At 46.9% G+C, this 260,946-nt stretch overlaps 3 protein-coding genes across 19 annotated transcripts; 1 reads left to right on the top strand and 2 right to left on the bottom strand.

The window, feature by feature from the left end:
• Positions 1-41,809: 41,809 nt before the first annotated feature.
• SCN5A (sodium voltage-gated channel alpha subunit 5) lies at positions 41,810-142,175 on the top strand. 4 transcript variants are annotated; one of them, XM_058555442.1, is made up of 28 exons: positions 41,810-41,922; positions 57,464-57,789; positions 60,273-60,391; positions 67,722-67,811; positions 69,211-69,339; positions 76,195-76,286; positions 80,069-80,299; positions 81,843-81,906; positions 83,310-83,451; positions 83,979-84,176; positions 85,302-85,481; positions 86,128-86,499; positions 91,709-91,841; positions 92,780-93,018; positions 104,454-104,627; positions 105,952-106,308; positions 110,425-110,865; positions 112,331-112,495; positions 115,440-115,560; positions 116,355-116,509; positions 123,706-123,879; positions 127,770-127,892; positions 129,940-130,221; positions 132,651-132,704; positions 133,347-133,488; positions 134,143-134,243; positions 135,217-135,487; positions 138,556-142,175. In XM_058555442.1, the coding sequence occupies exons 2-28, from the start codon at positions 57,517-57,519 to the stop codon at positions 139,794-139,796; spliced, it is 6,063 nt and encodes a 2,020-aa protein (XP_058411425.1). In that variant the 5' UTR covers positions 41,810-41,922; positions 57,464-57,516; the 3' UTR covers positions 139,797-142,175. The 4 variants fall into 4 exon arrangements, with proteins under 4 accessions (XP_058411425.1, XP_058411420.1, XP_058411422.1 ...); XM_058555437.1 differs by lacking the exons at positions 76,195-76,286; positions 112,331-112,495 and adding an exon at positions 75,976-76,067; XM_058555436.1 differs by lacking the exons at positions 76,195-76,286; positions 112,331-112,495 and adding an exon at positions 75,976-76,067 and having other exon boundaries at positions 41,811-41,922; positions 133,347-133,484; positions 134,139-134,243.
• Positions 142,176-159,469: 17,294 nt separating this feature from the next.
• Positions 159,470-195,266, bottom strand: EXOG (exo/endonuclease G). Of its 8 annotated transcripts, none has more exons than XM_058555370.1 (7): positions 195,084-195,265; positions 193,697-193,846; positions 190,087-190,226; positions 187,583-187,659; positions 185,105-185,219; positions 168,433-168,547; positions 163,631-164,233 (listed from the first exon to the last, which is right to left on the bottom strand). In XM_058555370.1, the coding sequence occupies exons 1-6, from the start codon at positions 195,244-195,246 to the stop codon at positions 168,482-168,484; spliced, it is 711 nt and encodes a 236-aa protein (XP_058411353.1). In that variant the 5' UTR covers positions 195,247-195,265; the 3' UTR covers positions 163,631-164,233; positions 168,433-168,481. The 8 variants fall into 8 exon arrangements, with proteins under 8 accessions (XP_058411404.1, XP_058411353.1, XP_058411344.1 ...); XM_058555395.1 differs by lacking the exon at positions 163,631-164,233 and adding an exon at positions 164,240-164,648; XM_058555378.1 differs by lacking the exon at positions 163,631-164,233 and adding an exon at positions 165,487-166,253.
• A 10,978-nt stretch (positions 195,267-206,244) lies between these two features.
• Positions 206,245-237,141, bottom strand: ACVR2B (activin A receptor type 2B). Of its 7 annotated transcripts, XM_058555330.1 has the most exons (13): positions 231,771-232,478; positions 214,204-214,411; positions 213,659-213,768; positions 213,349-213,500; positions 213,124-213,267; positions 212,463-212,606; positions 211,987-212,135; positions 211,052-211,108; positions 210,307-210,421; positions 209,550-209,688; positions 209,319-209,458; positions 208,639-208,807; positions 208,259-208,321 (listed from the first exon to the last, which is right to left on the bottom strand). In XM_058555330.1, exons 1-12 carry the CDS (start codon positions 231,883-231,885, stop codon positions 208,667-208,669), a joined length of 1,614 nt encoding a protein of 537 aa, XP_058411313.1. In that variant the 5' UTR covers positions 231,886-232,478; the 3' UTR covers positions 208,259-208,321; positions 208,639-208,666. The 7 variants fall into 7 exon arrangements, with proteins under 7 accessions (XP_058411286.1, XP_058411295.1, XP_058411322.1 ...); XM_058555303.1 differs by lacking the exon at positions 208,639-208,807 and having other exon boundaries at positions 206,245-208,321; positions 209,328-209,458; positions 231,771-232,474; XM_058555312.1 differs by lacking the exon at positions 208,639-208,807 and having other exon boundaries at positions 206,245-208,321; positions 209,328-209,458; positions 213,349-213,476; positions 231,771-232,474.
• Between the last annotated feature and the right edge of the window lie 23,805 nt (positions 237,142-260,946).

The following is a 260,946-nucleotide window of genomic DNA, read 5'->3' as shown; positions in this document are numbered from 1 at the left end:
GGAGCAGGAAGGAGCGCTGTCCTGGGAACTAGTTCTAATCCTAACTCTTCCACTGATTGCCTGGGTGACCTGGGCCAAACTCTTTCCCCTCTGAACCTGTTTCTCCACTGGTAAAATTGGTGGGGGGCGGGGGCAGAACAGAATGGATACTTTCTATAGCCCTTGAATTTCACGTTGTAGAACTCAACGGTGTTCCCCCCAATTTAGATGAGGAAAACACTCTCTTCTAAAGATGCAATGGTCAGAACTGTCTGCTGTGTAGCTAAAGAGGCAACTTTGAGATACATTCCAGAGCCTACTCCACATCTCATAGTCAGACTTTAAGGAGGGAGCCTTTCACATTCCCCTTGGGCCAGGGCTCCATAATTAGTATAATCAAAAGAAAAGGGACATTGTGAGAAAGATGATCTCGGAGATAAAAGGTATAGCAAATATTTTCTTTAATTCATCCTATAAATGTTAGTAAGTACCTATTACATGACAGGTGCTGCTCTAAGCACAAGAGATAATAGGAGTTAAGTCCCAAAAGATTAATTGGATTTATGCAGTGAATGAGCAAGTGTTGCCAGAGGAGACTATTCAGCCCAAGGCACGTGGCAGGTCTTAAGATGAAGAAGAGCAAGGAGTTGCTGTGACAACATTAGAACATAAAGGATCTTAACGACAGCCATGATCTTCTATAAACTCTTGGGACATTTCCTGTCACAATGACAAAGACCAGGTCAATTCATTGATATATATTTGATGACTTCATAAGATTTCCCATGTATATAATTACAAAGCCTGGAGGCTGGTCTACCTTATGTGCCTCATAGATACAGATTTTTCTGGAGCCTTGCTCTCATTTCTCTGTCACTGTTAGCCCATCAGAGGCCAAAGAGGCTTTCAAGATGCTTGTTGGGGTTTGCCAGCACCCACAGATGCAGGTTAATAAGATGATGATGGCATAGCTGAGGGCACAGGCTGTCCTAGTACAAATCAGCTATTCTCTGGACCCCTGGTTGGTATCTAAAAGATAAGTTCAACAAAATGTCTCTTCCTCCCTAGTTCCACTAAGTCAGAGTGCACACATGTTCCCTGTGCAGCTTCTTCAATATCTAAATCTCATGCAGTAAATGAAAATGCCCTCTGAAAGGATGCTAGCCCAAATGTTTATAAGAGAGCTAAGTGTACAGAGAGCTTGGGAACTGGTTTATTTTTACAGTGTTATGGGGAAGGATTAAATATACCCAACCATAAGACTAGTTTTATTAATTAGATGATATTATTCTCAAAGATATTCTTGTTACATTTTTGCCACATGTTATGAGTTGAATTGTGTCTCCCAAAAAGATATGTTGAAGTCCTAACCATAGTACCCTTGAATGTGACCTTATTTGGAAATAGAGTCTTTGCAGATGTAATCAAATTAAGGTGTGTCATACTGGATTAGGGTGGGCCATTAGTGTCTCCATAACATGAGGTAAATTTGCATATAGGTACACAGAGAGGAGAATGCCATGTGAAGACACAGCCACACACACACACAGAGAAGATAACTATGTGAAGACAGAGGCAGAAATTGCAGTGATGCGGCTGCAACCAAGGAACGCCTAGGATTGCTGGCAACCTCCAGAAACTAGGAAGAGGCAAGGAAGGATTCTCCTCTAGAACCCTCAGAGAGAGCACAGCCCTGCTGATACCTTAATTTTAGACTTCTGGCCTCCAGAACTGTAAGAGAATAAATTTCTGTTATTTTAAGCGACCTAGTTTGTGGTAATTTGTTACAGCAGCCCTTATGAAACTAATACATCCCACATTTTTTTCCACACAGCTACGTTTCCCAAATTATAATGAGAAACATTGGAAAAGTAATGCAATATACACACCTTGCATTAAACAGAAATTTATTCAATACAAATGCAAGATTAGCCCTTGAAAATTTCACTACATCTAGTTCCAAAGTTTCCCTGGTGGTCCAAGTATAAGGTAGTAACTAGGCTTGTAAGGGAGCAAATCTGAGAGGTCCAGGGCATATGAAGAGCCAGAGTTATCTTCTCAACCCCATCCATAGGAGATGGCACTAGAATCTCTGTGGCCCAAAATATGTGAAGATACCTTAGCACTCAAGAGAGATAAGACACGGAACACTGGTGTTGACTGTATGAATACCTGGAACCTGCAGGTTTTTTAAAATACACCTCCATCATAAACACTACCCTGACTTTTTGTCTGTTAAACTGCGTAACACACAGACATGGATGACCAGGAACACCCAGCCAACACAGAGCCTTGGTGTGCTAAAGCATTTGCCTTAAGACAAAGGTGAAATCCCTTTCTCAAGTGCTGGGGATGTAAAATTAATAAGAAATAATTAGGTAATCAAAAAAGTAAGGTAAGAAAGAAGATAAAAGAGAAATATAGAACAAGAGTAACAAGTAGAAAAGACAGAGTAATGTAGTATATTTGAACACAAATATATCAGTAATTATATTAAATGTAAATGGAATAAATGATCCAGAAAATAGACAAAGATTATCAGGCAGAATAAAAAAAAAATCAAATAAATGATATTTACAGAGAGACACACCTGAAACCTAAGGTTACCAAATGAGTAAAAATAAAAGGAGAGAAAAGTATATACCATGTAAACTAATCAATCAGCTGCTAAATACATGTTCTTTTCAAGTACTTATAGAACATTTACAAAAATAATCTATATACCTGCACATAGAATAAGATTCAAAAAGTTTTCAAGGGATTAAAAGTATATAATGTATGTTTTCAGATCATACTACAATTTAGCTGAAAATCAACCACAAAAAGAAACAGACCAAAGCATATATGGACACCTAATATATGACAAAGATGGCATAGCACAGCAGTGAGGAAAAATTATCTTCCTACAAATGGTGCTAGGACAATTGTGTTTTCATAAGAAAAGAAACAAAATTGGACCCCTACATAAAACCAGACTTAAAAATCAATTCCAGGTGTACCTAAATGTGAAAGGCAAATCTATAAAGCTAAAATCTATAAATCTAATAAGAAGATAATAGAGGAAAATATCTACACGACCTTGGAATAGCAAAAAGACTGAAAATTTGACTACACTAAAATTTAGAATATCAGTTAGTTAAAATATATCTTTAAAAGAATGAAAAGGCAAGCTATAGAGTAGAAGAAAATACTTCAAACACTTATATCCAACAAAAGCCTAATATTCAGAGGAGACTTTGATTAACTTCTACAAATCAATACAAAATAGACAACACAGTAGAAAAAATGGCGAGAGATTTGAAGAGGCACTTCACAAAGGAGGAAGCCTGAATAACCAATAAACATATAAAAGGGTGCATAACCTAATTAGTAATCAGGGAAGATGCAAATTAAAACCATAGTGAAATACCACTACATGTTTATCAGATCTGCAAAACCTTTACAGTCTAACAAATATCAAGTGTTGGCAAAGATGTAGAGCAACAGGAACTCTGATACACTGCTGGAGAGTGTAAACTGGCACAATCATTTTGGAAAACAGTTTAACTTTACTAAAAGAGCTAAAGATACATATACCCGTGACTCAGGTCTTCTATTCACAAGTATGAAACTTAGAGAAATCCATGCACATGTGCTCTAGGAGACATACACAAGATTTCTTATCAACATTGGTCATAATAGAGTCAAATTAGAAGCAACCTAATATCAGTAGATTAAATTAATAAATTGTGGTATATTTTTAATGTAATTTTATGCAATAATGAGAATGAATGAGATATAGCCTCATATGAGTCTACAGATGAATATTAGAAATATAATATTGAGTGAAAGAAGCCAGACACAAACTGTATATGCTATATAATTTTATGAGGTTCAAAAACAGGCAAAATTAAATATATTGTTTAGCGATGCATAAAGAAAAGCAGGAATTGGTGACATCAGCAACACAGCGGAGTGAGCTGTTCCCTGTGTCTCTCAGCCTTCTAACTACAATGAAAAGGACATTCATTGATCAGTGGAGGATACCCACGCAGCACACCAGGATGCCTGAGAGACCCGAGCAGCTGTATATCTAAACATGGCTGGACTACGCCCCCACCGAGGAGGTGGTGGAGATAGGTGAGCACCCTCTGGACCCCAGGCAGCCCAGCACACGTGTGTGACTACTTTCCCAGCTGGAGCCATCATAGCACTGCTGTCGCCCCGAGGGTGGGAGCATATCTCAGTGCGATTGTGGAAACAGGTGACGGCAGCCCTGAGCCCACCGTGTGATCACTTCCCCACCTAGTAGGGGAGCCCTCAGCGCCACACAGCCCACAGAGAGCTGCACAGGCTTGGACCCAGTGGAGGAGCCCAACCCACCAAGCACAAAGGCCAGTGCTACCTAGGAGTAGAGGGCAGCTGAGCTGCTGCTCAGGCGAACAAGCTGCCGGCTGCCATGAACACCCATAGTACTGCTGCGGCCCCAAAGAGGGGAAGCATGTCTCAGCAGGACTGTGCGAGTGGGTGGCAGTGGCCCAGAGCCCCCATGTGACCACTCTTTCATCTAGTGGGAGAAACCACAAGCCCACCGTGGTCCCAGGGAGTGGCTTTGGCTCCCTCCCAGAGGGGAGGTCCCGCCCACCAAGGACAATGGCTGGTGCAACCTAGGAGCAGAGGGCGGCTGAGATCCCAGTCCGGGCAAACAAGCTCCCCACTGCCGTGAACACCCATAGTACTGCTGTAGCCCCGAAGTGGGAAATGTGACTCAGTGGGACTGTGGGAGCTGGCGGCAGTAGCCCTGAGCCCCCATGTGATCACTCTCGTCTGGTGGGAGACCCCACAATCTCACCCTGTCCCAGGGAGTGGCTGGCTCAGTCCCAGAGGGGAGCTCCCTCTCACCAAACACAACGGCTGGTGCCATCTAGGAGCAGAGGGCAGCTGAGATCCCAGTCTGGGTGAACAAGCTCCCAGCTGCCATGAACACCCATGGTACTGCTGTGGCCCAGAAGCAGGGAGCACAACCCCTGGGATCTGTGGGAGCAGGCAGCAGTGGCCCTGAGCCCCCCACATGACTACTTTCCCATTCAGTCAGAGACCCCACAGGGCCACTGCAATCCCAGGAGTGACCCAGGCTTGGACAGGCACAGCTGACAGAGATTGCAGCAGTGGGCTCAGATTACACAGCCCCTGCCCCGCCCCCACAAGTGGCAGCACGTGGAACCTGCATCCAGAAACTATCACTATGCAGTGGCACAAATCCACTCCATCAAATGGTATAAAGAAATGTATTAATACTCCAGACCAGAAGGAAAAAGACAAACACCCAGAAACCGATCCTGAAGGCATGGAAATCTATGATCTAAATGACAAAGAATTCAAGACAGCCTTCATAAGAAAACTCAATGAGCTACAAGAGAATTCCGAAAGACAGCTCAATGAAATCAGGAAACAAATTACTGAACAGAGGGACTTCTTCACAAAAGAGATTGAAACTATAAAGAAAAAGCAAACAGAATTGTTAGAGATGAAAAACACAATGGATGAGATAAAGAAAAATCTGGAGTCCTTAAACAATAGGGCTGATAATATGGAGGATAGAATTAGCAATCTGGAGGCTAGGAACACAGAAATGCTTCAGACGGAGGAGGAGAGAGAACTTAGACTAAAAAGAAATGAAGAAATTCTCCGAGAAATATCTGACTCAATTAGGAAACGCAACATAAGGATTATAGGTATTCCCGAGGGAGAAGAGGGGGTAAAAGGAGCAGAGAGCTTGTTCAAAGAAATAATAACTGAGAACTTCCTAAACCTGGAGACGGAGCTGGAACTAGATGTAAAAGAAGCCGACAGGACTCCTAATTACATCAATGTAAAAAGACCTTTTCCAAGGCATATATTCGTAAAGCTGGCAAAAGTCAATGATAAAGAAAAAATATTAAGGGCAGCAAGGCAGAAGAGAATAACCTATAAAGGAAGCCCTATCAGGCTTTCAGTGGATTTTTCAGCAGAAACCTTACAGGCTAGGACAGAGTGGAATGATATATTCAAAATTTTGAAAGACAAAAACTTTCAGCCAGGAATACTATATCCAGTGAAAATATCCTTCAGATATGATGGAGAAATAAAACTTTCCCAGATAAACAAAAGCTGAGGAAGTCCATTGCCACAAGACAACCCCTACAAGATTTGATTGAGAAAGCCCTCGTACCTGAAAAAAAAGAAAAGAAAGAAAGGGTTTGCAAAGCCTGGAGCAAGCAGATAAACAGGCAGACAAAATGAGAAATTGCAGCTCTCTATCAGAACAGATTAGCAAACACTTCATTAAAACTCTAAAGATAAAGGAAAAAAAACATCAAAAATAAATATTATCACTTCAGTTTAACCACAAATTCACAACACATAATGGAATAAGTTGTGACAACAACAACTTAGAAGGGGAAGAGGAAAGGGATGAAACCTGCTTAGACTAAGGGAACAAGAGGCTATCAGGGAGTGGACTATCTCATCTTTTATACAAACCACACAGTAAACACTAAACAAAAAACCAGAACAAAGACACAAATGATAAATAAAGACAAAACTGAGAAAACCATCATAGAGAGCCACCAAATTGAATTAGCAGTCCAAAATACATGGGACGAGAAACAAGGGAAATACATAACAACAGAAAAACAAGAGATAAAATGGCAGCATTAAGCCCTCATATATCAATAATCACTCTAATGTAAATGGATTGAATTCCCCCATCAAAAGACACAGAGTGGCCGGATGGATTGAAAAACAAGACCCAACAATTTGCTGCCTCCAGGAAACACATCTCAGCTCTAAATACAAAGACAGGCTCAGAGTGAAGGGATGGAAGACGATACTCCAAGTTAATGGCAAACAAAAGAAAGCAGCCGTTGCCATACTTATATCAGACAAAGTAGGCTTCAAGATGAAAAATGTAATGAGAGAAAGAGGGACAATATATAATGATAAAAGGGACACTCCACCAAGAAGACATAACACTTATAAATATATATGCACCCAACACAGGAGCACCAAAGTACATAAAGCCACTATTAACAAACCTAAAAGGAAAGATATCAACAACAACACAATGATAGTAGGAGACCATAACACCTCGCTTACAGCAATGGATAGATCATCCAGACAGAAAGTCAATAAGGAAATAGTGGACTTAAATGAAAAACTAGACCAGATGGACTTAATAGATATATAGAGAGCACTCCATCCGAAAAGAACAGATTACACATTCTTCTCAAGCACGCATGGAACATTCTCAAGGATAGACCATATGTTGGGAAACAAGGCAAGCTTCTATAAATTTAAGAAGATTGAAATCATAGCAAGCATCTTTTCAGACCATAATGCTATGAAACTAGACATCAACTACAAGAAAAGAGCGGGAAAGTGACAAAGATGTGGAGACTAAACAACATGCTACTGAACAACCAATGGAACATTGAAGAAATTAAAGGAGAAATCAAAGAATATCTGGCAACAAATGAAAATGAAAATATACCATACCAACTCATATGGTACGCAGCAAATACAGTCCTGAGAGGGAAATTCATAGCAAGACATGCCCACCTTAACAAACAAGAAAAATTCCAAATAAGCAATCTTAAACTACACCTAACAGAACTAGAAAAAGAAGAACAAACAAAGCCCAAAGTCAGCAGAAGGAGGGAAATAATAAAAATTAGAGCAGAAATAAATGAAATTGAAACCAAAAAAACAGTAGAAAGGATCAATGAAACAAAAAGATGGTTCTTTGAGAAGATAAACAAAATTGACAAACCCTTAGCCAGACTCATCAAGAAAAAAACAGAGAAGGCACAAATAAATAAAATTAGAAATGAAAGAGGAGAAATCACAATGGATCCACAGAAATACAAAGGATTATAGGAGAATACTATGAAAAACTATATTACAACAAATTTGACAATCTAGAAGAAATGGATAAATTCTTAGACTCATACAACCTCCCAAAACTGAATCAAGAAGAAATAGAGAACCTGAATAGACCAATCACAAGTAAAGAGATTGAAACAGTAATCAAAAACCTCCCAAAAAATAAAAATCCAGGACCAGATGGCTTCTCTGGAGAATTTTACCAAACATTCAAAGAAGATTTAATACCTATCCTTCTCAAACTATTCCAAAAAATAGAGGAAGATGGAACACTTCCTAACACATTCTATGAGGCCAACATCACCGTGATACCAAAGCCAGACAAGGACAATACAAAGAAGGAAAATTACAGGCCAATATCGCTGATGAACATAGATGCAAAAATCCTCAACAAAATATTGGCAAACCGAATACAGCAATACATTAGAAATATCATACACCACAATCAAGTGGGATTTATACCAGGGACACAGGGATGGTTCAACATCTGTAAATCAATCAATGTGATATACCACATTAACAAAATGAGGAATAAAAACCACATGATCATCTCAATAGATGCAGAGAAAGCATCTGACAAGATCCAACATCCATTTATGATAAAAACTCTCAACAAAATGGGTATAGAAGGAAACTACCTCAACATAATAAAGGCCATATATGACAAACCCACAGCCAACATCATACTCAACAGTGAAAAACTGAAAGCCATCCCTCTGAGAACAGGAACAAGACAAGGGTGCCCACTCTCGCCACTATTATTCAACATAGTGATGGGAGTTCTGGCCAGAGCAATTAGGCAAGAAAAAGGAATCCAAATAGGCAATGAAGAAGTGTAACTCTCGCTGTTTGCAGACGACATGATTTTATATATAGGAAACCCTAAAGAATCCATCAGAAAACTATTAGAAATAATCAACAACTACAGCAAAGTTGCAGGGTACAAAATCAACTTACAAAAATCTTTTGCATTTCTATACTTTAACAACAAACTAACAGAAAGAGAACTCAAGAATACAATCTCATTTATAATCGCAATGAAAAGAATAAAATATCTAGGAATAAATTTAAGCAAGGAGGTGAAAGACATACGATGAAAACTATAAGACATTATTGAAAGAAATCGATGATGACATAAAGAAATGGAAAGATATCCCATGTACATGGATTGGAAGAATAAACATAGTTAAAATGTCCATACTACCTAAAGCAATCTACAGATTCAATGCCATCCCAATCAGAATCCCAATGACATTCTTCACGGAAATAAAACAAAGAATCCTAAAATTAATATGGGGCAACAAAAGACCCCAAATAGCTAAAGCAATCCTGAGAAAAAAGAACAAAGCTGGAGGCATCAAAGTCCCTGACTTCAAAACATACTACAAAGCGATAGTAATCAAAACAGCATGGTACTGGTACAAAAACAGACACACAGATCAATGGAACAGAATTGAAACCCCAGAAATAAAACCTCAGATGTACAGGGAGCTAACCTTCGACAAAAGAGCAAAGAACATACAATGGAGAAAGGAAAGTCTCTTCAATAAATGGTGCTGGGAAAACTGGACAGCCGCTTGCAAAAGAATGAAAGTAGACCGTCTGCTTTTGCCATATGGAAAAATTAACTCAAAATGAATCAAAGACCTGAAGGTAAGACCTGAAACTATAAAACTCCTGGAAGAAAATGTAGGCAGTACACTATTTGTCATTGGTCATAAAGGGATCTTCTCAAATTCCATGTCTACTTGGACAAGGGAAACAAAAGAAAAAATAAAAAAGTGGGACTTCATCAGACTAAAGAGCTTCTGCAAGGCAAGTGAAACCAGGATCAAAATGAAAAGACAACCCACCAGCTGGGAGAAAATATTTGCAAACCATATATCCAACAAGGGGTTAATCTCCATAATATATAAAGAACTCACACATCTGAACAACAAAAAAAACAAATAACCAGATCAAAAAATGGGCAGAAGATATGAACAGACATTTTTCCAAGGAAGATATACAGATGGCCAATAGGCATATGAAAAGATGTTCAACATCACTAATCATCAGGGAAAGGCAAATCAAAACTACATTAAGATATCACCTTATAACTGTGAGAATGGCTATAATCAGCAAGACAAAAAATAACAAATGTTGGAGAGGATGTGGAGAAAAGGGAACCCTCATTCACTGCTGGTGGGAACGCCAACTGGTGCAGCCTCTATGGAAAACAGTATGGAGATACCTCAAAAAATTAAAAATAGAAATAGCTTATGATCCAGCTATCCTGCTTCTGGGTATTTATCCAAAGAATTTAAATCAACAATCCAAAGTGGCTTATGCACCCCTATGTTCATTGCAGCAGTATTCACTATAGCCAAGATGTGGAAGCAATCCAAGTGTCCAACAACAGATGATTGGATAAAGAAGATGTGGTATATATATATAATGGAATACTACTCAGTCATTAAAAAAAGACAAACTCGTCCCATTTGCAAGAACATGGGTGGACTTGGAGGGTATTACGTTAAATGAAATAAGCCAGACAGAGAAAGACAAACACTGTATGACCTCTCTCATATGTGGAATATAACACATGGACAGAGAGAACAGTTTGGTGGTTACCAGGGGGAAGGGAATTGGGGGGTGGGCACAAGGGGTGAAGGGGCACATTTATATGGTAACTGACAAATAATAATGTACAACTGGAATCTCACAATGTTAGAAACTATTATGACATCAATAAAAAAAATGTTTCACAAATTTTAAAACTGGAAAAAAAATTAAATGCAATAGTTTTGAAGACAGAAAAAAAAAAAAGAAAAGCAGGAATTAGTCCATAAAAGTCAGGGTAGAGGTTACTGGTAGAGCGAAGGAGGTGTTTGTGACTTGGTCTTTGGCAATGTTCTAATTCCTCACCTCGGTGGTTCTCTTTAGAAGTGTTGTCTTTATAACTGTCAAGCTAAACATAAATGTCTAATGCACTTTTCTGTCTGTGTGTTATAGCTCACAATTTTTTTGTAAAAAAATTTAAATGGCTTAGCTTACATTCTCATCCCTCTTCACAGAAGTGGTTACAATCTGCTACTCTGAATTGTGACATTTCTATCTTGGGCTTGGATTATTTGAGCTGAGTCATAAAAAATTTAAAAAATAGGAATTCCATAGTGGGTAATAGAAAAGGAAATTCTAGAGAAAGGGAACTTTAACTATCAACTCTATCCAAGTACCCATCATCTCTCAGAAGTACTATTTCAATAGCCTTCCAGCTGGTCCCCATTTCTACTCTTGTCCCCAACAGTGTATTCTCCTCCAACAGCAGCCAGAGCTCAAAATCCACCCATGGCTCCTATGGTACTCTGAGTAGGCATCATTACAATGGTTTTACATAATCCGGCCCTTACTCCTCTCTGACCTCATCTCCCCACCACTCTCTGTGCTTCGGCCACATTGTCTTCCTTGCTGTTCTTAAACACACCAGGCATGCTCTTGCCTCAGTGCAAAGGCCCTTGGCACTTGCTTTTTCCTCAGCCATTACATCCACACAGCTCACTCCCACACTTTCTTCAGTTCTTCCCTTACCAACCTATCTAATTACCAGTCACATACATAGCACTTATCACCCTCTGGCTATCATATATGTACTTGCCTATTGTCTGTTTTCCCCACTAGAATGTAAGCTCTGTGAGGGTAAGGACTCTACTTTGCTTATTGATGTATCCCCAGCACCTGGAACAGTGTCAAAGTAAATTCACAATATTTGTCCAATGAATTAAATGCTTTCTTCTTGATCAGTCTAAAGGTAGCTCCTCATGGCCCCAGTACCCAAAGGCCAGCCTTCTGATATACAGTAGTATAGGATAAACATGTTAGCTTCAATAAAAACCCCTATTTAGAAAAGGAGAAACCACATCCAGAAGTGCCAATCCACAGTATACCCTGGAGCATGTACTGCTTGCCCTGAGAGTGGATTTCTTGGTCTTGTTTCTGGGAGAATACATCATCCACTGTCCTGCTCCCTCATAAGACAGGAGTGCTGGGAAGAGATTCCTTTTGAGGAATGGACAGCTTATTGCACTTTCCGTTGGCATCAGTGGGCCCTGGAAATTGTCTTCAGATTTGAGCAATCATGGGCCATTATTTGAGTGAACTGAAGTTTCTCTGGCAATACAACTCTCTTAAAACACTAGTATGATTTCTATCTCTTGCATTTTGTCAACTCATTAGATCTTGTTGGGTTATGGTCCTTCAATCTAGACTTGGGACTGGATATTACTGCCTTTTAGCAATAGATGTCTTGTCCTCCTTCACCCCTCAGCTGAATTGCCTGCATTCTAGCCTCAGCCAGCCACTGCACTTAGATATTGTTGAAAAGCATTTGGATTGGGTGTGGAGGCACAGCTCACCTGCCCCTACCCCAGTCTGTGTTCCATTGGACAGCTCTGTAAAGTAATGTCTCCTTTGCCCTACAAAGAGTACAGGGACAAGATCCTTTGGGGAAAGAGTGAGAGGAGGGGAGAGTGTCAGGCTTCTCCCAGCTTCTTACCTCCATCTCTATGTTTCCAATAATTAGTATGCTGGTAAATGTTTAACAATTAGCTCTTCAAGAGGGAAAAAAAAAAAACCTGATTTGTAGCGTTTTCTGATTTATCTGGTATAAGTACTCCCACTATGGCCCATGTTAAGCTACCAATGTGACATCTCTGCAGGCAGAATTGGGAAGCGGTTTGCACAGTTGACTTGAGCCAGTATGAGTTGGCTCCAGCACACCAATGTTTCCAACCCCTGCCTTTACTCCACCAATACCGGCTTGGGACAGAAATTTGTTTTTCACGCTCTCCAAGGCCTAAGACTATAAGATATTGGGTGGCTGGCCATAGACAGAAAAAGACTCCCTTTCTGCTTTCATATGGCCCAGTTTAGGCCATATGAAAGTTTATCTTTCCTTGTGTGACTACTAAACCTGCAAGAAGTACCCATGTCTTTCCAAATCCTACAGGTATTTCCATCAAGGCCCTTAAACTCCTGCTGCAAGAGGCAAGTGGTCTGAGTCTCCAGATAGAACAGGCTACAGCTAAAAGCATAATGGAAATTTCCAGACTCAGATCTGGGGATAGAAGACTTGCAGTGTCCCACTCCACCTCAACTTGGCCAATGCTACACTTTAAGGTCCATCAGTAGCAACACTCATTGCCAGATAGCAATTTCTATGTCAGTCAGAGTTATTTGGTTATAAGCAACAGAAACCAATTTCAGCATAAAAGGAATTTACTGGAAGGCTATGAGGAAGCTCAGAATGGAACTACATGCTGAATAGTCAGCAAGGACAGCAGCCAAGGCTGGGTAGGTTTCTGGGCAGTAGGCACCAATAGACGATCTCTTCATGGGGCCAAGACCAATCAGTTCCAGCTTTTTTCCCTGTCAGTGTCCAGTCAGGATTTGAATTCCAAGGATAGAGCATCTGATTGGCCCAGCTCCAGCAAGGGAAGGGAGGGGCATCTGATTGATAGCCTCAACAAGACAGCAATCAATTGCCTCCTCCCATCCCTCCCATACACACCCCACAAAAAAGTTAAAGGATTGTTACAAAAAGGAAGAAGGAGGCTAGGTGGGCAAAAACACCCAATGAGTGTTACACATTACTGGTTGGATTTGTGTTTTGTAAAGATCCCTCTGGCCACAGGGATGAATTCAGAGAAGCTGAACTTGGGGGCAGAGAGATTAGAAGGAGGCTGTGCCAAATGGGGACCTGAACTATGGATTTTTGAGTCTCTCAAGCACATTGACTAAAAGTCACTAAGTCTGCTCAGATAGAACCCCCACAACATGGACTAGGGTGCCAGCTTCCATCTTCATCTCTGCTGACAGGTCCACGTCCTTTTCCTACAGATAAATGCTCCCTAGGACCCAAATATCAGCAACGCTTTCTGTCTCTGGAAAATCACTCATACATTCTCTGAAGTGGAAATGCATTTGAAGTGTGTTTTCCTGAGAAGCCCCAGATGAATCATCATCCAAGTGAGTTCAGGCAGAGAAAGGCAGGATTTGCCTGTGGGCATCAAATCTGTACCAAGAAAGTTCATGTCTACAGTTGACCCTATAAAACACCAGTTCTGACAACAGAACCAACAACAAGAACAAACAGTCGATATGATTCATTGTACAAAGATAACAAATTCTAAAGGGGTATGCATGAAAATCACTCTGTTTTTTTTTCCTGGCCAGAACTGACTTAATTGATTATTAGAAATGTGACTGCTCCTGCTTACAGATTTAATCCTATTATAAAGCAATATAAAGGCGTGTGTGTGTGTGTGTGCGCCCGTTGAATAATGATGATTTTTGTAGTTGGAACAGGGAGCCCCAGAACCACTTGGAAGCTGAAGATGTCTGCACATGATCCACATAGAAACACTCGACTCATCGGCTAAGCATATGGTTCTCTGGACGGAGCTCTGGATGAGAGGGCAGAAGGTTCCAATTTGATTCCAGGCCTTCTCTCATTCACATGTCACAACTTCTCTGAACAACTTTCCTTGTCTATACGATGGGAATAAAGATTCCTGCCCTTCCAAACCCACTAAGGAGGTTCAATGGAGATAAAATGTCCTTTCTGCCCTCTGAAAGAAGCAGGGAGATAAAAGGGGAGAAAATTAGAGAACCATCCTGCCACACCGTGTCCCAGGATTGTCCACACAAAGGGCAATGCTGCTGCCCCTCCCTTATTGAGGGGGAGGTGAGTAACCCTGTGCTTCACATGCAGAGGATCATCTAAGCACATGCAGGGTCCTCCCTGGATACACCCAGCACTTTGACCGGTAGTCAGGATAGAGGGTAGCTCCTCCAAAACCCACTGGGGGAGGCCATGCTTGGATCCTAGTATTTCACCCCTGTAGCAGATGCTCTTGGCGTCCCACACCACATTCCTTACCTCATCTGACTTTGAGTACAACTATGCAGCTTTTCTGTCTCAGGGCTTTCTTCAAAGCCTCTGGCTTCTCTCCATGCAGCAGCCCAGAAGTGCAGAGAGAAGGGGAGATGTTGACATCCATGAGGACAACCCTTAATCGATGCAGGACAAGGGTTGGAAGATAAATAAGTGCCCTAGCCTCCCACGCCTTGGAGAAACCATTCTGAGTCAAGTTTCTCAGAGAATCCCTAGAAAGTCTGAGCCCTAATTGTAGGCCAGTTTTTCACAAACCTGAGAGTAAGTGCCCCTGTAACTTTTGTATCCTAGGTGACTCTCGGCTCACCCTACCCACTCCCCTGCCCAGTTGCCCACACCACTCACCAGCTGTTTTTGGAGTTTCTCTCTTCCTTAGCTAACTTTTCCCGCTTCTTCACTTCTGCCTGCTGGAATCACCTCCTGAGTAAATTACCTGCCCCCAGATCCTTGTCTCAGCTCCTGATCTGAGGGAACCCAAATTAAGACAAACTCCCAGATATCCTCCTGCTCAGAATTAGGAAGCTGTTTTCTCATGCTGTCCACCTGCCCATCATCCCATCTGCGGGCTTGCTGTATATGAGTCCTGGACAAAGGACTTCGAGAAGGGACTCACTTCCTCTAGGTTATATGACGTGTGCAAAGGGTTCCCACCCAGAAGTAACATTGGCATCTCCCCCTCCTAACTCCCTACCCATCACCCACCTGCTTCTGATTGATGAGGCAGGTGAGGCTCCTCTCCCCACCCTCTCAAATCACTATTGAAGATTCGATTTTGGTGGTAACTGCTTTGGGACCAAGTGGGTCCTTGCCTCCCCTTCAAAACTGTTCTATGATGAAGAAAAGGTTAATTACAAGCTCAAGTTTCAGCTTCTCACTGTATCTTGTAAACTGACAAGATTCTTGACAAGTCCACAACCACCTATAGCCCCCTTTTCCATCAGTTTATTGTATTGGGCTGTTTTGGAATTTCACAATTTGCAATAAGACTTTCCAAATTGGGACTTTACCTGGAAGTTGTCATGGTGCCTTTTTCTGGCACACGGCATTACGCTAGGCGGCCATCAGTTCACAAGTAGCTTGGCTTATGCCACTCAGAGCAGCAGAGGACTGTGGGGAAAACTCCCTGGCTTCCCCTTGCTGTCCACCCCATAAAAGAAGTCAGTGAGTATCCAAGGCTCTCTCCTGAACACCGAGAAATAAGGGGTCAAACTGGTGGCTTCATTCCAGTGGCATCATATGTCTGGACTGTGACATCCACCTAACCCACCCACTATCCCTTCTTTGGACAGAGCCTGCATCATGTTTTACAAAGTTCTAAAGCTCTCTGGATAGGAATCTCCTTCAGGATGATAAAGAGCACTTCTAGATGTCTTTATCTTGCCAGATGAAACATTTCCTTTAGCAACCAGTTCTCAAAATCCCTCCTTGGATCTCTCCCATAGAGAAACTATGGACCAAGACAAACTTCTCCCACAATACCCTGCCATGGTGGGGAGACTACCGTGTCGGCTCTGGTCCTCAAAAAGCTGATGTCAAATCAGAACTAGACATGCAAAAGACTCATGGGAGGAAACATTCATGAAGAATAAAAGGAAGGGCCGCCCCGTGGCTTGGCAGTTAAGGGCACGCGCTCCACTACTGGCAGCCCGGGTTTGGATCCCGGGTGCGCACTGACGCACCGCTTCTCCGGCCATGCTGAGGCCGTGTCCCACATACAGCAACTAGAAGGATGCGCAACTATGACATACAGCTATCTACTGGGGCTTTGGGGGAAATAAAAGGAGGAGGATTGGCAATAGATGTTAGCTCAGAGCCGGTCTTCCTCAACAAAAAGAGGAAGATTAGCATGGATGTTAGCTCAGGGCTGATCTTCCTCACAAAACAAAACAAAACAAAACAAAACAAAAGAATAAAAGGGAGGCAGCAGGAGTTGGCAGGGAGAGCTTCGGGCTGCAATGCGGGTCTGACCCTGTGAAAGGAGAGAGGGAAGGAAGGAAGATTGAATAGGGAGAACCTCAGACTGTAGTGCAGCTGTGAGAAAGTCTCAGCCAAGTTGGTGGGGAGTCCCAGAATAAAGACTTCCCAGTGGAGGACTCTTTGTTGGCCAAGAATGGCCCAGCTCTAGTCCCCTCACCATCTTTAGTCACTGGTAGGAGTAGTGCAGGAAGAGTGTAGCTTCTGCATTAATATTGCAGCAGGTCCTAAAGGTGCCACAGTCGGAGCTCACCAGAGCAGACATTCAGCAACACATTGTCTGAGAACACTTAGCCATCTCGGACCAGAAAAGTCATTTCCTAGTTAGATCCAGCAACACCTCCTCCCTGAGCGCCCACAGTCATCACGGATTGCCCTCAACGCTGTGGAACAGTGTTTTTGAAGCAGAACCCCCATTCAAGAAGCTCCTACACAGTAATTTTGATCCTTTCCAATTCAGTGCTGAGGAGTAGGCTTGCCCCCTCCCCTCTTGCACGGATTGTGCTTCCCCTCCAGTACTGTTCACCAGAGGGAAGACTAGGATGAGGCAAGGGAAGTACCCTGGGCACAACATTTAGGGAAGCACTCATTCTCAAGTGCTGATCTTGCACTTGCATAAGCCTGCGAGTGAGTGCCTCCTTAAATTTTGCACCCTGGCACCTTTTTTGTCTCATTCCAGTTCTGGCCTGATGATCACTGCTTCTTATGCCCCCACTGAACTCTGGGGTATCATCAGCAGTAACAAGCTGAGGTTATTCTCGACCATTCATTAACGCCATAGTCTCTGGCTCACTGTTCCCATTCCTATTCCTGACCTCAGGCCCAGGGTGATTCATCCAATACACAGATTTCTCAGATGCGATGATCATTTCCTCCACCCTACGTTCACTACCTACTCGGGTGGTCATATCCAGAACCTTGCCATCACCATTAACACCACCAAGCTCATAATTTTGCCAACTACCCCCTCTCCAGTACACTTACCTTATTACCTCCACCTAAATCATTCTCCAAACGCTTTAGGTCTTCCATCCTTTGACTTTCATTCACTCCCATTCTCTCCTCACCCACTTTGATGTCATGGTCTATCTTTATAATCACATGCCTGCGAACACTTTCAAGTCTTTTGCCAGCCTCTCCCTGCATCCTACATGTCTGGCAAAACCTTTAACTATTCCAGTTAAACCCAAATTTCTACCTCCCCTGCTCCTGCTCCAGACAGCTGAAAGTTGCTGTTCTCCTTTCAATTTCATGACCACAAACCTTAGATAGGCTCTAAATACTGTCCAATGATCCTATTGCATTTCCCAAGAAAATTCATTTTCCTACCCACCAAAATGACATTTTCGTGCCTCTTCCTCTCTTCTTATACCTCCAACCCTCCCAACCCCTACCTTCTTCCCCTCCTTCATTCTCAGTCTATGGTCCCAACACTTACTTCTCTATTCGATGATGTAACTTCATTTTTGTCACTCACCATCCCTTCAACTTTATTCAGGATGGAAGTTGTAACACTTCTGAATAAAATCTTGGATTGTCCCACGACTTTTCTCATTACTCTTAGGTAATAAGAAGTTCAACTGTCACTTTAAGCCACAAAACGCGGTTGATTTGATATTTAGAATGTCAGGGGCCGGCCCCGTGGTATAGTGGTTAAGTGTGTGCGCTCTGCCACTGGCGGCCTGGGTTCGGATCCCAGGCGTGCACCAAGGCACTGCCTGTCAGGCCATGCTGTGGCGGCGTCCCATATAAAGTGGAGGAAGATAGGCACAGATGTTAGCCCAGGGCCAGTCTTCCTCAGCAAAAAGAGGAGGATTGGCAGCTCAGGGCTGATCTTCCTCACACACACACACACACAAAAATACAATGTCAGTCCTATGGATAGCCAAAGCTTCCAACTTCATTCAAAGTGCTGGTTACACCTCTTCCTCAAGGTGGAGCTGGCTGCAGGTAGGCTGCTGGCTTCCTAGGAAGGGGGTGTTGATGGCTTTCTCACTCACTTGCCTTCTCCCTCTCTTCTAGATGCTGCCTCTGACTCCTATAGGGTTTGAGGGTTGGAGAGAGAAGAGCACTGGAAAATTTTGCTAAAGATGACTCTCTGGGAGCATTTATGAGTTCATCTAATAGCTCTCATTCCTAGAGATCTCTCACCTGCAGTTCCTTTGTTTGGAGTTAATATGTTCTCCTCCAGCTCATCTGCCCACTCACTTCCTTCTGCAGCCCTGAGAAACCCCGAGGTGGTCCACCTCCTGGTTCTGTCTGCTGAGGGGCCCTGATAGATGCTTCTCTCTCTCTCCTCTCTCTCTCTCTCTCATAACCCACATCTGATGCATGGGAACACTCACAGGTCTTTTACCTTGACAAATTCTGGGAGGGCATGTCTATCACAATACAGCCACGTCTCCCTTAGCTTCTCTGCCAGCCGCTAGGCAGCCCATCTTTAGCTGTTTAATGTCCCAGGCAGGAGTCAAACACGAGCCACTGCATCTCCCATCTGCAGGGGTCCCAAAGTTGGCCTCTTGAAATCTTCCTCACAAGGTTCAGATAAGGCAGGCACCCCACCCACACCCCTTTCCAGTAGAGGTGGGGACAGATCTCTATACACTGTCTCAGTACCTCTAGTCCCTGCCACCAAAGAATCATCCTCAAAAATCTTTCCACCTTCATCCTGACAATCTTACTCCTTTCTCCCTCAATTTGGGTAGAGTTTAAGAGTCATGTAACTATTTCTTCAAAAATTTGCATCTTGGTCTAGCACCTCACTTTAGCATGTCAGATCCATTATATTTTGGTGTCTCAATCAACACTTCCAATTTAACATCCTGTTGCACTTTATTGAAAAAATAAAGTTATCAGACATCTTCCCACCAGCAAATAGACAAATCTACTTGCCACTATGAGCATATTCTCTGCACTCCCTCCTCTTTAAATGGAAAAAGAATTTCTGCTCCACTCAAAAGTCAGTCTGTGCCCCAGATCGCATACATCCTCACCCACCCTATTGTTATCCCTTCTCCTTCACCATCAATGTCATCATTCCCAGCAGCCTCCAAATACATTCTCTATCCCCCATCTTAAAACACAGACACTCCCTTCTCCCTCCTCCCCACATCTCCTCCCACCCCATCTCTCAGCTCTCCTTCACAGCAAAACTTGGCCAGAGAGTTGTCTGCACTCACTCTCTCCACTCATTTAACTCTTGTTTGTTTGGTTGGTTGGTTGGTTTGGATAGGATTTCTTTATTTCTAATTTTTATTCTAACTTTAAAATGTAGAGAAAAGTACAAAGAACAATTCCACAAACAGATCCCCATTTACCCTCCTCTCTGAATAACAAATGCCAGCCCCTTCGTGTTTAAGGGCAAGTCTTTGGAGCCAACCTGCCTGGATTCAAATCCAGACTCTGCCAACTGTGGGACCTTGGGTGAGTTATCTAACCTCTCCCTGTTTCATTTTCTTCATCTGCAAAAAGGGATGGTAATTGTACCTGCCTCAAAGTATTGTTATGAATATAAAGGGACTGAATCAAAGACTCTGATCTGTGCCTGGAGCATTGTAACTGTTTAACAAATGTTAGCCATCACATTTGCTTCAGATCTCTTCCTTTATTCTTGAAAGTACTCAAACATTAAAGATAAATTGAGGTACCCCTTGTATCCCTTCTCAATTCAGTTCTCTTCCCTTCCTTCCCAGAGGCAAGCAGTATCATAAATTTAGAGTACATGGATTCTTGCTGAGTTTTTATATTTACATTACATAAATTTGTTTAATGAATAATATATGATATCTTGGATATTTTGTAAAATTTGCATAAGTGACATAATATTTCATGTATCTTTCTGCATCTTTTTCATTCAACATTATTTTTTGAATTCATCATTCATTTTAAGAGTTAATTACTTTTATCTTATGAATATACTACAATCAATTTAATAAACCATTTTCCAACTACTGAACATTTACATTGTTTCAAATTTTTAGTATAAAAAACAATGTTGCTTAGAACAATCTTATACATACTTGCTTGTGGTTATATGTGAAAGTTTACCTAGGGTACATACCCTTAAGGATTGTGTATACTCCAAAGTGGTCAAACCAAATCATACCAGTAGCGTAGAAGATTCCTGCTTACTCACATCATCATCCACACTTAGAAGTTGTCAGAATTTTTAATTTTTATTAATATGATGAAATGGTAAATCATTGATATTTTAATTGTGCTTTCCTGGTTCCTTTTTTTTCTTATCACTTAGAATTTTTATTTTGTCCTTATTGAAATAGTTCTTTTAGATTTTTTTAGACATGAATTATATATCACTTCTATGAATACATGAAAAAGAGTAAGTAAACAAAACTAACAATTTAAGGTATTCCTAAAATTTCAAAGTCCGACTCTTCTGAATCACTTTAAAAAAAAAAAACTTTTTATTTTGAGATAATTGTAGATTCACATGCAGTTGTAGGAAATAATTCAGAGAAATCCCGTATGCCCTTCATCCAGTTTCCCCCAATGGAAATGCCTTTCATAACTATAGCACAATATCACAACCAGGAAATTTATATTGTTACAATCCACTGATCTTATTAAGATTTCACCAGTTTTTCATGCACTCGTGTATGTGTGTGTGTGTGTGTGTGTACTTTGTTCTATGCAATTTTGTCACTTACAGTGATTTGTATGACAACCACAGTAAACGCATGGAACAATTCCATCACAAGGATTCCTTGAACTCCCCTTTAACACACACAGTCACTACCCTCTCTACTCCACCCCTAAACCCTGGCAACCACTAATCTGTTCTCCATCTCTACTATTTTGTCATCTCAATAGTGTTATATAAACAGAATCATGTGGTATATAATCTTCGATTGACATGTAATTGGTTTTCTTCATTCAGCATAATTCCCTTGAGATCTATCCAAGTTGTTGTGTGTATCAATAGTTCATTCTTTTTTACTGCCAGGTAGCTTTCCATGGTACAGGTATATCACAATTGTGTAACCATTCACCCACTGATGGACATCAGGGTTGTTTTTAGTCTTCAGCTATTAAGAATAAAGCTGCTATGAACATTTATGTACAGGTTTTTGTATAAACATAAGTTTTCATTTCTCTGGAATAAATGTCCTAGAGTGCTCTCATAGACTGAATGTTTGTGTCCCTCCCCACCCCCGCCAAATTCATATGTTGAAACCTAATTCCCAATATGATGGTATTTGGAGGTGGGGCCTTTGGGAAGTGATTAGGTCATGAGGGCAGAGGCTTCATGAACGGAACTGGGGCCCTTATTATAGAGACCCCAGAAAGCTCCCTCTCCCCTACTGCCATGTGAGGATACAGTGAGAAAACAGTCATCTGTGAACTAGGAATCAGGTCCTTACCAGACATCAAATCTGCTGGCACTTTGATCTTGGATTTCCCAGCCTCCAAAACTGTGAGAAATAAATGGTTGTTGCTTATAAGCCACCCAGTGTATGATATTCTGTTATAGCAGCCTAGACGGACTAAAACAAGTGCCACTGCTGGTTCATATGGTAAGTGCATGTTTACTTTCATAAGAAATTGCTAAACTATTTTCCAGTCTGGCTGTACCATTTTACATTCCCACTGGAAATGTATGAGTGATCCAGTTTCTCCACATCCTCATCAGCATTTGGTGTTATCACTATTTTGTATTTTAGCCATTCTGATAGATGTATGGTGATATCTCATTATGATTTTAATTTGTATTTCCCTGATGGTTAATGATGTTAAGGATATGTCTTTTCATATCCTTATTTGCCATCTGTAAATCATCTTCAGTGAAATATCTGTTCATGTCTTTTGTTCATTTTTCAATTTGATATTTCCAGTGTGTTACCGTTGAGATTTGAGAATTTTTTTATGTTCTAGATAATAGTCCTTTGTCCGATATGTGATTTGCAAGTATTTTCTCTCTCACCGTAGCTTGTCTTTTCATCCTCTTAACGGTCTTTGGCAGAGCAAAAGTTTTTAATTTTGATGACGTGCAATTTACCAAGTTTTCCTTTTATGGATCATGTTTTTGGTGTCAACTCTAAGTTCCGAAATCCTGAAATTTTTCACCTACATATTTCTCTAAAAGTTTTTTAGTTGTACATTTACGTTGAAGTGTGTAATCTATTTTGAGTTAATTTTGAGGTTTTAGTTTAGGTTCATATTTTCACATACAGATGTCCAATTGCTCCAATACCATTTGTTCAAAAGTCTGTACTTCCTCCATTGAATTGTTTTTGCAACTTTGTCAAATATCAGTTGGACAATTTGTGTGGATCTATTTCTGAGCTCTCTATTCCACTCCATTGATCTATGTTTTTATCCCTCCACCAATGTTACACTGTCTTGATTTCTGTAGCTATGTTGTAAGCCTTAACATCGAGTAGAGTAATTCCTCTCACTCTTTTTTTCCAAATTATTTTAGGTTCTAGGTCCTGGGCCTTCCCATGTAAAACTTAGAATAAGCTTGTCAATGTCTACAAAAACTATTGCTGAGATTTTGATAGGAATTGCAGTAAATCTATAGATTAATTTAGGGAGAATTAACATCTTTACTATACTGAGCCTTACAATCCATTAACATGGTATGTCTCTCCATTTATTTAGATCTTCTTGGAATTTTTTTAAATCTCAATTTTGTATTTTCAGGATACAGATCCTGCACATATATTATTAGATTTATACCTAAGTATTTTACTTTCTTTGGAATAATTATAATGGTATTGTGTTTTAATTTCAGTTTCCATGTGCTCATTGTTAGTATATACAAATGTATCAAATTTCGTGTGTTGATCTTGTATCCTGCAATGATTAGTTCTAGGAGTTTTTCTGTTTGTTTATTTTTGTAGATTCCTTGGGGTTTTCTACTAGACAATCACGTCATCTGCAAATAGGGACAGTTTTCTTTCTTTCTTTCTAATATATATGCCTTTATTTCTTTTTCTTTCCTTATTGCACTGGCTAGAACTTCCAGTATTTTGCTGAATAAGAGTGGTGAGGGCCGGCTCTGTGGCTTAGAGGTTAAGTGCGTGCACTCCGGTGCTAGCGGCCCGGGTTCGGATCCCGGGCGCCCACTGACGCACTGCTTCTCTGGCCATGCTGAGGCTGTGTCCCACATACAGCAACTAGAAGGATGTGCAGCTATGACATACAACTATCTACTGGGCTTTGGGGGAAAAAATAAATAAATAAGATTATAAAAAAAAAAAAAAAAGAGTGGTGAGAGTGGACATCCTTGCCTTGTTCCCAATCTTGGAGAAAAAGCATTCCATCTGTCACCATTAAATATGATGTTAGCTGCAGGTTTTTTGTAGATGTGCTTTATTAAGTTGATGAATTTCCCCTCTATTTCTAACTTGGTGAGAGTTTTTATCATGAATAGGTGTTGGATTTTGTCAAGTGTTTTTTTCTGCATCAGTTCATAAGATCATATCATTTTTCTTTTTTAGCCTTGTTGATATGGTGATCACATTAATTGATTTTGAAACATTCAAATTATTTTCAAACCAGCATTGAATACCTGGAGTAAATCCCACTTGATAATGGTCTATAATAATTTTTATACATTGCTGGATTAAATTTATTAATATTTTGTTGAGAATGTTTGTGTCTAACATCATGAGAGATACTGGTCTTTTTCCTTTTTTGTGCTGTGTTTCTCTGATTTTGGTATCAGGGTAATACTAGTTCCATAAAATGAGTTGGAAAGTGTTCTCTCTTCTATTTTCTGGAAAATTGTGTAAACGTGATTCCTTTTTTAACATGTTTTTGTCATTTCTATGGACTGTCTGTGTGTATTTTTTGTCCACTTGTCTATTGCATCGTTTGTCTTTTTCTTATAAATTATGAGGTCTTTACATATTCCAGATATAAATTCTTATCTGCTATGTGGATTAAAAATGTCTTCTTCCAGCTGTCTCCTTTCTTCTAGTCCATTTAGAAATCAATTAAGGGCAGCATCATGCAGTGGTCACGTGTATGGCCTCTGGCACGTGACTGCCAAAGTTCAAGCCCAACTTCCACTACTTACTAGGCATGTGATCTTGGGTAAATGAAATAACCTCTCTGGGCCTCCATTTCCTCTTTGGCAACATGGAGATCATAATAGCACAGACCTCAGAGCATTGTTTTGAGCATAAATATGTAATTACTGAAAAGAAATTTAGAGCAGTCACTTGCAAAGAATAAGCCCTCACCCTGTATGTTAGTTACTATTTCTTCATTTTTGATGATTTTTGTAAAAAGAAGATTTTAATCCAAATATAGTCATATTTGTCAGTCTTTTCCCTTTTTATAATTTGTCTAAGAAATAATTCCTTATTTAATGGAGAATATAAAGATATTATTCCTTGATTCTTCCAAAGGTTTAAAATTTTGTGTGTTTTGTTTTGTTTTTGCATTTTGGTCTTTAGTTCACTTGGAATTTTATTCTTTGATACATGAAGTATAGGTCTGTGTTGGTTAGGATACAGCCTCGGCTGCTATAACAGAGAGACCCAACATAATAGAGGCTTATTCAATTAGAGGGTCATTGCTCTGTCATGTGAAAGTCTGGGTGGGAAATCTAAGTCTGAAAGGCAGCTCCAGAACCATCATGAACCAAGCCTCCTTCTGTCATGCTGCTCTGACGTCTTCACCATGAAGCTTTCATCTCATGATCCAAGAGGGCTGTTCTGGCTCCCACTGTTACATCCACATTCCAGCCAGCGGGAAGTGGGAAAGGAGAGGGCATAGTCTCTCCTATCAAAGGCATGATTGGAAGTTGCCCACATTTTTTCTCTCATAGCCCCCCTCATGGCTGGGTGTTGCCATATCACTAAGTTCTAACAAGAATACATTCCCTTCCAGGTTCTGGTCCTCCATTAGAACTATCAGCACAGGAGACCAGCTTTGGCTGCAGAGTCAGGCAATGGCACACCATCCACAATGGAAAGTGTTCTCTTTTTACCTTTTCATTTACCTAGTTAATAACTTAATATCTCGTTAACAATTCTTTATATTAAATTCCCTCATTAAAATAAATGATGGGGACTTCCAGCTTTTATTTTTTTATTTATTTTTATTTTTATTTTTTATTTATTTATTTTTTATTTTTTTATTTATTTTTATCTCTACCTCTATCTAGAGGTAGAGAGCTGGAAAGAGCACTGCTCTCACCCTTACAAGAAAAAAAAGCTAAAAATTAATTACTTTTCTTAAATCCATGAGAGAACTGAGGTCACAGGGCAAACAACTAACCCAATATCTGGAGAGAGACAGGCCCCGTAGGGAAAAACAAGACCTAAGCACTTGCTTAACGGGAACAGATGCCTTGAAACATCATATAAGCCAGTGAGAAGATTCAACTAGAGATTTTTAATGAATGTGAAGGACAAGAATGGGCTAGCATGAGAGTGTAAAGCTCCTGGAGTGAGAGGGGCAAAATAGGGGAGTTCACATCCTTTTGCATCCGTTTAGTCCAGGAACCCCACCAGAATTTCACAAGAAAGACTGGAAAGAGTCTTGATAAAGCTTCCTCCTCAGAGCTAGCTGGAGAAGGGGAATAGCAGCCACGGCCAACACTCCACCCAGACCTCTGTTCCCTATCTCCCCCAAGGAACAAAGCCTTATTCTACAGGGGGAAGAGCAATAAACAATAGCCTGAAGGCATTGGTGGAAATCCACCACAGCTGGGAGAGACCAAGAACAAGCAACAAATAAAAACTCTATCCCTGGGAGAGGAATAGGAATATACGCAAGGCCCAGCATTATATGGAGAGGAAGGAATACTTTTGGAGATAACATCCCCAAGACCTAGGTTCACAGTACCGTCCTAAGATTGAGGCTAAGTCAGTACACCAAAGAAAGTTTCCCTCCCCTGCCCCTCACCACCATGCTAACAAGTATCCTGTAAAAATAACCAGTGGAATACAACTGAGAGAGCTAAAAGAAATTGATTTCCTCAGAAGAGCAGCACAAAGGGAAGACCCAAAGCCAAGTGGGAGCAAGCTTCAAACTCAGCCCAACTCCTGATTGGATTAACACAAGTCCCACACTGACAGCCTAGTAAAAGGAAAAGCACGCTCAACTTGCTGCAGCTTGGAGTCAATGGTGGGCTGTACTTAATAAAGCTGAGATGACAGAACTTCCCTAACATGATATTGGGAAGTTCCCTAGCATGCAATGTTGGAGTGGATTTATATGCGTGACCTGCACATCAACCCTTTCCAGTCTACTCTCAAGATAGCCAAAGGACACTCGCTTCTCTAAGGCATTGAAAAATTCATTAATGAGGGGAGAAAACCAGCATCTTTGAAAAGCTATGTTGTGTCTGTCCTCTCCAATCCAGATATGATAATGGCATGTGCTGTCATTGACCTGGGCTCCTTGATTTCGGTGGGACAATGCAATTCCAGAGTAGCAGAGTCCAAAAGGCAATGTTTAACCATCTTAATTAGAAGACAAGGTGAGTGCACTTTTACTATAATGGGCAGCAGAGAAGAGGTAATCAAGACATTTTGAAACACAGGGATCTTTGAGGATGGCTAATTGATCACAATGCCCTAGGAATGAAATAAATGGGAAGCCCACTAAAATTCACTTGATCTATATTTAACAGAAAAAACTCCAGATCCAGTGGCCATAAACATAACTTGAGTCACTACAATTAAGAGTCATGGCCTCTCACCCAGTTTCCAAACCTTAACCAGTTCACAGACTGAGATCCCTTTGATTGAAGGGGAAATAAATTCTCCTTGAACAATAATACTGCAGAACTTCCATAAGTATTGAAGGGGAGGAAGACTATCCTCTACCCACTCTGGGTCCTTTCTGGCTGGGCTACAAATTAAATTGACAGGAGACTGAATAGCAGGAGAAAATCAAACAAAGCTTTATAACATGTATACATGGGAGAAACCAGGGAAACATAGTTTCTCGATAAATGGCAGAGGTTTTCACCTTAAATAGCATATTCAGATAGACAAAGGAGGATGTTGGGGGTGGGAGAGTCACCTATGGGAGATGACCAGAAAGCACAGTAATCAAGAGTATGCAGATTGATTTAAGTCCTCGCCTTCCACACTGATAAGAGTTTCTAGAGATAAGGTCATCCCCCCTTCTTCGTGGTGCAGAGAGGGAGATACCTTTACAAATGGAGATTTCCCTTATAAACGTAAATGTTTAGTCTTAGCAAGGACCCTCCCAGTCTATCAATAAAATAACCAAGGTAAAAAGACATATTTTGAGGTGGCCAATTCTGATTTCCCACAGCATACACTGTAAATCTTCTACCACACTTTCCCCAAAGGGACTTCAACCATTCACTATAGTAACTGTCTACTGGGAGAAAGGAAATTCCCAGATTTTTCAAAGACTACAAACGCTGACTCTGAATTGACACTAATTCCTGGGGATACAAAATGCCACTATGGTCTATGAGTCAAAGTGGGGGCTTATGGAGGTCAGGTGATAAAGGGAGCTATGGCCCAAGTTCAAATCATAGTAGACCCAGTAGGTCCATTGACCCGGTCTATAGTTACTGGGTCTAGATATGTGGAGTCTAATACAGTCACTATTAGCCACATCAGGATATTTAAATTTAAATTTTCATTATTGCTGAAAGTTTTATTAGACAGCACTGGTCTAGACCAGGGGTTGGCAAACTATGGTCTGTGGGCCAAATCTGGCCTGTAGCCTTTTGCCGTTTTTTGTTCTCTTTTTTTTTTTTTTTTTGGTATAGCCTGTGAGCTAAGAATGGTTTCTACCTTTTTAAAGGATTATAAGAAGGGGGAGGGAGAAGAGGAGGAGGTGGTGGTGAAGGAGGAGGAGGGGGAGACAACTATCTGGCCCACAGAGCCTAAAACATTTAGTATCTGGCCCTTTACAGAAAAGGTTTGCTGACCTCTGACAATTGGAATGGCACCCTTGACAACAGGCAGAATCCCCACATTGGCTCTTTTACGAATGGTATAAGGGCTATTGTTATAGGAAGGGCCAAGTGGAAACCTCCTGAACTTGCTCTCTTTATCAAGAGAGCAAACCAAAAGGAATATCACACCCCTGGGGGAATTTCAAAGATTAGTGCCACTAACAAAGACTTCAAAGATGCAGAAGTAATGAGATCTATCACATTCCGTTTAACTCACTAGTTTGGCTTGTGCAGGAGGCAGATAGATCTTGGAGAAGGGCTGTGGATTACTGTAAACCTAATCAGGTGGTGACTCTAATTGCAGCTGCTTTTTCAGATGTAGTATCTTTACTGGAACAAATCAACATAGCCCCTGGTACCTGTATGCAGTTATTGACCTTGCAAATGCTTTTCCCTCCATATCAATTTGCAAAAAAGTCACCAGAAACAGCTTGCTTTTACCTGACATAGAAAATAGTACATCTGCACGGTTTTGCTGCAAAGCTATATAAACTAGCCTGTTCTCTGCAACTATATAGCCCACAGAAATCTTCATCATATTGACATTCTACACAACAGCACACTGGTCCACTTCATTCCTGATATTATGCTGATTGGCTCTAATTAGCAGGAAGCCGCAAGTTCTTTAGTTGCCTTAGTAAGACAGATGTGAACCAGAGGATGGGAGATAAACCCCACTAAAATGCAAGACCATACAACCTCAGTGAAGTGTCCAAGGGATCTGGAGCTTGTTGAGAGCAAGTTCAGGAGTATATGAACTCCATGGTGAAATACAAGTTAAAATTTAAAAACAAAACAGCACCAATGTAAAATACTTGGTATAAATATAACAAAATATGTATAGGAGATGTATGTTGAAAACTAAAAATACAATGTAAGAAATCAAAGAAGATCTAAATAAATATTCATATTCATGAATTGAATTGCAATGTTCATGAATTGGAAGACTCAATATTGCTAAGATGTTAATTCTTCCCCAAATTGATCTACAGCTGCAACACAATCTCAATCAAAATCTCAGCAGGATTTTTTGTAGAAATTGACAAACCAATTCTAAAATTTACATGAAAAGGCAAAGAAACTAGAATAGCCAAAACAATTTTTCAGAAAAAGAAAAAAGTTGGAGAATTCTTATTACCTGATTTACTTACTATAAATCTCTGGTAATCAAGAAGTGGAGTATTGATAACAGGAGACATGTGTAGATTAATGGAAGAAAATAGAGTCCAAAAATAGACCCACACATATACGATGAATTGATTTTTCACAAAAGCTATTTAATGGAGAAAGAATGATCTTCTCAACAAATGGTACTGGAACAATTGGACATCCATATAACAAAGAAAAAGAACTTCAATCCATACTTTGCATCATATACTGTAATGATTAACTCAAAATGGAGTTAATAACTGAAAGCCCTAGAAGAAAATAAAACTCCAAGAAGAAAATATAGGAGAAGACTTTTTTGTTTTTGGTGAGGAAGCTTGGCCCTGAGCTAACATCTGTTGCCAGTCTTCCTCTTTTTGCTTGAGGAAGATTATTCCTGAGCTAACATCTGTGCCAGTCTTCCTCTACTTTGTAAGTGGGACACCGCCACAACATGGCTTGATGAGCAGTGTGTAGGTCCATGCCCAGGATCTGAACCTGCAAACCCCGGGCCGCCAAAGCAGAGTGCATGAACTTAACCACTACACCACCAGGCCAGCCCTGGAGAAAATATTTTTTTGACTTTGAACTAGGCAAAGATTTCTTAGATACAATACAAAAAACTAATATCCATAAAAGAGAAAAAAGATAAATTATATTCCATTAACATTTACAGCTTCTGCTCTGAAAAAGAGACTGTTAAGAAAATGAAAAGACAAGACACAGACTGAAGAAAATATTTGCAAAACACAAATATGATAAAGGACTTGCGTCTGAAATATATAGAGAACTCTCAAAACTCAATAATCAGCAAATAATAACCTAATATAAAAAATGGGCAAAAGATTTGAACAGTCACTTCACCAAAAAAGATATTAGGATAGCAAATAAGCACACAAATAGATACTCAACATCATCGTCACTAGGGAAATGCAAATTAAATCTACAATGAAATACCATTACACACTGAGTTAAAATTTTAAAAGACTAACCAGACCAAGTGTTGGGGAGGATGTGAAGGAAATGGAACTACCATACACTGCTGGTGGGAATGTAAAATGGTACAACCACTTTGGAAAACAGCTTGACGATTTCTTAAAAAGTTAAACATACATCTACCATATGATCCAGCCATTTCACTCCTAGATATTTACCTAAGAGAAAAGAAAGCATATGAGAGGGGCCGGCCCCGTGCCTTAGCGGTTAAGTGCACGAGCTCCGCTGCTGGTGTCCCGGGGTTCGGATCCCGGGCATGCTCCGACGCACCGCTTGTCAGGCCATGCTGAGGCCGCGTCCCACGTACAGCAACTAGAAGGATGTGAAACTATGATGTACAACTACCTACTGGGGTGTTGGGGGAAAATAAATAAAAATTATAAAAAAAAAAAAGAAAGAAAGCATATGAGAAAGAAACCATATATTCATACAAAGATTTGTACACAAATGTTTACAGCAGCTTTTTTTATGAAAGCTAAAAACTAGAAACAAACCAAATGTCTACAAACAGATGAATGGATTAAAAAAACTGGGATACAACCACACAATGGAATACTACTCAGCAATAAAAAGGAATAACTATTGATACAAGCTTAAAGGAGCCAGACCAAAAAAAAAAGAGTATGACATGATCCCATTTATATAAAACTCTAGAAAAATGCAAACTAATCTTTAGTGGCATAAAGCAGCAGATCAGTGTTTGCCTGGTGATGGGGGGGTGGGTGTAGGAAGGGACAAGAAGGAAGGATTGCAAAGGGGCACAAAGGAACTTTTGACAGTGATGGATGTGTTCACTATCTTGACTGTGGTAATAGTATCACAGATGTATACAAATGTCAAAACTTATCAAATTGCATACTTTAAATTTTACTCTATGTAAATTATATCTCAATTTTAGAAAGAGAATTCATCATAATCTGTGATCCAAGGATCAGTGTTTTAGTTGTCTACTGATACGTAACAACCTCCCCTAAAACTTAATGGGCTTAAAAAATTACCACTTAATTTGCTCATAAATTTATGGATCAGAATCTGGTCAGGGCTCAAGTGGGTGGTTCTTTTGTTCCAGGAGCCATTGGTTGGGGTCATTCACTCAGCTACCTTCAGCTGGTGGTTGGGATGAGCCGGAAGATCTAAGGCTTTACTCACATGTTGACATCTCAGTGCTCCTTCACATGGACTATATCTCTCCATGTGGCAATCTTGGGCTTCCTCACAGCATGGTGGTCAGACTTTGTACATGGTGTTTGGCTTCCAAGAGAGTGTTCCAAAAAATGAAGGTAGAAGCTGCAGACTTCTTAAGGTGCAGCCTCAGAATTTACACAGCATCACTTCTGCTGCATTCTATTGGTCAAAGCAAGTCACAGGACAACTCAGATTTCAGAGGAAGTAAAACATACTCTATCTCTTGATGGGGAATTTGCAGCCATTTTAACTCATTACAATCAGGAAGCCACTGTAACTGTTGCATTTTGCCTCTTTATACCCATAAATCTAGTCACAGGTCACTGGAATATTGATCTAGAAAAGCCCAACATCTCCTTGACCATGCTCGTCAGCAGTAACAGCCAAAGCACTAGGAAGATGGTTTCTGATATTCAGATCTCATGCCAGCGCATCTAATTGGTGGAACCTAAATTCAAATCCAGAACTCTATCTGCAAAGGAGCCTGGGTAATCTAGCTGCTAATCTTCTGGTTTGGGTACAGCGGAAGCGGAGTGCCTGACCTACTATGTCCATCATAGCAGGGACTGAATGGGGTCAAAGGCATCAACTGCTCTATTTTGCTCCTTAGTGTGGTCCAACAGGTACGGACCAGGCCTGTGAGCCAGGAGGCGGATGGAGGGCCACTCCCTGCTGTCCACTCCCCGAGGTCTGGATACAACCCTAGGAGAAGGCACTCCTATGGGATGTTTATCTGTATCCCAGCTGGGGCTCTAGGGTTATTGATAAAGGACTGACAGATGAGGTCCGGACTCTGGTGACGGGTGACAGCTATAAAAGGAATAACTATTCAGTCGGGATTTCTAAAAGAACAAAAAGCCAACCCCAGTATTCTTATCTTCCCCTGTGAAGGTCCACTGACAAAAGCGTGGCCCTGGCGTTAGCCCAGCCTGAAGTCAAGCCCCCTGGGAAGTGTGGCTGATCTGGTCCCCATCACTCCTTTCCCAGAATGGGGGCCACAGGAATCCTGTTCTCTGCAGGCCTCAGAAATTATAAGGTTGCCTCCATTCAACAGATGAGTCCAGAGCAGCTCTGAGCTCCCACAGTGCACATTCGGATGCCAGGTCCCCAGACCCTCCCCCAGGGACCCCTGCAATAGCCACTGCCACTGCCAGGCCCTACGCAGGTCACTCCTTGTCCCAGCCCTGTCTTCCTCCATCAGAGCAGTGAGGGGGCTGGAATGGTTGACGTCTCTGCCCTGGCAGCCCGGATGCTCTGAGCCAGTGAGAGTGGGAGGCAGCTCTTCTGTTCTCCTGTCAGCTTTCATTTGAGAAGCCCGCACTCCAGCCTCTGCCTCTTATCTCTTCAGAAGCTGATATACTTGCAGACAAGAGGCAGCTTTTGTCAGTCGCTGCCAGTTCTGAGCGTTTTCTGGCCCAAAGCATTAACTTCCAGTGAAAAAACCAATTTCCCTACAAAGTCTTCTCAATTCTCTTGTCAGGTCTGGCACCTTTGTTCGTCCGCTTCTCTTGGGAGTGGGCAGGTGGGTGTGCGGGCAGGCAGTTTGCCAGCCAGGGTCACGGGGACTTGTATCACTGTATGGATGCAGGGATGAGGGAAGTAGCCCCAGGCAGAGTCCTCCTCAGGTGCCTGTGGAGTTGTGTGCTTCCTTCCTTCATTACCCCAACATTCTTGTCGAATATTAGAGAAGGATTTTGGAATTCCAAGGCTTTTCTCTTAGCGATGGGGAAACTGGAAGTCAACCAGAGGCCCAGAGGCATCTGGCAGTTAGTCTGCACAGCACTAGGGAATCGTTTGAAGCTGTGGACCCCACATCCAGTCCTCTTTCTGGATGTTTTCTGCATCCGTGACATGTTTATTTTTAGGAAGCTGTAGATGCCCGGAGGGACAGGAGCTGGGGAGGCTCGGAGGCTTCCTAAGTGTGGGGCAAGGACTCATTCACTAGCTCCCTCCCCTCTTCTCTACCGCCGCAGCAGCAGCAGCATCACAGCATCGGAGAGGAAACGTCTGACAAAAAAAAAACAAAACAAAACAGAACAAAAAAAACAATCTTTCATTTCAAAGTCCACGACCCCTGTTTCTGGGCAACCAGAGCCTCTAGTTCAAGCTCATGTATAGAGCAGTGGAAATTGAATACCTGAAGTCCAGGGACCCTTCCAGCTCTTTGGGGCTCAGAATAGCGGGTCTGACCACCATCTCTTTGAGAACCACCCATACCTCTTGTTTCTCTTCCACTCACACACCCACACACTCACACATCCCTGAAGGAAGTACCACTTTCATTTACAAAGGCAAACGTCTTCTTTTTTATTTTCAAAATTTTGCTTTATTTATATTTTAATTTACTTTCAGGCAAATTCATCCTTTTTGTTACAGTTCTATGAGTCTTGACCAATGCAGAGTCATGTAACCACCACCACGGTCAACATATAGAACAGTTCCATCACCCTAAAAAGTTTTCTCCTTCATGCTGCCCCTCGGTATCAACCCCACACCTCCCTCCACCCAACCCCTGGCAACCACTGGTCTCTTTCCTGTTCCTTTAATTTTGCCTTCTCCGGATGTCACATAAAGGGAATCATACAGTATATGCAATCTTTTGAAACTGGCTTCATTCTCCTAACATAACACATTTGAGATTCGTCTATGTTGTGTTTATCAATAAAAATGCTTCTTAAAGATATAAAAGTAAAGCCTGGTGGAAACTCAGTGCCCAACCACAATGCCCATCTTGCGGGGGTCTCCAGCTTTGAGCATGGCTCATCAGCTCCTCTATAACCAGCATCATCCTCCCCACCAACCTCAATCTCATTCCTGCTCCTGATCTGCTTGCTCGTCACAACACACAGCCTGCTCAGAGCCCGGAATTCCCAGCCCTCCCTTTGGCACCTACCTACTTCTGATCCTCGTTCATGTGACCACACTGGGGGCTCCAGAGTCCTCATGGGGCTGCTTGGCCTTAATCCATGAGAGAAAAACTCAAAGGCCTGCAGGGCCATGCAGGTAATGTTAATAAGCATAATACAACAAGAAATGGTGGGAACCAAAGAGAACTGGAGAGTGTGTGTCCCAGCTAAAGACTTTCACAATATCATAAACGACTTGCCACACTCTACCTGCTACCCCCAAAAAAACCATATCTGTGGGCTGCATTTGGGTGCTGGGACTCTGATTTGCAACCTCTGAATCTCACATACTGAACATCTTCCTCACCTCCACCATTGCATTAATAGGAACTATGACAGGACATAGGGCGGCCACCACATCGTTATGAAGGTGGCAGAACTTGGAGTGACTATGTGTCCTCTGTGGAATGCGATGGAACGTGGAGAAGCAGGTTGCCCTATGTGGATGTGGGATACGTCTATGTACAGGTAAAGCTGTCAGAAAGGCCAGCTGAATGGAAGTGATAATGCCCAGGAGACCCCACTCAAGCGACAGCAGTCTGGTGCTTCCTGCTCTACAAAACCCAAACCCAGGAAGGTTCTTCAGTGTACAGAATCAATCTTTGGCTCTTTCCTTATACCTGCCATGTGATATCCACCGAAAACAACACACTACCCGACATAGACCACCAAGGGTTGAGGGATGCTGTGGCGAGCTGCCCAGCATCCCTCTTAGGATCGAGGTACTGTTGTCTCTCCAGCTGCCAGGAGTGTGGCTACTGATAGCTCCCAGCTGTGCCCCTTTCCAGGCATTGCCCTTGCCTCAAGGGAGCGGCCCCATGCAAAGTTATGGCCCCTTGCGGGAGCAGCCCACCACCAATAACAGGTTGAAGTGGAGGTAGAAAAGCTTTCTCACTCTCTTCCGGCCTTAATTTGGGACAACTTCAAGGGTTCCTCTAGCTCCAGAGCTTCCTGTGGGCTTGGCTGAGGCTATGGTTGCAATTACATTGGAGATCAAGTTCTCCCTCTGCCCAGCCCTGCTTCCCTCATATCCTTACTGATGCTGTTCCCGAGTGCACTCCCTAGAAACCTCCTGTGCGCAAATCTCCATCTCAGAGTCTGTTTCTAGGGAACTCAACCGAAGGCAAAGGGTGAACAGGCTTTAGTTAGTAAGACCGTCAAGTTCAGTCTGTAAAATATTTATTCCACTTCTCAAACACTTTTCCAGATGTTATTTCATTTGATCCTCTCAACAACTCAATGAGGTGGACATATAGTTATTCCATTTTATATATGAATAAAGTGAGGTCCAGGAAGGTTATATGTCTAATCCAAGATCACATGGACAATAGTGATGAATCTGGTCTAAGCTTTCGACCCTCCAGGCCCTGCTCTCTCGGTCACTACAATGGCCAGAGCTGGTGGGTGAGGGATGGCATTTCATAAGGAGGAGACGGGATAGCTGGAAGCAGGAGCAGCCTTCTACGTACAGTTGTGCTTCACGTGATCTTGTGGCATGATGTCAATTTCTAGTCATCAAAGATTTATGTCTATTTTCTCTCAACTCTCCAGTAGATGGCAGTCAAGTGTCTTGAGGAAGGGGCGGCCTTTGCTCGTCTACAGACCAGCATCATTTGGGCTGGTAGGGAACAGCAGAGGCAAGGGCAGGGGGTGTGTGTCTGACCAGGGCTGAGGGTACATGTAGGAGACAGCAGATCCAACCTGGTAAGGGACCCTCAGAGAAGAGGGTTAGCCTGCCTATCATCTAGATATAAAGGGGGGATTAGGTCACCATCCCCTTTGGAAACAGGTCATGTCCTTGCCCTTGACCATGAATACATTTCTTTTCTCTGCCCCTCCTAAGATAGAGTCTCGACTGCTCAAGCAAAGACTCTCCTGAGGACAACGCAGACAACCCACAAGGGTAACATCTGATGACTACTTAACATTATCTGGCATAGAAACTGAAAGGGAGGACTTTCTTCAAAATAGAGTGGATTGAAAACATCTCTTGAAATTTCACTAAAATGACAGTGAAATAATTTTTTTAAATTATTTTTTAATAATAATTTTAATAAACCCTACAAGGACAAAAAGTATGCAAGAGGAAGCAACGGCAGATGTGACAACAACTTTTGGGAAGTTTGAGCGGTTAAGTGACTCAGCAGAGCGGGGAAGGCTGAATTCAAAGTGCCTGCAGAGGGAGGGGTGCCCAGAGAAAGCAAAGGACGCCCTCCTCCTCAAGACCCTGGAAAGTTTCTGGGACTCAAGCATAGGTACCTTCGAAAGAGGGGAGAGGGCGTGGGTAAAAACAGGAGGGCTGGTAAACAGGTGTATATTAGGAGCACCTGGGCTTCCAGATCCCTCCCCACCCAATCCAATCTGGCTGCAATTACAGATAATCTGGTCTCATTTGTCTACACAAAGAGTGAGAAAGAAGCATGAAGGTGTGAGCTCTATGGTTCATTGTCATCAGGGCCAATGCTTGCAAATCTCCTGGCTTTACCTTCATGGGTGGCTTTGTCAGCTCCAAGCACCCTGCCCTCACTCAAGGCAGGAAGAAGGAGAAAAGGGAAGAGAGCCCGTCCAGCTGCTCCTGTCCTCTTTTATCAGGAAAGTAAATGCTTTCCTAGAAACCACCCCTTCCCCGGCAAAGCTTTGCTGATGACTCGTGGGCATTATCGAGTCACGCAGCCAGCACTGGGTACAAGGAAAACGGGAGAGACAAATTACTTAGCTTATACAGCCTTCATAGGAGAGATAGGCAAGGAGAAAGAGGGTTGGGAATGATTGTGGAGCGAGCAGAGCTCCTTGACAGGTGGGCTTTACAGTGGGGGTGCTTGGGTGGGTGCCTAAGAACTATCAAAGGTCTTATCTCTTGGGCTGGTCATGTTCTCAACTCAAGGCTTTGCCAGAGTTTTGGCACCTAGCGGAGATAGGGAATCAAGGGTCTCCCTATATCCCCATACTTTGAGTAAGGCGCCTCACTCCTGCCTCTACTGTGCCAGACACCCCCTCCCAGAGGCAGAGGCAGTTGGCTGGATGGGGGAACCAGCCTCTGGCTGGGTGGGGGCCGGGGGGAGTGCGGGGTGTCTCTGGGTCGACAAGCCTTTATGTGAGCTTTCCACCAGGCTTCTTGTTTTCAGCCCCAGCCTGACCCTCTGCCATCTAAGATGCCCAGTCCCGAGTGTCTGTGGGTTCTTAGCCCCGAATCAGCTTGCTTCTTCACCTGCCCCCACCTCAGGCATTAGCAGAGTGAAGAAAACAGAAACACAAGCCAGTTACTAATCTTCCATCCACTTACCATCTTCAGTCCTACCTACCATCCATCTCTAGGTGAATGGATCAATAAAGTTCAGTGGATGCATAACACAGAATACCCTGCAGCTATCAGAAGCAAAGAACTAGCTGCCTACACCACAACGTGGATAGAACTCAAAAGCAGAGTGTTAGGGAGAAGCATGAGAAAAAGAATGAAAGTTAGAACAATACCCATTTATATAAATGAAAAGCACATACACACAAATGGCCAATAAACCATGAAAAAGTGCTCAATTTCATTAGTCATCAGGGAAATGCCAATTAAAACCACAATGCGAAACCTCTGTACACCCACTCAAGTGGCTAAAATGAAAAAGATAAAAATACCAAATGCTGGAGGATGCAGATGAACCAGAATTCTCATACATTCGCTGCTGGTGGAGAGTATATTGGTAGAACCACTTTGGAAAACTGTTTGGCAGCGTCTACCAAAAGTGAACACGCTGTCTCCCATGACCCTGCAATTCCACTCCCAGGTATGTACCTGGCAGAAATGCACACCTGTGTTCACCAAAATTCATGTACATAGAATGTGCATACTATTCACAGTAACCCCAACTAGAAACTACCAAACACCCATCAGCAGTAGAATGGATAAATAAATCGTGGCATATTCACACAATGGAATTCTACACAGCAATGAAAACAAACTATAGCTACAAACAGCAATATGGATGAATCTTGCAAACCTACAGCTGATCAAAAGGATCCAGACACAAGAGATTGTACTCTATGATTCCATTTAAATAAGTATCAAAACCAGGCAAAACTAACATCAGGAATTCGATGTGAGTATAATAGTTAACCCTGGGGGAGAAGCAGTGGTAACAAGAAGGGGGCATGGAGGGGACTTCTGGGGTGCTGGTGATGTTTGGTTTCTTGACCTGCATGCTGGTTACAGGGATGTGTTCAACTAGCCACAACCCTTGAGCTGAACACGAGGGTTTGTGCCCTTTTCCATATGTAGGTTATAGTTCAATAGAAGTGAAATATAAAAAGAAAAGCCTGGGGCAGTAAAAACAGAAAACACATAGGCACAAACAACAATGTGGCTACATATTTTGCAAGGATGTGCACATATTTAGAGACCGGCTGTAGCTATTACAGAGGGCACCTGTGTGGGGAGGGAAATGACAGTGAGGTAGTGAAAGGAGGGAAGAAATAAAAGAAAGTAAGACAAGAGAGGAGTCTTGTGTGGATGACGACAATGTGCTTAACCCAACTCTGAACCTGAGGTAGGGGGAAGGATGGATTAGGAAACACTAGTTTGAAAAAACGTTGATTGTTCTCTGACAGCATGTTGCTGCTTTAATTAAACGGGGTCTGGCAAAGAGAAATGAGTCGCCCAGATCTTGGCAAGGGCTCCTTGGAGGAGGTGCCCCGTCTCAGGCCCGCTGCCCTTTCCTGCCCTCTGCGGCCTCTCTCAGATCACCAGATACGTTGGCTGAACCTCCATAGGGTCAGAGCTCGGGTTCCTTCCCTCCCCTGGTTTAAATCTGGTGTGCCTGTAGATTCACAGGGCTTAGCCCACCTCTCCTGTTGGAAACATCCAAGTGCCCAGCACGAAGGAGTAATGTGAAAACCCCACCTCTGCTAGACGTAGGTGAAGCAGAGGGGCCCTCTAATGCCCACCCCCAGCAACCTCCCTTCTAGCTCAGTCTCCTGCTTGGCCCAATGTCCTTTTGCAAGTTTGAATCTTCATTCTGGGGCCCAGAAGCCAGTGGTGGAAGATCACAGAGAGGACACCCATTCTACTGCCGTCTCCTCCCACCTCGGGAGGTGTGAGCTCAGGGAAGGCGGGTCCCCTGACCCCGGGCTGAAAAATTGACATCGCCTGCTCTTCCCACTCTGGCCGCTAGTGGGAGATGCTGGCCAACCTGAGGCCCGTCAGGAGGCTAGAAGCCAGCAGCCCGTACATGGTTCATCGGTCCGCCAGCCAGCCAGCCTACCCGACCCACGGCCAGAAAGGGTCCTGTGTCCTGAACTTTCCTGGAGACTGATTTTCTTACTGATTCTTCCACCCTGGGCTGGCTGTCCAGGCCCCTCCTAAAAGCATGGGTAGCTCCTCAGTATATAGGTAAGGCACCCAGTGACCTCTGGAGCCCCACACCCAGGTCCCAAAGGGCCAATGATCCCCTAGTGACCTCTCCAAGATTCTAATAATGGAGGGGTAGGTCGCAGCTTTTGAGCTCCCAAACACAGCACCTCGGTGCCTTCTGAGACCTCAGCAGCCGTTTTGCCCTCCAAGAGTGGTTCTTACCTCTAGGAGCCTTCAAATGTGTCAGGAGAGAGTAAAATGCCGCTGGGAAAGAAGACAAAGGCTGTGTGTGTGTGTGTGTGTGTGTGTGTGTGTGTGCCTGCGTGTGCTCCCGTGACACTCTGGGCAGTGGCCACCGCGCAGAACGAAGCATACCATTCCTTCCAGTGATGTTACTGGCCTATGGGCAAAAGCTGGTAGCCTGTTGGTTTAAACAAAGAGGTGTGTTCCTGGGTATGCTTCCCTGTGGGTGAGCCTGGGTGTGTGAGCGATTGTGCTTGTCAGTGTACGGGTCTCTGTGTCCGTGTGTGAGAGACAGTGTCTACCTGTCCATCTCAGTGTCAGCATATGAGTGTCTCCGTGTGTGTAGAGGTGTAGGTTGTATGTAGCTCAACAGGGTGAATGTGAGCATGTGTGTCTGTTTCAGTAAGATTGTCTGTGTTTGTTGGTTGTGTCCTTGTTTCTGGTCCAGGTGTGTGTTTCTGTCAGTATAGGTGTCTACCATTGTGCAGACTTGTGTGCTGTCCGTGTGTGTGTTTCTAGGAGAATGTGTTTATGTGTGTATGTCTATGTGTCACTGGATGTGTGTCTCTGAATTATGTGGGTGTCATTGAGTTTGTCAGTGTCTGCCTCAGTGTGTGTGTCAATGATGTGTCTGCCTGTGTTCATGTGGGTGTCTGTGTGTGTCTGCGTGTATCTGTCTTGGCGTGCAGGTGTGTGTCTGTATCCGTGCAGGTGTGTGTATGTCGGTATGTCTGTCTCAGCACCAGTGTCAGTGTGTCAGTGTGCGAGTGTCAGTGTACGTCCGTGTCCGCGGGGATGGGTGTCTGGTGTAGGGTCCCCAAGTCAGTGAGGGTGTGTGTGTGTATACTCCTGCGTGTACCAGGGTGTGTGCCAATGTTTGTCGGCGTGTGCCTGTCTGTGCCCGCGTGGGTGGCTATCTGTGGCGAAGCGTCCCTGGGTCGGTGTGTGTGTACCCCAGAGTGTGCCCGTGTCTGCGTGTGTCTGTCCGTGTCCGCGTGGGCGGCTGTCGGTGGCGGGGAGCCCCCGGGTCAGCGTGGGGGTGTGCGCCCCGGCGGGCGCCGAGGTGTTCACCCTCAGCGCGGGCAGAGCGCCACGTGCGGAGCCCCGGGCGCGTCGCTCTGGGGCGGAGCCAGCCCGGGGCCCCAAGCCCCAGGCCGAGCCCAGGCGGGGCCCGCCCCCGACCCCGCCCCCAGCCGGAGCCCGCGCCGCCCGCCGAGCCCCGGAGCCCGAGCCGAGCGGCGGAGCCGAGACGGCAGCGGCGCCTGTGGGATGCAGGGATCGCGCCCCCGGGGCCGGGGCCGCTGAGCCTGCGCCCAGTGCCCGGAGCCCCGCGCCGAGCCGCGTCCGCGCCGAGCCGGAGCCGCCCATCCCGGGGCCCGGGCCGGGGGACCAGCAGGTGAGCGAGTGCCCCCACGCCCGGCAGCCCCGGCCCGGCCGGAGCCCCCTCCGCCTGGCGCCGCCTAACTTTCCTCCCCGAGGGTCCGAGGCTCCAGCCCCTGCGCGCCCCCTCCCCTGCTCTGGGTCCGCCCGGCAGCTCCCTCCCCCGTCACTGCCCCCGAGGGTGGGAGGGGGAGAAGAAGGGGCGCAGATCAGCCTGGCTGGAGGGGATCCCCCGGGGGGGGGCGTCTCTAATCGCCGTGCGCCCCCTCCCCTTCCCTTTCCTTCCGGGTTTCCCAGTGCGCTGTCGAGGGCCGGGGGAGGGGGAGCTGCGGCCCCGGCTTCACGGCCGACCCTGGCGCAGGCTCGGGGAGGGTCTGGGATTGGGACCCGGATTCCCGAGGCCGGAGACCCCAAGGTCAGAGCAGCGACTAGGCGCGCAGTGAGTGTGGTTCCAGAGAGCGGGGGAGCTGACCGAGCAGGGCTGGGAATGGGGGAGGGGGCCAAGCACCCCCTTTCTCTGGGCCCGGCGGAGCCGTCCGCTGGGGGTGTCCTCTCTGGGACGAGATCTCTGCCCGTCCTGACCGGGAACAGATCTCTGTGCGCCCTGAGGGGGTAGAGATCTGTGTGTGTGTCCTGTCGCTGCGCGCTCCGGCCACGAAGAGATCTCTGTGCCCTCTGACGCCCTAACGGGGCCTCATCTGGTCTCTATGCGCCCTGAGGGCGGAGACATCTCCGTGTGCTCTCAACAGGGGAGATCTTTCTGCGCTGGGTTTCGGGAGATTTCTCTGCCCTCCTTGTTCTGACCTCTCTGACCTGGGCAAATCCACGCGCCCTGCGGGGAGGCGGCTCTTTTCCGCTGTTATTTGACCGTCTTTGGTGGCGCCGTGGGAAGAAGTGGAGGTGCCTAGCCTTCTGGGGGCCGAGGTGTGGAGAGTGGTAGTAGTGGGGGGAGGCTGGGGACAAGGCCCTGGCCATAGGCCTGCCTTGCAAACACCTGTTGGAGGCCAGTGCACCGCGAATCAGGAAGCCATGACTGAAGTTTTGTAAGGAAGGAGTCTATCTTCTCTCTTAGTGCCTTGAGACCAGCCTGGGGTGTGGGACCAGTCTCCTCTTGGGGTCTTGGGCTGGCATTCCATTCCCCCAGCTATCTCCTCACCTCCTGCTGAGACCCCAAGCACCTTCCACAGTGAAGCTAAACAGCAGGGTGGAGATAGAAACACCATATGACCCCACCATGCTCTGCACCTCAGCCCTCTCCCTGATTCCCACCGTCCCCTCAGGATCCAGAGGGATGCTGAGCAGCAGAGGCGCAGGTGACCGGGAGCCCAAGCACTTGCTGCTGCTCTCAACTCCATCTCCTTGCCCTCCACTCCGCCCAGTTAGAATTGGGCAGGTGCACGTGAGCAGGTGGTAGTGGAGCCCGAAGATGGAATGAGGGTGGCACAGGCTGATAGCTTAAGCCGTGCTGCAGTCACAGGAGCATGGCGGGGGGGCAAGGGGGGGTCAGGGGACAGTCAGAGTGTAGAACATAGATTTTATGCTAGATTGTCCAGCCCCGTGGTGAAATGAGCCTCATTGAACTTTTAATCTAACCCTGTCATCACCACCACATTGTACAGGAGGAAACTGAGGCTGAGAGTGGGTCAAGGACTTATCCAAGGTCACCTAGAGAGTCAGTGAATTTGAGGCACCACTCAGGATGAAGATTCCTTGAGATCTACTTCCGGGGGCCAAATTGACCTGGGATTGACCAAAGAGGGAACTGGCCCTGGGGTGCCCAGAACCAGCATTCAGCCCAGTGTGGCGTGGGCAGCTGCTGGGCCTCTGGGGTGCATGGCCCTGTCTCTGTGTGGTGATCGAAGCTCCTCCGGAAAAATTCTAGGATTGACTCACTCAGCATGAAGATTGAGCTTGGAGGAGTGGTGGGAAGCAGCAGAGACAGCTGGGAGTTGGGGAGCAGGGGAGGCTGGTGCTTAGGTAATCCAAAGAGAAGGGAGTCGTGGGGGCAGCCTGGGACAGTGGTAAATGGCAGTCTCTGTTCTGTTCATAGGAAGCTAGTTCCTGCTGACCCTTGGGAAGCTTATTAGAAAGCTGTGCAATGATAGAAATGTGTCCCCATAGCCTACTCGAAAGAGGAGTGATTATCTTTGGCCAGGAGTATCAAGGGTATCTATCTAACAAAAATAACCTTCCATCTGGGTTTTGAAGAATGAATAGGAGTTTTCCAGGTGGAGAAAGTTCAGTCCAGCCGTCAGGACCAGCATGTACAAAACCACAGAGATGTGAAACAGCATAATTGTTAGTTCAGTGACCCATTGGGTCCCATGGTGTGAGGGAGAGAAGAGCAGAAGCTAAAGCCAAGGTCATAGTCACCAGGGCCCTTGTAAGCTCTGCTCAGGAATTGGGAATTCATCTTCAGTAATGGTACTAAAAATAGCTAACATTAACAGAGTGCTTTCTGCCGGCCACTAAGTACTTTATAAGGCTCATCTCACTGAATCCTTGCATCAGCCCTGGAGGTAGGGACCATAATAATGACTGTTTTGCAGATGGTGAAACTGAAGGCCCAGAAAGGTTAAGTAACTTGCTCACTGCCACACATCTACTAAGTAGCAGGACTTGAATTTGAGCCCAGGTGTCAATATGTCGGCTCTTCACTAGACTACCTGTCCAGTACAGACCATGGGTGCCATCAAAAGTCTTTCAGTTGGAGGAGAGGGACAGGCAGGTTATCACAGGTAATAGAACCTGCGGCATGCCAACTTCCTTTTCTGTTAAGGGATATGCCACTCTCCATCCCTTTCTTCAGTTGCTCGCTGAATGAGGTTCACGGCCACCGTATCACACTGTGAGGGGGAGATGGACAAGTGAAGTTTGACTTGGCAAGCTTGGTGAAGAACAATGGAGAAGTGATGGCTGTTTCAGGGTTCTGGTTTGAACCTGTAGAACATCCAGGGAGAGATGCCCACATCCAGCAGTCAGTTGGAGGGAAGGGTCCAGTGTTCAGGAAGGAGACCTGGGCTGGAGGTGGAAACTTGGAATCGTCTGCCGAGGCTGGTCATTGGAGCCATGGCAGTGAATTAGATTGTCCAGTGAGTGTGCAGACCAGTGGTTCTCAACCCTGGCGACATTAGCATGACTTGGAAAGCTTTAAAAAAGAAAGAAATAAACCCTATGCCCAGGCTCCATGCCCAGAGATTCTAATTTGTTTGACTCTAGGGTGAGGCCTGGGCGTCAGTAGTTTTGAAAACACCCAGGTGATCCTAATATGGTGAGGAGAGCAAGAGAGAGGAGGGTTGAATCTGGAGACACGGGGCACTCCAACAATCGAGGCAGAAGTCTGCAAAGGAGGCTGGGAAGGAGCAGTCAGAGAGGTGGGAGGAGAGCCAGGAGCAGGATGTGTCACAGAAAGCAGGGAGAGTCCACGTCCCGGGAGGAAGGAGAGTCGCGTGTTTCTTTCTGCTGAGAGAGTTAAGAAGATGCGCTCTGAGAAGTTCATGGATAGATAAAAAAGAGTGCGTTATTCAAAAACGAGTGTCCATTAGATTGAACAACAGTGAGGGTGCTGGTGGCCTTGGCAACAGAAATTTCCTTCTTAACACCCACAGATTGTGGTGCCCAGCACAGATGGATCGTTGAGGAATGAATGAATGAATTGGGGAGAATGGGAACCAGTTTGGAGCGGGTTGAGGAGTGAGCAGGAGGTGAGGACGTGGAGACAACATGTGTAGACAGCTCTTTCAATGAGTTTGATGGTTTAAGAGGGAAGAGAGAGATAGAGGGGAGTTGGTGAGGGGTGGGGTCAAGGGAAGCTTGTAGGGAGAGCCTGAAGTGGACACTGGAGGCATGTGTGTCCATGCGGTGCAGCCATGTGCGGGTGCTTGTGAGAAAATGCCTTTCCCTCACAGTGAGTGCCAGAGGTCTGTGGTTAAAATTGTGCCCATGCGGTCTTAGTTGCTCTGGTTTGTCCAGTGGGCTGGCCAGGAAGGCCCGGGGTGAAATGATTCTTCCTGTGAATCTCTGAGAGGGAGATTTTGATGGCAGGAACTGGGATTCCTGCTGGGGGTAGGGAGCCAGAAGGGGAGGGAGATCTTGCTCTGAGGAGAGAAAAGTGTTCCAGAAAGAGGTATCTGGGGACAAGATGAGGTCATGTAGAGCAGGTATCCAGGAGTAGAAGGGCTGGGGTAAAAGTCCTGCAGCAAAATCCACGAAGGAGCAGAGAGGAGAAGGTGAAGCCAGGGGGCAGCCTCTGGACGGAGGCTGGATGCCGCAGGGAGCAGAGCAGTCACAGGGATGGCCGGGATGCGGAGTGAGCCTGGGACTGGATGCCCATTGCCTTCTACCAGCCCAGACTGGCCTGAGGCGGAGGTCTGAGGCAGAGTTCAGCCTGGGGCGGGGGGAGGAGAGCCTAGATAGGACATTTAGCACCTACTCTGTGCCATGGAAGATTCTAGAAGGTGTACAACAACTGCTCTCATGAAGTTTGTATACTATTGAGCAAAGACAGACTGGATACCACTAAACAAATAGATAAGAAAGATAATTTTAAATAGTACTATGAAGGAAATAAAACAAGATGATGTGATGGAGAGATGAGAGTGACTCTAGACTGGCTGGTCAGGGAAGGCCTCTTGAAGGAGGAAACTGAACTGAGACCTGAATAACAAGAAAGAACTAATCCTGAGAAGATCTGGGGAAAAAATGTCTTATAAAGAGAGAACTGCAAGTGCAAAGGCCCTGAGGCAGGGACAAGCTCCTGAGGCAGGGTTGATTGCTGTGGCTGCAGCAGAGGGAGTAGGGTGGGGATGAAGAGATTCCTTGCCTCCATTTCCACCTTCTACCCTTTCCATTGTCTGCGCCTTCAGACTGCCCCTTCGGCTGTGCACGGCTTACACCACTCCCCTCGGGCTGGCAGTGGATCCTGGGGATGAGACTATATTTAGACACAACTCTCCTCTCTGTGGGCCTAGAACATACCGTGTCTTTTTAAGATGATCAATATGGAATGGGTGCTATTTATAGGGACCCCACGTCAATTCCTGAGGCCTGGGACCCTAAAATGGGGAGGAAGTCCAGGATCAGGCTTTGCAGGGACAGGTACCAAGGCTGGCACAGCCTTGGAGCCATCTGACTCATGGACTCTTTGAAACTTGTATCACCTCCCCTGCTGGGCCTGCCCTCAGCCCATCCCTGCAGTCAACGGCCGTGAGCTGAGGAGCTGGGTGTCCTCTAACTTCATTTCCTGGAGGGGTGTCCGGTGTGCCCAAGCCCAACAAAAAATTTAGTTGTCATCGTTGAAGCCAGAGTCCAGTGGGACAGTTCATCAATCTCTCTTTTCCATTCCTTGCCCTTTTTACTACTCTGATTAGGAAAAAGGGATACCAACGACCCTTAGGACCTCCCAGGTTCACCCCCTGAGCCAGAGAGAGATCTGCCCAGGACAGAGAAAATGCAAGGTTGGAGTCAGGAGGTCAGCCCCCCTGGTGGGAGGTCAGTGTGGCCCAGAGCAGCCAGGGGAGGCTGCCTGGAGGAGGTAGGACTGAAGCCCAGCCATGGAAGATGCACAGAATTTGGAGAGGTGAAAGGGATCAGATCATGTTTGCAGGCCTGTTGTGGGAAGAGAATGTTTATGCTCTGAGGCTGGACGTCTTTCTCTTTCTCTCCTCTTCAGTTTCTTCTCCTGATTAAGTCTCCCAGGGAGGCAGTGGAAAGTTGAGTCCCCGTAGGGGTATTAACCGAGGGGAAGGATGAAACTGTTCTTATGGTGTCTGTGTGGGCTCAGGGACGTCCCTCACCCACTTGGAGGTCCCACTGTGGTCATCTCCAAGGGCTTTCACTCCCCTCCTTACAGCCCTAAGAGGCTGAGGGCCAGTGCTGGTCACCCTGTAGGCTCAAGGTCACACAGGGATGCAGGTGATGATAAACCCAGGGCCTGTGTCTCCCTGGCCCCACCCAGGCCTTGCCCAGGCAGTCCCTGTGCTTTCTGGGAATGAATTTTGATCAGTAGAAAGGCTCTTCCTGGCATCAGGAGGGCGGTAAACGTCTTTCTGGCGAGTATTGATTCCTCGAAGGCCTGTGTGAAGGAAGAGCCTGGCTCAAGAGGCAGTTTTCAAAGGGATGCAGGGCAAGGAGAGGTAATCTGGCTTGAGGCACCAAATCCGTCTCAGGCTACATTAGCCGTCTCCCCATCCGGGCCAGGCTGGGCGGTGCCCTGGACAATCTAAGATGGGGGGAAAAAATCAGACTGTGGAAGGGACCAGCCCAGCCCAATCAATACTTCCTGCACGGCCATCAAAGCCCCAGCCTCATCGACCCAGGCCGATTGCAGGAAAGTGGTCCAGAGGAGCCCCTTAGAGCCAAGGTGCTCGCCCTCTGCTGCCCAGAGCTGCTGCTTGCCTCTGGGCCCAGGGAAGAATCTCGGCCCTCAGTCCATTCCCTGCTGGGCCCAGGGCCCCACCCAAGGGACACCCAGCTGGCGCTGGGGTGCAGGGAGGCCGAGGGTCAGAGGCCAGCTCACCACAGCCAGACCTGAGCGGAAGAAGGCACCAGAGCTCAGCCAGCCATTTGCAGCGCCAGCCCTGCCCCTGTTCTGGGTCGGATGCAGCTCAGACTGCCAGTTAAATAAAGTGACAGCTAGTTGCCAACAGAACTGGAAACCCAGGGAAAGCAACCACTCACTTGCCTGGGTGCCTATTAGGTGTATAATTGCTGAGCTTCCATTTCAGGAAATGTCTGAGAGAGGGAGAGAAAAACACTGCCGAAGGATCCTCTGGGGCTGACCATCCCAGGGGATAGCTGGACTTCGGGTCCCTTCCAGCCCTCGCCTTTTATGATTGAATTAAGAACTTGTCCCCAGATGGGTCACTTGTGTTCACAGTGCATTTACGCACAGGTAATTAGATGGCACTCATCAACAAAAACAAAGTAAAAATCTCAAAAGCATTATGTTGATCAAGAACAGTTGACACACAATAGCCCACACAGTGTGGTTCCATGTATGTGAAGTTCTAGAACAGACGAAACTAATCTATGGTGATAGAAATCAGAAGAGTTGACTGGAAAGAGACAGTGGGGATCTTTTGGGGGTGATAAGAATGTTTACTATCTTAATTGGGGTAGTAGTAACACAGGTATGGTATATACATTTGTTAAAACTTGTCCAACTGTACACCTAAAATCTGTATTTTCTTGTATATATACCTCAATTTAAAAGAGTACTAAGGAAAAAGGGTCGCACATTTGGCTATACTGTGTCATGGACACTCTTGTAGCGTAGATTTTGTGTATTGGTGGATTGGCTTATCTGCCTCTGGAGACGAAGAGACCCTATAGTGTAGGCCTCCTGGGTTTCTCTGGGGGCATTTTTATCTCCCTCAGTGCACACAGTAGGTGCCCCATAAATGCCTCGGTTGCCATGGCATCAATGCACAGTTCCCCTGTGAAGCCTTTTCTCAGCCCAGGTATTGAGAAAAATGAGTTGGAAGAAACTGGGCTGGAGAGAGACTTAGGATGCTGATTGCTGTCTTGTGGGCACCTGTGTGCGCATGAGGGCGGGTCCCTGGCCACAGGGGGGCACCTTTCTGGCCGGATTGTGTGTACTGTGAGGGTGTAGACGGTCGGGGTCTGGGGTACAAGTGCCTCTGGGTGACTGCACCAGCTCTCTGACTTCCGGGCTCTGTAGTCTCCGAGTAGACCATCATCCAGATTCCCACTGTCGAGACCCCAGGGCCCCCGGGGTCGGGGGGGAGCCGGGCAGTGCTGGGCCTTGATTGACAGCTTAGTGCCGCTCGGCACAACATTATAGATCCCCTATACACGAAGCAGTAAAGGAGATGAGAAGGAAGGCTTGGGCTTGGGGGGAAGGGGGTGCCGTGTGCCCTGTGGAGGGGCCCTGAATGAGCCGGGGAGTTTGCAGTTCCCATGGCCTGGCACCGAAACACCGCTGAACACTCGATGGAATGAATGAGCAGCTCCCAAGCCCTGGACCCTTGTCTTTACCGTGGGGAAGGGGGCTCGAAAAGGCAGGGGGCTTAGGCTGGATCCAGGGCTCAGGCCAAAGGTGCCCCTCCCCCAATACTGGCTCTCCCCTCTGCTTCCACTCCGGAGGGGAGCCTGGTCTCAGGGACCCCCATTTCATCCCTGCCTGGGGAATCACTTTGGCAAAGCCAGCGGGTGGAGTTTTCCTGTCAGCTGAATTAGTCGCGGCTTCAGCCTGAGCGTTGGAATAAATGAGATGCAAATGTATGTAAATGAGGGCATCCCCAGCTTCTGGGGTGGGCGTGTTCACCTCCGGGATGGAGGGGGTGATTCTCCAGGACTTCCCCAGATTGCGAGGGGCTGGGATGGGGACTAGAGAAGAAAAGCCTCAGGATCCCCCCTCCCCAAGGACCAGGCTCCAGACTGGACAGGGTTAATGCCTGGGCAACCTCAAAGGAGTGGAGCCTGCAGGGAGCTGGTTAGCTGAGGCCCAGCACAAGGACGTGCCAATGTGCCTTTGGTCTGGGAGCAAGGACCTGAATGCACAGGCCACGAGCACCGGCTGGCAACCCTGCCGAGCTTTTGTCCAAGCCGCTACCCTGGGAGTGCCAGGACTCTGCAGATAATTGCTTGGGCGGGAGGGATGTCCTGAAACATGCTGTCAACCCCTCCCCCTTCCCCCTTCCCCCCACCATCCCAACCTGTGGCTTGAGCCTGCAGAATCACTCACAGCCACTGCCAGAAACTAGGGTGGCCACTTTCTGGTCTGCTGAGTTCAACTCTTCTTCACCCCATCCCACCCCTCCTCCCCATCCATTTGCTGCTCCCCCGCCCCGCCCCCAGCCTCTGAGGCCCAGCCTCAAAGCAGGTAGAGTTCAGCATGGGGTTAGGGCCTGGTGGCTGGACCTCTATAGCAGTGCCATCCAATAGAGATATAATGTGAGCTACAGATGCAAGTCACAGATGCAATTTTAAATTTTCTGGTAGCCGCATTTTAAAAGTGACAAGAAACAGGTGAAATTAATTTTAACATATTTTATTTAACCCAGTATATCCAAAATATTATCAGTTTAAATTGTAATGCATTTAATATTGATTAATATTTAAATATTTAATATTTAAAAGTTAGTAATGAAATAGTTGACATTCCTTATCGTACCAAACCTTCAAAATCAGTGTAGATTTTGCACCAGCACATCTCGATTGGCACTAGCCACATTCCAAGTGCTCAGGAGTCCTGTGTGCTCAGTGGCCAGCTACCCTATTGGACAAGGCAGCTCGAAGGGGCCTGGGCTGGAGAGAAGAACTTCTGGGAGTCATTTTTGTCAGGGAAACTGCTGAGTCCTTGGCACAGGCAGAAATCGGCCAGGTCTCCCTGGGAGCATCTGCCCATGCATGGGCACAGGCAAGCCTGCCCGGCCAGGCTGCAGAGAGGGAGGACCAATCTCGGAGGAGGCCGGTGGGGCCAACTCATAGCTTTGTAGTGGGGATCACACACATGCTCAGTCCAGGTGGATGGGCCACAGATAGACTGTGACCCTTCCTCCCAGCTCTCTGTGCCCTCAGAGGTGGGAGGCAATGTAGTACAGTGGTTAGGCTCACAGACCGGCTTCAGACAGGCTGAGGCTTGCTTACTTTATCCTCTAAGCATTAGATTTCTCATCTGTAAAATGAGAATAATAAGCCCCCTCTTACTAGGATTGTTGCAAGGCTGAAATAAGTGATCACAAACAGCACGTATGCAGTCCTGGGTGCATGATAGGCATATGATACTGCTGGGCTGGCCCACCCTGCTCATGGTTGAGGAAACTGAGGTCTAGACGGGGATTCTGAGGTGTTGTCCAGGGTCACAGTGTGGGTTAGTGGCTGGGCTATAGGAAGATTAATCTGGCACTCATTCATTCATTCAGCAGGCCCTTCTAGGCACCTGTGCTGCGCCAGACCGTGCTTTGAGAACTCAGGACACAGCCAAAGGGAGAGGCAGATGTGGAAGTAAATTACTCTACACTGTGATGAAACCAGTATGGGAAGACAAGTGTGTCAGGAACTCAGAGAAGGGAAGAGCCAGCTGGCAGGGAGAGCTGGTGTGGGGAGCGAGGAAGGCTTTTCAGAAAAGAATCCTCTGAGCTGGATCTCTTAGGAGAAGAATAATGACAACAATAATGATGATCATAGCAACTGACATTCATTGAACACCTTCTGTGTGCCGAGCACATACAAGTATTAATACACTGATGCTTCAGAACAGCCCTGTGAAATAGGTACTGTTATTAGCCCCATTTTACAAGTGGGAAAACTGAGGTAGAGAAACATCAGTTAACTTTCCCAAGAACACACAGCAAGTGGCCAGGACCCAGATTCACACAGACAATCTGGCTTCCAAGCCACAGCCCTAACCACTTCCCTATCTCATGTAGGTACAGGAAATCTTCCAGAGGCGGAGAGGGGAAGAGGGCAGAGGGAGAAGCAGGGCTGGACACTGGGTTCTCTGGCCCAGGGCATTTCCTCCTTGCCAGTCTCAGCAAGACTGAGTGGAAATTTCCTTAAGAGCCACTGCAGAGTCTCTTTGCTGATGACTTTCCCTCATTTCCCCTTCATCACCTGTTGATTTGGGATCTATTACCTTGGGAAGAAAAGTATTCTGTGATGTCAGTTGTGGGACCATGTACACAGTGGGTGCTGATTAAATGTTCACTGAATCATTCAGTTAATAAAATGAGCCCATGAGTTGACGTGTTAATTAGTTTGACTGTTCTCCTCAAGGAAGAAATGAAGTTACGCCTGGTGCCTTACCTCCACCTATAAGGAGTGAGCCCCTGCTTGACGGGCACCCACACCCCCTCCCTGAGCCTCTTGCTTTAGGACTGAGGGGCAGCGGAAGGCAGTGCCACAGGGCCAGGGCACAGGTGGAATGACTGCTCAGGGCAGTGGGCGCTCCAGCCCGAGGTCACCCTGGACTGCAGGGCAGGAGAGATGAGCACAGAGCAGAGGAAGCTGGCAGAGATTTTCTAGGAAGCCTGGGAACCACTTCCACAGAGCATTTTGCATAAATTTACATGGCAAAGAATATTCTTTGCATGTTGTATTCCAGAGGCTCCTGATTCCAAGGTGACCAAAATGCCAGACATGACTCAGGATGCTGGAGTGTACCTGCCTTCTGGATCGTGGAGGGGAATGGGCAGGAAGGGGCTGCAAGGAGGGGTTAGCCTGAAGTTGGGTCCCTCTTCACCCCTCGGATGACCAACCGTCCTATTTGTCTGGGACTGAAGGGTATCTCAGGGGCAGGAATTTTAGTGCTAAAACCAGGGAAGTCCTGAGCATCACCACCCCATCCCAGAGAGCACCATGACTGCCCTCTGGGCTGCCAGGCTGTCCCATTCTGTGTCATGGCATTGTAATGAGCATTGATTGAGCACCAGCTGTGTGCCCTGTGCATTCAGGAAATCTTCCTTCAGGAAGGCCAATTGAAGAGATAAAAAGAGGAGACAGTCCAGGAGGGTCCAGTTTCTGGTGTGAACAGTCAGTATTCTCCCCCACAGCATCTCTGCCCTGATGTGAATATCCATACGTACAGGCCAGTGACTCAGAGGAGGGGGTGACAGGCTTTTAGGCTGTTTGGGGAGACCAGAATCACCCCCATGGACTGTCAGACAGCAGCTGAGGTCTGGAAGGGGGCAAGGATTGGGTTTGGGGCTCAGCTTCCTGGCCCAGAGAAGTGAGGTCAGTGTGGGTGGGCAGTCAGAGAAGGTGTCCTGGAGGAGGTGGGGTAGCGAGGAGAGCATGAGGTGACTCTGCCATCACACAGGGCAGGGAAAGTGTTTGGGAATGTCTAGGCCAGCGAGTGGTGGGAGCTACACGTAGGGGATGGAAGGAAAAAGGGAGGAGGCCAGTGGCTGTGGGGTCAGCATGGTCCCAGCTGGGGTGAGGAGGCCTGTCCCAGGGCAGTGGCATTGGGGATGGGGGCTGTGATGTTTCATGGGGGTTGTGGCCAGTGTCAGAGGAAAGGACGCCAGGAGGAACCAGTTTGAAAAGGAGAGTTCATTGTTCCCATTAACTCTCAGAAGCCAGCAGGACTTAGGGAGAGATGCGCCCAGTAACCAGAAGCTGATGAACTTGGGACAGGATGGAGTAGGGGGTCCCTAGAGCTCCAGTGAAGCTGACAGGATAGGGGAAACTGGCCCAGGGAGAGTGGTCAGCTGGAAGAAGCGGTCCCAGCCCAGGGAGCAGCTGCAGGGTTGGTGCGGATGGAGAAGCTGTCCTGGATGTGAGGCGAGAGTCATGGAATGCTGGCATCTAGAGGAGTAGCTGTGATCTTTGAATCAGATCAGGTCCAGGCTCCCCCACATGATGGAGCTGTGCAAGACAGACACCTTGTGCTCTTGCCCAACCAGAGTTGGGTCTTCCTGGGAAAGCCAGGAACCTGACCTCCTAGGCCTGAGGCGTATGGCTGGGCCTGAGCCTAGAGTGTCCGCAGACCACCCCCAACCCCTCCTTACCCTGGCATCACCGGAAAGCTTGCAGCCAGGGCTCAGCCAGTCTCAACCACAGCAGGGCGTGGGCCCTGAGCTGCTGAAGGAAGGGCAGGGCCAGAGCCAGGTGCAGGCAGCAGGAGAACAAGGGAGAAAAAGGATCCTGCCCGCCCACCAGGAGCTGCCTGCGGAACCCAGAGACAAAGGACACTCGGCCAGTTTACTTTGGAACCTGAGTCTGCCTGGCTGCTGGGGAGCAGGGAACTTCATCTGGAATCTGGTTTCAGACACCACCAAGCCCCAAGGGTTTGGGTGCTCTGCTGGAGGCCAGCTGGGGCAAGACCCTTCTGAGGACCAAGGGCCCCATCAACAAGGCTTCTTTATTAATGTGTTGAATAATATGATCTAGCAGTGGGTCTAATGAGTATTGTAATTTTGAAGTAGCAATGAGCACTAATAATATTTGGTGACCCTGCAGCACCTGTGATGGGACAGGGTGCTGCTGACACTTCCGTTTTGCTGCCTACATTCCTAATTGAAGGAAATGCTAAATTTCAGTTAGAGTTAATGAGAATGAGATACAATTTCCCCCCCAATTCTTTCCCCATCCCTCCAAGGGTCCGGTTAGGAGCCCCTGAACGACATAGATGAGCAAAGCTCATCTATGGTCTTAGCAGTCAGGAGTGTGGTCACCCGTGGTAGTTAGTGACTGGAGGGGAACCCAGGTCTGAGGGACTGGGAACAATTTAGTTCTTGACCTGGGTGCTGGTTCCCAGGTGTGTTCAGTTTGTGGAAATTCATCCACCTGCACACTTAGGATATGTGCACCAATCTGCATGAATTATTGATTTCAATACCGATTTTAAAAACACCTTTACTAGAACAGATGTATCTGTAGGTTCGAGCTTGCACACACACACATGCACGCTGGTGTGTACCGGTGAGCCTCTGCAGGTCCATGGGCGTACACGTGTCTCCAGAACCCTTGCAGGCGTGTGGACGCAGATGGATACAGTGAGACAGAGAACACTATTTTTAGGAAATAATTCCAAGCAAAAGAGGAGGCTTCCTGACGTACGGGACTAGTGATTGCTCATGTGGAGAGGATTGCCCTGCAAGGGCTGCTGTCATCCAGGCTGGCTTTTTTTGTTTTTAAATGAAAAGAACAATGACTTTATTGTTTTTGTAAAAATAATACAAGAGCATCATAAATAATTCAAGCAATGAAGAAAAGTACAAAGAAGAAAGTTTAAAATTACCCAAATTTCCACCAGCTAAGGAAAAAAAATCACCATTCACATTTGGTGATGAGTGTTACAGACACCTATCTTTGTTCACTCAAAGATGGAAGGTAGACAGGGACATGCTTTCATAAAATGGGAACCTACTCTTTCACCTCTATTTTTAACAAAGGTATTCCTTGAACATTACTTGAATGAAACAGAAGAACAAAATGCTGAAGGGTGGGGCAGTTCCTAAAAGCCTGGGTCCTGGGACCTCTCTCCTCTAGCCTCCCTCGCACATTCCACGCTGTACATCTCTGGGGACCAGAGGTGTCCTTTTGAGGCCTGGCTGTGTTGTGTTTGCTCACTGTTTACCTGTCACCTGGCCAGGTGCCTACTTCACAGCAAAAGTACTTGGGGCTGGGCCCTTTGTGGGCTGTGTGCAAGGGTCGGTGTGGCAGCAGCTCATTGAGGTCATTGGTGACATGTTTCACAGGAATAAAATCAAGGCAAAGCTGACCCTTGGTTGATGGAAAGAGATTCTGTCCTGGCAGAGATCTCCAACAGGTGCCCTCTTGAACTGGTGCCCGGCCATTCCCGGGTTTGATGTGGTAACTGGCGACATGGCCTCCCCTTCCCGGTGGTGTCCCCATCAGGCGCTGTACCCACCACATCCTGTTTTGGTGGGGCAGTCAGGAGCACATTCTTCAGCCTCCGTGTCATAGGCAGAGCGTGTTCACACCAGGTCCTAGATCATTTGAGGCCAGCGGGGGCCACATTCTCCCGGTTTGACGTCACATGCATGTGCTGGCTGGATGTCCTAGTGGATGAGTTTTCCGGTGCTACTATCACTTGGGATTGGCCCTCATTTGTTCAGATTCGAGAGAGGGGGAGTGAGTGGAGGTGTGAGGAGCCTGAGATGCTTTGTCCACGTTTCTGGTCTTGGGAAGGATGCCTCGCCCCAGAGATTTCTTTGAGATCCTTTCAGCAAGGCTCCACTGCAGCTGTGTACAGCCAGGTGCCAACATCTGGATGACAGCTCCAAAGTTGTTGCCCAGCTATTTCCAAAACTCCACAGGATTTGCCTGGGTCTCATTTGGCAGACACAGATGCCTCATCAGTTGCCAGATGTTGGCACCTCCGTGCCCCATGTGAAGTCTAGGCTCCCTCCCCGATGCAGGCGCATGCTGCTGAGGGGACCCTCACCACCCAGACTGCGGATCTGCTCAGAGAAGAAGCCCAGAGTTTGGCATTGGCCCAGGAGGTCTCTCATCACCCTCCATAGGGCCCCAGAGTTTGCTATAGAGGGGACAAGCTTGAGAGGGGGACAGCACGAGGTACCTTCTAATGCCCTGCCCGTTGCCTGCATGTTCTTCATCATTCACTCCATCATTCATTTGTTCAGAACAAGCCCTGCCAGGGATCTGGGATAAAAAGATGACAGGCCCCATCCCTGCCCCACGGAGTGTCCCTCTCAGTCCAGAGTGTGTTGGCACCAGTTTTGAGACGTGTCTCAAGTGTCAGAGTGGTCTTGGTTAAGGAACCAACAGGTGCAGTGTTTCCTTTTCCATTGAGGGCGTCAGAATGAAGGGGCTTTGATGACAGAGTCACTCCTGCCTACTTGAATTCAGACATGCTCGTTGGGATGGGAAAGAGAGAAGTGACCCTCCCACAGGTCCCCTTGTATACCCGCAGTCCAGAGGCCTCTGGGTTTATGCAGGCCGCCATCGGCCAGGTGTGCCTGTGGAGAGGTCGGGAACCCGTGGTCCAGGAGCATCTTTGCAAACCTTGTCCTTCCTTCCACCAGCACAGCCCCTCCCCAGCAGGTCTGGCCACCCTGCCCTCTGGCCCCGGGGGTAGCATCAGGCCTGGTGTCTGTGTCTTCTAGCTTCCCTACAGGCAGCGTGAGGACAGCCTGTGCCCCAGAAGCAGGATGAGAAGATGGCAGACTTCCTGTTACCTCGGGGCACCAGCAGCTTCCGAAGGTTCACCCGGGAGTCCTTGGCGGCCATCGAGAAGCGCATGGCAGAGAAGCAAGCCCGGGGCTCGGCCGCCTCACAGGAGAGCCGTGAGGGGCTGCCCGAGGAGGAGGCTCCCCAGCCCCAGCTGGACCTGCAGGCCTCCAAAAAGCTGCCGGATCTCTATGGCAACCCACCCCGAGAGCTCATCGGGGAGCCCCTGGAGGACCTGGACCCCTTCTATAGCACCCAAAAGGTGACTGCCACCCACTCCCTGCCCACGCTTTCCTGTCAACACAGCAGACAGGGAGAGGGCTTTGCCTCCATATGGGGCTCTGTTTGGGGTGGGTTCCCCGGGCTTGGGGAAGTGAATCATTGGTGATCTATATTCCAATCACCTTAATTTTGGAGCTCCAGAATAAAAGGCCAGAACTGTGCAGCCTGAGAAGGTTTGGTGTGAGGAAAGAAAGAGAGGGCAGCCACGGTCGATCTCCTGCCTCCTTTGGAGTACCTACTTGGGGAATCCTCTGTGGTTAGGTTTCACCTCTGGGTGGTGTGGGTGAATTGGAGTCGGGCTCTGAGTCCTGTCCTGAGTGGAGTTTGGGCCCCAGAGCACAGCATGTGATCTCCTCTCCTAACCAGAGACAGTGTGTAGCCCCTGCCCGGGAGAACTTGCTGGGCATTGGCTGTGCCAGGCTGGCTCGGGCTGGGGCCACAGCGACAGCTCCCTGGGCCTTGCAGGCTGGTGATGGGAAATCTGAGACAGGTCAGGAGGGAGGTTGTTCTGCCATTGTCCCTCCTGAGTGTAGGGAGACGAAGCAGCTTTTGTCCACAAGGGCAGAGTGACTCAGGTTTCCTCCCAGCATGGATTTCTACCCAGGAGGTAATTCCCCCGTCTGGGTCTGCTGCCCTGGCCTCACCTTTCAGGACTGTGTGCCCGGCCCCACTCCCGGCCAGACCATAGGCACCCGGGGCTCCTGTAGGGGCTTGGTCCTGTAGCTGCCCACATTTGGGCCTCACTGTTGGAGGAAGGGGTTTGAATTGGGAGGCGGCCTTTCCCCAGAAGACTGGGTACTAAGGAGGAGGGTGGCTGCTCACATTACTGCTGTCAGTACTGGGGCTGAGGACACACTGGAGGGCAGGCAGACTCGGTGTTCACAGGGCCGGTGTGAGCGTGTGGCGGGTGTGAGTGTTGTGGGACTGTGTCACCATGCCCCTGAGCATGTATGTGACTGTGCTTGAGACTGTGTTTAGGAGACCAAGAGTCTAAGGGTGGGCGTGGTGCACGATTGTCTCTGTGTGTGCGTGCATATATGTGGGTGAGTGGGTGAAGGGAACACGCACCCAGTCTATATGCACAGGTGGGAGAGGAGACCTTGAACCTGGTCCTGCTTCCCCCTGGTTCAGGTGACTCAGGTGGGGTTAAGGTCGGGGGCTGGGGCCACAGTTGGCATCAGAGTTAGGCTGGAAGTTGGAATTAGTCAGGGTGGGTGGGCCTAAGTCATGGTTGGCTGGAAGTAAGAATTAGGGTTGGGGCCACAGCTGGTGGCAAGTCAAGGTTTCAGTGACAAGTCAAAGTGGCCATTAGACTGAAGTTAGCTGGGACAGGCAGGAGGCATGGCAGGGGGTCCCGATTGAGGGTGGGGTCAGGGCTGGGCTGAGCTTTTGGGGGCTGGTGGCAGTTGAGCCTAGAAGGAGTCAGGGACAGTGGCATTCCCCGTGTCTGGGAATACATGAACCATGGCCCAGGTATGATTCTGGTCTCTAACCGTCTGTCTCTCCTTACTGACCTCTGACCACGCTGCCTGCAGACCCACAGGTGATGCAGGCACCACAGCAGAACCTTTGGTCCTGACGTATCTGGTCAGCTTGTCTCCCCAGTCCCAATTAAATAGAACCTTGTCTCCCCAGCCCAACCCTTGGAGAAGCAAGACCCCAGAGCCATGCCACCTCAGCTGTTCCCACCATAACCTGGGCAGGCAGGGATGGACTGCTGTCCTCAGGGGCTGCGTCTGGCCCAAACGTGGCCCACTTGATGGGCATGTGGCTCAGCCTCCAGCACTCATTGTCCACTCCCGTGCCCCCTTGTGCTGTGTAGACAGTGTCTTCTGGAAGCTTGGGGAGGGGGTCTACCTTGGGCTACTCATGATCCCTCCAGGGCAAGACACTACGTTGTCTCCTCTCGGGTGGTATGGGCCTGACATCTGTCCTGGATTCCAGGAGACAAAGTCCCAGGGAAAGCTCCTGGGCTGAGGTCTACATTTTCCTCAACCCTACTCTTCACCCATTAGTCTTCCCTGCTGACCCAGCTCCCTCATCAGACCCTCACTCCCCAGTGGGCCCGGTGAGGAAGCTACGCAGGGTGGGGAGGGGTCAAAGGGGAGAAGGGGAAGGAGGCGGTATCAGCCAGGTCCTGGCCTCTGCTGTGACAATCATGAAATGCCGCTTCTTGTTGGGACCATAATTTTGAAACTAAACTAAGTCCCACCCAACCTGACATTCCCCTAAACTTGACCTCATCCCACCCTAGCCATGGGCCACCCAGCGAGGGTCCACTGACCTGCTGAATGTGCTGGCTACTCCCTCTTCCCCCTACCCCTGCCTCAGTCCCTCACTTCCTCCCACCCCACCCCTTAGCCAAGGTTCTAGAGCTCTGAGCCAGCAGCTGCCTCCCAAAAGCTTCTCTCCATCACGGCCCTGGAGCTGCCACCCGGACCTAAAGCAGCTCTCTGTCCACAGACCTTCATCGTGCTGAATAAAGGCAAGACCATCTTCCGGTTCAGTGCCACCAACGCCTTGTATATCCTCAGTCCCTTCCACCCCGTCCGGAGAGCGGCTGTGAAGATTCTGGTCCATTCATATCCTTTGCAGTTGGTCCCTGCTGTGTGTACCCTCTGGCCCCACATGGTGGGTGGGAGTGAGGGAGATGGACAGGATGTTTAGGGCTAGGGTTTGTGCTAATTCCTGGCCAGTCCTCCGACAAGCAGCACAGTCATCACCTGGGAGCTGGTTAGAAATGCAGACTCTCAGACCCCACCCCAGACCTGCTGGATCAGCATCTGCATTTTAACAAGATCCCAGGGGATTCTTGGGCACATAAAAGTTAGAGAAACTCTGCTCTGATTCTTCAGGAGAGAAAGTCCTAGAAGCTAAGCTACTGAGAACTCCAGAAGAAATGAGGCCTATCAGTGTCCCCTGGGTCTGATATTGGCTCCAGATGTTCCCTCCCATTGCACCCCCTGGGCCCTGCACCTCCCCGCCCACTTGCGGGGACCTCAAGCAGGTCACGGGGGCTCAGCCAAAGAAACCACTTCCCAGTAAAGAGGCCTCCAGTTTATTCACACATGGGCATCTTTTGCGAGAGGAAACACTTGCTTTTTGATTAGGTGTTGACAAAATGTTTGCAGTTTCAGAGTATCTCAAAGAACTTTGGTTAGCATTAAATTATATAAACCGCAGCCTAAAAAAGCTGCAGGCTGCGGAGGAGAGCTCTTGGGGTGCAGCAGTGTAATAAGGGACATTCCTGGTCTTTGGGCCTTAGGGGGCGTCATTCAGGTCATGCGTGGGACGGGGTGCCAGCACCCAATCATGGCTGTTCTCCCAACTTCAGAAAAGGGGCCCCACAGACGGAACCTCTCAAGGCAGGCGGGTGTCCAGCTGTAGGGTGAGGCATCTGCGTGTTACTGTGACGGCCTGGGCAGCCCTTCCTTTGGCTGGCAGCTGGGTCTGCTGTTAATCAAATCAGTGCTGCCGGGCTCAGCGGTGTGGTTAGTTGTGTGTGTGGCTGGCTGGCCTGATAGAGCTCCCCAAGGTCGCCCCTCAATTCCCCAGTCTGAGGCCAAGGCAAAGACCTCACCCATCAACCTCTGGGCGGGGCAGAAGGCTTCAGGAAAACAGCTGCCCAGCGAGGGACGGAGTAATGGATACCAGTGCTGATTCTCAGGAATTTTTCTGTCCAGGCAGGGATGAGGGATGCTCCTTCCTGGCTCCACTTTCTCCCCCACTGGGCCCCAGTGCCTGATCCTCGCCCCAGGGGTTAATTGGAGGAGCTCCGTGCCACACGTGTTCTCTGCATGCAGAGGCTCTCTCCCATCCTCCAGCTCGCTGCTGCTTTTCATGGGGGTTCCTGAGACGCATGTATGTCCAGGGAGAACCCCACACACAGGCCATGGCTGTGGCATCAACAGAGTGGTCTCTAGGGTGGGCAGACACCGTGGCGAGGGGCTCTATTCAGGGGGCAGCCTGCCATTCACAGCTACATCTTACTTTGTGAAGCAAGAGTGGCTCTGGATTTCATTTTGAGCCATTCCACCACTGTTTCCAAGCTCCCTGTAGGGGCCAGGCACTTTACCAGGCACCTTAGGGGTATCATGCTGAGTAAGACCCTGTCCTTGTCCCCTTGGGAATTTTACAGTTCCCTAAAAGTGATAAGACAGCCACATGAATAGCTGTCCTTCCTGCCAGCGTGTGGGCACAGCTACTGGTGAGAACAGCACAGCGGGAGAAGAGGCCAGCCTCCTTTCTTGCTCTGAGCCTGTCTCTGGCCTCACTGCAAGGGCGTGGCCTCCCTGAAAGCATGCTCCAGCTCCCACCTGGGGCTTCTCCTCTATGTATCTAACCAACCCAGAACTGTTTGGCAGCCACAGCAGCCCCCAGGGATGCAGCAGCAGCCCCAGGGTTCCTGCAAGGCCCTGGCCTGGGCCGTGGGGCAGATGAGGCCATGGAGGCAGGTGGGCGAGGGAGGTGGTGGGGGCACTGGAGTCACCAACCTGGCCAGAGGGTCCATTAAGTAGTGGCTCTGAAGCTGTGAGGTGCTGGTTCCACCCATAGTCCCTGAGGACTCTGAGCCAGCCTGTGTCCCCCAGGGCAGCTGCCCCAGGGAAGTAGCTCTGCATCCGTGAGGCCCTGTGCTGGGCTTCTAGCGGCTGCCTTGACACTCCATTGCCTGGGGATGGGAGCACACTGCCGGTCCTCAACAGCGCCCCTTAGTGGGCTCAGGGGGCACTGAGGAAGAGGAAAGGCCTAGATCTGTGGGGGTTGGGAACAACCCCTCTATGCCCCTGAACCTGCCATTCAAAGTGTGGTGCACGGACCAGCAGCATCAGCATCACAGGGATCTTGTAGGAATTGCCGAATCTCGGGCCTCACCCCGGGACTTGGCTTTAGCAAGGTCCCCATGATTCGTGCACACAGTGTCCTGGGGCAGTTGTTTCCAAGTGTCCTCTGTGAGGGCCACCTCAGTCTCACCTGGGAGGTTTGTTAAAAATGCAGATTCCTAACCCTTTCCAAACCAGAATCATCAGTGTAGAATCTGCAGGCTCTCCATGCATTTCCTTTTTTTTTAATTGAGATATAATTCACATATCATAAAATTTACCATTTTTAAAGTATACAATTCAGTGGACTTTAGTATATTTATATAGTTGCACAAACATCACTGCTATCTAATTCCAGAACATTTTCACTACCCCAAAAAGAAATCCTGTGCGCATTAACAGTCACCATGCATTTCTAACACACAGATTTCATGTTGTGAATTGTGAACTTTCACTCTGCTTACATCTTTTTTATTGTGGTAAAAACCACATAACATAAAATTTGTCATCTTAACCATTTTTAGGTATATAGTACAATGGCGTTAACCACATGCTCGTTGTACAACAGATCTCTAGAACTTTTTCATCTTGCAAAACCGAAACTTTATAACCGTTGTAGGCTTACATTTTTATATCCAGTCAAACATCTCAGTCCCCACATGTGCACAGTTCTGTGCCAGGCCCTTTGGAAGGGGCCGGAGGGGCAAAGACAAACTTGAAAGGGGGCAGGAGTGCAGCCCCTGCTCTCAAGAAATCTGCCACCAACAGAAAGAAAACCTGCTCACTTGCCACAATTTAGGCGTTCACAGTGACACGCCAGCAAGTGCATGATAATTCAGTTGGCTTTGCTCTGTGCTCCATGCTTGCAATGCATCCCTGAGAAGTTGCCTAAAAAGTAAATATGGGCATGCAGAATTATTTTTTCCTATGTATTTTTGTTATAATCCTGCAGAACGTGTTCCTGCCAGGATTAAATAAAAGAAACCAACAGAACTCCGAATTCCACTGCAGTCACATTCAGAGAGGCCTCACGTTCATGCCGAGAAGTATTTTGCCTTCCTGGGTGCACAGGATCTGTTCACAAAATCCTCCCACGTTTCTCTAACAGATTCAAATGGGCAATCAAACCACATGTTTGTATCTGTGTGTGTGCGTGTGCATGTTCATTTAATAGCACAAGTATATGAAAGTACCCCCCACAGTTAATTCCTTTCTTTTTGGGAGTTTTTTGACTCCTTGGGGTCTGAAGACAGGCAGCCCAAGTTTCAGGCAAACCCCACAACCCGGGCAGGCAGTCTTTGCTGGCATTTTAGTCATGAGGCTGGGAGTGGGTGTTTGGGGACAATGACATGACAGGATTGAAGATGTTCTGCTGAGCTCAGGCCTGAAGAGCTGGCCTTTGCCTCTGCCCACACATGGGACCAGCTCAGTCATCAGCCTGAAACTACCGGGCAGGGCAAACAGGTGTGCCCTGGCCAGGAGTGCACGTGACTCATCTCTGGTGTTCACTGCCTGCTTGGCTCCATGGGGCACCTGGGGATGCTGTGGGAAGAGTCACATGGACTAGAGGTTCAGTCTAGGTTGGAAGAGGTCACACACGTGCACATACATGGGCGCACACACACAAACTCAGGAGTGACTGAGGATAGTGGAAGGGCCATCCTCGAGGCCAGGAGAGCCAGGCAGCGCTTTGGACAGTCAAGTGGCAGAGACTAGAGTCTGCTACACCTCACCCTAAGCCATCACTATGTCTGGAAAAGCCAAAACCCAGACAGGCAGCCCCTGCCATTTCCCACCATGTGACCCAGGCCCTGTCTGGCAGGACTCAGAAGGGCTGTCTACTGTGGCTCTTCCCTAAGTCTTTACATTAGAGTTCAGCTCACCTCGTCTGTGTCCAGCCAAGTCCTCTGGTCCCAGGCAGCCTATCTACGCTGCTGCTCTCTGCTGAGGGGCCTTTCCTCTGCTCTAGTGAGAGCTCTGAGCAGTCCGCCCACAGCCTGGAGAGGGTTGGCTCCACAGGGAGGTGGTCTCCCCAGTCCTCAGCCCAGTCTGCTTCGCCATGACCAGCTGGGCCCACTGATTGCTGGAGGAACCCCAACCAGCCTTCAGTGCCTGTCTAAATGCCTCCTCCAGGAAGCCTTCCTGCCCAGCCCAGCGGGAGGTGGGTCTGGTTTCTCATAACATCCCATCTGGGAGCAGTTCGGTAGTTTGGATGCCTCCCTCTCTCCCGCATAGGACCAGGCACACCTGGTCAAGTGAGGTTTGTTCTTCAAAATGACAAATAATTCCATTCCTCCTCTTGGGTGGCAGTCTGTTCACACTTACGGAGCCCTTCACTAGTTTGGTTTTCATACCGCCCCGTGGGTGGCAGAGTCCAGGTGTGAGATAGCAGTCCCACTTGGCAGGTGAGGGCCTGACGCAGTGTGACTCACGCAGGCCCTTCAGTCTGGAGGCAGGGGAATGGACCAGTGACCTTTGGTGTCATCGTGCAGGGACGGTGCCACAGCAGGGCTCACAGTGGAGGCCTGCACTGGGGCAGCCGGGGCTCAGAGCTGGGCTCTGCCATGGACAGCTTTGTACCTAGAGTGGTTTTCTCTGGCTGCTGTAACAAATTAGTGGCTCAAAACAGCACGAATTTATCATCTTACAGTTCCGGAGGTCAGAAATCCAAAAAGTTCTCACTGGGCTAAAATCAAGGTATCGGCAGGCCTGCATTCCTGTTTGGAGGCTCTAGGGAAGAATCTGTTTTCTAGGCTTTTCCAGTTTCTAGAGGCTACGCGGCTTACGGTCCGCTTCCATCTTCAAAGCCAGCAACAGCTGGCGGAGTCTTCTCACATGCATCACGCTGACGCTGCCTCTCCTGCCGCCCTCTTTCACTTGTAAGGACCCTGTGATGACATTGGGCCCACCCAGATAATCCAGGATAATCTCCACATCTCAAGATCCTTAATTTAGTCACATCTGCAAAGTCCCTTTTGCATATAAATTAACATTCGCAGTTTCCAGGAATTAGGATGTGGTCATCTTTAGGGGACCATTATTCTACTTAATATAGTATCCTTTAACTTAACCTCATTGTGCCTACATCTCCTTGTCTATAAAATGGAGACAGAGTCCTCGCCTCACAGGTTGTTGGGAGAATTGAATTCGTTAATGGATACAGAGAGCAGAGCCTCGCACCTGGGGAGGGCTCAATAAATATTTGCTCTTAGCATCATTACTTTCATATTTCAGGAATCATCTGGGATCCTCAGTAGACGGTTTAGCAATGGATCTGTGGGGATGAATAAAGGCTGGTTGAGGGGTTCGTTAACTGTCTGCCCAGTGAGGAAAGCTTTGGCACAGAGCCCGGGTATGGAGAACGTGTGTGTGTGTGGGGGGGGGTTTGTAAGGGAGAAGGGATACTGAGATGGGTATCTGATCCTGCCCTTGAAAGCTAGAGAGGGAGAAAGACCTGCTATGGAGACCAGCAGAGGTATGGGCAGATGCCAAGCTGAGGGAGGGACCCCAGTGCCTCTGAGCTGATCAGCTCCAGTTTGACTAAGGGGGGCTCCCAAAGCCCAATCCTCCCTCATCTCAGATGAGAAATCGGAGAATTCATTATAAACTGGGGGCTGGGTTTGACCTGCTGTTGCCTGATTGCCTAGAAGGAGGACTGGAGGTGTGGAGGGCATCCACCTGGATTCCTTGAGAGGCCTTACCTCTCTCCCAAGCTGGGACAGCTGCCCACCCCCGCCCAGAAGTCAACACCTAGCTCAGCCCAATCTCCAAACTGACTGCCTTGTCCTCCCCATCAGGCCTGAGGTTGGGCCAGGCCATGGAAGAGGGTGGAGCTCTGGTAGGGAGGAAAGAGGCAGGCCCCTGGAGCTCAATTACTGCTGCTCCGGGGCAGCCTGGGGGAGTCGCAGGGCTGGCAGCTGCTCAATGTGGGGCTGAGGCTGGGATAGCCACAGGGCGTGGGAGACCCAGCCTCTCCTCTCGGGCTGGGGAGGGGATTTGTGAGAGCAGCAGAGTGTCCCTATTCCAGGCCAGGCCCCTTGCATGGGGGTTCCCAGCCCATAGGAGACCCAGGGTCTGTTGCTTGCTCCTCTGCAGGTCTTGCAGAGGTGAGGGAGGCCATGGAGGTCAGAGCTCTATCCAGCCTAAAGCAGCAGCAGCTAGGACTTGTAGCCAGAGTCAGGGATCAGACAAGGCCTGGGGCAGTTCAGTTCAAGGTCAAAGGCCCAGACAGATGCCCAAGACATAGTCCCAGCATTTGAAGAGCTCCCCTGCTGGTGAGGGACAGATAGACATTGCCATTCAGTGAGCAACCTTGCAGTAAAAGGGGGATGCCCAATGCCCTGGGGTTGCAGAGGCTGCAGCAACCAAGGAGTCAGGGCAGGCTCCTCAGAGGGCTGCTCCTGCTCCAGGGTGCTCCTGCTGAGGGGTTTCCTGGAGGAGGAGGAGTGTACTAGGTGGAGCAGAGGACAAGAGTGAAGAGCATGTGCAAAGGCAGGAAGCAGCTAGAGAAGCAGTATCTGCCTCCCCCAGGGGCAGTGTGTCCTGACGAGATATGTAGTTCTGGCAGCAGAACAGCTCTTCAGAGGAGTCCTAGGCCAAAGGTCAGCCTGAGCTGCTCCCATACAAGTGGGGAGGGGACCCGGAGCCCTGCACCATGGCCTTCCTGTCCAGCAGTGGCCCCTGAGGAACAGTTTATAAATGCCATCTCCCTCCAGTGTGGCTGAAGACAGCACTGCCACATGGCCGTGGGTACAAACCTCTGAGGTCTGGGGGTCAGCCTTTCCTCCCTTCGCTCCAGGATGGACCCTACAGAGGACCCTGCTAAAGGTGTGGATTCAAGTATCTGGTCCCTGCCAGGGGCTGTGGAGCAGGGTAGGTGTCCAGCTGCAAGTGCCAGGGGGCGGACAGAGGCCAGCCTCAGTGGGGAGCGGTTGGCAAGGACTGGGCACAGCCCCGGTGTGCCTCCTTGGAGCCCCTGTTGCTTTGATCTGGCAGCACTGACCTGGCAGTGATGACCCCAGGGCCAGGCCCCACCGGCGGTGGTGGCCCCCAGGCCCCCTGCACGTACGCGGCTTTCCTTGACCCTCGCCACGCTCTTCAGCATGCTCATCATGTGCACCATCCTGACCAACTGTGTCTTCATGGCCCAGCACGACCCTCCACCCTGGACCAAGTATGTCGAGTGAGTATCTTCAAGGCCTCTCCAGCTGGCCCCTCCCACCCTTCCTGTGCCATTCCACACTGTGGCCCCTAAAGTCACGCCAGAAGAGGCCCAGGGACTAACCCACCTGGGGGTCCTTGGCCCAGCCCCTATCCTCTTTTGCCACTCCCGGGCTTGCCAACTTCTGGCTTTGAGTTGTGCCCTCAGGGGAGGAAGCTCTCCAGGTTGGCAAAGTGGGAGCATCTGCCTGTCTCATCCTAAAGAGGATTGATGACATGGGAGAAGGCTCTGAAATAATAATAATTTACTGAGCCCTCAGTGCATGCCAGCGCTGTCATAGAACAATAAGCATCATGTCCTTTAACCCTCACGGCAGCCCCCCAGGGAAGGCACAGCCACTATCCCTGTGTGACAGCTGAGGAGACTGAGAACTGGAGAAGTTACTTGCCCAATGCTGTGCAGCTAGAAGGTGTGGTCACCAGGAAAGGCCCGGGGCCCTCCCTGCTTCAGTACCATACTCTGCTGCCTTTTTTCCCCAAGTCCTGCCACCTTTAGCCGTTTGTACAGTTTTAGAGAACTGTTTCTGGTCCTTTCTTCCCAAATGAAAGTACCCTACCCACAGGTTCTAAGCAGACCTGATAGGCCTTTGGTGCATTTGGCTCCTGTCTTCAGGGGACCGACAGAGTGTTAGGGACAGCCTCTCTTACCAAATCGGCCTGTCTTTTGACTCTCCAAGTTTGCACAGGACCCACCAGTACTGTAGGTGCCTGGGCCTACAGCCAGCGGCTGAGACCTGGGAAGCAGTGTGGGTGTGGCCCTCTCGCATTCCAGCTCTCTGGGCCGCGGTCCCGGCATCCAGGCATTTGGGATTCTTCAGCTCACCCTGGGCAGAGAGAAGAGCTCCCCACCCAGCCTCCAGTGTTAGAACCTCAGGCCCCTTCCCAAACCCAAGGTAGACAGCTGTGCCCACACCTAGCTGTAGGTGGTTGAGGATGGACCATGCTCCCATCATTAGCCACCTGAGGACCACAAACAAGGGTGAGGGGCCGTGACTCTGAGTGTCCTTACTGTCCTGCAGTGGCCACCATATGCCTGTGTACATGGACCCACAGGGCTGTGTGAGGAGATAGATGGAGGGTCTTCTTACACCAAGACAACCGAGAGAGAGAAGGTGGAGGGTTCAAATGGGCTCAGGGCAGGCAGTCAACAAGGCTGAATCAACAAGTGGGAAGATGCGTTAGTTAGCCTGATAAGTGGAAAAAGCTCCAGCCCCCAGCTCCAGCTCTGCCATGGAAGCGTTGCAGAAAGCCTGCTCTGAGGGGCCCTTGGGAGAGGAGCTGCACGGGGCTCATGCCATGTGGGGAACTTGGCCTGCGGGCTTTGGCCTCCCTGAGAAGCCCCGCCGGTCTCTCCTCCCCAGGTACATCTTCACTGCCATTTACACCTTTGAGTCTCTGGTCAAGATTCTGGCTCGAGGCTTCTGCCTGCATGCGTTCACCTTTCTTCGGGACCCGTGGAACTGGCTGGACTTCAGCGTGATTATCATGGCGTAAGTACTTTGCTCGCTGCGCCGTGCTGTGCCACTCCAGGCCACACTGAGGGGCGTGTGCGCCACTCCCGGCCCTGGGCTGCCCAGCCCTCTCAGCCTCCCTGCTGCAGTCCATGTGCAGCTCTGCCCCGGGCTATAGAGCAGCCCACCTGACTGCTATGGCAGGAGGAGGATGGGATGGAGGCCCTCAGCTCATACTGTGGGGAGAGACGGGTCCAGTGGCTCATGCAGGCTCCAGTGGTCAGGTCCACTGGCTCATCTGGCTCCACGGCAGCCCTGCGCTCAAGAGACGTCATTAAGATTCTGGTTTAGCATCCTCTGCCCTTTCCAGCAAGGGAAACCAATATTATGGCCTGAAATCTCTGGACTACCGTGAACAGTAACTGGATTCCAAGGTGATTAAGGATGAAACTGCAGGGAAGAGAAGGAGCCTGGAGAAGTGAGCGGGCATCCCCAGGAACTCATGCTGGGTACACCAGCATGTCTGCTCTCTCTACTCGTAGACTCCACGTTTGGCACATTTTAAGGCACCTGGTCACTGACGTGGTCCCTTTGGTCCTCACACCAGCCAGAGAGGTAGGCTGGATGGAGATTCCTCATCCCCATTTTACAAATGAGGAAACTGTTGCCAAGAACATACAATGAGCCCATCAGAAAGTGAACGTGATCCCAGGACCCGCTCCCTTGCCTAGGAGGAGTCTCTCGCTGAGCGGTTGGGTTGAGGCATTCCACTCTGGCTGTCTCAGGCAGCGGGTGCTGTGTTCTGGTGGGAACGACTGATCAGGGAGAGCCTCCTGGGCAGCAGTCGTGGTCAGGGCTCAGCCATCATACCCTTTCGGGAAGCCTGAGGTGTGTGGAGGGCTGGGCACCACACCTTAGCGAAGAGCAGAGATGGTGAGGGTTATACTTCCTGCCCTTGCAGAGCCTCAGTTTCTCCACTTGTGAAAGGATGGTACTGGGCCAGGTGGAATAAGAGGTTCAGTTCAGCTCCCACTTTCTAGGATTCTCAGATTCACTGAATCTACCCGTTCATGACAAAGTCTTTATTTAACCCCAGATACAAGCTGCCCTGCTGTGAGCTCAGCCACGCTGTGAGGGAGCGAGGAGAAGGAGGGAAGCTGGGCCCTGCTAATGGGATGCCTTCAAGCTAGATGGTGAACCTGGTGGTTAGAAAATGCATCAGAACCTCTGTTCCTAGGTACCCTGTGAGCTGACTCCAGCCCACCATTTTACAGGTGGGGAAACTGAGGCTCAGAGAGAGGCTACCACTTGCCCCAAATCCAGTGTAGATTTAGGCCCAAGCTGAGTGAGCAAGAGAAAGAGGAGTGGGAGATGAGGAGGCAGAGTGGCGGGGTGGGGGGCAGCTGTGCGGCCTTATAGGCCGAGGTAAGAGCCAGGTGTGATGGGAGCCAGTGGGGGTTAAGAGCAGGGAGTGACGTGATCTGATTTACATTCTATGAAGATCTCCTGGGCTACTGTGTGGACAAAAGACTGTAGAAGGATAGCGGTGGAAGCAGACGGAACAGTTACGAGGCTAGTTGAGTAGTCAGGAGGGAGGGGATGGTGGCTGGGACCAGGGTCCAAGTGGAGAAGGTGAGAGATGTGGTCAGATTCTGGATATATTTTGAAGGTGGGGCAGACAGAGACCCCCAGGCGGTTTTTGGTTTGAGCAGCTGAGTGGGTGGTGTTACCATTTGTTGAAATGGAGAAAGGGAGGAGCTGGCTGAGGGAGAAAGAGAATCAGAAGTCCAGTTTGGAATGTATTAAATTTGAAAGCATGCAGGGTGATAGATTGAGTAGGCAACTGGATATTCCAGTCTGGAGTTCAGGAAAGAGGTCCAAGGTGGAAATATAAATTTAGAAGCCCTCAGGATACAGATGGCATCATCTAGGAGTAAGTGTAGCCAGAGAAGGGAAGCCGCCTACGGACTGCACCTGGGATGCTCCAACGTCTCGAGGTCAGGAAAGGAGGAGGATGGAGCGAAGGAAACTGGAGGGAATTGCCAGGGAGGGTGGAGGGAAACCAGGAGAGAGCAGTGTGATTCAACTTGAAAGATAACACGAGGAGACCGAGGAAGGTGAGAACCCAACCGACCTTTGGAGTGGACAATGTGAAGATCATTGATGACCTTGACAAGACAGGCCCTAGTGGGGTGAGGGGACATACCTGATAAGAGAGGGCTCAAGAGAGTGGGAGGAGGTAAGGTGGAGCAAGTATAGATATCTGGAGGTATCTTTGTGGGCTGATGGAAAGGATCCAGTAGAGAGGGAAAGTCTGATGATGGTCGGGGGGGAGTTGCAGAGCGAAGCCCTTGAACTGGCCCAAGGGGTGGGAATCCAGGGCCTGGGGGAACATTGGCCTTAAGAGCAGGGAAGGCAGAATTTCAGGTGGCGATGGATAGAGTCAATGATGAGAGAAGAAGGAATTTCTCTTCTGATTGCTTCTGTTTTCTCAGTGATAAGAAGCAGGGTCCTCAGCTGAGAACACAGAGTGGGGAGGCACGTCTGAGGTTTGAGGAGAGAGGGATCACTCTCCATGTTGGAGCCAGGATATTGCATTGACTTGGAAATGGAGTAGGATTGCTGGCCAGGGCCAGGCTCTGCGGTGCCCTCCGGGAGGGGGGCAGTGATCCCTGGGCCCCTGAGGGATTGGTGTCACAGGAAAGGAGCTTCCACAGGAGAGGACACAGCATCTGCATGAGCCTTTCCCACCTTCCCATCTTGGAGCCTGAGCAGGACTGTGTCACAGCAACGACACTCCCAGACCCCAGGAAAGGCTTTGCCCTGGGCCCCTTGTCTGACAGCAAGAGCCAAGCCTTGGCCTGATTTCAGCTCATGTCTCTGGGAGATGCTCTGCATGACCTCAGGCCCTTAGCAAGTCCCCCTGTCCTGTCTTGTGAAAGAATCCCAGTCTCGATCCCCATGAGATCCCACGGGGACCCACTCCTTCTGCTCGGAATCACAGAGTAGGTGTGCCTTCCTCACCAAGGCCTGCCTGCCTTCGCTCTGAACCAGAACCAGGGGTGACAAAGCAGAACAGGGCCTCAGAGGTCACCAGACTGTTTCCACATTTCTGAGCATCTCACAGAAATGTCACACTCAGCTCCCCTGGGGCCGCATGCACCCATTGGAATGTTAGGTTTGTGCTGTGGGCTGGACTGGCCTGGCAGCTCTGATTGACAGTGATTCCACCGTATGCAAACAATGAGTTACTGCCATGGTAATGCAGTGAAATGCAGTCTGCTACAGCCAAAATGGTTCAATAACGTGGGGCTCCTAGGATAATCCAAGGAGCCTTGAGTGGCAGAAAAGTTCTATTCAATGAAATTCCCCATCCTGCCCTTGGTTTTACAGATGGAGAAACTGAGGCTCAGAGAGATCCTACCACTTGCCCAAAATTATAGAATGAATTAGCAGCAACACTGGGACTAAAACCAAGTCTCCTAACTCATAATGAGGAGAGGCACCCCAAGTCTGATGTTTCTGATTCCCCACCCCCAATTTAGGGGTTGTGGGAGGGTCTAAGGGAGGGGTGTGCCAGGAAGCCTGCCAGGCAACCCTCCAGCTGGAGCTTCCTAGGGCCCCTCTTAGCTGGGCATTACCTGCTAGTTAGCGCAGCCTCCCACCTTCTGGGGTTGTTATGGAAACCAAACCTGGAGGGGAAGGGAGGGAGGGCAGAGAGGAGAGGGTGGCAATCAGCGCAGTAGCTGTGGTGCTGGCTATACCCTCTGCCTAGCAGCCCCGTGAGGGGCCATCTACATCAAATGGGAGGGCTGCGCAGCAAGATAGGGGTGGAGCAGGAAGAAGGCCAGGGTCTGCCCTTCCTCATGGTTCCTCAGCCTCCAAAAAGGCTCCCCGCTGTGCTGGGGCTGGCGTGATGGAGGGGATTCTCACCCACCAACCCCTGCTCTTCCTGTGTGGGGGCCCACATTCCCGCCCCTCCCCCCAGCTATCTGCCCCTGCCCAGCAGCTTGGCCACAACAGAAAGAGAAGAATGGCTTGGAGGAGAGTTGTGCCAGCCTGCTAGGGGCAGAGCCCCACCCCCACCTCTGCCACTGCTGAAGCTGGCCCTTTGCCTGCCTTGCCACACTCCAGGGCCCCAGGGGAGGCCTCGGGGGGGTCTAGGGCCCCAATATGGGAAGCAGCCAGGCACCAGGCTCTGGATTGAGTAAGAGGCAGCAGCCCCATTGTCACAGACACAGTCACAGACACACCGTGCCCTCACCCAGCCCTGCACCCCACCTTCAAGACTTCCTCCCCCTGAGGATTGCTCTCCCACACGTGTCCTGACTTCATGGACACACGACCACCAGCCCCACTCCTGTTCTCAGCCACTCAGCTGGCTTTGCAAACCTGACGGGAGCACACCCCTTGGGATTTTGGCTTCTCTGTGCCAAGCACCAGCTGCTGAGGAGGCAGACGATGAATGGAGGGCAAGCACTGTCTGTGCTGGGGACACTGCAAGGGCGGGGTGGGGCAGGTTCTACAATGGGACAGGCAGACGCAGGCAAAATCCAAGCCAGAGACAAGTCTTCACTGGAGACTCCGGGAGACACACAGGGTCTGTAAGGGACGGAAGGGAGAAGCAAGGACAGTTGGTTCCCTCTCTGATCTGCACAGTGCTCCACTCACACCCTGTAACCAGAAGAGACAGTCTTGAAACCAGTGTCCTGAGCAAGAAAAGCTGTTGTCCCAGGCCACATCTACTAGACCAGCAGCAGGAAATGGGGCCCAGAGCCACCAGCAGGCATAGCTTTCATGTGATGGCAACATTGGCAATGTTCCTGAGAATCCTGTGGCAGCATCTTTTCTGGACAGAGTCCAAGCCTGAGAGAAGAACGTGGGACAGAGGCCTGAGGGTCTGAGCCATCACAGAGATTGGAGTAGCCATCAAAAGTTGAGAGGGAGCTTGGACCAAATTAATAGGTGTATGTGGGACAGAACAAGGGAGCTGACTTCTGCTCCCCACTGGAAGATGGGGCTGCATCTGATTGCTGCACCAGAGAAAAATCTGCAAGCTGAAGTGAATCTGGGGGATGGAATGGAAACCACACCACAGAAAGGATCTGGGGTAGCCAGAAGGAAAGCTCTGAGAATGTGTCTGCTGACTTCCCATCTCTGAAGGGATGTGGTGAGTAAGGAGGGAGCAGGCATGGTCCACAGGGCCCCGTGAAGATGGAAAGGCCCCATGAGTGGACGTAGAGGAAGCTGGCGTCAGCCCGGCGTCAGTTAGAGCTGGACCAGGCTGGACCCAGGAGTTGAGCCCCTTGACACAGCCTGTCGGGTCCTTGCCTATAGACACCCACAGCTTGAAGGCAGATTCAGAAGCTCTGAGCAGAGTGGCGGGGCCTGGAGGTGCAGATGACCACAGAGTGAGTGCAGCTACGCTCTCAGCCCACCCTTGGCGCTCAGCTGATGTCGCTGGGCTGATGTCCTAGGTCTGATGTCACTCAGACACCGGGTCAGACACACTTGGTTAAACATCAGACACCTTCAGTTAAATGTCAGACACCCTGGATGCGGAGCCTTTGGTTAAATATCACAGGTCATTGCCACTGTCCCAATGATCCTGGTCACACACTGTCCAGCCACCTCTCAGACATCCTGGTCATATGGCCCATCATATGTGTCCTCACGCTCTGCTCAGGCAGGTCCCTGACCCCCAGAGACCAACTCCTTCTTCTTGTGCCTGTGGAGGCCGTGGATGGACAGCTGTCCCCAAGTTCTATGTGGGGACCCCGTGGCCACTCAGCCCTGCTAAGCGCTATTCAGACCCAAGCAGGACAGACCCCAAGGAGGGCTGCTCATCTCCAGAGCTCACTCCTCCTGTGGAGACCCAAGGCCTTCCTTGGGGGACATGGAAGGTCTTGGGGTGGACTCATGGGGTAGGGGCCAGCCTCTCCCTAGAAACCGCTCATCCAGCTCTTTTCTCTTCCTCTGTTGGCCATTGCCAGTCAAAGAGCTGAGTATTCAGGCAGCCTCCCTTCCCATCTTTCGAAGCGTCGCCCAGGGAACTCTGCTTCTCCTGTGGAGTACTCAGGTTGCCTCCACCTCGTGACGTCAGGGACTCCTGCGCCACTCCTTGCCCAGATTTTTGGTTGGAAGGAGAGGTGGGCAACCCTCGGAGACCCAGCCATGCCTCCGTGGTGATCATAGCCAGCGCTTAGGGTCCCATAGATTGGAGCAGGCTGGCGCGAGCTGACCACAAACTGCAGAAGACACAGAGCAAATCTAGGGCCAGAAACCCAGTGGCTTCCTACATCACCTGGCCTGAGCCTCCTGGAAAACAATTTTTCTCTTCGTCCTGCTGTGTTCCCAGCCTCAGACCCTGCCACATGGTTTCGTGTCACGGTCCCAGTGGCATGGAGAATGTGGCAGAGTTGTTGCCTCCTGGCGCGAGTTATTCACGGGACCATCACTGGGAGAACCACCTGGGGGATTGCTGTGTGGACATCCTTAAGGCACCCACACTGAAGTCCCTGTGTCAGGAGGGTTGAGGTCAGGAAGAAAGCCTGGAGAGGCCCTGGGCCACCCACAGCCCTCCATGTGGGAGGGGGAGGAGTGAGAGGGCTGGTCGGGGAGGGCAGGCTGAGGTGCTGCTTTGTAATTCCCAATAACTGTGGTTTGATTCTGCAGGTATGTATCAGAAAATATAAAACTAGGCAATTTGTCGGCTCTTCGAACTTTCAGAGTCCTGAGAGCTCTAAAAACTATTTCAGTTATCCCAGGTAAGATGCCAGTTCGGATCTCAGCTACAAGTGACTCTCTCTCTGTCTCCCCCCACCCCCCACCCCGACCGTGTGTCTCCTCCTGGCGTGTTGTCGCTGTCTCGTGTGTGAATTTCCCTTGTTACAGATACACCACTGAATTTGTGGACCTGGGCAATGTCTCAGCTTTACGCACCTTCCGAGTCCTCCGGGCCCTGAAAACTATATCAGTCATTTCAGGTGAAAATCAGGTTAAACGCCAAGGCCGCAGGGGCACGCTCGGGCCTTTCCAGCCACCTGGGAGCCGAGACGACCCTTGGGAAGGCCTCTTCGAATGTGCCTGTCACCAGAATACCTTTCCCAGAGCTCAGATGTGGGGGCTGTCAGACAGAGGACACGGCTGCCCCCTCAAAGCCTCAGAATGGGCTTCAGGCTGCCCACCTCAGCAAAGCCCACTCTCACAGGCACCGGGGGGCACAGAGCACCCCAGAGCGGGTCCTGGATTGAACCCAAATTCTTCCCAAGATAGTGATTTCTTTCCCCAACTGAGCTCAGCTATTTGAATAGCTAAAAGCTTGTGTGTGAATGGCTTCAGCCTGGAGCATCATCCTCTGATAAGGAAGCCAAAAGAACTGTGTTTGAGGAAACTGCATACACACCCAGAACGAAAAAGGAAAACTGCGGCTCGGTCTCTCATGGCTGAGTGCCGAGTCCCTGCCTTGTGCCCCCTCTGGTGATGTCTGCACAGCCGGAGCCCCAGCCCCATTTTGTGAAATGGAGCGTACTCTGTGGACAGGTGGCATCGGGCCTTGGTGTCTAACGGTCCTCGCTGCATGGTGCGGTAGAGGTTTAGCAAACCGTGCATGGTAGTCTCAGGAGGAAATCCTCCTTGACAGATGTTGGCAATTGTACCTGGGAAATCTTCTAAGCCCAGATGGCCTCTCTAGAAAGCCGTTCTACCCCATCCATCCAGGAAAACTCTAAAAAGACTTGTGATGATTTCAGAGCCCAAAGGGCAGTGCCCAGAGTCTCCTTCGAGAGCCTTTTCTGAATGCAGCCACACTCAGAACTGGAGAAGGCACTTCTTTTAAAAAGGCAGCTGGAGACGGGCTGCATGCCACCCATGTGGGAAGGAGTCAGGGCTGAGGGAAGAATTAGGTGAACCGGGTGGTTGCATCCACTCCTGATTTGGAAAGCTGGTGGTCCTGGGCCCTGCCTGGTGGGGTTACATGATCTTGTAGGAGGAGCCCCCACTTATGCTGTGTTCACACTGAGCCAGAATATTCCTCTGGCATCTGAACCCACCATACGATGTGCACGAGTGGCCTAGACCCCTGCTAAGAACCAGTAGCAAGTGAGGCAGTCTGTCCCCAGCCACTCCCATGGAGCCACCCCCATTGAGACAGGCATCATTGGCCTTGGCGAACGCATACATGCTCAGAAGCCTCAGGGTCTGTCCTCTAGGGTCCCAGGGACAACCTCACAGCACACACCCCACAGGAGTAGATAGGCCTTAACTGACCACAGCAGTTAAGAAAAGGCATGTTCCTGTCTGTTTTATAAGAAAGACCGACAAGGGAAAATATTTTTCGTCCTGGGGACCACCAACCTCAACCCAGCCCCACTGGATCTCTTCAAGCTGCGAACCACCCACTGAAGCAGCAGACAGCTGCTGACCCTGAAAGTGGACGTTAGAAAAATGCTATGGTCAGCATTTTGGAAGGCTCCCTGGAGGAGGTGTCCCCTGACCTGAGTCTTATTGCCTTGGCCCTCTCTGGACCTCTATCTTCTTTCCCATAAAATGGGAAGGGTTTCCAAGGGCTCTTTGCCCAGCCTGTTAGAACTGCAGTGGCAGAAGGATTTCCCAGTTGACCCCCCAGAACTCATCCCTTCCTGGGTCTTTTCAGAAAGAATCTCGTTATTTCCTCAGGATCGTTCCTGCCAGAAGTGAACTCTGTCATCAATGTGAGAAACGTTTAAAGGAGTGGCTCTGTGCTCACCAACTGATTATCCCCACGGACACCGTCCACACAGACCAGGAAGTGCTTTGCTGGGCCTTGAGCTGGATGCTTTAGGCCAAAGATACTTTAGCCTAACAGTTAAGGCAGAGTCCAGGTTGGGTATGCGGGCTGCTGCCCACTACCCTTCACTTTGTCCCCCCACCCCCACGGTGTGGGCTGGGTCTCCAGGCCTGCTGAGCAGAACCAGAGTGTGCCCGCTGTGGGGACCTAGAACCTCCCCTAGAGATGAGGTGTTCTAGACTAGGAGGGGCTTGTGAATGCCACCACCACCGCCACTCTGGGCCCAGGCTCCTGCAAGGTCCACCCACTGCCCAGGCAGTTGCCAACATCTGCCAGGACAATTTCCACAAAGAACGCAGAGTGCCTCTGAGCTGTGGGCGGGCAACAGCGTTAGCAGCTCTGTGGGGACAACTTCCTGGTGTGTTTGCTCATCGCTGCCTCCCTGTCTCTGGGTCACGGGCACAGCAGCCTCGGGCACAGTAGCTATGGGTGCTCCTAACATTAACCGGCTGGACGATGGACGGATGGAGCTTAATCTGAGATCTGGCCGCTTCGGTGGGAGCGGGGTGGGGGATTGGGGGGCAGGGCCCTGCTGCTGGCAGAGAAGCCCCCTCGCTCCCCTGCTCTGCTCGAACTTGTCGTAGGATAGTAGCTAGTGTCAGACTGAACACGTCTACACGTGCTTTTCTGTCACTTCGCTGTGTGGTGCTGGCTTCTGCAGGGAGCTTGGCTGTGCCACTAACAGATCATGGCCTCTCAGCTGTGGGGAGTGGGATGGACGGGGATGGGTCCCAGAGGGACAGCCAGAGGAGGAAAATGCAAAACAGGTCAACTCCTCTCCTGTCCCTGAACCTTTCTTTCTTTCTTTTTTTTTTTTTTTTTGCTAAGGAAGACTGGCCCTGATCTAACATCTATGGCCAATCCTCCTCATTTTTTTTTTTTCCCCAAAGCCCCAGTAAATAGCTGTATATCGTAGTTGCACATCCTTCTAGTTGCTGTATGTGGGACACGGCCTCAGCGTGGCCAGACAAGCAGTGCGTCAGTGCACGCCTGGGATCCGAACCCGGGCCACCAGTAGCGGAGCACGCACACTTAACTGCTAAGCCACCAGGCCGGCCCCAACCCTGAACCTTTCTTAAAAGTGAGGTCCAGGGGCCAGCCCAGTGGCACAAGTGGTTAAGTGCACGCACTCCGCTGCAGCGGCCCGGGGTTTGCCAGTTCGGATCCCAGGCGCGCACCGACGCACTGCTTGGCAAGCCATGTTGTGGCGGCGTCCCATATAAAGTAGAGGAAGATGGGCCTGGATGTTAGCCCAGGGCCAGTCTTCCTCAGCAAAAAAAAAAAAAAAAAAAAAAGAGGAGGATTGGCAGATGTTAGCTCAGGGCCGATACTCCTCACAAAAAATTAATTAATTAATTAAAAAAAAAAAAAAGTGAGGTCCAAGCTAGAACAGGCTCCTTAGGACGTTACCCACCATGGCCTTGCCAGACCTCCCCCCCGCAGCCCCCCAGCCCCCCAGCACATGCACTACATTCCCCTACCGTGAATGGCTTATCTCTCCCCATCTCAGGATCAAGGCTGAGTCCCCTCCAGCGCCCTGGAATGGGCCTAACCTCAGTCTCCTCTCCATGGGCTACATTTAAAGGGGCAGGCCAGGCATACCTTGGGACCAACCAGTGGGGGACGGGCTTTGAGTGTTTGCTTCCTCAAGAAAACAGCAGTTACCACACTCATTTCATATATTTGGCTAGTGGAGAGCAAAGAACACTGGGATCTTCTGAAAATACACGGCCAGACTGGTCTCCTGCCCCAGGGGAGTCGGGACAGAATCTCAGCAGCAGAGGAAAGGGGGGCTTTGGTCTGAAAAGCCCAAGAGAGGCCTCCTTCACTCTGCCCCCACCTCATATTGTCCACCTGGCCCAGCACCCCCTCAGACCCAGCCCCCGCCCAGTGGAGCAGGGAACCTGGTGCCCATGGGTGACCCGTGCTCCTTCTCGCCAGGCCTGAAGACCATCGTGGGGGCCCTGATCCAGTCTGTGAAGAAGCTGGCCGACGTGATGGTCCTCACAGTCTTCTGCCTCAGCGTCTTCGCGCTCATCGGCCTGCAGCTCTTCATGGGCAACCTGAGGCACAAATGTGTGCGCAACTTCACGGAGCTCAATGGCACCAACGGCTCCGTGGAGGCCGACGGCCTGGTCTGGGAATCACTGGACCTCTACCTCAACGACCCAGGTGCGGACTATTTCTGTGGCCTGAGCAGGACTCTGTGAGGCCACCAGGGCTGGGGCATCTCCCACACAGGTCTCGCCGGAGGACAAGCCTCCCTCCAGGGCCATTCTAGCCCTACCTGATCCCCCGGAGACCCAGCTGTGTGCTCGTGGATTCCAGCCCCTGCCCTTTGGGGCTCCACAAGAGAGGACAGAAGGGGAGCAGACTTAGGGCCTGCCCTCGTGAGTTCTCAGGCTAGGTGCGGAGACAGAAAGGATGGAGTTAGATGGAGAGGCAAACAGGGGAGCAGCAGCTGTGACGTTTGGAGGTGGGACTGACCCTAGAGGGTCGGGAATGGGGAGGAGACGGGCCTACCTGCAGAGAGGAGTGCTAGCTTGGGAAAGGGTGGGCCGTGGAGCGGGGGTAGTTTGTGAGGCTCAAGGTGGAGGCCCCACCTGCTTGGCGAGGGGTTTTTCAGTTGACTTCATTGTTCTTTGCCAGGATGTTAGTTCCATACACGTGCACCCCAGAACCCTGTGAGAGGGTCAGAACAAGCTCGGTGATTGTACAAGGTCATGGTTTACACTTCCACACTCCAGGCTGATGGCCAGCAGCTGTCTTAACTAGTGCCATCAGCCTGGACCAAAGGTAGACACTGGTGCGAGTCCAGGTCCTCGGCCACAGGGATCCCGAGGGCCGCTCTGAAGTTAGGGCCGCTTACGTACACCAGCAAGGCACTTTGGAAAAAGAACAGAAATTCGGTGGGTAAATTTGCTTATGGCCATATAGCAGTGGTTCTAAAACTTCAGTGTGTACCAGAGTCACCTGGAGGGCTCCAGAAAACACAGACTGCTGGGCCCCATCCCCGGAGTTTCTGAGTCAGTAGATCTGAGGTGGCATTCAGGAAGTTACATTTCTAACCAGTCCCAGTTGATGCTTGAGCTGCTGGTCCACACTTTGAGAACTGCTGCCTAAGACCAAAGCATGTTAGGGATGAGTGATGGGGGCTGATGGACGGCAACAGAGAGGAGAGGACAGGACCTGGTGTCCCATGTCTCATCTGTTCCAGCCCCAGCCCTATCTGGGCAGACACAGTATTGCCATGGTGAGTGTGGTGGGCCTCACTTCCACCACCTTATACACAAGGAAATGGGTCCAGAGCTGGGCGGTAGCCCACCTGGGCCACGTGGTGACTCAGCAGCCAAGCTAGAACTCTGTCCAGACTCCTGCCTCCTCTCTTGGCCCTAGTTGGCCCCCTGAGTGGTTTGGGGCAAGGTATGGAAGCTCCCTATAGGGACAGCTAAGGGCCTGCCAAGGGCTTCCTGTGTCTTCCTAGACTATGGAGGACACCGGCTGCTGAACGTCTGAGGAGGAGCAGGAGGAAGGCGAGGGAAGCAGCTAGAGTTGCCTCAGACCTAGCCAGGCAGACAGTAGGGGTCAGGCAGGGGCAGAGAGGAGGGGGGAAGACCATCAGCAGTGTCCCTACCTCCCCAAAGCCCTGGGTACAAAGTGGGAACCCCAGGAGTCAGCCACATGTGCCCCTCACCGTTGGATGTTTGTCTTCCAGAAAATTACTTGCTCAAGAATGGCACATCTGACGTGTTAATGTGTGGGAACAGCTCCGACGCTGGGTATGTGGTGCCCACCTCCCAGAGCCATCTCACCGAGCCGGGGGAGTCTCCCGCTGCTTTCTCAACTGACTGTGCTTTCAGTTAAGCCCCTTGACGCCAGGGACAGCGAGGCCTTCCCTGCCTCTCTTCCTTGCCAGGCCCCTGGCAGCTTCCCCACCCAACCCCCACCCTAGGGGAGAGAGCTGTGAAGGGGGTAAGAAGGGGATGGGGGCGCAGATCTGCAGGGAGGGGACCAGAACCCTGAAGATGGGACGGGACTGGAGGGCAGTTCAGGAGGCCCTGCAGGGCTCTGCACAGCACAACCCTGGCTGCATTCCCCTTCTAGAAGCCCCCCCGGGCTGCTCCCTCCTCTCCAGTCTTTACTTCATCCCTGCTCATTTGGGCATCAGGTCCAGAGTGAATGTGGTTCCCCCAGCAGCCTAGACTCTTCTCCAGGGCAAGCAGGGCCTGCACTTGCAGCCTGATTGTGGTACCCAGAGAGGCCCAGTAGCCACGTGCAGCTTCCAGGGCCCTGTGCACACCGGGCTCTGGGTCAGTGTGACTGTGCCATAGGTTATTAGGGGGAGGGAACACACAAGCTCACGTGGTGGGGAAGGTATTCTGAGGGGCTGCAGTCCCGCATCTCTGAATATGACGTTCAAGAGCCCTTCCTGTTGCTAGAGAGATTGTCTGCAGGGTCTTATGGCATTAGCAAGGCACAGAGACCCCTTGGCTGCATCCTCCCTCTTGCCGAGTCTCCCTTCCCCCAGCCGTCTCTCACACACACGCATGCACACACATGTGAATCCAGCCCAGTGCTCCCTCCTTGAGTAAAAGGCTATCCCCTCAAACTAAGTGAACTGTGCATCTGCCTCACTGTGTGCCCAGTCATGCAAATGGGCACATTCTCCAGATATGGCCAGGCCCCAGCCTGTTCACCCCAGAATCGTCTCTCAACCCCACGGCCCAACCTTTGCCCTGGGCTCCATCCTATTCAGCTCAGCCAAGCCTCACTGCCCCCCCACCACCGCCCACCCCCCTACCCCTCATGCCTGCACTGTACTCAACTCTTCATCAGGTAGGCAGGCAGAGGAAGAGATGTGAGCCAGGCCCTTGGTGCTGCCTCTGCGAGGGGAGAGGCAACTCAGACAGCAGCTGGGATGGTGTGTCATATGGGCAGAAGGCAGCTGGATTTAGGCCTAGCAGAATCAGATGGGTAGAGAAGAGGGTAAGATGGTGTCCCAGGTGGGAGGCACAGCATGAAAAGTCATGGAGGCGGGACCCAGCAGTGTGGCACTAGGTTCCTGATCCTAAGCCTCATGAAGCAGTGGAGCATACACTCGGCTGCCCAGGGAGAAGAGACAGGGTCTCAGGGGCAGAGGACCCCTTACAGCATGGGACAGAGTCTGCGTGTCTGGCCGCAGGACATGTCCCGAGGGCTACCGGTGCCTAAAGGCAGGCGAGAACCCTGACCACGGCTACACCAGCTTCGATTCCTTCGCCTGGGCCTTCCTCGCGCTCTTCCGCCTGATGACGCAGGATTACTGGGAGCGCCTCTACCAGCAGGTAAGTGGGTGCATGAGGCCAGCAGAGGGCCGCCAGGAACGGGCTCAGGGCCCCTCACAGGGGCCCAGGCTGCACAAGTGACTAGCTAGAAGTGGCCCCAGCAGCTTCTCCGCGGTGAGAGCTGAGGAAGGATAAGGGGCAGGGATCCTTGCATCTGAGGGATGGGGGCTCAGCAAGCAAAGAAACTGTCTTTTTGCTGGTGACCAAGTACCCATCTATATAGGACATGCTAAGCTCTGTGAGTGAGACACTTCTCCACCTTCTGTGATGGAATAGTCCACTCTGGGTGCAACATTTCCCAAGCTGGTTGGGACATTCTGCCTCCCTCTGTGGGTGGGACACTACCCCGTGTGTGTAGGTCATTCTCCTCTGTAGGTCAGGACACTTTCCTCTATCAGTGGTACCCCCTCCCCAGGCTGTACCAATTTGAACCCCTGGCACAGCCAAACTGGGCAGCTTGAGAATGCCGTGACTGTGACCCAGAAGGGGCCCCAGTGAGAATGACCTCTGCCCTCTCACTCCCCCAGACTCTGAGGTCCGCAGGGAAGATCTACATGATCTTCTTCATGCTTGTCATCTTCCTGGGCTCCTTCTACCTGGTGAACTTGATCCTCGCTGTGGTCGCCATGGCCTACGAGGAGCAAAACCAAGCCACCATCGCTGAGACTGAGGAGAAGGAAAAGCGCTTCCGGGAAGCCATGGAGATGCTCAAGAAAGAGCATGAGGTGGGTGAGCAGTGCAGCCAAGGAGCCTCCAGACCAAGCCTTCACCTGACTTTGGGTGCCTCAAGAATGGTGCCTGCTAGGTAAAGCTGGTGCCTTTGGGCATGGCACCTGCTGGGTAAAGCTGATACCTGGAGGCATGGTGCCTGCTGGGTAAACCTGGTGCCTGGAGATGTGATGCATGCTGGGTAAAGCTGGTGCCTACTGGGGAAACTGGTACCTGTATATGTAGCACCTGCTGGGTAAAAGGCAGTGCCTGCTGGATAAAGCTGGTGTCAGCTGGGTACAGACATTTCCCCTGAATATGGTGCCTGCTGGGTAAAAATTTGGTACTTGCTGGGTAAAGACAGCAAAGCCTGTTGGTGAGGTGCTTGCTGGGTAGAATTGGTGCCTGCTGGGGAAAGGTGGGCCCTGTGAGTGTGGTGCCTGCTGGGGAAAGCTGTTCCCTATGATCATGGTGTCTTCCAGGTGAAGGTGGTGCCAGCTGGGTAAAGGTGGTGGCTCCTGGGTAAAGGTGGTCCCTGTGAACGTAGTGCGTGCTGGATGAAAGAGACCCATGTGTCCATGGACATAGTTGCCCTAGTCCAGGGATGCCTTCTGGTGGAGTACTGAGGAAGGTCCAAGGTCGGAGGCCTGAGCTAATTCAGAATAAACACTGACGATGTTGCCCTGGCTACCCACAGTTCCACACACAGCAGGTGCTGGAGGCTAACTACGGAGCAAGCCAGTTAGAAGCCGGGCCATGCACCTCCACTTTTTTCTCACTGCCCCATGACACCTCCCCCAGCACCCGTTTTGGCCAACTGAACCTTCTAAAAGATCTCCTGCCCTCTGGTTCTGTCACTTCCTCTGATCATCAGCACCCTCCTCCCTCCTGTCCCCCACACTTCCCTCTTCACTTCAGCCCACTTCAGCCGCTACTCTCTTCGTCCCTGGATCTTGATCTTTCTCAGAACATCCTAGGTCTGCCTGAGCTCATCTCTCCGTGATGCCTTTGTTTGGGGGTAGGTGTGCAAGTCCATGTACTGATGGGGAAAACCAAGACACTGAGAGTTGCCTGGCCTGCCTTAGCCTGAGGCTGCACAAAATCCCCATAACCAAGACATCCCTCCTTCCACCCATTTCCAGGCTCTCACCATCAGGGGTGTGGACACCGTGTCCCGCAGCTCCTTGGAGATGTCCCCTTTGGCCCCGGTAACCACCCATGAGAGAAGGAGCAAGAGGAGAAAACGAATGTCTTCAGGGACGGAGGAGTGTGGGGATGACAGGTTCCCCAAGTCCGACTCGGAGGATGGTCCCAGAGCAATGGTAATCCCCAGCCGTGGCTCTGGCCCTTTAAGGGTGGATCTGGCCTCAAATAGCCATCAGGCTAGGCCCCTGGTGAAGTCACAATCCCCACGGTTGCTCCCCAAGGAAAGCATCCTTGAACCCCCTCCCTGCCCTTCTTGTTTCCCATGGCCATTCTTGGAATGGAGGAGCCCTGGGCAGAGGGATGGGGTAGGTTTGAGTGTTATAATATCCCCAACCTCAGCTAAGTCCCCAGCACTGGGAACTTAACAAGTAGTGTGGATTGGCAGGAGCCCAAGGACACACCCATATGAGTGTGGGGCATGGCTAACTGCCCCAGCTCCTGCTTGGCCCAGGCCTGTCTGCACCACCAGGAACCTTCCTGCCTCCTTGTCCCCCTGCCCAGCCTTAGCCCCACCTTCAGGCCCAGGTAAGCTTCAGTCTCAAAGGCACAGGCTTCAGGTGAGCAGAGATCCCAGAAGATGCAGGGCTGCCTCTAAGCCTGCACCCCTTCCCTGAACACCCCCTGGTCTCCCACTCAGTTCCCGTGTGGCCCGCAAAAGCCCTCAATTCTCCCAGAAGTTGAGCTGGGGCTGATGCTACTAGAGATAGGCTGGGGGCACATGAAGAGCTGTCTTGGTCATGTCCCGTCTCTGCACACCCTCAGAATCGGCTCAGCATCACTCATGGCCTCAGCAGGACCTCCATAAAGCAACGCTCCAGCCGTGGGAGCATTTTCACCTTTCGCCGACGGGACCTGGGTTCCGAAACCGATTTTGCAGATGACGAAAACAGCACAGCAGGGGACAGCGAGAGCCACCGCACGTCTCTGCTGGTGCCCTGGCCCCTGTGCCGGCCTAGTGCCCAGGGACAGCCCAGTCCCGCAACCTCAGGTCCTGGCCACGCCCTCAATGGCAAAAGGAACAGCACCGTGGACTGCAACGGGGTGGTCTCCTTGCTGGGGGCAGGCGACGCTGAGGCTACCTCCCCAGGGAGCCGCCTCCTCCGCCCCATGATGCTGGAGCGCCCCCCAGACACGGTGAGCCAGCCCCGCCATGCAGTGCCAGGCAGAATTGGTCTCCCAAACCGGTCACCAGTGCCGGGTCCAAAAATACTGCCAAGTATTTACTGAGAGCACCTATTGTGTGCTGGGCTCGGGAGTGAACAAACCCACCAAGAAATCTCTCCCTTCATAGAGCTTCTGTGCTACTAGGGGCAGACATACAAAATCAAAGAAAGAAGAAAAAAATATTTATATGTAGGGCCAGCCCCGTGGCCTAGTGGTTAAGCGCGCGCGCTCCGCTGCTGGCGGCCCGGGTTTGGATCCCGGGCGCGCACTGACACACCGCTTGTCAGGCCATGCTGTGGCGGCGTCCCATATAAAGTGGAGGAAGATGAGCACAGATGTTAGCCCAGCGCCGGTCTTCCTCAGCAAAAAGAGGAGGATTGGCGTGGATGTTAGCTCAGGGCTGATCTTCCTCACACACACAAAAATATATTTATATGTATATATGGTATGTAATAGTGAGGAACAGGGATGATAGCTAAATACTTAGCAGCTGGTAAGGCTCGGGCACAGAGATGCCATGGTGGCACAGGACCAGTGTCCTAGAGGCCCTGTGTGTGCCAGGTGTTGGCCCTGTAGAGTCGCTGGATTGGACGATCCAGGGGGTCCCAGGAGAAGGGCCGGAGTGGCAAGGGGACACTTATGGGGTTCTGGGCAACAATTATCCATCAAGTTTGAAATATCTCGGTACTTTATAAACTGATAACTCAGTATGAGCCCAGGTAATAGGTGCCGTGGGAGGACACGGCAGGGAGGGGAGAGGGAACCCACACTCATTAGGAGGCATTTAAACAAAGACCTGGAGGAGGCGAGGGTGGGAGCCTTGCTGCTGTCTGAAACTGGGAGGGGTAGTGTGGAAGACAGCTTAGCACCCAGATTCTGGAGACAAACTAGGTTTGAATCCTGGCTCATAACTTACCAGCTAGATGGCTGTAGGCAAGTTACTTTGTTTTTCTGTGCCTCCGTCTCTCATCTGTAAAATGGATTTAAAATACCCATCTCAGGATTGTTCGGAGGATTAATGGGCTGATGTGGCTAAAGCAATCAGGAATTGCATGAGTATGTTGTTGTTGTGATGACATCATAACAACATACCGTCATGATGTCATCTGGGGGGAGGCATGTTCCAGGCCTAGAGAAGAGCAAGTGCAAAGGCCCTGAGGCAGAAGCATGCCTAGCCTATGGGAGGAAATGCTATGAGGTCAGTGTGGCTGGAAACCAGGGAGCAAAGGGAAGAGGAATGGCAGTTATTGCCAGAAAGGTGGCGGGGAGGGGCCAGATCGTGAAAGGCCAGTCATGGTTTTGTTCACTCGGTCAGCTGATCCCATGATGACAGACTGCTGAATGCCCAATCAGCCAGTAAGTGTCCTTGCTGACCCCCCAACACAGTGCCCAGGGCAGCCCACCTAGGTAAAGGGCAACATGCGGCTCAGACCCCAAGGCCTGCGGGGAGACGAGGCGGGCAGACGTCCTGAGGGAGCGAGGACAGGACTAGGAGACTTGCTCAGGAAGGTGGAGGTGGGGCTGAAGAGTGACGGCTCACAGCCAAATGGCCTGTTTTGCTCAGGCTCAGACACTTGCTCTAGCTGTGGGACTGTGCAGGTTAATTAATCTCTCTCTGCCTCAACTTCCTCATCTATTAGGTGGAAATAAAATTAACATCCACGTCAGCAGGTTGTGGTCAGGACTAAAAGAGTTCAAACCTGTCTGGTGCTCAGACCAGTACTTGCCTGGTGTTCAAGTAATTATTATTACTCTCTATTATTATTGTTATTGAGCAGGAAGGAGTAAAGACTCTGGGGGCCCTCACGCTCCTCTGGAGCAGGGAGTCGAGGAGAGGGTCCTGGGAACCCATTGGGGGCAGACCACAGCTTCTGGGTGGGTCTGGGGAGGGCCCCAGGGCATCACTTGGAGGGTGGGTGTCTGGCTTCCCAGGAATACCGAATCCCAGCGGCTGCAGACCCTCCTGCAGATCCAGCCCTGGAGCCTCCGGCTTGTGGAATCAGGTCAGCAGCTAATAGAATTTCCTAATCTCGTTAGGGAGAAAATCATCTCATTGTGCTGCACATGTCAGGAGGAATCCAAGTTCAAACACTTCATTACCGGGAACTCTGACTTCACTCATTCTCACTTCTGTGGGGCCCATTTGTAACCTTAAAGGGATTAGCAGGCCAAGGGGGCCATTTGCAAAGTTAAAGGAATTAGCAACCAAGATGGAGACGTTTGAAAAGTTGAAGAGATTAGCAGGCTGCAGGCCCCCGGGAATGCCTTTTCTGCCTCCATGCGTCCCCAGTGAGACATTTCTGCCCAGTTCTCGTCTGAAAACAAAGCTCAGTGTCGGCACGTAGTGGGGGCTTAATCAGCGTGGTGAGAGGAGGAAGGGCCAGCCCAACAGACAGCTCAAATTTCACTTATCGAGATTGAGGGGTGGAGGGTGAAGATTTATTTTGTCTGCTGTCCGTATGAGCATGCCTGTCCCAGAAGGCCAGATGGGGGCGGGGAGGTGCGCTGAACATCCATTCTTCTCCCTCCACGTGTTAGACTTCCATCCTCCTTTGTCTGGTCCTCCAGCAAGTTAGGGGCAGAGCTGGAACTCTAACCCAAGCCTCCTGATTCCCAAGTATTTATCCATCCAACCAGTATTTATCCAGCACCGGCTGCTGCATTGAGTGCCAGGCAGGGTTTGAGGCTCCAGGGTTATAGCAATGAACAGAATGGGCAAGAACTCTGCCCGCGTGGAGTTTACATCGCAGTCAGGAAGATGGATCGTAAACAGATCAATATTCCAGGTAGCAATAGGGTCGTGATAGAAAATCGCTAGGGGTGGAGTTGGGGATGGGGACTCTTAGAATCCTCGGGGAAGTCCTTCCTGTGGAGGTGACATTAAAATTGACAGGCAAATGATTTTAGGGAGCCAGGTATGAAGATGTGGAAGAATAGTGTTTTAGGCAGAGGGAACAGCAAGTGCAAAGGCCCCGAAGAGGAATAGGCTCGACATGTTCAGGGGATGAGAGAGCCAGGCAGGCCTGGTGTGGTGGAAACAGCAGAAAAGGATATAAAATTAGTTTGATGAGTTAGGATTTGGACTATGCAGGGCCTTCTAAGTGGTAGAAAGGTTTGGACTTTGAGTAAGATGGGAAGCTGTGGGGTAAGGGGGAGTTGATTAGAGAAGTATCACAATCTGATTTACTTTTTAAGGGATTCCTTTCTGCTGTGTAGAAAATAGAGGGAAGAGAAGAAGAGGCCGGTGAGGAGGCTGTTGCAGTAGTTTTGGAAAAGAGATAACAATAGCTTGCACTAGGATGGTGTAGCAGTCAGCTATTGCCACAATGATGTTGTGTAACAAACTACCCCAGAAGCCAATGGCTAACAAGAAGCCTTTATTCTCATGTTCACTTACCTGCAGCTTGACCATAGTTTGGCTGGTCTAGGTTGGGCTTGGCTGGGCAGGTCTGCTTCAGACTGCACACTGGCTTGGCTCCACACTGTGGGTTAGGCTCAGGGCTGCCCCACTTGTCTTTGTTCTGAAGCCCAGGCTGAAAGGATGGTAGCTACCTGGGGAAGCTCTTTTCGTGGTGGATTACTGGAGCACAAGAGCAAGACAAACAGGACGAGCATATTTAAGGCTTCTGTTCACATCATGTCCACTAACATTCCATTGGCCAAAGCAAGTGTGTCATCAATAGCACGGGGAAGTTGACTTCACTCACGGTGGGTGGAGAAAGAGTAAATATTTGCTAAATGATAACTGGAACTATCACAGATGGTAAAGGAGAGAAGTTGGGAGAATTTAAGACATGCTTGTGAGTGAAGCTGGCCAGATTTGTGGTTGCATTGGATCTAGTGTACTACTGTTACACCAGCTACCTCAGACACCTCTGCTTGAATACTTCCATGACTAGGAGCTCACTACATCCCTAGGCAGCATTTTGGGAGCATTCTCACCAATTGCAAATGTTGAGCTTCACTTGAGCCCAGATTGGTTTGGTACCCACCCCAGGCCGTGGCTCTACCACCCTTAGTAGCCTAGGCCCATCTTCCCTCTGATCTACAGAGATTATAGAGCCTTGCTCTTGCACGCTGAGCATGCATGCTGCCTTCAGCAGCCCAGCTCAGGCTCATGGACTGTGGTTCTTCAGGGCTGTGCTGACGGGAAGCCTTTGTGGGCCCTCCTTGGTTCCGTGGTGGCTCTGAGTAAGCCCAGAGAATGCCTGCTGCCACCTCCCTCCATCAGGACACGCCACATCTTCATTTGTAGGCCTGGTCCTCTTGCTTACAAAAATGATGCAAGCACATTGAAAACAAATCCAATGAGGCAAAAGTACATAAAGTGAAAGGGAACTTCTCCCGCTCCTTCCCCTGCCCCACAGCCCCATTCCCCAGATATAGCCACGTGCACAGTTCGGTGTGGGTCTTCCAGGTCTTTTTCTTATTTTTTCATCAAACTCTTTGTCTTGGAAGTGCGCTCCTAAGAACACACACGGAACCACCTCATTCTCTTTATTGTTTGTATCAGAGTCTAGAGTTGGATTGTATCCATAATTGATTTTAATATTCTTCCTATTGATTAGTTGTTTTGTTTTTATGGCATCAGGAACAATACTGCAATGAACATCATTGCATGTATATTTTTGGTGCACATGTATAATTATTTATGAAGTTAGAGTACTAGATGAGAACTTGCAGGGCCAATTTAAAATTTTCTTGGTAGATATAGCCAAACTGCCTCCACAAAAGCTCACACCAGCTATGTCTAAGCATTGTGCTTTATGCTTCTTTTAATGTCACCTTAGAGCATGGTAGATGTTTTTTAGCTTCTTTATGCTCTTGACTCTAGGGAGCTTGTGGTCAATTTAGACTCCCAGATCGTTTTTCCATGTACTAATGTATATGAAAGCATCTGGTTAATAGAACTAGGTACATGTAGTTACTCTCAAGAATCACCACTGCTGAGAGATGGTGAAGAAGAAAAGAGAATGAAGAAGATAATTACTGGCAGGGGTTGGGGGGAGGAGTTGTTAACTGGGAGGGAGTTGGAAGCAGAGAAGCCCAGCACCCAGTGTCCCATCAAGACCCCCATCTTGTCCCCCTGTAGCCATCCCAAACCGAGTCTGGGCCAGCTATCCCAGGTCCAGTAGGACCCCCTTCCCCAGGCTAACACATATCTCCTGGTTGCACCCAGACCACACCATCGGAGGAGCCAGGCAGGCCCCAGATGCTGAGCCCCCAGGCTCCGTATGCAGATGGCTTCGAGGAGCCAGGAGAGCGGCAGCGGGCCCTCAGCGCTGTCAGTGTCCTCACCAGCGTACTGGAAGGTCAGCACCCGCCGGTGTCATCCAAGCACTCCCCGCTTCTGGTCTAAGCACCCTCACCATTATCCCGCCCGGAGCCAGGCATTCCCCCATCTACTTGGCCTGCCCTGGACATCCCCACAGCTGTCCCACACTTTTTAGTCTGTGTCGCCTGTCCTAGCTGTCTTTTCATTTGTTTCAGCTTGTTCTTTCCTGGGTGTTCTCAGGGGCCATGTCTGTGTTTCTTCCAAACATTCCTACAGTTGTCCTGGCCTGTCCCAGGTGCTTACCAGTCTCATCCTGTCCTTTCCCAAGCATTGTCATATCTGCCTGGGACCATCCTGTCCCAAGCATGCCTGTTCTAGCCTATTCCCAGCCATTCCCATATCTACCACAAGCTATTCCAGGCCTCCCACAGCTGTCCCAGCCAGTCCCACCCTAGGCAACCCCGCATCCATTCCAGTCTGAACTTGTTCCCTCCTGTCCCATATGGATTCACATCTTTTCCAGCCTGTCCCAGGCACCCTCTACCTGTCCTAACATGTCCCAGATGTCCACATCTATTCCCACCTGTTCTGTCCTCTGTTTCCTTATATCTGAACTTAAACCTGTCTCAGATATTGTCTCATCCTTTTCAGTCTGCCCTCCCCTGAGTTTCACCACATCTGTGTGGGACTGTTGTCTCAAGACAGCCCACATCTGTTCTAGTCTGTCTTGTCCCAGTTTTCCCCACATCCATCCTAGCCTCCTGTCCCTGTGGCCCTCTTCCCTCAAATCTCCAGGGTAAAGAGTCAGGACACAAGCCACCCCTTCCCTTAGCCTTCTCTGCCCCTCTCGCTGTCCCCCTGCCGTGTAGCAGCCCTATCATCTCCCCAGGTAAGTCATATATCTTCTCTGGAATATTGTGAGTTATATATGAGTTAGTCAACAAAAATAAACCAGCTCACTGGCTGTCCCCCCAGAGCTGGAGGAGTCTCACCGCAAATGTCCACCATGCTGGAAACGCTTTGCCCAGCGCTACCTGATCTGGGAGTGCTGCCCACTGTGGATGTCCATCAAGCAGAAAGTGAAGTTCATGGTCATGGACCCATTTGCCGATCTCGCCATCACCATGTGCATCGTGATTAACACACTCTTCATGGCGCTGGAGCACTACAACATGACAACCGAATTTGAGGAGATGCTGCAGGTTGGAAACCTGGTAAGGGCCGCTGGCAGCTGACTCTCAAATGGGCATCCTGGTGTGAAGGGCTCTCCGCCAGCTATCAGAGCCTTCGTGGGTAAGGGAAGAGGGATTCAGAGCACAAAAGGATCTTCTGAAGGGGAGAGTCATCATGGAAGACATCTTGGAGGAGAGTCTCGGGATCAGCTTTTAAGGAGCTGAGAGATGTAGTTGGGAGTGAGAGGTTGGAGATTAAGGTTAATGAAGATGCCCAGAGGTTAGAAAACAAAAGAGAGTTGGGGGTGAGCCTGAAATGTGTGGAGACGTGAGATTTGGCAATTAGTGGATGAAGGAGGGGAGTGTATGCAGAAAGAGGCAGTTCTCGTACAGATAGAGCTTGCATAGGTGAGCATCAGTGTTTGTTGGATGGGGGAAAGTATGGATGGATTGATGGATGGATAGCCGGGTGTAGTGAGTAAATCAGGCAGAGCCAGATCTGAATTCTGACTCAGCTCTTGCTAACTACATGACCTCAAGCAAATTACTTAGTCTCAGTAATTGGCGCAATAAGTATTTGTTGAATTTAATAAATATAAAATTAGTATGACAATATCAACTTCATAGGAAGCTAATGAAGATTGAATGAGATAATATGTGTAATGTGCTTGGCTCAGAGTTTGCTAAACAATAAGCACTCAAAATAAACGATAGGTGTGGTTTTTATCGTTGTTTTTGTTATTAAAGAGACTGTCCGTGGGAGTCAGAATGTCTAGGTTCTAATTCTGATTTTTTTTTTTTCTTGAGACCAAATTCAAGTCCTACCTCTTCACTCTAAAGATGGGAACCTGAGGCCCAAGAGGTGACATAATGGTAGCATAGCTGGGAATGTAGTTACTGTCTCCTGACTCTGAGAGACAGGCCCTACTGGCTCTGTCCAGGTAAACACAGAGTCAGCCCTTCTCCAGGGGATTCTAGGACAAGGCTGGCAAAGAGCCCACTGGCCTCTGAAAGGAGCTCCTGGGATCATCACTGAGGTTGGTTGGGGGAGGGGGTCATTTGGCCCAAGCTCTCTCTTACTGTAGACCCAGCCCTGTCTCAGTCTCAGCTGCACAGGTGGCCCCCAGAGGCAGGCAGGTCTCCCACACTGTAGTCTGAGGATTTTTTCTCATTACTTTCCATATCCAGGACTCTAGATGGTTCACTACAGGATCTATTCAAATTTTTTCACAAATGTGAGTCCATTTTGTTGTAACTCTACTTTTCTTTCCTTCTTCTATATGTGAACAGAAGGGAAAGCTGTATCTCAGTCTGTAGGAGTCTTGTGTCTGCCTTGTGTTGGGTGGTCTTCAGATGATGGTTATTAGGGTCTCGGCTGAATGCAGTTTTATTGGAGTGTGACCATTGGGTTGGACTCAGCAGCAAGTCAAGGTGATGAAGAGCCCTGGTGGCTTCACTGGGTCATTAAGTTGTGATTGAATTGCAGTTGTGTTAAACTTGTGGTTCAGTTATTAGTAATAGGTCATATAGTTGGATTATAGCTATATTCTGTTCTGTTTGGATAGCTTTATTGCTAGTATGTTAGGTTTTTATTGTCTTGCAGTTAATATATTCTAGATGGTTTAAATATTAAATGTAAAGAAACAAAACCAAAAAAATAAACATGGGTAAATAATCTTGGTATGGGAAAAGCCTTTCTAAGCATGTAAAGGCAAATTCCATAAAGGAGAAGATTGATAGAGATAACTAACTTTTAGCCCATCATATAAACAAAGGTAAATGAAACTTCTGTTCCTAGCAATACTGTGGACAAGAAAACCAGAAAAGTCTTCAACTGTGAAACAATTAAAAATATAGCAAACATTCTTTGACATGCATATCAAGGTTCATGAGAAAGTAACAAAAATCTCAAGTGCTGAGAACAAAGAGTGACTTAAAAACCATAGCGATAAACATCTGAAATGGTTCTGTAGCTGCCCTGGGGGGGGTGGGTTGCTGATTTGGGTAATCTGGGAGCTTGGATTTCAATGAACATGTGGAGACAGGACATGTCTTTGGGACAGTGCAAATAGGGGTTGGAACTGAGTAGATCCATAAGAATATGACCCTACCTTCAGTAAAATGGTGAACTAGAAAAAATCCACACACTGACACTGGGAAATGACAAAGAGGGAAGCTTGTCAGTCTCAGCCAGGGCTGGAGAGGGGGAAAAAAAAGAAACCTCTGGAAACTTGTGATTATGAATTTGGCTTTATACAGATTTGGAGTTCAAATTTATATCTGAGTGTTCCTGGAAACTATACCTAAACAATTAACACATGAAGTGATCCTGGGATGATATCTTGGAGCCCCTGAAACAGGCAAACACAAGAACTTCTCTGGAAGGACACACTTTTATCCCAAGCCAAGCTTGATTCTCCAAATTGCAAAACACACAAGGAAGTACTCCACCATGAGCAAGAGTCAGCAGAGACATACACATGCACGCACACACACTTATCCCTTTAAGAATGTCTCGTAATAGAACTGTTGGATAGAGATGATAAAATAACAATGTTTGTAATAACTAAAGACATAAAAGAAGGAATTAAAAACATAAGAAAAGAATACAATATCTTTGGAAAAGAACCAAATAAAATCTCTGGAAATGGAAAATGTAGTCATTGAGATTAAAATCTCAATGTACAAATCAAATAGCACATTAATACAGCTGGGAGAGGATTAAATAAATATAAATTTAGATTTAAGGAAGTTGCCCACAATGTAATACAGAGAGATGAAGAGACAGAAAATGTGAAATAAAGCTTTAAAGACATGTAGTCAGAATCAGAAGATCAAGCATATAACTGATAGAAGTTCCAGAAGAAAAAAAAAAAAGGAGAAAATGAGGGCAAAATAATATTCAAAGAAAGAATGACTGAGAATTGATTAAATAAATGAACCTTAAATTCAGGAATCATAATACATCCTGTGTAGGATAAATAAAAGTAAATATATCTAGATGTCGTGATGAAACTACTGAACATCAAAAGCAAAGACATCATAAAGTAACCGAAAAAAGAAAGATTGCCTACTAAGGAACAATAGTTAGATGGATGGCAAACTCCACAATAGCTTCAATAGAATCTGGAAGATAGTAGAAGCATGATTTCAAAGTGCTGGGAGAAAATATTGGACAACCTAGCATTCTGTACCCAGTTATCTTACCATTTAAAAAGGATACTAAACAAAGACTGAGAGTTCTCTCTGAAACAACAAAAATTTGCTCTTCAGAAAGAAATAAGATTGCAGAAGTAAGATCTGAGAAGTAAAATCCTGAGAAGGAATAGGGAGCAATGAAATGGGTGTGAACGTGGGTAAAGCTAAGCAAGCATTGACCGGATAAAACAATAATAATGATGATGACTAATTTGAAGGTATAAGAAGTAGGAACTAAAATATTGGACAACAACAGCACGTAAGATAGGCATGGAGCAGGGATTGAAGGTAAGGAAGTCTAAAGTTCGTGTACTCTATGAGATATTAATTAACTTAGACTCAATTAACTCAAGCCTGGTGTTAAAACTTTTAGGGTAACCACTAAGAGGATAGACATGGAAGGTCTTAATTACCAAACCAGTAGAGAGGAAGATGGAGAATTTTAAAAGTTCAATCCAATAGAAGGAAGGAAAGGAGAAAATAAAAGAAACAAAAAAAAGAATACCCAAAATGAGATGTAGACATAACCAAATATATCAGAAATCTCAATAAATAGAGGTGGATTAAAGTCACTAGTTAAAAGACAGATTGTCACTTTGGTAAAGAAATAAAACTCTGCTGTGTGTTTTTTACAAAGAACACCCAAAATATGAGGACCCAAATCCCCAAAAGGGATTTAAGAAAAAGAGATGGAAAAAGATACACCAGCAAATACTATAAAGAAAATTGATGGAGTTGTATTAATATCAAACAAAATAAACTTTAAAGCAAAATGTATTACTCAGGTATAAGAGGTCCAAAACATAAAGATAAAAGGAACAATTCACCAAGAATATATAATAGCTCTAAACTTCCATGTGCCAAATTACATAGCTTCTAAATATGTAAAGCAGACAGTGAGATAAACTTAACAAGTCTGCAATCTTAGTGAGAGATCACCTTCAATAATTGATGGGTCAAGCTGACAGAAGATTAGTAAGGATATAGAGGATTGAAATAACAGAAATAAAAAGCTTGAGTTTATAAATGTGCAGAGCCCAGCACCTAACAATTAAAGAAAATATGCACAGAACATTTACAGAATAACCACATTTTATATCTCAAAGCATGTCTCAGCAAATCATGCGTCCTTCGTTCTTTGAGCATTGTGCAATTAAATTAGTAGTTTAAAAAAAGTAAATTAAATTTTTAGAATTATACTTTCAGATAACTGTAGTCAAAGAAAATGTCATAATGGAAATCATAAAAGCTTATAATGGAAAGAGAATGAAAATACTTTTGAGTTGCAGCAAATGCAGTACTTAGAGGGAAATTTATAGCCTAAAGTGTATATATTAAAAAAGAAAAGTTGAAAATGAATGAGCCAGGCATTTGATTCAAATAGAAGAAGAATGAGTATAAACTCAAAGAAAATTGAAGAGCAAAAAATTAATAAAATAATATACAAAGATTCATCAGGCAGTTTTTTTGTAAAAAAAACATTTTTTGAAAAAACTAATAGACAAACTTTTAGCAAGATTAAAATAGAAAAAAGAAACACAGGCACAAATAATGATATTAAGAATGGACAAGAGAGCATAACTATACAAACAGCACAGATTAAAACATAGTAAAAGGACATTATAAACAACTTAATGCCAATAAATTTTGAGGAGACAAAGTGAAAATTTTCCTAGAAAAGTGTGGATTACCAAGAAGAGATTTAAGACCATGGAGAAAAAAGAAACAGTTAACCAAGCCAAATCCAGCAGTGTATGATTAAGAAAAATCAAATAAAGAAAAAACTCCTCATGCTCAAGTTGGGTTTATTCCAGGTACATGTGATCTTCCCTTAGATATGGAAAAATCATTTAATAAAATTAAACTCTTTGGGATAAGAACTCTTAGCAAACTAGAAATAATCTAACAAAAATATCTACAAAAATTGACAGTGAATATCATCCTTAACCAGGAAGCAGCCTTCCTGTTAGTCAGGAACAAACACAGATGGTGATGATGAAGTTGGTGGTAATCATAGCTAATACTTGTTGAGCACCTAATTTCTGACAACAACCAGTAGTGGAGATGCTATTATTATTATCCCTATTCTACTGATAAGGAAACAGAGGCACAGAATGGTCAAATAACTTAACCAAGGTCACACAGCCAGGAAGTAGTAGAGTCAAGATTCAGATACAAGCAGGTTGTATCTAGAGCCCATGCCCTTACCCAGTGCGCTGCACTGCTCCGCTGCAGCTCTAGCTTTGTGCATAGCTCCCTGCTTCCAGATTGTACGGAGGTCCTTGTCAGCGTGGTAAGAGAAGAAAACGAAGAAGGAAGGAAAACAGAACTACCATTATTTTCCAGATTATGTTGTTGTCTATATAAATAATGCAAGAAAATCTACAGAAAGTCTATTAGAACTAATAAGAGAGTTCAACAATGTTGGTAGGCACAGGGTCAATATACCAAAATTAATTCTGCTCCTAGCCGCCATCAATGATCATTTGGAGAAAGTAACTTTTAAAAACACCTAAAAGAGCAATAAAAAACTATGAGGAATCTAGGAATAAATGTAGCAAAGATCCTAAATTTATATGAAAAAAATTATAAAACTATTGAAAAACATAAAAGAAGACAAACTAGTGAAGAGATATGCCAGTTTCATGGATGAAAGTCTAAATTTTGTAGAAATATCAGTTCTTCCCAAATTAACCTAGAAATTTAATGTAATTCTAATCAAAATCCCAACATATTTTTGTTTCCTTGTGACTTGACAAGGTAATCCTAAATTTCATATGGAAAAGCAAAATCTGTCAAGATAAATTAAGGAATAAAGTGGGGAACTGACCCTACCATGTATCAAGATATATTACAAAGCTATAGTAATTAAAACATTATAGTATTGGTGCAAAGATAGCAAAGTGGACCAGTACTACAGAACTGAGAACTCAGAAATAGGAAATGCATATCTGGAGACTTGATAAAAAGCAAAGATGGCATTATAAATCAGTAGGAAAAGGATAGCCTATTCAATAAATAATGCTGGAAAGAATAGTTATCTATATGGAAGAAAATAAATTTAGATCCCTACCCCACACCATACTCATTAATTAGTTGCAGGGGAATTGGATTTAATACCTAAATGGGATAAAGCAAAATTTTAAATCTTTTAGAATAAAAATGGGAAAAAATATTTAAGACCTTGGGGTTGGGAAGGCTTTCTTCAATGATACAAAAAGTTTATACCATGAAAGAAAAGATTGATAAATTTGCCTGTGTTAAAATTTATGATATCTGTACAACACAGGATACGATAAACAAAGTAAATCACTACCACAAACTGGAAATTGATGTTATGAGAAGTATTGGAATCCAGAATATATATTGGGCATTTACACATCAATCAGGAAAAGAAGGACAACCCAGTGGCAAAAACACAACCACAACAATGGACAAAGGAAATGACAAGAAAATCACAGATGAGGAAATTTAGATGGTTATAAACAAATGAAAAGAAACAAAGGAATGCAAATTAAAGCAACATTGAGATACTATTTCTCGCTCTTAAGAGAATAAAAAATAGACCTCTCTGTGTTGGCAAGGATGTGAAACAGTGGGAACTCACACTTTGTTAAGAGTATAGATTTGGTATGACCATTTTGGGGAGCAATTGTAGAATATCTGGTAAATCAGAGATGTGCATAACCTGTAACTTAGCAATTTCAGAGATATGTATTCTTAAGAAAGTCTCACATGTCTGTACAGGAGATATGTACAAGAAAGTTCTTTGCAACACTGTTAGTCACAGGAAAAATTGGAATCAACGTAAATGTCCATCCACCCATTAAAGAAATGGGTAAATAAACTGTGGTGCATTCATACAATGAAATACTGTACACAGTTAGAATAATACGTCCACATCAAAATGGATAAATCTCAAAAATATGATGTTAAGATAAAAAGAACTTGCAAAAAGGAATACATACAGCATGGCCCATTTATATAAACCTTAAACAATGCAAAAATACTATATATTGTTCATATACATGAAAACTGTAAAAACATGCATGGGAATGATAAATATCAAATTCAGGATAGTAATTACCTTGGAGTGAATGTAGTACCATGGGTATCTTCAGTTTTACCTGTGACAGCACAAGGTGGTTAAGACTTCATGGTGGAAGCCAACTGCTTAGGTTCACCGCCAGGCTCTACCATATGGGCCAGTGGTTTAACCTCCCTGTATCTCAGTGTTCCTATCTGTAAATGAGGATAACAACAATACATACCTCCTAGGGTTATTCTGAGGATTAAATGATTTAATATCTATAAAGCACTAGAACAGTGCCTGGCATATGGTAAATGCTCTTTAAGTCTCTGCTATTATTTTGTGAGGAAGAATAAAACAAGATTTGAAAAAATGTGGCAAAATGTTAATATTTGGTGGAGTTTGGTGGTACAAAGGTACTCATTATATTATTCTATATGCTTAAAATATTTTGTCATTTTTAAAAATATAATGACAAACCAGGAAACTCATTGCAATACATAGAATAAATAAAGGGATAATAGCCTTAATATATAAAATGTATTTATAAACAACACACAAAAAAAGGCAAACACTCTAATAGAAAAATAAGCAAAAGATATGAACAAGCAATTTCACAAAAGAAGAAATACAAAAATCAAAGAAACGTCCAATAAAACAACAATAAAATGTGGCCCTTGTCCTGTCGGATTGGAAAGTGTAGTGGGCCTGGAATGCCCAGTCTGCATGGTTGTAGGGGAACAATTACTCACATGCGGCTCATGGATCTGGTTAAAACCTCTCTCTGAGGATCACGTAGCAGTATGTGTCAGAATCTCTAAAAATGCTCATTGACTATGCAATTCCATTTCCAGAAATTTATCCTAAGAAAAGAATTGGGCAAGTTGTTTTAAAACATGTATGTGAAAGGATATTTATTATGGCAATGTTTTTAATAGGGACAAAAAAATGCCCATCACTGGGAAATGTAACCTTTTGGCACATCTGTACAGTGGAATATCCCACAAGTATTAAAAAAAGAGAGAAAATGATGCTGTAGCTCATGTTTAATTGGCGTGGAAGGATGTTCACAAGGTATTATGTTTTAAAAGCAAGTTTACAATATGTACAGTATGATCCCATTAAAAACATATGCCAAGGTCAGGAGAGTTTGGGGTTCCCCAAAAGTCCCCCCACTTCCTGGGAAGCCACCATTAGGCCTGATGACTCAGTGGACCTCCTGCCAGGAGTCAGGGGAAGTGGGTCCCCGTGTTCACAGCCTCTGTCTGCGAGATCCTAGTAAGCCTGTAAAACACAGAGTTGTTTATGTTTGAAGGCAGCCCCTGCCTGGGCCTGGAGCTCTCGGCCGCTGTCAGCAGTCATAGTAAATGCTGCTGATGATGGCAATAATCGCCCTCTCATATGGAGCATGCACTTTACATCCATTAGCTCTAAATCTTGGAAAGCTCCTATGGAGTTATTATTATCCCCATTTTACATATGAGGACACTCAAGGCTCTGCACATCTTAAACCATCCAGCTTTGCTCACGAGGCCTTAGAAAGCCAGGGGTGATCCTAGGAAGGGAGGAGTCGCCCAGAAATTCGTATCCTTCTAAAGCAGTGGTTCTCAAGCTTAGCGGCGTATTAGAATCACCTGGGAAGTTTTTTAAAACTCTCAATACTTGGGCACTCCAGGCATTGTATTTTTAAAGCTCCTTAGGTGATTCCAAAGTGCACCAAGTTTGAGAACCAGTGCTCGAAACTCGCACTTCTCAAGCTTCAGATCACCTGGGAATCTAGTCAACATGCAGATTCTGATTCAGCAGGTCTGAAGTCTTTGAGTTTCTGCATTTCTAAAGAGCTTCTACGTGATGCTGTTGCTTCTTTTGCTTACTGCTTCCCCAAAGGCATTCCCCAAGAGCCTCTGCTGTCTTTGTCTTCCTGACTCCCAGCACCACCTGCAAACCTGGACAAAGTGAGGCAGGGGATCTTTCCTGAGCTCCTTTCCCCAGAAATGAGTATTAGCTCTGTCAAACAGGCCTTAAGAACACATTCGCCCTGACATGCTCAGGCAGGTGCCAGGGGAGACCAGAGGGCTGGGGTCAAAGGAGGGCGTGACCCAGGCCCCACCCTTAGGGGCCCTCAGGGAAGCCCAGTGCAGGGAGTGCAGCTGGGGGAGGGCTCTGGCTGGGTAGGGAAGGCCTCCTGGAAGACAGGGAAGTGGAGCTGGGCGCTGCAGGACGCTGGGCGCTGAGAGCCAGAGGCCAAACCATTTGTATGTTTATTCAGCAGATATTGGTGGACCGCCCCCTGGCTGGACGCTGTTCTGGGTGCAGTAAGACAGGAAAGGTCTCTCCTATTGTGGAGCTTCCAGTCTAAGGAGGAGACTACAAACAAATACACAGCTACATAGATAATATGTCAGGTGGTGGTATGTGAGAGAAAGAAAAATAAAGCAAGGAAGAAGGATAAAGAGTTTGGTGGGAGGGGCCACCAGTTTAAGTGTCAGGAAACTTCATCCATTAGGTGGCTTTTAAGCAGAGACCTGAAGGGAGTGAGTCCTGTGGCTGGGGAGCAGCAAGTATCAAGGCCCTGAGGCGGGAACAGCAAGGAGGCAAGCATGGCTGGAAGAGTAGTAGGAGATGGGGTCAGAGGGTGGAAAAGTCATGGGTGCATAACCCGGAAATAGGCCTGGGTGCTGGGGAAAGGGGCAGAACCCCAGGATGCCTCTCCGCATGTGAGGGGAGGAATTTGAGCTGAGGCTGGAGGATTTCAGGTCCCTCCCTTCCCCACGACCCCAGCTGGTAGAGGAAGTTCCCTCTGGGCACGAGCACTAAAGGGACCACTGAAGTCATGACAGCTGGGCTGGTGCTTGGTGCTTGGGATGGCAGTGCAGAGGTGCCCCCACCTGCCATCCTGGTGCCACCCCTCCTTACCCCCCTCCCCAGGGGCCAACAGCAATCCCCTGCACCTTAGCCCGCCCCCACAGGGCTTCATCTGAGCAGAGCGGGGAAGGGCTGGTGCTGCGGCAACTGACAGATGCAGATTGCTTCCTCTGTCCTTTCAGCAGAGTCCTCTCAGGGTGGGTGCCGGGGAGAGGGTGACCCCCCTCCTAATTGCTGACCCCAGCGGGATGTCTCAGCCATGTCACCATGCCACTGTTTCTGACCTTCACCACCCCCACAGCCGCTGCAGGCCAGGCACTGTCCCCAGGGGGAGCCTGGCCCTCTGACCTCAGGCCTCCCCTGCAAAAGACCCCAGTGCTTCCTCACTGCCCTCAGGATAACCCCCAGCTCCAAGAAGGCCTCGTATACAGGCCCCAGCTTCCGGCCAGCCAGCCCTTCACGGGCTAGCCCCTCCTCCCAGAACCATGCTCCCGTCAGAGCAGTTGGCACAACCCGGAGCAGTTGGCCATGGTCACGGCTGCCCAGCCCCACACATGGACTCCTTGACCTTGGCTCTGTTAGCCGAGGCTGAGCAGCTCAGGACTCAAATCAATGAACCAGGTGAAGCCCGGCCTCTGCCTACCTCAAGAATGACTCCAGAAGGGAGAGGTAGTTGCTCTGAATCTTGAAGGACAGCACTGAGTTTATCTCTTGGTTCTCAAACTTACTAGCTACTTGACCCCAGGCAAATTACTTAACTTCTCTGTGCCTCAGTTTCCTTACCCATAAAATGGGGTAAATGATACTTTTCTTATCTGGTTGTTAGACATATGCAAAGCATTCTAGCCCAGCTCTTAACACATAGTCAGGCCCTCAAGAAACATGGGAGAAGAGTTCAGCATGTGGGCAAGTAGGGAACAGAACAGCATGGGCAAAGGCCCTGAGCCATGAGAGCCATGGGTGTTGGTGGGAATGTGTGTATTTGGCACGTGTGGAGCGGGGGCACTTCCTGTGGTGACACAGGCGGGAAGGAGTCGGGGGCTGGGTTGTGTCACCTCCCACCTCAGCCTCCCCTGACCCCAGGTACCTCCTAGACTGTGAGTCTCTGCAGAGCCTGCAATGGGCCCAGTTGTTTCTAAGGGCCAGGCTGGCAGGTCATGCTTGGTGAGCAGCAGAGAGGGCTGAGGGTGTCAGGCCAGAGGTATCCCCAAGGGGCTGGGCCATGGCTGAGCAAGCACCCACTGGGAGCCTGGGTGTAGTCAAAGCTGTTGGCTCAGGAGGGGGACCCTGCTAGAGCAAGAGTAAGGAGGCAGGGTGCCCCTGCTGGCCAGAGGGTCTTTGCATCTCAAACGCCAGGAACCCCTGATTCCCGCTCCCTCCTCAGGTCTTCACAGGGATCTTCACAGCAGAGATGACCTTCAAGATCATCGCTCTCGACCCCTACTACTACTTCCAGCAGGGCTGGAACATCTTCGACAGCATCATCGTCATCCTCAGCCTCATGGAGCTGGGCCTGTCCCGCATGGGCAACCTGTCGGTGCTGCGTTCCTTCCGCCTGGTACCCAGCTGGGCCCACTGCGGGGGTCGGGGGGGCCCAGGGCACCAAGCACACCCCCTCCGAGGTCACCACTCAGTCACCCCAACTCTGATCCATCATGCCTTCACCCAGCTGCTATTTGCTAGGTACCCCTGGGTGCCAGGCCCAGGGGTGGTGATATGGGGGGTGCAGAGGTGGGCTAGACCAAAAGAGACATCCCTCAGAAGAGCAGTTGGGGTGGCCATTCTGATGATTTGCAAATGCCCTTATGGTTCACCATGGCCCCTTCAGTCGTCCTAGGATCCCAGGAGCGGGACTGGTATTACCACATCCCCATTTCACAGGTGAGGAGACTAAGACTCAGAGAGGTGAAACAATTTCCCAATGCCACATGGCACGTCACAGGTGGAGCCAGGTCGGCTGGCAGCTCCTCTGGGCTCTGCCTGCTGGTTTTGGAATCAGCATTTTGGAAACTTTAATGCACACACAAATCTCCTGGGCATCTTGTTAAACTGCAGATGCCGATTCAGTAGGTCTCAGGTGATGCCAAAGCTCTGGTCTGTGGCCCATGCCTTAAGCTCAAAATGTCTGGGATGTCTAGACAGGGGGCTGGAGATAGGCAGGGAAGGCTTCCTAGAGGAGGTCTAAGCACTGTTGGTGGCTTTACTGGGGACTAGGAAGGCAGGATGGTGGGGGCAGTAGAGAAAGCCCAGGCTGTGGATTCTAATCCCAGCTCCATTGCCATGAGCCAAGAGACTTAGACAAGTTACTCCACCTTTAAAGGTTGGCTTCTTCGTCTGCCAAAGGAGGTAATGATAGTGGAAGCCTCTTGTGGTTATTGGGAGTTCTGAATGAGTTGATCCATCCTAAGCACAAGGCCTGGCACAGTAGATGTTCAATAAATGCTGGCTCCCTTTCTCTGTGATAACTGAGAGGAGAGAAAGGTGGAGGCAATTGAGCAAGTCAGAGATGGTTTGAGCCAGCCTGGAAGGATATCTGATGAGGATGAGTCTCGAAGGGGAAGGACATTCCATGTTGGGAGAATCTACTGGGAAGTTCCTGGAAGTGAGACCAAGGGGAGTAGAAGGCTGGTGTGGGGACAGAGAGAAGGGCTGAGCTGGGGAGATGAGGCTGGAGCTGTTGACCTGACTCCCAGAGCAGAGCCCAATAAAGCCACCATCAGGCTGTGGAGAGAAACAGTACTGTGTGATCTTGGAGAAATAGGGAGAAACAGGTGTCAGTGACTTCCAGGGGCTCCCTGGGTTTTCAGGCAAGAGCTATGGGGGTGAGGGTGTCCATGGGCAGCGGATTCCAGAGCCCCTCACAAGGACTCCTCCCTCCCCAGCTGCGGGTCTTCAAGCTGGCCAAATCATGGCCCACCCTGAACACACTCATCAAGATCATCGGGAACTCAGTGGGGGCCCTGGGGAACCTGACTCTGGTGCTGGCCATTATCGTGTTCATCTTTGCTGTGGTGGGCATGCAGCTCTTTGGCAAGAACTACTCAGAACTGAGGCACCGCATCAGCGACTCAGGCCTGCTGCCCCGCTGGCACATGATGGACTTCTTCCATGCCTTTCTCATCATCTTCCGCATCCTCTGTGGCGAGTGGATTGAGACTATGTGGGACTGCATGGAGGTGTCTGGGCAGTCACTGTGCCTGCTAGTTTTCTTGCTTGTTATGGTCATTGGCAACCTTGTGGTAAGTTGGCCAGTGGCCTCACACACACACTCACTTACCCATCCATTCATCCACTCAGCTACCCACCCACCCAATCATCCATTCACTTACCCTTCCTTCCATCATTCACTCATTCACTCGGCCATCTATCTATCAAACCATCCATCCACCCGTCAATCTCTCACTCACCCATCTATTTACACATGCATCCATCCATCTACTCATTTACCCATCCTTCCATCTGTCTACTCACCCATTCACTTATTCACCCACCTATGCACCCACTTACCCATCCACCTATGCACTTATCACCAATCATCTATTCACTTACCCATTCATTCTTCCGTCTCTATACTCATCCATACATCTTTCTATCCAGCCATCCATCTACTCATCAATCACCTACCCACCAACTCAACCATCCATCTGTCCATCTCTCTATGGATTTATCCACTCACTTACCCATCCATCCATTCATCAACCCCTGTCTACCCAATCACTTACCCATCCATCCATTCATTTATCACCCATCCATTCATCTGTCCACCAGCCACCCATCCATCACCCTCCATTCATTCACACACACCTATACACACACACCTATTCATCCATCCATTTGCCCATCCATCTATCTACCCATCCATTCACTTGCCCACCCATCCATCCATGCATTTATCCATTACCCATCTTTCCACTCACTCATCTATTCCTCCACTCATTCATCCACCCCTGCATCCGTCTATCAACCCACTCATCCATTCACTCATTCAGCAGTCCCATTCATCTACTCACCTATCCATTCACCTATCTACTTACTCATTGACCCCTCCATCCATTCACATCACTCTTCACTTGTTCATTTATTCATTTACACACTAATTTATCTGTTTACTCATTATTTACTCATTTTATATTCAATTATTTATTTATTTACTCATCTACCCATTATTTTGTTAGTCATTCACCATCAATGATTTATCACATGGTTTGTTAATTCAGCTTAACAAACATTTACTGAGCTCCTGTTGCATGCAAAATATGTTCCAGATGTTGTTGGGCATACATACATGTTGTTGGAGGTGAACGTGGCCCTGACATTGCTCACCAGCTTGAGAGAGTGGAGAGGTAGGGAGTTCAAACAGGCGTGAAATAACTCTCAAGCTGGTCAGAATGATCAGAGCCATTAAGGGGGAGCCCAGGGGTGCTAATCCCCTCCAACTGTGGAAATCAAGGAAGGCTTCCTAGAGGAGGGTTTGGAGCTGACTTGACTGGCAGGTGATGCTAGAGAGGGAAGGAGTAGGGTGAGCAAAGGACAGGTGCAGGTAGGTGGTGGTGCGGGTGAGGCAGGGCCCAGGAGAGCATTGTATGTCACCCTGGGTAGCTGTGGTGGGATTCCCTGCTGTCCTGTCAGGAGGGGCCCGAGCCTTTGCTCCCATGGCCACCTGTCTGTCCTAGCACAGGTGCATCTTGCCCTGTGTCCTTACAATGTGGGGAATTCCAGAGTTGAGAGAGATCAAAATCTAAATGCCAGAGAAGGGGCCTTCGGAAGAGGCAAGGTTGAGGCAAGTTAGTGGTCCAGGAAGAAGTCAGTGTCTACCGTGGACATGGAGCCACCTTCCTGGGTACGCAGGTGGCCCACACATGCTCAGACATCGTGCCTGCATGGTCTGGCTCCTGCTGGTGTGGCTCACATCAGCTCACATCAGCAAGGCTCACATCAGCTCCTAGAGGGGTTTTAGGTGGTCCAGTACTGTGGGCTGCAGATTCCAGACCCCTTCCTCAAACCTGCCTGCCTTCTCCTCCCACGGGCCTTAACCAGGCCGGGGCGAGTTGGAGTTAGTCTCCCTCAGGCCCCACAGGTGGCACCCAGAGAGGAAGCAGGGCATAAGTGCACAGTTTCAATGGAACCCAGGTCTTTGGCTGGCCCCACTACCCGCTTCCATCCCTCAAACTGGCCGCCCCTTGGGGGTGGAGCCTCACTCAGCCCCTGGCCCAGCCTGGGGCTGCCAGACTCTGTGTTACAAGGAGGATGTGACTACACTAAGCTCTCAGCCCAGGGCCGGGCTGAGCTGCCCTCACACGCGCAGCCCTGCGATATCCCAGTGGATCTGCCTGGGGATGAGAAGATTAGAGGCTGCTGCAGGAGGGAAGCTAATGCAGCCCACGCAGCCCCCTCCCTGGCCGCCTCAGGAATTGGGCCACAGCCGGGCGTGGGTGGAAGCAAGATTGCCATTTAAATGGGAGGTGATGATCAGGCAGGGGCTGGGGAGCAGCAAAATGATTGACAGGGAAAGCACTAGAAGAAGCCGATCTTCTGAAGCCAGAGACAAGGGAGGCCCTAGGTCCTGTGTGGGTGGACAAGCCTGCCCAGGCAGCCCCCTGCCCTGCCCTGCCCCTAATCTGGGCCCCAGATGCCTGGAGGTCAGGGGATGTGGGGCCAGGCATGATGAGGTTTGTGGAGGAGGACCCAGGGTGGGCAACCAGGAACAGAGGCAGGCCAGGCCTGGGCCAGTCTGGACAGAGGCCAGGGGCCAGACCAGAGGGCAGTGTAGACAGCAGCTCTGAATCACATCACATGCCCCAGCCCCCAGTGACAACATAAAAAAGGCTGCCAGGTGTCACAAGTTACCATCTCTCTATAGAGATAGTATGGGAGATCCTACTTCTTAACCTGTCCATACTGTCCACGTGAATGTGCATTGCTTTTCAAGTCAAAGGCATGTGTCTGAGGCCTGGTGCTCCAAACTTACCCACTGCTTTCATCAGAATTCTCATTCCCAGCTTTCTGACAGGTGTGTTTTAGGGGCTTGTGAGAAGCCAGGGCAGGGGCTCAGAGTGGGTTTCCAATGAGAACTGTGCACCCATTTCACACACCACCCTGCCGTAGGGGCCCCCATTCAACTGAACTCCCTTCTGGGGGTGGGTGGGAGGAGGAGACACCAAGCCCAAGGTAGGAGGTTGTGTACCTGTCCTGTCAGCCTGGTGATGCTCATGAATCCATCTGACCCATGTGTGGGAACAAGCCCACGGCCATCTTCATTTCCCTCCACGAGCCTGGGAGATGGACCTTAGCCCAGCCCCTTGCCTCTCAGCAAAATTTCTCTTTTTTAACAAAAGCTAAAACTTCACACTTGCGGATGGTTTAACAAGTGGTAGTCCAGAACCATCCAAAGACAGAAGGATTATGCAACCCACCCCCCCCTTAAAGAGTCTCAAGTCCCTAACCCATGATGAATAACTTAGGTAAAGTCCTGTGCCTTCTGGCACCTCTGAAACCTCAGCCCCTCTCCCGACTCCCTGCAGCATAATGGGCCAGCCCTGGTTCCAGCCCCAGGTCCCTCCATTCCATCTCACTTGTCTGGTCCTGCACACAGCACCCATCCAAGCACCCCTCCCCATCTAGACACAGCCACCTCTCTGTGGCCTGACCCTGCGGTTAGTCCCACATGCCACTTGGCCTCTTTTTCTGCCGTTGCCCCCTTCTCTGCTCAGTCCCTCTTGTCCCTCACCTGGAAAGCATAGTCAGATCTGGGGACACAGGTAGAGTGTGCTTCACAACAGGAGCTGCAGATTTTCGAGTGGTGAGCCAGCTTCAGTGGGGAGCTCAGAAGCCCGTCACTACCCCTCCTTCACCAACAGATGCAGAGGTCCTTTCCCAGGAAAGCCCCAAGAGCTCTGGGTTGCTTCTGGGTGGGATTCTGTCTTGTCCCTGGTGATCCCAGATTGGATCCCACTTCTCAGGGAGCAGCCCTGTGCTCATCCTGACCCCACTGCCCCCCATTACTCTCAAGGCAGCAAAGCCCCATCTGTGGGCTTTGACACTGGATGAACCCACTGTTCTCTCACTGAACCTGGGCCAAGACACAAGAGACCTGGTTCTGACCACCCTCAACTCAGACTGTATCTGAGCCCTTGAGAGGAGGGATAAGAATTTGTCTTTCCTTTTATAGCCAAACTCTCTATATTCAAGAGAATGGGGAGTTAGGATGAGGGGCCAGGGCCCAGAGTTCGAGCCTAGAGCTGTTTGCCTTTAGCAGTCCTTAAGGTCCCTAGGCCTCAGTTTCCCCATCATGGACCCAAGGCTGAATGCCATGGCATGATGCTTGCCTTGGTGAGCCCGATCCGTTGCCTCCACAGGTCCTGAACCTCTTCCTGGCTTTGCTGCTCAGCTCCTTCAGTGCAGACAACCTCACCGCCCCTGAGGAGGACGGGGAGATGAACAACCTCCAGCTGGCCCTGGCCCGCATCCAGCGGGGCCTGCGCTTCGTCAAGCGGACCACCTGGGACTTCTGCTGTGGACTCCTGCAGCAGCGGCCTCAGAAGCCTGCAGCCCTTGCCAGCCGCGACCAGCTGCCCAGCTGCATTGCCACCTCAGGCTCCCCACCACCCCCAGACACAGAGAAGGCGCCTCCAGCCCGCAAGGAGACGCGGTTTGAGGAAGGCGAGCGGCCAGGCCAGGGCACCCCTGGGGATCCAGAGCCCGTGTGTGTGCCCATTGCTGTGGCTGAGTCAGACACGGATGACCAAGAGGAGGATGAGGAGAATAGCCTGGGCACAGAGGAAGAGTCCAGCAAGCAGGTGAGGCCCCCACCCCCACGTGTATGCAGGCCCTGCTTGTACAGGGCCCAGGCTCTGCTGTCCAGGGACCCGGCCTTGCTCAGAGCAGATGTCTCTGCCAGACTGCCACAGCAGAGGTGAGGTGGAGGTAGAGGACAGGCCATCCCCCAAAAGCCGGCCTCATAGAAGGGTACTGAGACGAGCTCTCAACCATTTCTCCTGAACCCAGCCCAGGAGGGGATCTTGGGAGGGGCTGTTGTCCGTCATTCATCCCCTGACTGGTCGTGGGCAACTATTTGTACAGAAAGGAAGCATGACAAGAGACAGAGACTTGCTAGGAGTTCCTCGTGCACCTAGGGCAGAACCGGACCCCTGGGCCCCAGTCCCCACTCTGACCGTTGTCCCCTCCAGCACTACCAAGGTGGAATGTCTTGGTGAGGGAGGAGTGCAGTCTCCTGACCTCCCGACTGCCCCTTCCCCTCCTCCCAGGCCCAGCACTAATTCTGAGATTTAAAAATAAGCATTCCTAAGATGGCAGGTGTCAGAGACAGCACTATCTTATCTCCCAACCTGTTATTTTTAACACTTAGAACCAGAGTCTGGACAAAAGAGACCTTGCCCCCCACACCTCCACCCTGCTCCCTCAGTTTTCCCGTGGCCTGAGCCAGGCTCGAATGGCTTCTCCTTAGGTCTTTAGGCAAACAGTGAGGACTGGTTCTCTCTGTTGAGTTGGGCCCATCCTGGCCGCCTCCTCTGAGCCTGCCCTGAGTGAGTCTGGCCATGAAGAGCAGCTGCTCCCCACGCATGGAATTTGATCTGAGGCTCCAGGCTTGGTTCCACATCCTCCTGCCTCCCTGTGGTCCCAGAGGCCAGCTTCGGCCCTTTTAGTCAGGCTGGGGGACAGTGACAGTGTGAGTTGGGGGAGGGGGAGTGTTGGTGTTGCCAGGACCACGGCTTCCAATTATCTCAGGATGCACCCAGCACAGGAGTGGATTCCAGCTGCCCTTCCTTTTCCTTCTCCTTTCCTTCTCTTGAGCTTGTTGATTCTGGCTCCCTGGGGCGTGTGTGTGTGTGTGCGTGCGCACGTGTGTGTGCATGCGTGTATATGTGCACATGCCGGTGCACATGCGCAAGCTGGGGGTGCCATGGGAACTCATGGGGGACGTCAGCATGTCCTTCCTAAGTGGAGTTGCCAGCACTGGGAGCTGTGCATCACGGCCTAGCTGCACTCTTCCAGGGAGTGGGAGGAGGGGCAGATTTATGCCAGGCTGGCCAGAAGCTTTGTCTGGCTATAGGTCCTTTGCCTGGACCTACCAGGAGCCTCCCATCCACCTACTCAGGGCCCCCGAGGGAGGGGTCATCAGTGAGATGAGGCCCCATGGAGAGGGCAGGAGGCAATGCCCCAGTGCATGGGCAGGGCCTGAAGCAGAACCAGGGCCCTGGAAACGCTTTGGCCAGGTAGCTCACAGGCTGGGGTTCTCTTCAGCAGGAATCCCAGCCTGCGTCCGGCGGCCCAGAGGCCCTCCCAGAGCCCAGGGCCTGGAGCCAGGTGTCAGAGACCACCTCCTCCAGAGCCTGTGAGGCCAGTGCTGCTCTGGCAGAAAGGCGGCAGCAGCGGCAAGCGGAGCCCCGGGCCCCAGGGTGCAGTGAGGTAACGCACACCTTTGTCCCTGAAGCCGGCGGGCACTGCTGCTTGGGCTGGAGCCAGGCCAGGAGAGGTCCCGGGCACACGCCTGCATTTGCTGGTGGGATCACAGCCGCTATCACGGGCCACGTGGGAGACCGGTCTGCAGAGGGGAGCGTGGGCAGCCCTCGCCTGACGGGGGAGGGGTGGCTGGGGCCCAGAGCCACAGGGAGATTCTGGAAGCAGCCAGCCCAGGACCCCGATGCAGGACTAACCTGACATCTCCGTGTGTTCACCTCTCGTCATTAGGCTCCTGTGCTTCGGTCCTATTTGGCAAATGTTTGTCCTGTGAAGGGCCCCATCCCAGGGGGCTTTGAGGTCTTTAAGAACAAGTTCTTGGCACATTGGCCACCAGCTGCTTCTCACCTGGACTAAAGCAGAGGCAGCGAATGGGAAGCCTACTAGAGGGTTTTGTTCCAGCCGCAAAAGGATTTTAATTTGAGTTAGCTACCAACATTTAAAACCCAGGAGATTTTATGTAAAAAATCTGCATTCTCCGGCCGGCCCCGTAGCTTAGCGGTTAAGTGCACGCGCTCCGCTGCGGGCGGCCCAGGGTTCGGATCCCGGGCGCACACCGACGCACTGCTTCTCCGGCCATGCTGAGGCCACGTCCCACATACAGCAACTAGAAGGATGTGCAGCTGTGACACACAACTACCTACTGGGGCTTTGGGGGAAAAAATAAATTAAAAAAAAAATCTGAATTCTGGCTTCTGTTGAAAAGAAAGTAGAGGGGCAGCCCTGCTGGAGACGAGTGGTAACCGCCCCCTTGACACCGGCTGGAGCTGGCTGGTTTGCCACTGACCCCACCTACCTGACTTCATTCCATTACCTGCCTGGCCCGTAAGTTTGCAACCCCCAAGCTAAGGGATTATGGCACTGCTGACTACACCCCCACCCCACACCCCCATCCCAGCTCACACCAAGCACCATGGAAGGTGGAGGGCACGTGTTCAGAGACAGTGCTGGGGTGCCATTGCCCTGCAGCCCTCAGTCCAGTAGTTGTGACTTGCTCCAACAAAACATTTCTCCTTTGCCTTGTCCCTTTCATGGGATGGGCTCATAGAAGGCTTTGCAGTCATGGCCAGCTTTGCAGCAGGGACCAGTGGGATCATCATACTGACTGTGCAGGTCACACTTCTACCCCTGGAGGGTCTGACACATAAAGGCATGTGGGAACAGGAAGACATGAGAGGGGCAGAAAGTCAAGGAAAGAAGGGGCTATCATACTGGAATGTTGAAACTCGTTCCTCTCTTCAGATCAGTTCACAGTGGGACCTATAGAAGGGAAAGCAAGGTGGGTGGCCCTTTCCTAGGAGAAGGACCCTTCATCTCTCCTGCAGTGGGATCCTGAGAACGTGACATCCCTGAGTACCTTAGACAGCTCCAGTGTCTGAAAAGAAAAGCAGCATGAAGACCTCCTCCAGCTTGTGCCTTTCCCAGCTCAGTGCCTCACAACGAAGCTGGAAGGAGAAGGGAGGGACCCTCAAAGGCACGGGGCACCACAAAATGCAGAGCCTCATCCCTCAGGCCACGGCTCCACCCTGCATGGAGGAGCCCTCTCTACTTTCCTACCGGGATCCAGCCTTTCTCCATCGCAAACCTCAAAGTTAAAGAGGACCTGCGACACGGGCTGAGTGAGTCACGGAAGGAAGAGAAAAGAAGGCAGGTTTAGGAGCAGAGGCATGATGCTCAAACCAGCCGTCTCTAAGTGGAGCCAGAGCCTGAGCGGCATGAGGCGGGCCGACTGAGCTGGGGGATTTAGATGTGATCTGAAGCCAATGAAGGCTTCCCTTCCTTCAGAGAACCCCCTGCCACACCTGTCCTTAGGGTGGATTCCTGGAAGCCGAGCCAGAGACGGGCTTCTTGGGCAAATGATTTATTGAGGGATTGCTCTCTGGAGAAACCCGGAAGTGAGAGGAGCAGGATGAGGCAGAGGAAGAGGCTCCTCCAGGCGTGGCAGCCGGGTTCTGGTCCAGTGGGGAGCTCTGGAGCATGAACTGACCACGGCATTGTCCCAGCCCAAGGCAGGGGCTGGCCTTTTGTGTTCCCATATCAGTGCATCACTGGGTGTCAGCCACCCCTGCCTTGGCTTGTAACCTCCAAGCCATTTCCAGAATGGCAGCTTCCTGGCTGAAGACAATTTTCTGGAGAAGGGGCTGGCTAAGCAGCCAGTGTTCACAGCGGCTAGGAACAGGTGCCCTGGCCTAATAGAGGGGAACTGGGCAGAGCACTGGCAGTGGCCACTATAGCACCCTCAACACTGGCCCCACACGTGACACTCACAAGGGCACGCCGCATGCACATGCCTCTCTATAATCAGGTCTGCGAGGTCAGGGCAGCAGCACCCTGCGTGGCCAGGTAGGGAAGTTTCCGGGACCTTCTCACTCTTACTCCTGGCTCTGCGCATCACGTCAGCACCCATATGAATTGGGCAAGAAACGTGGGCTGGGTCACTGGCCTGTTCTATGTGTGCCTGTGATCCTGGTTCTGACTGTTCTGGGTGTGGCATGCCTGTTTCCTCTGCATGTGCAAAGCTACCATGTGTGTCCATGTCCCAGTGTGTGTCCATGTTGCCGCCCCATGTCTGTTTTGTTTCCAGCTAGACGCAGTCCCCATCCCCAGTGTTTTCCCAGAACCCCATCACAGCCCCTGCACCCCTGCCCTAGACTCCAGCAGACCAGAACTACAGACCCAAGAGCCCAGAGGTCCAGCCTCATCTCAGCCCTGACTGGCCCTAGGTGGGCTCCATGGCAGGTTCCCACCCACCCCCCAGGCTCAGACCCCCAGGATGTGCAATGGAGGATAGTCTGGGCACTTCCCCTCAGGGAGCCCCAGGCTTCCCAGGACTCTAGGCTCGAGGCTGGAGGCTACACAGCCCACACTCACCCTTCACCCACCCTGCCCACAGACCCACGAGGACAGCTACTCTGAGGGGAGCACAGCAGACATGACCAACACTGCTGACCTTATGGAGCAGATCCCCGACCTCGGTGAGGACAACAAGGATCCGGAGGACTGCTTCACCGAAGGTACTGCCCTGGGTGGCCCTTGGCCCAGCCTCAGCCCCTCCCAGAGGAGCAGGAGGACCAGCAGGTCCTCGGGGCCCAGGGAACCCTACCCTGACCCGGATGTCTGCCCCTCTCCTCCATTCCTCATCACCCTGGAAGCCCCTCCATCTGCCCGTGCCCTGAGTCATGCGAGTCTGCTCACGGTGTGCTGGGCTAGGCAGCTGTGGGTCAGCTGCACTAAGGACTGACTGGTGACACTGCATTTGTGGGGTGGTGGCACAACTCTATGCCCCCACAGCATCAGGGACTGCATTGTATTCACCCCGGTCCCCCCAGGCCCTGGCATGGTGCCTGGCGTATAGTAGGCCCTCTGTAAATACTCATGGGTGTGACATGTGGCCATGTTGGTGATTGGCATCTATAGCTTTTATGAATTGGTGGTATATCCGGAGGGCAGCTGGAACATTCCCCTGGGGGGGAGGGTTTCCCAGGTGAGCAGAGGACAGACTGGAGCCCATCCCAAGCCCAGCCTTGCCCCTGCTCAGACCTGCCAAGCCCCTCACCCACTCTCTGGGTGCCTAGTCCATCCGGCCTCTCCACAGAGTACCTGCTGAATGTGGACCCTTGCGGATGCACCCGCAGTCTTCCTCACCCCCTACCCCCGCCATGGCCCCACCCACCACATTGCCCTGTTCATTACTCCATCAGTGTAACCTCTTCCTCTCAGTCATTCCTTCAACCATCCAACCTTCTGCCCTAAGACGTGGGCATTCACAGGCCCTGGTCTGGGCCTCACCCCTCACCCTCCCCCATAGGCTGTGTCCGGCGCTGTCCCTGCTGCGCAGTGGACACCACGCAGGCCCCAGGGAAGGTCTGGTGGCGGCTGCGCAAGACCTGCTACCGCATCGTGGAGCACAGCTGGTTCGAGACGTTCATCATCTTCATGATCCTGCTCAGCAGTGGAGCACTGGTACCCTCCTGGGGATGCAGGGTTGGGCATGAAGGGATGGAGCAAGAGGGGAGGGCAGGGAAAGGAGGTCTCCAGCTGGAAAGCCAGGCCAGAAACTGGGGCAGAGCTTCTACTGAACATGCACCACCAGGGCCCCAGATCAGGGATCAACTCACAAACTCTCAACACCCACACCACATATGGAGATCAGAGCAGGAAGGGGTCACAGAGGTCGTCTGTCCAGGCCCCCTTGTTCCACAAAAGGGAAATGATTTGCCCCAGGTCACAGTGCACAGCTGGCATAGGTTGCAGGTCACCAGCCTCGCACACCAGAGCTCTGGTGACATACCCACCTGCACACAGCATCAGGCACTCTGTCAGACCGTTTCAATGCAATTAACAACGCTGGCTGATACTACAGTGGTAGCTCCACTTATCCTATGTCTTCTAGGGCTAGAGGCCAAGCTGTATGGTTCACACGTTATCACATTTAATCCCCACAACAACCCTTTGTAGAAACATTCAGTAACTTGCCCAAGCCCACCACTCACAAGCAGCAGAGGTGGTATTTGAACCCAGACAGTCAGATTCCAGAGTCCTTTGTCTTGACCTTCCATTTGTTCAATAGGTCGTTTCTAAGCTCTCCTTGTATCTAGTCCTGTGAGCCACTGGGGAGCAATGGGAGGAGGAGACCTCAGACTGGCCTCGGGTTCCCAGTCTAGTTGGGAAAACCAGATTCAGCAGGTTTGAGATAGTCAGAGGTTGGCTTAAGAGAGAGAGCTGGGCAAGAATGGAGATGACTCAGGGTGATGGGAGGTCAGGGGGAACTGGAGCAACCAGGAAGACTCCCTGGAGGAAGCAGATGGAGCTGGACTGTGGAGAACAGGGAAGTTTGGTGAGGCGAGGAGGAGCAGTGAGGCCCTCCATGGATGCCCCATCTGGCTCCCAAGCACCCTACTTCTGACCTGTTAGAGCCCTTCTCCGAAGAGAAGGAATAACCCTATAGAGGGTTCTGGAAGGTGCTGGTGAGCAGGAAGAGAGGGGATCAAGAAGGCAGAACAAACAGAAACTTTTCTGGCCCAGGGCGAGTAAGCACCTGATGTTGTTAGGGAGGTCAGAACCACATGGATGAGCAACTAACAGGGGATGCTTTGGACCACAGAGTGGGAGAGGGCCACTTTGGTCCGAGGCTGTGTGCCTCCAGTCTGCCGCCTCCTCTGGGGCCAAGTCATGGGGAGGCAGTGTGGGTGTCACTTCTAAAGCTCTGGGCGTCCCATCTACCCTGTACTACCTCACCCCTATTCCAGAGTGGGCCTGGAGCCATGATTTGCAGGCTGCATGCTGTTTTACCATCGGCAGCTAGAGCCAATTCTCTGTAGGATTCAAAGGATGAATTTGACAATATGTTAACGAGTTTTGTTTTTAAACAGCCACAAACAAGGGCAGCCAGAGCCATTTAGGCTGGGCTGTGGAGGAAAAGCTCAGCCTGGCATAAGTGAGGAGGAGTTTTGGCAAGCGAATGGTGAATCTAATCAGGATAGACAGCCAAGCACTGTTTAAAAAAAACCATGTCAATGATATATTGAGAAAAAGAAGTCTGAATGTGCTATTTAAAGTTACAAACTTGTTTAACAGAAAGCAGACTATATCTCTTCCAAATTGCTGGAGGGAAAATTTTTTAAAGAAAACAGAGATCTTACAGCAAAAGATAGGAGAAAAAAGAAGCAACAAGGAAGCATTAAATCAGGAAACAGAAAATAATATGGCAGAGGCAAGATCAAACATGTGTCTTAATAATAAATGTAACTGGATAAAATTCATCTTTTAAAAGAAAAGGACTCTGAATGGATTAAAAAAAACCTCAGCCATGTGCTCTCTGAAACAATGTGACTCAGAAATATTAAAAGTGAAATAATAAGATATATCAGGCAAATGCAAACAATGACAACAAAAATGAGAGTGTTTTTGTCTGTTAATATTAAACAAGGCTGAATTCAAGGTAAAAAGCTTGAGATAAAACAAAGAGGGTCCAACCTATAATAAAAATATAACTATTATGAATATATTTGCTTGGGGTTGCATAGCACTTATATAAAGCAAAAACCATTGGGGTTAAAAAAAAAACAGAAAAAAAGTGGCAACGGTGTAATAGTACAGGGAGATTTTACCAGACTTATATTAGTTCTTGACAAATCAAGTAGAAACACAAGACAATGAAAAATCCAAAAAATATATACAATTAATAAATTTGATCTAACCTAATAATAATAAAAATAATAACTAACACTTACATAGTATGCATTGTGTGCCAGACCCTGTTGTAAACATCTGACAAACATTAATTCATTTAGTTCTCACAATTACCCTATGCAGTAGGTACTATTATTAAGCCTATTTTACAGAAAAGGAAACTGCTAGATATAGCAAAAATAGAAAGATTAAAAAAAAACCCTTAGAAATGTAAAAGTCATTCTTAAACAAACCTTAAATCAAACAGAAAATAGCTTGGTAGTAGGTTCATGGATGTTTATTATATTAATAAGTAAGAAAATAAATAAAATAGACTATGGCCCAAGGATGAGGGTGTGTTATAAATCAAAGATTATGAATCAACCAGTTCTGTCCACCTGAAATCTAGAAAAATAAGAAAGGAAAAATAGAAGTAGAGGAAAAAACCATGACTAGGGGGCAAAAGCTAGAAAATAACAATATTGAGAATACTGCATGTGGGAAGCAGCCAAAACTGTAATAAAAGTAAAATTCATAGACTTAAACACTTTTATTATTAAATGGAAAGAATGTAAATTAATTAATTATTTAACTCAAGAAATTAGAAATATAATAACAAAATAATCTTAAGGAAAGCAAAGGAAGTAATTAATAAAATAAAAACATAAATTAATGAATCAGAAAATAAATAGTATGATAAAATTCCAAAGCTGATTCCTTGAAAAATTCAATAGATAAACCACTAGCTCGTCTAATCTCTCACATCTCCAAGAGTGGATTCTTTCACATTCTCAAGGAAGAAAATAATTCCAATCCTATTTAAAATATTCTAGCATATAATAAAAAGATGGAAAGTCTATAAATCCTTTTTTTGAAAGCTAAATAATGCTGATTTTTAAAACCTTAAGTAAACCAAAAGGAAAACTATAGATCAGTTTTCAAACTCCATACTTATGAATAGTGATGCAGAAATCTTAAAATACATGCTAATAGGATCCAGCAATATATTTAAAACATTAAATAAGTCATAGCTAAGTATATTCTAAAAAGTCAGAATGGTACCAAATTAGGAAATCTATTTATATGAGTAGGAGAAAGATGAAAAACCATACAATTATCTCAATGAATGCCTGATTTTTAAAACTTAATGTTAAGAATAGAAATAAAATATATTTCCTTAATTTAGTGAAAAACTTACTCTCAAATTAACTTCTATCATCCTTATTAGTAGTAAAGCACCTGAAAGACTTTTAGTAAAGTCAAGAAGAAGAAAAAGGATGATTTAACTACTTTTTAGCTATTGTTCATTATTTAATAGTAATCTTGAAGTACTAGCCAGTGCAATTAATCAAGAAAATTAAACATAACAGTATAAAAATTGGAAAATAGAAGAATTGAAGTTAATATAGTCAAGTATAAAATGAGAGTAAAAAAATAATAGAAATAAATAGAAATATATCATTAATTGTAGATAATGATTGCCTAGAAAAATTTTAAAACCTATTAAAAACGTGATGTGGGGGCCTGGCCTGGTGGCATAGTGGTTAAGTTCACGCACTCTGCTTCAGAGGCCTGGGGTTTGTAGGTTCAGATCCCAGGCACAGACTTATCACCACTTATCGAGCCATGCTGTGGTGGCATCCCACATGTAAAGTAGAGGAAGATGGGCACAGATGTTAGCCCAGGGCCAATCTTCCTCAGCAAAAAGAGGAGGATTGGCAACAGATGTTAGCTCAGGGCTAATCTTCCTCACCAAAAAAACAAAAAAAAAACATGATGTGGCCAGCTATATAATAAATATACAAAGAATTGTGGCTGTTGTTGTTGTGTTATACTAACAGAAACCATTTAGTCACAAGTAAAATTTCTTGAATATTCCTCACATGCCAGGCATTGTAAACATAAAATAAATGAGAATAAATATAACATGAAATGTATAAGAGGTAGATGAAGAAAACTAAACACTTGACTAAGGAGTGTAAAAGAAGACAAATAAATAGATAAACACACTATAAATATACTCTAGTCTTGGGTAGGAAGACCGTATTAGTCCCTAAAGTAGTTAACATATTCAATGTAATAACAATAAATTTCAAACATTTTTGAGGGAATATGACAAAATATTGCTAAAGATTATCTTGAAAATTACGAAAAATGGCCAGGCAAAATTCATATGATACTAATTCAGGAATAGACAGAGAGAGCAGTGGAACCACATAGAGAGGTCTGAAATAGATTTAAGTAAATACAGAAATGTAGTATGTGATAACATTGACTTCTGTGGATTTGAAGTGGATTCTTTAATAAAGTGTTGGGACAGTTGACAAGCCACTCTGAAAAAATATTCAAATGGACATTTGCTCTTTATCCAAATATGTTAGATTTTTTAAATCGTAATATAAAACAATGAAACCAGAAAGTTAAAAAAAGAAAAGAAAAGAAGAGTCATTTTTTTTCTGGCTTTGGAATAGGCAAGGGCTTTCTTAACATGATGCCAAAGGTTTTATGAAATGAAAATCATAATAAACAATATAATGATATTAAATGATGTAATAATAAATAAAAATGAAGTATAGAACTTCAGTATGGTAAACAAGATTTAAAGGCACACAACTAGGATAAAGTGAATCAAATAAAGAGTTAATGTCCCCAAATAAACCAGAAGCTCAAGTGAAAAAATAGGCAAAGGAGATGAACAGACAATTCACAAGGGGAACACCACAAATATCCGAGTCAGCATCACTAGTAATAAAGTAAATAAAAATGTAACAAAATACAATTTTTGTTTATTAGGCTAGGAAAAGTGACAAAGGAGAAGCGCCCCCAGTGTGGGTGGAGTGGTGGGGGAAGAGCCACCTTCTTGCACTGTGGAGGGAGTGTGAGTTGGTGTCCCCTTCTGGAGGTCCCATTCCCAATCTGTACCAAAAGTGTACCTTTGACCTGACATCCCAATTCTAGAAATTTATCCTCAACAGATAATCAGACATGTTGTTCATTGCAATGTTGTTTCTACTAGGGATAAATTTGGAAACAACAGAAATGTTCATTAATAGGGTTATTGGCTAAATAAACAGTAGTATATGCAAATAATGAAATATTGAGGCTGGCCTGGTGGCGCAAGCAGTTAAGTGCGTGTGCTCTGCTTCAGCGGCCTGGGGTTCGCAGGTTCGGATCCTGGGCATGCACTGACGCACTGCTTGTCAAGCCATGCTGTGGCAGCCTCCCATATAAAGTGGAGGAAGATGGGCATGGATGTTAGCCCAGGGCCAGTCTTCCTCAGCAAAAAAAAAAAAAAAAAAACCGAAGAGGAGGATTGGCATCAGATGTTAGCTCAGGGCTGATCTTCCTCACACACAAAAAAAATAATAATGATGAAATATTATGCAACCTTTAAAAAGAATGATATTGTATATATTCACATTATTGAGTAGATGAATGTTCACAAAAGATTGTTTCGTGGAAAAAGAAATTTCAAAGCAAAATATTTAGTGTATCTTATAAAATTGTGTGCTTACATATACACACAAATAGTGTCAAAAAGAATGTTCATCTAAATGTTAGCAGTGTCCTGAAATTGGAGGCGCCTTTTATTCTCTTTTTTATAATTTCTATATTATTTAATTTTTTATAAGAGGCACACATTTTTATAATCAGAAAAAAACACACCTACGTTTTAGCTTGAACAACTCCCAAAGTCCATTTGGGGACCTGAATTATCCTGTTGTCCCGTCTACACTGACCAGATTAGCCATATGCCTGACTCAGCAGTGCGTACTTCGGCACTGCTGACAGCGCTGGCCTCCTGGACCACTGCGGCTCACAGAGGCCCTGCAGTCAGACAGGGAGGCCCAGAGCCTGGGTGGAAGCAGCTCCCCAGGGCCCTCAGTGACGTGTCCAGTTGCCTAGACTGGGAGCCTCAGAGCACACTCTGACCGGGAGAAGTAACTGGAGAGAAGCAGGTACAGATCAGAAGACTGAGGTGGAAGAGGGCAGCTGGCAGCCGTCAGAGTTTCTCTGTTGGCTCAGGAATTTGGGTTGAGGCAGGAACAAGGAGGTAGAGAAAGACACAACTAGCATTTTAGGAACTTTGACCCCTAGATTCCGAGGATTGCAGGAGGTTTAACTTTATCTAGTCCTGTGTTTCCTGAACTTCCTCTCTACGAACTGCCTTTACTATCATTTATTTACAATTTTGCTTTAGATCAACTCTTACCGGTTTTTGTTTGTTTAAATAAATTTGTTGCAAAGGGAAAATTCTAATGATTATTATAATTGGAAACCAATATTGTTTCCCATGAAAATTAGGTAACTATAAAGTAAATAGAGTAAAAATGAAGTGGAGTGAAAACAAAAAATTTTGTGTCGTTCCCAGCTTCAGGCTGTGAGCCAAGCCTGCAGGCCCTTTCTCCTTGTTAAAGTGGGAGATCAGGGCTGGCCCCGTGGCTTAGCGGTTAAGTGCGCGCGCTCCACTGCTGGCGGCCCGGGTTCAGATCCTGGGTGCGCACCAACGCACCGCTTCTCCGGCCATGTTGAGGCCGTGTCCCACATACAGCAAGTAGAAGGATGTGCAGCTGTGACATACAACTATCTACTGGGGCTTTGGGGGGAAAAAATAAATAAATAAAATCTTTAAAAATAAATAAATAAATAAAGTGGGAGATCAGCAAGCCTTAGAAAGGTCTGGAAGATGCACTAGGCCAGAGCTGAGACTTGCTCTTTCTGTGAAGGAAGCTGCATTCTCACTAGCATTCTGCCTTGTTGTCCATATACCACGTAAGATGGGTTCATGGCCCACGTGGTACACACGCGCCCTGGAGAGCAGCCTGAGGTAGTCCAGCGCTGACCGCAGGGAAACCCCCTCCACTACACCTCTCACCTCTGCTCCCCGCCCTCCTGGGCGGCACTTATTGTTAGAGATGAAGCCTGGTGCCGGCTGGGGTTGGTAGTGGTCAGGACGTCATGTCCACCTTGTCCGGCCTGCTCTGCAGGCCTTCGAGGACATCTACCTGGAGGAGCGGAAGACCATCAAGGTCCTGCTCGAGTATTCCGACAAGATGTTCACCTACGTCTTCGTGCTGGAGATGCTGCTCAAGTGGGTGGCCTACGGCTTCAAGAAGTACTTCACCAACGCCTGGTGCTGGCTCGATTTCCTCATCGTGGACGTGAGTGTGGGGCCCTGAAGGGAAGAGAGGAGGGGGACCCATTGCCAGTGCAAGGAGGAGCTGAGGCAGAGGGGTGGAAGGACAGAACGACGGGGCCGGCGGGAGTCCGCAAGCTAACGTGGAGGCGCTCGGCTGTGCCATGGGGCAGGCAGAGGGGAAGGAGGCCAGAGTCTGGGGTCACGGAGGAGAGGCCTGGGCCCTGCCATCAGGACCCCAATTTGGGGAGACAGAGGAGCCGGGGGAGATCTAGGCCCTGCCTCAGAGCCCCCAGGCTTCTGGGGGAGACTAGACTCACCACGGGGGACAGTGAAGAGCAGTCCAGGCAGGGGTGTGAGCCGGGGCAGGAGTCGGGGCTCACCCTCTCAGGGCGGCCTGAAGAGGGGGCAGCAGACAAGCCTGCATTGTGGCACTCCCCACGGCGTGCTGTGAAGTGTCTGTCAGGCCCGCTAGACAGATGGCCAGTAAAGAGCCTCGTGCCCACACACGGGAGGAGGCCGTCCGTACAGGGGGGAGAGTGAGCTGGAGGCCAGAGCGGGCAGGGTTGGTGAGGGGATGCTGGGCAGGCAGGGGAGAGCCTCCCGGCTCAGGTGGAAGATATCACTTGGGGAGGATGAGCAAGGCGATGGAGTCACCTGTGGAAAGGAGGAGAGCCGTGAACACTGGCTGAGGGGTTCTGGGTTGCTGCCCTGGACATTCGGTAGCTGGCAGGGCTTGCCTGCATGGGGTGTGTCCAGGGAGGCCCTGGGGAAGAGGTTGGCATGTCCTCTTTGCACTCAGTTGGCAGAGGGAGTGGGAGGCCCCTGCCCCACAGCTGCCTGGGCCCCAGGACACTGCTGGGTGCCAAGCAGGTGAGCTCAGGGTCCACACACGGGATTCCTGAGCATGTTCAAGTGGGAGAGTAGCCAGAGGGGGAAGAATTGAGACTCAGGATGCAGAGCAGCCTGGGATCTGCATTCACTGAGGGCAGAGGGAACACGGCAAAGGCAAAGGCTCAAGTGAGGGCTCACCATCAGGTTGTGGTGGGTCCTGCAGAACAGAGTGTGGATCAGGATCTGCAGATTGGGAAGAGCTTTCCAGAAGGTGCCCATGGCTTCTGGGCGTGGCATCAGGCTCTGCCCCCCCACAGGGGCTGTCCTTCCTGTGGTTACGGAAGAGGCTCAAGCCAGTGCTAAGTCACCACACCCCACTCAGAGGCCAAAGGGAAGGGCTCAGCCCCCAGTAGGCCCGGCCAGGGTCCAGGCCTGGGTGGGAGGTCAGACCTTGAATGGCTACGGCAGGACAGTATCCTTGGGCTAGAGTAGGCATGGAGACAGATCCAGGTCATTGGGTCTCCATTCCAGGCCTCTTTCTATCAACCCCAGTGGCTGAGAGGATGCTAATGTTGGGGTGAGGTGTGCTGGGTGGCAGGGAGGGAGAGAGGGAGCTCCAGATGCCCTTACAGCCTGGAGCCCTGGAGCCTCCCTGAGATGAAGGAGGGACCCCTGAGGCCTCTCTGCTCAGGGGCCGTGGGAAGGCCTGGGATCCTGGCAGCTCTGCCCCGATGCCCCCGCAGCCAGCTGTTCCTGCAGCTTCTTGGGAAGTTGGGCCTGCTGAGGGACTCCCCCAGGCAGGCCAGAGGGAGTTTGCAAAGACTCCTGGGGAAGCCCACCAACCCCCCACCACTTGCCACCTTGGGGAACTCACAGCTGAGGCTGGGCAAAGGAGACGGTCAGTCCCAAGATCAGAGAATGAGCCTGTGGAGAAGGAAACCGAGGTTCACAGCCGGGAGGGGCCTTGCCCAAGGTCGAGGAGGAGGAAGTGAGTGCTGGAAATCCAGCTTTCCTGACACCGGTCATGCTGCCCCCAACCCCCACACTTCCTGGTAGAGGTGGACTTCAGGCCTCAAGGTCTGGAGAAGGTTGTTTCCAGGATCCATTCAGGCACTTTTTCAATAAAAACTATTGAGCATCTACTGTGTGCAAGCTGGGGATCTTGGGGAAAAAATAGACAAAAGCCCTGCCCGCATGGAGGAAGGTGACTGAACAACCAGCCTCATCATAAGCCAGTTTTCTATTAAGTTAGAAGGTGATGTGAACCGTGCAGCAGCAGGAAGTGGAGAAGGGAAGGGATTAGGAGGGCCAGGACTCGGGGGGAGGGGAAGGTGTCCGTTACACCTTAAAATAGGCTGACCAGGGTGGGCCTGCTGAGGCCACATTTGAGCAGATTTGAAGGAAGCTGGGGTTAGCCAGGCAGATGTCTGCAGAACATTCCAGGCAGAAGTTGGAACAGCAGTGCAAAGGCCTGGTGGTGGGAGCCTGCCCGGCATACTCGAGGAGCTGCAGGGAGGCCAGAGGGGCCAGCGCAGAGTGAGCAAGCAAGAGAAGTGCGGGAGATGAGGCCAGACTGCATGGGAGAGAAGGGGTGCAGCCTTTGGAAAACTTGGGCTTTTATTGAGAGTGAAATGGGGAGGCCTTGGAGGGCTTTGAACAGAAGAGTGACCTGAACTGACTCCTGTTGTTGAAGGATCGCACTGGAGGGTCAGGGAGGGGGAGAAACTAGCAGAAGCAGAGAGAAGAGTTGGGAGGCTGTGGCAGTAATCCAGGGGAGGATGACGGTGGCCTGGCCAGCATGGTGGCAGTGGAAGTGGTGAGAAATGTTTGGACTTCAGATGTATTTTGAAGGCAGAGCCAACAGGAAATCCTGATGGGTTGGCTGTAGGGTGTGAGAGACAAGAGAGGAGGCCAGGATGGCGCCAAGGCTTGTGACCGGAGGAGCTGGAAGGATGGAGTTGCCATCAACTGAGATGGGGGGACTATGGGTGGAGCAGGTGGGGCAAGCTCTGGAAAGAACAGATGACAAAGGTGTCTTGCTGGTAACTAGGTAGGCGGACGCTGGACCTGGTCCCTGGAGCCCTGTCCTCCACATGCTTCTCTGCATCTCCAGGAATGGGGACCTGCAGCCCAGCATCCTCGAGGGCTGAGTAGGGGCAACACAGAAGTCGATCCTGGGAGTCTTCCTCCTCCGAGCCCCTCTGCCCAGCCCCCTCCCAACCCGGTGCTTCCAAGCCTAAGCCTGGGAAGAGGCTAGGGGAGTCAGGCCCCTAGCCCACCCTCTCCCCACCCCCAGGCTGCCCTGAGTGCCAGGATGGTATTAATCGTGATCGCAGGGGAGGTCAGGCAGGAGGCCATTTCCAATCTGTGATCACAGGCCAGCAGTGAGGTAAGAAGGGACTGGATGCCCATGGAGCTTTAGAAGGATAAAGTCCACTGGGTGGAAATGCCCCAGTGGGGATGGGACAGAGGGAACAGAGAGCTGAGGCTCCTGTTACCATGGAATCTTCACCTGTGTCTCCCTGCTTTGAAGATGTTAGAATGTGGTGAAGTCCGGCTTTGGGGAAATGCCCCAGGAGTGTCTGTCTGCTCGTACTCAACCAAGACAGTCCTTCCTTCCCAAAAGAGGCTTCTTTGGGGGAGGGAAGGGAAAAGCCCAAGAATTTGACTTGGAAGAAAGCACATGGGGACCAAAAGCCCAGGCTTTGTGTCCCTGCCTCTCCACACCAGCAGGTGGCTTTGGAACTCAGTTTGCTCACCTGTGAAATAGGTTTGATGCATTCCGAGTCCTGGGGGTAATGGGGTTATTGCAGCCATGTGTGTGAGGTGCACATGGCAGGCTCTCAGTAAAGGTCGGAAAGCCAGGACACACTGGCTCGCCCCCAGCATCTTGGGCCCCAGGAGGGCTGGCCCAGTGCATGACAGCCTGTGAAGACGATCCACCCGGGAATAGTAAAGGTTGGACATGGGGAAGGCCTCCTAGCTCTCTCGCACCCAGCCCTGTTTTAGGCGGGCCAGGAGCCCCACCACCTGTCTCTAGAGGTATCCTCACGGCCCTTACCCCCACCTTGCCTCCCACAGGTCTCGCTGATCAGCCTGGTGGCCAACACCCTGGGCTTTTCTGAGATGGGCCCCATCAAGTCGCTGCGGACATTGCGTGCACTCCGGCCCCTACGAGCCCTGTCCCGATTTGAAGGCATGAGGGTAAGAGGGATGGCTGCCTTCCCACCGGGGCAGTGGGAGGTGACTCCACTGAGGGGACCCCCAGGCTCAGCTTGCTGACCAAACTGCCCAGCCTGGAGCTGGGACTGTGGCCCCCCTGACTTGGTAGGAGCATGATGCAGAATCTCCAGGAGAGGCTCGCTGGGCTTGGAAGTGCCCAGAGGCTGGAGAGCTGTGGTAGCTCTCCCCCCAGGCCTGTCATCTCCAGCCCCATGGGCTCTATAAGGCCAGAAGAGCAGTGGACCAAGGAGGGGAAGTGAGGCGCTGGGCGCAGGGGTCTCAGCTGCAGCCCAGCCCTGTGGGCCCCGGGGCCCTCTGCTTCTTCTCCCTTGCAGGTCCTCACCTCTGTGTGTGCCCCGACTCCGTGTGCCTGTCTGTGTCCCCTGCCTCCTGGCACACACAGGCCACCTTCCCGCCATCTGTGATGGGCAGTAGTGATAGTGAGGGTGAAGGGAGCAAGGAGGGAGCAAGCTGATATCTCGCCATCAGATATCAGTTTGCATTTGCTTAGTAAACTCTTTTGAGCTATTTTCTTTCTTTCTTTTCTTTTTTTTTTTTTGCTGAGGAAGAGTCCCCCTAAGTTAACATCCGTTGCCAATCTTCCTCTTTTTTTCTTTCTTTTTTTTTTTTTTTATTTATGTAAGCCGTCACCACAGCACGGCCACCGAGAGACAAGTGGTGTAGATCCATGCCCAAGAACCAAACCTGGGCCGCTGAAGTGGAGCACGCCAAACTTAACCACTAGGCCACCAGGGCTGGCCCTGCACTATTTTCTAAGTGCGGAGCCCTATGCATTTTTCAAGTCACTAAATTTTACCAAAGAGTGTGCACAAATAAAGCAAATTAAAAGCCCACCAAGAAAAAACATTACTCATAATATATAGCAAGAAAACAAACATGTATGTATGTGTTTGTGTGTGCGTTTTTTTGTTTTTACAAACGTGCACAGTTCTGTTGTGGCTTCAGCAGACACACCTGTGTCTCTCTCACTGAGCCAGCAGCACATCACACAGCCCGCATTTGGTTGATGGCTTTGAACTTTGCCCACACCCCCAATTCACAGAGAAACAAATTGCTTATTCCCTGTGGGAAATCATTCACAAGTGCATAGTCCGACCCAAGTTAAATGTCTCTTTGGAAGCAGGGACTTTTGATGCCAGAGGGACATGAGGGAGATGCTCATTGCCAGGAATGCCTCTGCTGTGGTTTCCCACCCTGTTCCCGGGTTCATTGTGCTTGCTGGGGAACCAGGGACTCCCTCATGTTGCCATGTGTCAGCATTCCCCATCCCAGCACCATGCCCACCACACAACCTACACGACCTTCACTCCCAGTCTGTGTGGCAAACATGTTCTGGGCTCCTGGACTTCATCCCTCAGTGGAGTGGAGTGCCCCATATGCCTTTGCCAAGGAAGTGTCTCCTGGGTGCTGTGAGTTTAGATGAAGAGCATGAGGCCGTGGCTCCGTGGGATCAGAGAGCTGCTCCCTGGAGAGGGCAGAGGCACAGGAGCACCCACAGCACCTGCCCTCCCGGCTCTGCTCTCACTGCCGCGTTAGAGAACTGTCAGCACCCTCCAGACATACACACGAGGGCCCCTGGGCATACTTTAGGAGAGAACACCCATCCATCCCAGTAGCAGCAACCCCAAAACAAACCAGAAACAGCTCAGAGAATGTGTCTCCAGAGGCCCTTTCCCATCAGGTTTCTGGCATACTCAACTAGCAGAGACCCAGCTGAAAATTAAGTTTGAAGGTCATGCACTCAGGGCAGGGCCAAGACGGGAAAGGTAGATGTTCTGGAGTTGCATCAGACTTTAGGGTGCAAAGAAAAGTTGTGTATGTTCTCCCTCACTCCCCTCACTCCCCACCAGGGCTTCCAGCCATGAGTTGCCCTTCCTTGGGGCCAGGAAGTGTTCTGCACCCTAACCCCCACAGGGACCTGTAGCCAGGGAGTTCAGTGCAGGGGACTTGCAAAGGGCATATACTCTGGGCCCCCCGGGGAACTGAGCCTCTTGTCCGTCCACTCAAGGTTGTGGTCAATGCCCTGGTGGGCGCCATCCCGTCCATCATGAACGTCCTCCTCGTCTGCCTCATCTTCTGGCTCATCTTCAGCATCATGGGCGTGAACCTCTTCGCGGGGAAGTTTGGGAGGTGCATCAACCAGACTGAGGGAGACCTGCCTTTGAACTACACCATCGTGAACAACAAGAGTGACTGTGAGTCTTTCAACGTGACTGGCGAATTGCACTGGACCAAGGTGAAAGTCAACTTTGACAACGTGGGGGCCGGGTACCTGGCCCTTCTGCAGGTGGTAAGTCCTGGAGAGGAGGGACTTCCTTCCTCCCACTGGCTCTCCAGCAACAGGCAACTTCACCCATGTTCTGGGCAGGAGGGGGACAGTGAGGCCACTCTGGATCCTCACAATAGAGTCACACTGCCCAAAGGAGGATAAGGATTCTCCAGAGACTTCTTGGCTCCTTGAGAAGTCCCCAGATTTTCCATTCTAGAGCTGATACCACATTCTCCAGGATGTGTGGCATGGGGTTCAGCACTGCAGCAGAACCAGCTCTGTAGCCAGTAGTCAAGCTGACCACGTGCTATCAGTTTGGCAGTGTGATGGCACAGGTTAAAAATGAAAGACCGGGTGCTGGCCCGGTGGCATAGTGGCTAAGTTCATGTGCTCTGTTTCAGTGACCCAGGGTTCGTGGGTCTGGATCCCGGGCATGGACCTACACACCACTCATCAAGCCATGCTGTGGCAGCACCCTACATACAAAATAGAGGAAGATGAGCACAGATGTTAGCTCAGCAACAATCTTCTTCACAAAAAAAAAAAAAAAAAAGACCATACACACCCAGGGATTGAACTATTAGTAAAATTGTGACTCTGGCCACACCTCTGTTATAAAAGGTAGTGATACCTCCTGCATTGTTTAAAAGAATATATTTACTTCCATCTGTGATGTGCAAGATGCGTGATGTTTAAACACACACAGCCCTACCCAGTCTTTTTAAAGTTTCCATTGATTTGTGAGGATGGTGGCTTCAGTGATTATAACACACGCCATAAAATTAACCAACAAATAGCCTTGACAACTGAAATGCAAACAGAACCATGATGCATACAGCTGCAGCTTGCTTTTCTGGCAATTCCAATTAAGCCCAGACCCCTGTCTCTAGTCCCCGAAGCAGAGGAAAACTCAGTGGACTGTCCCCTGAAAACCTAATTCGCATCCACTCACACCTCCACCCACCCCTTAAATCCCAGTAGCAGTTTTCTCCAGAGACTTCCCTGAAATGCCTCATGGAGAACAGGATTAGAACCAAACCTAGAGAGCCTCCTGTCCCCGCGACTGTCCCTCTGAATGTCAGAACTTGGAAGGAGAGGCCCCTTTTGTAGACTGAGAACTGTGTGCTGTTCTGACAGAACCGCGCAGTGGCTGGAAAGAATTCAGTCACGAACATCTCGTAACCTTGGGTGGTCCCCAGCAGTCTCCAAAGCATTTCCAGGCCTCTCTTTACAGGTGAGAGGGCCATAGCACAGGGAGCTGAAGTACATTGCCGTATCTGGGGTGGCCTTGGTTTCCGCATCTGCCCTGCCTGCCTCGTAAAACTCTCAGACATGGAAAGTTTGTGTAGATGAGCTTGTGCCCTGAAAGAAGCTCGGGGCATGGTTGGATTTTGCCAAGGACACAAGTGAGACCCATTGGGCAGTCGGTCTCACCACGAAGCATGTCTCTCAGGCTCTTTCTGAGTCTTGATAGCAGCCCAGCCTGGGGCAGACAACACAGCCAGTACCAGGGCCATCTCATTCCGCCTCCCTCTTTCCTGCCTCAGTGTGGTGTGCTAGTGCCAGCTTGTGTGGGCTCACAAGAGCTGATTGTTACATTTTCAGATATTTTGCAAGCCATTATTAAAAATTGGATTTTATAAACTTAAAATGAACTGGATGATATTAAAACAAAATCGCAACTCACCATTACCGATTATTACTGTCTGTGCTCTTAAGATTATTTACATCTATTGTACCTGTACAGTGGAAATACTACAGTTCTATGCTCCAATGCATCTCTTCCCAACTCTGTGTTCAGTGACGACACATTGGCAACTTGAAATCAGCCAGGGTCGGACTATTTACTCAGTGAAGTTGGCAAACACAATAATCAGGGCTTTTTTTCTTTGGGAAAGCCATTTGTTAGCCATTTACCAACACAACACTGGCCAAAGGACCCCCTTAAGTACAGGGAAGGTGGAGATTCTTCAGGGACTTCCTTGGAAAGGCCATGGAGCAGAAGCCACAAGGTTCTCTGAGGTGCATGACAAAGGGGACCAGGTCAGCCTGGGATCCACCTTAAGCCAGAACAGAGAGCCCAAGCCCACCTCTCTGGCCCTGACACCCGCTGTAGGACTTTTGTCATTTTAGAATTTGAAATGAATGTGGATCTGAAGGGCAGACCTCCTTCAGACCTCATCAGTCTCTCGGCCAACATCAAGAAGCTTATTCCCCCACTGCGTGGCCTTCTTGGGGTATCTCTTCGGCTGGCTTCCCCTCCAACCCTAGCCCTGAAGAAGAAGGCCTTTCCCTGACCACCCAGCTATGTGGACACTGCTGAAGGGGTGGGGTGGGCTGCTTGATTCTTGTAGGAAGCTATTTCCTGGCCTCATCTGTGCAGACAGGAGCCCTAAGTAGCTCAATAGGTGCAGAGTTAAATGATTCTTACTCTTGTCTTTTTTTTCCAGGCAACATTTAAAGGCTGGATGGACATTATGTATGCGGCTGTGGACTCCAGGGGGGTAGGTTGCTACACTGGCCTCTCCCACCAGGTCAAGCCCCTGAGGCTCCCGGCTGCCTGGCCACCGGGGAATCATTGTCCACATCTGAAAGCCCACCCCGTAAGGGCCAGATCCCTTGTGTCAACCTGGAGTTGAGCCTCTCTGGAATGCCGAGGCCTGGCCCTGGGGCAAGATTGCGTGGTCTCCCAAGGAGTCCCAAAATTCTCTAATAGCTTCCAAATTAAATTCACTGTAATTTTCTTGAATCTTAACGTCTTACACCAGGAGGGTGGGGTGGAGGCAACAGAGATGCGAGTCAAGTTTCTTCTTTGTCCTTGTACCCCACTCAATCACACTGACATTCATTGAAGACTGGGAGATGCCCGATATATTCAAACCTCCCAATGGCCCAGGGGCAGAAGCCATGCAGTGACACTGTGCCAGTCCTGAGCCCAGCATGCCTGCTCTCCTCACCTGCCACCATCCACTCTTCTCAACTCCATTCCCACCACCCCCCAGCCCTGCTGTGTACTCACAGACACACACCCCTGTGCTGGTGACCTTCCTCTGGACACACCCTCTCTCCCACAGAGTGGACACCCCCAGCCCACCCACCCCCCATTTCTGCATGGCTGATCTCCCTGTCTGATTTCTCTCCCATAGTATGAAGAGCAGCCCCAGTGGGAATACAACCTCTACATGTACATCTACTTCGTCATTTTCATCATCTTCGGGTCTTTCTTCACCCTGAACCTTTTCATTGGTGTCATCATTGACAACTTCAACCAACAGAAGAAAAAGATACGTAGAGCACAGGCTCCCCCTGGGCTGGCAGGCAGGGTGGGGTGCAAGGGACTGAGGAGCCGTTCTGGCTCCTGGCCCCATTTTGCCTTCCTGTTGGGGATGGGCCTCTTCCTGCTCCTGCTGGAATCGAGTGAAGAGGGGTGTGTCCATGATGTCACATGCCTTGGCCTGTAAGAGTGTAACAAGGGGCCCCACACCTGCGCTAGTCTACCTGAGAGATGAGGCTCCTGAGAAGTGGTGGTGAGGATTGGGACTATTCACCTGGTCCATGATCAGGGACAATAAGGGGGTCCTGTGCAGAGGCTAGGGTCTTCCCGGAGCTCCATCAGATGGGCCATGATTTGGTTGCAGGCAAACCAAGTGGGCAGAGAGAACCTCTAGCCTGACTGAGCTGAGCAGGAGAGAGGATAGGGAGTGGGGACTGGATTTGCCAGTCACAAAGCCAGAAAGATCTCAAAATGAATGGGGACAGGGACCCTGGAAAAGCAGGTTTGGGGAGGAATCTCTGGTGCAGGATAGGGACTTTTCTCCATGTGGAGAGGAAGGAGGAGGCCGACTCTGGCACCCTCATCAAGGAGGCAAGATCCCTGTGTCCTCCATTCTAGAGCCTCTGAGAACCCTAAAATGAGGCTGGGGCCTGTCTCTCTGCACTTAGGGGGCCAGGACATCTTTATGACAGAGGAGCAGAAGAAGTACTACAATGCCATGAAGAAGCTGGGCTCCAAGAAGCCCCAGAAGCCCATCCCAAGGCCCCTGGTGAGCCAGGCTCCTTATTTGGCAGGAGTTGGGGGTGTCTGCTAGGGGTCTCTGGGACACCCCCATGCCACACAACCAGCTGTCGGGGGCCTCTTCATGATCTTAGGCTGAGCCTGGGGCCCTCAGCCAGTCCAGGGAACACGGGACCTCTGACCTCACATAGAGTCTCAGTCTCATGGAGACAGTGAGGAAGGCATGAGACGGCTGTGGCAACCAGGGCACACTCCCCTCCCACAGGAACCCATCTGCCTCTGAGTGAGCCCCCTCCTCCCCTGCAAGGGTGCAGGCTTTCCCCTGGAGAACAGGGCAGTCTTCGCAGCCCCTTCCCCCATTCATAAACTCATCCTTGCAACCCCCTGAGCAGTAGAGTCACCTGATGGGTGGGACCAGGAGGGATGCTGGGTTCTCTGCTATGCTGACATCCTTGGCCCAATCAGGCCCAAAAAAGTGTGGGTATGTGTGTGTTTTCACTTATTTATAATCTTCTCTCTTCCCCAAAATAATCTTGGGTGGCTTACAATTAAAGACACATATAAATATAATTAGTAGAATAAGTAAAATCAATTCCATAAAAAGAGTGGAGAAAATTTGTTAACCTGAGGGCTAATACAGTTACTAGGTTTGAACTTTAAACTTGGCCTTGAGCCTTCAGACAGTGAGAACAAAAAGAGAAGCACAATGTATGATGTGCTAAGGAAACTCAGGGTAGGAGAAATCCCTGGAGATCCATCAGAGAAGGCCTCAGGGAAGAAGGAGCCTCAGGGCTGGGCCTTGAAGCTCAGGGCGTGTTTCAGCAGGAGAGTCAGGCTGTTTCAGGCTCCTGACTTCTTCCTCTCACTGTGACAGTCTGGCAGTGTGTTGGCCTCAGAGGGTGGAGTAGGAGGATGGGTGGTCTGGGCTGAGAGGCAGCAACAGGGGGCCTGCTAGCCTGTCTTAGGTCCCTGCTGAGTCCATCCTTTGCCCCTCCTTTCAGAACAAGTACCAGGGCTTCTTATTCGACATTGTGACCAAGCAGGCCTTCGACGTCACCATCATGTTTCTCATCTGCTTGAACATGGTGACCATGATGGTGGAGACAGATGATCAGAGCCCTGAGAAGGTCAACATCTTGGCCAAGATCAACCTGCTGTTTGTAGCCATCTTCACAGGCGAGTGTATCATCAAGATGACTGCCCTGCGCCACTACTACTTCACCAACAGCTGGAACATCTTCGACTTCGTGGTTGTCATCCTCTCCATCGTGGGTGGGTATGCAAGTCGGCTGAACAGAGAAGCCTTCCCTAGGCCAGGCTACTCCTCCAGCCCTGGGTTTGTACTTAATGCCAAGTACACTAGGCTCCTACATTCTTTTCTCTCGGCATTCCTCACCTCTCCTTTCGTCACACACAAACACACACACAAATACATACATACACACCCCTCCAGAGAGAACTTGTCTGTGAGGGTCCACTCAGGCCAAGGGGTCCAACCTGGCAGAAGACCCAGCACCCCCTCCTAGCCCCACCCTCCATGGGATCCTAGAACATGCTTGGAGAGCTTCAAGGATGAGTCTGGGAAAGGGAGTGGGGCTGTGGAGGCTTCCCTGCCCTCCCAAGGGAAAGCCTGCACCTTAGGTTGAAGGAGGAAGAGGCTCATTCAGGGTGAGATGGAGTCTCCAGGGTTGGAAGGCAGGTGGCCCTCTGGGTAGAAGTTTTCCCTGGACATGGAAAATTTTGGAGTCTAGTGACCAAGGTGCACGCCAGGCTCCTTCAGACATCACCCACACCGTGCAATTCACCGTACGAAGTCAGCACTGAGGCAGGGAGATCGTACAGCTAGGGAGCAGCAGAGATAGGATTCGTACTTAGTCCGTTCAGGCTGCTATAACAAAATACCAGACTGGGTAATTTATAAACAACAGAAATTTATTTCTCACAGTTCTGCATGCTGGAAGATTAAGGCACCAGCACGGTCATGTTTTCTGGGGAGGGTCCTTTTCCTTGTTCATAGCCAGCACATTCTTGCTGTGCCCTCACAAAGTAGAAGGGGCTAGGGAATCTCTCTGGTGCCTCTTTTATAGGGCACTGATCCCATTCATGAGGGCTCCACCCTCATGACTTAAGCACCTCCCAAAAGGCCCACTTCCTGATACCATCATCTTTGGGAGTTGGGATTTCAACATATGAATTTGGGGGGACACAAACATTCAGACCATGGCACACAGCCATGCCTGTTTGACCTCAGAGCCCAAATTCTTTTTTAATAACAGTTTTATTGAGATATAATTCACATACTGTAAAATTCGCCCTTTAAAGTATACAATACAATAGTCTTTAGTATATTCACAGAGCTGTGCAACCATCACCACTATCTAATCTTAGAATATTTCCTCACCCCCAAAAGAAACTCTGTACCCATTTAACAGTCATTTGCTCTCTCCCCAGCCCCCGGAAACCACTAATCTAAAGTTTTGAGGGACTGCCCTCAACACAGCTGCAACATTGTACATTCCCCTCATCAATGTGTGAGGGTTCCAATTACTCTACATCCTCACCAACACTTGTTGTTGTCTGGATTTTTTTATTATAGCCACCCTAGTGGGTATGAAGTGATATCTCATTGAGGTTTTAGTTTGCATTTCTTTGATGACTAATGATGCTGAACATCTTTTCATGTGCTTATTGGTCATTTTCCTTGGTATATAACAAGAGAAATGTCTTGGAGAAATATCTATTCAAATTCTTTGCTCATTTGTTAATTGGCTTATTTATGTTTTTATTTTTGAGTTGTAAGAGTTCTCTATATATTCTGGATACAAGTCCCTTTTCAGATATATGAGTTGCAAATATTTTGTCCCATTCCGTGGGTTGTCTTTTCACTTTCTTGGTTGTTGTCTCTTGAAGCACAAAGTTTTTAATTTTGATTAAGTCCAGTTTATCAATATTTTTTTCTTTTGTCGCTTGTGCTCAGAGCCCAAACTCTTGACCCTGCCCCCACGGAACTCTGCCTTGGGGTGACTGACTATCATCTTTCTGCATGTCCAGCACCTGCCTTTGGTGAACTCAGGAAAATGCAGGGGCTACTGTGGCTGCAGTGAGGGGCAGATGGTTAGAAGCTGGAAGTAGGGTCAGGAAGTGCTCTGGGAGGTCCCAGACAGGGGTGAGGGCAAGAGCATGGCCAGTGGGACTGGAGAGGGGCTTTAGAGAACGCAGGAGGTCAGCAGTAGGAAGGGAGCCATTGAGGGACAATTCTCAGAGGCTTTGGAAGGTGCAGCATATACCTCACGATCACCTCCTGGTCCTGGTGCTGGGCCGTACCGAGGACGCGTGGTTAACAGGTCAACTTGGAGCCAGAGTGTCTGAATCAGATTCCAGCTTATCACTGACTAGGTGGTAACTTAGGTAAGTTACCTGATTTCTCAGTTTCCTCTTCTGCAAAATGAGGATGATAGTATCAGCTTACCTCCTAGGGTAATTGGAAGGGCTCCATGGATGGATATAAAGTGCTCAGCCCAGAGTCTAGTTGACAGGAAACACTGGACACCTGTCAGCCAGTGACATTGTTATTATGTGAAGAGTCTGGAGAGGTCACTGGGGCCAATACAAGGCAAGTTTATTTCACTCTTTCTCCTATAACTTATATCCTTGCTCCTTAAAACTCCAAACCCAGAGTAATCATTAGAGACCAAAGGGTGGGAAAGCCTTGGAAGCTAGCAGAGATGGGACGGTGATAGGAACCATCTCAGAGAGGCTGAGATGTGACACACGTGGCGTGGGGGAGAGCACTGGCTTCTGGGCCAGTGTATCTTGCACTTCAGTGTGCACATGAATCATCTGGGCTTGTCAAAACACAGTGAGTCTGGGGGTGAAGCTGAGATTCTGCATTTCTGATAAGCGCCCAGGAGATCCCAAGCCTCCTGGTCCTCGGACCACACTTTGAGTAGCGAGGAGCTAACAGGCCTGAGTTCTGCTCCAAACGAGCCACCAAGATGCTGAGCAAGTCCCCTCAGGCTTCAGACCCACGATCTAGAAAACAGGCCTAGTACAGCTCTATTGTACAGGTATTCTCAGAAAAGTAGGGAACAAAGGGGCTGAGAAGGCACTTTGCGAAGGATGTGGGTACTGTGGTCCTCATTTTTTGGATCATAGATGCAGAAATGGAGACTCAGAGAGAGGAGAAAGGCAGGGTCCTTGCATGCCCCAGGTGACCCAATCCTCCTGGAAGGACCTCCTCTCCCTGGCTTCTGGCCATACAGAGACCCTACCCAGTGACACTGGGCTGGAAGGAGGAGAGAGATGCCGTTAGTGGCCTCAGTCTCTGTTGTTTCCCACAGGCACTGTGCTCTCAGACATCATCCAGAAGTACTTCTTCTCCCCAACACTCTTCCGAGTCATCCGCCTGGCCCGAATCGGCCGCATCCTCAGGCTGATCCGAGGGGCCAAGGGGATCCGTACACTGCTCTTTGCCCTCATGATGTCCCTGCCTGCCCTCTTCAATATTGGCCTGCTACTCTTCCTCGTCATGTTCATCTACTCCATCTTTGGCATGGCCAACTTTGCTTATGTCAAGTGGGAGGCTGGCATCGACGACATGTTCAACTTCCAGACCTTCGCCAACAGCATGCTCTGCCTCTTCCAGATCACCACGTCAGCTGGCTGGGATGGTCTCCTCAGCCCCATCCTCAACACAGGGCCCCCCTCTTGCGACCCCAATCTGCCCAACAGCAATGGCTCCCGGGGAAACTGTGGGAGCCCAGCTGTGGGCATCCTCTTCTTCACCACCTACATCATCATCTCATTCCTCATTGTGGTCAACATGTACATTGCCATCATCCTGGAGAACTTCAGTGTGGCCACGGAGGAGAGCACCGAGCCCCTGAGTGAGGATGACTTTGACATGTTCTATGAAATCTGGGAGAAGTTCGACCCAGAGGCCACCCAGTTCATTGAGTATTCGGCCCTGTCCGACTTTGCCGATGCCCTGTCTGAGCCACTCCGTATCGCCAAGCCCAACCAGATAAGCCTCATCAATATGGACCTGCCCATGGTGAGCGGGGACCGTATTCACTGCATGGATATACTCTTTGCCTTCACCAAGAGGGTCCTGGGTGAGTCTGGGGAGATGGACGCCCTGAAGATCCAGATGGAGGAGAAGTTTATGGCGGCCAACCCATCCAAGATCTCCTACGAACCCATCACCACCACACTGCGGCGCAAGCATGAGGAGGTGTCGGCCACGATCATCCAGCGGGCCTTCCGGAGGCACCTGCTACAGCGCTCCATGAAGCATGCCTCCTTCCTCTTCCGCCAGCAGGCAGGCAACAGCGGCCTCTCTGAAGAAGATGCCCCTGAGCAAGAGGGCCTCATTGCCTACATGATGAATGAGAACTTCTCCCGGCGCCATGGCCCACCCTCCAGCTCCTCCATCTCCTCCACATCCTTCCCACCCTCCTATGATAGCATCACCCGGGCCACCAGCGATAACCTCCAGGTGCGGGCCTCTGACTACAGCCACAGCGAAGATCTTGCAGACTTTCCCCCATCCCCAGACAGAGACCGTGAATCTGTCGTGTGAGCCTCACTCCCACCGGCCAGGACGCACCGAAAGGCAGGCTGTTGCATCATGGCAAACCTGAATGTAGCCACAAACCAGCATCTGCTGGGTCTTCCTCGCTTTGGGCTTCGGGAGTGAGAGATGAGCCTCAGCCCCGTGGATCGACAAGGCAGAGTTCTGTGGCACCCATGCTGACGGCCGGAAGCAGTTGGCGGAGCCGATCATTCGGAGTAGCCTGTCCCCAGTGGCCTGGTCTGGTCAGGCAACGCCCTGGGGCTCTGAAAAGCAACTCCATCCCAGCTGCTGAGGCAAAATATAAAACTGAGACTGTATATGTTGTGAATGGACTTTCATAAATTTATTATATTTGATATTTTTTTACTTGAGCAAAGAAGTAATGTTTTTTCCATGGACGTCGGCAGCAATTCACACTGCCTCTTCTTAACTCTGAAAAGAGTCTCTGTGGAGCTGCTGGAACTCTGTTCTCAAAGCAAAAGTGAAATCCATTGTGGCTCCCACAGGCCTTCACTGCCCAAGGGCAGAAAAGGGTTCCCCTGCCGCTAGGCCTGAGGTGCCAGGAGAGCTGAACCCCTTTCCTCACACACACGTGTGCACACACTCACACACACGGAGGCCAGACACAGGCGACGTGTGACCCTGGGCTCCTCTCCGGCGAGTGTCAGGCAGCCACCTCTGCCCCAGCCTAAGGGAGCCAGGCCTTTCCTCCCGGCCCCCACGAGTGGGGTTCTTGTCAGCAGGGGCTCACTCTGGCCTTCCCTGTCCCCAAAGTCCCATTATCCTCCTGTGTTTTTGGCCATACTGGGGTCGGTTCTACAAAAATGAAAAGCTTCCAGAAGAGAGTGGCCTGGGTCCCAGGGCTGGTCCTAGGCACCGATGTTGCCTTCTCCTCCCAGGAGAGCTTGACCTTCTGTCAGAGTATTAACGTATAGGAATATAACGTATAACGAAAGGTGTGAGGGAGCCAGCCCCACTCACGGACTGGCACCCAGCTTGTCCTTGCTCCCACACCTGGCAGGCCCTGTGCCACAGGCCAGGAAGAGAAGGCTGAGCCCCATGGGGTTGGGGCTGGGAAGGTCAACGGCCCTCAGCCACGGTGGCCCCCAGCCATCTGATGAGGGAACCCTGGTCTCTCCAGGGCTCTCCAGACATTTCTGCCTCTGACCATATGGGGAGGGGATTCCCCTGTGGTCCCCAGCCCCTCTCCAGAGGCAGTGGCATGGGAGTGTAGAGGGCAGCCTGGGCCCTGTGTAGGGAAGCGGTCTCGAGACGGCCTGGCCCGGTTCCCATGCCATGGGAGGAGAATGACCCACAGGCCCCATTGGAAAATGGAGAAGTGTGGCCTTGGACCAGCCCTTCCGGCTCAGCCCAGAGTCCTAGTGACACCCTCATGCAGGACCTCCTGGGGCAGGGCCCAGGCTGTCCCATGGGTCTTGTGAGAAGGCCTTTTCAGGGAAAATACTTTTTCTAGTCCAATTACCCCCAGGGCCTCTTCAGCTGCTGACAATCCTATTTAGCATATGCAAATCTTTTAATGCAGAGAACTGTCACCCTGAGAGTGACACCGTTGGCTGGCAGAGCCTGAGCAGGCAGGGGCTCGGCTGCCCAATTCCAGCTCTCCAGCAAAGCCGCCCTCCACCAGGCGTCCACCTCACAGGCCACCTCTCGGGGCAGCCCGGGAAGCTGGAAACTGGCTGCTCCTAACCTACCTCGCCGAGCTGTCGGAGGGCTGGACGTTCGTGAGCTCGTGGCAGTGCTGAGGGGGCATTGCCGGCGAGTAAAGTATTACGTTTCTTCTTGTCACCCGAGTTCCCTTGGTGACAACCCCAGCCCTCAACCCGCTCTCCCCCAGTGATTTCTCTTCTCCTTGTTCCCTTTGAGTCCAGTGTGGGACGTGGTTTTAACTGTCCCGGGACACTTCTCCGAGTGGAATCTTATTTTTGTAGATCTCTGTGCTTTGCTCTCAAGGCTTGGAGAGGTGTGTCCCCTTCCCTGGCACTCAGCACCCGCTGCACGGGCAGGAATGTGGCTTGGGAGGCAGGCCAGGCTGCGAGCCCAACTGGCCGGAAGGAGACTGTGGTTTTGTGGTGTGGACAGCCTGGGAGCCTTGAGACAGGTGCCCAGGGCTGGCTGGTGGCTGCAGACGATGTGGCCAAGGGCAAGGACAAGCTAGACCCGACTACTTAGCTTTTAGCATGGCTCTCATTTTTTTTCCCCCAGAACTGTGCAATGACCAGCAGGAGGGACAAGAGGGTAGGAAAAAGGAGGGAGGGACAAGCATCAAGTGCCAGCTGTTGTCTGAACTAATCAAGCACTTCTCACCAAACTTCGTGTATAAATAAGATACATATTTTTAAAACAAACCAATAAATGGCTTACATGACCTGGCCTGGGCTCTGTTCTTGTGCTGGGATTTGACAAGGGCTGTGGTAGAGGCCCAAGGAACCTGTGAGGAGGCCTCGTCCTGAGCAAATCTGGAGAATGATGTTGCAGGGAGCGGGATGAGATCCTGAGAACCATGCGGGACTTCCAGTTGTCTTCCCAGGAAAATGGCTGGGAGTGTGGGCTGGTCCAGGTAAAGTGGGATGTGGGCAGAACAGTCTGCCCCCAAGAAGAGGACACGGGGGCCCTGCCTCCCAGGACACCCGGTCTGGGGTACTGTTGAGGGGAGGACCGCAATTTGGGGCTCACATGATGGGAAGGGTTTGGAAGGGTGTGGAAGCGGGAAGGGGCAACTGCCATGGAGAACAGGCAGGTGGTGGCACTTGTGTGTCGTGACACCTGACGCTGGCTTCCTCACCCTCATCTCCCCCTCACTCCTCAGTCCACTGCCCCTCACTGCTGCCCCACCACCCCACCAAAAGTGCTCTGCCAGCCAGCAGAGGCTAGATCCAGCAGAGCTTTCTCTGTTCTCATCTTGCAGGTCCCCTCCACAGCATTTAACTCAGTGGACAGCAGCCCCTCCTGGAAATCCTCTCTTCCTCAGGCTTCTGTGGCCCCACCCTCTCCAGTGCTTCCTCCAGTCTCTGAGACTGCCTCCCTCGGGGGCACATCCTCCAGTGTCTGACTGAGTGATCAAGCTCTTTAGGCCCAGGGCCCTCTTCCAGGAGGAGAGTGGGAAACACCCTCTCATTCCCTGCCATGCTCTCAAGAAGAGTCTTGAGCCTTTACCTGGAGCCCAGGCCTCTCTCAGCCCCAGGCCAGCACATCGAGCTGCCTCCTCAGGACATCTCCAAAGCTTTCAAGCCCAACCCACCCAACACTGAGCTCATCTGTCATGCCCCCAAGCCTACTGGTGAAGGTACCCCCACAGATGCCATCTTCAGGCTTTCCCTCTCCCACAGCCCCAGTCCATACCCTGTTGGCGCTACCTTCTCAGCATCTTTCAAACCCCATGACTTAGTTCCATCTTGCTGCTGCTTCCTTGGTTGAGGCCAGCACCTTGCCTCGTGGAAACCGCCCGGGCAGCTCCTCATTGGCTTCCCTTCCTCTAACCTCATCCATTCCAAACTACTTGGCTACCAGAGTATTGTAATCCAAGATCACTGCCTCTGGATAAAACCCTTCAATGGCTTCCTGTCATCTCAGGATCAAGGCAAACCCCTCCCAGGGCCTCCAGCCCTGCCAACCTCTGTAACCACATCTCTCCCTAACCCCTGGAAGGCCCCAGGCTCTTCCTCCTTTCAGCCTTGCCAACTCCTGTTCTCATCACCCAGAACGCTATTCTCCTTTCCACTCAGCCTTCGGCCTCATCTTAATGTCACCTCCTCTGGGAGCCCTCCCTGACCACCACCCAACCCCCTTCCCCGTCACTTGTCCCCACTCTTGGTACTTCTCTTGTCACGGCACTTAACAACACTCCTCATTGCAAATACCCGCAAAGCTGGTATGTGAACAAACATGACGCCCAATGTCATCGAATCCAACCTTTATTTTTGTCTCTCCCTGTCCCTTGCAGCTTTATTCAGTGGAGATAATCTTCCCTGGCCCTGGATGAAAACCAGGCTGATCCTGTGGCTTTTCCATTCCGTCTTGGGTAAAACTGCAGCCTACAGCCCCTTTACATTGTAAATATAGTCTCAGCCTCGTCCTGAGAGTGTCCAGTCCCTAGAACAGTCGGAAATGGCGTGGCTGGGTGGCTCCTCCTCGCACCAGGCAGGTGACTAGCAGGGACTCTCATCTGCTTATCTGTGGGCTTTTGGAGACTCCCTGCTGGACCTTTTCCCTGCAATTTCCTCAGCTCAGGAGATGCACTCTCTTCTGGGTGTCCCTGCAATCCCTTCCTTTGCCTGTGGGCGCCCGTGGGTCCCACCCCAGCCACTTCCTGCCAAGCCCCTCAACCCTCCAGGTGGCTCTGTTGTGGTGGCACACACCAGCCCTCTCTCCCTGCCTGCCACCTCTGGTCCTCAAGAAGCACTCAGAGCACTTGCCCCACCCACTCTGGGTGTAGCCATGCCCTGGCAGCAGCGCGCTCCACAGCCACCACTAGAGCAGCTGGCCCACCACCCTCCGTCCAGGTCTCAGGGCAGGAGTCAGGCCCCATCACCCATCCACTTGAGCCTCCAACATGTCAAAGCTCTCCAAGAAGGCCCTGGAAGCCCCCTCAACAGGCCTGGGTTAGAAGGTGGCCTCCCCCACACACAGGCCCTTCCCAAGGGAAGGCCACAGGTCCTGGAAACAACACACACAGTTCTCTCCAAAGAAACCTGCTCACAGTCTCCCTCAGCCCTCCACTCTCTTGCACCCCTTTTTATAGCCTTGATGTGATTGCAGGTCTCGGTGTCCACATTTCCCTTGTAAGCTATCTGCATATGAGAGACACATGGCTTGGTATCCTCCAACCCTTGGTATTGGTCCCTTGGTCAAGATGGGAGCAGGGACAGTCCATGCTAACCTTCTGTGACATTTGTTTAATCATCTTTCCCCAACTAGACCAGGGCTTTTCAAAGGGCAGGCCATTTCCCAGTGTAGTGGGCCACAACCAGCCTTTTAAAAAATAGTATCAGAATTTAAAATAGCAGTGGTAAGGATGAGTGTTGTTTTGTGAAACTATTGTTTCAGATATACATATAAATCTTGGGTGAGTGCCTATATGTACTCTGGGTAGTGAGGAAAATATGTTTCTTACTAGAAATTCCAGTGAAAAGAGTGAAAGCAACATGAGGACAGGGTCTGTGTCTGTTTTACTCACCACTGCAGCCGGGACCTAGCCCAGGAGCTGGTATATGGCAGTGACTGAATAACTGTGTAGCGCATGAGGGGAGGTGGGAGGGAGGCTGTGACACCCACCACAAGCTGTGATGGGGTCAGGCCTCCTCTCTCACCAGCTCCAGGGCACTGCTGCTAGGTCTGGGCCAGTGTGGCGGCTTCCCCATTGTTCTCGCAGCCAAGGCTTGGAGTGTGGGGTTCTTGGGCCCGTTGTGTGGGGTCTTCCCTGGCTGCCTGAGGTGGGCCTTCACGTGGCCTGGGATCTGGAGGGAGACACGAGTGGGTCCTTGTGCTCGCTGCAATGCCACAGCTGTCATCAGGCCACTCTGGGGTGAGGCTGGGGTCCAGGCAGCGGGCGGCTCTGTGAGGGACGGATGCCGGCTCCTGTGTCAGAGGGAAGGCATGCGGCCCAGGGATCTCAACCCTTGGCAAGGAGAGAGATGCTCCTGGACAGACATCAGCTCTCACCCTGGGGCCACAGCATTGGCAGCTCCCCTGCACCCGTGCCAGCAGCTCCTCCACCCTCAGCCCTGACAGCCACGAGACTTGGTGCGCAGAGGTTGGGAGGGACAGGGGAGACAGTACAGGCACTCCCACAGGCGGAGACTGAACAGGCAGCAACTGAGAGTGAGGAAACGCCAAAGGCAGCGGCTCATGAGCTCAGCCAAGCGGCAGGACCGGTGTCTCCTGCCCCCAGGCTGCTTGTCAGGGCATCCACGCTGGTGCAGCGCCTGTACACCCTCCAGGGTTCTGAGCACACTGCACTGTGTGGCTATCCACGAGTCTGAGAGCTGGGTAAAGCCAGGCCAGCCCGGTCTGTTCACATCACATTCTCCAGCCCCCACCGCCATGCCTGGCACAGATTAGGAGCCAGGCAATGTTTGCAGAAGAGACAACCCAATCAATCCAGCAGTTCACTGTCTGCTGAATTCACCTGGATCCTCTCCTCCATTTGAATCCCTCCTGTCCTCTAAGGTCCCCTGCCCCCTTTCCCACCAGCGGTCCCAACTTCCACTCTTCGTTCTCCTGGAAGGAGGTCAGACACAGGGCCATCTGAGATTCTCACCTACATGGAGAGACACATCCAGATTCACACACGTGATGCTCAAAGCACAGTAATCAGGGTCCGTGTCGGGGAGGGGGAGGGGTGTGACCATAGGGCGACGCCTGAAATCCCAGGAATGAACTTCAGGCTTCCTGTCCCAACCCCCCTTGGACCAGGGGCCTCAGGACATTCCCAGGGATAAAGGCAGGCAGACAGGCCAGAGTGAGTGGCCAAGGGACTTCATTCAGAAATAACGCTCAAAGGCTGGCAGCTGCCAAGCTCTGTCTGGGGGGATCCCAAAGGGACTCTGGGGGCCTTGCCAGGGGCACTACTCTCTTTCGGGTGTCCCAAGTTAGCGTGAACTGCAGGAGTGGACGCTGGTCCAGCCTGAGCCCAGCACGTGTAATGACCACCCTGACAAGCACTTCCTCTCATGCCAGCTCAAGGGGCCGGCATCCCTGGGCACCTGCCAGGCACCTGCTGCTGGAGAGAAAAGCCCCATCATCCCAGCTTGTGGAGAGACGGGCCAGCTCAGATTCCAGAAAGGCGTGCAAGTCAAAGCACAATCCCCCTCCCCGGATGTGGGCTGACCAGCAGGCGGCATGTCCTGTCCTCCCACCCCACTCCGTGCCCGGCCTCTGTGGGCAGATCCTCGGGGACCCGGTGCTGGGATTTAAGGTGTGACTGGCCAGGCAGCTAAGTTTGCCTCCACTACTTGTCCTTGGAGCCATGTCTCCTGGGGAACCATCTGTCTGCCACTCACCCTCTCAGGCTGCACCCCCTCTTCCTGGAAGGCCAGGGACCAGGCTGCTTCTGCGTGCAAGTCTGTGGGAGGAGCTACAAGGACAGTAGAGGGCGGGGAGGGCTTGCCGAAGAAGCGAGGCCCGCTCAACAGAGATCATTGGGCCTCCTGTATCCTGTATCAATCCATCACATTTATAGTCTTCTCTCCAGACAGGAGACAATGAGGAAATGACAAAAGCCAATAAGGCCAATAAATAAAGGGTAATGGAATAGCCAGCATGTACAGCCCATCTCCTGAGCCCGAGCCAGAAGCAGGGCTGAGCCCCTCCCTTCTGTCTCTGTCTTGACTTCGGCCACAGGCCTCAGCGGACGGTTAAAACCGTCAACAGCCCCCACAGGGGGTGCCCAGCTGAATTTCCAGCTGCTCAGTCCAAAAACCTTGGCGTCACCCCTGCCTCCTCTCTCTCTCTCTCTCTCTCTCTCACCCCACATCCAATCTGGCAGGAAATCCTGTTGGCTCTGCCTTCAAAATATATCCCAAGTCCAACCACTTCTCAACACCTCCACTGCCACCATGCTGGTTTGAGCCAGCATCATCTCTTGCCTGGATTCTTGCAAAAGCCTCCTAACTGGTCCTGCCCTAGACTGCTCTCAACTCAGAAGCCAGCGGGGTCTGTTAAAACGGAAGTCAGAGCATGCCACTGCTCTTCTCAGAACGCTCCAGTGGCCCCATCGCACTTGGAGAACAGCCTGAGCCCTATGTGGCCCCCATGATCTGCCCCAGTCCCCAGTGCCTGTCTGAGCCCCTCCACAACCTCGTTTCTTACTCCACTTCAGTCACACCGGCTCCTTGCTGGTTCCTGCCCAGGCTGAGCACACCTCACCTTAGGACGTCCATGGCTGTTCCCTCAGCCTGACACACTCTTCCTCCAGAGAGTGGCAAGGCTCCCCTCCCTCTTTCAAGTCTTCTCAAATGTCACCTTTTCAGTGAGGCAACCATGGCCATCCAATTTCCTACCCTCTCCAGCCCACCTGTTTCTATACTTAAATCGAGTTCAGTGAAGTATAATTCACATACAATAAAATTCACCCCTTTTAAATGCATGGTTTGATGAGTTTTGACAGATTTTATTATAAGCGGGATAGCCACCACCAAAATCAAGACACTAAACATTTCCATCATGCCTAGAAATTCCCTCGTGCTCCTTTGTAGTCAATCCCTTCCCCGACCCTAGCTCCTGGCAACCACTGGGCTGTTTCTATTCCTATAGATTTGCTTTTTCTGGAGAGTTTCTTTAAATGGAATAATATTGTATGCAGCCTTTTGTATTTGGCTGCTGTCACTCAGCATAATGCATTTGAGACTCATCCATGCTGCTGCATGTGTTGGTTTTTCCCTTGTCGTTGCTGAGTGGTACTCCATTATATGGATGCACCATAGTTTGTTTTCCATTCAATAGTAGATGGACATTTGGGTTGTTTACAAATTTTGCTATCATGAATAAAGCTGCTATGAACATTTGTGTTCAGGTGTTTGTGTCAACATGTGTTTTTCCTCTTGGGTAAATACCTAGGAATTGAATTTCAGAATCATATGATTAGTGTATGTTTAACTTTATACAAAGTTGTCAAATGTTTTCCAAAGTGGTTGTTGGTTTTTCACTCCCACCAGCAATGAGAGTTCCAGTTGCTCCATATCCAGGCCAACAGTTGATATTGTCAATCTTTTTGTTTTTCCTTTAATTTTAGCCATTCGAGTAGGCATACTCCATAATTTTAATTTGCATTTCCCTCATGACTAAGGATGTTGAGCATCTTTTCATGTGCTTATTGGCCATTCTTATATCTTCTTTGGTGAAATGTCTGCTACTGTTTTTCAGGAGCTCTAAACAAATGCTTTATATACTCACATCATCATTTGAAGGAGTAAGACTCTCTATTCAGTGTGAAAACATTCCATTGCTCTGCCATGGGCTTGCTGTATGATCTAAAGAAACTGATCTCACTGCACTAGTCTCTGTTTCCTCATCTGTAAAATGGGCATAGCAATACTCACCTCCTAGGGTAGTGTGAGGGTTGTGTCAATTAAGACACGTAGAAAATTTACAATAATCCCTGGTACATAAGAAGTAAGCACTTAATAAATGTCCAGTATGATGATGACAATTATTATTACTAACCCCTATGTGACTTGTTCCTGTCAATATCATTTCCCTCTTCAGAGCCCTGTGTTTCCACCTGTAAATGGTTGGGGACAATCTCTAAATCCCTTCTACAGTAACATCCACTGATTTCTTGAATTGTTCTGTTTACTGACACACCCTTACAGGTCTTCTTCCACCCAGGGGCACCCCCTTACAGCCACCCACCCCTGGGACACTAGTTACACATACAACAGCAGCAGAAGGCTCCCCCGCAACTCCTGGCCCACAGGATGGCCTAGGACGCAGCTCCTCAGTCACCAATGAGAGGGACCCTGAGAAACCAGAAGGACCAGGGGAGACGGAAGAGACTGAGGAAGAGCTGGGAAGGACAGATGACACCAGGCAAGACCAGTGGAACCTGGGAAGCTGGGGAAAGTAGTGTGGTCTTGCAGGGACCCCATCTCCTGCCCCACAGTGGCTCAGCATGCTCTGGTCTCCCTACTCCTCCCTCACGCCCTCTCCCTAGCTCAGCTCCACAGCTCAGGGTGGGCCAGGCCCTCCATCAGCCCCACCCTCACCCCACCTGACCTTTAGGAAAGCTGGGTGCCCAAGGGATCCCCTTCCCCAGGGGCAGTGGGGCGGGGAGGAGGACAGGAGTGTTGGGAAGTCAGTCCACACAGATCTGGGGCTGGCACCAGGGTGCCACAGGGAGTGAGAAAGAGATGATGAGAGAAGGGCAGGCCAGCGGGGCCCAGGCCACTGGCAGGATGGGCCAGGGGTGGTGAGGGACTGGGACGTTGTGAGAGCTGAGAGGGTTACAGGGGCTGGAGGCCTGGGGGTTCTAGAAGCCCAGAGCAGGGAGAATAGGAGACACTGGGGGGCCAGAGTGCAGGAGGGGTGAGGGAGATCAGAGGCAAGGAGCATGGAAAGGTCAGGGAGGGAGATGAAGCTCTGGCCATTCCACGCTCCCCGTCCTTCTCTTCCACTAAGCATGCTCTTCACACTCATTGTTACCTCCTCGATTGTGGCCAGCCCCACCCAGCCTGCCCAGCCTAAAGCCCCCGCTAAGGTTCCCTTGGCACCCTGGCAGCCCGTGCCCTCCTCTCCCCAAGGCAAGCCACTACCTCGGTGCTGCCCTCACCACCCACCTGCTGCCAGGCACCAGCCACAGAGCCCCCCAAGCCGATTTCTCTGCTCCTAGGCCCCAGCTGAAGACCACCCAGCGCCAAGGATAAACCCACTAGGAAGCCATGCGTCTGCTGCCCCCCGCCAGCCCTACCTGCCACATGACCCAGCCACCCTCTCTTTCTCCTGTGGAGACTATGATACTTGCAGGATAAATGAATGCTGAGCAGTGGGGCCAAAGCCGGGCCAACAGGGCTGACACCAATGGTACATCCCAGGAGTGAGTGGCAGTAGCTCCCAGAGCCACAGGGGTCCCCTTCCTCACTCCCTTCCACTAAGTAACGTGAGCCTACACGTGGGACCAGCTGGGGAAACTGAGGCATCTATCCATTCTTCCTTTAGCAAACATGTATTGAGCATCCTATGGATTCTGGAGCTATAATAATAAGCAAAAACAGACAAAGCCCCTGCCCTCATGTAACTTACAGTCAAGTTGGGGAGACAGATATTAACATCAAAATCCACAGACAAGGGCTGTTTATAGTTACAAAACTGTGGGGGAAAAGTACCAAGTGCAATAAGTAAGAATATCCAGGGGGCCGGCCCTGTGGCGTAGCGGTTAAGTTCGCGCACTCCGCTTCGGTGGCCCCAGGTTTGCAGGTTCAGATCCCAGGCGCACACCAACACACCGCTTGTCAAGCCATGCTGTGGCGGCGTCCCATATACAGTAGACAAAAGTGGGCACAGATGTTAGCCCAAGGCCAATCTTCTTCAGCAAAAAAGAGGAGGATTGGCATCGGATGTTAACTCAGGGCTAATCTTCCTCAACAAAAATAAATAAATAAAAGAATATCCAGGATCAGGGAAGATTTCCGTTGAAGAAACGGCATTTTTGTTGACCTGAGGTGGGTGTTTCCAGGCAGAGAGAAGAGCAGATGTGAAGGTCCTGAGGTGGAAGACACGTGGCCCATTCCATAAGGGAAAGTTGGCCCACACGGCTGGACCCAGAAAGTGAGGGGGAGTCCAGCCTGGTGAGGCCCAGGAAAGGAGTCTGGATGTGACCCTGACACACTGTGGGGCTGTTGAAGAGGTTTATTGTTGTATATACTTTTTATTACTTGGGGGGAGGGGCATGGTTCATAACTGGGTTTGTACTTTAGAAAGATCTCACCTCCTGCTCTGAGGGAAAAGGTTGTGGGGGACAAGAACGAATGAGGGGAAACAGGTCAGGTGGCCTCTGCAGGGAGAGATGATGGTGGCTTGGACCAGGATGGGGACAGTGGAGAGTAAGAAAATTGGGAGCTATTTAGGATGCAAAATTGGTAGAGAGAACATCCAGGAGTGGGTGAGAGGTTCCTCTGGTCTCTGGCTAGGACAGCGGGGAAGGTGCCACAAGAGGCCTCCTCAAGTCACTTCCCAGGCTGACCCTCAGGCCTCCTACATCTGCCCCAACAAGCACTTGGCAAGCAGGATGGATGATCCCATGCAGGCTTCTTCTAAGAATAAACTCTAGGTCCCATCTCCCCTCATCCTGCCTCCTACATCCATCCCAGGTGGCATGAGCTCCGAAAGACAGCAAGCTCCCAGTACCTGCTGGAGGCCCTGCACACATGTCGCTGGTGTTGGGCAGGCACTGGCCTCTCTGGTCACTGTGAATGCAGCTGTCTGAACTGTCCCCTGAGCACAGAGCATAAGGGTGGCCTCAATCCACTTTTAATTTTTTCTATTAGGGCCGGCCCCGTGGCTTAGCGGTTAAGTGCGTGTGCTCCGCTGCTGGCGGCCCGGGTTCGGATCCCGGGCGCGCACTGACGCACCGCTTCTCCGGCCATGCTGCGGCAGCGTCCCACACACAGCAACTAGAAGAATGTGCAGCTATGACATACAACTATCTACTGGGGCTTTGGGGGGAAAATAATAATAATAATAATTTTTTCTATTAACCAAGCAACAATTTACATGACATATCCAGTCCCTCCCTTGAGAGAACTTCACCTTCTGCTTGAATTGTTTAAAAACAAAATATGGGTTGGGGTCTGCACAGCACTGCCACATCACTGTTGAGGACACTTGGACACCTCACAGGGTCCAGCCCAGGCTAGAAAACAGCACCATTCCTCAAAGTCAAGGGGAGCCTGGGGGGTCCCCACTTGGACTCAACTCTAGGTGACATTCCTGTGGATAAATCACCACAGTCCCAGCTGAGAGTACAGGGACAGTCTCAGCATGGCGGAGTCTCCAGAACTGGCACAGTCGCCTCACTCCATGCTAAAGTCAGCCTTGCCCCAGGAAACACAGGCCGGCCCTTGCTGGAAACCTGTTACCACCCTAAACTCCTGTTTTCCTCAAAATAATTTCAAATTTCATTTCAGCCCCTGGCCCAAGGCCTTTATTGTGGCCACCCTGCTCCACGCCAACCGATCTCCTTCCCTTTATATCTCAGGAAGTACCAGCTGGATATTTTCTTCCCTCCCAGAGGCTCTGGGCTCCTTCTGTAAATTGATGCACTTCCTCCAGGGGCCAGCTTTGCATACCAGGGATCTCAGCGAGAGGAAGTCTTGGATCTAGTTTCAAACAGTTAACTAACTCCAAATGGGGGACCAAGGCTACTCACTCACCCTACATTTGCATAACTAAGAAAGCCAGTCAAGCGGCCTTCACTGGACTCCAAGCATTTTCTTTTCAAACTGTCCCTGTACCTGCTACCTGTGGACATGGCGAGTGGGCTGTCCTGGGCATTGAATCCTCCCTGCTGGTCCCCAGAGCCTTGAGGAGGCTTATTGGGAGAGTGCACCTCCCACAGCGCCCCATCCCCAACTTCAGCACAGGCTTTGATCTGAGTGCTTTTCATGCGGGAAAAAGGAACGTTTCCAGGTGGAAATCTTCCAAATGTGTCTTCCCCAATCACCTTGTCACCAGACTGTTCTAAGCAAAAACTTTCTTGTAAATTATCTTTGCCTTTGGCTGTTCACACACAAAGGTCACATAGTTGCCTGCCTCTGATATCACACATGTAGCTGGGGAAACGATTTCAGAGGTTCCCACAGCTGGAATCTGCAGAGGAATTCTGACCAAGAAAGGGGAGATGAGGTCATGATGAAGAGGGAAAGGAAGGACAGAGAGGGCGGGAAAGACCCAGAGAGCTGGAGAGGGAGAGGAGGATCTCTATCCAGGTCATCTAGCTCCGTTCTTCCCCTTCCATCCTTAAGCTGCAGTTTCTTCAGGGCTCTCCCCACCATCATATCCAAGTGAACAGATAATGAAATGGTCAATTGGAAGCATCAGTGAGTACCAATGAGCACACGCAACACCCAAATCTTGGTTTCTAAATACCAATGGCTTCTAAATACCATTCTCCATTAAAAGAAAATAGGGCTCCTTGGTGAAATGGCTGATTCATTGCTAGAGCAGAGAAAACACAGGATGAGCCTGGAACATGTTGTGGTGTCAGAAAGCAAGAGAATGCTCAAAGATTGACGAGACATGTCACAAGACATGGGAGCCAGCTTGGATGGGCCAATTAGTAAGTTTAGAATGATGAGGTAGAAAATCATCAATGGATGAAAACTAGTGAGTAAAAGTTTGATGAGGAACGTAGTCTCAAAGTATCTCCCCAGGATTACTTTTTAATTGCAAAGAGAAAATAGCAATTGTACAGTGTGACTGACAGCCCATGTAACCCAAGTGATCAAACACAACATCTCTAACAAATGGGAAAATGGACATTGTGTGCCTCCTGATGTTCTCAGAGTGAAAGACGCAACATCACCTTCTTCTTAATCTTGCCAAAAATGCATAACCTGGAACTAATAATGAGGAAACAGCAAACAGAATTTGAGCGACATCATTCTACAAAGTAACTGTCCTGAATTCTTCAAAAATGTCAAGTTCAAGAAACACACAGAAAGGCTGAGGAATTCTTCCAGAATAAAGGAGGCTAAAGGCACATGACAACTAAATGCAACAGGTGACCCTGGAACAGGAGAAAAAAATAGACATAAAGGAGACATGATTGAGGCAATCAATGCAATTTAAATATGGACTGCGGATTAGATAACAGTATTATATTAATGTTAAATTTCCCGATTTTGAAAACCGTATTGTGGTTTTATAAAAGACTATCCTTGTTCTTACCAATATACATGGAAGTATTTAGGAGTAAAAAAGCATGATGTCTTCAATTTACTCTTAAGTGATTCAGAAAAAAAAAGTGTGTGTATGTGTATACATACATATAGAATATAGAGTATATTATACACACACATATAGAGAGAGAATTATAAAATAAATTGGCAAAATATAAATAATTGGTGCATCTGCATAAAGGATGTATGGGAATTGCAACTTTTCTGTAAGTCAGAAATTACATTAAAATAAAATTTACATAAATAACAATAATAGCCAACAATTACATGGTGCTTACTCTGTGCCAGGGACTGTTTAAATACTTTACATCTATTAAGTCTTTTAACACTTACAACAATCTTACAAGGTATATGGTACTATCATCCACACTGTCATCTTCATTTACAGATGGAGAAACCGAGGCACAGAACAGTTAAGAAACTTGCCCATGCCCCCCCACCTGATAAGATGGCAGAGCTGGGATTTGACTCCAGGTCTATCTGCCGGGCTTCAGAGTCCGTGCTCTTAGCCAGCACACTCTGCTGCCTCATAAGCTGTGCAGAGGCTGAGAATGGTCCCATGGACGGGAACACACAGAGGATGAGCACACTCTTACACCCAAACACCCTCGAATGGGCTGCTTGGTGCAGAATGGTTGCAGCCTAAGAATCAAAATTATCTTCAGATCTGAACACAGACAAGAGACTGAGAAGGTAGAAGAAAGCTGAGTTCAGTGCCTTAGGCTTGGAGGTCTGGGCAAAGACCTTCCTCCCCAGGTTTCCTGTAGCCTCTGGCCCAGCCCTATTTGTCTTCCCCTCCCCCTTGTCTAGAACTCCAAACTCTCCAAACTTCCTCCCAGTCTTCTCTGCTCCCCCTACCCCTATGACCACAAACCCAGAAATTAGGGGTTTCTGGCTTTGGCCTTATGGTGAACAGTGGCTGGGGCCTTAGAGGAAAGAAGGTGGGCCCAGACCAAGCAATGGCCCCAAAGCCAGAGGTGAGGATGACTGAAAGCTGATGGCCACAGGGACTGGAGGAGATGGGGTGAGGAGAGGAGACAAGAGGACCAGCCTTGAGGTGTAGCCCGTGATAAGCAGTGGGCATGAAAGGCCCCAGTACCACAGTCACTTCAGGAACAGAGGTTGGGGGGGGGGGGGGTGGCCATACTCCTCCTCAGAACTTTGCCAGAAAGGACTGAGGGAGGTTTGCTCCCCACCATCCCTAAGGAGGCTAAGCCCTCATGGGCAAAGTCTCAAAGCCAGGAGCTGAGTGTCAGAAGGATGCTGAGTTGGTTGGGCCTGTCCAGTCTGGGTGGGAAATAGGGGTGGGGGAGGAAGATGCTGACATCTGAATTCAGAAGTGGAGTGGACCCCCGCCATCCCCTCCCCGCTGAAGGGCCTGTCACAAGACAGCCGTGGCTCACACCTGCTTATCAGGGCTGGGGTGTGGAGAGGGTGTCACGGACGGGAGATAGGGCTGGGACAGGGCTGTCCACACCGGCCTGCTCTGCCTCCTTCATTCACACCTCCTCAGAGGCCCCTCAGCCCACTTATCCCCTGCAGCCTCCGGCCTGCTCCAGAATGCCTCCCTGGCAAATCACCTCTGCAGGCTGCCTTTCTGGAAGGAACACCCTGCCCTGGATAGTTAAAAGACACCAAACAGGGAGGGACCCTGGAGACTGTCTAGCCCAACCCTCATTTTACAGATAGGGAAACTAGGAGTAAGGAGATGCCACTTACCTAAAATCATATTGTAAGTACATAGGAGCCCGAGCTAAGCTCTAACCCTGGACCAGAGGATGTAAAGGTCTCAGGCTCAGTCTGGGGACCCCTGAGGCAGAGTCCCAGGGCCATAGTGAAGGGGGAGTGAGGGGCACATTCATCCCTGAGGAGTGCCAGTCTATTCAAGTGTCAGCCTCATGGAGGGAGACAGGGCACAAAAACATCATATTGTCCTGGGCTCCACTGACCTTGGATGAGATCCAAGGTCTCTGCCAGTGTCTGAATGGCAAGATGGCAAGGGGTCAAATGTTCCCTCTGAAATGGTGGGCAGGGAAGGCAGAGAGGTGAGGGGGGCACAAAGCCCATAAATCAGGAGGCCAGTGGGAGCAGGAAGGAGCCCACCGTGGGTGGTGGTAGGGATGTAAAACATTTGTCCTGCCTGGTGGCCTACAAAGGAGCCAGTTGGGCCCCAGCTGTGCGGAGGCCTTGGAGGTGCTGGGGATGCTCAGCAAACTCAAGGCCACTGCCTGCCACTGTCCCCACACCCACAACCTTAGGGGTCATTTGGGTGGAAAGGACCCCTGGTATCACCAGAGGCAGGACAGTTCATCTTGTGCCTGTGGAGGAACTGGGGTTAAGTGGGGAGAGAACAGAAATAAATCCAAGATCCCGCTTGGGGGTAGGGGAGGGGGCGGAGTTCCACACCTGCACACAGCTGGAAGACCTAATTTTAGCTCTGTTTCTCCCAGGGCCAAACACACAAAAGCCCCTGCTAAGCACACTCTGACGGCCATCTCCTTGCTCCCATCTTCCCACCAGGGCGGGCTGCCTCAGACCAGAGACCAGACCCTGCACAGCCTGATGAAGGGTGCCCTAGGGAAAGTGCCCTGGGAACTCAAGCGTGCTGGAAGCAGTGCTCAGCGCCCTGGGCGTTATCTGAGACACAGGACCCCTGCTCCGCTCTACTCACATGGGCCTGCCTACAAGCACATAGCCAGGGCTATGGGAGGACACTTACAGACCAATGCATGTGCCTTCCTGCCTCCTCTGAGACGCCTTCCCCATGACGACTCTGTCCTCAGCTGGTCTAACTGGTCCCCGTAGCGGGACTGACCCCCCAGCCGGGCCCTAGTCCACACCTTTCTTGGGTCCCTCACAGGGACAATGAGCACACTGGGACTCCAGCAGGATAAGCTCAACTTTTCTGACTTGTTGGTAACTCCAAAACATTTTTTGAGCAAGTACTATTTACAGAACCCTCTGGAGGCCCCAGAAAGGAGTCAACTCCATTATTTTCCTGCCTCCAGGAAGTCAGCAGGGCCTTGTAAGGTTAAGATGAGTAAATGCATGAATGACTGAATTACAAAGCAAATTAAAATAACTGCAACAACCTTGGGGAGTGGAGGGCAATTAGACTGGGAGCCAGGAAACCTTCTAAGTCATAAAGTCCTGGAGTTTGTCTCCTCATTTGTGAGATGGGATGAATAGCAGCGATTCAAATGGTGGACTGAATAAGATCTGATGCGAAAGCACTTTGTAAACTGCAAAGCACTGACATGGTCAAAAGGTTAGTAGCAACACATTATACAGTCTTAGGATTGGGGAGAGACAGAATTGTTTCCACCTGGTCCTGGTGCAGAGCTTAGCACTATGCTACGGTCAGGCTTTCTCCATCTCCTTCTCAGGACAAGATGACCATCAGTCACCATCTTTGTCAGTTTGGGCTGCTATAACAAAATACCACAGACTGGGTGGCTTAAAAACAGCATAAATGTATTTCTCACAGTTCTGGAGGTTGAGAAGTCCAAGATCAAGGTGCTGGCAGATTCAGTGTCTGGTGAGGGCCCATTTTCTGGTTCGGCCACGTTTCTGCAGTGTCCTCACATGACAGAAGGGGCAAAGGAGCTCTCTTGGGTGTCTTTCACAAGGACACTAATCCATTCTTGAGGGCAGAACTAATCATCTCCAAAAGGCCCCACCTCCTAATACCATCACATTGGGGATTATGTTTCAACATATGAATTCTAGGGGGATTTAAAGACTGTCTTTGGTAGTCACCGATAATCATTCCCAAGAATTCACAGGAACTGGCTACCATTTATTAAGGGCTTGCCAAACTGTATATGTTATTCAATACTCAAACAATCTTGCTGGTCATTCTCAACTGTTCCCAGAAGAGGAAACTGATTCAGAAGTAAGAAGTCAGTTGCCCGAGGCTGCCCAGCTGGTAAGTGGCAAGAAGGCATGGGGACCCAAGTGTGCCTCCCTACGTACTGCAGGTGTTCAAAGCACTGGTGCAGCTATGCTATGTGGACCCAGACATGCAACAAGCACTCTCCCTGTCCCAGAGTGACACAGGCATATTGTGATGAAGACCTATTTCTGCATTGTGCAATCAATTTACGGCTGTTTTTTCTTTTTAGAGAAACAGAATTGAACTTAGAAAATATCAAAGCACATTATCACATGAAATTTTTTGGGTGTGTGAAGCAGGTTGCCATGTGAAATGAATTTTTTACCAAAGGGATCTTGCTTAGCTCTGTCTCAGACATTCAATGTTTTTAACGGACACGTTGAAGGCTTGTTTATCTGATCTGCAATCTCAAGGCATAGCTAACATGTCAGATGGCCAAATCAGGATCATCAAGAATGTGAACTCACATGAAGATGGGTAGAAACTATAATAAAATCAAATCTTAACAGTTGGGCATACACATAATCCCACATTTGTGTTCCAAAATTGACTATGTAAGCACATGATGGGGAAATGATTTGACAGTACATCATGTGAAAAAGACCTGGAGCAGTTAGTTGGAGCAAGTTCCACATGAACCAGTGAGAAAAGTGGAGTGTCCAGAACAAGGTCAATCCCCTGACTCAATTCAGCACTGCTATCACCACATCCTGAACGCTTTGCCCAGACGTGGCCGCCACACCACGAGAGCACATAAAGTCATGATGGTGAAGGATGTGAAATCCACAAGCTCCTGAGCGTGCAGTGAGATGCCCTGATGCCTTTATGAGCTTCCTATCTCTAAAGGACTATCAGGTGAAAGCAGGTGCCAGCCAGTTCTACGTAGCCTGGAATGGCAGTGAGGGCCTGTCATTGATGGGTCGGAGTTATAGGGAAGGTTTCAGCTTAATTTTATGAAGCTCTATTATAAAGGAAATTGGGTACCTGGGGGCCTGAAAGGATGGAACAAAGTTCTCCCTTGATATTCACAAGCTCAAAGACCACCTTCTTGCCAGAGGACTCCTGTCTAGGGAACATGTGTTGTGGGAGAGTGAGGGCAAAGTAGGGCGTGGTCTGGTTCCAAATCCTGGTTAATCAATAGAATCACTAGTGTTACTAGTTTAAAAAATATAGATTCCAGCCTCACATCAGACCTACTGAATCAAAATCTTCAAGGGTGGGGTTGGAGAATATATATTTTTTGGAAGCTTACCAAGCAGATTGTTCTAGATTAAGAGAGACTAGACATAAGAACAAAATACAATATATGAATCTTGATTAAAACCTGGGTTTTTAAAAAAAAAAGTATAAAAGATATTCTGGGAACACCTAAGCAAGTTTTAATAGAGATTTTTATTACATGATACTGAATTCTTGATAATTTTCTTAGATGGGATATTATTATTTTGGAAATATAGGGTAATGGCTTTATTCTCAGGTGATACAGGCCAAAGCACTAAAAAGTGAAGGGGCATGTCTATAACTCACTTTTTTAAAAACAATGAGTTGCTTTTATGTGGTTCGAGAAAAAAAGACACAGCAAATCAGAAAAATATTGAGGGGGAGTACATTCATTGTACTCTTCTTTCAACTTTTCCATAGGTTTGAAATTTTTCAAAATAAAATTGGGGGGGAAAAATTAAGCTACCTAGGCTATTCTGATGTGAGCCAAACATGAGGCCCACGGGACAAGATAACCTCTGCTGTTCCATCAATTCAAGAGCCTGGAGGGCCGGCCCAGTGGCTTAGCGATTGAGTGCGCACACTCCACTACTGATGGCCCGGGGTTCGGATCCCGGGTGCGCACCGGCGCACTGCTTCTCCGGCCATGCTGGGGCTGCGTCCCACATGCAGCAACTAGAAGGATGCGCAGCTATGACATACAACTGTCTACTGGGGCTTTGGGAGAAAAATAAATAAATAAATAAATAATTAAAAAAAAAAAAAAACCACACTTCAAGAGCCTGGAGCCTGACGTCTGATGCGGACTATGTCCTTTGCGGCTTACAAAAGCTGGAGGTTGTGTTGGGGCGTGGTCACAGCTGAGATTCGGAGTCTTGCAGTGTGGCATTAGGCCACAGTGATCCCTAGAGGTACTGTGCACTCAGGGGCAAACCAGACCCTATGCCATGGTGGCATGTTCAGGAACATGAAAGAGAGGCCCATCTACCACCACATCCCCACTGCCCCAAATTATACAGGCCCACATCCAAGTGCGGTTCATCCTCCTTGACCCTCTGATGACCTGACGGTCGGTCCCTGGAGGTGGGCTGGACTGGAAAAAGAAGCACTGGATCCCCTGATGGATCACCTCCATGAATGATGACATCCAGAAAAGCAGGCTCTATTGAGAGGCTGGGCATGGAGGCAGGCAGGAGCAGGAATTCCATGCCTAACGTGAGGCCATCCCTGATCAGCTCCACTAGAATGAATAAAGAATGAGGATCAGGAAGGAAGGTGGAGTGTGCCATGAGGACCCAGGATGGGGAAGGGCACAGAGGGTGAGGGAGTGAAGGCATGAGCAGGGAACAGAACAGCAGACCCTGGGTGCAGAGATGGGGTTAGGGATGGGCTGCTGATGGGAAGTTTCAGATCTGTGATGTTGATGTCAATGACATTTATGTACTCACAAGAATGAGGCCAGGGAACACAGGTGACATGGCAATACTCGGGATCATTCCAAGAGTAGGGCTGCAGGCTGAGCCCAGCTCTGCAGGAAGCCATTCTCTCAACATTAGACTATGTCTCTCCGGCTGGGAGCTATTCAAAGGTCTGAAGGAGAAACAGAGGTTTTCAGTTGTTTGAAAGTCAAGGCGCCAGGACAGAAATGCTAGCAGGTATTTAAACGGCTAGCACACCCATTCTACCTTTGCCACTTGTATGAGGTCCACCTTTGCTGCATACAATACTGGTGAAAGTGTCAATCCAGGGACCAAAGAGCCTGGAGTCACAAAATAAAGACGTCACTGGGGGTGGAGAGAGTTTAGGGAATGAGCCCCCTCACTCAGATGGGGGCTTCCAGCAGCAGAGCCCACCCAGATCAGCCATTCTTGTATAGCAGCCTTCCCCTCAGACCAGGGACTGACTTTCTGAGCGTAAAAGGAACAGAAGGCAGAGTGCCAGGCTCAGCCTAAGAACTTGGCTGGACTCAGAGAGGGACCGACTGGACAGTGATTTGCTCAGGTTTGGTAATGAGGTGCTTCTTTGATCAGAGGGGCACACCTGATACTGGAGAAAGGCCTAGGGAGCTGCTGCATCTGAGTCCAAATAATCAGCCATCCCACTCTGGGAGGCTAAAGTGATCTAAGCTCTACTCAATATTTACATTTTAAAGTCTGTTTTGGAAGGACTCAATGGAAGTGTTGAGACAACAATTCAAGTATCACTGTCATATACCAACAAAACTTTTACATATAAAAATAAAGATTGGGGGGCTGGCCCAGTGGCGTAGTGGTTAAGTTCACGTGCTCTGCTTCTGCAGCCCAGGGTTTGCAGGTTCAGATCCCAGGCGCGAACCTACGCACCACTCATCAAGGCATGCTGTGGCGGCATCCCATATATAAAGTAGAGGAAGAGGGGCACGGATGTTAGCCCAGGGCCTATCTTCCTCAGCAAAAAGTGGAGGATTGGCAAAGGATGTTTTAGCACAGGGCTAATCTTCCTCACCAAAAAAACAAAATAAAATAAACAGAAATAAAAGATTGGGAGACTGCATTTTTTTCTTTATTACAAGCAGTTATCTCTATTTTTCACAATGACCAGGTAGCATTTTTCAAAGGAACTGAAAACATAGGGCACTTTAATTTATTGATCTAGAAATCAAGATTCTCTACCATCTACGTAGAGAGGCAGGAGTGAGAAAAGCATGGGAAGTAACTCCAAGACTGTTAGAAATTCAGGTCAGAACAGAGCACAGTGACAGACCTGGGGGAAAGAAGATGGGGGCTCGCCTCTAGAGATGGGCAGTAGGTACCCAGGACTTCTCCCACAGAGCCTCCCCCTCAGGCTCTTGGAGAAACACCCAGGCCCCACCATCACCTCTCCAACGAGGAGAGAAAGTAACAGATTTTTTGGTCACAGTGACATTTTGGCTCTTTGTCCCTGAGAAGGACTGGCACAAGCTAATGGGGAACAGTGTGATAAAACAGAATGGTATTAATCAGGCTACTGTGTTCTGACCCCCCAACTTCTTTCTTTTTTACCCAGATAAAGGAGCAGGAGAAGGTCAATCATTATCATCTTACCTTTGTCTTGAAGCCTTGGCATTTCTGTGAGACAAACACAAAAACACCACAAAAACTGTTCTTGTAATACCACTTGGAAAGATAACAGTGATGGGAAACATTTAGACAAGTTCCTATGCCCTATTTTAAGACATTTTACTGCCTATATTTATGATAGCCTATGAAAAGATTCTGTGTCAACCCAAATCCAGAGATCTGGCTCGATTGTTTCCCCCAGAGATAACTGTCTTTGGCCCAAAGCACCACCTGCCCTATGCTCCCCAGGTAGACAAACAGGCACAAAGCAAGCAAATCACGGGCAGGGATCTGTGGGCACACACCCTTCTTAGGCTCCTTAATCTTGAGAACAAAAAGCTCACCTGGAAAAAAGGAACACATCAATTTGGCACCATCTGGTCACTAAAGAATTGCATCCTTGGAGGCAAGTAGGGGCTCTGATAAACCCCACAAAGCATTGTCCTCTAACTTGCAAATACCTGTGATTGTTTCTTCCCAAAGAGCTAAGGAGGGTTCAAGTCAGAGGACACTTTGGCTCGATGGCAGATAAGAAACCAGACCCCTCTTACCAAGCAGGCCCCAGGATCACAGATACCCATGCAGGTGTGTGTTTCTGAGTCAGAAGTCTGTGTTAGGAAAGATTTGACTCTACCTCCTGCTGTCTGTCTTCTCTTAGCCCTGCGTGCCTCATACGTTGTGGGTTACTTCTTTAGAAAGGTGAACGTTGGGCAAGATAGCGAAGCCTTAATTTCCTCATGGGTAAAATAAGGACAGTGGTATTTACCCCAGCCGGTCATTGTAAGATAATACATGTAAAGCATTGAGGTTAGTATACAGAACACACTAAGTGAGCAGGAAACATAGTTATGAGTGCTTCTATAGGACAGAAGTGGAGGAACAGCAGATCCATGAGAGGAGGAACAAGAAACAAATATATATAATACATGTGGACAGGATAATGCATAGAGGATTTCTAAAAGCTATCTCTAAGACCAACTCAGGAGCTAGGGAAAGAAAACATACAATATCGGGTTTCAAGAAGGCTGAGCAGATACATCACACTATACAATCTGAAGGCACAAAAATAAAACACTTCACATACTATACATCCAAAGGGACACGAACACAGTGTCATCTTGTGGACACAGTCCTCTTGTTAACTTGACACAAGATCAGCCCTCCATCTGCAGGTGTAGTAATTTCCTTAATAATTAGTTTCCATGTCAAATAAAATACTGACCAGAAAATTTTAGATCTTTCCTCTTTCAGGGAGAAATTTTACCTTAAATTTAGGATCCCATCATTTCTTTAAAGCAAGGCCACTGAAATACATTAGCCTGAAGAGGGCATGCCTGCTTCATTACAGATGATATCACACATCTTCTGAGATAAAAACTAAGATGGCTTTTTCTCCAGGATTCCTGACTGCTCCTTAGCTTTGAGTTCTTCTAGTTTCTTCTCATAGCGATTCATGAAATAATCATCCGGTTCAATCCCCGCGTTCTTCAAATTTTCCATGACCTTTTCCAGTCTGAGTACCGATCAGGCTCCTTCAATCTTTCTTGTGCTCAGGTACAGAGTAAATTCCTGGAAATCCAGGAGCTTACAAGTGTCTACAGAGCAGATATTCCTGATATTACTAGTTCTATCCAAATGAGGAAAAAACACCAGTCCTGACAACTTCTCCAGGTCCTGAAGGCTCACTTGGAATTCACTTAACTGAGGCTGAAAGCCAATGGCTTCATTGGGCACCACAAAGGCACCTAGTGCCAGCGGTTCAGTAGACACTGGGCTTCTGCGAGCCAGGATCACCTTATAAAGGTGTGAGGGGACTGCCACATTGTCTTCACCAATCACCTAGAAACCAAGCAGCCATATTAGCAATATGAATTTGTGCTAGCCAGTTCCCAAATTTTTCCTGAAAGACTTTAGATGCATTTCTGAAAATACACTTATAAGCTACTCCACCCCATTCCAATGAATTTAAATTCAACTGTCAAAGGTAATAATAAACCAAAATACAGATTCACAGAGAAAATGAGCATCTAACAGGTAGATTCTGACCATATTCTTTAAAATAATGCCATCCCCAAGAGAGCAGGGATCACATTCTCTGCTCTGTTTGTAAACAAAGGATAAGGGACTGCCATGAGTGAGTCCTCGGATTTTTAAGGGACAAGAAAAGCTGTCATTTTCTCTTCATCTCATAATCAGAACTTCTGGTACTCTAACCATTCAGAGGTCAAAACTGCCAGCTTGGGAACTCCAAGTTCTAGGAAAAAAAAATGGTCTTAGTTTATCAAATTCACTAGGGAGCAAAACAGCCTTTAGAGAAGCAGTCAGACATACCACATTGGTATTACTATCTCCAGTATCACCCAGACTGTGGCTCATTTTTAAAATTAAATTAAGTAAATGTAAATGCTGTTTGCTCAGAGTTTTGCACACTCTTGGGCCTGCTATCAAACACAGAACTTCTGACTGTGTCATCAAATCAAACACTATGGAAAGGTATCTACACAACGAAGAAGCCAGAGTCAGGGTGGGGCCTGAAAACAAGTTGGTTGTCTGTGTAGGTCAGCTGTAATAATGAAATAACATTGTTATAAAATATTTTCAAATTTCCTTCCAATTGGCTTAAAAGCCCTATCTGTTTTCTGAAAAAGAAAAAGTGAACATCCATTTCCTTAATGGTCTGCGGTAAAATAATACAATCCAACTACAGTATGCTCTTAGTACTACTGCTCCTCCCCAGCCCTTCCTTGGTAAGAGCAGGCATTACTTCCTAATCAAACCTGCCTGCTACAGGAGGTCCTGTTGAGAGCTCAGGTAAGGTAGAGGGATGAGATCTACAAAAGATTCTTTTCTGCTTCTCCCAAGCTCCTATAATGGCACACAGCCTAAGAACTCCACAGCCATCTGCTATCTGGCACGCATGGAGGTCCCACTGCCAAGACCAAATGCAAGGCTGCAGGGAAGACCCATCCATAGGAATGATTTCTATAACTGTCTTTGAAGTTAGTGAAAGTGGTTGGTCAGGGTGCAGTTTAAAGTTTATGAAACCACACAATCTACAGACACAAAATCCACCCCCACCTCCACCCCCACCCCCGCCAACAAGCCATCTACGCAGCTGGGAAAAGAAAGATACTCTTCAAGGCGAAAAATATACTGAAGGTGAACTTGGTGGAGGTTCACAATTCGTCCACAGATCACCAACAGATGGTAATTCAACAATTCAGAGGTCATGTGCCAGGCAATGCTGGAAATACAGTCACGCGCTGTTTAACGACGGGGATATATTCTGAGAAATGTGTCATTAGGCGATTTCGTCGTTGTGCGACCATCACAGAGTGTACTCACACAAACCTAGATGCTATAGCCTACTAGATACCCAGGGTATATGCTACTAATGTTATGGGACCACTGTCGTATATGTGGTCCATCACTGACTGAAACATCATTATACAGCACATAACTGTACAGAAAGGAATAAGCTTCAAAGTGAATGCAGCTGGTGCCTGCTCTCAAGAAGCTTTCCTTTTAGAGAAGGAATCAACACCCACAGCTTTAATTAGACAGAATGTGGTCAGACGCCAAGACAGAGAACAAACAATAGCATTAAGGGGGTGGGTGCAGGGAAGTCAGGGACCCGAACTGAGGGCACAGTTGCAGATGAGCCATAGTTCACAACAGGGGAGAAGTTTAAATGGGCTTCAAGTATTCCAGGCGCTAGCTGGGGAGCCAACAGCTAAGCAAATTCTTGGTGCCACCTGGTGGACATCCTTCATCATTGCAGCACAGTTCTCAGACTCCAATTATAAGAAGCCTTCAAGATCATTCACTTGATTATTTTCTCTCCTCGTGGACTCTCTGTCTAAAAACAAATGGAAATTTTCAAAAATAATGAATTGGTCATGCCCATCTGCTGCCAACCAGGGCTTCTAATCAGGTTGATTAAATTCCAGCCAAAAGTAAAGAAGTTTGACATTTTAAGAGTCACGGCTTTACCTCATGGAAACGTCCCATTTCTATTAGGTTTTCAAAAACTCTCACAATGGCTAGAGGGCCTCCATTGTTACTTCTGAGAAACCTCACGGACACAGAAATTCCTACTAAGAATACAAAGTGTGATTCTTCCACCCATGACCCTCTCACAATATTTCAACAAAGAGGGGTAAATACTATCCCTAGAAATAAAGAGAAAAACGAAAACTTAGCCACTCACTATCTTCTCTGATTCAGTCTGTTCTGTTCTCAGGAAGTAAATATCTTTAACCTGTCTAATATAGGGACCAGTCCTATTTGGAAATTCAAAAAACCTATTGTTTCTTCCTTGAATTTAAGACTTAAAAAAAAATCCTAAAATATCTTAGAGCTATCTTCTTCTTTGTAGACAACTCAACCTACATAATAAATTTTTCTCAATTTTGGGAAAACTGGAAGACTTTCAGAAAATGTTTCTAGAGACTACTAGGGTACTGGGGCAGAATGGTTAAGTGGATTGGCACCCCAGAGACCTGGTCAAGTCTGGCTTTGCCACTAAGCTGCAAGTCACATCCACCAGTATCTTCTTTCTTCATTCATAAAATAGGTAATAGCAATCCCCATGCTGTCTAGCTCAAGAATAGTTATGAAGATACAAAGACATATTAGTTACAAAAAAAAAAAGACTTTAAAATCTGCAAGACCTATGTAAAAAGCTATTTTTGTAATGAATGCCATTCAAAAGATACGGATGCAATTTCATTTGGTAGAAAAGATGGTTTTGCAGAAGGAGAGTGGGGAAACACGGGATCAAGCAAGGTTAGACCAGTTAAAGGTAGACAATAAGGTATCAGGAGGAGAAAGCAGGTTGGATACAAATGATGCGCTGAACAAAGGATATGAGGGCTTAATATGAACCAAGTCTTTAGTATCAGTAAAGCAATAACAACTCTTTTCATCTAAGATTTAGGTATAAAAATACATTACAAAGGAAATCTTTGCTGCTGTTAAATTACCAAAAAGCACTGAACTCTTGTCAAGATTGTAACAAAAACTGGAAATCAACTGGGAGTGACTGGAAAACACAATATATATAACAGCCATAAAGCTGGCACTCATTCGTGACCTGAAGTTAGTTTTCGTACATGCTGGCCTGAGCTTGTTTCGCTGCATCCAAGAGGCAGAAATGACGATTTGCTTCTCGCTTCCCCAACTCCACACACACAGAGCTGGGCCTTCATGTTGACTCAGTGTCTGAAGAGACTGGCAACAAAAAATACCCAGGCTAAGACTGTCATTTGTCATGTCATATACGCAGCAAGTGTGCCTTAAATGAAATATTAAGCAGCATCATGAGGAAAAAATATGTACCTGCTGGAATCAGATAGATATATTTGGTTACATTCCCCTGGTAAGACAAAAAAAGAAATTCCAAAAATAAAACTGTTGGGCATATCAAGAGACCAAGCCCTTAAAATGTCATGCCAATCAAATGAAAGGAAGAAACCATGATAGTGTGATAAGTAGGGAATCCATACCTGGGAGGACAGAGAAACAAGAAAAGGGAGGGAGTCACAACGCATGGGAAGTCAACGGCAATGTGGCCAGCCCCTTGTGTTACCTGTAAAGCCTCTGCAAGTGCTTGCGCAGCAGCGCAAACCCTGGGAGACAGTGCTTCTCACACTGGGGTACCTGCTCTGGGCAAGCGGAGGGGACTGCCAAGTCACAGTAAAACAAGCACCATCTTCCCCAACTGTTGGTTCTACTTGGACGTTTAGAGTGTGGGTAAGGAGATACTTAACCAGTAAAATAACTTGTTTTTCAACTGAAACAAATAGATATGGAAATAAACAAAAGATCTGCCTGAAGCTAAAACAGGAGATTTCAAAAAAATTACTCCCTGATCACTTCAGTGATGCCTCAAGATCCCTGCAGGCATGTTTTCAATATCCTCCCCCTCTAGGAGTTGGTGGAAGTTTGGAAAGTAATGCTGTAGAAGGAAAACACCGACTGCTAAGTATTTCTAACATTACCACCACCAACAACAGGTTGTAAAATCTGAGGCTCACTTCTTGTCAGGTCAATTATCATATTCAGGCCAGAATCTTCAGGTATGTTTCACTTGTCTGGAATCAATATCTTCTTGAAACAGGCACACCAGAGAAAGCACATGGATGACCTCAGCTATAATAAAGGGGGTGATTCTGATTAGAGTTGTCAGATGACTCACTTCCGATAAAATCACTGCTACTAATCTTCCCTTAGGCTCACATCCATTCAAGTCCTATGATGCTGTGATCCCTTCCTACATATTCTAACAGACATTTCTGCCTGGCTATAAGGAATCCTCCTCTTGGCGCATTTTTTACTCTTATTTTTGCATGCTAGCAAATATCACTTGTAACTGCTCTCCATCCACACCCTCTTTCACCTCCTGGCCTTAAGCTTCTGTACTTAAAGAGCACAGCAATCCCTTTAACGTAGACTTCTGAGAGCTTCCAAGAACAGTGCTATGAATGATTGGCAATTCTCACACAATCAGACCGACCCATGTTTGTTATGTCCCCTTTGACAATTACTACCTATATGACTTGGACTTGACGCCTCAAAACCTCCATTTCCTTGTCTATAAAATAGATTACCACTACTTTTCTGTGAGGACTGAATGAGATAGCATGTATAAAGCTACTTTCATACTGTGTAGTATATATGGCCCTCAACAAATACCAGTTCATTTGCTTCACTTCCTCCAAAGTAGGCACATATATGCTTCATGGTCTAGATAGAAAACTAAATAAATACCGTTGTTTTTATTAGTTACAGTCTCCTAAAATAAGGTTCAGAGCATAGTTGCAGAGAAGCAGTAAATATTAAAGGGCTGGACCTGAGAAAACAAAACACTTCTCAGGCATTCTGAATTGCCATACACAATTGCAAGACATTCCCTTGGAAATAGGAATTCACAATTCAAACATTTATTCCTTGAGAGGAACAAACTGGTCTCTAGGGCTGGGCAAGGCTGTGTCCTCTTTCTCAGCATCACTAAGGACATGGTTTTATCCATAATTATCTTATTACGAATTGCTAGAAAATAGCCTGAACATTTTAGCCGGGCATTCAAGGTTTCTGCCACATGGCCCCAACTCTTCCTTTCATTTTTGTCTCCTTCCCTATATGAATGCTCTAACCCCACTGTCTGAGGAATTTACTGTTTCTCAGCACACATTCTACCTTTTCCTATCTCTTCTCCTTGCTTAGCTTTGCCTCCCAAGTCTGTTTTCCAAAACCAAATTTTCCCATGTTTATATGTGTATGCACACATAAAATTTTTGGCTCAACTTAATTCTTAAAATGGCAAGCTCTGAGAAAATCTTTCCAGTTTAATTTACTAAAGGATCATATTTTGTTTTCACATTGATAGATATACTAAAGATTTTTAAGTTTAAAATTCCACCCAAAATCAAGTTTGATCTGAAAAATAATGCCAAATCTAACAAAAGCTATATTACAGAGAAATTGTTAGTGAAAAATATAAATATATAAAAGTAGATGTCACATCGATATGATTCAAAGAAAGATGAAAAACTATTTGCCTCTCCAGGGATATAGATTCCTAACAACATTCAATGTTACATACACATATATAACACAAAAGCACAGCTAATCGCTTTCTTTATGACCAGGGTCTATAAATCTCCTTCTCAAAAAACACAGGAACACTGAAGATGGAGAAAAAAGGCCTTCCCAACAGTGAGCCACTAAAGGCAATAGAATTTGTGTACTATATTCTTTGGGGCTCTCTCCACCCACTATAAAAGGCTAAAAATAAATGTGGTGAACACACATGACAAGCCAAACAGCAGACCGAGCACTCAAGAATCAACTTGTCATCCAGATCTTGGTTTCTAAATACCAATCCCTCCCATTAAAAGGAACTAGGGCTCCTTGGAGAAATGGTTGATCTCCGAGTTTGGCCAAGATGAGTCTGGAGCATCATGTTACGTCAGAAAGTAGGAAGCGCTAAAAACAAGATAAAGGATGTGTCAAAAGGATACAGGAGACAGCTTGAAGGGGCTCCCATTGGCCAAATCTGGGACAATTTGAGCATCAAAATGAATACACAGTAAATTGTTTAGAACTCACTGAATAAAATAAGAATCCATGAGTTCACACTGATAATAAATAAGAAGGAAAAGCTCTTCCTAACAGCAGAATGTCAACTAATAAATGTAGAAGGAATAAGAATTAGAAAATGGTCACTTGGCAACTAATGTAGTAATAACTGATTCAGACAAAAATCATCCATGGATGCTAAGACTAGCCACTGAGAGTCTGAAGAGGAAAAGAATACTTACATGGTCTCAAAGTACTTCCACAGATTACAGATTACTGATTAATTTCAAAGAAGAAAATGGTAAAGTAGCAGCAAAGAAATCTGGAGGACACCACCTTAAACAAGTGATCCAAGTTAATACCATCAATAACAGGACAAACTGACATCATGTGCGTCCTGATGTTATACACTAAGAAGCAGACAAGACCACCTGTGAGGTATTCTGTCAGAAACATAACTGAATTTAATGAGGAAACAACAGGCAAACGCAATTTGAAGAACATACTACAAAACAACTAGCCTGTATTCTTCAAAAATGTCAACGTCATTAAAGACAAAAAGGCTGAGGAACTAACCGTTTCAGATTAAAGGAAACTAAAGAGACATAACAACTAAATGCAATGCATGATAATGGATGGCATCCCAAATCAGGGAAAAAAGACTGCATGAAGGACATTATTGGAGCAATTGGCAAAATTTGAATATGAAGTGTATACTGGATAATATTCTTATGTTGAATTTCATGAATTTGATAATTATACTGTGGTTATGTGAGAGAATGGAGCATTTAGGGGGAAAGGGACAAGATATCTGCAACTAACTGTCAAATGGTTCAGAAAATAATAAAAATAGGTGTATGCACACAAAGAGGGGGGGTGCAAACGCTGCAAAACATTAACAACTAGTGAATCTAGGTAAAAGATATAGAGCAGTTCTTTCTATTGTTCTTGAAACATTTCTATAAATTTGAAATTATTTCAAAATAAAATGTTAAAAAATATCAACTTGCTTTGCTAAGGATATGCAAAAAACCAAGGAATAAAGATTAAAGTGGGTTTCCAGTTCAAGATGACAACCTGAGCCCAGGCTTTTGCTTTTCCCTTTCTCCAATTTAAAAAATATACATACACAGGTGGTAACAGGTATAAAATAGAACACGTTCATCAAAGTGCTGAGAATGACAGAGTAGTATATTAGTGGACTAAGAAGAGCCATGACCTTTTGGAAGATAGATGTGATGACACTGTTAGATAAAACAAAGAGGAAGGAGCCAAAGCTTAGACTTTCACAGCCCCTTAAGTTGTGCTCCAGTAAGTAAAGGGTGTCAAAATCAAGGTGTGAGACTGAAAAATCCATCTAGAGAATTATTGTGCAACCAACAAAAGCAGTAGGCCTTTGTCCTGCCTCCAGGATGAAGGTGGAAAAATACTCTCTAAAGAAATGGTTCTCAAACTTGATGGTATCCACAAAACTGCCCTAGAGAGTCTGTCATACATGCAGATTCCAGGGTTCCAATGCCAGAGTTTTAGGACATTTTCAGACAAGCAAGGACTTAGAAAGTTTACCATCCAATGACTCTTCCAGAAAGAATTTGAGGATGTACTCCAACAACACAAAGGAAGGAATCTAAGGGGGGCTGGGGGTGTCAAGATAAAGTGGACCTAAGCTAGAAGTGCAAAGAAAACAAACAATGACAGATGTGCAGCTGACTTAAACTAAAACAGCTCACTAAGGTTGCTAACGGTCAGTTCTCAACTCATCATTCCTTCCCTGAAATGCTTTCTTCACTTGGCTTCTGGGACACCACTCTCCCCTGACTTTTCTCCTCCCTCAAAGGTTGCTCCTTCTGTCTCCTTTGCTGGATTCTCCTCTTCTCAACCTCTAAATGTCTGAGTACCGCAGGGTTCAGACCTCAGATCTGTTCTCTCCTATCTATAGTCATTACATGATTTCATCATAGCTTTAAACATCATCTGTGTGCTGACCACTTCAAGCAAATCTCTACTTCCAAGCTCTCCTCTGAGAGCCAAACTCACCGCCTGCCTACTCAGTGTCTCCACTTGGACATCAAATAATCTCAAATTTACACGGCCAAAACACAACCCCTGATTTCTAGCCTCTAAATCTGCTCCTCTCTGGTCTTCTTGATCTCAGACTAAAAACCTAAGTGTTATCCTTGACTCATTCCCTCCTATTCTACAACTAATCCATTAGGGAGTCCCATCAGTTCTATCTGCAAGGCACATCCTAAATCAGTCCATTTCTCACCGTTTCTACCACCACCACCCTATTCAAGTCATTATTTCTCACTTAGACTACTCCATTAGCCTCTTAACTGGTCCACCTATCCTTCTATTCTTCACATACAGCAGCCAGACTGGGCTTTAAAAATGTAACAGATTATGCCACTGTCCTGATCAAAACCCTACAAGAGCATCCCATCTTACTTAATACAATCTAGACTTCTTCCCATTGCCTCCCTCTCTGATTTACCTCCTTTTCCTTAGTGCACACTCTGCTCTGGCAATTCACACTGGCATTCTTGCTGTTCTTTGAACATGCCAAGCTAAATCTCATTCTTGTGTCTTTACACTTGCTGGAAAACTCTTCATATAGATTACTTCTTCATTTCACTTAGGTTTCTGCTCACTGTCACTTCCCCTTAGTGGCCTATCCTGAATCTTTCTTTTCTACCCCCACTACAAATCTTTACCATGTTTTATTTTTCTATATGGCATTTTGTTTATTGTAATATCTACTCCATTATAATGTAAGCTCCATGTAACATACAGCCTCGTTTATTGCTGTATCAGAAACACTCAGAACAGTGCCAACTACACAGAGGGAGCTTAATAAATATTTGTTGAATAAAAGTAAGGAAAGAAGGGAGGGAGGAAAGAAAGGATGGGAGGAAACAAGTAGTCCGAATTAAAACAGAAATCAGAAGGCTCCAAGAATGACATTTCAAGAAGAAACTGATTTACCTAATTAAAAAATAGCATGATGGTAAGGTTAAATGATCTGAATTAGAAAGTAAAAGCTTATTACTACATTTTTAAAAATAGCAATTATAACACACTGCCACTTTTATTTTCCACTTCACAGTTTTTTGTTGTTTGTGGTAATACTTCTCTCTCAAGTGGCACAGACTTAATAATATAGGATTATATCTACTTCTTTACGGGCCCAAACGTTCTACTTGTACATTCATAATACTATAAATGCTGGTTTTACATTTTCAATAGACCCAGGATTATAAAACACAAAGACCAACAAGGGCTAGACAGGAAATGTAAATGGATGAAATGGGCCGGATGAGGATTATGGTGAATTGAAGAACATGTTCTCAAACTATGAAGAAAGTTGTTAACTCTCATCTAGTGAACACTGCCCATGGGAATATATGCCAAGTGTCATTGAGTCATCTGATTTTTTTAAGAGAAGCTCAAATTTGGATTTATGTGAAATCTCCCAATTATTAAACATTACCAACTAATTCAAAAACAACATACTATGTGAACCAAATAAAATATCTCTGTGGGCTGGATGTGCCATAGGAGGCCTCTGTTTACAACCTTTGCTATAGGCAAAACTCAAACTAAATTATATTTAGCAAATACAAATGTAAATGCTATAAACCGTGGCAACATATAAGTGATAGATCAAGAAGTAAAGCTTTAAGTATACTATGTAAAGTATATGATGTACAGTTTACCAATAGAAGAACTAAAAATAATGCGACTGGCAGAGATTAGAACAGTGTGTGAAGTGAACTAAACAAATTTCATATATTTCACAGAGAATGCATCAACAGAGACTGTTAAAAATTGACAAATCAAAGTTAAGAAATACATTTTAGCACCCATTATTCTGAGATATAGAAATAACCACCAGAAGAACTAGAAAACTGGACAGTGGGATTGGGACCAGAAGCAGGAGACTAACGTCTCATCTTGTATCCTCTTACACTATTTGAATGTCGTTACGATGTTATGTACTTTAATGTTTTAAGGCTTAACATTTTTATTACTATGCACATACAGCTCCATAACAATAAATTTTTAAAGTTTAAATTCAAGACTCATTAAAAGATTATTTGGCAATTATGGCTTCAAAGCTGAGGGAAAAAAACATCAAGAATAAACTATGTTAAATATAAGTATCTAATTTCACAACTTCTAACAATATATAATTCATGAAAAATAGATTCAAAAGCTTTACAGTTAATAGAAAGGCACCCAATCTCTAAGGTTCTGTAGATGAGAAAGAACAAAAAAAAAAGAACCTTCGAAATCACAGGTTCACGGGTGCATACACCAAAGAACACACAAAACACCCTGATCTTCATTTCTCACCCTCCATATTAGTAAGTTCATGATTTTTAAAGCCAAAGGCTTGGAACAGAGATAGAAAGATTGGTGTCTGGGCCAGCATTTAATAACACCCATAAGTTATGAATCAAAGAATGGCTTAAGTCCTTGAAAAGCCTGCCTAGGCAGCAACCAGGCCTGTGGCTTAAGTTTTGTCAGCATACAGGCACGCCTCGTTTTACTGTGCTTCGCTTTATTGTGTGTATTTTACAAATTGAAGGTTTGTGGCAACTCTGTCAAGCAAGTCTATCAGCACCATTTTTCCAACAGCATTTGCTCATTTCATGTCTCTGTGTCACATTTTGTTAAGTCTTGCAATATTTCAAACATTTTCATTATTATTATATTTGTTATGGTGACCTGTGATCAGTGATCTTTGATGTTACTATCGTAATTGTTTTGGGGCACCACTAACTGATATAAGACGGTGAACTTAATGAATGTTGTGTGTGTTCTGAGTGCTCCACCAACTGGCAGTTCCCCCGTCTCTCTCCCTCTCCTGGGGCCTCCCTATTCCTGAAACACAGCAATATTGAAATTAGGCCAATTAATAGCTTTACAATGGCATCTTATTGTTTAACTGAAAGGAAGACTCCCACATCTCTCACTTTAAATCAAAAGCTAGAAATGATTAAGCTTAATGAGGAAGGCATGTCAAAAAACGAGACAGGCCGAAAGCTAGGTCTCATGCCAGTTAGCCAAGTTGTGAATGCAAAGGAAAATTCTTGAAGGAAATTAAAAGTGCTACTCCAGTGAACACACGAATGATAAGAAAGCGAAACAGCCTTATTGCTAATATGGAGAAAGTTTTAGTGGTCTGGATAGAAGATCAAACAAGCTACAATATTTCCTTAACCTAAAGCCTAATCCAAAGCAAGACCCTAACTCTCTTCAACTTTATGAAGGTTGAGAGAGGCGAGGAAGCTGTAGAAGAATACTCCGAAGCTAGCAGAGGTTAGTTCAGGGGGTTTAAGGAAAGAAGCCATCTTCATAACATAAAAGTGCAAGGGGAAGCAGCAAGTACTGATGTAGAAGCTGCAGCAAGTTATCCAGAAGATCTAAGATAATTATTGAAGGTGGCTACACTAAACAACAGATTTGCAATGTAGACAAAACAGCCTTATATTGGAAGAAGATGCCCTTTAGGACTTACATAGCTAGAGAGGAGAAATCAATGCCTGGCTTCAAAGGACAGGCTGACTCTCTCATTAGGGGCTTATGCAGCTGGTGACTTTTTTAAGTGGAAGCCAATAGTCATTTGCCATTCTAAAAATCCTAGGACCTAAATCTATTCTGCTTGTGCTCTATAAATGGAAAAACATAGCCGTGAGCCTGGATGACAGCACATCTGTTTACAACATGGTTTACTGAGTATTTTAAGTCCACTGTTGAGAACTACTGCTCAGAAAAAAAGACTCCTTTCGAAGTATTACTGCTCGTTGACAATGCACCTGGTCACCTAAGAGCTCTGATGGAGATGAGATTAATGTTGTTTTCATGCCTGCTAACAATATCTATTCTGCAGCCCATGAAGCAAGGAGTAATTTTGACTTTCAAGTCTTATTATTTAAGAAATATATTTCATAAGCCTATAGCTGCCATAAATAGTGATCCTTTTGATGGATCTGGGCAAAGTAAATTAAAAACCTTCTGGAAAGGATTCACCGTTCTAGATGCAATTAAGAACATTCACGACTCATGAGAAGAGGTCAAAATAGCAACATTAACAGGAGTTTGGAAGCAGCTGAGTCCAACCCTCATGGATGACTTTGAGAGAGTCAAGACTTCAGTGGAGAAAGTAACTGCAGATGTGGCAGAAATAGCAAGAGAACTAGAATTAGAAGTGGACCCTGAGGATGTGACTGAATTTTTGCAATCTCATGATAAAACTTAATGAATGAGGAGTTGCTTCACAGAGATGAGGAAAGGTGATTTTCTGAGATGGAATCTACTCCTGGTGAAGATGCTGTGAAGATGGTTGAAATGACAGCAAAAGATTTAGAATATTACATAAACTTAGTTGATAAAGCAGCAGCAGGGTTTGAGAGGATTGATTCCAATTTTGAAAGAAGTTCTACTGTGGATAAAATGCTATCAAACACCATCACATGCTACAGAGAAATCATTTGTGAAAGGAAGAGTTCATCAACGCAGCAAACTTCACTGTTGTCTTATTTTAAGAAATTGCCACAGCCACCCCAACCTTCAGCAACCACCACCCTGATCAGTCAGCAGCCATCAACATCCAGGCAAGACCCTCCACCAACAAAAAGATTACAAATCTCTGAAGGCTCAGATGATGGTTAGCATTTTTTAGCAATAAAGTACTTTTTAATTAAGGTATGTACATTGTTTCTTTAGATGTAATGTCATTGCACGCTTAAGAGACTACAGTATGGTGTAAATATAACTTTTATATGCACTGGGAAACCAAAAAATTTGTGTGACTCACTTTATGGCTATAATCACTTTATTGCAGTGGTCTGGAACTAAACCCACAATATCTCCGTGGTATTCATGTAGTCACTCAAGAAATGCCTTTTGATAGCAAAAAGAGCAGCTTCTCCTAAATCCAGAAACATGTGGGCTTCTTTAGCAGACTGTTCGATCAGAAGACTTCCCTGACTAGTAGGATTATGATTAGGAAGTCTTTACTTCTCCCAACATTTTAAAGAAAAGAACACACAAAGACACACAATAAATGGCTGGGGAGTCAGAAATGAAGTAAAATCAAGAAATATAAAAATATCAAGAGGAATCTAACAGGACTCAATGATAATACTGTGCCATAAACTGAGTGTGGTAACTCAGCCACCCTTTGCACCTGAGGTCCATAAAAAAATCACAAAACAAAGGAAATCTCCCAAATTGGCCTCACCATTTCATGGAATTATGTTGTAATGGGTAATGTACCAGCTGGATCACACTCCACAGAACACAGTGACATATCATACTAATATACAGGGAAACTCAGACACAGGTATTACCCTGAACCTGGTACTAGGCTTACTAAGTAGGGTCCAAATTTACCACATTTATTCAAAGATAGGCTTCTGTCTAATCTTTTTCAGCTTATCTTCTATGCATTAATGCCCTTGCTCTGGTTACAAAAATCTGTGCCCCAGCTGGGGCTGGAGGCTATGCCAACTTCGCAGTGAATGGGGCCACCAGGAATAGTGCAACCTGGAGGCCCTGGATCTAGCCACAGACAGTGATATAACAGCAATTCCTGAACTACTGGCAAAAGAGCCAAAACCAGGCATGGTATTTTAAAACTGCAAGAGTGGCTTAACATTAAGGCTCTATTTGTTGGTGGTGAGAATGTTAAATGGTGCGCCCACTATGGAAAACATTTCCTCAAAAAATTAAAACACAGAACTACCAAATCATCCAGCAATTCCACTTCTGGGTATATACCCAAAAGAACCAAAAGCAGGGACTCAAACGTATATTTGTACCTCAATGTTCACAACAGCATTATTCATCAATATCCAAAAGGTGGAAACATTTATCAACAGATAAACAAAATTTGCTATATACATATAACGGAATACTGTTCAGCCTTAAAAAGGAATGAAATTCTGACACGTGCTACAACATGGATGAAACCTGATGGTATTATGCTAAATGAAATAAGCCAGACACAAAAGAACAAATACTGTATGATTCCACTTATGTGAGGTACCTAGAATAGTTAAATTCATGCAGATAGTAAGTAGAATTGTGGTTGCCAAGGGCCAGGAGGAGGGGATTGAGGAGATATTGTTTAATGAATACAGAGTTTCAGCTTGGGAAGATAAAAATGTTCTGGAGATGAATGGTGGTGATGGTTGTACAACAATGTGAATGTACTTAACGCTACAGAATTGTATACCTAAAAATGGTTAAAATAGTAAATTTTGTTATGTATATTTTACATCGCATAAAAAAAAGACTAGTTGTATAATTCACTACAATAAAGATTAAAGTAGAGGGCCAGCCCGGTGGCTTAGCGGTTAGGTGCGCGCGCTCCACTGCTGGCAGCCCGGGTGCGGATCCTGGGCGTGCACCGACGCACCACTTCTCTGACCATGCTGAGGCCGCGTCCCACATACAGCGACTAGAAGGATGTGCAGCTATGACATACAACTATCTACTGGGGGCTTTGGGGGAAAAAAAATAAATAAATAAAATTATTTAAAAAAAAAGATAAAAGTAAAAAAACATATGATCTATCAAGATTTGATATCTAGACAGTTTAAAAGGCATTTGATAAAATGGAACAGTCACAATAAGCTAGGAATAAGCCTAGGTAATTTCACTGGTGAAAGCCTTCTTGAAACAGATAATTCTTATGCTACTTTACTTTTTAAAATTTGAGGCTTCTCTGCAGCCTGAAATATGGCCAAAGTGTATAAATGAGTATTTTTCACCTAATTTGTCCAAAACTGAAAGAGGCTCATTGAAACCTCCCAATATTACTCTAATCCTGTCAGTTTCTTTTGTATTTGCTTTTATATATGCTGATGCTATGCAACTGGGTGCATGCAAGTACAGCAGTGAGAATGCAACACTGTGTTAATAGTAATATCATAATCCCTCTTTACTTTTTGTTTTAGATTTGCTTAGTTTATCTTTACCCATTTTTTAAACTTTTAATCTTTCTGAGTTGATTAATAACTAATTAGTTGGCTTTTATTTTCTGATCCAATCTGAGACTTTTACTGTCAATAATGGAGTATATTACATTTGCATTTATTGTTGTAACAAATAATTGGTCTGTCATCTTATTTTCAAGTTTCTTAGCTTTCTAAATTTTGCTATATAGTCTTTGGTTTTGTTTTGTTTTGTTAGGGGAGTGAGTTGGTCCTATTAGTGTTCACTTTACATATGCATACACATTCTCTCTTGTCACCAGCTTCTGATTTGAAACAGCGTGCAACGACAGCCCCTCTGAAAGATGAAGAAATCAGTGCACTTACACTGCTGCTCCTCTCTCTCCACTTCCCCTGTAATCCTCTGGTTGTTGCTGGCACATTCTTTGATTTTTGTCTTTGTCTATTATAAAATCATTACATTTTATACACTGGGTAACTTTATTTTAAGAATAATACCTATTACAATCTGTTTTGTAAAAGTAATTATCAGACTTATTTCTATGTTTAAATGGATTCACGGTTCACAGTTTTTCCATTTTGTGAATTCTTTATTTTTTATTTCATCTTTCAATTAACTGAATTACATCTAAAGTAACTTTTTCAGGAAGGGTACAGAGGTAGTTATATTTCTGAAGTTTTAACATATTGAGAGATCATCTTCCTATCATTAACTTGATGTGTTAATGACAACCAATCTGAGTAATGAATTCTTGGGTCACATCTTTTTACCTCAACATTTTGTAGACATCATTCCATTTTCTTCAGGCATCTAATGTTGCTGAGATTTCTTAAGTCAGCCTCCAAAAGAATAATAATAGTAGCTAACATTTACTGAACATTTTACTGTTTGCTAGGTACCAAGCAAACAATGGTCCTAAGAATCCAACAAGGCAAATGTTATTATTATCCAAATTTTGCCAATAAAACTGAACTTTAAAGAAGTTAGATCATTTCCCCAGAACCAAATGCAAGTAAGTATCAAAACAAAGATATGAGCCAGATCTTCCATGAAATCTGTGCTTTTAACGACTACAATCACCTCACCAGTCCTACTATTCCAAAGCAAAGGGGTAAACTCCAAGTAGGGCACAAGAAGTTTCTCCTGTGGCTTGCTACCCGTGGGACCCTTTCGGAACTTCCTTACTAATTCCAGTACACTGGCCCATGCTTTGATAAGAGAAGACATGTCAAATTAATATCCTTTTTTAATTTAGTCCAAATGTACTGTATCTGTCAGATATTATTTGAAATTCTTTGATATAAGAATATGGACATTTCCTGACTTCAGTATAAATGATGTTTCTTTTTCTGTTCTTTTGGTATTATTCATTTCTGATGTTTTGAAGATGAGAAAAGTAAGAATGTATACTTTCTCTGTCATGATTTCTGGACTCCAGATAGACTGGCACCAACAGAAATGCAGGCAGAGAAACACAGTGGAGGCCTCTGCAATATTACAGGTGTTCAGAGCTCCAGCAAAATCTAAGCAAAAGTTAAGAAAGAGAATTGATAAAAGTTGTTGACTCAAAGAAATGGAGAGAGAGCAAGAGAAAAATGACTCAGAATGTGAAATACAGGAAAGAAGGGAGAAGGTAAACAAGAATGTAGTTTGAGGCATCTCATTTATAATTCTGTATACATGACTCCCACAGGATAGGTACTTGAACATTTGCTGAATTAAAGATTTGCCAGCGTGAGCTTGAATAGATCCTATAAGTTAATATAGACATGGAAAACTAATGACACAGGTTCACAGGCTCAGAATCTGAAAGAAAAGACCAGTAAGGCCTTAAAATAAAAACAAAAAAACAAGACTATTATTACTCAAAATATACTCTTCAGGAAGCTGATCTTGACGGCCCTCACACATTTCATCACTATGACACTAAATAAGGTAAGGAGAGCTGACAGGTCCCTTTTGAAACTCTCTTCAAGGCTACTTGAACATGCTCGAATATCATTTGCTGATAAACTATTTAGGAGAGGCAAGGTAAGTCTTTTTAGTGGTTAGTTTTATACATTCCAGTGTAATAAGAATTCTAGTATAGAAAAGATATATTAAAAAATATATACATATTTGTTTCATTCTGAATTAATTGCAAATTTAGAATTTGCAAGAATAGGACAAAGAACACCTATATATCCTTCACCCAGATTCACCAACTGTTAACATTTTGCCCGACTTGCTTTATCACTCCTTTCCTTTTCCTAAATCTTTTGAAAATAAGTCCTAGACACATTCTTCAGGATGTATTTCCTAAGAGCAAAGACATTCACTCACGTAATCACAGTACAATTTTCAAAACCAGAAAATGTAACACTGATAAAATACAATTATCTCATCTACAGACCTCAAACATGGCCAATTGTCCCAATAACGTCCTTTTCAGCAACTTTTGTTTTTCTCATCTAGGATCCGATCTAAGACCACACCATGCATCTTGTTTTTATGACTCTTTAGTCTCCATTAATCTGGAACAGTTAGCTTCTCAGCTTTTGTCTTTTATGACACTAACATTTTTGAAGAGTACAAGTCAACTGTTTCACAGAATGTCCCTCAACTGGAGTATGCCTGATATTTCTGCATGATGAGATTCAACGTTATGCTTTTTTGGCAGAAATATCACAGAAGTGATATTGTATCCTTAGAGCATTAGAGTAGGAAGTACAGCTTATCAGTAAGTCCCATTACTGGCAATATTAACCTTGATCACTTGGTTAAGGGGGAGTTTCTCCATTATAAAGTTATCATTTCTCGCTTTGTTATTAATAAAGTAATTTGTGGGGAGATTCTTTTAACTACATAAATGTCCTATTCCTCATAAAACTTGCACTATTTTTAGCATCCACTGTTAATTCTTCTCTCAATCACTTATTACCATGATGGCTGCAAAACGATTTTTCTAACTCTTTCATTATTATGAATTTATTAGTTGACATTCTATGGTAAGAAGCAGAAGTTTCTTTACACCCACGTATTTACTTATTTATTAAAAGTATGGATTCTTATTTAATTCAATAGGTCTATAATCCATTTTGTTTTGATATCAAATAGCCCCAGACACAGTAAGTTGGAACTCCTTCAAGCTAATTTCTATGTCCTTTTGACATGTCCCCACCATTTGTTTGAGCATTTCCTTGCTTTTTGGCACAAGATGTTCCATTTTGTACCTTCTCTGTACCATCCTTGGAATCAGCCACTTCTCCATGTGCTGAGTTCTTTCAACAGGAGATGGGTTTTTTTTTTAGAAACCCAGATCTGGTCTCAAGGTACACTCACTGCTAATAGCATATCACTGCTTCTAGCCCCTTTCAGCAGAAAGAGCTAGCAGATATATTATAATATTTTTTATAAACTATATCCAATTTAAGAAAAACAATATACTTTCCACTACAGCATTTGGCCAACACATATTTAACAGAAATATCCACACAAAAAAACTGCTTAGTGAAACGCTCTTAATTTAATGCTGGTTAATTTTTCCTTTTAAATTTTGTATAAATTTTTCTTCTACACAGTAAGTTTGTCATATAAATCTTTCAATTTTATGAAAACAGGGCACACATATAACTGTAATTTGATCACTTAAGGTTTAGAAGTCAAAGCTAGGAGAACCTCTTTTTCAACAGTAAGAGTAAAGAGAGTTTAACAAAGCTCAAGAATAATTACTATTTGAAAAATAAGAGAATAGAGGGAGCTTTATGTCATTTTTTTCTTCTAACATTACAAAAAAATACTAAAATTAAATTAGCAAGTTGATCAGAAGAGACAAATTAATCTGTTTAAAATACTAACTCCTTGCCACTCTTCCCTCCTATAAGAACTACTGGAATACTCTGAGGGTGTGAGCACCTATGTGAACACCTTGGATACCTACACATCACTGCACATCTGATCCAGAGAGGCTGATAATAAGCAAGTTACATGAGACAGAATATACCCGAAAGTTGTGACTGTCTTCTTAAATCTGTTTTCTCAGTTCATTCAATTTCATCACAGGCTCTCTTAGGTAATCATTTAACCTAACCAGCATTTATTAAATATCTACTTTATTCCTAGAGCTGAGCTAGGTGTTCCCTCCAAATACACCTCCTCTTTGATCTTACTGGGAAGTCCTTCAATCTCTCTCTTTTTACTTTATCCCCTCTTTCTCTTCACTCCACTTCATTCCCTACCCTATGCAGACCTCACAGTACATCAATTCAGCCACCGTCTTGGGAGAATCCTCAATCTTAGACATCAACATTAGATGTCTAAAGCTCTCACGCCACTAATTATACTCTCCTATATCTTTAATCTCTTTCCTTCAGTCTATAAAGTTCTCAAATATCTTGCGTGTAAAAACACTTTCGTTTAAAAAATCCAAGCATCTAAAAGAAAAGCTTTTCCTCCCATTACTCAACTCACTGCAATCTGGATGTTATCCTGAACTTTTCCCTCTTCCTCACCCAAAAAGTTAATTCATGGTTACTCTTTCCTGTATTCCTCTATTTGTCCTCACTCCAACTGCTTGAGTTCAGCCCCAGGTCTGTTCTCATACGACTACGGCAGTAATGTCCCAATTCACGTCCTTGTCTTGAACCTCTCCTTAAACACCCCCTTCCTCACCTATCTCTCTATATAGTGCTGCCAGAATACTTTTTATAAAACCCAAAACAGGGCTGGCCCCGTGGGTTAGCAGCTAAGTGTGCGCGCTCCGCTACTGGCGGCCCAGGTTCGGATCCTAGGCACGCACCGAAGCACCGCTTCTCCGGCCATGCTGAGGCCACATCCCACACACAGCAACTAGAAGGATGTGCAGCTATGACATACAACTATCTACTGGGGCTTTGGGGAAAAAAAAAAGGAGGAGGATTGGCAATGGATGCTAGCTCAGAGACGGTCTTCCTCAGCAAAAAGAGGAGGATTAGCATGGATGTTAGCTCAGGGCTTATCTTCCTCACACACAAAAAAAGGAAAACAAAACAAAACAAAACAAATCAATTGTCTCTCACATTTAAAACAAACCTATAATTTCTCAGTGTCTAAAAATTAAAATCCAAGTCTTCATGGAATACAAAGCCCTCTATTATCTGGCCCCTGTTCTACCTATTGTTGTAGAAATCCTCGTCCCCCTTGAGCCACCCAAACTTTTTTGTACCATAAGCTCCAGTCTTTACCAATGATACCTAAACCCCAGAACTATGCTGTTGATCACAAATATCCTGTGCTCATACTGTTCCATCTTCTGGAATTCCCATGCTCCCCTCCTGACTCAGTTTACTCTTACTCATCTGTCAAGATCTAGCTCAAAAATCTCTTGCTCCATTAAGTCTTCCCAACCCACACAAATAGAGTTAGTCAGTCCTTTTGTGATACCACTTCACCTATGTATTTATCTCTATTACAGCATATCCCATGTTAACAAAATTAATTGATAGTATGTCTGTCTCCCTTTCTAAACTGTGAGCTCCTTGAAGGCAATGGTTGCTTTTTAACCCATCATTATATCCTCTATGCCTATCAGTCCAACAGTGTTCAATAAATACTGTTGAATAAATGAAATTAGAAGCAGAATACAGAATGAAATTATAATCTCATACAAATAACATAAGCTTGAATGCTAAAACATGTTCCTACCTGGTAACTAACTGTTTTCTTTCCATCACTTCCAGTCTGAGGTAAGGTCAATGGTCCAGAGACTATCCAAACATCTTCAAACCTCTCTGTCAGTTCTCGACAGTACATTTCTATTCTGAAAAACAAAGCAAAAAAAGGTATGATATTCTCAGACATAAATGTAGAAAAGAAACAAACTATATCAAGTTCTTGGGAAAGATACCAAGAACACTGAATTTAAGAAATTAATGCAAACAAGAGACTATGGTACAAAACATTATAAGCATATAAGCAATGATTTTCCCGTTTCTTACGGCACAAAAAAAAAAAAAATCACACAAATTAGTACAACTATCTACATTTTCCTATGTCCATTCAGCATGCATTTTAGAACTAAAATTTTGTTTTGTTTTCTCCCTTATTTTTCTATGCTGTAGTTCTCAAATATAATGCAAGAATTATATATCAGGGCCGGCCCCGTGGCTTAGCGGTTAAGTGCGCGCACTCTGCTGCTGGCGGCCCGGGTTCAGATCCCGGGCACACACCAATGCACCGTTTCTCCGGCCATGCTGAGGCTACATCCCACATACAGCAACTAGAAGGATGTGCAACTATGATGTACAACTATCTACTGGGGCTTTGGGGGAAAAAACAAAATTAAAAAAAAAATAAAATAATTAAAAAAAAAAGAATTATATATCATTCTAACAAGTTGCTATACCTTATTTATTTAACCATTCCTATTGTGGGACAACTGGGTTTATCCTAACATTTCTTATATAATGCAACGCTGTATTAATTCCTTAGGATAAATTTCAAGGGCCAGAATTACTTTATTGAATAAATATTTTAATGACGCTTGATTATATGTCAAACTAACATTTCGAATGAGATTGTACCAATTTACACTATAAACTCCAAAATATGACATAGCAATTTCACAGTAATCTTTACAACACTGGATTTATCACTTAAAAACTGTTTTTGCTAATTTACTAGGTAAAAATGGCAAGCAGTTTCACTATGCACTTTCTTATACTGCAGTTGGAAGAGATTTATAAGATAACAATGTATGTCACCATTCTTCAGTTTCCTTATCTAAAAAGTAAAATCAAGATTATTATATCTTATAGCATGTATGCCCAATTATAAGGCAAAGTTTTCCACCCGAAAATATATCCCTTGGGAAAGGAAAATGTTAAATGCTTCCACAGGTATGCAATCAGCCAGAATACGGAAAGGAAACGTTATAGGACAAACATCCCAGATCTTGAACAAATAACATGCAAGGGGAAAAAAAAGAGGAAGGGAAACCTACAGATTAAAAGAGACTAAAGAGATATATCACCCAAATCTATGTGTGGACCTTGTCTGACTCCTGATTCAAACCAATAAACCAAAAAAAAAAAAATTTAAAGACAATCAGGGAAATTTGAACACTGACTGTAACACTGGTAATAAGGAATTACTGTTAAATTTTTTAGGGGCAATAACAGTACTGGGGTTATATTTTAAAAGAATCCTTATCTTCTAAAAATATTTATTTATGAAATACTTATGGATAAAATTATATATCTGTCACTTGCTTAAAACAATCTAAGCAGGGGAAAGGGAGGGTATGTAGATGAAATAAATGTGGGCCATGACTCATAATCACTGAAGTCTCTTTTAGTGTGGGGTGCTCTCCTAATTACTCTAAACCACAAAGTACTGTGGGGAAAACACAATAGCCTGAAACAATTCAATCAGTACTAGTTTTAGATGCTTAAAGAGATCCCCTGACAGAAGTGGTTAAAAAGTATCCAAAAAATGCAGACGGCCCAGATGATTTTACAGTTAGGTTTTATCAAAAACTGGTTAATGAGGGGCCAGTCTGGTGGTCAAGTGGTTAAGTTTGCACACTGCTTCAGTGGCCCAGGGTTTGTAGATTTGGATCCCAGGCACAGACCTACACACCGCTCATCAAGGCATGCTGTGGTGGCGTCCCATACACACAAAAAAAAGAGGAAGACTGGCACAGCTGTTAGGTCAGAGACAATCTTCCTAGAGCAAAAAGGGGAAGATTGGCAACAGACGTTAGCTCATGGCCAATCTTCCTCACCAAAAAAAAAAAAAAAAACTGTTCAATGGTTATGTTTAATTGTACAAAAACTGTCTTTTTTTAAAAACGTACAGAAACTCTTGAAATACAAGTAGGGGAAAATATAGTGTCCTTTGGACATACTCAAAAATATTTTCCTGCCTTAATAATAATATTTTGAGTAGTTTCTTCCAGAATTTGATTTCTGATCAGTGGTAAACATGATCAAAATGGCTGGCTACGTTTTGAAGTCTGTACGCCCACAGAAAACTGTACTCCTGAAATACAGCAAAAAAAAACTAGTCCAAAGTACTTACCTTCAGTAGTGTTAGATTTTGAAAAACAAAGACAGAAACAGTTGATGGGCACACTAGTACATTCTCCCACAGAATTACATTTTAAAAACACTCACCCCTCACCTGTTCCAATATCCAGCATTATTATCAAAATTCTGAGGCACAATATTAGAAAGGTAAAATGTTTCAGCCATGGCTTTCTGTGAAAAGAAATAAAAATAGTAAATTGCACTGAAATGCCCTCCCCTTTTTTTTTTTTTTAAGATTTATTTATTTTCCCCCCAAAGCCCCAGCAGATAGTTGTATGTCACAGCTGCACATCCTTCCACTTGCTGCATGTGGGACGCGGCCCCAGCACGGCCGGAGAAGCGGTGCATCGGTGCGTGCCCGGGATCCGAACCCAGGCCACCAGCAGCGGAGCGTGGGCACCCAACCACTAAGCCACGGGGCCTCCTCCCCTTTGATTTTACAAAGCAGACACAGAAAAACAGTTCCTTATTCATACGTTAGCTCTAGGCAATTACAGTGACTACTTGTTTAGATAAGTGATACAAGCCATAGCTACTGCAGAACAGAAAGCTCAATATTATTCAAAACAAGGACTAGAACAAAATAAGTAGTTTGGTATGCTAGTTTTCTTTATAAAATTCAAACCTACAATGTAGACTTGAAGAAGTAAAAATTTCCAACACAAAGCTAAAGGGTAAATTCTGGTTTTAAGCCTCTGGCAAAGGGTTTCTCAGTAAAGGTCAACTCTCAGGAATTTTAATAATTTTTAATAATTTTTATTTATTTATTTATTTTCTCCCCAAAGCCCCAGTAGATAGTTGTATGTCACAGTTGCACATCCTTCCAGTTGCTGTATGTGGGACACGGCCTCAGCATGGCCGGAGAAGCGGTGCGTCGGTGCGCGCCCGGGATCCGAACCCGAGCCGCCAGCAGCGGAGCGCGTGCACTTAACCGCTAAGCCAAGGAATTTTAATAAGTAGTACAGTACAAACATATTAGTTCAAAAGTGGCAGAGAAAAATAGCTCATTCTTCTGAATTTCTGGCCACCTCGTGTTCACTCATTTCACACTTCTGACCCATAAATACAAGGCTCTATCATTGTACTTCCTTCCACTGATGTATACTAACTGCCAAAGCCACCAATTACCTTCTCTTCAAGCAGTGGCTCTCAACCTAGGATGAACGTTGGAATAATCTAGGGAGCTTTAAAAATACTGATGCCTGGGATGCACCCCCTAGAGTTTCTAATTTAACTGCTCTGGGTTACAGGTCTGCACATCAGGATTTTTTAAAACTTCCCCAGGTCGGGGCTGGCCCCATGGCGTAGCGGTTAAGTGCATGCGCTCCGCTGTTGGCGGCCCAGGTTCGGATTCTGGGCGCGCACTGCCGCACCGCTTGTCAGGCCTTGCCGTGGCGGCGTTCCACATAAAGTGGAGGAAGATGGGCACGGATGTTAGCTCAGGGCCAGTCTTCCTCAGCAAAAAGAGGAGGATTGGCATGGATGTTAGCTCAGGGCTGATCTTCCTCACAAAAAAAAAAAAAAAACTTCCTCAGGTGACTATAATGACTACCCAAGGTTGAGAACCACTATCTTAACAACAGTAATCACCAACAGTTCATGAAATAAATGTCCATGTCATAAAAGACATTTCTCCCCTTTTTTGACAAATTATCCCAAATTAAAGGAGACTAGAAAGACATGACAACTAAGTGTAATATGTGATTCATGATTGGACTCCAGATCAAAACAAAAGCTGTAAAAGACATAAGTGGGACAATTTGGTGAATACGAATTGTATATTAGATATTATTGTACAAATATACAAAAATACATTTGCACATATTTCTTGGTACAATGATATTCTTGTCCTATATATAAATATCCTCGTTCTTAGGTGATAAATCCCAAGTGATCTATTTAGGAATGAAGTGTTATGATGTCTGCAATTTAGTGTCCATGGTTATAAAAAATTATATATACATAAACATATATGTAAAGTAAATATATCAAAATGTGTTTCTTGTGCTATCTTCTCAACTTTTCTACAGGTTAAACCGTTTTTGCTGGAGGCTGGCCCGGTGGCGGAGTGGTTAAGTTTGCGTGCTCTGCTTCGACAGTCCACGGTTCGCAGGTTCGGAGCTCAGGCACAGACCGACATACCACTTGTCAAATCATGCTGTGGCGGCATCTCATATAAAGTAGAGGAACATGGGATGGATGTTAGCCCAGGGCCAATCTTCCTCAACAAAAACAGGGGATTGGCAGCGGATGTTAGCTCAGGGCTAATCTTACCAAAAAAAAAAAAAGTTTTTGCTGTACTCTTTTCAACTTTTCTACAGGTCTGAAATTTTTCAAAATAAATATAAGTGAGTAGCTTTAGCTCCTAGTGGCTTTCCAGTTCCCTTTTACATAGCATTTAATTTTCCTTATTCAACCTGTTTAACAATGCCTCAGCATCTGAACAAAAAAAAAAAATAAAGTCAGGAAGAAAAATAAAAAATAGAGTATGGAAATTCTCAAATGTTAAGGTTTGGCTCCTAAGTTTTTAATCTCCAAGTCCCATGGTACGCATAATACCAGCCCCGTATTCCTATCCCTCCCCAAAAATATGCCTACAGATGAAAATTTGTTATTTCCTGCTGGAGCCATGTGTCCTCGTGACCACCCACTTCCAAGATAGTCCTCGTTGAAGGCACTGAAGGTTGCAGGGATGTTGGGATCAGGCTTGAATTTACAATGTTTTCTGTCTGCATCACCTGAAGAAAAACACACAAAATGGGTAAGTTAGCAGCGGACAAATTCCCTCAAGATTCTCTAAGCAAGGCAAGCTGGCTGCTGCTGGCTGGTATCTCTCTGAGCAGCTAGTACTTAGTGATTGCATGCATGTCTCAAGTTCCTGGGATAGCTCAGATACTTCATCTGAATTTAGCAAGGACTAGTCTAGGAAAGAATGCTTTTCATACAGTGTAGCTATCACATATACTTTTGTTTCTGGCCTTTCAAGTTAAAGCAAAAATCCCCTGGGTAGTATTTAAGTAAAAACAATGACCAAATAGCTAAACAGTATAAAAACCTTAGCTACTAAATAAATTCTTGCTTTTTAAAGACACCTATGTACTGTATTTTGTACAATTGTATTTGACAAGTTTATATGTACTGAAATAATGGATATATATAGACACAAAACAATTTGTTCTGGGCAGACACAGCCTAGGGGAGGGAGAGTGTCTCTGATATCTTGCTTACCGCCTCTTAAGCCATGACAAAACAAACATTTAGGTTATGAGCTCAATCCAGAAACTCCTGAAATAAAATATCTGAGTACCACATGGGAGAGAAGAAATCTCAATTTTATTTATATTCTGATACCTCAAGAATAGTCTGCCACAGCAGACATCAGCAAATCCTAACACTACATTTCCCACTGTCATTAGGATAGATCTTGTTAAACTACAAAAATTATGAGGACAAATGGAATATACTCAGGCTGTTAATCAAAAAAGTGCAAAATGGAGATCAATGAAGTTACTGATTCCAATGTCATTTCATTCAGCCAAGTAAAATTTAAAATTATCAGATCCCCAGGTTCAAAGTATCTAATATACAGCTTTTTAGAATCACTTCATAAAGAAAAAAATAACTGGTAATACAGAAGAATTATTAGTAAAGTTCTCCAAGTGTCATTACCATTGGAATCGCTTCCTTGTATGCATGGTTATTTTTGCCCGGTGCTCACCGTCCTTGAAAACACATTTGTAGGAATTCCCAAAGGCTTAGGATGAAGATGTCTTCCTTGAGAAAGGATGTAAATTTACTTCTATCAAGCGTCTAGAAGCATTACCAGTGGAGGACCACATTAAACCAAGTTCAAGGCTTAGGGTTCCTTGGTCTATTCAGGCTATATGGCTTTGGGCTACAAGTCTGCATGACAAGCAGTTTGTGGCCTCAACTTCTCTGAAACAAGCTTTTTATTTTCCTTTTGACCCTTCCCTGCTCACTGCCAAGATAACCTTCCATACAGTCCCCTGTGATTGGCAGGCAGGTTAGTTCTGGTTCACCTTTCCCCAAGAGTGCAGCTCTCTGGGGTTCTAGGTTAATATGGGAAGGGTATCTTATATGACAGTCTACCTTGGGTGAGCCCTGGATCCAGCGTTCAGTCTCCCTAACCCTATAAAGCTGCAGAACCAAAGACAATGTGGCTTTGCTTTGCCAGGACTGCCCTTACCTCTCTGGATTTTGGTTTTCCCCCAAATATTGGCCTGGCAATCGCCACTATCATGCTCTTCTTCTTTTTTAGTGATTTTTTTCTATATACTATTATATACTGCTAATAACATTTCTCACTGCTTTTAGCAGGAGAGTTAGTCTGAATAATTTAAGTTTGTCATTACTGAAAACGAAAGACTCTTTACACTAAAATCAAGTAAATCACAAGTATACTGCTTCCTGTTTTCAAATAATATTATTTTACCTCCTCAAATTAAACAGCTCACAACATTAACAATATGAAATGCAGTGCTTTTCTTATATGCCTCTGAAAATGATAACTTAATAGCAGGATAAAATTAGCAAAGCCAAAATTCCTTTTTTCTTGGGAAAATTTTTGTATTTAAAGGAAATTCATTAAGCTTGAGACTAAATCAAAAATTTCTCTTGATGTAAATTTATAATCAACTCTCAACTGCTATGATAAACCTGCATCAGTTTCCCTCCAGCAGCAAGCACATTCCAAACCTCCTGCTATGCTGCTGGTTGGTCTGCACTCTAGAAAGCACCAACTCATTTTAACATCACCATTTTAAAATACATAAACATAGCATGCATTGTTAACCAAAGGAGAAATAATTTGCAGGCCACACAGCAAATTAAAAGGCAAATAACAAAATGAGAATAAAATAACTATGACAAAAAGTAATATACTTAATATATAAAAGAACTCCTATAAATCAATTCAGAAAAGAATATCGCAACTGAAAATGGTAAAGAATAATTTCCAAAAAAAAGAATAATTCATAAAATATTAACCCTCATTGTATAACGAATAAACACAAATAAAATCAGCTATTAAACTGGAAAATCTCAATAATGTTCATTATGGGTGAGGGTTGGGAGACCAGGACAAATAGTGATGGTGGGAGTATAAATTGGAATAATCTACCTAGAAACCAACTTGACATTAAATATCAAGATCTGGTCATCTTAATTACAGGAATCCACCAAGACATAAGGACACATGAACAGACTTGTGCACCTGCCTACCTCTCGTCTCATTTCACATCATGTTCTCCCTTGTTCCAGTCACTATGGCTTTCTTTTAGTTCCCTAAAGGAACAAAATTCTTCACATTGGGGCCTTCAAAGATGCAACTGCGCTTTTCTTTCTGCCTGGAATGCTCTTCTCCACATCCCATGGCCCACCCAACTCCTCTGACTCGCCATCCACCCTTCAGGCTACTTTCTCAGAGAAGGCTTGCTAATCAAAATCAGGTTCTCCTGTTATAATCTCTCATCATATTTTTTATTTATTTATTTATTTATTTTCCCCCCAAAGCCCCAGTAGATAGTTGTATATCATAGTTGCACATCCTTCTAGTTGCTGTATGTGGGACACGGCCTCAGCATGGCCAGAGAAGCGGTGCGTCGGTGCGCGCCCAGGGTCCGAACCCGGGACGCCAGCAGCGGAGCGCGCGCACTTAACTGCTAAGCCACGGGGCCGGCCCTCTCATCATATTCTTTACTGTGCCTTAATTATGCTAATCCAAGTTGCAATCACTTTTCCTTCAGAACAATTACTATCAATAGTAATTATAAATTCCTGATTATTTGGTTGATATGTCAACCCACCTCCTTCCCAACTCAAAGTGCCATGGGGGTAGAGACCATATATTTTGGTCACTGATATATCCCCAAAGCTTAGCACAGTGCCAGATACGTGGTAGGCACTTAAAAAATATTTGTGGAGGTAATGAATGAATGGTGCTCATTGCAGCAATATTTATGACAGAGCCTCCAATGTGTGTGTCAAGATACGGATCCTCTCAGCTGTTGAGACAGCTGGGAAGGGTCTGGGGCTCCCTGGCTTCCAGGCAGGGTTCATTTATCTAGTGAGCCATACAAACATGATCATTTTCTAAATGTGCTATAATGCGAAAAAGGTGGAGATTATCACTAACCTTTGTACTAAATTTGGAAACATCTTTCATCAATGCCTTTACTTAACTACGTACCTATTATCTTGTTTTTGGATATATGTTCAAGAACCCATCTAGGCACCCGCTTTGACTGATCATAAGACAAGGCATGGTTAGTGTAACACCTAGTCTCTGTTCCAGTTAAAGGGAATCCAAATTGTTCCAAGAGAGCCTTTTCTGCAGAACCTAAAAATGGAAAAACGGGGGGGGGGAACAAAAATAACAAATAGTTAGTGACTCTTATTAGAAACAAAAAATTATGAGTAAAGAGAGAGGGGTAAGACTTACAAAAGAGTGACTCAAAAGTCTAATCAACCAGATCTCATTTTTACAAGTACTTATAAAGCAGAGAAAAAAAGACACAGTAGGCAAAATACTGGTTTTATCTAAAATCAATTGTAGTTACATCAAGATAAACTACAGCTACCTCACTAACTTTTAAATAAGGACCTTATCTTACTGGTCTTTCCCATACAATTCTCAAATCTCTGCCCCACAAAGTACTGTGTTTACAAAACCAGCAAAGGAAAAATTCCCTTCATTACTAGTCATAGGTATGATTGAACCGGGAGGAACCAACCTATTCATTACTTTTTAAGAGTTAGAGTGGGGACAAAAGCACAGCCTTTAAAATTCTTTTTTAAAGACCATCATCCATTGACACTCTTCCTCAACGTTCTGGTACTGAAGCAGAGATGTGTGCTGCAGCAAGGCAGTGGTAAAACTGGTGTTGTTTTCCCTAGTGGGAGAAACCAAGCACGCATTTAACTGGGAGAAGGTTTCAAAATAATCCTCTCTTGATGCCTTCCCCAGTCTTCAACCCACCAAAGTAGTTGTCTTGCTAAATGCCAAGTATCAGAAGGAGCAAGTTAAATTAGCACGTCGGGGAAAGTGTAAAAAAGGAGCGTGAGCTCATTTTCTTTGTCAAATATAAGGTACCCCTGGTAACTTGAGGACTTACATACTTTGAAGAAGGACTAGCAGGTATTCTTCATTTGAACGAAGACAAAATGACAATAAACTACTCTGCTAAAACTGTTAATTTATTCATTCACCCATACTTATTGAACGCAATTATGTACCAGGTACCGTACTGTGTTACATGGTGGAGAACAAACCCTACACAGTCCGAGCTCTTAAGGAGCTGACAATCTAGTGGAGGACACAGACGTGAAAACATACACATCGTGATAAATACTTTTGGGGAGAGAAGGAGAGAAAATGAAGATCCTGGGGGAAGGAAGTACGTGAAGGAGACAAGCGAGACTCGAGGTTAAGAGAGGAAGCCAAGCCGGGAAACTGCAAAGGCCGCAAACCAAGGGCCGGGCGAATGGAGAGAGCCGCGCGACGAGGATTAGGGTTCACGCCCGAGGAAGGAGTCCGGCTTAAACCCCGGGAAAGGAAAGCCGGCCCACAGACTTACCGTCGGGCTCCCTCACCGCCAGTGCTGCCTCAGCGCCCTGACTCCGGAGGAACTGAACGGCCGTGAACCCGGCCCCTGTGGCGCCCACTACAGCTCCGGCCACGAAGGCAATGAAAACGCGCCGGGAGCCCCTGAGGCGGAAAGCAAAACTTTTGGCAGCCATCTTAACCAGGGCACTTGCCTTTTGCCATAGCGCATGCGCATCCCGGGTCTGATGCGTGAAAGCCAATCGCAACCGCGGGACCAAGACACGCATGCGTAACCTGGAGTCGCCTGGTACTGAGGCTCTCAGGTGACGCCGGAGGTCCAGAGCGCAAGCGCACGCTCCTCTCAGCGGAGGGTCTCGCGCGCCTCCTGGTGACAAAACTGGAAGCCCAGGTGCAATCCCACCTCCACCCCTGGTCCACTTGGTGATGGGTGGGATCATGACGTCTTGAGGGCTCAGTAGTGTGCATATACAATATGCAATACCTTTAGTCTAGTCCCACTTAAAAGGTGAGTAAATCACTTGCGCATGGTTACACTAAGGTCCCCGGAGCGGAGATTCCAACTCAGATCTGATTCCAAAACCTGTGCCACACTGGATATCTTCATGACACCTGGGTTTGAAGTCACATGGAATACAAATCATAACCTCTAAAAATAGCTTTGTACCTGCTAAGGAGTTTCTTGACAAGACAGTACTCCGTGGTAGCTTAGGACCCTGAGTGACGGGGTTTGGATCCCCCTTCAACCACTGTCCACCTTGGGTGTGTTGCTTCACCTTTCTAGGCTTCCGTTTCCTCTTTAAATGGGAATAATAATAATAATTACTTAAACCATAGGGTTCTTGTGAGGATTAAAGGGCATTAATCATGTAAAAGAGTTTAGGGAAGAACCTGGGCATGTTGTTAGTGCTCTGTAAATGTTAGCGACTTTTGAGTCATCTCTACTTTCTTTATCTTGATAGAATATACAATGCAGATGGCTGAATGCTGACAAAGGAAGGATAAATGCACTCCCAATGAGAAATAAATGGATCTTCTCCATTTTGCAGCACAATCTCCAGCATTCCATGTGGACTTAGTTCACTAAGCAGGAGGCCATTTCTTTTTTTTTTTTTTTAATTTTTTGTTTATTGCAGTAACATTGGTTTATGCCATTGTAAAAATCAGGAGGCCATTTCTAACAACCAACTGAAGAAGGGTAGACATTGTTTTGACGGCTTCGTGGCTCCACGCCCCCTCCTCGGGAATATATCTGGAGAAGTCATTTTGTCTAATTCCCTGCGCCTGTGACCCTAATTGGTTGAGCTAGGTCAACCAGAGTCTTTCCAGGGATTTTGGATCTGGAACTCTCTCCAGGTACCAAAGCTGTGACATGAAACGCTGGCACTGTCTACAGCCTTGTCTCCTGCTAAGTAGACAAAAGAGCAGGCGCACCTGGTCTTGCACTGAACAAGTGGAAGAAATGCTGAGACACAGGTGAAGGCCTGCAGTGCTGTCACCTCAACTGTGACCCCAGCTTCCAAGGTTCCTGAAGCCCAGATGCATCCTGCCTTTCCCTGAGGCTTGGCTGGCCACTTGCCCCAGGATCCTTCCAGTAAAGCCCCCTTTTTGTTTAGTGGTTTCTGTCATTTGCAACCAAGAGTCCCGACAAATACAACCAGGCAACACTGGTATCTGTAGGTTTCAAAGCTACTCTAGCAGCTTCCATCAGAAGTTACTAAATATACAATTCACTTAAGAGGTATTTCTCAAGGCCGCCCTAAGTGCCAGGCACTGTGCTAAACACTAGAGAGAGAGAGAAATGGTAGGTGACTCTTCCTCAATCAGATCCTGTACTTGGGAACAACAGTGAACCCACATTTGGCCCCAAGAGGTCAAGAATTGCAAGAGCTGCCTGCCTTTGTGTAAGTACCTCCCTCTGGGCCTGTTTGCCCACCATAAAATGAAGGGACTGGACCAACAGTTTTTAAACTATAATCAGGGGAACCCTAGTATTCCATATGGGTACTTGAGGAAGGTTGAATGGCTCCTGAGCCCTCTTTTACTTGCTCACTTGGGCAAGCCTGCTTTTATAAAGCAGCTTCTGTGTCCAATTTCTTTGGGTGAAAGAAGTCCTTTACTGAAGGGAAAGTTTGACCAGAGGACCCCTACAGTCCAGCCTTCCAGTGTTTCTAGCTCCAAGGTCCTCATTCAAACATGTTAACATTTTGCCTTCCTCTCCTTCTCTGTGCTCGTCATTAGGGACACTCACTAAAGAAAGGTGGACTTCCTAAATCTGAAAAAGCAAAAAGGGCCAAAAACTGGACAACTGGTCCCTACATAAAGGGCCCTTTCATCAAAAACTGTTCCCCAAGAGCTCCAAGCAGGTTGTTTAATCCTCATAATAAAGAGTGAATAAAAGGCATTAATTAACGCCACCAAAAGGAGGATTCAAAGCTGGTGTTTCTTCACTTAGCAAATATTAGTCATGGGCCAAAAAAATCTTTTGTTACTGCAGAAAGCAGTGAGGTGATTTCTGGGGTTTTTCTGTTTTGTCAGGTAGTAAAGACTATGATTATATTATTAGCAGGGAAACATGTTTTCATTTCATGAGATAAGTCAGGAACTCCAAAATGTGAGCCCTGGCTTGGGATTCGAATCTGGAGTGGTGCCCCATAAAGATACTTTTCAATAGCGCAGCAAGTGACCCTGGTAGTCAGCCATGTTTGGGAATGGCAGAGCTTGTATTCTGCAGGAGTCCTGAATATAACTTATTTTCTAGGTTTCTCTGCTCCACTTACAAAAATATTGCTCAGGGTTGTCTGCAAAGTATAGGACTGGGGGTGGGAGTGTGTGTGCAGGGATCTTAGAGATTTGGAAAATACACCCCTGCCCTGCAGGAATTTACCCAGAGTCCCAGGACAGTCCATTTAGGAGAAGCCCACATGTCTCCAACTAGGTTGGAGAAGCTACTGAAGGGCAAAAATGGAGGCCTGTGCTTAACTCCAGCCCTGCAGGATGGTGGTAGAGTAGGCCTTCAACCATTAACAACTGACGTGTACCAAGCAGGAACTCACAGAAGTGTTTGAGTTGGCCCTGTAAGTGGGAGAACACCATTTTATTTATTTCTAATTCCCATGAAAAGAAACCTCAATCCCCTGCCATGTGATTAAGAGACAACAAGGTTTTATTGTTATTATTTTCATATACAAAAAGATAAAACTTGAAATAGTTCTAGATTTTTCCTCCTATTCTGTTGGGGTGTGGCTGCTTCTTCACACAGGGGGAAAAAAACTACATTCACATCGGTTTATTTGAGGACCCAGTGCAGAGTTCAAGCAGCAAAACCCCAACTTAGCAGATCTAATTTCAAACTTGACACTCATTTCTAAAATTACCACAGTAAAAAGGAACAAAGATCCACTGCAAATGAATGAACTATGATACAATGCTCTTTCCAAAATGTCTTCATTTTGCAACTGTAATTACATAGATGTCTGCTTTTGGCCATTTTAGATGTGTGCATGTATATAATATATATATGTGTGTGTGTGAGATATATATATATATGTCAGCACACTTTTCAAATCCAGACAGGGTAACAGCAACAAGCTTAACTCTGTGTGTGTATGTGTGTGTGTGTGTGTGTGTATATATATATATATTTTAAAACATGATACTTTAGTATATCTTTTGTTAATTCAGTAGTACAAGCTATTTCTGTTCTACAAAATTTTATTTTATAGCTACAAGGGTGAAAAGTGACCTATTACATTTACATCTCACATATCCTGGTATACAAACAGTACTTACTGAATTTGAGCCAAAAACTAGAAGTCTTTAGTTTTAGCACTTGAAGAGCTTCCTCACTTCTACAGCCTTAAATCATATACTAGTCACATTTTCAGAGTTTGCAATTACTCATTTTTAAACCGCGAGAAACAGGTGAATCCAAACTTTTAATTACAATTTTTATATACAAGTTAGATAACACAGCTCAATGAGACTTCGCTATCCATCCTAAACCCAACACACACATTCTCCACTAAGTTAGACAAGTCTTAGGGTTTTCCTTCTTTTCCTTACAAATAATGTACAAATTTAGAAGTAGCCGGTAAAACTGATAAGATGGCAAATGAGAGGTGACATTTTCTGTTGGTTCCAAAATTGGTCCTACAAATTTTGCACTCTGCTGTGTTCTTTAACTGTGTCTGTTACATGCAGAAGCTCTTTTCACAAGAATTGACATCAAACTCGATCTGAGTTAAATTTATAGTACTGTATAAAGTTATTCAGATTCAAGAAGGACAAATGTGGAAAAATATTAACAGGTGAAAAATTTGGCCTTTGACGCTACCATTAGGATCATGTCAAATTCATAAGCAGATTCTTTTGTACAGTTGAAAAATGGCATTGTGTGGATTTGTGGTGTGGAACTGAAATCTAGAAGTATGTTTCTAATCTGAGGTAACCCTCACCCTCAATTCTCAAGTACTACTCAATTTTCTTTGCATTTTTATAGAATTCTAGAAAAAATGGGGGGGGAAAGCCGCTGGCATTTTAACAATTCCTCCCCTCACAGGAGGTCTTAACACTTCCGATGAGGTCTCCTAAGAATCTCTGTATGGTCTCTGGCTCCCAGACAGCCTTTGACAATGACTTGGACACTTTCCAAATCAAACCCCAGATGTTGCCTAATCCTTCCTACTCTCATCTCTATCACTGCTGGTAATTTGGATGAGCGCGTTTTTCCCTTACGGAGAAATTATTTGGCTAAACATACACTTAACTTGTGGCAGTGCTCTGAGAAAACCCCACTTGGGCTAAAGCACTTGCAGGGACTGAAGTCAACAGTCCGCTGAACAGGGCAAAGACCAAACACCCCGAGGGCTGAGTCCAGACCCACTGGAACACAATGGCCTTGGCGTCAATGGTCAGCGGGACAGCCCAGGCAGGCAGCCCACTCTCGTACAGCTGAGTTACCACTTTTAATCTTGGTCTGCCATCTATGCCCCAGAGACAAAAACTCAGATGTGGTGACTGCTGGTTAATTAAACTTCTTGAACTGGTAAAAAAGGCTCTTTAAAAAATATATATATATTTATTTAAAATACATCAAAATGACAAACAGCCATATCCCGCAAGGCCTAATTTCACAGCAACATATGCTATAGACATCTTCCCAAAATGCACTGTGGTGGATGGTGGGTTTTTAATCCTGCCATTTAAAGGAATGTTCTACATTTGAGCTTTAGTGACTGGAAATGTGTTACAAAGAGCTCATCTTTGGAACTAACTGGTGTGCAAGAAAAGCCGATTGAGTCACCGTGCCTGTTCAGACATAAGAATACTGAAAATGGCAGAATTCAAAGAGGAACACAGGAAGCACCGTTCAGATGACACTCTAGACCCATCCCAGCACAGTGCTGTTAAGAGCTTGCCAGAAGCCCCTTTGTCAGTCCTTGGGAAGAGTTTTACTTTAAAACAAATAAGTGCCCATACTTGGCAGGGTTCCCATGTGTATGTTACAAGCCTGCAGTATTGAGAGGACCCCGATGGTGACAGTGTTCAACATAAGGTCTGAGGTAACTGGTTCTTAAAACACCTGGAGCACAGAACTGCATCCAGAAATTACAGCTGGAAAAAAGAAAAAAGGTGGGGTTTTGGGCTAGAAAAGACAAGTAGAAAAAAGCTTACAGCAGTTGCTTTTGGGGGGAGGCAGGTGACAAAAACCAAGGCACAACAGAATTACATTCCAAGATGTGGCTGAAGAGCAGAGAGATGTTCTTTTATGGGGAACAGGGAAAGGAACAATGGGTTGGTTCCCGGAGTGCTACTGGATCTGCTGAAAACTAAATTCATTCGAAGTATAAAAGGGGTGAAGTGTAAAACGTTAAACCAGAATGAATAAAAAGCACAGCTGGTTTAAAATGACACTTTGGGAGTCTCCTGACAAAAGTGTCCCAACCAGTGCACCATTGGACACTGCAGCAGCCTGAAGCCAGCAGGCACGGTCTGGGGGACAGGCCTTTAGCTGGGCCTCCGGTCTGGCAATTACAGATACAAAGAATCAGCTTCATTATCAACTTCCCCTACATCCCCAACAAAAAGGCTCACCCAAATAACCATCCACTCTCTACCCCAAAATAAAAAGCTAACATGAAGACCGCCTTCCTATTATGGCAGTGAAGCTGACCCTTGTAGCAAGAGCAGGAAAACCTGTGTAGACACCGGAAAGATGCCCTGCTGCTATGGGCTTCCGAGCTTCCTCAATGGGCTCCTGGCTGACTCACTAGATTAAAGCAGAGAGCCAACCCAACCACCCTCACCTCCACACCACCCTGACCAGAGGACAAAATGTGCCTGGCAGCTCTCCATTTCATTTGACCACTATGTCCACACACCGCCCTCCCCACCCTCCCCCTTTCTGAATCATTACTCAACTGGAAATTCTGTCCTGAAAACTGGACAATTTGGTCCTAAATAGTTTGGTTTGGTGGATTACTCAAATCACTAAATCCTCATTTCAAATGTTTGTAGCCTGATTCTTATTCTAGTCCCAACCCACCCCAATCTGCACCCCCATACAATTTCTGTTCCCCAAAACATCCTCACACTACTACATCCTATGGCAGGAGCTTACGAACGAATTTTTAACCTCAGAACCTTTTGTTCAAAAGAAATCCCAAAGGAAGCATGAATGTGCAACACACGACAGGCTCCTCTCACCTCTCCCCAGCCCCTCTCCTCCCAACCTGTAAGAGCCGAGCTGAAGCATCACTGTCCTACACAGCCACAAGTGGAGTTTAGGCCAAACAAGAACCATAAATGGACTCCAATCTGCCAGTGTATCACGAGAAGCCATGAGTGTTAAGTAAAAGCGCCACACCACTCACACTCCAGTGTACATTTATCTCGAAAGGTAAAGCTCGTTACTCGGGTTACAAAATCATTCTTATTCAAACTCACTAGACTTTATAAAAATAATCTGTGTTATAAAACAATCTCCACACTGTGCAGAAGAATCTGTCAGGTGATATAACTAAATATATATGTAGAGCTATAGATTTTTTTAAAATAAAATTTCAAGTGTCGTATCTCTATTATATAACCTATTCTTTTATTTACAACGCTACCTAAAAACATTCCAATGCAAACGTGATTGGGACAGTCAGGGAATGAGCCCACGCCCAACCAACAGTAGAAATTCCGAGGACTCAAGACAGAACTCACCCATTAGCAAAAAACCCAACCTCACCTGCCTGAAAAGCATTAGCTAATGGGTCATATTTTTTGTAACTGTGAGCTCAAAAATGTAAACTTTGCAAATGAATGTAACACTTTTCCGTAGATGTCCAGAAGAGCCCACGTTTGTAAAATCCACTACATACACACATATGTCCACGTGTATATTTCTTAAGTGTCCTGCAGTTGGCTTGCAGTAGTTCTTAGAACAGCCCAGGCCCCAGACAATCCAAAGACAGTGCTGGAGAAAAGAGGGCAGTGCCAGGCCATCAGCACACATTGGCGTTTAGAGAATATACATTTTAATTCATGAGGAAAAACCACCTGTGTTATCTCTACGAGCTGCCATAAGAGTAAATAAATTATCACTGGTTTTGGCACTACAGGGATACATGGAGTACCACAATCAAAAAGTCCTGCTTCACTCATACCTGGAAGATTCTGTCAAAAAAATGTAAAAGCTTGGTAAAAATTTAAATAGTGGCAAATCCTTTAAATTCAAAATCTTGTCCAAACCTACATTTACAGTGGACCCAAAATAAGTATAAAATAGGAATAGTCAAAATATCCCTAGATAATTCGGTCTTTTATTTGATGATAGTTTATGGGTCTCTTGGACCCATTAATTGTTTTTAAAATGTGGCTGAGTCAACTGAATTAATTTTGGGGAGGGGTGGTGTTTTAAACTTCAATTTCTTTTTCCTACAAAACTAAATGATTATCTTAAAAAACTTTTCCAAGCCTTTTAAAGGTTTGGGATACATTCATAGGTGGATTGCTGGCTACAAATCAACTACCAGGAATCTTACTTAAAGAACTGTGTGTCTAACCCTGAATTCATGAAACGTTTACAAATCTAGACTGAGAAGATAAACGTCATTAACTGAATTACTGGGCCTGTTTCTTTACCTAAAACATTATTGTTAGTCGAGACCTAAACCCGTCGTTACTAAGTTGAACACATTAGCTGCTGAGTATTTTATTAGTTCAGCTTATGTAAAAAGCCATTGACCAGGGAGAATTCATGTCACCCAAATAAGGAGAAAAAGCCACTGTGCCCCTTCCTTTCTGACTGCTCACCCTGGGTGAAGGGTAGATAAGTAAATTCACTGTGCTTCTTGGAAAGGTCTAGTGCCTCTGAAATGTGAACCATGCCTGGCCATCTCTCCGAAGATGAGCCATTAAGAACCCAAGAGGCTACTGAAATAGCTGGGAGTAACGATCAAACTGAGTTAACTCTTAGAAAATGCTTTCCAATTTAGATATTTTTCTAGTGAGCCAAGTTCTCAGGAATAATGCCTGGCTATTTGACTTCTAGTACCAATTTTAAAAACTTACATACTTATGCTTACTATAGTACTACAAAACATCAAATCCTTGTATTACCAATAGGAGCTGGGAATTTACACTGCATTCTAAAAAGGGCAAAATCCCATTTGCAAGAGGGCCACCTAGTCCTCCCACCCCGGATGAGAGAGCCACCTCCTTGCCCTCATGGCTCAGAGTATACTGGCCATGTGACAGGCTTTCGGAGCCACATACAGCGCAGGGGGGACTTTCAATACACAGCTGGGCTTGCCACCAAGGAAACACCACACACATAGCCCAAGCACCCAGTGCAGAGTGGCAGGGTAGCAGGGAGCAAGAACATGGCCAACTGGAGAGAAAGGTGACAGAGCAGAAGCGCAGGATCACCTGCTTTGCTTTCTAAAGCATGACGTGAGAAGCCATGACAAGAGAGTTGGCCTGGCCCCTAGAGGCAGTGGAAGAACTAGCTCGGTGGCCTGGAGATGAGAAGCCTTTCCCTTGGTTGGGAATATGTGAGTTGGGGGCTTGAGCCTCCTGAAGATGTAAAAGGCTGGACAAGTCCTTCTTGTTCTGTACACATGCCCCAAGTCCAGAAAAGATGAATTCTGAGTCATAAGCAGCTGGGACACATGCAGAAGCCTTCCTCAGGCAGGATGGATCCCTCCGGGCACCTACCAAGAGCCATCAGGACAGGAAGGCCATGCTGAACAACAACGGCTGATGATGCTCACCACTGTCCCTCACAGCCAGGTCTCCCTTTCTCCTAAGAACAGCCCATCTGCAGCCCTCACCCAGAGTAACTCACTCAAAGGACTCCTGATAGGGACCAATGGTCCCAGGAGAAAACCCAGCTCATGCCAGCCCCAGGATGCTCTAATAACAATGTCCATGGCCTTCTCTGGCCCCCATGTCATTAAGAATCCTCTGCAGGACACTGTGACACAGTGGCCTCTGTCCCCACTTTCTTCCTCCTCCTCTTGCTCATTCCTGGATTTCTCTGGCTGGGGATGTCTTCTCATAGGGATCATGGGTGTTTTCAAACAGAACACATTCTCCCTGAAAGCCCATCCCACAGCCAGGAGCCTCTTGGATGCCAGTGCACTAGGAGGGAAGGAGCAAGGATCCTTGGCCACGTCTCTCCCCTAACTTGGTCACCCTCCTACCCGAGATGCAGCAGCCTTTCCCATGGGCAGGGAAAATGATGCCCAACTCCATTCCCACCAGTCTTCCACAGAGTTTGGGGAAGAAAAAAAGGAGCAGTTATCTGAGCTCCCTGTAAGTGGAAGTCAAATGAAATCTTTGTGGAGAAGAGCACAGGCAGAGACCCTACAACCCAATAGATACAAACCAGGGCTCTAGATGGTTCATTCCGCAAAGAATACATGACAGCAAACACACAGTTTTTATCTGAGGCAAAAGACCCACCTAGGCTCCCAGCAGCAAGCCCTGAAAAGCGATCACCCACCTTCTAGCCATCAGCAGCAGTCAGCGATACTTCCTAATGGGTGCATTTTACACCACAGCACCAGGGAAAAGGCAGCCTGAAACCCAAAGAACTGGCACAGACCCCCCCCAACTCTCCCCTCCCCCGGCCACACCAAACAGGTACCATTTCCTGACACTTCATTCTGGTGCCAAGGCCCCAGAGGGATGCTACAGCAGCTGAGCACACGGTCAGCAAAGAGGGAGCCCACCCAGAAAAAAGGCGTGCAGGCCGACAGGAAGGCCCGCCCCGTCTCTACTGTGTCCTGACCACTAGGTCCCACATCAGGGCCACGGCTCAAGCCTCCACAGCCAGGCCGAAACCTGTTCTCACAAGAATCAAGCCAGTACACAAAAGAAAAATCACCCAGAGGAAATCTAAAACCAAACGGAGAGTCTGGGGTTTAGTGTTCCACACTGGGTAGGACCAGTGATCTGATCACTCCTGTGGTAAATTAGCTACATTTGTTAGTGGTTTATTTGTTTCTTCTGAGGATGAAAAGTAGAGATGCCTGGCACTGCCTGAGGAGAAAGCTGAAGAAATTAGATATGGCACTTTTCAATAAATATTTTAAAGCTTCTTAAAGAAATACGTGGAAAAGAAAAGCAACTGCTGTAAGGCCTGTTTCGCTGTTAAAAATTATTCTGAGGGAAGAAAAATACCACAGCACAAAATAAAAAAAAGAGAAGAAAAAGACAACATACCTTACCAAAAAAACAAAAACATAAAAACCTGTCCCTGTAACCACCTTGGCCAGCTCACATTTTGACCCATGAAACAAAAACCGAGCTCTGAGATGGAGGAAAACTCACCTCCCACAGCCCCCTGTGCCCAAACACACAGAAAAAGGACACACCCACGTGGCAGGCCCCAGAGACGGCAAATAGCGTGCTGAGTGGGGAGCAGACGGCCCAGGGTGTGTGCAGTGCTCTCTGAGACTGCGAACTCCAGGGCAGGGAGTGAGAACTCCCCGCTCCAGACACGCTACCCCAGCACACACTGCCCCGAGGCACAGTGCGGATTCAGAGACGCTACAGGTCTCTTCCACTATCGTTGCTGCTAACCTGCTTAAGAAATTAAATCTCAAGTAAAATTACCTCATGCGCGTCTCTAAGGGCCACAGTTTTACCAAGTTAAAGTGGAGTTACCTGTCACTCTGAACATCGACCAGTCAAGTGAAGGGAAACATCTGAACCTCCAAATAACCCAAGAGGAGGCACCCCTCTCCCATTCTCACCCAAGTCAACCTCTCCCCATCGCCCACCAACTCGCCTACCCTCAAGATTAAGAGATCGGTTTTTAAATAAAATGGTGTAAACAAACCAGAAGGAAAAGCCTTTACAAACAAGAGTGATGAATGCCCAGACTCGGCCCAGACAGCCAACCTACAATCGATGACAATTATTTACAAGGGGGTGTTATCAAAAAATGGTAGCACTCCCTAGACAACTCCAACGTTTTTCCTTTCTATTTCTTTTAAACCTTCTTGTCATAAAAGCCAACTTACATTAAAATATACTTACTACAAGACAACACAACTAATAAAATATATAATAAAACTTACACAAGTAGAAAATTTTGAGGTATTTCTGGTTTGAGGTGGTCTGTGGTTGTGAAGTTTTAATTCTTTTACATTTCAAAATTTAAACCTCGGAAGCCACATAGCAAAGTGTGTGTGTATATGTGGATGTGTGTGTTTTGTTTTTAAAAAAATTTGCATGTTTCATAAATTAAAAAAAATTCAAATGTTGAAACAGCAGCATTAGGAACATTCACTGACTAGAGCAAGGTTATAGCATAATAGAGAAAGGGTTTTTAGAATATGCACCACTTTAAGGGGTCTGGAGAAAGCCGTGTCCATGAGCCACATAAAGAGGACAGTTTTGTCACCACTCGGGGCAGAGCCAGTGCTGTAGGACTCTCAGGGTCTCCAGAGAGGCAAGCCTTGGTGGGCCCCACCCAGGAAATCCTCTTGCCCTGGCTGTGCAGGACATCCCCGTGGCCATTTCCCTGAACTGCTCCAGGAGGAAGCAATATATTTCAACTTTTCCTCCATTAAAGATATTTATAGTATCGTGTCTTACGAAGAATGTACTCACTAAACTGTGATGATTTCTACCCTTACCTAACCTTAAAATAGGGCAGAAAAATGTTTAGTCCTATGCCCAAGCCCAAGTCAGCGGAAAAAAACTGGTCAGGGCCAGCAGATGGGTCAGAGCCACACCTGCTTTTGGCCTTTCTCCAAACCCCGCTCTTGCCGTGAATGCTCGGCCTCCACACTGTCCTTCCCCTTGATTCCTGGTTACCTGAGAAGTAGCCTCATAGCAAAGGATGTTGCTCCGAATGTGCCCGAGTCCAGTGTAGCTCTGTTCCAAACCCAACCCCTAGCTCTATCCTCCCCTTCCAACTCCAGTCCAAACCATCCTCACCCTCATCCCAGTTTTTCCTCGGTCAGGACAACACCCGTTAATCCGTGAAAGACACATCTGCTGTTTCTTAAACTCACTGTCTAAAAAGGGAGAAAAACACAATAAAGGGAGGGAGGGAGGCAGGGAGACAAGGGCAGAGGGAAACTCCTCTTTTGAGGAAGGTGTGTTCTTATGTAACAGTCTTCAAAGGTTCCTCTAGGTAGAGTTTGCAGCATTAAGTTTCCTAAGACAGGAGATGGGTTTCTTTGTGTCACAGATTCTGAGATAACAAACAAAGAGAAAGCGGGAAAAATGAAGCCCAAGGACAGGAGGTGGCTGAGGCTCTTCAGCACGGCGCTGCTTCTGCATTCACAGCTCAGCACCTCAACGCCTGCTGACGTGTCCGCTGTTTGCGATACAGTAGAGCAATGTGCTGGTAAAACTGATCCAATCCAAAAAATAATATTAATAATAATAATTATAATAATTATAATAATAATAAAAAGTCAAGGTAAAATAGCAGCTGCATTTTATGTGTTTGTTGATGTTATGGGATTTCCAAAACAAAACACAACTTTTTTTTCCTCTCCTCTTCAGATCCACTGAGTCTAGAGATCTACTCGTGTCCTGGGCTTAGATGCTCGACTCTTTAGGGGGCAGGTCCACATTGGTGACGGATGTCACCAGGGAGACAAGACAGTCCGAGGTAGTGCCGTTGACCGACCTCCGGATCAAGGCCACTCGCTCCTCCACGCAGCCCGCAGACAGGCGAGCCTCGGCATCGTGGTCCCAGCACTCCTCAATGGTCACACAGAGCTGGGCCAGGCCCTGAACAACGAAGGGAGGGAGAGGAAAAAGACACCTTCGTTAGTGCGCCTCAGTGAGGACAAGCACGGGGACAGCAAACTTGATGATGTTCCTGAGGATCAGGCAGAGCCCACCGGTCCCACCCCCAGCAGCAGGCCAGTTAGCAGGAGCCTGGGAGAACTGCAGGAATCAGGCTGCCTTCCCTCCTGGCGATCACCATCCTAAGCCCACTGGCCTCCTTCCACAGCCCCAATGGAAGGTCCACTGAACCTCAACACAGGAAGAGAGAGAGGGGTAGGGGAATCCAGGCCTGTCCCAGGGCAGACACAGCTACTTGCCTGGGAGCAGTGACATTCAAACAAAATCTTATGCGAAGCCCAGATCACGTAAGGGCCCGAAGTGCAGCGGTTCAGTCACAGTGGGGACTAGAGCAGGGCTTTGTCTCTCCCGGTTCCCCACAGGCCCTGGGACACCTCCTAGAGTCCAGGGAACATGGTGTGGCACCCTGTGCTGCAACCGTGTGGAGGCAAGAAAGGCAGCAGAATGGGCAAAATGCCCACACCCAGGCGCTCCCTGGCCTGCTCAGCACCAGGCCACATCGAGACCTCTCTGGACTTTGGAATCCTCATCAGGGAAGTGGACTGGCGATGTGCTCAAAGTCACTCAGCTACTGATTGGCAGATTCAGGATTCAAACTCAGATGTGTTGGCCCAGGACCAGTGGGCTCCACTGCACAAGTGATCCACACGGGGGCAACCTGGGCCCTGACGGAGCCGACTATCAGGCCCCATCACTCTCTGGGGCCAAAGCCAGAGCACTGCAGAGCACTGAACCCCCTAAGACTTCCCTGGCGGAAGGGAGGTAATACACTAAGTGGCCTCTGACCTGGCTGGGGAGGAAGGGACTGTCCCACTGCCTAAGGCATCCTCTCTCTCTGCCCCACACCCCCTTGATCTCAGGTTCCTGCCACACATGGAGGGGCCCTCTCTGCTCCCCTGCAGAGTCACCTGCCACCCAGGCCCCTCACCGGGTGCTTCAGCCAGTGATCCTTAATGGTGGGCCGCATCTTCTTGTGCACAACCACCTCCTGCAGCTCCTCCAGTGACGGGTGCTGGCCAATCTCTTCCTCAAAGGGCAGCATGTACTCATCCACTGGTCCTGGGGGTGAGAGAGGGCCCGGGGGGTCACCCCAAGGGCTTACTGCTCCCCACCCCACACCCAGGATGCTCTGGGCTCCTGTCCCGCTCACCATCCGCAGCCTTGCAGCGGGACACGAGCTCCCACAGCACCAGCCCCATGGCATACATGTCAATGCGCAGAAAGGCATCTCTCTGGAAGTTGATGGCTCCCTCAAGCACCTCAGGGGCCATGTACCGCCGTGTGCCCACCTAGGAGGACAAGAGGGGGTCTAACGGTCACTGACCACACACAAATGCACTCACAGCTAGACACGGAACTACATCCTGTGTGCCCCAGACAGGGCCAGGACGGGAGAAGTCAGAGCAGGACACCAACAATGATGGCAATCCCTGATTCCAGACATTCACGGAAGGGTCACAAGAGGTCACAGTGTAAATTATACCTCAATGACAATTTTAAAATATCACCCACTGGAGAGAGCAAAAATCTAACATGGAACTGCTACCTCTTCACTCGATCAACACCCCCAAAGGGCTACACAGACGATGTGTATTTTACTGAGATTAAGACCAAAAACAAAAGGGGGAGGAGAATACTTAAAAATTAACAGTGAAAGAAAGAAAAGACCGAGGCTACAAGGACAAGCGGCCAAAGCCACAGTCAGGAATCCGCGTTTCTCAGCTGACAGGCCTGGGAAGCTATGTCGCCCTCCAAGCCTTGCTTTCCCCACCAGTGAGCGGGAGCATTGTTCTCAGATAGTTCCGCGCTCACGCGGTGACCCTTGCCCCTGTGCCTTGCCAGCTGAGCACAAGGGCCGTGTCTACTCCTGGGCCAGTCCCCCTCTTGCACCCCCTGAGGCTCGTTACCTGCCCATGCGTGTCCCCCGGGGGTTTCCCTGGCTCAAACCGAACAGCCAGGCCAAAGTCAGCCAGCACGGCCGTGAGGTCACTCTTCAGCAATACATTCTTGCTTTTAAAGTCCCTGTGGAGACAAGTGGACCAGGACGAAGCTAAACATCACGGTCCAACCTACCCTGCTCCTGGCTTCCCATCTTGGCTCCCAAGATACTGGAGCCTGTGCCCTACAGCCCCCAGAGCAGCCCATCTCACCCTACCTGGGGCGCAGGGTCTGCACCAGGGTGGAGTCCAAGAAGCCGCACAGGCAGGCAGCGGTAAGACACCCCCCAGAAAGTGGTGTGAGAATCCCTAACTGCACTTCCGCCAGAGCTGTCCAGGCAACACCTACCCCAGCTGGCTGTGCAAACCCCATCCCAGTCCCCAGAGAATCAAAGGCCAGCCCTTGCATTCCCAGAGGGGTTGAGGGCAGGCATACTGGCCTGGGATGTGAGTTTTCTAAGAATTTACAATATTTGGTATGTGAGTGAGAACAAAGTTTAAGTAAACTTGTCTGGGTTTCTGTGCAGGCCCGAGGGGCTTGAGCCCACCACGAAAGCAGGGGTGGAACAGCGTGCTGGCATATGTGCTCAGCTCCACCTCCTACAGCAGACTACTCTGGATCCTCAATCTCCCCAGTGCCTGTCTCAGCCTTGTTGTGAGGATTACACTGGGGAGTATTAAGTACAACGCTTAGGGCCACCCCTGGCACACTTACTCTGCACTACTGCTAGGGTGACCCGTATGGAGGAGTCGACATTCAACCGTTTTTGACCTACAAAAATGGCAATTTCATATAGTCAATCTTCTATGTCATTAATGTTCTTACCATTAGGGGCCCTTCAGATTTGAACTCTGGAATTCGAGGCTCATTTCCCTCCCTCATAGCCACAGAATCACACTAAACTAGGTATGGCTGAGTTACTTAACTTCTCTGCACTACTGTTTCCTCATGTGTAACATGGGGCTGAGTACCTATCTCACAGGGCAGCAAGGAAGCTTAAATCAGCTGGTATTTCTAAGTGTTTAGAGCCACGCCTGCCATTTAGTAAGCACTATGATGAGGAGTTAACACAGTGGCTCTGTACTCCAAGGATCACAGAGGGTCCCTGAGACTGTTTAGGGTATCTGCAAGGTCAAAATCATTTTCATAATAATCCATTATTTGCCTTTTTTAAGCTCATTCTCTTAGGAGTATAGAGTAGAATTTTCCAGAGGCTACATACATTGTGATGTCATCATTCTGACAGTTAATGGAATGTGTGTGCTCTAATACACCAAATATCAATAGACATAACCCACATATACAGAAGTTCTTTTTAAGAGTGTAAAGGGATCATAACCAAAAAGTTTGAGAACTGGTAAGCCAACTCTTCAACTGAAAGTAATGGAGTCAGCACTTCCTCACATAGCCACTAGAGGGCACCAAAAACCAAGCTTGCAAGGCCACGCCATGCCCAAGACACAGGTGGAAGGCAGGGGAAGGGCAGCACCAGCAGGGCCCAGGTTTTTGCGCCTAGTCGCTTCTGACACACCACAGAGCAGGTAGGCATGTTTATGAAATTGGGACCCGCCCCCCAGGCCTTGCTCTCGCCCTCCAACCCTCTGCAGCTCCAGGCCAAGCGCAAGGAGGGTCACCACTAACCCAGGTACCTGTGGGCGATAGACGGCTTGTGGCCCTCGCCACGGCACCAGGGCACGTCCTCGTGCAGGTACGAGAGACCTCTTGACATTGTCTCTGCCACATGACACAGTTCGTTCCACGTGATGATGTTCCCTTTGAGGTAATCCGTGAGGGAGCCCTAGAGGAGAGAGCAGAGACCTTGGACACAGGCTCTGGGTACAGGACAGGACCCAGCCCAGCCCTGGGTGGGCTGCCTTCACGGACTGATGGCTGGGAGGCTGCAATTGATGTGGAAGGTATATAAGGCTAGGAGGGGTTGGGGGCGTGTCAGAGGATGTTAATCGTGAAGTCACTACTCTTATTCATAAGACTGTATCCCAGGGTTTGGGGTTCTTACTGCAGACACATGTCCACACCTATGGCAGGGTCACCTTATCGTGGAAGGCCACCACTAGGACCGTGATCACCTCATCTTGGGAGTCCACTTCCACGGGGCGTGGCTCACCTTGTCGTGGAAGGCTGTGATGAGCCACAGCTCCACCTCGAGGTTGGAGCCTCGCTTCTCAGCAGCAATGAACTGCAGCAGGTTCTCGTGTTTCATGCCGGGCGTGCTGAAGATCTCCCGTTCACTCTGCCATGACTGCTTGTCCTGAGGCAGGGATGCAGCTAAACCCCACTGCAGCCACACCACTCTACAGCAGAACCACCACCTCACCCCATTTCCCCTCCCACCCCACCCCTAGCCTCAGCATCCGTAAGCAAGGCAGGCAGAAGAACCTAAAGCACAGGCCAACCGTGATCCTGAGACCACTTAAGGCCATCACTTGCTTTACAAACGAGGCCACTGAGGGGAATGAGTGGGCCAGTATCACCCATCAAATGAGAGGCAGAGCCGCGCCTGACTTTGCTAAGTGACCTGGGCAACTGCTTGGGGTAGCCTGGTGTCCAGGGCCTCTAAGCAGAACCTGATGTCAAAAACAAAACCCTGAAAGTCAGAGTGGATTGAGGTTTTGCAAAGCCCTCCCCCAGCCCTGTGATGAAATTTCACCACCCTCAATGGGGCCCACCTCTCTCTCATCCCACCTGTACAGGGCCTGAACCACCCTGGGGTGGGAAAGCTCAGGCCACAGCAGGGGTGGATGACCCGGAGCCCCTCACACACACACCTGGAGTGGGAAGATCTTGACAGCCACAAAGTCGTTCATGAGCTGCGCCTTCCAGACACAGCCAAAGCGTCCCCGAGCCTTGATCTCCAATAGCTGCAGTGGCTTCAGGCCCACAAGAGGGGATGGGGGTGGAGGTCCAGGGTCCTGATGGAGATCAGGGCTTAACAGCGTCTGGCCTGGCCTCCCCACCTCTACCCTTGCCCTGCCCCAAACCAGCCTTCTCACCTCGTGGATGTCCACGTGGCCGTAGGGGGGTTTTCGATGCCGGTACATCCAGAAGGCCAGCAGGATGATGAGGGAGAGGCCCCCAATGGGCAACAGCGAGTAGGCCAGCACCGTGAGCAGGGTGGGGGCTGTCGGGGGTGGCTCGTACGTGACTGGGGGACACACGGAGCCCTGTGTCACACAGCCCGTCCACCCCCACACCTCCAGTGCCAGACCAGAGAGCCCTACAGCCACTCTCCACCCAACTCAGGAGCTGAGAGCTCCAGGGCCAAGGAGAGGCCCGAGTCTGCTCCTCCCATGGGCCCCTCACCTTCCGGGCCCCCAGCCTCCGGTAAGTGGGTGAAGCGTTCATTGCAGAAGTTCCCTTCACAGCAGCAGAAGTACACCTGGGGGTTCTCCTCGGTGGCCACACACTCCTGCCTGGAAGCACACAGTTTTCCATAACTCCCTCAGCTGAAGGACGCAAGACTCTCTCGGGCTCGCCCAGCCAAACTCCTCCCCACAGACAAAGAACCTCACGGGGGAACCAGCAGGGGGACAATGTGAACCCACCTCCCCTAAAATGGGACCCAAAGTCGGGGAGGGACAGCCAGGAGTTAACACTCACTGAGAGCCCTCCTTGAGACTGGGGCAGGGCAAACACAGTTCCAGCAGGGCTGAGACCCTGGCACCATCCCTACTTGCCCAAGCTCTCTCAAGAACCTCTGGTCTTTCTCCTCCCACCCTTAAACGCCAGGCTCAGTTTCACAGACATCCTGAGACCCACACGGCCCAGTGGGCAGTGTACGGGCCAGCAGGCCCCAGTGGAACCGAGAGGAGAGGTGGCCAGGAGGGGAGGGTGGGCCCCAGTGGTACCTGTCGTAGCAGTTGAAGTCATCCAGCCAGCAGCCCTTCTTGACGAGCTCGATGGTGCCAGAGCTGTTGCGCCAGGAGGCATAGCAGTGCAGCCGCTTGTCCTGTTCGCCCTCGCAGCGCTCCAGGCCGCTCTGGTTGGTGCGCTCCAGCTCCCAGTTGGCGTTGTAGTAGATGCACTCCCGTGTCTCGGCCTCCCCACGCCCGGAACCTGTGCCCCAGAGGTGAGAGACTGCTGAGCACTCCACAGACCCCTGCTCCCTGTCCAGAGTCCCAGGCCACCCGAGGGAGGCTGGGTGGTGGGTGCCAGGCCCCACGCCACTCACCCATTCAGCACCTCTCAGCTTACTGTGTGCCAGCCAGCACCAGCCCCCATCTCATTTTTCCCCACTGCCAACTTCCCCCAGGCCCAATCAAGAGGGAGAAGGTGGCAAACCTAACACCACAAAAGGATGGAAAAAAAGCCCGACTGACGGCCAGATGCACAAAAAGGGGCTCCACCAATGCCTGAGGCTCCTGGGCAGGGGCTGCTTCCCCGCAGCAGCAGTTAATGGAGGGACCCTCAAAACCCCAGAACACATCAGAACCCCTGCGTGTGTAGGGGTGGGGCCCAGACCAGACCTATCCACCAGCTGGAACGGGAGCAGAATCTACGTTTTTAAGCACCCCTGTCTGCCTCCGAAGATTCTGACGCAGACCTCAGGGGCCCCTGCTGCTGTCTCTGCCTTGGCCCACGCTCACGACAGCCCCCCAGGGTGACACTACTGGTGTGTCCCCCATGCGCCCCTGCCCAGAGTGGATGGGAAACAAGGACCCTCCAGTGCCCTTTCCACACCCAGCGACCAGTCCTGGTGCTCAGCAGGGCTGCAGAAGGTCATAAAGAATCAGGCCCTCCCGGCCCCGTGGCTTAGCGGTTAAGTGCGCCTGCTCCACTGCTGGCGGCCCGGGTTCGGATCCCAGGCGTGCACCGACGCACCACTTCTCCAGCCACGCTGAGGCCGCGTCCCACATACAGCAACTGGAAGGATGTGCAGCTATGACATACAACTATCTACTGGGGCTTTGGGGGGAAAAATAAATAAATAAAATCTTTAAAAAAAAAAAAGAATCAGGCCCTCGTGCTCAGGGTAAGACTCCCAGAGCCACCACAGAGAACATGTGCCCCAAACAGAGGGAAGGCTGCCTGGTGGCTGAGCAGCGATAACAGATGATCCCCCAGCTGGGCTTGGCCCCTGAGGACCCCTGTGGGCACTCCCTACCCACTCCTGTGCCCTCTTCCACCCCCTGCACCAGTGCCATCCAGGTGGCTGAACACTGGACCCCCAACTGCCCCTTCAAACATGGCCTCAAACGTTCCCCAAATTCATCTTTCTCACCATCCCCTCCAAAACAACCACCCCCGGCCCAGCCCCTAAATCTGCCCCACTGCCCCCGAGACCCTCACAGCCCTGTGATGGGAAGGAGGAAGGAGACGCCAAAGGAGGTTGCTAGGAAACAGACTGTGACTCCTGTACCTGACGCCCGGGCTGAAGAGCTCCCGAACCACCATTCAGGGGTGTCCTGCCATCGTCCCTTCATGGGGCACTCCTGATCAAGGGCAGCAGCGGCATTTACAACCTCACTGCCAGAACTCGCACACTCCTGAGAGTAAACCAGCACCTCCAGAAAGCATCCTTCTATCCTCTCCACACCTCTTGGGTATAGTATGGGCCAGTGACCTGACACCACCCAGGCTGGTCTCCCCTACAACTATTCCCACCCCAGGAAGGAGGAAGGAGGGTCACTCACCCCCAGAGAAGGACAGCCAGCCAGCCCGCCAACAGCCAGGAGCCCTGCTTCACCATCAGCCTGAAAGGCTGGCTGGAGCAGCAAGAAGACCACCCCCTCCAACCAGGGTGGGCAAAGTGCCCTGAACCCTGGATAGGCCAAGACCTCTCTCACCCTCCACTCCACCCCCAGCAGTGTCCATCATGAGCAAAGAGCTTGATATCTCATGGTACCCCCAGGGAGAAGGACAATGACTGGCTGTCAGGTGGGAGGGGCCCCCATCACAGGAGTGGCCATTCTCTAGTCAGACCCCACCCTTTCTCCATGTCCCTGCAGTGATGGGAGGCTCCTTCTAGAGGGACCTGGCCAGGGTGAAGCAGCAAATCTCAAAGCTCCAAGTAGGACCCAAGGGTTCAGAATGTCACCCAACCAGAATGCTAGTGTCTAGCCATGGCCCTAGCCATCTAATGTCATGGGACCCAGACTTGGACACTAGTAAGAAGAAAAAGAGTGAGTTCTCGCCCACCCAGGCAGCTGGTACCCAGCTGGGTCCACAGGAAGGGCCTAAGGGTTCACAAAGGGGCTCGTGCAAGGATACACATGGGCTTCCCTCAGCCAGGCCCTTCATCCAGCACAAGGGTTAGGTTTAAGGGAAGAACTTGAGGGAACAGGAGCATGGGAGAACAACGGCGGAGCAAGCACACCAGGGGCCAGGACCCAGGCTGGCACCTACAATGCCCACAGGCCTCCTGCCCACCTGCAGCAGCACCCAGTGGCTGAGCTACGTGAAGCACCCAGTCCAGAGCGCACAAAGCCTCCTCTGCCAGCAGGAGGCCCGCTGCATCCACAGCAGCGATACTCATGGGGGTCCCCAAAGACTTGAGACTTGGAGGGCCAGACCCCCAAGCTGGGCTGCAGACAGGGGAGCTGGCTGCTCTCCCACCTTCCCTCCCTCAATGCAGTCACACTACATTGCCAGGCCCTTGAATATGCTCGGCTTCTGGACTTAGCACAAGTGACTACCTCTGGCTACAAGATGCTCCCTACTTTTTCCTTTAAATTTTAGCTCCTCCCTCTCCCCAGAGACCAGGCAACCTCTACTTCCACAGGCCCTTGTGCTTCTTCCATCACCTAACTTATGACCCTTGACAAAATGCCTGTTGTTATATAAAGGAATATTTCAGACATTCAAAAAGTGTAAAAATAATGTAACCAAAGATAATCCCCAAGAGAAAATAACATAATGAACACTTACATAAGAAATAAAACATTACAAATGTACTTGACAATTGCTTTTCAAATGTCAGGCTTCCCCCATAAGACTGCAAAGTTGATGAAGGCACAAGCCTTGACTGTCTTGAGCGCTAGTTCCAGACACATGATGGACAGATAGATGACAGAAAGACCAATGGACGGACAGAAGGACATAGTTATCTCCTGACTAGGGCAGGATTTCGAAGGGAGAGGACAACAGGAGGGGTGGCCTCAGCCTGCAGCCCAAGCCCTGGGGTCCTAGAGGAGTTCCCATCTCCATTCAGACAACAAGCAACAAGCCCCCTATGCAAGGCTAGGAACCCAAACAAGGAAGGCTGACAGACATCGAGAGCGGCCCAAGGCTGGCCCAGCTCCTCTCCAGGCCACTGATCAGGCAGGGACCCCCCTGGCCACTACCATAGGCAGGACCCAAGTGCACAGGGCTGGGAACTTCAAATCTCAAGGCTCCAGGTAGGACCCAAGGGTTCAGGATGTCACTGGACCCCCATCTGACCAGATCCTCCTACAGGTGACTGAGAAAAGGGCAGCCATGAGCTGGTCAGACTGTTCAAATCCTGGTTCTGACAGTTCCTAGCTGTGTGACCCTGGGCAAGTCACCCAACCACCCTATGCCTGTTTCTCCACTTGTGAAAAGGGGATAATAACAGCACCTTTTCCAGGAGCAAAATGGGTTAATGCATTTTAGGAATGGTTAGCATAATGCATCGCATGTTAGTTGTTATATTGGAGCCATACCCTCCCCTGCTTCACAACACAAGCCCCACTGGAGGGCCCCCTGCCCACCAGGTTGGGAGCATGCACTCCCATGCCTGCAAGAGCTTTGCGTTCAGAGCCGAAGAGGAGACCTGAGGAGACTGGGAGACTCCATGTCCCTCCCACACCACACCAGGATCTGCTGCCAGCTGGAGATGCTGGGGCCTCCCCCCTTCCTCTCTCCTCCCTGGTGCTCTGCTTCTGCACACACTCAGCTATTTATAGCCTCTGGCAACACTCCCACCACAGGCTGCCTTTTAATAGACATAGGGCTCCTGCCCACACTCACAGAGCCAGGGCATCCATGCACAGTGGGCTCCCCCTGACCTCCAGCCCATGCGTCCATCCTGGCAGGAGAGGAAGATCCTGAGATTGGGGTGCTGCACTGGCCCCTCATACTTGCCGCCTGACAGCCCTGAGGGGAGCATGCCCCCCAGCCACCTGGGCAAGAGGCTTGCTATGTCCCTGAGCCACAGCCAACTCAACCCCTGGCCTCTATAGGAAGCAGGTATCTAAGTGGCATGCCCCCAAAAGGCAGTCCCTATGTTCCAAGGGGCCTACACTTTGGTGGCAAGAAGGCCCCAGTGCTCCCTAAGCCCTCAGTCCAGGCGGGGCAGAGAAACCCCACCCCTGGACACACACCATCACCAAAAAAAAAAAAAAAAAAAAAAAACACATGCAGATTTCACTCTGAACTGACATTCCAGGGAGCTGGACCTAAGTTCTGACACTCGAGGACAAGCGCTGAAAGGTCTGTTTCCCCAGTCCAGTTGGCCTTGGACACACCCCACTACGCACTGGGGAGAAAGGGGGAAATGTGACCAGGGTCCTGCCTGTGAGGGACTCAAGGTGCACTGGGGAGAGGGAAGAGTGATGGAGGGACAGACAAGTGAGGGGTGCTTAGGCAGAGCCCTGGCAGGAGGACTGAAAGCTGGAGTGGCCACGCCTCCCCGGGGACCCAAGCTCTGGGCTTGGGGTGCGTGCAGCCCAGCCAACATCTCCCAGAGGAACTGCGGAGGAACTCCCCAGTAGACAGTGGGCTGCTGCATTCCACCCTTGGCTCCTGGAGGCCCCTGGGCAGCCCCCGGCCTCCCCAGGGAGCAGGTACCCAGCCCCAGCCATGTGGGCACTGTAGAGTGGTGAGAAAGAAATGCCACCCACCACCACATCCACCTCAGGCCCCTTCCATCAGCACGCCGAGGGGCCCCCCTCCCAGAAGCCTCCACGCCCGAGAGGTAGCCAAGTGAGAACAACGCAGGCAGCCCAGTGTTCTCCCTCACTGTCCAGCCTCCAGGTCTGCCCAGAGAGGAGAGGCTCCTGCCTTAGGCTCCCCAGCCCTCCCCATCTCAGAAGGCAGCCCTGCAGTTCACTGAGTACCTGCTGCCCCAGCAGGTTCCCCCAGAGGAGCCAAGGAGGGCCTGGAGACCTAATGGTTAGGGCTCCCAGTGACAGCATCCATGTTCATGACTGGACCTTCCCCAGTCCACATAGCAGCATCTTCACCAGCCTCCCTACAACCAGAGTAAGGCTAGTCAGGGGTGTGTGCATTCAGGGAATCTAAATGGAGGGGGGAGGGCATGAGGGGAAAGGCTGGAGCATGAGACAGACAGACACGCACACACGCTTGAATGTACATGCATTGTGGAGTGGCACATACACACAATGGGGCAGAAAAGAATCCAAGACGTACCCACGTTTTATCTTTGAACTTCTTTTACACGTGAGAATAACTCTTGAGCATCTGTTTCTAGCAGCCAAACACAATCTCTAACGGACACATCTGTTTTTTGCCCCCTCGCCCATGAATCTGTGAGCCATCCAAATTGATACACACTGACTTAACAAACACATAGCAGGCAGTACACTAAGCATTTTACAATAACTTATTTAATCCTCCTGACAACCCAGTGAGAGTCCTCATTTTACAGATGGGGAAACTGAGGCACAAAGAGGTGAAGGAACTTACCCAAGTTATTTAGCAAGTGTCAAAACCAGGCTTCAAGCCCAGGCAGCCTGGCTAGAGTACACGCCCTTTACGTGCTCTGCCACCTCTTCTGTAGCTCTGTGACGCACTCATTCTCAGTGCTGTGCATCAGTACGCTGCATGACCTTACTACAACTTAAGTATCTATCCTCCTGTTGGACTTCTAGACTCTTTATAACGTTTCTGACTTAAGCACTACCACTATGAATCCTCTTGAAGCCTCTTTTAGTGTTTTCTTATGCTCATGTGTGGGTGTCTCTCTAGGGTATACACCCAGATGCTAGAGATGATGGGTCATAAGGTATGAGCATCTTCAACTCACCAGACACCGACAAACTGTTCTCCAAAGTGGATGTACCCATTGATGTTCCCAACAGACTACAGCCCCACTGAGCCACGCCCTCACCCCCGGATATTTGCTCACCGGGTGAGTGTAAAATGGTGTATTACAGTTTTGATCCCCATTTCCTGATTACTTGTGAAACTCATCATCTTTTTGTGTTTATTAGCCTCTCCTTCTGAGAACCACCTATTCACATCCTTTCCCATTTTTCTGTTGGGTTGCTTTTCCTTTGAGTTGTAGAAATTCTTTATATACTCTTAATAAAACTTTTCTTACTATATAGTAAGCCTCTTCACTTGTTCATACTTTATCTGATGCCAAAATAGCTATATGACATTTCTTGTGGTTAGCATTCTCCCAATTTATCTTTTTCCAATTTTCACTTTAAATGTTTCTTATCTTTTTTTCCAATTCAATCTAATACTGTCTTTGAGCTAGAATTGAGTCCCGTTACATTTATGATTACTGCTATGTTTAAATTTGTTTTTTCTCTACTGCTACCACCTTTGGATTATCTTTTTAATTCCATATTTCAGCCACTTCTGGTCCACAAGTTATACACTATTTCTATTCTTTTAAATTTTAATATGTACATTTATGCTAAAAGCCTGAAGTTAATCAACATCTCTACCATCCCTCATAGAAATTTAGTTGTTCTAACTCCAATACCTCCTTCCAAATTTATGTTTAGTTTAACATAATATGTGTTCAGTATTTAATCTATTGTTGATGTTCTTATCTGCCTCCCAAAGCAGATATTATTTGTGTCTTACAGTCAGTATTTTCTCATTTGTCACATGTTCATCAGCTTGTCTGCTCACTCACCCCACCTGCATCTCTGCTCTTCCTTTTAGGACCACTGCCCTTCCTGAAGCACATCCTCCTTCAGTAAAGATCTTTCGGCAGAGAAGCCTCTGTTTGCTTTTCTGAAAAAGTTATTTTACCCTTTTTCCTAAGAGACAATTTAGAAGAACACGAACTTTTAGGCTGAGTTATTTTCTCTCAGGGGTTCGAAAATATTATTCCACTGTCTTCTGGCTTCTACTACTGCTGCTGAAAAGTCTGCTACTAGTTTAAGTTTGTAGATACTCTGTCTTTTCGCCCTGGCTGCTTTCTTAGATCATCTCTTTGCAGTTTCACTAAAAGCTATGTGTCTAAGTACATGTTTAAATTTATTTATACTGCTTGGAAGAATATACTTTTAATCTGATGATTCATACCTATTATCAATTCTGAAAAATTCTTGGCTTTTACCAATTTAAGTATTGCATTTCCCTATTCTATAATTCTGAAATTCCTATTATAATTATATTAGACCCTCCCATTCTATCCAGTCCCTAACTCTGCTTTCATATTCTCCAATTCTGTTTCTAAGCACCATTATGGATAATTCCAATTCATTAATTCCCTCTTTAGCTGTGTCTAATTGTTTAGCTCTAAACATTGTTTAGCTCTTCTACTTAATTTATAAATTCAATTAATCTATTTTTTCATTTCCATAAGTTCTATTAAAAAAAACCTTCTGGGTCAATTTTGATACTTCTGTTCTTTGTCACACTTCTAAATCCCTACCTTATAATTCCATCATTTAACTTTTTGAATATCTATTTCTGCCATTTGTTATTTCTCATGATTTTTACTCATGGTATCTTGTTTCCTTCTGACTTTTGGAATTTTGGATAATGAGCTTATGTTCAGTGGGGCCTTTTCTGTGGGAATACTGTGAGGCCAAGTGTGAGTGGGCAACCTTCCAGAGACCATTTATATTTTTACTTCTGCCAAATTCTCTAGGACATTACCAATCTGGAATCACTTTAATTTTTCAACTTTGAGTTTCCCAGAGAATACAGATGATATAAACTTCAACTCCAAGCTCATGTAAGCACAGATCTATCGTTATAAGTTCTCAAGGAAACTACTGGCCCCCTCACCAACCTTAGCTGAGCAATTACATTATCTATTCCCTTTGTCAGTAAAAGGATGTTTCTTCTAGTCCATACTCTCATTGAAGGTACAACCCTGTGGAAGTCTTATCATGTAAAAGCCTCAGTCTCAATTCCACATGTTGTCTCCTGTGCCTCACACACTGCTACTAAACTCATATCTCTAAATTATGCAGAGAGGCAAAAGCCCCCAGGAATCAGCAGCTTTAGCTAGTGGAAGTGTAGAGCTCTAGTTTCCAGCTCCCTCTTGCTTTTCCCTTACTTTCTTATACATGCAGCTATACATATGCATTTAAAAAGGATATTTATTATACTTTTTCCAGCATTTCTATGTGTCTTGCATGAAGAGATTTTTCAGCTGTTTTGTTCACTATTATTTCCAGAAATGCAAGTCCAGGAGCACTTTCCAAGAGTGACAGAAGGAGCTCTATCAGCCTTCAGAAGTCCAGCCTAGGAACAAGGAATCAAGCCAGATCACCTCAAGTCACTTCCAGTTTTGACTTATAAACAAGTCCCTGGCACCATCCTCAAATACAACAAGGTGTGGGTCCAGGACCATTCTCTGGAATAATACTTGCCTTTCTCCAGGCCCCATCATTTCTGAAGAATGCTGAAGAGAGCGCTTCCAGGTAAGGTAAAGGTGAAGAATTATACACAAATATTACTTTTGCTCCCTTCCCATAATCCCACTAAAGCTATAGCAAAGAAAAGTTTTTAAGGCATAAACCCATAAGGACAAAGAGAATAGGAGAGAACCACAAAAATAAAATTTTGGAGTTGGAAAGCAGACACATAAGTGGTCAATGATCACACAGACTCCTAAGTTGGCTGTGGAGAAAGCTGAGAAGCAATATGATTCCCACCACAGAACCCTCCAAAACTCAGGAATTTGTGACACCAGATGTCTCTGGAAGAGTGGGGCAAAGATGAGTCCAAAGACAGAAGGGTTGGTTGGTGAAGGGCAGCCAGATCCTCAGATCTTACTTCCCCACACCATGGCCAGAGGCTATCCCTCCCTGAATCCAGCAGAGAGCAGAAGAGAGCAACCCAATAGAGAGCCTCTGGACAGGGAGAAGTAGGCACATTTGAGGGTACAGGTACCACACTGAAAAAAGAGAAATACAGAACAATATACCAAATACAGAAACCCCCAGCTCTCTTCCCCCTGTGACTCCCAGGATGTTAGCAGCCAGGCCTACACCTCCCACCACCACCTCCCCCCCGGCCAGGCCAACCAAACAGAAAACAGAAAATACTTCTCAGGATAATCTGACTAGCTTCAAAAACAACTCAACTGAATCACCCTACATTTGGCACATTCCACTCACAAGCTCAGAGCTTTCAATCTGTATTCAGGACCATCCTTAAATATGAACAAGTCTAGGAGAGCCACGTACTTGAAAGACAGAGATAAAAACAGAAAAAAAAAACAACTTGGACAAAACAGAGATTATGCACAGAGAAGATAACTTCAAAAATTGTATCAATATCCTCAGAGAGATGAAAGGCAATGCACCCATGAAAAATGCATAGGATGGCATTGTTAAAAGACCAGAGAACAAAAGAGCTCTCAGGAATTAAAAATACGTATATATGATGGCAGAAATGAAAATCAACAGAAAGATTAGAAGATAACATTGAAGAAATCTCACAAAAAAGTAGAGTAAACACAGAAATATAGAGAAAATAGGAAAGAAAAGAGAAAAGACAAGGAATTTGGAGGCCCAGTGCAGGAAGTCAGATACCTACATAACAGGAGTTCCAGAAAGAGAAAACAAAAAGGAAGTAATCAAAGACAAGCACAGTACATGAATACAGGCCCCCCACCAAGGCACATCACTGTGAAATCTTACAACAGTGGGGACAAGAAAAGATCCCACAATAAATGTCTAGCAAGAGAAAAACGTCACCTATAAAGGATTAGGAATCAGAATGGCTTTGAACTTCCAGTAGCCAACACTTGGAAGCCAGACTGCAATGAGACAGTGCTTCACAATTTGGAGGGGTAAAGATTTCCTATTTATAAGCCCATATCCAGTTAACTGGATCAATGGGCTTATAAATCAATGAAACGTATAGGCAGAAGAGAGAAAAGCAAGATCACAAAAATGTACCTCCTATTCACCCTTTCTCAAAAGGTACTGGAGGATATGCTCCACCAAAATGAGGGAGTAAACAAAGAAAGAGGATACAGAAACACAGGATACAAAAACCCCAAAATCCAACAGAGGAGATAAGTGATGGATATCTTCAAGATGATGAGCAAAGGAGATGCAGGGTGACAGCCAGTCCAGGATGCAAGCCATAGTCTGCATGTAAACTCTGTTCAAACTTTGGCTGACTCTTAACTACACAGGCACAGAACACATCCCAAGCAACCAAGTAAGCCTAAAGGAATTGAACAGATATTTCAGCAGCTGCCCACCACAGAAGAAAGAGTTTTTAATTCAGCAAATATAACTATCTGCTAATACAAAAACAAAAACGAAGCAATGCTTTTGAGAGGAACATAACAGAATCCAGAGTCTCTGCAATTATCATTCACAACATTCAGATCTAATCCAAGAGTATATAACAAACAGGAAAATGTGTCTTACACTCAAGAGAAAATACAGTCAATGGAGACTGACTCTAAGATGATTAGATGTTGCAATTAGCAAAGATTTTAAAGTAAATATCAGAAGTATGCTCAAGGAAGTAAAGGAAAATATGCTTCAAAGAATGCATTGATAGGATAGCTCAGCAGAGAAATAAAACCTATAAAAAAAAGAACAAAGTGGAAATTCTAAAATAACTCACAAAGACAGGTTGAAAGTAAATAGATGGAAATAAGTGTACCATGCCAACATAAGCAAGAGTGGCTATAAGATGAAATTTTACCACAGAGACACCAAAATGAATACTTATTCTCTTGCTGAAGCCCCGTCAACTAGTACTACTTCCCAATATTGAAACAATTTCTCATACCTATGAAATATTACCTTAAAAGAAACCTGAAATGCTTTGACTTTTATTGGAAAAATTGTCCATTTCCCATATCCATCACTTATCTCCTTATGTCCATTGTGTTGTTTCTCCTTTGTCTTAAAGTAAGCATCCATACAGGCATGGATATATTTCTGGCCTTTCTATTCTATTCCATTGTCTATTTAGCTGTCTCGCACCAAAAGCTTACAATTTTAATTACCACAGCTTTACAATGAATCCTGAAATCCAGTAGGTACACCTTTTTCTTTTTCTTCAAGACAGCCTTGGCTTTTCTTGGTCCTTTGCATTTCCAAATTGTTTTACTATGAGGATTAACTAAAGATTAAACCCTAAAGGCTTTTTCTGCATCTATTAAGATCATACTATAGTTTTTCTTTACTCCGTTAACATGGCAGATTAGATTTTCCAACTGTTATATCAACAATGCATTTTTGGGATCAAAACATCAGAATGCATTACTATTTTTACATATTGCTGGATTCTATTTGTGAATGTTTTAAGGATTTTTGCATCTTCTGTTCATTAGGGATATTAGTTCTATTTATCTCTCTTGCTCTACATTCCCTTATCTCTCTTCTACTGTCTTCTTTTCAATTTGAGAATTCTCTACTATTCCATTTGTCCCCTTCATTAGCTTGAAAGTTATAATCTTCCTATCTTTTAGTGGTTACCCCTAGAGATTACAGCATGTCTTCCTGACTTATCAAAATCTAACATTAACTGGTAGTTTCACCCTCTTTCTGGACAATGTAAGAACTTTCAGAACAACTAAATTCCATTTTCAAGCCACTCCCACATATAGCATTGCTGTCATATGTTTTGTTTTTATGTGTATTTCAAACTCAGTAACACATTTCTTTCATAAAATAAATGTCTGAATATTAATCATTTTCATTGTTCCTCATTCCTTTCTGCATCTCTGACCTTCTGCCTAAATCATTTTCCTTCTGCCCGAAGAACACCCTCTTTACTTGATACCTTCATTCTTGAAGGATCGTTTCACATGATACAGAATTTTAGGTTGACAATGATTTCTTCCAGCACTTAAAGCTATCATTCCACTGTCCTCCGGCTTCCACTGTTTTTGAGAAGTTAGCTGTCAATATAACCATTGCTCTTTTAATAGTAATGCCTTTTTTCTCTGGCTGCTTTTTATGATTCTCTATCTTTAGTTTTCAGAAATTTGGCTGTGATAGAAATACATGTGGAATTTTTATCTTATCTAGGTTCGCAGAACTTCTTGAATCTGTGGCTTAATGTCTTTCATTTGTTTTACAAAGTTCTCAGCTATTATCTCTTCTGCCTGATTCTCTGTACTTTATTTCTGCGACTCTGATTACATGAATCCTAGACCTTCTGCCTTCATTCTCTGTGTGTCTTTCCCTCTCTTCTGTATTATCTTTTTGTCTCTCCATGGTTCAGTTAGCATATTATCTACTGATCTACCTTCTGGTTCACTAATTCTCTCTTCAGTTGCACCTAATCTCCTGATAAAATCATTCACTGAGTTCTTAATTTCTGTTAGTCTACAGGTCAGTTCTGCAACAGATTTTTCATTTGGTTGTTATATATTTTTATAGCTCTCTTTTGAAATTCCCACTTTCATTTCCTTGATTATAGTGAGCACTGCTATTTTTCAGCATGTGTGTAACTCCAATCTGGAGCTCACCCAGGTCTGCTTCAACTGTGATGTTTCTGCTGGCTATTTATTTAAAATGACCAGCCAGTTATTATACATGCAAAATTGTTCGCAGAAATAATTTGAGGCCTAGAATGATGTTATATTCCTAGAATGATGTTACATGCACTTCTGGCAGAGAGCTAAGGGCACCAATAATTCCAGAACATCTTAATTCAACTTTAGAGTGTATGTTCTTTTGGCTCCCCCTCACCCCTATGTCTCTGGGGTCCCAATCCAAAAGGAGGGGTTCACTATATCCACCCTCTGTTTAGAACTCCAATTCCTGTCTTCCTAGCCCCATAAGGCTACCAAATGCAATGTTCAGCCTCTCAGTTGCCCAGATGGAAGGACTGAAAACAGACTCAAATGTCAAAGTCACCACCCAGGGCCTCTGTTCTCACACAGATCCTGGCCTAGTAGGTCTTCACTATGTTCTTAGTTATACAATGCTTTCAACCAGAGATGTTTTCTTAATTTGTCCCTCTTTTCCAGGTGCCTTCAGAAAGAAGGCTGGTCCTGATTATCAAAAGATTATCTACTTTTTACCCAGCTTTTAGACTTATTTTGAGGACCATATAATACCCAAAGGGGATATCTCTACACATACACAGAAACTGAGATCACCAGTAGTATAAGATTGCCCATGGAAAGTGTTAATCAAGAAGAACAGACCCCAAGCAGAGTCCTGAAAAAGGTAACTTCCATTCCAAAGTGTAATTCAAGAGGAAAACAGAATTCACTTTCAACCAGCTTTATTACTTCACACTGTTACAGACTGAACTGTGTCCCCCCCAAAATTCATAACCCCTAACGTGACCGTACTGGGCGATAAGGCCTTTAAAAAGGTAATTAAGGTCAATTAAGGTCATCAGGGTGAATCCAATGGGACTGGTGTCCTTATAAGAAGAGAAGAGACACCAGGAGTATATGCACACAGAAAAAAGGCATGTGAGGCCACAGCAAAGAAGGCAGCTATTTGCAAGCCAAGGAGAAAGGCCTGACTAGAAACCAACCCTGCCAGCACCTTGATCTTGGACTTCCAGCCTCCAAAACTGTGAGAAAATAGGTTTCTATTGTTTAAGCCACCAAGTCTATAATACTCTGTTATGGCAGCCCTAACAGACTAATACAAAGACAGCACATATCACCTGTACAATGTGGCAAAGTTGATTGGGACGTCATTCATACTAGAAACAGTACCACAAATCCAGTGTCACCTAAATCCACAAGCAAGACCTGACAAGGGGCTTACCTAAGGAATTCCAGTAAAATAGTAGTGAAAGAGTAGATAGCATGCTGAAGGAGGAATTTAGGAAAGCAGGTGCTTTGGAGAACAAGTCATCTCAAACTGTCTTCCCTAATTCTTCAGCCAATCACGGCAGAAGGTTGTGCAAGGGAACTAGGCACACAGCCAGGAACCGCAGCTCACCAGAGCCCCTTCTGTCATGAGAAACTTCTCATCAGACTCTAAAATAATTTTTCCACATGTTTCTCCCATACCCCCTACCACCATTATCATCACATGTGAAATCAGGATCCTGCCATGCCAAGATCTTGTCAAATGCACTGGGCTCACCAGTGGTGCCCTGGTATCCACAGCTCCTCACAACCTTCAGCAAGTGCCTCAGTCTTTCTGGAGGGTAGAGGCAGAATGGAGCATGGCGAGAGAGCACACACAGACACACACATGCACCTCTATCTCAAACCCAGACCAGCACATCCTCTAGTCCACTGCTTACTCCCTCTGTAAGCACAGTAACCAGGAGACTCAGACATAGGAAGCAGCTTCTCTGGCTCTCCTCAGACTCTAGGCCAGTAGAAGTGAGCACTCTCCTTGTCCAGGCACCCTTCATGAAGTGGGCTATTTCCAATCTCTATAATCTAGCATTTCTGGAGGGGAGGAGGTGCTCACAGACTGCTGCAGAGGGCCACCTGCTGTCTCACCCAGCTTCTGCCCCAAATACCAACACCTGGGTAGCCTCAAAAAAATAAAAACACAGTACAGTCATTTATCAGTATCTATTAAAATTTAAAATATACATGTCATTATGACCCAGAAATTCCTCTTCTTGTCATCTATTCTTGAGAAACAATCTGCATAAACTATATACAATCAGGAAGCCCATCAATAGGAAACTAGATAAAATGTAGTCTACACCCAAACTTTGAAATTTCACACAGCTATTAAAAAGATCGAGGTAGATCTATATAATAGAAAGATTGCCAAAACATATCTCTGAATTTAAAAAGCCATGACACACAACAACACAGATGCAAGTCACAAACATGGTGAGCAAAAGATGGACACAAAACAGTTCACTCTATAAGACTCCTTTCATATAAAACACAAAAACAGGCAATACTAACGCATGCTGTTAGAAGTCAGGATAGTGGTTACCCTTAGGGGTTCAGAGGTAGAGACTAGAATGGAGCAAGAGAGGGCTTTGCTGGGGGAGGGGCTGGTAAATTTCTGATTCTTGATCTGGATGCTAAGTAAATGAACAGATTCAGTTTGCGAAAATTCATCAAGCTGTCACGGTAATTACATTGTTCTATATGTATTTTATTTTATACTTCAATTAAATGTTTGAAAAAGAGCAATACAATTTTAGGTAAAAAAACAAGCACACACTTCTCTATTTCTTGAAGTATTCCTATAGATGCACAGGTAAAATATCTAGAAGGATATCTACCAACCCGAGAAGGCTCACTTCTGGAGAATGGGGACTGGGGTGATAAAAGAGACCCTGGTTTTATCTCTAACATCTAAATTTCTGCAATTGATGTACATATATTATTTGTAAAACTAAAAATTAATAAAATTGAAAATGGGAAAAGAAGTTATGGCTAAAGTGACCTCTACTCCCCCAACTATACCCCAGGGTGGCTAAGCAGGAGACCCTGGGTAAGGGGAGGTTTGAGAGCCGTTTTTCAGGGAGGCAGGACTGCACTGCTCTGGCTCTAGTTTCCCTGAGCGGGCCTGCAGGACCCACTCTCAGATGGGAGGTTCAGAGGAGGAGCCAGCCAGGTAGAAAGGGAAACCAGAATTCATCTCTCTAAGCTTTCTGTCCCTCTACTTTCTAAGCCCCAGAGCAGATGAACCCTGATCCCCTATGTCCTCAGGGCACAGAGAAGCTGGACCTCCTTATGAGGCCCTGGTCTGCCTGGCTTGTGAGCACCCGAAAGGAATGTCAAACCTTGGGTGAGAAGGAAATTCCCAAAAAGTACATAAAGTAAAGGTTTCTTAACCCATGGTTGCCAGCCAAGGCTCTGAGAACTCATGCATGCTTTCTGAATCAATGGGGAGGAAGATGGAAGGAGGGTTGTCAACGACACTGAACATTAAGAGGCATTGTCCTCATACCTGAAAACACTGTATACCACTACACAAGCCAGAAGTAAAAAACATCCTGCCATCAACACTCAAGAAAGTCAGCTTCCAAGTCAGCCTCCTGTTTTCATTGGTTCAGGTCTAAGGGGCAAGCAGGGAGCCCCTCCCTCTCCTTGGATGGACAGACAACAGCTGGTCTGGTCATATCTTCCGAAATGCTCGGCCACAAACCCCAGGAAGCAGCCTTCTCCATCCTCCAGCCAAGAGCTTGGGTTTCCAACCAGCCTTCCTTTTCTTTCCCCAGAACTAATTTTAGACTCCTTGGTTGTCAGAGTAGAACTGAAATAGTCGGCAAAGGAACGTTTGAAAACAAGAACATGAGCTCACCTCACAAAACACCTCAGCTCCAGCCCAGAAACTGGCTAGAGAGGAGAAGTCCCATTGTGCAGCAGGCCAGGCCCCAAGAGAAGGTCCCCGGGGGGAGGAGGGCCATACATCTGCCCAGTGGGGCAGGCTTCCTTTCCAACACTCGCTCCCAGCAATCACGTGTCCGTGAATGAAAACACTCAGCTAGGGCTGCCAGTCCCTGAGACACTTTGAAAAAGGCACATGTATGTGTACAGCGAGACTGGAATTACCAGGGTAAAGCATAGGGCTGTCCGAAGGCATGAGTGATCCTGGGCCAGGAAGAGGCACGGCTGATCCTAGAACAATCCCAGTCCACATTATCAGTTGGTTTCCAGTACCTATCACTGTCTCAGGCAGATATATCACTGAAAAACCTAAAAAACGAAGACTCAGAAGAAGGCAGCAGCATCTCCTCTCCCTCATCCCCATCACTACCCAACAACCTGAGCATCCAGGAGCAGCACCACTAGGACCTCAAGGAACAGGTACCTCTTGGGCTGTGGGTCTGGGGGGGAAAGGGCCTGTGAGTCTGGGGGGTAAAGATCAAAAAGGAAGCTCTAAACATGGGGATGGGTGTCTATTCCTGAAGGAAGAATGGTGATAGAAGGCAAGGGAAGAAAAGAATTTTGAGAAGGCAACAAGGTCTTTCCTTCAGAAGGACCCCAAAAGAGATGGAACTGGCAAGTCTCAACTCCAGCAAGAAACCCTTTAAAATAAGCACTTCACACACGGGGAATGTGGAAAACCTGGAAACTGAAGCTTTTAAGACTGCTTCCTCCCACCCTGAGAACCCAGTCTGTAATCAGTTCCAAGTGCAGCAAGCTGTCTTGCTGAGTTCAAGATCAGAGAAGAGTCCCCCCAGAAAGCCCTCCCTAGCAGAGCTGGGGGTCGGTCCGGGGAGCAGTGGAGCACAAACACGGGTGCTGCCAGCCTGCCAAGCCCAACACACAGGCGCCCATAGAGATCACCCCTTCCGTCAGGGCCCCGGGGCTGGCGCCTGGCGCCGGCAGTTCTGCCCACCACGCCTCCCCAGGTCCAGAAGAAATCTGCCCTGCCCTCCAATTCCCCGAGGCCAGGAGAGAGACTGGTGCCCATACCTTTGCGGAGAGGCTGCCCCCCTGCCCTGGCGTCCCCGGGCTCGGAGCTCCAGGCCCAAAGCCTCTGTGGCTCCTCGGGGCGCCGCACCGCCGGCGCGCCCGGGGGAGAGGGCATGCCCGCGTCCTGCTACCACCCCCCGCGCTCCTGCAGGCCGCCGCGGGCGGCCCCGGCTCCGGCGGCTCCCGAGTGAGCAGTCAGGGGCTGCGGGGCGGCGCGCAGGCCCCAGCAACAGGCACTTCCTGACATTCTGCGCGTGCGGAGGGAGAGGCACGAGGCGCAGACCGCACGGCGGCGGGCAGAGGGAGGCGGGCGGGCTGCCCGGCCACCCACAACCGCCGCCTCCCTGAAACCCGAACCTCTTCTGGGAAAACTCAAGGACGCCAGGATTCTCCTCGGCGGCCAGCGGGTACTCCAGAACCACTCATTTCGAACCAAACGCTCACAGCCGAGCAGGTTTATCAAAGGAGGAATCTCCTAGGCTTGGATGAGAATCCACCATCCCACCCCGAATACAATGGGAGGGGGGGTGTATGCAGACATTAGCCATTAACCCCATCTCCCACAAACGTCTGTCTCTTTAAAGCATGAGAACATTCTAGAGCAGATATTCTCAACCCGAGGTGATTTTGCACCCCCTCTGCCTAGGACATTTCCGGTTGTCACGATTAGAAGTGCTATAAGCATTTAGTGGGCAGAGGCCAGGGAAGCTGCTAAACATCCTACAGTGCACAAGACAGCTCTCACCACTACCCCAACATACACCCCCCCCACACAAAGAAACATGGGGTCCAAACTGTCAATAGTGTCAAGGTTGAGAAACTCTGTCCTGGAATGAGGTCTACCTAGCCAGGACCCCACCTGAGGGCTGTCTATTCAGTGTCCTTCTCAAAAGCATTACCCAGGCCAGATCCCCCTCGGCCCCCAGATCCCAGTCCACGGTAACAGGCCAGTATCCGCAAGTGGATCTAATCTCTGACCTGATGTCCCTTGGTCCCCACTTTATCCTGAGCTGCCAGGTAGGGGGCTGAATGCATAGGTACTCAGGGGAGGCCTTCCTGGAGGAGGAGGAGACTAGGGCTGGAACATGAACACTGGGCAAGATCACAAATGACAGAAGTAAAGAAGTCATGTCCAGTGGCTAGAACAGGGTAAGTGGATGCAGCAATGTAGGAACAAGCCCGGTGAACCCCCAAAGGACAGCAAGTTGCCCCTCAGGACTGGTACAGCGGGTATGTGCAGGGCAGTCAGGACTTCACAGAGGCCAACCCAGGGGGGCACAGGTTCCTGTTATCAGTGCAAAACAGCAAGTGTGCTGCACAATGTGTGTATGTGCATGTGTGCACACACACACTCGCACCCTGATTTGTATTTTCCTGGGGAAAGGGTCCACAGCTTTTATCAGTTCTCAGAGGGGCCCATGATACAAAGGACCATGGTGTAGGATGGGGGCTCTTTGCAAAGGAAATTCCTTAGGTGAAGTGCCACGGGAGGTCCAGGTGCTATTTGGGGATTCTCGATGCCCAGAAAGACCTTGTGGGGTAGTACACCACAGAGGCCCACCCAAGCTGTGCGAGGCCGTGGGGTTCTGGGTCTTATGCTTTCACCCAGCTGTAGGGCCTGGGAGGTTGGGTGAGTTTCTCACATCACCTACCTTGGAAGAGCCTCTAAGAGCTGAGGAGGGTGCCCACTCCTCCCAAAGGCTAGGCCAGCCGGCCAGGGAGAACCTGGAGTGCCCACAGATATAAGGACAGGTAGCACAGGACACCCTTCCCTGGGGAAGAGCACCAATGGCCTGTGGCTCTGTGGTACATGGCCTTGACAGCAACCACTACACTGGGCCTGAAGGTCACTTGACTCATCACACACACACTTCTCCCCTAAGAAAATGGACAACATCTTTGGGTCAGAAAGTAGCCAGCCAATGAGGACGGCTTGGGGCAGTCAAGGCCTGCACTTCCTGATGGGGCAGACAGGAGTCAGGTCCTCTTTCCCCACCAGTGGCTCCCAACATTCCACCAGAACACTCTTCACCCCGCCCCACAGGCTCCAATCTGAACCCCAAGTACAGAAGCAGATGTCCGGAGTTCTTGTGGCACACAGAGATGTGTGTCTGGGATGTCCAGTGCAAGGCAAGAGCCAGATGACTTTTTTCCCAAGGACACCGGGCCAGGCACAGAACACAAAAGACTTGCAGAACTAACTGAACACTGATCTTGTAACAAGCACCATGTGCCACTATTACAGCACGAATTCCACCTTTTCTTCTAGGCCCGTGCCATCCAGTATGGTAGCCACCAGCCAAATGTGACTACGGAGCACTTGAAACGTGGCAAGTGTGAACTGACATGTTCTGTAAGTATAAAATACACACTAGATTTTCATGACAGTACAACAAAAAGAATTTATTTTATTCTTTTATTCTCATTATTTTAATACTGATTACATAGTGAAATGATTATTTTGTATATATTAGGTTAAATAAAATATACCATTAAAGTTAATTTCACTTTGTTATGGACTATACTATGTTCCCTCAAAATTCATATGTTGAAACCCTAACACCCAGTATGATGATATTTGGAAGATAATTTGAGTTAAAATGGTTCATGAGGGTGGGGCCCTCATGATGGGGTTAGTGGAAGAGGAAGAAAGAAAAAACTCTCTCTCTCTCTCTCTCCCCACCAGCACCAAGGAAAGGCCCCGTGAGGACACAGTGAGAAGACAGCCATCTGCAAGCTAGGAAGAAGGCCCTCACCAGAACCCTGGCACACTCATCTTGGACTTCCAGGCTCCAGACCTGTGAGAAAATAAATTTGGCTAAGTCACCCAGTCTATGGTATTTTGTTATAGCAGCCCTAAAAGAAACACCTGTTTCTTTTTCCTTTTATTAACATGACTACTAGAAAATTTTAAGTTATATATCTGGTTCACACTATATTTCTGTTGGACAGTGCTATCCTAGATCTTCCTTCTACAAGGGCACTGTGTGCCACAGGGGGTGGGGGTAATTCTAAACAGCAAGCCAGGAGCTTGAAGGAAGGGCATTCACGAAGTCAAAGGAACAGGAAGGCCAGCTCTGCCCCCAACCTGGGCCTGGGGCAGCTCTTCCCATAATTCCTCATAAATCAGGGCAGTGGCGACTAGAAGATGGTGACCCCCACCTTCCTCCCAGGGCAAGAACACAGGTGATGGGACTCCAGTCTAGCTCCAGCTGCCCCACCTTGCAGGGTACACTGCTCAGCACTACCCAAGCCAGGAGTGGGGAGCAGGGGGAAGAGGAGAGAAATACAGTCCTTCCAGGGGCCCAATTCAACTCTGCCCTGCCTCAACAGGGAGGGAGGTGAGACTGGTGAGGCCAGACTGAGACAAATTAAGGAGAAGGTTCCAGGTTTGAGGCTGTCCTGTCCTAGGAGGAGGCCCCCTCTGCAGGCTTGGGCTTAGAAGAACCCAGGCACCTCCAGGAGGAATCTAGAGACAGCCAGGTAGGCTGCTGGTGCCTATTAAGTCGGCTTGCTCCCGCCCACCCCCCTAGAGACCAATGCTTTCCTTTCACTTCAGAGCTCTCATTCTTGGGAAAAAGCATCTCAAAGCAGCACTTAAAAGACAGAGAGAGAAACAAGTTCAACACCACCACCACTTCGCTTCTGCCACACAGAAAATGGCTCCACAAGAGCCATGATGCCCCCTCCCACATCGTTCCGAGGTACCAATAAGAGGGTCTCTGTCCTCTGGACCCTGCACTCAGGCTACTTAGCTCCAATCCCCACACCGACAACTCACTGGCTTTCGGTGCGGACAGCTAAGCCACGCTATACCGTAAAGCAGGCGATTAGAGTAGAGGTGGCGATGGGATGGAGATCCCGGATCCCCACGCCCGCAGCAGCGCGGGGATCCCAGCCCCGCCCTCGCGCACCCGGCCCCGCCCTTCGAGGGTTTCCCAGACTCCGCGCTGCTGCCACCGCGGGCGGCGGGGGACCCGCGCTGCATGTGTAATGGGGGCTGGGAACAAAGACGCGCAGGACCCAGCTCCCGGCCTACCGCGCACCCGCCGCCCCAGGCTTCTCCCTAGAGCTTCACTGCGCAGCTCCCCACGTTTCCCACAGGCGGTCCCTGCGCGCACACCTGCGTTGGGCGCGCCCCAGCACCGCTAGAAGAGGAAAATCAGTGCTTCGGCCTTGAGGAAAAAGCGCTTTTCCGAAACTCCGCGTATATACACCTGCACCCACACACACGCGAGCCGAACGCTAGCCCCGCGGGTCACCCACCCCCGCCACGTGCTTCCCGGAGGCCAGAACGAACTGGGACATGTTGGCTTTTCTTCTCGCCTCACCTCCCCTCCCAGGCGCCCAAAACAAAGCGGTCCCGCAGGGCGGCCGCACCTAGCGTCCTGAGGCCCGCCGCAGGGAAAGCGGGCGCAGTTGGGAGCTGATGCCAACGGCCCGCCTTTCGGGGAACGACGCAGACGTTGGTGGGATGGGGTGCAGAGGACCCCGCCGGGCTGTGTGAAGCAACCCCCTTCGCTTCGCAACACTTCGTGGCTTTGAAGGTCGCGCAGCCCTGCCCCCAGCAGCTGCTGCACCTACAATCCCGCCACCCTCGGATTAGATCTGCCCGCCCCGCTTGGCCACCCTCCCCACGCTCCGGTTTTCCTCTCCCTCTCCCTGGGTTCCAGGCGCCCGCGTATCCTGAACCCGGACCCTGGGGCTCCAGGTCCCGCCCCCATCATGGGGTCGCCCCCGCGAACCGGAGCCCCGCAGGCCGCCGTACAGACAAGACCGTCCTCCTAAGATCGGCGAGCGGGGCGCCCAGCGCGCCCCTAGTCCCCGCCCCGGGAGGTGTAAGCTAGGTGCAGGTGGCGCGGCGAGGAGGCCGCGGGCCCGCCCTTTGTTGGTCAACACCGTGCGGCGCCCGAGGCCAGCCCGGCTCGCCCTCCCCGCACCCCGCACGCCGCGCCTCGTCCTTACCCGCGCACAGCGATCCCCAGAGGAGGGCGAGGGCCGCCCAGGGCGCCGTCATGTTCCGCGGCGCCGCCCCGCGGACACCCGGAGCCCGCGGGCAGGGCCGCGCGGCGCTCCCGGGGCGCGCAGGGCCCGGCGGCGGCTGCGCTCTCCTTCCCGCTCCTTCCTTCGGTCCCGTTCCCCGCGCGCTTCCTGCGCCTTCGTCCCCGGGCAGCGTGCAGGCTCCAAGGGCCAGGCGGCGGGGCCGGGCTCACGGCTGCTGCGGGCGGCGCAGGCTGCGGCCCGGGCTCCGGGGCGACGCAGGGGCCGGGGGGCGGCGGCGGGGCGCGGGCCGGGGCGCGCCCGACTCGGGCATAGCGCGGCGGGGCTGGGCCCGGGCCCCGGGCGCAGGGGCCGAGTCCGGAGGGGCCATGAACGGGGGGAGGGGTGGGGGGAGGGGAGCTGAACCGAGTCCAAAATGGCTCCTGAGCCGTGGCCGCGGAGCCGAGCCAGCGGGGAAACCCGGATGTTGGATACAAAGAGGCGGGCGAGCTGGGCGGGGAGGGGGAGGGGGAGGGGAGGCGGGCCCTCTAGCCGCGTGGTCCGCGCCCCCCTCAGGGGCGGGGCCCCAGAGAAACAACAACAAGGAGGCCCCGCCCCCAGCCCGCGCCCTCCGGGAGGATGCGTGCAAACCGTGGAGCTGGAAGACGAGGCTGGGTGCGCAGACAGAGGTGGCGGGATTGCACCCTGGACCACTTTGCCCCGGGAGCCCGTGGCCGCCGCACCCGAGATTCTTGCTCCACGCGCTGGAGCCCATGCTCCCGAACTCGTGCTGCCCTGCGACCCCGGAGTGGATGGCCAGCCCCCGGACTCTGGCCTGGATTCCCCTCTGCGCCTCCGTTTCCCTGTGAAATGGGGGTCACAATGAACCATAGGAGAGTCGTGTCTTTATTGATGGGTGAACTAATCAGCAGAAAAAGGCTGACTTCTCTGAAATGACAAGTGGTCCCCCACGTCTGCAACCCCACCCCACACACACAAAGGGACAGCTGGAGATGCTGTAGTTGGACCCATCCAAGGCAGGGACGGCGCGGAGCCCGGCCGCGCAGAGCAGCAGCAGGTGGAAAAGGGCCTCTGACTATTTGATTCTCCACCCTTACCCCAAGTGGTCCTCAGAATTCCCACCCACCCCCCGCTTCAATCTGCACCTCCAAGCTGTTCTCAGTTGTCTCCAGTCCTCAGAGTTGAAGATCTTGTCTAGCGAGTGGCTCGGCTGCCCTCCGCACCCTCAGGTTCCTCCTTGGGGGCCCGCTGTTCTCCAGCTCAGATTCCACCGTCCTTATCACACAACCAGAGCTTGGGAGGGTCATGATGGGGCTCCCAGGTAAAAGGGGAAAGCCTATCATAGTTCAGGGATGAGGTGCAGGAACGTTGGATACAGAAATTGTCCTCAGGCTTCTCCTGACTTGTCACAGCGTTTCTTGGAGCAGGGCAGGAGCAGGGACAAGCAGCCAGGAGGGAAGTGGTGCCTAGAAGTCTGAGTTATTTCATCTCTCTGAACCTCAGTTTCCTCATACAGGAAGTGAAGAGGTTAGACTCCTTCCGTGCTTTGCATTTTTTAAATGGCCGAAACCTTATTCAAATAAAATCTATGTAAAAGTCCACCATATAGAATGTATATTGCTTTGGCTGAAATTGAAACGAGTGTCCACTACCCCCAGTTTCCAAAGCATCAGAAACACCTCAGGGACCACACTTTGGAGTCACTACCCAGAAAGATTTCTGGGTCTCTAGTGGTCCCTTCCAGTTCTGGAAAGTCCTATGTCGAAAGTGACAGCCCCTCCTTGCCACAACCCCTACAGGTGACCCATTATATAGGCCTTTTAACACAGGATTGAATGCTGCTGTGTGCTGAGCAAGAAGCAGTGTAGTAGGGGATACCTTGGCTATGTATAAGATATTTGATAATCCCACAGGAGGCTATACTGATAGACACATGATGGCAGGGAAAGCAACTGCATATCCAGACTAAGCGTCTTTTCTAGGGAAGATAAATCACTGGGTCCTCCCTACTGAAAGGTATCAACTATAATCCATGTGCCAACAATTAGATTGCCTGGTTCCTCTCTTCTTCACACCAGGTCAGGTATCACAATAAGAGCTCCGGGTGGTCCAAGTTGCCAACACATCTGTGTCTTCCACCCTGACGTCTCTGGGAACTCCAAATTTGTATATCCAATTGCCTACTTGACGTCTCTATTTGGCAGCTTGAACTTGGCATCTTGAACTTGACCTAGCCATAAGAGAATTCCTCATTTTCCCCATAAATCTACTCCTCCCACAGTTGTCCCTGTCTGAATCAATGTTATAACCAATTGCTCAAATCAAAACTTAATGAGTCATTCTTGATTCCTCCCATATTTGGTCCATCAGCAAGTTGGCTTCAAAAACATCCACTATCCAGCCACTTATTTCCATGTATACTATCACCACCCACATCTCTCATCTGGACCACTGAAACACCAGGGAACTGAAAGGGATCATAACTGGTCACCTGCTTCCATTCTTGCCTGGCTATAATTCATCTTCTATACAGCAACTGAAATGATCTTTTAAAAATGGAACTCATATCATATTACTCCCTTTCTTAAAATCCTCCTGTGGTTTTGTGTTACGATAGGTAACCAAGCGCTACATAATCAGCCCCTCTTCCTCTCCCATCTCACCATTATCAGCCAGAAACAGTGGCCTGCTTTCTGTTCCTCACACACATTAAGGTTGTTTCTGCCTTAGACCCCCTGCAATCCCCGTTGCCACTGCTGGAATATTCTTCCCCTGATTCTCTTGGAGAGCTGAAATTCATGTTCCTGAGCTTAAGGGATTAGCTTCTGTCTCTGCCCATTTTGTTCATGAGCCCATTGAGCAAATACTAGGCTGGCTGAAAAAGTTGATGATGGATAGCTGAAAAGCAAGTTTGGTTTGGGTTTTCTGTTCTTTTGAACTACAAGTGTACAAAATACCACATTTGATATCGGACATGGGGCGACTGGAAACTGAAAGGCAAAAAACCAACAAATGTCCACTATAAAACTTGTGGCAGGGAGTTCTGCCATTCAGGCATCCATGTGTTAGGACCACTCTTCCCCTGGTCTCTCCCTTCCTCAGAGATCAAGGTCAGAAACCAAGGAATTGGGAAGAAACAATTGAGTATCGCACCCTTCAGCATCAAACTAATGAAAGAAGATGGAAAACTACAGCATTATAATACAATTTGGTATCTGCATAACTAGAATGCATTTTATTGTGAGGGTTAAATGCATTTATTTGGCAAGATAAACTCTTCAAGTAACCACAATTTTTGTAATTTTATTTGGAGACCTCTTCAGTGAGCTTCTGAGGCACCCTGGTTAACAGATATGCTATTGTGGGTAATTGTGAGAGATATGGGATAATATATATTAGTGGGTAATTTAGGTACAACAGTATCACATTAAACAACTTCAGGGGGTTACCATTCACACTGTATAATGGGGTGTGTGTGTGCATGGTTTCTTTGGAAATATAATTCCTCCCAAATTTAGTAAGCTATCTGTTTCCAATCTATTCTATGTACCATCAACAACGTTGAAAGTTATTTCCTAGACATAGTTCTCAAGTTGTTTTATTTCTTTTCTTCCTTGCCCCCATACTTCTTCTCCCTACTCCCTCTCTTTACTTAATGGTGGCTACCTTAAGGTCAACTAAATGAATTGGCTTAGTGGAAAGGTAACACTCTCTAACTCTCAAAATAGATTAGATTATGCTGTGGCAATGGAAAATCCTCAAACCTCAATGGCTTAAAATTTTTTTTCTCACTCATGCTAAATATCCATAGTGGGTCACCAAGCAAGCTGTACTCATTGCAATGGAGGCTACATTTGGATACATGCTTCTACTCTTGCAGAGACAGAGGGAAGAGAGCATGGTAAATTACGTGCTGGCTCTTAAAATTTCTACCAGATTCTGAGAAGGTGGTGGCTTGGTTGGCGGCTGCATAATTTTTGAATATTCCAAAATTCTCACATCAAAACACAGAGCGACTACGTGAAAAACAAATGGAAAATCCATGTACTTTTACGATAAAAATCGGTGACAAGCTTTCCCTCAAAATACAAGCAAATGGAGACAAACTACCAACTACCAACAGCAATAAAAGCTTCATGTACTAGCATCTGTGCGAGGGGAAGCTGAGAAACACAACAGGGTGTATGAGGTACCCAGGAACCACAGAAAACCAAAATAGCTTAGAGATATTCGTTGGAAAGCAAGCTCAATAACTTAAGAACAGTAGGTGAAACTGGGAGGGGTTTTTCCCAACCCAATAGCAAGTGAATGCAAGGAGACTCTGGTAACAACAGAAAGAGCTGGAACAGTCTGCTCCTGTGCACTCTTAAAACTGACCAGCCAGGCGTCCCTTTTAGGTCAGATTCCTACATTGAGGAGAAACTGCTGGAAGTGGAACCAAAATAGAGCTGGATAAGATTTTTTACTTCCATACTTTCTGCCATAACAATAAGAAAACTGGACAAAATAAAGGAGGCAACTATTTTTGGCTACGGTACAATGCTGTAATCCCTGAGGGAAGAGAAACAAATGAAGTGAGCCTTATGATTGCTCCTGCTTTCTGCCTGGAGACGAATTCCAGTCCGCAAGGCAGGGAGCACATCCCAAGCAGAGCCTGGCAACCTTGTAAAGTTGAGGACAGAGAGAAAGACTGGAGATCAGGAAGGCTGCAGCAAATTTAAGGAGCAGAGTACAAGAGAGGAAGAACTGCCTAGAGAAAGCTGGAGATCTGCAGAGGAGTCTCCTTGGGTCTTTGCTGAATTCTATGTTTCACATACATAGAATGAATCTCCATGAGGTGAGGGAAAGAAAGACAGAAGAGCTACAAGTTGAATAGCTCCAAGAACCCACACAGGATAGGGAAGGTTTTAATTCTAACCGGCCAAAGTGGAAAGTCCTCATTGAACACCCACGACACTCAGAGTGGAGACTCAGAGGGTCACTCCATAGTAGTGGAGCTAAATTCACCCTAGCATAAAGGCTACTGTAAACCCACATTACCCAGCCTTGAAACGATCAAGCTGATCTATAAGTAACTTAAGTAGCTACCAGACAAAACTCTAACACTTATTAAAGGAATTCAACAAATCTGGCACTCTGTGATAAAAAAAATATACAATGCCCATCTGATAAAAAATTACTAGACATGAGAAGTAGCAGGAAAATGTGACCCATAAGCAGGAGAAAAATCAGTCAATAGAAACAGAAAGAAATGACAGAGATGATGGAATGATCAGTCAAGGATTTTTTTTCCCCCAAAGCCCCGGTAGATAGTTGTATGTCATAGCTGCACATCCTTCTAGTTGCTGTATGTGGGACGCGGCCTCAGCATGGCTTGACAAGCGGTGCGTCGGTGCACACCCAGGATCCGAACCCGGGCCGCCAGCAGTGGAGCGCGCGCACTTAACCGCTAAGCCACGGGGCTGGCCCAGTCAAGGATTTTTTAAAAGCTATTGTAAATATGCTCAAAGATTTAAGGGAAATATGAACATAATGAAGAGAAGATGAAAATATTTTAAAAATGGACTTTTTGGAGATAAAAGAAATATAATATATTTTTTAATAAACAAAGATTAATTGGATGGAATTGATAGCAGATTAGAGACTACAGAAAAATAAGATCCATGAATTTGAAGATCCATGAATCCATATAGCCATAGGAACTAGCCAAAATTAAGTGTGAGGAGAAAAAAAGACTGGAAAAAAGGGAACAGAGACTCTATGACATGTGGAACAATATCAAATTGTCTAACATGTCTAACTGAAATCTTGAGGAAAACAGAAAAAATATTTGAAGAAACAATGGCCAAAATTTTTCCAGATTTGATGAAAAATATAATTCCACAGACCCAAAAAGCTGAATAAACCCCGAGGAGGATAAACACACACACTCTTTATAGCTAACATGTAGTTTTATAGCTAACATGCAGTTTATAGTTTAAAAAAAAAAAGTCTCCTAAGATCAGGAACAAGGCAAGGATGACTACTCTGCCCACTTGTAGTCAACATTATACTGGATGTTCTAGCCATTGCAATAAGTCAAGAGAAAGAAATAAAGATTGGAAAGGAAGAAGTAAAATAATCTCTTTTTCACAGATGACATGACATATGTAGAAAATCCTATATATTCTACTAGTACACAATACTACCAAAACTAATAAGTGAATTTAGTAAGATTATAAGACACAAAATCAAACAAAAATCAATGTCTATATGCTAGAAATGATACCATATAGTATTTCTATAAGCTAGAAATAAACCACTGAAAAGTGAAAAATTAAATACCCTTACATCAGCATCAGAAAACATTAAGTATATACAAATAGCCAATAAGCACATGAAAAGATGCTCAACATCACTAGTCATTGGAGTAATACAAATCAAAACAATGAGATACCACTTCACACCCATTAAGATGGTTATTATCAAAAACAAAAAAAAACAACAGAAAATAACAAGTGCTGACAAGGATGTGGAGAAATTGGATCCCCCGCATTATTGATGGGAATGTAAAATAGTGCAGCTGCTGTATAAAACAGTATGGCAGCTCCTCAAAAAGTTAAACAGAGAATTACCATATGACCCAACAATTCCACTTCTGGGTATACACCCAAAAGAACTGAAAGCAGGGATGGACAGATATTTGTACAGCAACATTCATAGCAGCATTATTCACAATATCCAAAAGGTGAAACAACTCAAATGTCCATCAGCGGATGAATAGATAAATAAAATGTGGTGTATACGTACAATGGAATATTATTATTCATCCACGTTTGAACCTTGAAAAAATTATGCTATGTGAAATAAACCAGACATAAAAGGACACATGTTGTATAACTCCACTTATATGGGGTACCTTGTATAGGTAAATTCATAGAAACAGAAAGGAGAAAAGTGGTTATCAGGGGCTGGGGTAGGAGGAATGGAAGTTGTGGTTTAATGATTAAAGAGTTTCAGTTTGGGATCATAAAAAAGTTCTGGCACAACATTGTGTATGTCCCTAATGCCACTGAATTGTACACTTAAAAATGGTTAAATGGGGGGCCGGCCCTGTGGCTTAGTGGTTAAGTGAGTGCGCTCCACTGCTGGCGACCCGGGTTCGGATCCCGGGCTCGCACCGACGCGCTACTTCTCTGGCCATGCTGAGGCTGCATCCCACATACAGCAACTAGAAGGATGTGCAGCTATGACACACAACTATCTACTGGGGCTTTGGGGGGAAAAAATAAATAAATAAAATCTTTAAAAAAAAAAAAGGTTAAATGGTAAATTCTATTTTATATATATTTTACTACAATTTTTTTAATGTACTTAAATAACTAGGGATGAATTTAACAAAATATGTATAATATATGTACACTAAAAACTTTAAAACTTTGCTGAGGTGAGTTAAAGAACTAACTAGAGACCTGTCCCGTGTTTGTGGAAATCACTCCACATCAGTACATATTGATCTTTCTCATCCCTATTCATAGTGTGGATGTACCGTAATCCATTCAATCAGTCCTATATTAATGAAGATTTGCTTTTTTCCAAATATTTTGCTATTATGAATAATTACACAATAAATAATCTTGTATAGATGTTGTTTTGTATGTTGGTGTTGTGTCTTTGTGCAGGTTCCTAGTGGAATTGTTAGATCGCATTCCTATTTAGTTTTGTGAGATGTTGCCAAATTCCATTCCACAAAAGCGACTGCTTAAAGTTGCCCTCCTCCCAGCCACAACCTTGGTAACAGAGCATTTTATCAAACTTTTGGATTTTGTCAATTTTATAGTGAAAAATGGTATCATGAATGAGGAGCATTATAAAATATGCTTAAAAAGTATTTGCATTTCTCTAATAACTGTCCATATTTTGCTGCTGCTGTTTGTTTCTGACCATTTTTCTATTGGGTTTCTGTTCTTTTTCTTTTCAATTTCTAAGAGTTTTTTATATATTAGGAGGACTAGCCCTTTGCCTTTGATATAAACTGCAAATATTTTCTCCCAGCTTGCCATTTGTCCTTTGATTATTCTTGTGAGTTTTTTTTTACCATGACAAAAAAAATTAATTTTTATGTAGTCAAATATATGAATCTTTATATTTTTGGCTTTTGGATTTTGAGACATGAGAGACTTTCCCCACTCCCAGATTATAAATGAATTTATCCATGTTTTCTTCTAGGATTTCTATGGTTTTACTTTTATATTTAGATTTCTTTTTTGTGTGTGTGTGAGGAAGATCAGCCCTGAGCTAACATCCATGCTAATCCTCCTCTTTTTGCTGAGGAAGACCGGCTCTGAGCTAACATCTATTGCCAATCCTCCTCCTTTTTTTCCCCAAAGCCCCAGTAGATAGTTGTATGTCATAGTTGCACATCCTTCTAGTTGCTGTATGTGGGACGCAGCCTCAGCATGGCCAGAGAAGCGGTGCCTCACTGCGTGCCCGGGATCCGAACTCGGGCCGCCAGTAGCGGAGCGCGCGCACTTAACCACTACGCCATGGAGCCGGCCCCAGATTTCTGATGCATTTGGAATTTATCCTGGTATATGATATGAGGCATGAGTCTAATTCTGTATTTTCCCATATGGCTATCCAGTTTTCATAACATTATGTACTTAAAAGTCTATCTTTCCCCTGTGTTTTGAACTGTCTATTCCTGAACCAATAACACATTTTTAAAAATAGAACCTTTATAATATGTTTCATTATCTAACAGAGATGGTATGCCCTCATTGAACTTCTTTTTCAGAGTTTTCCTAGCAATTTCAGATTGTGTGATTTTCCAAATGAACTTTAGAATCACCTTGTCTAGATTTAGGAAACTTGCCCCCCAAAGGTTGGTGTTTTTGTTTGGATCACATTAAATCTTTGTGATTCTGAGTATCCTTTTGCTCAAGTCTATTTTTATCTTTCAGGAATGTTTTAAAATTTTCTTCAAATGTTAGCTCTGTTTCTAAGTATTTTAACTTTTTTGTTGCTATTGTAATTGGGCTCCTGTCCTTCATAACATGTAATTTTTATTGATTGTATATATGAACACTGATCTCTTTATATTAAAACTTACATCCTGACACTTTACTGAATTTTCTTATTACATGCATTAGTTTTAGCATTGATTCTCTTAAGTTTTCTCTCTTCCTTTCCTATTCTTATGCTTTGGTTCTCTCCGGTCTGAATGCATTGGCTGCTACATTTAATACACTATTTAATGGAAGTGGAGATGGTGGACATCCTTGACTTATTCCTGATTCTAGCAGGAATGACTCTAGTGTTTCCTCCTTAAGTACATGCTGGCTTTTATCCTGTCTTTTAAAAAATCAGAAATGAGTGTTAAATTTTCTCAAAGAACTTTTCAGCAGCTATAATAAAATTGTTTGTCTTCTAACATTTATTAAAATGGAGAATTGGGGCCAGCCCCATGGCATAGTGGTTAAGTTTGGCACGCTCCCTTTGGCAGCCCATGTTCCCAGGTTCGGATCCTGGGAACAAACCTACACTATTCGTCAGCCATGCTGCAGCAGTGACCCATATACAAAATAGAGGAAGATTGGCACAGATGTTAGCTCAGGGCTAATCTTCCTCAAGGAAAAAAAAAAAAGAGGAGGACTGGCAACAGATGTTAGCTCAGGGCAAATCTTCCTTAACAAAACAAAAATAAATAAATAAAATGGAGAATTGTATTCATTGATTTCCCAAAACTGAAGCATTTGGGAATAAACTGCACTTGGTCATGATATAGCATCTTCAATGCCCTATTGGTTTCTGTCTGCTATTTTATTTGAGATTTTCTTATTGATATTAATTAATCTGCTAATATTTGATAAATTTATAATTTATAAATATAATTTATATTAAAAATTATAAATAATTTGATAAAATTAATTGATAACTTCCTTGATATTAATAAGAGATTGATATGTAGTTTCTTATTTTGTAAAGTCTTTATGAGGTTAGGTACTGTATCAGTTATCTATTGTTACAGTAATGCTACAAACCCTCAGAGGCTTACAGCAATAAAAGGTTTATTGCTCAAGTGACTGAGGTGATTCTGATATTGGCTGGGCTAGCTTACATATCTAGAGTTCAAATGACTGTTTTCTGGAGCACCTGGAATGGCCAGGCTCTGCTCCATGGATTTGTCATCCTCCCAGTTCTATTATCACAGTAATGGTGCTCTTCCAAGAAAGAGAAAACTCAGCCATGCAAGCTATTTTCAAGCCTCACCTTGCTTCATGCTTACTAACAACCAATTGGCCAAAGCAAGTCACACAGCTAACCCTAGAGTCAGAATGGGAGACCATGGCAAAGTTGTGCAACAAAGTGAACGGATACAATGAGGAATGAAGCACATGAGGCCATTCTTGCAAACTATCTCAGTTTTCCCTCATGGCCACAATTATTCACATCATTCCCACATGTAAAATATGCACATTCCCATCTCAGAGCCCTAAAAAACCTCAATCATGACATCAGACTCAAGGTTCAGGAGCTCATGGTGTACTCCTGATCCAAAGACATCCAAACTAAAAAGTCAAATTATTTGCCCCCCACATATCCAACATAAGTGGATAAAACTAGGACAGGATAGTTGCAAAAGTGTATCATGTGGAAAGTGTAAGAATGAAAAGCATATAGCAGTCACTCGCCCATGGCAATGCCAAAATCCACCAGGTCCCCATGCTCTGTAGATGGGAAATGTTTTGTGATTAGGCTCCAGTTCTGTTCCCTTAGTATATTAGTTACCTATTGCTGCATAACAATATCATCACAAACTTAGTGGCTTAAAACAACACTGATTTATTATCTGAGTTTCTGTGGGTCAAGAATCTAGGCATGTTTAGGGACTGGCCCCATAGCCGAGTGGTTCAAGTTCCACATGCTCTGCTATGGCGGCCTGGATTCCCGGGTTCAGATCCCAGGCACAGACCTACTCCACCCATCAGCCATGCTGTGGAGATATCCCTCATACAAAATAGAGGAAGATTAGCACAGATGTTGGCTCAGGGGGAATCTTCCTCACCAAAAAAAAAAACCAAGAATCTGGGCACAGTTTAGTTGGGTCCTCTTCTTCAGAACCTCTCATGGGCTGTAATCAAGGTGTTGGCCAGGGCTCAGGTCTCATCTGAGGCTCCACTAGGGAAGAATTCTCTTCCAAAGTCATGTGGTTGTTGGCAGGATTCAGCTCCTTGTCGACTGCTGGACTGAGGGCCTCAGTTCTTTGATGGCTATTGGCCAGAAGCTGCCCTCAGTTCCTTGCCATGCAGGTCTCTCCATAGGGTAGCTTACTTCCTCAGAGCCAGCAAGGGAGAAAGTCATAGAGTCTGCTAGGAAGATGGAAGGTATAATCTTATGTAATGTAATTACAGAAGTGACATACCATCACTTTTGTCATATTCTATTTATTAAAAGCAAGTTACAAGTCCTGCCTACACTCAAGAGGAGGGAATTACGAAAGAGTGTGAATACCAGAAGGCAGGGATCCTTGCAGGCCATTTAGTTTGTCTGCCACACTGAAAGTGGCACCCCAGTCCATTGTTCTCCTTGGCTCTTGGCTTCACCCCCTATGATGTGTTTCACTTTCCACTGCCATCCTTGAACACTTCTGAAGACAGCATTGGAATATATGCCTTTTGAGCAACTTCTTCAGCCAGCTTCCTGCCCATAACAAGTCGGGGGCCCAGAGTCTTTTTACATTCAGTCCCTTTTATCTAGGTTGATGTCACTTTTATTAGTATAGCTCCCTAAAAAGTTCTGTGGATTTTCTGTGTCTGGCTTGAATCCATTCTATGCACCAAAGGCCATACCCACAATTATTTTTGAGATCTCTCTCTCTGGGATTAATGACTGGTACTTTAGGTATCAGGCTGCTGTGGGACAACAATCTTCTGATTCCAGGAAGTCATTTTAATCAGCTGGAAGAGTCTATTAGACAGTGTCTTGATTCTTTCAGAGGTCTGAGGAAAGTATCTTTCAGCCCTTGATTTTGTTTTTACTTAGAGCCATGTCTTAAATTTGATAATCTTTTATTGTCTTCAAGAGATGAAGATGGGAAAGTTATTTTTCCGTTCTAGCACCTTTACATTCCCTCTAAATTCTACTTGAAATCTGGCTAGTTCTTTTCTGAGTAATAGCCAGCTAACATGTTCAACATTCTGCCTAGAAATTTCTTTTCTCAAGCCCAAATGTTCATTAGGTACATTTTCTATCTTCCAGGTACCTCAGGTGGTAACACGGGTTGCCACTTTTTTCAGTCTCCTTCAACAGTTTCCTTGCATTTTTTCAGCCTCCTATAATAATTTTCTCAACCTTTTTCTAATCTCCACCCACAGCCCCATTCCAATGTCACATACACACACATGTATTAGTTTTTTGTTTTGGCACCAATTTCTGTATCAGCTATCTATTGCTCTTCAATACCTTAAAACAATTAATATTTATTTACCTGGTGAATCTGTAGGCTAGTGATTTAGGTTGGGCTTGGCTGGGCAGTTCTTCTGGTCTCATCTGGACTCACTCACATGTCTGGGGTGGTCTGCCACCCTAGGGTGATCTGGAATGGCTTTGGTCAGGCTAGCTTAGGCACAAAATTTTCATGAAAAAGGCAGAGAGCGAAGTGAGAGCAATCTCAATTGCATAAGGGCTTTTCAAGCCCCTGCTTGCATGTTTGTGAAAATCCCATTGGCCAAACTCACATGACTGAGCCCAGAGTCAGAGAGGGAGGGCACAATAAACCTCCAAAGCAAAGCATGTGGCTACAGGGATAAGTGAAGAATTGGGGCTATTTTTGCAACCTAGTATAGGAATCAATGTTATATTTGCTTCATAAAAATAATTTTGAAATGTTTCTTCTTTTCCAGTGTTCTGGAATACATTACATAGCACTGAGATTACCTGGTCTATGAAGATTTGGTAGAATTCTCCTGTGAAACCATCTGACCTAGTGCCTTTTTTATAGAGTAGTCCTTTGATAATCTTTCCTATTTCCTTTATGAAAATTAGCCTGTTTAAACTCTCCATCTCTATTGGAGTCATTTTAGTAAATTATATTTTCCTAGGTCATTACCATTTCATCTAGTGAATGGTCACTACCATTTCAGAATTTATATGCAAAGAGTTGTACAAAATAGTCCTTAAAATTAAAAATTGTTTTGTCAACTTTAATTTTTCACTATTATTTTTACTTTGTGTATTTCTGCTTTCTCTTTTTACTTGATTAAGTTAGCTGGTGGTTTGTCTACTTTGATTTTTTTCAAATAATTAAAATACTATTCATTTATTAATTTTATTTTTCTCTGTTTTCCTACTTATTAATATGTGATCTTATCCTTACTACTTCTTACTTCCTCTTTCTTTTGTTAACAGTTATTCCTTTTTTTCTTTTTTGGCTTTTTTGAGTTGTATTTTTTTTTTTAATTTTTTGTTTATTGCAGTAACATTGGTTTATAACATTGTATAAATTTCAGGTGTACATCATTATACTTCTATTTCTGCATAGATTACATCATGTTCACCACCCAAATACTAATTACAACCCATCACACATGTACCGAATTATCCCTTTTGCCTTCCTCCCTCCCCCCTTCCCCTCTGGTAACCATCAATCCAATCTCTGTCTCTATGTGTTTGTTTGATGTTGTTATTATCTACTACTTAATGAAGGAAATCATACGGTATTTGACCTTCTCCCTTTGACTTATTTCACTTTACATAATACCCTCAATGTCCATCCATGTTGTCACAAATGGCTGGATTTCATCGTTTCTTATGGCTGAGTAGTATTCCATTGTGTACATATACCACATCTTCTTTATCCATTCGTCCCTTGATGGGCACTTGGGTTGCTTCCAAGTCTTGGCTATTGTGAATAACGCTGCAATGAACACAGGGTGCATGTATCTTTACACATTGGTGTTTTCAAGTTCTTCGGATAAATACCCAGCAGTGGAGTAACTGGATCATATGATAGTTCTATCCTTGATTTTTTGAGGAATCTCCATACTGTTTTCCATAGTGGCTGCACCAGTTTGCACTCCCACCAGCAGTGTATGAGAGTTCCCTTCTTTCCACATCCTCTCCAACATATGTTGTTTCCTGTCTTGCTAATTATAGCCATTCTGACGGGCGTGAGGTGATATCTCATTGTAGTTTTGATTTGCATTTCCCTGATAGTTAATGATTTTGAACATCTTTTCATGTGTCTGTTGGTCATCTGTATATCTTCTTTGGAGAGATGTCTGTTCAGGTCTTTTGCCCATTTTTTAATTGGGTTGTTAGTTTTTTTTTTGTTGAGATGCATGAGTTCTTTATATATTTTGGAGATTAAGCCCTTATCAGATGTATGGTTTGCAAATATCTTCTCCCAATTGTTAGGTTGTCTTTTCATTTTGTTGATGGTTTCCTTTGCTGTGCAGCTTTTTAGTTTGATGTAGTTCCATTTGTTTATTTTTCCTATTGTTTCTCCTGCCCGGTCAGACATGGTGCTTGAAAACATGTTGCTAAGACTGATGTCGAAGAGTGTACTGCCTATGTTTTCTTCTAGAAGTTTCATAGTTTCAGGTCTTACATTCAAGTCTTTAATCCATTTGGAGTTAATTTTTGTGTATGGTGTAAGGTAAGGGTCTACTTTCATTTTTTTGCATGTGGCTATCCAGTTTGAGTTGTATTTTTAATTCATTTAACTTTTATTCCTTTATTTTTATCAACGTTACAGTATTTTTAAGCTAAGTATATTTCACCTATCACTGCTTTAATTATGTCTCATATATTTCACTATCAATCACTATCAATCTAAAAAAGCAGCTCTGAATTTTTGCTTTATATTTCCCCTTTGCCCCAAGACTGGTTTCACAGAAAATCTTTCTCCAGGTGGGACTTTTAAAAAAATGTTTTATTCATTTGTCATTTTATTGCATTGTGATTAAAGAAGATCATATTATTTCTATTTTGTGGAAATCTTTGTGGTACAATAAATGGTCAATATTTGTGAATATAATAGGGGCAACCTCTGCTATCAAGGTGTAAAGTTCAATACATATTCAGAAGATATACTTCATAAATTCTGTTGGAATTTATAGGTGAGAGCCAAAGAATATCACTTAAAGTTGACAAACCAAATTGTTGAGGCTGCAACATTCATAACTCATATATCTTCATTGTAAATTGTGGCTTTTAGTATTATAGTATCCTTCTATGTCTTATCTAATTTTTTTCCTGAATTCTACCTTGTCAGATATCAATATCAAATCTTTGTGTCTTGTGGTTTATATTTTCCTGGTATATCTTTGCCCATCCCTTTACTTTTTAGCCCTTCTGGATACTTATTTTTGGTGTCTCTCTTGTAAATAACAGACAATAAGATGTTGGTTTGTGAGCCAATCTGAACTTTTTTTTTAAATAAATGAGTCAAGTCCTTTCATTTATTGATTTGACTCATATGCTTGGCCTTATTTTATTTACTGTGTGTATGACACTACATTTACTGTGTTTTTCACTATGTGATCTATTGCCTTTATTATCGTTTCTTTGGGCATAGAGGGAGATTTGTATTTTTATTCTAGTGCTTATCTCTCTACTATTTATACTATACTATGACCTTTATATAATGCTTTTAATCCCCTTTTTTCCTTACTTAAGCCTCAACTATTTGGTTTGTCAACTTTAAACGATATTCTTTGACTCATACATATTGCCTTTGCCACGGAGCTTTGTGCTGTCCTCTTCCTCTCTCTCTTCTTTTTAAGTTTTTTTGGTTGTGTTACTTCTATCCTATCAAAACATATACCATTTGATACTATTCTTCTACCCTTATCTCCACGTCCATTTTGGTCTTACATCTGTAACTAAAGATATTCAATGCTCACTACCAGTCCTTTTTCTGAAGTTTCTCCAGTCATCTCCTGCTTGGATGAAGCTCGTCTTTTAGTAGAATCCTAAGAGGTTAGGAATACAATGTTTCCTGAGCTCTTGCATGATTAAACTTTTTTTATATCCTTGATATTTAAAGGACAGCTTGGCTGGATACAAAATCCTTAGTTCAGGTTTTTTCTTTGAGTTTCTTGAAAATGTTGCGCAATTGCTACTTGCTTTTTGAGAAATTCGATGCCAACCTAACCTTCTTTCCTTTGTAAGAGACTAGGTCTTTTGGCCTAGTGTTTTCTAGGCCAAAACAAAGACAGTTTTTCTCTACCTTCAAGGCATAATAGTTTGCTAGCATATATTCTGGGCCATTCTGGGTCAATTTTCCAAGTAACAAGATAGGCCCTTACAAGACATAGGTCCTCCAAGATTCAGGTCTTCTTTTGTTTTATTTCAGAAATTTCTCTTGTGGTGCAGTTTCAAATATTAACTCTATTCATTGTCTTATATTTTGGCTTCAGGAGCTCCAATTTTACCTGTGTTTTTCTTTGATTATCTTCTTTATCATTTTCTTTCTGGGCCTTTTCAGCTCTTCCTTTATATTGTTTTTGCTGTCTTAGTGTTTTTCATTCCTAACTTCTACATGCTTTACTATACTTGCAGTCATTTCTATTTTCACTTGGATATATATGTTGTTTTCTTCCTATATTTGTGTAGTTAGTGCGTTACTTTTTTTTCCTTTTTTTATTGAGGTAACATTGGCTTATAACATTATATAAATGTCAAGTGTACATCATTATATTTCAACTTCTGTGTAGACTGCATTGTGTTCACCACCAAAAGTCGAGCTGCCATCAATGACCGTACACATGTGCCCCTTTATGCCTTTTGCCCTCCCCTCACCCCCTTCCCCTTTGGTAACCACTAATCTGTTCTCTGTATCTATGTGTTTGTTTCTCTTCCACATGAGTAAAATTATATGGAATTTATCTTTTTCAGTCTGACATTTCATTTAGCATAATACCCTCAAGGTCCCTCCATGTTGTCACAAATGGCAAGATTTCATTTTTTTAAATGGCTGAGTAGTATTCCATTGTACACATATACCACATCTTCTTTATCCGTTCATCCGTTGATGGGTACTTAGGTTGCTTCCAAGTCTTGGCTATTGTAAATAATGCTGAAATGAACATAGGCATGCATATATCTTTTCTAGTTAGTGTTTTCATGTTCTTTGAATACAGAGAAGTGGAATAGCTGGATCATATGGTAGTTCTATTTTTAATTTTTTGAAGAATCTCCATACTGTTTTCCATAGTGGCTGCAACCATTTTACATTCCCACCAGCAGTGTACAAGTGTTCCCTTTTCTCCACATCCTCTCCAACATTGTTATTTCTTGTCTTTTTAATATTAGCCATTCTGAGGGGCATGAGATACTCATTGTGCTTTTGATTTGCATTTCCCTAATAATTAGTGATATTGAACATCTTTCCAAGTGCCTGTTGGCCATCTGTATATCTTCTTTGGAAAAATGTCTATTCAGATCCTCTGCCCATTTTTTGATTGGGCTGTTTGTTTTTTTCTTGTTGCATTCTTTATATATTTTGGATATTAACCTCCTATCAGAGATACGATTTACAAATATCTTCTCCCAATTGGCAGGGTTTTCTTTCATTTTGTTGATGGTTTCCTTTGCTGTGCAGAAATTTTTAGTTTGATGTAGTCCCATTTGTTTATTTTTTCTTTGGTTTCCCCTGCCTGAGGAGACATATTTAAAAACAAAGATACTGCTAAGACCAAAGCAAAGAACGTACTGCCTATATTTTTTCTAGGAGTTTTATGGTTTCAGGTCTTACATTCAAATCTTTAGTCCATTTCAAGTTAATTTTTGTGTATGGTGTAAGATAATGATCTACTTTCATTTTTTTGCACGTGGCTGTCCAGTTTTCCCAACACCATTTATTGAAGAGACTTCCCTTTTTCCATTGTATGTTCTTGGCTCCTATGTTGAAAATTAGCTGTCCATAAATGTGTGGGTTTATTTCTGGGCTCTCAATTCTGTTCCATTGATCTGTGTGTCAGTTTTTCTGCCAATACCATGCTGTCTTGTTTACTATAACTTTGTAGTACATTTTGAAATCAGGGAGTGTGATACATCCAGCTTTGTTCTTTTTTCTCAGGATTGCTTTGGCTATTCGTGGTCTTTTACTGTTCCATATAAATTTTTAGGATTCTTTGTTCTATTCTCACGAAAAATGTCATTGGGATTCTGATTGAGATTGCATTGAATCTGTAGATTGCTTTAGGTAATATGGGCATTTTATCTATGTTGATTCTTCCAATCCACAAGCATGGAATATCTTTCCATTTCTTTGTGCCTTCTACAATTTCTTTCAACAATGTTTTATAGTTTTCAGTGTACAGGTTTTTCACCTCCTTGGTTAAATTTATTCCTAGTTATTTTATTCTTTTTGACAATTGTAAATGGGATTGTTTCTTGATTTCTCTTTCTGCAAGTTTGTTGTAGAGAAATGCAACTGATTTTTGTATGTTGATTTTGTACCTTGCAACTTTACTGTATTTGTTAATTATTTCTAATACTTTTTTGGTGGATTCTTTAGGGTTTTCTATATATAAAATCATGTCATCTGCAGACAGTGATAGTTTTAATTCTTCCTTTCCAATTTGGATACCTTTAATTTCTTTTCCTTGCCTAATTGCTCTAGCTGGGACTTCCAATAAGATGTTGAATAAGAGTGGGAAGAGTGGGCATCGTTGTCTTGCACCTGTTCTTAGAGGGATAGCTTTCAGTTTTTCACCATTGAGTATGATGTTAGCTGTGAATCTGTTGTATGTGACCTTTATTTTGTTGAGGTACTTCCCTTCTATGCCCATTTTATTGAGTTTTTATCATAAATGGATGGCGAATCTTGTCAAATGCTTTCTCTGCATCTACTGAGAGGATCATGTGTTTTTTTTCATTTTGTAATGTGGTATATCACACTGATTGATTTGTGGATGTTGAACCATCCTTGCATCCCTGGAATAAATCCCACTTGATGGTGGTGTATGATCCTTTTAATGTATTGTTGTATTCAATTTGCCAATATTTTTTTGAGGATCTTTGCATCTATGTTCATTAGCAATATTGACCCGTAATTCTCCTTTTTTGTATTGCCCTTGTCTGGTTTTGGTAATGTTGGCCTCATAAAATGAGTTAGGAAGTGTCCTTTCCTCTTCTATTTTTTGGAAGAATTTGAGAAGGATAGTTGTTAAATCTTTGAATGTTTGGTAGAATTCACCAGAGAAGCGGTCTGGTCCTGGACTTTTGTTTTTTGGGAGGTCTTTCATTACTATTTCCATCTCTTTACTAGTGATTGGTCTATTCAGATTCTCTATTTCTTCTTGATTCAGTTTTGGGAGGTTCTATGATTCTAAGAATTTATCCATTTGTACTAGGTTATCCAATTTGTTGGTGTATAGCTTTTCATAGTATTCTCTTATAATCCTTTCTATTTCTGTGGTATCCATTGTAATATTTCCTCTTTTGTTTCTGATTTTGAGCCTTGTCATTTTTTCTTAGTGAGTCTAGCTAAGTGTTTGTCAATTTTATCTTTTCAAAGGACCAGCTCTTACTTTCATTGATCTTTTCTATTGTTTTTAGTTCCTATTTCATTTATTTCCACTCTAATTTTTATTATTTCTTTCCTTCTACTGACTTTGGGCATCATTTGTTCTTCTTTTTCTAGTTCTTTTAGAAAGATGTAGTGTTAGATTGTTTGAGACCTTTCTTTAGGTGTAGTGTTAGATTGTTTGAGACCTTTCTTGTTTGCTGAGGTAGGCCTGTATTGCTATATACTTCCCTCTTAGTACCACTTTTGCTGCATCCCATAGATTTTGGTATGTTGTGTTTTCATTTTCGTTTGTCTCCAGGTATTTTTGATTTCTCCTTTGATCCAATAGTTGTTCAGTAGCATATTGTTTAGTCTCCACATATTTGTGACTTTCCAGCTTTCTTCTTGTAGTTGATTTCTAATTACATACTATTGTGGTCAGAAAAGAAGCGCTTGTTGATTTCAATCTTAAATGTATTGAGACTTGTTTCATTTCACAACATATGGTCTATCTTCGAGAATGTTCCCTGTGCACTTGAGAGGAACGTATATTCCACTGCTTTTGGATGGAATGTTTTATACATGTCTATTAAGTCCCTCTGGTCTACTGTTTCATTTAAGGTCACTGTTTTTTTGTTGATTTTCTGTCTTGATGACCTATCCATTGATGTAAGTGGGGTATTAATGTCCCCTACTATTATTGTGTTGCTGTCAATTTCTTCCTTTAGGTCTGTTTATAGTTGCTTTATATACTGTGGTTATATACTTACGTTAGGTGCATATATATCAATAAATGTTATGTCTTCTTGATGGATTGTCCCCTTTATCATTATACAATGTCCATCTTTGTCTCTTGTTATTGTTTTTGGCTTGAAGTCTATCTTGTCTAATATAAGTATGGCTACATGTGCTCTCTTTTGGTTGCCATTTTCTTGGCATATCATCTTCCATCCCTTTACTCTGAACCTATGTTTGTCTTTAGAGCTGAGAAAGGTCTCTGGAGGCAGCATTCTCTTGGGTCTTGTTTTTTAACCCTCTCAGCCACTCTGTGTCTTTTGATTGGTGAATTCAATCCATTTACTTTTAGGGTGATTATCAATATATGAGGACTTAATACTGCCATTTTATCTTTTGTTTTCTGGTTGCTCTGTATTTTCATTGTTTGTTTTCCCTGTGTTTCTGCCATTTCAGTTTGGTGGGTTTTGTTTCTCAGTTTCCTCTTTTTTGTGTGTGAGGAAGATTGGCCCTGAGCTAACATCCACTGCCAGTCTTCCTCTTTTTGCTTGAGGAAGATTTTCTCTGAGCTAACATCTATGCCAATCTTCCTCCATTTTGTATATGGGATGCTGCCATAGCATGGCTTGATGAGCGGAGTGTAGGTCTGTGCCTGAGAGCTGAACCCGCGAACCCTGGACTGCCTAAGCAGAGCACGTGAACTTCACCACCACACCACTGGGCTGGCCCCTCAGTTTCCTCTTTTTTGTTTCATGACTCTGCTCTGAATTTTTGTTTTTTGGTTACCATGAGGATTGTATAAAAGATCTCATAGATGAGATAGTCCTTTTTCTGCTGATAGCATCTTATCTTCATATATCTAGGCAGTATCCATCCTCTTCCTCTTCCCCTTCTATGTTTTTGTTGTCACAAATTACCCCTTTTTGTATTGTTTTTTACCAAATTGAAGTGGCTATAGTTATTTTTAATGCTTTATTTCCCTTTAATCTCTTATGTTATAATTAAGTGTTTACTAACCTATTCTGATAGAGTTGCAATTTTCTGATTCTATCTACTTACCACCTTGCTTAAAGCTTTGCATATCTTCGTCTTTTTGTTTCATGTACAAGAGCTCTTTGCAAGATTTCTTGTAAGGCAGGTCTAGTGGCAATGAATTCTCTCAAGCTTTGGTTTGTCTGGGAAAGCTTTTATTTCTCCTTCATATTTGAAAGATAACTTTGCTGGATAGAGTATTCTTGACTGACAGTTTTTATCTTTCAATATTTTGAATATATCATTCCATGCTCTCCTGGCCTGTAGAGTTTCTGCTGAAAAATATGCTGATAGCCTAATGGGGATTTCTTTGTAGGTTATTGCTTTATTCTCTCTGGCTGCCCTTAATATTCTTTCTTTGTCATTGACTTTTGACAGTTTTAATATAACATGCCTTGGAGAAGGTCTTTTTGCACTGAGATAATTAGGTGTTCTATAAGCTTCATGTACTTGTATATCCAGTTCCTTCCCCAGGGTTGGAAAGTTCTCAGCTATTACTTCTTTAAATAAGCTCTCTGTTCCCTTCTCCCCCTCTTCTCCTTCTGCAATACCCATTATGCTTATGTTGCTTTTCCTAATTGAGTCAGATATTTCTCATAGAATTTCTCCATTTAAAAAAAAATCTTACTTCTCTCTTCTTCCACCTGAATCATTTCTAGATTTCTATCTTCGAGCTTGCTAATTCTCTCTCCCATATGGTCTGCTCTATTTCCAATGCTTTCTACTTTATTCTTCATCTCGTTTATTGAGATCTTCAGCTCCAGAATTTCTGTTTGGTTCTTTTTTAGTGTTTCAATCTCTGGTGAAGTACTCCTTCTGTTCATTAATTTTATTCTTGAGCTCATTGAACCATGTTTCTGAGTTTTCTTGTAGTTCATTGAGTTTCTTCACGACAGCTATTTTTGAATTCTCTATCAGTTAGATCACAATCTTTCATGACTTCAAGTTTGGTTTCTGGAGAATTGTCATTTTCTTTTTGTGATACTGTGTTACCATAGTTTTTCACTGTGCTTGACAAGTTGTTCCTCTGCCAGTGCATTTGTAGTAGCAAACACCTTTCTGATTTAGGTAAGAATTTGTTTACTTTGATTCTGAGCTGCTTCTGGTTGTATCTGAGGGCCTGCCCTTTCCACCCTCCACTGCCTCTGCCAAAGGTGTCATCAGAGCCTTCATTGTGCTGCTTGTGCCTCCAAGGTTGCTGGTGCCTTGCTGCTATGGTGTTGCTGCAGTTGTGGGCATCACCGCTGGGGTCACCGGGCTGGCAAGTGACTCCGCTGATTCTGGGTTGCCTGGGTTGCAGGTTCCCCCACTGTGGTGGTGGGGGGGAGGGTACAGTGGGAGCCAGGGTCATGGGCACCTCCCCTACATCCAGGTTTGTTGGGTCTGCAGGCACTGCTGCTGTGAGTTGGGGGTGCCACTGCAGCTTGAGGGACTGTGGTTGTGAGCTCCACTGTTGCTTTTACCAGGTTCTCCACAGCCTCAGGCACTGCTGCTGTGTGTGCTGCCTACACAGCTGCTCCTGGCTTTTCTGCAGGTGCTGGTACTGCCACTGCTGCAGGGGGCTGGGGTTGTAGGTGGCACTGACATTGACACTGCCATGGGGGAGGGGGTACCTAGGCCGCCGGTGCCACCGCGGTTCCTGGAGTGTCTAGTCTTGAGTGCCAGAGTGGTTCCTGGGACCTCAGGTCACAGGCACCACCGCTGCTGCTGGGGCACTAGGGTCTTGGATGCAGCCCCCACTCCTAGGAGGGCCAGGGTCAGAGGCACCACCACTGGGGGAGGGGGAGGGGACTGGGTCACAGGTACTGCCATGGTTCCTGGAGCCTCCGGTCTTGGGAGTTGCTGTCACTACTTCTTTGGTTCCATCGCCTCCACGAGGTCTAGTCCACCCACCTTCAGTTGTATAGATGTATGGATCTCTCAGGCATTCTGGTGTGCTGTGCAGACAGTCCTTTGTTGGTCTGTGCAGGTCCTACTGGTTGTAACTTAGAGGGGAGAGATAAAGGGAGCAACTCACTCTGCCATGATGCTGACGTCACTACCCTCTTTTTCTATTTATGTTGACATGTAGTTAGCAGTAACAGGCAACTCTGGCAGCAGAGGTAAAATGGGGAATGGATTGAGTAGCTTTCTATTTCTTGGTCCAAGAGAGACTTTTTCTGATGGTCAATAATATAACATTTCTTTAATAAGTAATGTCTAGGTAGTGGGTGGGAGGAGTTATCCATTTCCTTCTGAATCTTTGACTTGCTGTTGTATCTGATGGGTCATCATCTTCAGCTCTTGTTCCCCTTTTTCCTTCATCCACCAAGCCTGCAAGGGACACCACTCCCTTTCAAGGTGACTTTATCTCTCAGAGTGATGTCTCTGGTCCTACTTACTTTCTAAACCTCTTCCTTTTGACCTCCCACTAGCCACTGCTCTGATCCACCAGGTCTCAGACCTATTTGCAGCATTTTGCCACTGTGGATAAGACCACAAGCAGTTTGATTTAACTGGAGTCCCAACTTGGGTGAGGACTGTGACAGAAGAAAAATCTGGAGGATTTGCAGGAGGTAGATCACAGAGGACCTTCTATGGATGCTTTTGCAATGATGTGAGCAAGCAATAAAGGGTTCTGAAGTAAAACAGGAGGGATGGAGACAAAGGAATTGCTTTAAGAGAGATTTAGAAGGAAGAACCAAGATCACTTGGTGACTGGCTTGATGTGGGAAAGTGGGAAGATATCTGAGTTTTGGGTTTGGGTTCCTGAATGAATAGATGGATGGTGGTGCTAATTCACTGAAAGAGGAACTCTGGAGGAGGTTTGGGGAAGAGCAAGGGAAGATAGGTGGAGTCTGAAGTACCCTTGTGAGAATGCCAAGGAACATTCTGGCTAGCGACACAGATCTGGGTGTTACTGGTATATAA

Source organism: Diceros bicornis, chromosome 2 (genome assembly GCF_020826845.1).
Source record: "Diceros bicornis minor isolate mBicDic1 chromosome 2, mDicBic1.mat.cur, whole genome shotgun sequence".
Classification (NCBI taxonomy): Eukaryota; Metazoa; Chordata; class Mammalia; order Perissodactyla; family Rhinocerotidae; genus Diceros; species Diceros bicornis.
This window is presented reverse-complemented; position numbering and strand designations above follow the sequence as displayed.

Excerpts from the sequence above, each read along its gene's own strand:
- SCN5A (XM_058555442.1), top strand. The coding sequence starts at position 57,517 with ATGGCAGACTTCCTGTTACCTCGGGGCACCAGCAGCTTCCGAAGGTTC. Across the intron at positions 81,907-83,309 it reads GGGAACAGCTCCGACGCTGG|GACATGTCCCGAGGGCTACC; the intron begins GTATGTGGTGCC and ends GTCTGGCCGCAG. Across the intron at positions 112,496-115,439 it reads GGGCCCCAGGGTGCAGTGAG|ACCCACGAGGACAGCTACTC; the intron begins GTAACGCACACC and ends CCCTGCCCACAG.
- EXOG (XM_058555361.1), bottom strand. The coding sequence starts at position 195,246 with ATGGCTGCCAAAAGTTTTGCTTTCCGCCTCAGGGGCTCCCGGCGCGTT. Across the intron at positions 190,227-193,696 it reads ATCCAAAAACAAGATAATAG|GTGATGCAGACAGAAAACAT; the intron begins GTACGTAGTTAA and ends GTTTTTCTTCAG. Across the intron at positions 164,234-185,104 it reads AGAAAACAGTTAGTTACCAG|GTGATTGGTGAAGACAATGT; the intron begins GTAGGAACATGT and ends CTTGGTTTCTAG.
- ACVR2B (XM_058555303.1), bottom strand. The coding sequence starts at position 231,885 with ATGCCCTCTCCCCCGGGCGCGCCGGCGGTGCGGCGCCCCGAGGAGCCA. Across the intron at positions 214,412-231,770 it reads GGGGCAGCCTCTCCGCAAAG|GTTCCGGGCGTGGGGAGGCC; the intron begins GTATGGGCACCA and ends TCTGGGGCACAG. Across the intron at positions 211,109-211,986 it reads AAGCCGTCTATCGCCCACAG|GTCAAAAACGGTTGAATGTC; the intron begins GTACCTGGGTTA and ends CCATTTTTGTAG.